The sequence below is a fragment of the Triplophysa rosa genome, linkage group LG23 (genome assembly GCF_024868665.1).
Source record: "Triplophysa rosa linkage group LG23, Trosa_1v2, whole genome shotgun sequence".
Classification (NCBI taxonomy): Eukaryota; Metazoa; Chordata; class Actinopteri; order Cypriniformes; family Nemacheilidae; genus Triplophysa; species Triplophysa rosa.
In genome coordinates, this window is record NC_079912.1 from 16,875,915 (window position 1) to 17,094,722 (window position 218,808).

Below are 218,808 nucleotides of genomic sequence, written 5' to 3' on the forward strand. Positions count from 1 at the left end.
TCCTATCCACCGACTACAACAGTATGGCTCTTGTGTATTCTTGCACTGATATTCTCAGGCTGTTCCACGTCGACTTTGCCTGGATTCTCTCACGCACACGCACTCTGCCTGCAGAAACCCTCTACCACGCCAAAGAGATTTTCTCACGGGCCAACATCGATGTGAGCAAAATGTTTCCTACAGATCAGCAAGGATGTGATGTTCCTATCAAAGACTGAATATTTGGTTTATTCATATTTTTATGTTTCCTCATCATTGTTTGCAATGGCTTTTAAACATAAAATTTCTGGAGTACATTAAGTGGAGTGGAGTACACTGTTGTTAGGCAACTTAATGCCATATAAAGGTATCTGACCCATATTATATAATATAATATAATATAATCAAAATAATTTACTTTTTTTTAATGCAAAATCAGTAAATGTATGTGTCTAATAAAGTTTTTTTGTCTGTGTATATTTAACAATCATTGTATTAAGCTGGTGTTCATTGTTTTAAATATTATACAAATACAAATCATTAACATGTTATATTAATCATATAAATAATAACATTATTTAAGGGACTCTTGGAATGTTATTAGCAGGTTTTTGGATGTAAGTAATGCCAAACACTTGCAGCCAAAGCCAACTTAATTTTAAATGCATAACATGGATTTAAGGAGAGTCTTGAGGTGGGTTTTGAGGATGTAAATTTAATTTGGGAGGGGACAAAAATGTAGTTATTCCAGTCCAGCGACTGCAGAACCTGCAGTCTACTGCAGTTATTCTTATTTGGCTCTTAGAAACGGACTGACCTCATATATCAGTGCTGCAAAGGAGGTAATATTATTTATTTCCAAAACAATTAAATATTTTTAAATAAGTGATGAGTGTCCTAACTGTGGAGTAATAACAGCATGAATATGACCGTATATTAAAAATAATCTTTCTCAAGCTTATTAAATGTTTATATAATATCTAAAACTTACATTTATATTAGAAAAAAATATAAAAATATGTGTTTTGTAATTTCTCTATTTCTTTTCAAGGAAGGATGAAGTGGTGTGCCCTTTTTTGCGTTTTCTTTCTATGTTTTCTTGCCAATAATTTCAGTGGTATGTATATGAACAGTATATATTTTCACACATCTTATGTTACTAATAATATTATTTCTGACTATTGCATTGAAATGCTAGAATGCTGGATTTTTCTAAAAATACAGTAACTATAAGTAGGTTGTTTAGAGTCATACATTGCAATACACTAAAAGAATGTTAGTGTTTTGTATAAAATATAACACTACATGTTAATATTAAATACAAAGTTGAGCAGTTTAAATATGGTATAAATCAGGAACAGTGTATTCATAGTTAAGAATAATATTGGGAGAGGAAAATCCACATTTCTCGAACCCTCTGGGTTTTTTTACCCCTCTATGTGTGAATCAGCTCTTTGTGAGCAGGAATTCAAATTTCATTCACTCTTCCTCTGCCTTCTACTCTTACAGGTGCCAGAGTCATTCCTGAAGGGGGTAACTGGATTATTTACTCTCTTTTTTTTACACAACTTTAGCCTGTTTACATATAAGGATGGCATTCTCAATTGTTCCTTAAAACAGCATATTTATCAAATGGTTTGCCCCCGCCCAAAATCACTAAATTAAAATAAACAAAACATTCATACAACTTGCTGCAAACCCGTATAAGACTTTGTATTTCTATGCAACAATAAAAACAGAATGTTCAAATGAATGTTGACCCCGTCAGCATCATTGCATTTTTAATGTTCACATAATTTTTTATGTTGGATGAACAATACCTTTAAGTTAGTGCAGAGCTGCCTGCATACTGTACAACTGCAGTATTGTGTATGCTGATGTCACACGGAGGTGAATTAAACATGGTTTGTGCAATTGTACCAGGAATTCAGGAATGTGGTAAATGAATACTTTAGCTCTCTCTCTCTCTCTCTCTCTCTCTCTCTCACATAGTACCCTATGACGAATCTCCAGCTGTGCCCTACTGGCCATATTCCACCTCAGATTTCTGGAACTATGTGGAGTACTTCCGCAGCATCGGGGCCTACAACCACATCAATGAAATGGCCAGAACATTCTTCGCCCATCAGCATCTGGGAGACACTCTGGGCTATGAAGTGGCAGAGCAGCATGAACATTGAGTTGATGTGACATGAACAAGAGATTTAGTTTATGTCAAGAGAAATGATGTAACACTGCATGTAGTAATGTTCCTAAACACCATTTAGAGCCATAGAATGATGCATTGTAACTTGTGCTAAAGCCTTAAAATGTACAAGTAGGCTATTATTAAAAAGCTTTTAGTAAATAGTTTTCATTATATTATCAATATTTGTTGAAATTAAAGTTCTTCACGTCAGATTTTACAATGATTCATGGTGATACATGTTGGGAGTGTAAATAAGCAAGCAAAAGAAAACCAGTAAGCAAAATAAAATCCAATGATGTGCTAAGCAATACAAATTACAATACTGTATTATTTACAGTAAAAAACTGTAGTCTGTGCGACAATAAAAGTTTGAGGTCCAGTTCTCCAATCGAGCCGGTGGTGCCTGTTTTTACCCGGACCCATATTCATGTAACACAACCGGAAAGTGAGAGACGAGAAAGTGGGTTGTTTTGATAAGTTCGGAGACCGAGAGCTGAACAAGGAGAGCATTTCTTGCATGTTATCATTTATTTTAATAGACATTAAAATACAGTTATGAAGCCAGCAGTTGATGAAATGTTTCCCGAGGGAGCCGGACCGTACGTGGACCTGGATGAGGTTTGTGTTTCCACATGCTTGTTCCTGAGAATCTGTCATAAGACATTTTATAGCATGTATCTTTCAGTTAAAACCCTTCAATCTCAACTAACTGTTACCTCAACAAAAACGATTACGTATATTATTTTATTCACTGTGCATAAACCATGCATTACTTGGCACTGTTATATTAGCTGATAGTTTTTCGTCTACCCTTATGAAAACGAACACTGGTTTAGTTTATGGCAGTAATAGGTTGATGACCATTTGTATTAGCATAGTTGTGCTACAATTGGTACTATGACTTCTTTATTGAGATTGTGGTTAATTTGTGGTTGTGCTTACTCTGGTAAAACAGTGGCACATTTTTGTAAATGTATTTAGTGCAAAAGTCATATGGCTACAGATGCACATATTACTGCTCATTTATTTATCAATCAAACGAATGATCTATGATAAATCTGAAAAACTGTTAGGGTGAAAAAAATCGGTAGAGGTATTATTAATGTAGTAATGTTGTAGTGATGTATGTTAACAGGCAGGGGGCAGCACTGGACTGCTGATGGACCTGGCCGCCAATGAGAAGGCAGTGCACTCGGACTTTTTCAATGGTGAGCTCACATAAACCTAAAATATAACTATATAGGTCTTTCACCTGATATTTAAATACTTTAACTAGCTGGAGTTTTTCTACATGTGATTTTTTGCTTAGAATATCGGCACACATGATGTTTTAGCATAACCCAATTGTCTGTGTTTATAAGTAATCTAAAATGTAAGTTGCCCCTAAAAAGTATAAAAGTCTGAATGCTGTGCAAAGTTTTTTTTCTTCTTTTCTTTATCCTTCTGTAAGTTGCTGTTTTTCTTTGTATGCTTGGTAACAAAATATCGCAGAGGGCTTTAACTGGCAAAGTCTACAATTTCCTTTAAGCTTTTCCGCATCCCCTATACAGTTATAGTAAAGGTGCTTGCAGCAGGATGACCTAAAAACAGGCAGTTAAAGAATAAAGGAGGTATGAAGCTGAGCCCATGTAAAGCACTTTTATTGGGCTCCTTTGGCACCAGCTCAGCATGTTTTCCCCTTTAGAGCCTCTGTATACATCTGTAGCAGTTGAAGTAGCTGAACACGTGTCACTCTGGCGTTTTTATCAGGGGCACTTTTGAAAGATTTACGGAAAATAACCCAGAGACCCAGATGCGTGCTTAAACACTTGTGTTTATTGAGTACACCAATGGGATATCATCTATTACACATTTGTATTTGTGCACTACACTTTTGTGACTTTTGACAAACAAATGAACATTTGTTCTGAGATTGAGGTTCACTCACTTGAACAGGTTTTCGTTGCAGATTTAAGACTTACTGTATGTTTTACATTCTTCTTTCCGCAGATTTTGAGGATCTATTCGATGACGATGATATTCAGTGATGAAGATGACAAATAGGATTAAAAACTGTATAAAATTGTTTGTTGCTGTACATGGAATTTGTTTCTTTTGTTATGCTACGTTGCCACATCTTCAGTTTTGTTCGTTTTGCCATCAATAAACTTTTTGTGAAATAAGAAATCTTCCCTTTGCCAGATGTTTTCACATTTAAAAAATCCCAGACATTCCAAGTCAAAAGTTGGAATAATTGTAAAGGATTTTTTCCCTAGGCTGAAATCTGTTTCTAGCCGTGATTGTAGGTTTTTGCACATTCCTGCACACCTGTAAAGGTGCATAATTACATGTGCGATTCACTATTACCATAAAGACAGCTGTGTTAAGCATTTTTTCCTCACAAATATACTTAAACTAACATAATCAGGTTATTCAGTTAAGCTACTGTAGGTATAAAATTTTCAGTTTTTTTCAGTTATAAACTATTACAATGCATTTTGTGCACTTGATAGCAGAATGATGGAATGAGCTGGTGCTTGGCAGATGTGTATGTGATAAAAATTTCCCATGAGCCCTTTACCCTTTTCAATGCATTACCCGGTTCAATGCATCAGTGCTTTTCTAATGCAATTTTCAGTTCATAGAGGTTGAACCTCTGTGATTCTGTTAAATATCTGCTGACATTCATGACATTATGTTTTTGGTTGTGCCTTTCCCCATATACTTGACTACGTAAAGATGCGTTTAGTGGTCCCTCCTCATCACAGGGACCATTTCCCAGTTGTCCCCCCAATGAGAGCCATTTAAAGTGCATGGACTTGAACTTTATTGGGCCTGTTCAACTAAAACGAAAACTTTAAAAACAAACAATCTATTTTTAGCACACTTTATAGTAACTTAATATTCTGGATATTTTCAAGCATTTTCCATCATGTGAAAGTAAATCCGATGGTAAAGTAAAGCACAGGTAAAATGGAAATTTCCATCCACGTGTGTTTTTTTGTCCTACAGCATATTTCTTTCTCTTCTCAAAAAAAAAGTTTATATTCTCTTCTGTCCTCCTGTCTTTGAGTCTATAATTACATCTTATTGGTTGACTATAGCTGGGCCAGCGTAGGCCAATGGCAGCACTGGAAGCAGCATGCACTCGGCCCCATGGGATGCACCGTTTTTGTTTTTAATTATCAAGGTTGGGTTTAAATTGTGACCAGGATCTCTGTGGCACAGTCTTTGTACAGAGGTGTGTTGAGAAGTACACAAGGGGTTTGGCTCACCATCCTCTTCCAGACAGTCAGCTGTAGGGCTGAAATACGGGGTCCCATCAGCTCATCACGGGTAACATCTAACACAGGTAAAACAGATTACATTTCTGCTTCTTCCAGAATATGTTCAACATTTGCTATAGATACTTTAATTTGATTTGCAAAGTGACTTAAAAATATTGCTTCAGACATTTTTCAGAGACTTTTAAGCTTAATAGTGCAAGTTCACAAACTTTTTTGCATAAAATGTTCATAAGTTATTTAATATTTGACAGACGCTTTTATCCAAAGCAAGTTACATTGCATTATACTATACATTTGTTTCTGAGTTTGTGCAATCCCTGGGATCGAACCCAAGGCCTTGGCATTACTAGCGCCATGCTCTAAACACTGAGCTATTTTGTTTTTACAAGGCCATCATCACCAAAGTCGCACCAACAATACAGGAAAAATACTGTAGGAAGGTGTAAATAAAAAAACAGTTATATTATGGAATAGAGCAAAATGTTAAAACCTGAAGAAGTAAAGTTTTGATAACTAATAATCTTATTTAGGAATTGAAAATGTACAGGAAAAGTCACACCTGGTCAAAGGGTTAAAACGTTTTCTGTTTTATTTTAATATTTTATAACACTTGCTAAAATAAAATTGCAGGTTATTAAATGAAAAGTTGTTTAGAAAATAAATAAATAAAGTTACTAGAAATAAATTACTATTGGCCAAGTTTTTATTTTCCACATATAAACGTACAGATTAATCAAAAACACATTTTTACATACTAAATATTTCTTCTTTTTCAAAGGAATCTCCAAGGTTAAGAATGGCTCGTTTAAGAGGATCTACCCTCTTCAATGTATTCGCTGGAATGCTGCTAGCAACAATGTTATTACCTGGTAAGAATAAGTCTTTTAAAGTTATATATTCATGATGATAATATGTGCGACTGTTTTTCATTCTGTTTTTCCCATATGGATCTAAACTGACAGCAGTTCTATTAAAAAAGGCCAAATCTGTTAGAACCCCGCAGGCATCACTGACCTGTAGCAAAAGAGGAGGTATCTGGTTGCAGATTATCAGCTCGCTTTTGCTATTTAGCTGGTAAAATAATTAACGTCTGTCAGCAAAACTCAAACACAGAGGTGTCCAGATGTGCCAGCACTTTAACAAGCTCATAAAAAAAACCCCGCTGATACTCTGAAAGATCATACTATCCCTTACCTCACTCACCAAGGTCTTACGTTCAGACATTAGAAACAGTATTGAACTACAACACGTTCAGAATCCACGTAGATGATCCACAGGGAAAAAGCACTAGTTCATCCATTTCTCTTGTATAATTAGGTTCACCTGTAGATAAAGTCTCCTTCCCTTTGTAGATTTTATAGTTTTGCTTGTATAGGCCTGGTTACAGCAACCCCCTGCTGTCAGGCATCAAAGTGCTGATGTGCACCGTTTGAAGATTAATTTCCCACAATAACCTGTGTTATATCACCTTCTCCCCCACCCCAAACTTGTAAAACTGTATCCTGCTTTCCTCAGCTCATTTGGGCTCATTACTGTTTGTAAGCATTTTCTTCTACTCTTTCACAAATGCAACATCTGGTTGAGACCAGGACCCCCTCATTTCTCTCTCTCTCTAAACTCTTTTAAACAGAGTTCCTGCTGGCCGGGCCTGTGATCCAGCGTTTAAAAGGAGATGGTAGGTTTGGCTCCTCATCAGAATGTCTAATTGAGTTTCAAACCAGAAGCACAAACAAGTACAACAGCAACATCATAATATACATGTTTTGCATCATATCAAATGCATTAATGTAGTGTAGTGTATGAACGTTAGGCTTTCTCAGTGACGTATGCTGTTTCTGACAGATGGAAGCAATGACAAAGCAAGCGTTGAGGCTGGATCACCAAAACTAATCCGCAACCGAAGAAACATCAGTTGGTACAAGCAGCACTCTGACTTCTGGAACTGGTACAAGTACTTCACTGACAATGGAAACCAGGAGGGAGTAAGTAGAGTATTTATGTCCTAAACGAGAATTGGGTTTCACAATCCAAGTGCACACTCAAGATCTCGTTCTCGTGTCTTTCAGGTAGCAGAGCTCGATCGCGTCTATCTGGCATACCTGCAAAATAAGAACAGAGCAGAGTCACGTCGTTCCTACAAGATGTACCTGCAGCACCTCGCCGACATCTACAAATCTTGTGCCGAGACTGACGACCCAAACTGCGTGGCCTCTTACGCAAGACCCAAACCCAAAGTTGAGGCATCAGCACCTGCGCCAATCAAGTCATGTGACCCTTACAGAGACCCATACTGCTTGCAATCTAAGGGATACAACTATTACCCCTACCTGGCCCCGGCTCCAGCCCCTGTCAAAGCCGCTGCCCCTGCTCCAGTTAAAGCCCCAGCTTACCTCCACACCCCAGTGATGAAAGACCCACGCTCTGGTCACTACTATTACTCTCCGTTGGTGCAGTCCTTCCTGACAGCTGAACAGAAGTCCGAGCTGTTGCGCATCTGTGATGCGGAGGACGTCGAGTGTCTGCAGTACCACCTCCGTGCAGCCTACGGTTACAAGCCTGCAGCTGTCATGGCTCCATCCTATGCCCATCTCGGCTGTGACCCTAAGACCGATCCTCGTTGTGTCCCCCACCTGTCCCAGAAGGCACCATCTGGTCTGCACATGCCCTATCCTCACTGTGATCCTCGTGTGGACCCGTACTGCGCTTATGCATACGCCCTTGCATCCTCCCAGAACCTGGAGGCTCCTTCATCTCCATCAGCTTTGGAGAGACAATGCAACCCACTCTACGATGACAGCTGCAACCCTCTGACAGCCTCAAGGTTTGGCAGCTTGTCCTACAATGCTCCAAAGGACGAGCCTGCCTCTGAAGCCAGCGCCATGCGCGTACCTCCCAGCTCTCGTCACGACCCCTACGCCTTGTACCGAGACGCATCTGCAGGGGCAGACTTGCGCAGACGCATGCCCACCCATCTCCAGCCTCCAAGGCACCAACCGGAGGAACATCAACATCATCTTGGGCCTCGTGGGAAGACCAAAGAGGGCTATGATTGCTTCATCGGGTATGATGAAGAGTGTTACCCCCTGGGTTCACAGAATGAACAAGGCAGTGATGTGCAGAGACGGGCACCCTACCCTTCCGAAGCCTACGAGCCCTATCTGAAAGCTGATGGAACCAGAAGCGGAGTGGTCGAGCCTGATCCCGACTGCGACCCGGAATACGATAGAAACTGCCGCTTGCGCCGCTACGAGCCTGAGGCGGCCGAGCCTGCCAGTCCTTCACCTGTGGACGCCCATACAACCCAGGAGCACAGCAACGAGCAGGGTCACCATGAGGTCCCCCAGTATCGTGAAGACTCCTACCCGGAGACCGCAGGCTATGAGCAGCAGTACGACCCCTACATGAGTGGACAAGAGGATCCGTATGCTGGAAATGGCCCACAGGAGGCCGGAGCACCTAATTTTCAGGATATCCTGAGAGGATACGGTGGGCGATATCCTGGCCAGGATGACCAGCGTGGTTACACGGGAGACTACAGAAAGAAATAAGAGGCTCATGACAATGTACACCAAAAATAAATGTAGAACGGGACAGAATGTGGGCTGGAGATAAAAAGTGCACACACCAAATGCCAGAACGTAGATGCAGAATTTCATTTGATTTGCTCACGTGTCATGTTTTCGAGAGCTGCTGTATTTTAAGCTCTACACTTTGACAGCACTTGTATAGGGAAATCAATTCTGTTTGTTTTTTATTCAAATGGTCCATGTACCACGAGTGCGTTATTGTTTCTCTAGGATGCATTTCGCTCTGACTTATAAAGTACTTGAGTACTTTGTATATGTGAAAAAAGGCAGGAAAAAAAGAGAAGTATGGTGTACTTGAACATACCAAAGTCATGACCACCTCACCCATTTTAGCTTTAACGCAGATTTACCCAGCATTCCCGCTTCAAAGGAATATTTAAATAACTGGACCCCTGCTTGTTTCTTTCATTTAAATCACCAAAAGTGTTGCTTTGTATTTTGTTTGCTTATGATTTGTAAGATTTTTGCTTGGAATGTTTCCAATAAAAGCTTTAAAGATCCTAAGAGCTGGTTTTATTTCCACATTTACTATAACTATAAACATTAAACAAACTAACATTTTTTAACTAATGTTACCCATTTAATGCAACCCAATAACACATCGCAGTCATTCTTATTTTAAAAGCTTTATTTTCCTTTCAAGTCGCCCATAACACAATAAAATGTAACAAGATCGTCGTACTGCTGTCTCAGTGGGTCAATTTTTAGTAACTTTCAAAGAAATAAACACAATATTAACTGTGTCTATGTTATTAATGTGAATCCAATAATTAGTCGAGTTTTTCCGTGAGATGCTGGAAGTTTAGAGGCTTGGGATTTAGATGCTTTAGTTTCTTTCATAATGTAACACTTGGAATAACTAGTGATGACACAGAAACACTGTGTAAATGTGATCATAGATCGACCTTGAACATTGATTAAATATCTCAGTGAATGAAGTGAGCCAAACTGAACTCCAACTGCTATACTGGGAGAAAGCCAGCTGGTTAGATGTTTAGTCTGAGGATATAGACTGCTGAATGAACCAAAAACTTCAATCTAATTTAAACCTCACAGTGATATAAAAAACACAAACATGTTGAAAACAGTAGGCTGAAAGCACAGGGAGACTTCAGTGAGTTTTCAAACTTTTCACTGGGTACTGATAGAAATACAACAAGCCCTGACCTGCCATTTAAGAAAAAAATACAAGCCCCGTTCTTGGTCAAAATCGACCTTTAATAAATGGTTGTCATACTGTATGTATGCCGGTGTGGTTTGTATTGTTACAACTAATACAGAAATATGATACTGAAATTAGAATACACAAAAAAATTAAGAGACCACTGCAAAAGTATTATCTTTTTTCTGAATTTACTGCTTATGGGGTTATACGTGTTAAAGTAAAATGATCGTTTCATTCTGTTAACTACAGGAGACGACATTTCTCCCTAAATTCCAGATAAAACATTTTTTTTATTTGCATTTATTTGAAGACGACTAAAATGGGACAAGCTGGTAAAAAGATCCTGCAGACCTAGAAGTTCATATTCGTGATTAAACAACCCAATACTGTTATTACATGTGTTTTAGGAGCAGTTGAAAAATACATGAATTTATGAATAAGTCGGATTTTGGGGCGACTTTGTCATTCCTGAGGTTTGTTTCTGTTCAAATTCAACAGACACTGGACTGGAATTCACACCATACAAGCAGAAATGCTGATTACAGGTAAAATTGGAGTGATCTCTTTATTTGTTCCTCATGGCTATAGAATACACAACAAAATCACTGCAACACAAAAACAAACATTTCTAAATTCAGACTGTTGACTTAAAACTTCAAAGTCACTTAAATATAGTTTGTGACATTTTCACCATGTGACAACTAGCCCCAGACTGAAAGAGGTGGATTTTAGCGCCTGCGGTTGTCAAATGGGTTGCTTAGAATTTTAGGAGTCAATAGGAAGCCAGTGAAGGTTGAATCATTGTTGTTATCAGCGTAAATTCCTGCATCAAATGCATCTTCACCATACAGCTGTAGCCAAACCTCATCTCCAGCTGCGAGATTTAAAATGGCCCCCCCTGAGGCCTGATCCACATTTCCGCTGTGAAACTGGTCAAGTGTAAAAGCCACAGTCTTGCCGTTTTGAAACATGGCTACTTTGGTCTCTTTCCCGTGGATGGTGAGATGATAAGTGAAGTAGTAGATCCCAGGGACTGTGCAGCGAAACTTTCCAGAGATCTCATCATAGTGATGTTGCTCATTGTAGTAGGTCTTGGTGAAGCGGATGGGCGCTCCACTGGCGGTGCTGACTTCACCGGTGAGTCCCATGCTAAAAGCTGAGTGGTAGGGAAAAGAACTCTCTCCATTCTCTCCTTTCAGACCCGGGTTTCCAGGAAATCCTCTTTTCCCCGTTGACCCCTCGTCCCCTGGCTCACCAGGCTCTCCTTTAGGCCCCTCGGAGGCTTCACACAGATAAGAGAATAGATTACGATTTCTTGGTAGTTTCATAAACAGACATGACGCATGCAATTCTGAAATGCTTACGGTATCATCCAAATGCATTCGTTTTGAAACATTTTGAAACAAAAGCCACTTTTTTATTCTTTAATGCAATTACATGCATTTATTTCTCAAATGAGTCACCTGGAGCAGCTCTATCTCCCGTCTCCCCTTCACGACCATCACGTCCGTCTCGCCCAGGGATGCCATCAAACCCAGGTGTGCCAGCAACACCCCTCATCCAGCGGGCGCAGGGCTCTTTGCTGTCCTGCTCAGTCGGCTCTGTGCCCTCTTCCAGAGAGACACCCAGCTTGACTGCCATCCCCACACAAAGCACAGCTATCCATGTAGTTTTCACCACAGGAGCCATGTCACCAATCTGTTACAATGAATCAAATACAAATAAACTTCAATTAAAGGGATTTAAACACATCTGGTTTACAACCCCTGACTGAGATAACACATAAAATACTCTTCTTAAAAGTGTTATGAAATTCATTACATAAAGCGATTATTTCATTCATGATTTCATTATTTTGCAAATTAAAGATTTCGTTTATTCCCTGCACGTACCTGTTTATTTAAAAAGTGTTTTACAATCATTTGTGTGGAGCTTGAGGTCTTGTCCTGTTGCCTTTTTGTGAGCTTGTGAAAGCTATTACTCTGTGCTTACCACTACTAAAAATATCCAACTGGACATGCAAACAGCTGTTGGTATTAAACAACCTAATGGCAGCACATATCACATGCAAGACATTTGAGCATTGTCCGGGCAATATATATTCATTCTTAAGATCATTCATTGTTGTTCAATTTAATGCACGAATACAGTTGAAGTGATTATTGTAGCTGATGTGAACTGAATTGTAAAGCACTATGCAAAGTGGGAAGTGAAACAAAAAACAAGCAAGAAATCAAACCCACTTCTTCAGGCATACCAGGTCATCTTTTTATCTGAGAGAAAAAATCAAGTACCCAACATTAATTTAAATTGAAATATTGGTTTGTACCAATACAGAGAATTGAGTTGCTGGTGTGAGAATAGGAAGAACCTGTCAAATATAAGCGTAGGGCGCCGCCTTGTGGCTGATATAATATGACGCGTTAGCAAGACACGACTAGTAAATACTGTAATTAGCCTATCTAAAAAAGCACGAGCTAAAAAGGAAAAAATGAGACCGTATAGGCGGACGCTAGGGGGCATATCCGGTTCAGCATTCAGAAACCCGGAAGCGTGAAAAAGGCTTATTAACAACATGTTAAAATTAGGAGTCAATTAAACAAAATGTTTAGATTTATTTTGTATATTACATATACAGTAAATGTAACTGGACTGATCAATATTAAGGCAGACCTGCCCAAAATCATTATAATAATGCTGCTTCATAGCTTAAAACTTTTAACGCAACATCACCATCAGCAACATGGTCATTAACACTAAAACCTTTTACTTAGAAATCAATGCACGATTTTTCAGACTTTATGTGGTTCTTGGGGGCAACGAGACGCTTTATTAAAACACGAAACCTTCAGATATGAGCACAGTTTGGAAACCATCCCATCTCTGTTCTGCTGTGAAATGTCAGCGTAGTCTACATTTTAAAACGCTCCCCACCTGACACTTTACTGGACTCATTTTATTGCTTGTACTGATCATAAAATGCCAACATATTTTGGTGGAATAATGGCTGGCTGAAATGTAGCGCTGTAGTACTCGAGTCCGGACTCGGCACACAGCAGTTCAGTTCAGTGTGTGCTGTTGCTGTAACTAAATAACTCCGGTATATTGGTTCAAGTCCTCGTGACTGTCATGCACGCCAGAAAGTGAAGAACTGTATTAATTTGTGGGTAATATTAAGTGTTTACTCATTCAGGTGAACTGGTTCGACCTTAAAACAAAGAACCGGTTCAAATGAACGATTCGTCCACGGCGCGAACTGAACAGCATCAATCATTCATCAGGCAGAATGTCAGCGAGCAGCGGCATAATACAATGGTTTTACAAACCATAAAGAGTTTATCGACAGTGCGCTTCAAAGGAAACTTTTTGCAACAAAACTTTCTCCGAAACCTGTGGGACAACATCCAATTTCGTAAGACACCTGCAAGGCATCACAAAGAGAGGTAAGTTTATGCCTTGTTTCAGAGTTAGCATTGCATTTGAGTATTTTTGTAAGTTTAGAAAGTAGATTGATCGTATTTTTATTGTCATTGCGATATGAGCATGTTATTTAAGTATGGGCACCGAAACGTGCTTTTAAACGAGCCGTGGGGCCTCTGCTCTTTCTGGCAGCTCCTCTATCGAACACGCACGAGCACGGGCAGGCGCGCGCACACACACAAAGGTGTTAAAAAGTTCCTTATAAGGGGGGGGTTACTTTGGGGGACACTAAGTCATAAATTCAAGAATGGGAACATATTCAAGTGTTTGCTGGTTATTTGTTAACATTTTCTATTGGCAGAATAGGATTGTTACACTTCAATACAAAAAAATGTGAAGTTACACTTCGGCTTTGTGACTTTAGTGCTATAAGTAAATAAAATAACCTTATTTTAAGGTAAAATAAAATCAAAAAAATATTTTTGATCATTACAAACAATAATGAAAATGATTATCTTAGAATAGAAGATATGCTGTCTCTTGCATCACAAAAATTCTCCATAGTTAAGTATGTGGTCTTGTAGTCATGATTTTTTTTCAGTCTCTGTCTTGACTGTCTCAGTTTGACTCGGTCTTGACTTGGACTCGAACCTCTTTGGACTCGGTCTTGACTAGTCCTGGTCTTGGACTCGACAACGGTGGACTTGACTACAGCCCTACTGAAATGTCATGAGTATGAATAATTGTCCCTTTTGTTTCACCTTTGATGTGCAACACTGATCTTTCGGTCGTGTTTAAGCAGATTTTGGGTCGCTTGCGTGCGAAATATATTCTCATTCATTTCAATGCAACGAATAATTGCTTTTTCAGGGTCAGACATTCATCTATAAAAGATTTATGGAATGTTCTTTGGTTAAATATTGGCTGGTTGCGCTCAAACCTCTGTGAACCCAGTATTAAGAAATCATTTAGTTTGAAGTCAACCAGTCATCAACGACATACAACACAATTAACACATACATCACGGCAAGCTAACACATTCACACTAATCTTTGGTGACAAGTAAACAACTGTGCATCAGTTTCTATGGACACAAATGAGGAATTTATAACAAGCCATAAACTGAATGTCAGCTCAGTGATTCTGAGGGTAAAATGCCCATGTGAACAACTTGAATGGTAAAATGCAAACATAGCAGGCTTATCTTTTCACTGCAGCGCTTTCCGATACGCCCAGTTACACTTATTTCATGGATGCTTGTCTGATGCTCTGAATTGATACCTCTGGAATTGGATTATACAGGAGAAATCATACATTGAGGCATTTATTTTCGATTATACCATGCTTCATTTGCCAAGCAAAACGAGCGGTAAAACGATTTTCCTGTGCCTCAGAAATAAACGCTTTAAACTGTAACTTGAATTGAAATACTTGGGAAGCATAAGGTTGTCAAACTGAAGTTCGTGGAAAAGTTCCTAAAGTTGTCAAAGTCCATTTCTCCCTCATTGAAGACCGCACAAACAAGCCGCTCGGTTAGCTCAAACAGAGAAAGCGGGTGACTGACCCCGAAATCCCTTTAATCACAGACGGGGAATCTAGGAAATAATGAAGATTAGGGAAATTTCACGATGAAACTCATGTTTGATCAAACAACTGAAAATTCTGAAAATTCACTGCCCGTAATGATTAGCTTAATCACAATCTCTCTGAATATAGTCCTCTGAACGCCACTATGCTGGCTTTTAATGCAAATTTTTTGGCAGCATGGCGGATTATTTCTCTAAATTCATGTGTTAATGTTTTATAATAGTAAAGTTAGCACTAGGATTTGATTGCTGGGAAATGAGAGGCCACGGGTACATGTTTACCGGCCCTCAACACAGATGAGTCACGGTGAAGCAAAATAGAAACCGCAGGAAGGTTTGACTGACAGGCCGGAACAAGATTTCGCTTTTTAATGATGATGCATAGTAAAGGTCTCGGTTTAGGAGAAGGGCTGCTCTGCATAGTTTTTTTCTGCCAAATAATCAATTTTTAAGCATGAACCACAAAAAGTTGCATTTCTCTAAATATAGGCTTTTTCATTTTTATATGTACGCTTGGAAGTTGTTCAAAAGAAGTTGTTGTCTTAAATAAAGAAAATACATATACATACTAATAAAAATAAGGGCAAAACTATCGTGACACTTCTGGGTGTTATTTATTCACTAAATTCACTTTAATGCTGCTGGCTTACAGTATAGTACTGTAAATGGAAACAAATGATCAAAAAAGTTAGATCAGAATTTCTTTTTGATATCTCCTATAGGCTACTATGAAATTCACACTTTTTAAGTGTCAAATCAGACTCTAAAGTAGACACTAGTGTGTGTGGAAGTCTTTTTGCATGTGTAACACTGGGATTTTTGCAGAGGAAACAAGACTTTCTGCAGTACAGATTCCTCTAAAGCCACAGCAGGTCATCCGAACAGCCTTCACTTGATGGATGGCTCTTATTTTGCTGTCAGCGTTGAACTATTTGGGTGTTTATCTTATTAGCTTCCACACATTCACTGTCATTTATCTGATGCAGTCAGGTTAGAGAGAATTTCGCCATGTGTGTCACTTGATTAGATCATGATTTGTAATTAACTTTAAGAAAGTCCTTAACTAAAGGCATGTAATACTATGTATAAGATAAAAGTACATTCTGTGCATTCTGTTGCACAAAAAAATGATTTTAAAACAATAAATATTGATTTAAAATATATTTTTATAATTGTTTTATACAAATTAGCCTACAAAACATAATAAAAAATAACGATTAAAAATCGTTTTTTAAAAATATTTTCATAGGTTAATATTAGTATTTAAATGTGGAACAAGTGTAAAACAAATGTTATTAAGTTTATCATAAGAAGTACTAAAAACTATTTTTCTAGACTACGTTTAAAATTAGTGTGTGAAAATACACTGTAAAAAATCTTTGCTGCCTTAAAATAGTAAGTTGAAATGACTTGTAAAGCCAAGTTGACTTAAAAATCAAAGTTTTGCCCAGTGGAGAGTTGCGGTTGATATAATTTAGTTGATTTAACTTAACAAAAGAAGTTGAGGTTTCTGAACTGCTAATGAGTTAAAATATAATTTACAAAGCCAATTTCATTGTTCTTAAAAATTGAAAGCAGCAAAGATTCGTTTACAGAGCACTTTCATCACCTGGGGAGCCAGTGACTTTCATTTAAAAATACTAGTGCAAATGATGCTTTATTAAAAAAACTCCTGCGACATACTGTAACAATATCTTTAACAATGTGAATGAAGAATGTTTTTGTTTAGTTGAAATACAAAACAACTACAACCTAGAGTAAAAATCTTAGTCTTGTTTGATATGTTTTGTATTGGTTTCAAATCAACAAATCCACAAAGATACCTGAACACACGGAGATTGCATTGTGTCCGTATGAAATGCCTCTGATCATTCAGATTCATGTGAATGCTGGAAGACATACTTCCTCTGTGACTGACGAATGAAGTCCTTGCATCTTCTCTTCAGGCGCTGCACACTTTTTTCTTGATGTCGTCAGACCCTCTTGACCTTTGTCCACAGTCCATCTGTCCTCCACGCTCATTTGAACACCTGAGAGCACACCTTTCCTTATCTTTATTATTATTATCAGGAGGCCTGCTGACCCCCTCCAAGGCCTTGTGATGTATCCGTATCCGCCTGAGGTAAACGTCTGCCAAACATCGCTGCCTTAAAGCTCAAGAGCTTCCTTCAGGCGGCATAGTTTCAAGCGTATCTCTGGAGTATCGCCACTTTAATTATCTCCTGTGTGTGAGAGCAAAACACCACGGGATGGAAGTGCTTATATACGCTGTTCTTATTACCTTGTGGGGAACAACCAGTTCCTCAAAGTAAATCAATTTTGACTCTGATAAAAAGTAAACTTTCAATGAATGTTTTGGCAACGGATAACAGATAGGCTCGCGGCAGAGGCAGCCGCTATTGAGACCCGGGACTCAAATGCAACACAACACGTTATTGCAAGGTGCATTATTGGACATTCTCCTTTGAGAATTTTATCTTTGATGCTGATTCATCTTGATTTGACCGATCTCTTCCAAAAGAAATATATCTTGAGTCTTGAATAGAGTTCATTCGGTCAGAGAGCGGGAAACCTCTCTGGGAGGTTCTTAGATTCACTAAGCCCCGCGATAAAAACCTTAGCGAAGGGTAAATTACACATTTATCAGGCCGAGTTGCTTGTGTTGTGGGACCTGACAGATCTTCCCTCGAGCTGCGGACTTTTGCACCGGTGAACCTCTGGCTAGCGGTCAAAAAACACAGCAGAGCTTTACTTTTAAAAATATATGATGATGAGAGGCTGAAACTCCTTGAAATGGATGAACGCGACCCTACTTTATCTCCATCTTCATGATCAGGCCTGCAGCAAGGGCAGCGGCTGATTGTGATAAATGGATGAAGCGACAACAAAAAAACGATGCTGTCAAGCTTTTCGGAGCAGACGCTGCGATCTATCTGAACCATCTGGGGACAGTGGATTGTATTTAGGATAGTGGAGTTGAGCACATTTTCTGCTTACCAAAGAGCTTAAAAACAGATTACAAACAGCTACATTCAGTTGTAAAGTACAGTGGTGTACAGTAGCTCGACAAAAAAGCTATTATTGAAACATTATTGTTTTTGTTCCAAATTTTGTTGGGCTTAGAAAAATATTACCTTCCCCTCCTTTTTCATTTATACGTTTTTTTATTATAAATGTATGCTTTAAATTCTAAACATTATTTGACATACTATTCACAGTAACTTCGTCAATATTGAGAACAGGAGCTTAAAATTCAGTTTGTCAGACAGGCTCTGCACAGCAACTTAGATGGCGGCTCAATTAGCTTTCTTGTTTATAGCAAAACTTTTACAAACATGTCTGGGGATTGACCGGCGTTTACTGATATACAATGCGGATTGACGGTGATGTACTCTCTGATTTATTTTGGAAACACGGTGTCCGGGCAGAGAGGCACACAGCTGCATTGGTCAAAGCGAGCGTTCTCCCTTCAGGCACCGTCTGTCATGTCTGACTGTGTACGTTGGCAGACGCTGCTGGAGATGAAGTGTCTTTGCTGAAATATAAATATGCCCAGAATAAACTGCTTTCACCCAGCTGTCAATTAACGATGGACACTAAATCAAGAGTCTAAGACTGCAATGAGATAAACAAATCAGGGTTTTTAAAGGACACGTTTGCTTACAACCACATACTGTCATTTCCATACAGTCATCTGGTTTCAACACTTGGAGTGTGGTTATTTTCTGTGAAGCACAAATGGAGAATTTGAAAGATTGTTTTGGTATAATGGCATAAACGTCCAGGAAGATTAACACCACAATTAATACATAAATAAACAAATAAATTATATAAATAATACAATAATTAGGTGCTATAGCTTTATGTTTTTACAGCAATCATATACAAAAATGGGGTGTTGACATTAAACCTTTTCTATTGGTTGGCTTTAGTGGGTTGGCCCCACAGTATTTATTTTCCCTACTATGGCAGTAAATGGGTGATGAGATCTGTTTGGTTACTGACGTTCTTCCAAATATCTTCCTTTGTGTTTAGGAGAACAAAGAAATTTATACAGGTTTGGAACAACCTGAAGTTGAGTAAATGATGACAGAATTTCCATTTTTAGGTGAACCATCCCTTTAAAACGTAGCGATCATTGTACACTGACTCATTTGTCCAAAAATTATTAGGACACAAGGGTGCAAAAATAATGACCAAATATAGATTTTTACTAAACCGATCCCTCAAAAGGCATGACCAAGCTAGAACATCCACTCCAGGAGCCTGACCACAAAGTCATAATGGTAACATCTAGAGAAAGCATCTGAAAACAAATAAAATATTGATTATTACACCAAAGCCCGGGGCTCGCAGCAGGTGCACAATGCAAGGGTCTGGTGATGTAATCAGGGTCTCATCAGTTTTAGGAACAATACCATTTACAGTACACCATTAAACAGGTGATAGTCAAGGGACGGGGTCTGTGACATATCGGACCTTTGGGATGTAAGATGAGATGAGAGATAAGTAAAGGGCACGTGAAATGAATCATGCGGGACAGGTAATTCATTCTTACTCCACGGGTTGTGCTAATGAACAGAGGGAGGCATGCTTGCCTGCTCAGCCTCTCATCTGCCTCTCATTTCCTTCCTTTAATCAGATTTGTGGCTCTATTGTGGAAAGAGGACTCCCATCCTAAACCATTGTGCAGCGTGCACACACACTGTAAAGCACACAATACAAATATATATCTATGAATAATCAATAAATCAAATTAATTTCCATTCCAAAAAAGCCCATGCTAGCAAAAGCAGCAGCATTTTTTTCCGTACAGAGGTCTGACAACATCTTGACACTTAGAAATAAAACTATGTCGGAGAGTTAGTTCTCCGTTTGTAACAAATTAAGATTTCACAGAGCTAAATAGGTCGACACTCTTAATGTAGGTCAGAGAACATGACTGATGCTGCCCATAGCACTTCATTCCACCTAGATAAGAACAGGCACAAGTTTGAGATCTTGAGTCTATATCCCTGTACAGCAGGTGGTCTCAGCACCATTTCTGAGATGCTGTGGCTCAGGTGTGAGAGATTGTGAGTTTTAATCGTGCATCTTTTAGTTGGTACAGAAACGAGTAACAGTATTAGTTCTTGATTTTACAGGGACAAAAAGCGTTCAGATGAAAAATTTAGCATGTGTTTGTGTCACTAGTATGGGGATGAACTCCATTCCAAAAATCGACCCCCTGTGACACTTAAGGTCTCCTACTGACTAGTTCTGATGTTTCATCTAAAGTCATTGAGTTGTTTAACTTTAAAAAATGATGATTCTTTCATCATTTAACCTCATGTCATTCAAAACCTGTATGTATTTTGAGAAATGTCTCCAGTGGTTTTATGTCCATACAATGGAAGTCAATGGGGGCAAGTGTTGCTTGGTGACCAACATTCTTCAAAATATCTTTTTTGTGTGTTCTGCACAATAAAGTCAGTCACACAGGTTTGGAATGACATGAGGGCGAGCAAATGATCAAAGGATTGTAATTTTTGGGTGAACTATCCCTTTGTGTTAATTGGATTATGCATTAGCACTGCAAAATTCCCAGCAAACACACAACCTAAAAACTTGTCGCTTTCGATTCATTTTGTATATTTGAAGTGTCATATGCATAAACGTAAATGTTCAAGACTGAGGTCAGAAGAACTGTAAATGCTGTAGTGTGAATTGTGCAGTGGGTAAAGGCACATAAACATAAATGTTATATTCGCTAATTGCAGACCAAGCACTTACTCACACAACCAGCGGACAGCCCATAACTGTCAGTGCAGATGTACTGTCACAACTTTATAAAAGATAGATGACTTTTAAAACTACTTCAAATACTCCATAAACACCAAGCTGCACGTAATTGACAATTGGTGAAAATATGTATTTCGTAAATTTGTACTGAACGTTAAGGAGACATGATTATGTCATCTTGTCAGGTAGAGACAGACTGAATAATGTGATGCTAGTTCGTCTATTTTGTATGCTATCTGTCCTTTCCCTTCTCTGGTTCTCTCATATTCTCTTGCTCTCTCTCACTGGCCTGGGGCTGTTTTAGGAAAGTGGACCATTTCACTTATGCAGGGTCCATTTCCCACAGCCGAGTCCCTCTTGAGAACTTAAGTTGATATCGCAAGAAGCTAGTGAAAAATTGAGCTAGAACTGTTTGCAGAAGTAAACTGTTTTCTTTATTAATAATTTACACTCTAATGTCTTTACAGTATATTACAAAATATCACACCAAGTGGCATGTAGGAAATAGCATAAAGAAACTGTTCATGCAAAGTACATTATTGCACAAGTAGTACAAGTAGTAAATATGAACGAAATGTATTTTTATTTTATAGTTGATACTGTATGTTGATACATGGATTGAGAGGAAATACTGTTCATTTTGAGGGCTGACTGACAAGCTCCCCGGCCCACATTTCACTCTGCAGACTCTCTGCATAAATATTTAGTGTTGGAAAGATGAGAATTCAGCTATAGATGCAGTCTGGTTGTGGTCGTATAGATTTCGTCTAAATTCTGCAGACACTAACACTGTAGCCATCCGGTTGATTTTCTCCTTTTTTCAAGCCGCAGTGGTGCAAATCTGAGATAAGTTTAAAACCTCAGGGCTTGGTCAAATTTCCAAGCAGGTATTTTGTGGACTTGAATCATGCAAAAATGCAAATGCGTTTTGGGAGATCCTTCCCCCAGAAAAACGGTCATAAATAGTAATGGCTTAATAATGAGAAAGGGGCAGGTGTCTGCAGAGGTTCATTAAATAAGAAACAGCAGCTGTTTCAGAGGTCCTGCGTATTACGTTCTCTGAAAGTCAGTTTGTACACTGCAAAAAATGACTTTCTTACTTAGTCTTTTTTTTCTTGTTTTCCAGTAAAAATGTCAAAACATTCTTGAATCAAGAAGCATTTTCTTGAGCAAACTGACCTAAGAAAATAAGTCTTGTTTTTAGTCAAAAAAATATGACATTTCTGTGAATTTGTGCTTAAAACAAGCTAAAAAATCTGCCAATGGGGTGAAAAAAATAATCTTGAATTGAGTGACTAAGAAAAAGGTAAACCTTAATTCAAGATTATTTTTCTTACCCCATTGGCAGATTTTTTTTGCTTGTTTTAAGCACAAATTCACTGAAATTTCATTTTTTCCCCTTATTTTCTTAGGTCATTTTGCTCATCAAGAAAATGCATCTTGATTCAAGAATTTGTAGACATTTTTACTGGAAAACAAGAAAAAAAGACTAGGTAAGAAAGTCATTTTTTGCAGTGTATTCACATGTTTTATGTAGGCCAAGTATATGAACATGATGACACACACACACAAACACACACAAACACACACACACCCACCCACCCACACACACACACACCCACACACACACACATTTAGATAATAACATCTGCAGAAATCGTATTGCACACAACATAAAGATATGTAATAAGTTTTGCATGAGCTTATATTATCCATGAAAATTACCTGAATTTCAATTCCACCTGCACCACCTCTCGATTCGTCTTTATCCTTCCACTGACATGTTCTCAGCAGACCACCAACACAGAGAGATGCCCTGAAAGAAAGAATTCATTAACACTGAGCAAGACAGGTATCAACATCCAGAAATAGCCCCTAGAAAAGCTGAATTTTCTCCTTCGGTGCTGTCGTACTAATTACTTAATGAATTATCCTTCTCTATCTTGGCACCCCCCTTAACAGACCCCAGATGTTTGGGACACTAGGACGCAGCTGCTGATGTCTCGCCCTGATAATTTGTATTAATAATTATTATTTGTAAATTATGTTTGTAAAAATAATTTGCGCTGTCGGGTCGCCCCATGCAGGAAATTTGAATTTGGGGGAGTACCTCTTTGCATCATTAAATCACGTACGTAAACACAAAGAAGAGGAACCGGCTAGTTTATCACGTGTGTGTGGATGGCGCTGCAGCGGCACTGCTGCGGGTGACAAAGTGGTGTTCATTCTTATAACAGTTGCTTGGAATTTAAATCATCATCTAACGTTAGATGGCTGTGTTTAAAAGCGATCATCTGTTACTTGTAGGACGTAAGGTAGGCGGTATTTTCCATGTTATTTAGACATTTTGTCTACATCAGGTCGCAACGCAAAATCAAACGCAACAATTGATTCTACATTAGTGATGTTATTAAACGTTTCGCGTTGTATCTGGTATAGACACGGTCACATTACTGTCACGTTGCTCTGATGTGGTGTGAGCAGTCAGTCATTTAGCACAGAGCTCGGATTCATCCGCGCAGAGCAGCAGTGCCAAAGCACAACCCTGCATGTAAAGAAAAAAAACTCCGCATATTACTGACATTTTTTGTTTCAAACGGCGACAAAGAGGCCAAAGTTACAGATTGCAGCTTTAACTCTACATCTCCAATTTGCTCTAACATCACTTTTTGCTTCTTTGTGTCACTCTTCTTGATGTTCTGTCTTACTTTATTGATTAAGTTGGATCTATTAACACTGGAAAAAGTCTCAAGGGGCCTGACATCTGCAGAAATTGTGCTGAGCTTAGTGTAGGAAGACCAACAGGGTCGTACAGTATCATGCTATGGGTGACAATGTTTGATGGAGCAATGGAACTAGTCCCGGCTGACCTGCCTGCGTCTGTGCACAAACAAATGCACAAACACACACACACACACACACACACACACACACACACATACTGAGAAAACTGTAAACGCGAAACAATTATTGTAAACAACTGTGAAAAAGCAACCTCAGAAACTGCTGTTCTTTTGAAGCAAATGAACTTTTTGCAACATCAGACTTCTTTGGTTTCTCATTTACAGGACGCAAAAGTTATTTAAGTGCAGAATAAAGCTAGTAAGCTTCTTTTCTGTTTTGGTGAAAACGAATAAGATGAATGCTTTTGTGACAGAATATTGTGGACAAGAAATGTTTTGGTGCTTATCCAAGAAAAAAGCTCACCCGCAAAACACTTTATGGACACTTTATGAATTTTCAGGGAAGTTGAGTGATAGTTTTCATTTCTACCGCAATCGCACGTCACGCAATCGACATCAGAACGTTTATGTACACCACATAGATGGAAAACTATCGAAGCTGGTTATGAAATGTAAAATGATGAAATGTTGTTATGCTTTTATCAGAAAAAACCCGCAGCTCACCTGTTTACTTGTGCTGACCCTGTCCAATAGGCCCTTTTCACAATGACGTCACTTAACTTCCGCCTTTTCGCAAAGCAATGTATCATAACATCCGTCTTAAAACAAACAAGAAGAAGAAGAAGAACTTCTGTTTTGCTGTCGCGCTGGAATTTAACAACAGTGAAAAAAACTGACAGAACACTTATTCAAGTACTTATCCTAGCGCCTTCGCTAACACAAAAAGAAAACAATCTAGCTTTGATCTTGTGGTAAGCGAAAATTTGTCTGCAAGATGTTGTACATCATCTAGCCGTGTTTGTGGGAGCTGTGCAAGGGACTTGGTAAACTCCATTCTGAGGTCCTAGCAGAAGTAACTATACACTGCTTCTCGGCAGAACGGAAGATGCGTGACGTCATGTGAAAAGGGCCTTTTTGGTATCGTCGATGACGTAAGAGCAACCGTCATACAGCGTATATGCGCAAATGCCGTTGCATAAAAAATATGCGGTTAACGATTTTATAAGCAAGCAATCACATTCGCTTTTCGAAATAGAACTTTAATTTTAACAGCGTAACGCAGTGAAGAAATGCGAGGAAATACTTTACGTACAGTTCATTGTGCATGCGCACTAGTTCAGCAAGAGAGGACACACTAGATTCCAACCAACTAAAAAATCAACACAAAATGTAGGTCATGTTGGTCATTTTGACAGTATAATGTTTTGTAAACATTATATTTAATATGATGCTACCTGTTCGTTCTTTAGGCCCTACATGGTTTGAAACTGAACAAACTTATTATTTCTATTAATGAGTACAGATGCGTTCTTTTCCTCAGAGCACTTTGCTTTTACTGGAGGAGTTCAGTTTTAAGTGGTCAAGCATTTTATCCTTGTATAAAAGCATTTTTACATAACAGTGTTCTGTTCTGTCAGAAGATTTCCCATGTGCAAAGACATATATTTAAGATTCTTTCAGCTATCAAAGGAATAACATTGACTGTAAAAAAAACCTCTTGAATAAATACAATCCTTTTATTGTAAGAAATAGAAACGGGGGATTGTCATATCCAGTGTTTTCAGATACCTACCAAAACAATATTTACCCTATGCAGCAAGTATGGCATATACTGTATTCTGGCATGGATCTTGACAACAAACCCAGTTTGACAGACAGTTATTCACACAGATTGAGTCTGCCTGTATAGGAGCCATGACAGAGGACCTTGGAGAAGCCCCTTTTCTCTCTTCTGCGTTCAGAAATCTATTTTATCTTCCCCACCTTTGAGGACCCAAAGTGTCCAAAAGAACTCTTCAAACGCCAGTGTTTCTGCCAGGGTCCCTGAGGGCCAGACGGCCATTTGTGGTGTGAACGTAGAGGGGGACGGCAGGAGAGCCTTGTGTGAATTAATGAGGGGCCAGCGAGCGAAAAGGCCGTCTTTGAATGTGCAACGGACAACAGCGTCCTTGAGACGCGCTCGACGGTCATTGCTATTTGCTGCTGCCTGATTGTCACCCGTATGAATAAATCATGGGCCTGGACTACAAGTTCGCGTTTGCAGATTTTAAATTATCAGACTGTTGCACAAGGTCTGACGCACACCTTCATCTTCCCCGCTTCAGTTTCTTCTCCTGTCTGTACGTCAGATGGCATCTCGCTTAGCACTTTTAACAGAGAAGTGAATTATAATAGAGTCACTTTGAGCTGCGCTTTTAATTTTGTAGATTGCGTATTCACTCCGTAGATCTGTTGGTGATGACATCATTTAGAACACCGACACGAAGGCTAATCTGACATTTGTAACCTCCTTTATTTGTAATAGTTTATGAAGGACAGTTTTTGATTTAGGAGTATATATGTGGTTAACATAAGGTTGTTTCAATTCCTTCAGTCTGTTTAAAGTACACTTCAAAAACAAAACAAGAAAGCTACTGAAATCTCATTCCGAGAAAATTCCCAAGGTTAGCAATCCGACATGATTCATGACAGCTGGAGTAACCTGGGAGACAAAGAACTGAGACTGAATATTCATATTTAACACTGAAGTATACAGTAGCATTACTGTGGGGGTGACAGAGATGACACACATTTGTCTTTTATTAATCTTCCCTACACATATTGCTTTAACATTAAACTAAGAACCGAATAGTTTTGACATTTGCCTCTTATGTAATATACTGTAATTTCTCGACTCTACAGTCTGTCAAAACAAGAAATGCAGGGGTCTGTTATGGTTCAACCACACTGGTTGAAAAAAATAACAATGATACACCTGAGGCATATTAGGTTCCTGCACATAACAAAGCTGGGCATAGATATTTTAAAACACAATTACAGCTAAAACATTGTTAAAAGTATATTGATGAAAAATGTCTGTATCTTTATCTAAACCAAGAAAGTCTTATATTTTGCCTCAGAAATTTCGTCAAAATTATTTTTTGTAAAAACCCCACCTGTCGCAAAAGTACAAAACTAAATAGAAAACTACCATATTCAAAGTACTGTGGCATTGTATTAAAATAAAAAATAAAGCCTTCAGCGAGCCTTCTATCACGCTTAACATTTCAGCTAATATCACAAATAAGATTAACCAGAAGAATCCCTCTAAGAAACAAATTAGCATCACAATGATATTTGAATCATTTTTTTTCTATTCCTACCCTCCAAATTCACAGTAGCATTTTAATTGCGGTTTATGAGATTAATGTAATTGAACTTTTTCGTATCCTATAGCCTGCCTAACATTCACTCCCATGACATTTACACAAACAGCTGGTGCAGAAAAACGGTGCGGTGACCCAGTTTGACTAAATGATTCAGACCTTTACAACAGAGGAACCCGAGGTCAGATATAATGGAACCATTTCAGACCAGTCTTAAACGTTCACTGGGAAACCTCTGAAGAGGTTGTGCTCTAATACACAGAATAGCACAGAAAATCTATTTACAGGAGCATTGCACTCAAAGAGATAAGTTTGCAAATGGTGTGGAAAAGGGCTACAGGAGACATGAATTTTCAAATCATAGTGTAAAATCAGATCTCCAGCTTATTTTATATAGTCCCTTGCTAGCTGTGTTTGCTTGTATTATCTTCCAAAATGGTCTGCTTGCTTTTGAAAACGCAGGTTTGCTTAAGAATGCACTTTTTGTCTTCCATTAACATGCATGTCTTGCTAATAATCCATAAACGTATACTTACAAAGATTAACTAAATAACATACTTTTTAAAAATATACATCAATTTGTGCATGAATGGAGATTTTTGTTTAATGCAATGCCATGTAGAACGAAAATGCAATTATTCAATAATGGTTTAAAGCTGTGCAGTAAACAAATGCTATTGGATACTGAAAAAAAAGACACAGGGTCTTTGATAAGTCCCACCTTTTTGTTTCAATGGGAAATCCTCAAGCCATTTCAAGGCTATTTTTGTGTCGCATGTGTGTCTTTGTATCCCATATGTAAGCTGTGGCATGGTTAAGATAAGTGACGCGCTTACTAAGCTGTGGGGTGGTACGATGCCAGTGTGCCACAGCGGATGGCCCAGCATGCCCACACTGCTTCCTCCATATGCCTAACTGGAACCAGTCACTGCAGGTCACTGGCATCTAATCTGTCACTAGGGGCATCTGGCTCCTTTCGTGGAGAAGCACATAAGCAGATGGTTCTCTCTATGAGCCGGCAGTAATAGAAAGAGAGAGGGGGAGAGAGAGAGACATTGTCAAAAAGGCACTTGCAAGATTTGGTTTAAGATGGTAAAATGTTTATTGCATAAAAAACTAAGATCATATTTTGCTTTTGTTGCGATCAGAGCAATGCCGGAATGTGACAGTATGGCGCCCCTTTATAAATAGAGTTCCTTATATTTGTTTAAAACATGAATAATTGACATGCTGTTCCTTTCTGATAAACAAGCAAATTCATCACGGACGTCACTGTGACTGTAATGCTCTGACAAAATGATGACAGTGAAATGATGATAGTCAAGCCTTAGGACGAGCCCTGTACTGTGCAGAAGGATACATGTGGACAGCTGAACATTAATACTTTGCTGTATGAGATTTATGATGATGGCCAAGGTGATAATACAGTTTCATTCCATTTAGTAGATAAATGTTGCAGTTTTGTTTGTAAAATTTCTTTACACCCAGATACCCAGGCTAATGTGAAATCGGGTGAATGTAAAGGGGTCAAGGAGGATGCAATTGTGAAGTTAAAAATAGGGGATTGTCAAGGTCTCAATCACACAGTGTGAAGTGTGACACCCCATCTAGACAAAGCCATACAGGCCTCTGACAACTGCTGTCTCTGACTGACATTCCATCAACAACCCAAATACACCGTATACGCATAAATAAAAAAATTGCGTAAACTCCTCGAGCCATCACGCTAGTGGTGACACCTGCGTGTGACATGAATGCATAATGTGCAGCAATTTTTGGCCATTTGAATAATGTTTTTAGCAATGCAATTGTGTTTTGCATTGAAATTCATCTTTAGCATCTGGACAGTGTTACCGTAGCTTAGCTGTTCATGTAAGAAACTAGCAACAAATAAATTGATATCCTTTGGTTTTAAAGTGTTTAGCCTATCTCTGAATCAAATTATTTACAAAAATGTAATGTAACGTTACTTTCAGGTGTATGCAAATAGAATACGGACTCATGTTTGGTCAAGGGTGCTGAATGGGATGCATTGAATGTTCCTTTCTGCAATTATTAATAAAACCACATGTTAAGTAAGGGATAATGTACAGGCAGCCGGTTGTTATCGCAGAAATAAGCCCCGACAGTGAAGGGGTTTATTTGGTGATAACATTCGGCTGCTTGCACATTATCTCGCTTATTACACGGCTACTTGCCACATGAGAGAAAAACTGGACATGAAATGTGAATTTGAAATATTTTATTAGCTCATTTTTACCGAATGCAGACCTTCCTCGCCGTCTACTTTCGGTTTTAAGGTAAGAAACGACGTTCTAATGTCACGAACAGGCAATTTGGTTTAATCATGTATAAATATAATGTCATATATGTTATTAAAATACGTATTTATATTAAATTTGTCAAAAAAACGGTCAAAATTATTTGCAGCATCCGGGTTACCGTGTGTTATTAGTTTCGAGAGGTTGTTATCTGGGAATAACGAACCCGCAAATGTCGCGACTGGCCAATCAGAATCAAGCATTCCAACGAGCCGTGTAATAGCACTGAAATAAAACAGCTGACACCTGATAGTGTGATTCTTTTTCTTGATAGTAATGCCATTTTTTTCTAGTACACCTCCTGCTTCTGATGCATCATCAAGAACATCTTTAATACCAGCAAAGCATGTGACATCTGTCTTTCTTTCTGTTTTCCTCCTTTGCATTGCATCTCCATCACCCCAACTATGTTCCTGAGAAAAGGATTTATCACACTACAGCGCTGATTTTCCATTTTCAAGTCTCAGATGAGATCCCAGTACATCACACTGCTATGACAGAAACCGAGAAAGCCGACATCTGTCACAAAGAATGATGATGCGGAACTTTTACTCTACATTTTGGTATGAAAGAACAGGATACATAACTCATTTTGTAGAAAGAACAAAACACCCGAGCAGATTTTGACAACTCAAAATTTCTTTCGATGCCCGATTTATACCAAAGTAGCCTGGACATATTAATAAAGCAGTTCCAATAAAACTGTCACGCAAATCCGTACAAGGGTGCCTATTCAACCGCAGTCTTGACGAGTAGAAAAAAAGTCCAACATTCCAACTCTTGTCTGTGTAAATGCAGTATAGGAGCATGCTGTGTGTTTATTTTCTGTTTTCAATGTGTTTAGCTGGAAATCCTGAAAACATTTGTGAATAAAGAATTAGCCTGCTCACCAAGCTATTCAATCTTAAATAGTCTGGGGAAAATGTTTGCACAGTTAAGAGACCACCAGTAAATTAAACCCCACCGCAGGCAACCATTGCATAACACTTTTATCAGTGCTAACACAAAACCAACAACACATCCCTTTTATAGACACCTAATTTAAAAATTGTGATCAGCTGGACTTAATTACTTACAGAACTGTTTCAATGCTAAAGTCAGACCTTATTCTGAATATTCATTTAGTGTGTGGACAGCACTGTGTTTTGATACGTCTGGCTTAATGACTCTGAAATAGTAAGTTTGATCATTCTTTTAATAAAGCATTTGTAAAATGAAATGGCACATGCTTTTTTCTTTTGTGCTAAGTTAAATTTTACATTCAAGCACAATTTGAGCAAATCTTTCAGTTTTAACCTTTGGGTCATAAAGGTGCCAGGTTAAACAAACACCAAAAGCATTGTGGACAGAAACCGATATTTTTCTAAAAACACGATTTATATCCAGATGCTATATTTTATATCCAGTCCATTTTATTAGCATCAACATCTATACAACATATATATCATTTAAAAATCTGTATTGGCAAAACATTATACTGACTTTAGCTTACAAATGTGCACACATAGTACTGAAAAAATATCTGTCACACGGTCCTTTTAAATGGGCAATCACAATACAGAACAAAACAGAAGTTCTGACTGAGGGATCACTACATATTAGATGAATTTGGGGCAAAATAAAAAAATAAGGTAAAAAGGACACAAAGCAAAAGTAATCAGAAATCTTATTCAGTCTTATTTACAATGTATCAAGCTGGAAAACAAAACATTAATCTTGACGCTGGACTGTAGCTTATAGTTGTTTTCTTAAGTCTAAAAATTGCATTGAACATTTGCATTTATATGTAGGCCTATTTCAATTCTCAGGCTCTGAACTCTGCTGATCTCTTGCATTTCCATATTCTGAATTGATATCTCCAACATTGCCAGCCCACAACATTATCGTTTCATTTACAGAATTCACAAAAAGTTTTGCAAGTTGTCAGCCGTGATCTAGTTTACCAGAAAAACATACATTACAATCATAAAATTGGTCACAAAAATCCCTTCACCCATTAATTCATAATTAAACCTCATAAAAATACTCATTAAGGTTATTTCACACATTGATTGTCCAATATACAAATAATACAACGTTAAAATAAACCTTATAACTGATACCAAACTATCAGATCATTTTTGCATAATAAAAGGAATACTGCAAAACAGACCCTTTAATCTAAATGATTTAGCTTGAAAATACTGTTCACTGTTATAAAAGTTATGGGTTTAGGATAATCCTTTATTCATTGTTGTGTAGTATGGACTGTATATCTATTTCAGAAGGAATTCAATTTAAATGGATCATTAAGAAATGTATAACAGGAGTGCCAAAAATATGTCAAATTGAGTTTTGGCCACTGAGTAAATGTGGGTAATGTTATGCATCTAATACAAGAAAAAAAATGATGTTATGAAACTTTAAAACCCACAAAGTGTTTTTTATTCATACTCACAAGTGAAGCTTTACATAAGTTATCAAAATGTTCTTTCTTGACTCTACGAACACATCAGATTTTCCAGTACAGTCTCAGGTGATTCATTTCCAGAGTTCAAACACTCCTTTTCTCTGTTTGATTGTGGATGCAGCTGCATCAGTAAAAAGGATCAGTGGACCCCCAGCGCCAATCCCACATTATTCAAGTATGCAGGAATCAAACTCATAGCTACGAATTCTGTTATTTTAATGACAAACAAATGTAATGACAATTCAACTAACAGACATAAAACATAACACTTCATATATAAGCACTATAAATTAATATACACGTGGACTTAATTCACGGGTTTTGGCTTCCAACAGACATCATTGTGCAATAGTTCATAAAAGCTTTTTTTGACGAAATACCAAATAAATTGCATATTACAAATAAATAATTTGTGATTTAAACCTGGAAATCTTATTGGTAATTACCGAGGAATATTCTTGATTTTTCAATTCAACGGCAAGCAATTTTATGTTAAAATAGACATTGCTACCGTAAAATATAATTTCAGAGCTTACATATACATTTTTCAAAAGTGTATTTATGTAGGCTATTGCATGGCTACCCTTGAATGTACATTTTGGCAACATTAAAAAAACTCTTCATAAAGGCTTCATGTGCTTTCGCCATTTAAATAGGCTCATGTTTCATTTCACAGAGAGAGAGATATACACAAATCACATTAAGGACACTTAAAGGGTAACTCCGGCCCAAAATGAAAATTCTGCAATTAATTACTCACCCTCAAGTAGTTAAACATCTGTATGACCTCCATTTTCCCCCAAAACGCAAAGTAAGGTAGTTTTGGAAGCTTTCTGACTCCTCAGATTGCACCGCAACCAAACACACGAGCCACATGGCGGTGCATCCGGTGTCAGCATCGCTCGACGCATGCGCGTTCTGACCACACAGGCTCTCGTGAACTCAAATCAGGAAGTTTTTTAATATAGTCGTTAGTTTTGTTTGTTTGCGCACAAAAAGTATCCTCATCGCGTTATATTAATTTATACTAAACCACTGGAGTCGCGTGGATAGTTTTACGATGTCTTCAGGCACTTTCAGCGCTTTGAAGATTGGTTAAGGAGGAGTCAGAAAGCTTCCAAAACTAGCTTAATTTGCGTTTTTGGGAAAAATGGAGGTCATACAGATGTTAAACTACTTGAAGGTGAGTAATTAATGGCAGAATTTTCACTTTTGGCCGGAGTTACCCTTTAACAAACAACAATATCAAATTGATCCATGAGCCTGGGTTTGACATAGTAACATCTTTCAGTTCACATTCAATATACAGTTTTAGTTTTTCAGATCTCACGCCCACCTCCCTTTATTTTACTGCACGTCATCTGTTGTTCACCTCGGTATGTATTCATTGTTTACCACCGTTTACAGTATTCCACTGTTCTTGCAGTTTTCAATGTATTAGTAGGGGTTTGGTGATGTTTGCTTGGCTGTAAAACTTTAGCCATTGTAATATGCCACGAGAGACACGACCGGTCTGGTGGTCTCTTGGCCTGTAGCGGGAACGGGTTTGCCATCCTCTGAGGAACTTTTGTGCCCACCGCTGTGCGGCGCACAGATAGTAGGGTGAACGGTGGAGGCTACAGCGAAGGTCACATTATTCCCGTTGGCACGCCGCACCGTCCTCTGAGTTCTGGTGACATTGGAGGTATTTTTGAAGCTGGAACCTCTCTCTGGGGTAGTGCACATGAGAAGTGCGTGGAAACATCTGCAAAACTGACACACAAACATACAAATTGAGACGGAGAAAAACTGGAAACATCTTTATTTCTTTTTCACTTTTTCTTCATTGTTGAAAAAAAGTACTCATAGGAAGAAAAAGAACTTTATAATAAGTAAGAATAGTCTTTATAATAGATAAGTCCATTTATTAAATTCATTCCTTTTCAATAGCTAATAATGGTAAGTCTTTTCACCGAAAATCTATTCTTGAAATGACATGAGGTTAGGGAAATAAGGACAGAACTTTCATTGTAAGAAGCACATCATAATCAGATCAAAGAAATAATCTACAACATTGGTCTATTTTATTTCTCTGCACAGAAAGTAGGAATAATAACAGGAGAAAAATGGAGGAATCATCATAACAGCTGATGAGATGCTCTAGGGTGCTTCTCAATTCTTATTTGTGCATCCTCGCTTCCTCTCCTCGCGTCTTAGCTCCACCCCTTCAGGATGCGAAGGAAGGGAGCAACGAAAAGACACGAGGACGGAGGAAAAAAACAAGTGAAATGGCATATCCTCGCTCTCTTTAGCGTCATTTCAAAGCGCCGTCAGTTAATGATGACTGTACACATTGCACATTGAAATGATAAAAATAAAGTAAAATACATACTTTAAGCAAATTATATAATCCTACAATAAAATAAAGTTAAAAGTGTTAAAAAATGAGGTATAAAAAATAAAGTAAAAAAAATGCTTAAAAGTAATTGTAATTGTAATTAATAACTGTCTAGAAAATCCTCAATGAATAAATCACATTTTTGGAGAGAATGTTGAAAAGATTTACCACAACCTTACAAAGCTGCACTCGCCATAAAATGTTGCCAAATTTAGCCAAAACCTTGAAGAAAGGTAAATGAACGCAGAGATGTAATTATCAGCAATATGAAAAAATGTTAAAAGGAAAAATTGATTTATAACGTTAATATGCCAAATTATGTACCGATAGTGTTATGTGTTATAAAAACACTTGCATTAAAGAAATCCTTTTTTTACTAAAAGATGATACATCGGTACAGAGTTCAGGTAGTATCCACAGAACAAAGTGAGATTTCACCTCTTGAGAAAACATAGTGTACTTAGTATACGTCCCATTTTAATGTATACTTATAGTCTACTACATTTTCTCAGAAGATGCACAACACAGAAGTACCACCACCATCATTTTCTCAGTTCAAGGTTACTTTGTATTCACTACAGATATGAAAACACTGCCATACAACCTACATGTTTAATTGACATTCAATATTCAGTTAACAGTCCCAGTGACAACCCTAAAATGATGTGGAACAGAGAAAAGAGAGAGATAAAAGAGTTTAGTGCAGTTTAGATAGAGGCTGGAAGGTCACGGTTAATACTAGACTGCAACACACTTTTCCCAAGACAATTGGCCCCAGTCAGCCTGTTAATGGCCATTCAATGTTCTGTTAGAGTTTATAGGACGTCATCATGCATGAGGAAGGTAATCTGACAGTCCTTTCAAAAGCTCTCCCGCCCTTCTTGAATCCGTAACCGGTCGTGACAAACATCTTCTTAATGTAACCACTGATGGGGATGACCCGCTGGTAGTGATAATGTAATGAATGTGAAAATGACTGTGCGGCTCTCTGAGGTGCATTGGTGCTCTTTTGGGCAGGAGAAGACTGGGACGCTTTCTGAGGTGTAAGGAATGAGTCTATAAATGGATTCAGATACACAGGCTCATTATGGATAGCAGCCGGTAGCCCGGCGAACCCCGCGGAGCTGACAAAGGTGGCACAGGAAGACACTGATCATCTGGACATGCTGTATGGTTGTTAATGCGGGACACTCTGATTGGCTATTTCAGTGTCATCAGGATTCTTTCATGGTCACCTGAATTAAATAATATGGACTATATTACATTATTTTTCTTGACCAATCTATGTGCTTTCTTTTTCAAGTTATAATCCTATTATAAATATTAATAAATATACATTGGTAAAACTATACACACACACACACATATAAATACAATTTTAATATTGATACAAATATATTACACAAATTGTAGAAGTGTTCCTTAACCTGTGATGTATGAATTAAAGCAAAAGAGCAAAAAATCTTTATGGTGCTTTATATGTTCCACACAAGTTTTGTTTAAACGATGTTTACAACATGAAAAGCTATGGGGTAATGTAACTAAACTTCATTCAAAATATATTCTCTAAGTATTTTATCTTACACAATTTACTTCTCAGGTACATTTATCTTGATTAAATATTCCCAAATAAATCTATACTGTAAAGATTTTTTTGCAATGGACTGTAGTAGAAATCGATTAAGAAAGAACAATTACGGAAGACTCCACACTTCTGTTACGCCTCAACAGTACATTGACTGCGCGAAACGAGCATGCTGAGAACTTCAGAGAACTTGTGAAAGAACAAATTAAAGTGGAAGGACAAAAATCTCCACAATCCCTCTAAATTTTACTTAAGCTACTGGGTTTACGAAATCTTTCAGGCACCTGGCAGGTAATGCGCAATAATTCAGGTGTTGAGAAAGTTAATGGCAGGCGGGAAGAGCCAGGATCTGAGAAGAGTGCTGGTGAGCAGATGATGGCCGGGAACAGAGATGATTAGCTCTCTATGAGGTGCTGAGGGACTTGGGAGAGATGACTAGAACTTTCTTGATCATTACGCTACACCTGTTTGCAGGAGGTCCAGAATAACTCGGATGAACTGCCCTGTTCTTCTCGAGTTCATTGTCACTGATGCGTGGCTTGTGCTGCGTCTTTGTAAAGTCACATCTCAATAGTATGTGTATCCACATAAACCAATTATAATCAAGGGAGCCTTTCAACCATTTAAAGGGGTCATATGACACGGCTGAAAATGAATATTATCATTTGTTTTAGATGTAATGCAATGTGTATACACGATTTAAGGTTCAAAAACGCTGTATTTTCCACATAGCATGCATGTTTGTATCTCCTCTTTGCCCCGCCTCTCTGAAACGCGCAGATTTTTTACAAAGCTCATGGCTCTGAAAAGCGAGGTGTGCTATGATTGGCCAGTTAACCAGTGCGTAGTGATTGGTCGAATACTGCAAGCGTGTGAGGGAAATGAAACGCCTCTTACCATATTTGGAACATCAGGTTCCTCTTCAATTGTACTGACAGGTACGCCCACCTTACGTGCATATACATTTGGGCGGTCTTAGTCAAATCAGACCACCAACTGACGTAGATTTGTGGGGGTGTGGTTACACGAGGCATTTCAGGCAGGTCTGGGTGAGCATTCGCTTTTACATAGAATGCATCTTTTGTTCCCACACTTTCATTTTTGCAATTTTATGTGTCTAATACATGCATGGGCAACTTATAACACACCAAAGACACAGAAAACACGTATTCGCGCAATATGACCCCTTTAAACACACATTGTGCACATAATAGTGGTAAAAGCGACAGTGCCAGAATGTTTCTCAAGCCCCAGGAAAGAGAAGTAGGAATCAGTAAATGTAATAACCACATGACAGCTCTCAAACCCAGGCGGTATGAGAGAACTGTTATATACTCACAGTTTCAGGAAGTTCACTGCAAAAGTGAGAGCAAGGGGAGCAAACTCTTTTTTTCCCGTACTCTTCTGCGCTTCCATCTTTCCATCTGCCGGTCATATCGACACATGCCAGTAGATACTTGAATCTGTACAGCACTTTAAGTCTTCAACTCGCCTCAACTCACAGTTTCCATGGTTACGGGCTGGGAGGAATTGAAGACTGAAAATGACATACAGGTAACCGGTGTCACATCCGACGAGCAAACCCAGTGTCTCCAAGTCCTCATCACCGGTCTTATCACAAAATGTCGTTTGGAGCAGAAGCTTAAACCCGTACAAAAGTGTGCAGATATTACAAACACATAACTAGGACTGTTCACATGTACACAAGTTCAGAAATTGTAATCAAATTGTGCAGCTGGTATCGGTTAGATGAAAGTTGAAGGAAAACATTAAAAAAAAAATTCTAGCAACATTTTTACTCCTATTACTAATCTTTGCCGAAAACTGTGTTTACATTCACTCCAATGGTTTGTGCTTTCTATCAAAAATTTGAGCATAATTGCATGCGTGACTATTTCATCATGGGAGAAAACTTTTGATTATGTCGGCCAGCCATTAAGCAGAATTAATGGTGGAGCACAAGTCACTAATTATAGCCAAAACAAGGGTGAAACTGCATGGCCCTGAGAGACTTCTATAACACTATGTGGCTCAGCTCCTCCTAGTTTCAACTACGCTTCCCATTTTTCTCAGCCACACATGCTCTGGAAAAAAATAACAAGTCCTCGGCTACATTTAATTGTAACACATTTCCCATATTTCCCTTTCAAAGGTAATTTGGACTAACTTGTCAATGTCAGAATAAAAATGAATTGTACTAATTTGTTTGTGTGATCTGTGGTGTTATTGTAGAAAAAGGTGTTGATGATGTGCTTTTGCAAATGAGTGAACTCAACAAGAAATGTGAGATTACCCTGACACTTTGTTAAATAATAACTATAGTATACTGTACAGTATAAAAGAAACAGAACTGAATAATTTATAAAAACACACTAACAGACAAAAGAGATTATAATTAAAACACACTGGCATGACATGAACACTTAAAGGAAAAGTTCACCCAAAAATAAAATTCTGTCATCATTTACTCACCCTCGAGTTGTTCCAAATTTGTTTCAATTTCTTTGTTCTGATGAACACAGAGAAAGTTTTTTAGTAAGAATGCTTGTAACCAAACAGTTCTTGGCTATCATTGACTACCATAGTAGGAAAAATTGCTTTATACATTTCTTTGTTCTGTTAAACACAAAAGAAGATATTTTGAAGAATGTACGAAAGCATACCGTTCTAAGTCACTTTTGACTACCATTGTAATTTTCCCTACTATGGTAGTCGATGGTTGCCAAGTACTGTTTGGTTAGGCATTCTTCCAAATATCTTTCTCTGTGTTTTTCAGAACAAAGAAATGTATACAGATTTGGAATAACTGAAGGCTGAGTAAATGGTGACAGAATTTTCATTTTTGGGTGAGCTGTTCCTTAAGCCGTACTTAAAATATGAAATGCATTGCATTGCATAACAAAATATCAACTCAAGAGACGCTTGCAAACAATTGATGCTCCAGTAGATATTTAATCAGTATTAATGTCACATTTTATGAGTACTTTTAATGAACCGTTCCCAAGGTTCATTCAATTTAAATGCAACTTTTTCTGTAATCCTTTAACTGAAAAGTAATCATTTGCAGACTTTTTCCATTTAAAAAATATCACTTGGTCTGACATTAATTCATTTTTAAATGTGGCTTAAAAAGCGTCTATGCTGTGTGAGATCTATGTCATTTCATAGTCATATTCACAGCACTGTACTTCTCTTACAAATATTTAATTATATTTAATTCATATCTTAAAACTTTGTATCTCAGGTGGTGATGTCAGAACTCAACCAATCATTTTAACAACATTACATTTACGTAAAGTGAAAAATGTGCATGCTCTCCACAATAACGGTTTCTTATGTGCTGTCGCCTATAAAAATGTTGATGTCCGCACTATTATAAATTCTATCCAGGAAAACTAATGCATTCATCAAACCCAATGTAATATTCATATTTTTAATGTCACTGATGACCAAATCATCAAAGACATCTGCGCACATTGACAGATTGGCTGTTTACACACCCACCTGTTTGTTCATGAAGATATAGATGATGGGGTTTATGACGGTGCTGGTCTTGGCTAAGAGAGAAGGAACGATGCTGGCTGTAGGTGTGATCAGACCAGGCCGTCCAAATGTGGCCATCAGGGCCATAATCCCATAGGGCAGCCAGCACAGCAGGTAACACACCACCATGGTGACCACCATGAAAAGCACTCGCTGCTCCCGCCTACGACTCACTACCGTATTGATCCGGCTCACCTTCGGCGTTGCAATCAGGACAAGCAAGTAAAGAGGGGAGTAAAGAATACAAGATGTGAGGGGCATGACATTACATTAGACAAACAGTCATTTAATGCTCTCTATGATAATGCTTGTCATCTGTCTTTCAAAAGCTACGTCTATGGCCATTGGCAGAAATGGATACAGCCATGAATTGATTACTCTTGTGTAAAACAATCTCTTAAAAAAGCTACAGCTTACTGAGCATGATGGTCCATTTTCTCAGTGTTGTAGCACTTTGTCAGACAGCTGCTAAGTGCTTTTTTAATGCAAGATCTGAGAGTTGTTACTGTAATTGTTTTGGCGAGCTTTACGTTTGCTGTAACAGTGCCCTTAAGAGCTACTAAAAAACAATCATTGTCATGTGAACTTGGACTAAACGTGACTCGTGGCACTTTTAGTGCAACATTTCTAAAAGTTTTATTTTTTGCAAACCACCTACAATCCGGTTTAAAAATGCATTGAAATAGAAGCCGTACTTCATCTAATGACAGAGAGGAGCATTATATTAACATACAGCAATGTTTCCCAAATGTTTTTTGAGATGGCATACCCCTACAAACAATAAACATCCTTCTGTTTTCACACACATACAGACTATTGTATATTGTACAATATCGCATGTCGTTGCTGTCCTTCTGAAACCTTGTATGTTCAAGGTTTTTCAGGAAATGGAAAAAACACTGAACTTTTTAAACGATTAAGTACTGTGTTGTCAAAGTTGACAAGCACTTTTTAGAACTTTTATTGGTTTAGAAATTTGCAAAACCCAGTGACAAACATAAATGGGTGACTAATAATAATGATTTATGGCAAAAAATCACGAAGAGATACGAGGTTTCAGAAGGACAGCAGCGATATAGTAAAATTACATTAAGACCATGCAACACATTTACCTTTGTACAAAATAACACACATATATCATATATCAAAAATATGTGACCTTAGAGATACACACAATACAGTTTTAAAAAGATTATCTGCTGAATCCATCACAACCTAGCACTTAAAACTGGCCTGAAATATGAAAAATATAGCATCAACGTTGCATTCAATGCATATTTTGTGGGTGCACTTGTTTCGTTACCTTAATTCACAAAATTGCTTTAGTGAATTAAATCATTGGTGCATGCAAATGAATGGTGCATCAGCGAGAACAATTCATTCTTACTGAATCCTCCACACGAAGGACTGCTCAGCAATGGTTTCCATCCTTAGGGTGAAAGACAAGCGCATGAACAAAGGGCAGCTATGATGTGAGGTAAAGGGCTGAACAGCTTACCTGGACCTAAAGATAAAATATTTTATTCCTGTCACACCGTCTGACAACTTTTGTGTCAGCTTAAGTGCCTCTCTGTCTTTTTCTCTCTAAGGGAAAGTAAAGCTCTTGAGGAAAGACATATAGAAACTTTATAAAGACTGTGAGACTGGTACGAACCGCATCGCTTTTGTAGCGCAATACAAATGTATCTGACGAAAACCCATACACATATGCACATTCACAGACTTTGTAGGATTTTTAAAATATTGACTATATAAAGCACCTGCTAAAATGTCACTTGGAAAGATGGATTTTTATAGAACACCTGTTGCTGATGTTTTATAAAAGTCACTTGAATCTATGGATTACAGTAATTAGCTTTTGCTTTTATCGCTGTTTTGGGTCAAAATCGATTCAATGATCTGAGTGACAAATTTGCATTATACTTCTAATCATAATGAAAACGCTTGTTTTTTTGATTGGCCTTTACTGTTGGACTGTTGTGTCTGAAGCCTGGCGTCTAGAATCACATTATTGTGGATTTATTGAGAGCTAATTAAGAGCAATGGACTGGAACATCTGTGCTGTGCCTTCTTTCACATGCACTGTAGTTTTCCAGTATCGCATACACACCTTCGTTTCCACAGTTCACCTTGAAAAGTCCTGTTATTTGTCGAATTTAGATTTAGCAGAATGTCAGCGGAATGACAAGCTACTAACAGGCTCCCGGCAGAGTTTTTATGTTTTGCGATCACATTCAAAAATGACTCCTGTGTCTGGGCACAAAAAAATCCCACACAGACTGTGAATAACATATGCTGACAAGGTGTGAAGGCCTATGGGCAGACTCCAAAATGAACGAAATGCTTCGCACACCGGCACTGGCGAGTGAATTGAGAAAATGTACAAGCCATAAATAAGGTATTTATTACTGGCCATGATTAATAATTTACTTTATATTTTTATTATAATTTTAGTTTGATCATTTTATGTGACAAATCGCACAAGTCATTCGCAGGTAAGCCACTCTTTGTGAAACTACACAAAGTTGTGATTCGTAGCTCCTCTTATTATTTTAATTTTGGTAGCTCATGTGTCATAACAAAGTTCTTGAAAAACAAACTATTTTGGACTTGCAGAGTAAATAATCAATAATCACTGCTCCAAAACAACTTTATTTAAACCCGCCAAACCAATTTCTGACGCTGAACCCCAATTCTAGGCTCTACCTCTGCCCTGAGGCCATAGCCAGGGGTGCATCTGCGGCTACACCACCAATTAAAGCGATGGCGGCCGTTTTAGATTCAGCACAAAGGTGGGTGGACAAAATCCCACAATTGCAACCAAATGAATTTTGATTGGCAGGTGGAAACTCCATGGTCACATTAAACACAGGTTGCCACGCGGAGTAGACTGAAGATAGAAAACTTCAACCATGAATCACAATAGAAGACAGTGAGATTGTCATATTTTTCGTGGGCTCGTGTAGATGTTCGTCTGTTTTGCGTAATCCTCTGATGAATTTCGGCAATTACGGATCCGCTCGCAATGAAATTGTAATTAACGGCGGCGATTTAAAAGTGCAGGGTAGCTAAATGGATTAGACAAATAAACTGTGAAATAGGGAAAATGAGTGAAAGTAGGGCAGAAAAATAAGCTTTGGTAACATTACAATAATCATGCGCAAATAATTCTGCAAACACATTCCGTGTGAAACCAAAAGCTCAATCAAGGCTGAAAACCTTATTAACATACATTAAATATTTTTAGCATTTCCTCTCCAAAACCAGAGCAAATGTGAAAAGATTAAAAACTGTAAATCTACACCAGACATCTCTATATGCTTGGAGACCCACAAATGCAGAAAATGGCCACATTGCAACAGTCAACAAAAGTTGCATCATTATAGACGAGTACATGTAAATCAAGACGTGTGTTACACACAAACAATCTCCTGATGTTGTGGAAATGTCGTGGTAATGAGACCTCCCCTCAGGGTGTATGTGTGTGCCCTCCAGTCAAAAGACGGCAAACCCAGCGGGATGGATCACTATGAAGGAGATGCTAATGTGAATGGCGATACAGCGGCTGCCAGAGAGTGTTTGGTCATAGAGCGGGTCAGGGAAGGCTTTAGGGAATCTCTGTACATATGTGGACACAAACCACTCTATCACGAAGTAGATTGTGAAACAGCGATGCATCGATACTAAATTTCTCCATGGATACCAATAGCCGATTAATATCAGATACAGTACCGATACGGATTCTGACGATTAAATTCATATTTCTTAACATTTTGAATGTTATTAATTCATATAATGACTATTAATATTAACACTTTCTATATTAATAGCACAAATTCATTGCATTGTTCTGTCCTCTTTTTGATTGACAGGATATATTGGCCCTATCGATTATTGGCCGATACTTTATATCGGTGCATCTCTATTGTGAACATCATGTTAATGTGCGATTAAATGTTTATTTACCTTTATATATTTATTTGTAGTGCACAAAAGGCCACAACTGCTGATTATTTACTGGGAAAATGAAGAAAGAAATGAAGAACAGCAAAATGAAGAAAGCTTAGATGCTCTTAAACAATGGTTCGAAAACTTTTCAGACACCCTTTTAACTTTGCGAGGCGAAGTGTTAAATACAAAAAAGTTACATTTATTGGTAAATATGTTATTAATCTTAATAATGATGCTTATTAAACAGGTCTCTCTTAAATACCTACATTAAAGAGAGTTAAATGTTGAAGAAGAACACAAAGCTCCAGAAGAGAAAGAATGCAATTTTTATGCAAATATGTATTTTTAACATAACCATGCTACGGCAGTATACGCCTATTTTTTATCGTTCCATTGATTCTATCTTGAATCTTCAGAGGAATGGAGAAAAGACAGAAAAGGAAAACTATACGGGTAAGAAAAGCAAAGAAAGTATAACACTTTCTTCTGGACCCATTTTCCTCCAACAAGCCCTTGCGATCTCATCCTGATTGATCCAGGACATAATCTGATCCGTCTTCAGCCGCACTAAACAAATACAGTGGACTACATCATTAAATCTTCTGTCTGACAGGTGGGCAGAAGTTGTGAGTACAGATTCTTAAAAAGCTCCAGGGAGAGTGTGTTTCTCTTTTACTCTCTTTCTTTATCATTCTCGCTCTGCCCGTGTCGCTTCAGCGGCTACCGCTGCCCGTACGGCATAAATCAACGTCTTTAAACAAATGGTCCAGCACTGTGAATTAAATACATTTTCCTCTGTCTTCTGTTCTTGGTTTTCAGTAATACAAATACTCTTTCCACCACATATCTCATTTACTGTGTTCAATTATATACAGTGGTATTATTTGACATTTCATTTTAATGAAATTCATTGTCCATTGACTATTTATCGCTGTTGTGAGGCCCATTCTAATATCCATATAGGATAAATCACAATCAGTTGGGTAGTTTTATGGAGAATATAGATAGCTGAATGCATTATAAATAAAATGGGTAGTTGACAAATATACCGTACATGTGTCCAATGGTGTGACATGGTATAAAAACTGTTAATAATATATTGTTTTATACAAGTAATGTTAATATGTATAATATAAAATAGCATAAGAGAGATTTGTCCTCACTGTTCGTTTTTTTCTAGGACACATTTATATTTGTCAACTACCCGAATGCTGATAAAATAAGCTTATTTGTAAAGTGTAAAAGCTCATTATAGAACAGGCTGATTTAATTGGGAGTACGTGCATCAAACACTTTGTAATTAAGCTCTGGGTCCTTTAAAATTTTCATGGATTTTTTTCCACTCAATTGGACGACAAGTTGTGTGCAATCAGTCCTGAGGAGTGCCATTAATCACACAAGCGTACCTTTATTCATCAGTGCCGGACAAGATTGGTTACGCTACTTGAGCAGAAACAAACAGCACATATACACTTGTATTTAACACAGCCTGTGTGTAACAGCCATTAGTCTCGCTTGTTGATGGAGAGGGGTAAAGTGTTCTGGTTCTGTGTGACCCACTGGAATAAGTGACTGCTGAGCTACATTCATAGCCGCCTGGCTTCATCGGTTGCCCTTGATGTGTATAAACAAAAACACAGTATATGTTTTTATATACAGATCCTTGACTTTCAATAGAAAGATTGGAAACATAAAAGGAAAAAAAACATTCCAGCATCATTTATTCAACCTGTGGATGTCACATACAATGGATGTCAATGGGGCCAATGTTGTTTGGTTACAAACGTTCTTCAAAATATCTTATGTGTTCTGCAGAAGTAGAAAAGTCATAGGTTTAGAATGACATAAGGATGAGTAAACGATGAAAGAATTTTCATTTTTGGGTGAACTATCCCTTTAAGGACTGTAAGAATATCAGTAGTTTATACTGTATCTAAATATAACTCGCATTTTTAATAAGCAATACTAAAATTCATTAACATCTATTGACTGAACACTTGTATGCACGCTTTAAAAATGAGATTATAAACCTGAAATAGTTTAGCAGATTATACAGAACAGATTCTAAAGAACCATTTATTAGCAAATAACAAACAGTTAAAGGCTTTTTTATTGATTTAATCTAAGAGTAACTGCTGCAACATCCACGCAAAGGATAACAACAATGACTGCTCTAAATGTGAAATGGTATATTTTGGTGCCTTGTAATATCCTCAAGACACACAACATCCTTTCAGGGATGCATTAAGGGACATCTGACAACACAGTTTTGTTCAATGATCTGACGTTGTGCAGGCTTTCACTTCCGTTTGAAACATAACTGGGCTGGAAAGGCTGGAAGTAAGCAATGTGCAAACACAATCAGAGCTTCTTAAAGCTGACAATGCCGTTCAACCATCCCCAGTAACAACTGACAATTTGGTTGACAATAAATGTGTGCTTGCAATATGACAGTATGCTCATTTGGCGTCGCTTTGACAACATCTGCTCACTTAGCCTTGAAAATTAATTCCCCAAACTGACTTCAGTTCATTGGCAATGTCTCAGAAAAGCTATCAAACACTTAGTCTTTTGAAGGCTCCTAATTAAGACGGATTGCATTGTTAATCGCAAAGTGATGAAGTTGTAAATAGTCCGGCTCAACTTCAAAACAAATAAAACTAAATATAGAGCGGAGCTACTGTAGCATGATAGATTACCCATAAAGCCACTCATGCAATTCAGCAGAGACAGATTGAGAAGTCGCAAAAAACGCAATGGAAATCAGCACTGGAAGAGGCATGATGTGACAAATTCCCAGCGACAAACAATTTGTCTGGAGAAACTGAATGACGTAACACAATCGCAACCAATTAGACGATATTATCTTTAATGAATAGAGATTACAGGTCAGTGGAATTTTAATGGTTGCCTAACCCAAAAATAAAGACAAAGATAAAGAAAAAATCAATTTAAAGGGATAGTTCAGCCAAAAATATTGTCATTGTTTACTCAACCTCTCGTCATTTCAAACCTGTATGACTTTCTTTCTTCTGCAAAACACAAAAGAAGATATTTTGAAGAATGTTGGTAACCGTACAACGGTGGCACCCATCGACTTGCATTGTTTTTTTAACTGTACAATAGAAGTCGATGGGTACCGCCGTTGTTCGGTTACTGACATTCTTCAAAATATCTTCTTTTGTGTTCTGCCGAAGAATGAAAGTCACGCAGGCTTGTAATGACAAGACGGGGAGTAAATGATGATTTTCGGGTGAACTATACATTAAAAACAACATTTAACAACAAAATGTCTATTATTAGAATAAAACCACTGATTTACACAGGAGAGATTAATTTTTCTTCAAATCTATTTGTGTCAAGGTCTCAAAATCTTCACAAACACACAAAATGAAATCTTAATTATTAATCTGCAATTTTGTCCAGGTATAACTCAAACGTCAGAGCTAGCAAAACGCCTCCAAGTTCGACAAAGCTTTTGCTTTCTCATGTACAAACGGACAGCTTTGTCTCGAAGGATGGACGAAAACGAGCGTAGAAGATCTGCTGCAAACCTCTGGGCTTTCCAGACGTTTTCCTTTTCTCTCTCCCTCTGTTTCCACAGCGTGCTCCGTTCCACCACAGTGTGAGTTTACAGAAAGAGACAAGCCGTGTCCAAGGAAATAAGGCTGTACTTTGGGAAGGCGGTCAACCCCCCACTGAGTGACATTTTGGATGGGTTTGTAAATGGCCGAGCGAAGCGACAGGAGGTGGATGGTAACTTCAGCTCTGTGTGCTGTGAATGCGGAAGTCTGTCACGTCTTCGCTCAAACTTATATAACGTGCGACACCCCTGGGGAGATGCAGTGACAAAGCAGGCAGGTCAATATAGGTGACATTCAGATTGTCTTCATGGTTTACACAGTGTACTCTAGCACGTTTGCAAAGAAAAATGCGTGAGCGCATAAAAATCAAAACAAGAGTCGGTTCCTATAACATCACACGGTATTTTTATCCTTCTGGGATTTAGCAAAGCACAGGTTGAATATCATATCTGACAACATTTCAAAATATTTATAAATATTCTATTGCTTGTATTTTGTTTAAAGGTTTGTGTAGTGTTAAAGAACTGAAACAGGAAGTTCGAGGAAGTACGTCATCCGAAGAGGTCTATTGTCATGGCTCTGACTCTATTAGTCATGTTTTTCTTGGTCCTGTAGCAGAGCCATGACAAAGCCTTTGGTTATGTGTGGAGAGAAACATATTATTGTCCTTTTGAACGTTACCATTTACATATTTTCTGTTTCTGTTGTGTGATATTGGCAGCGCGTAGCCTCTATCTATGTAATTATGCGCTAATTTACAAACAAACTGTGATCGTGTTTATATAGCCAATCAGTCGACATAACAGTGACAGATGTTTGGAAAAGCCGTTTTGTATTTTTTTATTCACGAATAAAAAAGTGCTGCTCACTGCATAGAGTCACCACATACTTGCATCCGCCATGTTAATTAAAGGGGTCATATGACACGGCTAAAACTAATATTATCGTTTGTTTTAGATGTAATGCAATGTGTATACACGATTTAAGGTTAAAAAACGCTGTATTTTCCACATACCGTGCATGTTTGTATCTCCTCTTTGCCCCGCCTCTCTGAAAGGTGTGCCCTGATTGGCCAGTTAACCAGTGCGTAGTGATTAGTCGAATACTGCAAGCGTGTGAGGGAAATGTAACGCCTCTGACCATATTTGGAACATCAGGTTCCTCTTCAATTGTACTGACAGGTACGCCCACCTTACGTGCATATACATTTGGGCGGTCTTAGTCAAATCAGACCACGAACTGACGTAGATTTGAGCACTCGCTTTTAGATAGAATGCATCTTTCATTCCGACACTTTAATTTTTGCAATTTTTATGTGTCTAATACATGCACGGGCAACTTATAACACGCCGAAGACACAGAAAAGTGTTCGCGCAATATTCGCTTCCACAATCTATCAGGGAAAGTGACTGTCTGATTACTTTTAAATCACGTCTTAAAACTAATTTGTTTAGATTAGCTTTTTTCTAATCAATTTTAAATTGTGTTATACTTTTGGTTTTGTTGTTGTATTGTTCACCGTGTTTTAATTTCATTATTTTACTGTACGGTGTCCTTGAGTGCCCTGAAAGGCGCCTTAAATAAAATGTATTATTATTAATAATATGATCCCTTTAAGCAATGAATGAACGATAAGCTCCCTGTTTTAACATCCCCGTTGTAAAAAAGAAAGTGGTGAGCTAGAATGGCCATGAAGAGGCGCATGTGCATGAGGTCTACAGTACAACCACACACAACCACCCATTCAATCTACTCACACTGCAGAATCTTATCTCTGAAATAAGCTTATGCCGTTGATCACATGACCACGGGACACCCACCACACGCATTGTGCGCGAATCTACCGACGACCTTCGGAAGAAAATGAGATTGAGACTTTCACACACACAAACACAGGGAAACTTTAATGGATAAACCGCTCACGCTAATGCAATGAAAGGGCTGGGCGATTCGGGTTAGCGCCGAGTAAGGAACAGCAATTTGTTCCCTCACCTTTTGAAATGCATCACTGGCCCATTTTTAGAGAGTTAAATTCGTTTCCACATAAAGGTGCAATTCAGATAAACACGGACGCTTTAATTCATGAGCTCTCTTGAACAGCACAGTCTATTAAAAGTGCTGAAACGTCTCCAAGAAGTTGAAAAGATGGGAGTTTGCGAGGAGATATTTTCATTCAAGCTCGCTTTTCAAAGTAATTCAGTTGCAAATCAAAGCGTTTTGTTGTGTCAGGCCTCTGTTCGCTAACCCACTTGGGGGTGAGGTGGATAGAGAATTATGGGAGCTTTCAGACTGTGTCTTATTTACTCTCGGAAATTGGGCCACTCAGGGGACATCAACACTCAATTGAAATCTTGTTTTCTTCCCATCGCCATGCAAATTCTGACACTATTTGCTCTGAACCCCACGTAAAATCGCTTACTGTAATTTGCATTCAGGGCGTCTCATGCGAAACATCGAGAATAATCTTCAATTGTTGCTGACTACCGCTGTTGATCGTCAGGCAACAAAGGACATCTGGTGAGCGGACGTAAAAGAATTAATCTCGCTTCATTTGGTTAAATGACGAAGGAACACAGACAGGAACTGCTGCGAGGAAAATGATTCCGACAGTTTTAATCTGTGCCACTAGTCAATAAAACAAAACAAATAAACAAAACAATAAACAAAAGTTCTCGGTCTGCTTTGTTATGATACTCCAAGAAAGATGTACATTGTCCTGTACATGGTATGCCGTAGTCATTGCAAGTTTTATGTCTCAGTTCTTTACGTTTCAGGCTAGTTTGCAGTGCTAGGTAACAGACAGTCACACTTTAGCATGTTTTACCGGGACTGTACCGCAAGACACCAACGCTAAAACTATACCATATGAAATCAATAACTAATCATATGAGGCGAAGTGTTAGCCAACCGTGACACCTACCTGCGTGATAGCCTGAAGGAGCCGGCCGTAGCTGTACACAATTACGGCGAAAGGAAGAATAAGGCAGAAGATAAACAGACAGACAATGTAAGACACATTGTTCGCTGTCTTGGCGGTCCAGTTGACGCTGCAGGTGGTGCCGGGACCCTCTGGACCGTAGCGACTCCATCCAAACAGCGGAGGAATGGTCCACACCATGGAATATATCCAGGAGAAAGCAATACCCATGGCGACCTTTCTGTAATTGGTAGAATCAGCCTGTGTGGCCCCCATCATAGTGCAGTAGCGTTCGTAAGAAAGCACTGCCAGAGAAATGAGAGATACAACACCTGCAAACAGAACAGATGAGAGAACATTTGAAAAATCTTGGTGTTGAGTAATAACCCCATTAGCCATGTTGCACTTTTTAAATTGCAGTCTAATTGTCAGATTTTGGCAAATGTACCAGCATCTGCTGTTCAAATTCAATGGCTTTCTGCGGCTTATCCAGATTTCTACCAATATCACACCTGCAGGCAAAATGACATTAAAACTCTGTGATGTCATTCGCCGACAACAACCTTTAAACAGCTGCTCCACGCCCCTCCTGAAGGTGACTACTTATTTTTGTGAGAGTATCTGGCAAAACGGTTTTGGCAATCTTTTGACTCATTTTTACCCCTCAGGTAGAAAGAAGAATTTCATATCAACCTCTGTCTAATTCGGTGACGTTCCTTTCCACAGTGTAGATAATCAGGATTTGCCCACGTCACACCCAGGCTCACAACTATTATATAAAGTAATTGCGTCAGCCCATTTCAAACTTTTTAGAAGCCTAACCTTGTACATGCTCAAACCATTATTCTTATGGATTTGTTCACACGTAGCGTCAATATGAAACTATGCCATTGTTACAACTTTATAAGCCAGCTAAATTAAATCCTGTTCACACATAACCTTCACATTTACAACAAGGACTGTATGTGTGAAAGTGCTTTATGGAGGAGCACAAACATACTATACATACACATACTGTATACAGTACATATGTGAGCCTGCTATATAAAAATCAGAAAACCAGGCTATATAATTATGAGATAACAAGCATCGAAGTTGGATTTATTTCATTCATTTATTATGAGTTCAATCTTTGACATGGGGTCATAATATAAATATAGACATTTTTTCAACACGCTAAACAATACCTTTAGTTTACAAGGCCATGTATAACATCATTCATAGCTGATACACAGCACATACAAATATTGTGAAAAATAATTGCCTTTAAACACACTGACATTATTACTTTTTAGTACAAATGAAAACATGTACAATATTACAATAGTAATACATATTTCCCTCACCTCATCCACCATTTTGGTGTTTTTTCACCGAGCTTGTCACAGGGCATTTTGGGATTGTCTTATCCACAAAGGATACATGCATTGTTGCTTTAACATTTGGAACAGCTTCTGCATTGGAAGATCACCCATGACACCTTAAAACGATGCCTCTTATATTCAGTAGGCAGCTCTCCAGCTTTTTGAACAGAGCAAAAATGTGTACAATGCTCAGGATGTCAAACGTAAAACATCAGACCCAACCCGCTTCAGCAAACCTGCTTTAGTGCTTTTGTAACAGGCAGCTGAAAAGTGGCGATATGCAGTCCTTCATAGAGCTAACGCGCCAAAAATGTCCTTACGGACATCAGTGCATTCAATTCCAGACAGCAAGTCTCCTGTGATATCAGATAAAAGCACACCAATGTTTTCTGTTATTGTGTTCTGCTATTATTCACATCATTGCCATTTGTGCTAGCAAAAAAAACTAAACTCAACAAGGGATCACAAAATATCTCCACTAAAGCTGATGACTGGTGCAATTTAACTGAAGTGCAGGTGGCTCAAGTTGTGTCGGAATGCAAGTTTTGCATTTGGTACGACAGAAAATAGTATTGAGAATTATAAGGCCAAACACAATAGTGCAGAGCCCACAGGAACACTTGGGTAAGGTCCAACAGAGTTAATTAGAATTATCATAGACATTTGTAACAGTTGGTCAAACAGGAGAGTATGGTCAGAGTGTTTTCATATATTTCAACATACATGGTTATCACAGCAGGACTCTTGGGTAACTCATGCAACTCAAGCATAAATATTTCATTTTAAGCAAACTGAAGAGTTAAACCTCATACTAGTTACCACCTATCAACAGTCTCCTTGGAACGGTCACCTATAGTCCATCACACCCTGACTGAAGTTTAAAACAAACTATACATTCAGTTTCTTTTGGTCTTGTATTGGCATTGGTATTGGCATAAATGTTAGCTCTTAGATATGATTTATCAGCAAAAGATAACAATTTGTGGAACACTAATGCCAAATGGCATTAGAGATTGTAAATGAGAAGCACCTTATATCATATATGCATGCAGCTCCTGATAACATCTGAAATAGGTAATGAGCCACTTCAAGGCACTTAGAGGCTACCATCAGGCTTTCAATAAGTAAATATAATTACAGTGCTTTCTCAATAAAAGCACACTTAGTTTGGACGTTTGAAACTCAGCCGTTGTTTTATTGAACCAGTGATGGTAAGTAATTCATCTTTGTTCAGCAAAGGTCCGTGACAAAGGGTTTGGCAATCGCGATGCATCAATAAACGTACAGTATGCTTTTAAAGCTTAATTTGCATTCCAAAAGTGCTAATGCATAATACTTCTTTCCAGAGATGTCAACGTGAATCACACTGTATAATGTACTGCCATTGGACTGCATTCACCCAACAAAACCTCTTACCTGGCGGCGTCCCGTATACAGGACAGCTGATTTACTTCAAGATTTGGCATGTGAATTCTTATCTTATTGTGACAAACCGTATATCATTGGAAAGGTTAAAGTCACTAGAAAACATATTTCATCACAGTTTTATAGAATAATGTATGTCGGAAGAGTAATTGTTTATTTTTTAAAAGAGCGTGCTTAAAATATTTATGTCCGTACACTTGTCACAGTCCCGTATACCGGACACGTTTGCTTCCATATTTTTGTGGGAATTCTGATCTAATCATGACAAACTATATATCTTTGGAAAGGTCTGAAACTCTAGAAAACACATTTGATCAGTGTTTTATAGGATAATTTATGTAGTAAGAGTAATTGATTCATAAATGATAATTGATTCATGAATGAGTGTGCATCAAAAATATAGTTTCATACAAATGTCTTGTTTTGTTTAGATGTCCCTTTGTTTTTGTAGTTTTTCATCGTGTCTGTTAATTGGAAAAGTAAAAAAAGTGAAAAAAGCATCTGTGATCAGATTTCAGATTTAGTGTTAAAACCAATGGAAGCCTATGGGCCCCCGAGTGGAAACTCACAGATGTGTCAAAATTTGGTGCATCAAGACCAAACTTGATACAACACTATGAAATTTTGGGGCTGATCCGTAATTTTGTATGCATTTAAAAAAAAGAAAAACATAAACATTTTCGATGTATTTTTATTACAATAAACATAACAAATAACTTTTTTTAGTGATTTATTTTTTCAGCAATAATCTACTAATTGTCTTTTTTCAAACGAGACCAACCGTAGGTCTGTATTCCAAAGACTTCATGAGTTACAGCCAGTTTAGTGTCAACAGTGCGTTTTCCTGTTTAACCTCATAAAGGGCTGCGCCAGGTAAGAGGCTAAGACATCTCCTGTGTTCTGAAGAAAAACAAAAGTCCAAGGGGTTTGAAAATAACAAGAGGGTGAGTAAACAGAGGAATTTTCGTTTTTGGCTGAACTGTTCCTTTAAGAGCTGCTGGCATTATGAAGTGAGACCTGTTAATTGACTACAGTACAACAGCTTTCTACTCAACAAAACACACCATTTCGCCCCATTACAAAATCTGCTATGCGCAGGTCAAGAACAGGACAGCTTGCATTATATTTGCCAACATTCAGCTCTTCTCGCAGGTCAAGGGCTAAACCTCAATCAGTGAAACAAACATTCTTTGCCTTGTCTGTTTAGTTCATCTCTTCAAGGTTAAGAAGACTTCGGAGACTCAATTTACCATTTTCTCTCTCTCTGGGTTTCAAATTGAGTCAACTTTTCAGAATTTTCATCTTTCTAAAAAAGATCTGGTGGACACCAAATTAATTAATAAATTAATCTCATGGACAGACGGTAATATGCGTTTACATTTACAATGGAAATTTGATATTTTATGATTTGTTTATACCATGCGATGTATACAGACTGTATTTTACAAGTGCGCATGTCCAAAAAGCAAGCAACACAATAATATTATTTAGTTAATGAGATCTCTGTAACCAGTATCGTATGCTACAACACACAGAAAGGAGATGAATATGTTAACAGCAGAACTGGCATGGGCAGGGGAGAGTTTATCTAGGTATCCTGCTATGAGTATAGTACATGTCGGATTAAATGTTCGTGAGGTTTAGTGCAGGACATCTTTGCGTTTGTCATCACAATATCCACTTAAAACTGACGACACAGCATAAATTACTAGAGAAATACACAATATTCGGAATATTTTATAGATGAAGGCAATTTAAGCAAGCTTTACAACCCAAAACATTGCATACATCCCCGAACAGCCTGGCGCACCCGTGCGATTAAAAAGTATCAAACGACGACAGTCTAACACAGACTCACCCAGGAATGAATTGGCGAAGCCATACCACACGCATCCCGCTTGTCCGATGAGCCATCGTCCCTGAGTGCTCGCGGCGAAGCTGAACGGAGTGCCCAGGACGCACACCAGCAGATCACTCACAGAAATGCTCACCAAAAGACAGTTCATGGGCGAGCGGAGCACTTTGTAGCGACAAAAAATAACGAGGACGAGCGTGTTGTTGAGAAACCCGAAAGTTCCGATGAATCCGAGACAAACGGCGACCACCAAGTGTCCCGTCGGGCTGAGATTGTGCTCTGAATGATTCTCGTCCAAGCGCTCGTTGGTCCCGTCACTTCCCAAAGCGCACCACGCGCAACTCCGACTCACGTTGGATTCAATCATTGCACCATAAACGATGGCTTATAAAAAGAACTGAATAACTTTTTGAGATTTGAAAACAAAAGTCTGTGCTTTGCAAATTATGTGTGGAGGAGTTGTAATCTGAGTTTGGAGAGTTCTCTAACCCATTATTTTAGTGGGACAGCGCTGCGCCTTAAAATGGAATATAATGGAAAGTTGACCAAACGCTGCGCGCAGAAATACGATTTTAGCCCATATACCCTATAGATAGTCATTACAAGATGTGCTCAAGCCAATTATGCCCCTCCTCAGGAAGAATGGGAGTTTTATTACCCCCCACCTAGCTGACGTGCACGTCTCTAACCAGGAAAGAATAGCTCCATATACCGATAGCTCGCACCCCTCACCCTGACATGAATTTCCCTATTATTAGCATAAATGCCATTTATTGTCATAATGACCTAATTATGTCTATGCTAAAGGTTAAAAATCGTAATTAGGTTTAGTCTAGTATTAGACTGTACTACACAAAAGGGAAATAAACGAGCATATTTATGACATTAAAACAAAACCGCTAACTAATGATCAGATAACGCAAGGACAGAGAAGAAAAAATAAACTAATTATTGTTTTGCTTTTTAGTCTTGTATTCAAGACATATACCTCATTTTTGCAACAAATTCGGATTTGTAAATGTTAATAAGATCATTTCCAGGTGTCTGGATAAGCAGACATTCAGCAATGACGCAGATTTGTTTGTGTTCCTTCAAATTCCTCCACAGAAACACAATTTCTGTCCCATGGTTAGCTGTCCTTATACTAATGATATATGATCTATTAATGAACTGTATTGAATGTTGCTAGCCAAAGATGTTTTCACAGTATTTTCACAGTATTTCACAAAGTTATTTATCATCATTAAAAATGTTCTCCAAATATCAATAAACGCAACTCCGACTTTGCAAACTAACTTTATAGCCACCTGCTGTTTTTCCCTTTGTGTAATATTGTATTACTTCTCATTATTGAAGTAACCATACAACGTGTATCATAATTATAGGAGTCAAAAGGGATTCTACTCTTAATTAATCTCTGAAATTGCTCTGGGTTAATTAAATTTTGATTTGTGATTGGTATAACTCCCCAAAACTCAATTACTAATTTTATTCACCAAGGGAAAAAGTTTACTTTTAGACACCCGTAAAATGTTGTTGTATTTAACTGTAGTGTTTTTTTAGTAGCCATCATCAATAAAGCTTCAATATTATCTGGAGAAAACATATTTTTTGTTGGCATTATGTCTGTGTTTCTTTATATACTTATACACTTATGTGGCACTAATTTCACATTACTTTGGTAATACTTAACATGACACCTGTGGAAAAAAACTATATAAGATTCACTCAATAAGGATTAGGAATAGATTTTGTAGTCAATGTTATCTTAGTATTTGCAAAGATTAAACATGCTCATGTTTTTCATTCTTAAAAAACGGCACATTTCACTTGTAGCCATCAGTAGTATAGACATTCAAGAGTTCGTTACAAAGTGACTTCAGATTGTTCATCGGCTTCGTGTTGCATGTAAGTATACTTATCTCTTGCACAGGGAGTCTTTGAGAGGTGAGGGGTCAGGGAATGCAATTTTCTCTCTCTATTTGTCAATCTTTTTTCCACAAGGGCCATCAGAGAATTGCTCTGCAATCAATTCTATGGGATTTCATTTTCTCCTATAGCATTGTATAAGGTCCAAATTCATGACGGATTTTCCTGTAGTGGCAGGAGGAACATCTACGTGGACTGTGTCACACAAAAAGGAACATTCTTCTTCTGTACGCTGATGCGTCTTCAGGCCCATTGAAGCCCTTAATCAAACCCCAAAAAGGACTGAGCAAGGATGGCGTTCTTGCGTCATACAATTTCAAATCTCTAGCTCCTCTGGTGGAAGTTAAAAGAATGTGATTAGGAGATAAATGGCCCTGCACAGAGGGGGTGCTGCTGTTGCTTTTTCTCCCGCTTTTCCTTTTAAGAATTTTCTGATGGAAAGATCATTTGGGTCATACAACATTTCAGACTTCTGATCACGAATATAAAAAAGCCATTTTATACATTGTATATTATATTTGTCAACTGTTTAAAATCACCTGAGAAAAGTACATCTATCCAAGTGTGTCCAAACTGGTGAAGTATCTTTTGAAATTTGTATTATCTGGAAATTTCATTGTATTACATGTATAATTATGCTGTGTATTCACCTTCATCAATATTCACTTCAGTCGAGTTCACTCAACAAAACGTCATTTTTAAGTGTAAAATTAACAGAACCGTTTTTCTGGAATTTTCCCTTTCGTTTTGTTTTAATGATGTCACCCTTCACAGCAGCACGTCTGGGTTTAGCTAGACAAGGTCACTGGTGTGAGCAAAAAAACTAACCAAGACAAATAAAACTAGGTCACAGTTCCCATTTTCCTGCACTTACTACTTTAAACTTAACCTGATACATACAGCAATACCTCAGATACAGATCTAAGGCCGATTTGATCGAAGATGCCACTTCCTATCAGCAGACCAATCACTGACATGCAGAGGTGAAAAGCAGGTGAGGGGAAATTAAGTTGTTACTGATAATCAGTGCTGATCATTTTCCCATCTGCAGCTCTTAAATCTCACCTGTGGTTGCGTTTATTCAGATGTCTTGTTAAAACGCACCATGGCAGTTGAGAATCAATGGTCGAATGCCATTAATGGCATAATCGAGATGATGATGAGATTGGTGGGTTTGGCACGGGGCTCTACCTACTTTGATGCAAACATCTGACATTCGAACGCTCGCAAGCAGTATACAGCTGCTCAGCTGTTTCTGACTTCTCTTTACCCCTAAAAGAAAATTGAAAAAGAATTAAATTAGGATATTTAAGTCGTTTTTAAAAACATACTTTACAAAAGAACATTACTGGTGGCCAACTTGAGACAAAACAATCACACTGATATATTGACATGTCCGTGCAAGTTGTTTTCGATTAAGACACCTTCCTAATCGGAATAGGTTTAAACTCTGTCCGGGAAACCGCCCCAATATGTACTGCAAGTCACCTGGAGGAAAACTGGCTGCAAAATACATAAATGTAAATAAGGCCCTGCAGACAGTGATGGACTGAGACTTGGAAATAGCCAAAATAGGGTCTACTGGATTTCTGACCCACATCCCATTAGAAGTTATAGAATTGAATATATCAGCCAGTCTATGTATAGTCTGTCTAATTTACATCATACTCCAATAAGAATAACATTGCAGTTTACAATTTAGGGTTATGCAATTTAACTAGCCAGCTGTCAACCTTCTGCACTTCCATTACTCAAATATTATAATGATTTATTTACGAATAATTCTGCTACTCAAACCAAAAAATGATGTCTCATTACAATATGGGATTAGGAAGGAAGGATCTGGCAACGCACATCTACTATTATGTAAAGATCACTCTTAGAAAGATGTTAACCTGGCTAATTTATCTTGAGAAGACTTAAGGTCGTGGACACCATAGGTCAGTGACACAGGCTAAACATCTCCTCTTTCTTAAGTAAATATACTCATCCCAAGAGTCTTTGCAACAAACCAACGAATCACATTTTCCTCCTTTCAGTGCAATGTTTGTGTGAATAGCAACAGTTGCCACAAATTTACATCTTAGGTGGTACCTTCCACTACCCTTACAGTGGTAGTGACAGAGTTATGAAGAAAACTAAAAAGGTTGTAATTGTACTCACAAAAACAAGACCTCAAAAAAGCTGCATTTTCCTGCAAAGCAAGATCCACTGGCACTGTTGTGAGAAGCAAAAAAAAAGAAAAAAATGGAAATCAACAGTGCAGATTATTTATAAAAATGTGTATAAAGAAGTAGACAACCAGTGTTGAACTGTTCTTAACCATGATTACACAACCGCCCATAGCGTAGTTTTAATTCAGACCAATTAAAACATTCTGATGTACCACCTGATTTTTCCTTCTCACATTCTTTGATTTTAGCCGAAACACATTTTCTCATCACAGAGGGACTCTTCTGTTTTTACCTCAAGTGTTCTATCAACAGGGAGTCTGCATTATATTGAATTTCCTAAGAGTGAAGTGTGATGCCCAAGGTCCTAATAATGAAGTCTGATTAGATCATATGGGTGGACATGAGTGAAGTGGCATCAGGATCAGAAATGGATTTGGTATATATAGTCTTGTTAAGCTACTTCCCTCACTTTCGTTAACCACACACACAAACAAATCCACATGTGACATACGGGCATCCTGTAAGTTTCCTGGGTTGTATACGTTGGATTCGGCTGACTCGAACCCTTGACCTTGGTGTTGCTTGTGCTTGCTCTGCCTGACAAGCTTAAAACATACAGTAGATTATACGTGAATATGGGAGTAGATACAGGTAAACTACAACAGTATGCAATTTAGGTTCCAATTTATAGACAAAAAACTAAGTCCGTTTTTTATGTTATGGAAAAGCCAAATCAGGTTAATAAAAATCCAGTCACTTCAGATGTGGACACTGCAGTTAAATACAGTTTTTACTTCCGAGTACTCGATCCTGTTCTGTACACACAAAGTTCAGATATTTACTGAAGTGTTTACATTCAATATCAAATAATCTGATAAAGTCAGACAGTCACAGCCACGTTACATTAAATGTTCATACAGACAAAAACATGGAGGAACGTGTCTTAACTCACTCGCAAATTGTGATAGTGTCTCAATAAATCCACATAATCTTCTGAACACTGACAGCTTGTCTGAGGTGCACTGAGAGAAAATATGGGAGGAAAACATGGGATGTCGAAAACCTTTCAAGCAATTCGTGAAGGATTGCAATACTGTCTCTCTTAAAAATAGTTCCTCCCACCTTGATTGTTCACCACCCCAACATGCCAAACTTGTGATATCACTGCCAGCTATTACAATTACAAGACATGGTTCCTGTGTTTACATGAAATACTAACTTAACACTAGGGCTGTCAAAAGATTAATCGCGATTAATCGCATCCAGAATAAAAGTCTGTGTTTACATAATATATATGTGTACAGTGCATATTAATTTTGTATTTATAAACACAAAACATACACATACTTGTCTATATGTTTAGGAAATATTTAAATGTATTAATTTATATTTACCAATAATTTAAATTCTAAATAAACGTTTATTTATTGTTATATTTTATATTTTTCTAAAATAAATGCATTTATGTGTATGTGCTCATAAATACAAAATAAATTAGCACAGTATACCGACATAAATTACGTAAACACAAACTTTTATTCTGGATGCGATTGATCACGATAAATCGTTTGACAGACCTACTTAACACCCTTATTTAAATTCAGCCAAAAACTAGTGCGTGTGCATGGCCAAGGTGGACTTCACCAAAATCACATTATCTGGGCAAACACCAAAGAGCAATTTAGATTTAACCAGACAATTAATGTTCATCAAACCTAATTAAAAAGGTAATTCAATTTTCAATTCCTTAAGGTCACTCTCATTAGAAATATAACTCCTGTTGATGCTTCAGGAAAAAACGAATCATTAGTTTTAATCATGGCATCCCATATGTGCATTATGAATAGTCACCACTTGTGTTCTTTTCACAGTGACAGTGAATTTTTTCTAAGCTGCGCATTGGAATCCAAAGTGAAGATAAAAAAATAACTTATCACTTCCATTCAGACGCAGGAAATCAATTTCAGCCCCAAACCTTAGAAACCACATGGAGTGGAATGAGGGAGTTGTCAGCTCCAAGTTTCCTTGGTGTTCTCCTGGGAAATGTATCCAGACAGGAGGAGATTTGATTGAGGGAACAATGGAAAAGAAGAGCTTGAGAGGTCATGAGAATGTATTTCCCACCATTAATCATGGTCCTCTGAGCTACAGAATCAAAGTTGGTGGTGCCACTCCATTCCAAAACCATAGGAAACCAATCACAGCACCATGATTGACAGCATCACTTTACAATAACTCCTGTTATACTGTACAGTACATCCAGCCTTTCTTCATAAAACAGGGGTGTGTTGTGTGTACGAAACAGAAATTTTGTATTTCCTTCATTTTCTGTGAATACGGTTTTGTTGCAGAACACACAACATTTAAAACGTTCAGCTGTTTTTTGTGTAATAAAAGCCAATGGTGTTTGACATCGAGTTGATGTATGGTATGAGGGTGAGTAAACAATTATGAAAGAAATGTTTCTTTAAAAGTCAACAAATTAGTATATTTACCAAGTCTAGTCAGCACTATGATTTTAAAGACTGTACTTTATGTGAGACAAAGAGAAATCTGCCCTGAAGGTTTCTTGAAAGGATCAGACACTGAAATGTCTCTTCTCACTTTCTAATACTTATCATTTAGCGGACGCTTTTATCCAAAGTGATGGATGGAACATTTTTCTTTCTCTCCAGGCATTACATGATATATTAAAAACATTTTCCAATAATGTGACAGTAGCCTTGGAGAAAATTCAATAATGCTCAAATGTGATGGGCACTGAGCTATCCTTCACATAAGTGGTTCAATAGTCAAGCCGAAACTACGATCAAGAGCATCTGTTTTTCCTTCTGAAAAATGGATGCAGTCCACTTAATTTGTCATTTCTTTGGGAGACAGTCTACTGGGCTAACCGCGACTCAATAGTTGAAATAAATAGTCCATCAGCTTTTCAGCAAGATGAACAAAGTACTTTACTTGAAATGAATGCAAATGCTTCTAGCTATTTAGCTCAATTCTACATGCCGTTGCATTTCAAATGTGTCAGAACACAATTCATAACGTAACACAACTATATGCTTATCTTCGGCACATGAACATAAATATGAACAACAAGCTCATGAATTTGCAATACTGTACATTGGTCAAGCATTTGAAAATGCATTTACGCACATGACTCATTGTCTCAAATATCTTCCTTTAGGGATACGTTTTCCATATAATCGATTTATTTCAAATAATCCATTTATGGACTGCACTCTTCAAAAGAACTTCCAGCATCGTTCATAATAAAACTGCATGCCTTTCATTACTGACTTGAGCAATTTGACTTGGTGTCAACTAAGGGGCGGCTGTACATTTCACCAAGGTATCTTCAAATGAATGCAAATCTCACTTTTTAAAGGACACTTGAATCTGCTTCCCAGGCAAAAAGAATAAACTACAGTTCTGCTGGAACGCCTTGCCTTCTTCTCCAAAGCCATTCATCACGTTGTCAATTACAGTAGGAGAAGAGAAAAAGTACATACATAAATCACCATTATGAGTAGGGGTAGAGAGGCAGTCAAGGTGAAGTGACACAGTATCACCAAAGTATCAGCCACAAAATATGCAAGTCCTGTTTTACTAGAAACCTTTGAGACGCTTGTCGCCCCCATCTGAGATTGTGTCGGAAATACTTTCCAATTAGGAGAATCAAAGAGATTTACAGAAGCAGGCATCCGACACACACTAAATAAGACACTGACACAGTATAACAGTGAGGAGTGACTTCCAAAAAGTCCTAAAAAAGACGTTCCAACACTATTAATTGTTAGGGCGTAACTTTGACGTCTTTTATGATACTTTGCGTGGTCCTTTCGGCCTTGTTGGAGAATAGTGTGGTAATACAGTCAGTAAAATCAATGACAAAGCATTTAAACTGTTCTAGCCAATGTACAGTATAAAGACTCATCAGTTAAGTGTGAGGCTGAAGAGGGGGCCTGAGCATACAGTACACGCCCCACGTGCCAGCTCAGTCACCCCTTAATGAACACTAATGCCTAATAATGAGGTATTTGGGGAGGGAGGCAGGGAACAAGGTGGACATACCGTATTAGGACTGTCCTCAATGGTAATAGAGAAACTGGAGGTCAGAAAGAGAAAGTGTGAAAAGGAGATAGGAAAGGGGGGCACTCAGCAGTCATTTTTCATGTTTAAAAGAGACCCTCTGTGCTTTTCAATCACAAACTTGGTCGCTGATGTGCAACTTTGGTTAGTGATGCATCTGTGTCCATTTCCACAGACCATTACAGGCATCTGTCTCCATTAAAGAGCAGTATGACAGACAATCCCCACAGAGCAAACAAACACATACACACAAAGTCGTGTTTGCAAACGCTGAAAAGTTACAAACAGTTTTCTGCACTGCCTTATAATCCTGTGTGTATTCATACATTTTTTTTAAATATTTAAAATCTATAAATATTTATATGATAACTTTCACGATATAATAACTCAAATAAAAGTCTAATGTCACCACGTACCACCACTTCCGCTGTTCACCATCAGGGACCATAAGCAAACAACAAAAACGCTCATGGTAAAACTGTACAACTGAAAAACTATAATCCTAACCTTTATCTCCATAAAGAAATCCCGGATGTCCAGACAGCGGATCATTTTTACAATTGATTAAATACCGGATTAAAAATTCTGAGATTCCGTCACGACCTAACATGCGGATATAAAGTTTACCATAAGGTGCCTCACTGATGTAAACGAGAGCATGGTAACAGTTAATGTTTAGTGTTGTTTGAAATTGAATAAAATAATATTAGCTAATAATTGCATAAGAATTTATCGTGTAATTTTAATCAACTGACGTCAACAAGTGAGCTGCTTGCGTATATGGTATAGCTTCCGGTCCGTACCTGACTGACTTTAAAAAGCGTGCTCGAACAGAGAATGAGACAGAAGGGTGGTTCTTTATCTGGCAATTGTTTGCAGCGCAGTTGGAGAACAGAGATGATTTAACTTGACGCGACACAATACGACAGTATGAACTAGTTGCACGAAGCAGCCATATTAGATTTTCGATCAGCGAGTGTGGGCAGGAGTATGTCCAGTCGTATTACACTGTATGGGAAAATAAGGATTTTTGGGCGGCACCTTATGCTCAAGTGTTGGGCATAAGGTGTCTGTGGCAGTGTCAAAATCTAAAGATGCAAAGTTGGATGGAAGAGAGGATGTCATTTTAGGGTGTGGAAGTCAGAAGCATAGGGTTTCTACAGGTGGATGTTGAAGTCCCCAAAGACTACAAGAGGGCCGCCATCCTCCGGGAATGTTGAGTGCAGCACATCTAACTCTTCAATGAAGTTGTGAAGAGGACCTGAGGGGCGGTAAACTACAACAATAATGAAAGTCTTTTTTTCTGTTATATCGAGTTGTGTTGGCTTAATGGGGTACTCAGCATTGTAAAGAAGTTTTTCTGTTATATCACTGATATATCAGTTTCTTATCTTTATCTAAAAAACGCCCATATTTGCCGGCCAAAAAATCTAATATGGCGGCTTCGTGCAACTAGTCAATTACAAGAAAGACAAGCCATTTGTCTGTCCACGCTAAACAAAAATGGGGCGTGACGCAACGCAATCAATCACCAACCACAGCCAATCAGAACTGTATGTGCACGAGTTTCGTTTGACTGAAGAATGGTGGAATGTAGAAATAAAAGATTACCTAGGTAACATTTTGGCCACCAAAAGGCCATAATTACATTTTTTACTAAAACTGTAGTCCTATACATCAGGCTTTATTTGTTAAATTTAAGTATTTCTATCTACATGTATTTGTTTATGCATTTATTTGTTCATTTATTTATTTAAAGCGGCCCTAACACACGCGGTTTCTGCCAATCTCATATTAATCTTGAGTACCGATAAAGTTGTACTGCATACCTTGTATCTTCGAAGAGTATTTAGTTTGATCATATTTATAAAAGATAGATACAGCTGTACGATTATTTCCGAAAGCATACGGCGCGTGCGGGGGGGAGGGGTAGGCTGAACTAAAGCACGTGCGCACCCATTGCCAACAAAACACAGACATCAGTTTCACTCACCGCAAGCGGTTCATGTCCGGCATCTTTTAGCGCTGGGACGGCTCCATATATCAGTTTCAAACTATCTCCAAATCCAGCGTTATATCCACCGTTTATATAACATTCATCACCCAAATGCAGAGAACAAACAAACAAACACCTGAACTTCGCGAACGTATGCTCTCTCTCTCTCTCTCCTGCACACGAGTGAAAGTGACGTCTGCGCATGCTCCTTCTCCTGCTCTCCTTGCCGCCGCATGCTTTTCCGGGAGAATTGTCCAATAAGGGACTAAGAAAAATTGTTACGACACAGTTTTATATGTTTGGAAAAAACTTTACGAAACCTGTACGATCGCTGGGGGAGTGTATCGAGCACAGAAATACTACGTAATACGCCCAGCTCGTTTTTTGACAAGTTGACCGTGTTAAGCATGAGAAGACAGCACGTTTGACATTGTAAAGAAGTCAGAATGCATGACACACCGTTGCAGCACCCCTTTAAAATCGATATACACTTCTGTATAACAAAAGTAACATGTACAGACAGAATGTGATTTAGCACACAGAAGAGGGGTGACATCCAAATGTAGCTGCTGTGTGTAAGGGCCCATAAGGAGACATGTGGCTTAAGAAACCATGGAACACGCTTGCATGTTTTTTCCATATTCTTGGTTCAGGACAGCATAAAAAACCTCTTCACACTTGTGAATCACACCTACAGAGAGAGCATAATTATTATGACAAGAATTCTGAAAAAGCGCATGGCCTTAAGCAATGGCACAGTAGGAGCAGAGGTGTAAAAGGAAGTACTTAAAATTTCACACCACAGAGTGCACCGCGAAAACAAACTCAGGCCAAAGACGTCTGCTTAATGAGAAGGGAAAAATGAAAAGGCACAGAGCATAAAGCAGAACTAGAGAGACCGTGTATACGTCACATATTTCAGAAGCTCACCTGATGTTTTTTATATATAATAGATAACTCTGAACTTTAATGGGTGTATTTTTGTCTGTTAGTCATCAAGGTGTAAATTAATTCCTGTCTGATTTTTATCAAGACTGGGGGGCTGGCGCACATTGATGTAATGATGGTGGGGAGTATATTTTGTGACCCACAGTTATCAGTCGCTGTGATTATTAAGTAAGTTATTGAATTGATAGATGGAAAGCTGTTTGAAATACAGCCATGGTCTTATCTTAAGACGAGCCACCTGTACACAAGGTCCTATCCCCGCAAACGGCCCACGCTACAAGAAGCATTAAAGGAAAATGTCAACCTTCTTTCCTTGTCTGCCCTTCAGACCGTTTACAACACAGGAAAATACGTTTACAAAATACATTTTTGGAAGATTTGTTGATAAGTTCATGACTCGTATGTATAGAAAAATGTGCACGTCACATCCAACCTCAACTGTAAATGTTAATGTTTAATTATTGACATACAAATTTTAATATGATGTTAAATCATTTATTTTTATTCTGGTAATTGACATCCTCACAGATGTCAAAAATCTAAATGATATTTCATCCAGGATTATCCTGGAGCATTGGGTCACTAATAAACACACTTGGGTTTAACACTTTTGAATGAACCTGGAGGAGAGTGAGACATCATCCAAATGTGACGGGATCGATATTGCCAGCTTCGAGAATGCGTCACAGACCTTTAAAGTCTCTAGCCAAGAGGAGACGAAAGGATAGGGAATATGTCTCGTCCTGTATTGACAACAAGCATTGCAGACAGCACTTTCCTTTCTCTTGGTAATAACAAACAACACACACTTTGCAGACATTTAAGGCCATCCAACTGTGTCATCGTCCTCCTGAGATCCAGCAGATGATGAAAAGGCCTGTATATAAAGTCTTAGTGCAGCTGCTTTGAGATGCCAGAGCAACTCATGGGCCGTGAGAAGCACAGCTTTGTTTACAACACAAGTGCTATCGATCGGACAGAAAATCTCTGCTGTCTGAGATGTTTCTGTGATAGCGGTCGGCAGAAGCTTGAACTACATGTGGCTGAAGTAAACAGATTTGACTTGTGGCATCTGATCTTAGCAGGAATATTACACATATGAATGTGGTGGGGCTTTTTCGGTAAGAAATCAACTTTGATACCTTTTGGTACGCCTCTCTGTAAAATGTCGCAAATGATCGTGAAATTACGCACAGCTAACAGTTTCAGATCTCCACCTTATAATGATGTCTAAATAATGTCATTGATAAATGAAATAGCCCGTCAACATCCAAATCCTCTATGAGCGGCAAGAATGACTTATAATTCTTCTCGGACAAGCAAAAGTGCGTACGTCTGCTCAGACCCTGACGTGGCGCTAAGCACTTTTCCACGTCAAAGACTTATATTTTTATAAATATGAACGTTGCCGTGGATTTTTGCCTAGGTGTGAAAATATATATATGAAACGTGCGTACACGCAGATTTGATCGTAAAGTGTGCATACGCACGTTTTATAAACGAGGCCCCATATATACTTTCAGGTTTTTTTACGCAGGCACAGTAACCGCGGTAACTTAAGACAAACGTCTTGTGTATTTCTTAGGATAAAAGCTAAATTAATAAATATAGTGGGCATGTAAATTAAACAAGAAAATAAGTTGGATGTAGATCAATGTGATGTGATTTAAACAGTATCTAACAAATGAATACTTCAAATAATCAATGAGCCACTGAAAGACCAAGAGACGAGGCTTACCCATGGCTATGGGATTTTGAGACCCCTCCAATCAATTATTGATTAAACTGGTCATTTGCACACTTTGAGGATCTCAGTATTGACTGTGTATTGATTTAACAGGCGACTGGGATGAAATCCACGGATGCCATCACATGCATGACCACAGAGCTTAAAGTGATAGTTCACCTAAAAATGAAAATTCTGTTATATTATAGGATGTTACCAGTGATTTGGAAAATTCAACCTCAGAGAAGACAAAACAGCCTTCCAAAATGATATATTGATAATCTGAATAATTATTAGATATAATTAAGCACTCAAAAGTTCTGATTATCTTGCTTGACAACATGAATGTGATTAGTAAGGTGCGTGTGCATCCAGTACTTATTCAGTTCATCAAAAAATAAAAACAATCCATAAAGGATGCCATCCCTGTTTCAAGTTTTAAAGATTGAATTTATTACAAAAATACAGATAAATAAGTATACAATACACATGTATAAAGCTTTTACAATAAGCCCGTCATTCTGCCAACCACTTCAGAAAGAGTGGAGTGAACTCTACATGATGAGGTGAGCACTGACACAGGCTATATTTTAAAAACTGTATCGCACCAACGATTGCATAGACATGTACACAAAACAAGTGGAATAAACGCTAGTTATAAGCATCTGGACACAGAGATGATGAACATTACACAGATGCAAAGCAGAAGCCTCTGTGTGTGATTGATTCAAAGTGTGTGACGCTTAATTGTAAACTATCGACACAGTTAAACTACTTTCTAATAGACGACTAAAGTACATCAAGGCTGTTACAGGCGTATTCCACGTGTATAACAAATGCTTTTCCTTATAATAATACATGTGATGCACTCTTCGCACAAAGACTAATTATAGTTGTTGAACCTGAGAAAAATCGCAAGGCGTGCAACAAAGTTCAGCGCTCACTTATCCGAAATTAAAAAGCTTGTTCTTCATTCAAAATGGCAGCTGAAGCAGTGACTGTGTAAACAAATGAAAGAACATGACACATGTCTTTGGTGGTTAAACACAAGAGACTGAAGACTTCTGGCAAAGAAATGAAATTAATAAATACAATAAATATTGTAGCCATGGCACATGAAAAATAGACCACTGAAAATCCTGAAAATCTAGCGAAAGCTCATTAGCATCAATGAGATCTGTGTTCAGCATGCAACTTCATGAACGAGAGTTAACAGGAGGACTGGAGTGTTAGGCCTGTTTCACACGTCAGTGTAGCAGCACATTAAACTTTCACGCTGCGTCAGAGAACTGTAGTGCAATATACAAAATTACAATTATTTCTGCGTTAGCACATTAAGCATTCATTTCGAAAAAAGCCATAAATGAAATGAGCATTTACATTACACTTCAAATGAGAGTTGTCTCCAAACGCTCCTTTTCTACTGATTTCAGCACACAACAAAACAAAAAGGCTCTGACTATACCTATACTGTATACGCTTCGGCTAAGCAGTGCCACACTGACAACAGTTGAAACAGTTTGTGTGAAACAGGCCTAATACAAGTCCATACATCCAAAGTTTTTTGTGCTAGTGCAACATCTTTACATTAAATACACTGAATAAACTACAGGCGTTTCTCAGACTGAAGAAAGAAGTCTTGGAAAATCACGACATATGCAGTCAAGCAATGAATTTGAAAACTTACTAAGCAGGCGTTGGGTACAACAAAACCTTGTACGCTGCCCCTTTTTGTAATTCACAGTATTTTATGTCAAGCAAGTGAAATTTGCATTTATTATAAGCACTACTGACTGATGTGGCGTCTGTGAAGCTTGATTATCATTGGCTCCATCCTCTTACTGTTAGAACCTGACACACAAAATAAGAGATTTCAGTCTATAATACTGTATAAACAGTAACACTTTACAATGAGGTTGTATTTGTTAACGTTAGTAAATGCATTAACTAACATGAACTAACAATGACCAATATACCTTAGCATGTATTAATCCTTAAGTTAAGTTAATTGTGCATTAACTAATGTTAAAAACTACAACGTTTAATTTGAAAAATGTGATATGATAATTGATAAAGTGCTGTAGGAGTATTGTTCACTGTTAGTTTATGTTAGCTAATGCATTTACTTATGTTAACAAATACAACCTTATTGTAAAGTCTTACCGTATAAACTAATAATCATGTACAGGTATATGCAAGTATACTACTGTACCTATGTCTAGATGGACTATAGGAATCCAGCATTTGGATGCTGGCCTGCTCCAGGTTCCAGCCACATCGCTCCAGAACTTCCACACATTCAGATCGAGGCTTCAGACCGAGTCGGAACAGCTGCTCCACCTACATATAAAAAAAAAAAATCATATACAATTGCTACTAGGATCCTTTACTAAACCACCTCCGAAATAAAACAAACAGACTCTTGTACCTTCAAGTATTTCACAGACTCCTGAACGTTCCAAGTGTGAGTCTGAAGGGCCGCTTGACACTCCTCTACAGTAACGCCATGTACCGCCTCCTGAACCTACAAACACAGAACCCCGCCAATAAATCATCACAACACAACGTTATTCATTGGTTTTATAATGGCATTTTCTCACCTGTTGTAGCGGGACACGGCTGTAGACACCGGATTGTGCGGATGTAATACTCGGCCATGCCAGACTTTGCGAGCTCCTGCTGTTATTAGGTGAAGGCAGGGGACTACTGACTTGCTGTTGAACCATAGGCCTCACGGTGGCCATATTTGTAGTTCTTTTCTCATCATTTCCCTCTGGATCCTTCACGAACCGGTCAAACCTCTCCATATTCACTGGTTTCTCTGGTAGAAGATAATAATGAGTAGTGGTGGCCTTCACACCTCCATACACTGAAGGCAGGATGGGGCTCTTTGCCTGAGTCTGCCTTATGTCAGTTGAGCCATATTGGGAACTGGTGGTGGTGGATGTCGACGTGGAAGAGGTTGTGGAGGAGCTGGAGGGCGCTGACGAGTACGACGATGGGGAGAGGCAAGAACCTAGCGACCCGACGCAGCAAAGGCTAGATCTTTGTTGAGGAGAGCCGCCCTGTGGTGCCATAGGACTTGGAGCTCGGGAGTTGGGCTGGGATACCGCGTGATCCCTTGGGGGTATCTGCGGAGGACAACGGCTCACATCGTCGTGGTCACCAAGCGAGACCGAAAGCCTGCTGCCGTATATTCCTGCCCGCTTAGAGGGCCGCATGGGTGGGATAGGGAGTCTAGGGGGGATCTGAGGCTTGTCCTCATAGGAGGAGGGCAGGATGATCTGGCGGTGGGGTGTGAGAGTTGAAGGCATGAGAAGGGGTGAAGACGGCAGGGAACGTCCCGTCGGAGGGACCCGAAGCTTCACCATCACCTCCTTCTGAAGCTCCTTGAAGATGTCTGCCGATTGTGAAAATAAGTGGCTCTCCTCAAAACGTTTGGATGGTAGGAAGAGGTTGTCCTCTATGGTGCGCTTATGGTTGGTTTTAGCGTCGTCTTCTGATCGCATCTCATCACCTGCAGCGTCTTCCTGCGCCGCAGATGCGTTTATGGAACGCACCTCGATGTCTTCCTGCTCCTCACACTCCACAGCCACCTCGTCGTACGCCGGGAGAGGAGGCAGGGGACGCACGTCCCAATCCACAACCGGTGTGGGGTGCAAGGGGTTAGGCAGGGAACGGTTGGGGCTCTGCGGTGGTACCATGTCCAGGATGGAAGCGGCGGAGGACAGGGTTGGTTTTGGCGTGCTGGGATTGGGTGTCTCTGTAACGGGGGAGGGCGAGGTGGAGCTGAAACTGTCGTCTCCAAAGTCAATAAGAGAGACTTCGCTGAGGAAGTCCCTCGGGCTGGTGCTTTCCCAAGGGCGGAGACGCAAACCCAGGTATGTGGGGGTTTTAAGAGAGAGCTTCTTCACACCCGTCACTATCAGGTCGTCGTCGTCATCATCAAGCACAGAATCGTAGAACGGTTCTGGGAGTATCAATACAAAATCAACAATCAAGGGAAAAAAGGCAAGAAAGTAACATTCTATCAGAGATTCTCAAACAGGAATAGAAATGGTTCTCACTCTTAAGAAGAACCGCTGGCTTAGGAGGCCTAGGAGGAGGTTGTTCTGACACGGATAGAAAAACAGAGATAAGAAACAGAAGACAGAGGGAGAGCGTAAAAGAGAATATGTGATGAATTTAAAGAAGAGCAGAATGCTGTAGATAACAGAACAGTTGAGCTCCAGCTCAGTAAGATCAAGTGGTTGTTTACTTTTGGCTCGGTTTGGCAGTTTGGTAGGCTTGGCCGAGGTCGAATCAAACCCAAGAACATCCGGAGGATCCATGGGATTGCCAAGATACAGGCTGAACACAAAGCACAAAGAATGTGGTAAATAAATAAGCCCTCCTCCACATAAACTCCAGTCAATTCCAAAGTTTTTCAGTTTTTCTGAATTTACTATTTATAGGTAGGCCTATGTGTTTCAAATGGTCTGAAGTTTTCAGGAAACAAGTTCATCTTCACAACACTTTTTTGTACTTCAAAATAGTTCTGAAAAATGAATATTTGATGCAGTAAGCCTTATTTTTATTCACAACTTTCATCGTGGCATGCTCTCAGTCTTTAACATTGCTGTTGAAGTGTGCTTTTGTCTCATCAGACACGGGAATAAAATGTCTGAAAAACACATACGAGTGGCCTCTTCATTTTTGCAGAGCTGTGTTTTCACAGGATTGCTCAAAGGGATTGTACACCCAAAAATGAAAATTCTGTCACCCTCAGATTGTTCCAAACTTGTATACATTTCTTTGTTCTGTGTAACACAAAGAAAGATATTTGTAAGAATGTCAGACACCAAACAAATCTCATCCCCTATTGACTCCATAGTCTTTATTTTTCCTACTATGGCAGTAAATGGGAAATGAGATCTGTTTGGTTACTGACATTCTTCCGAATATCTTCCTTTGTGTTTAGCAGTACAAAAAAATGTATACAGGTTTAGAACAATCTGAGGGCGAGTAAATAATAACAGAATTTTCATTTTTGGGTGAACTATCCCTTTAAAATAACACACTGCTGCCCTCTAGTGGTGAAAGCATGTAAAGCTGAGAGATCAATGAGAAAAACATGTATACTGCTAGTGTCTTACTCGTCGATCTTGTCAGGGGCGCCCCAGCTGCGGTGCGGGTCTGTGTCTCCGTGTCCTGTGTGGATGAAACTGTGTTTGAGAGGTCGGCTGATGTCCTGAGCAGACAGGCCAGCCACAGAGGTCACCACATTTCTGGGGAACTGTCCCACTTTCAAAGTCTGTCTGTTCTGACCCCTCCACCAGTAGTTCTCCGCTCTGCACCACAGAGAACAGGATTATATATGAACAGATGTAAATATGCAAAGAGTACAATTATGTTTAGAAGCTACACAAACTAGATTCACCTAGATGATGTGACATGCTATCATGATGTGCACTAGAGGTCTTTGAAGGACTGAGTGTTGTCATCTAACATCTAAGTATTATTATTATTCTGTACTTTGTCGGAGAATATACATTCAGATTTTGAAGAAATGCAGACCTTCAATGTGCATTCATGTCTCTGACAGCTGGTTAACCCAAATCTAAATGAAAGAAAAGGCGACATGCAGACCTGCCCTCGATGATGGTGATGATGTCATTGGCATGAATTTTAAGTTTGTCGAGCTCGTCAAAGTCCTGGAGTGCCCTCATGTCTGTGGGCATGGTCTACAAACAAGTTGCAACTTTAATATGAGAACACCATAATACACAACTGTACCAATTCAAGTTATCATCTGACATCTCACCTCCACCAGAAAGTCCCTGAGGGACACAAATGTCGGTCTGTCTTCTGGTTTGGGTGACCAGCATTGTAGCATGACATTATAAATGTCCTGCGGACAGTCTTCTGGTTTGATAAGCCTCTCTCCCTCCCTATCGATCTTGTGAAGAATCTATACAAAAGGACACACACAAAAAATATCCATAACTCACTTGTACAGCTACATAAATTGTTCAGGGTCAGCTAATGCATGTGTGTATACCTGGCTACCGTTGAGCCCAACCCATGGCTCTTGACCGTGAGTGAACATTTCCCACAATGTCACTCCAAACATCCAAGTGTCACTGGCATGGGAGAAGGTACGTGTCTTCAGGCTCTCTGGAGCACACCTGGGAAAGCGAGATTGTCAACAAGGCCTGGATCAAAAAAAGACCGGAGAACATCAATAGAAAAGCGAAAGAAAATTGAGTTCTTACCAGGCAAAAGGGACTTTGTGGTGTTCCTGCATGACGTAATGATCATCGTTTTTAGGCAGGGCTCTCATGAGACCAAAGTCACCGATCTTGATTAGGTCATTAGAGGCTAAAAGGATGTTGCGTGCTGCCAGGTCTCTGTGGATAAACCGCAGGGACTCTAGGTACGCCATGCCACAGGCGATCTGAACGGTGTAACGGCACAGCACTGATATCAATATATGACCCTGCCGCTTCCTCAGGCGGTCCAAAAAAGAACCCAATGGGGCAAGTTCTGTCACCTGCAAAAAAAATGGAACGATTTTGAGATATTTGTTACTTAATAATCACATTTTTAGTGTTGCGGATGATTCACCATCTTCATGGGGTGCGTAAGGACCACGCCATACAGGCGAATGAGATTATGGTGATCAAGGGAGTGCATGGCATTCACTTCCCTTATGAAGTCATCTAGACCATCACCCTGCTCCAACAGATCCGTCTTCAGGCACTTCACGGCCACATTCAGCTTCAACACAGACAGAAGTACATATTTACATTTTATACACATACTGTGTATACTGAATATCAATTTTTTTGGGGCATGCGTCTTCAAACGCACAACCTTTGCGCTGCTAATACAATGCTGTACAATTTGAGCTACATGAAAACTATTATTTGGAGTTTCTTACGACTCTTCCTGAGGGGGCTTGCCATTCTCCACGTTTCACCACTCCAAAGGATCCATCTCCTAGTTTCTCATTGAGGGTGAGGTCTCGGTCACTGATAAGGCAGGTGAGATCCGCCGGCTGGCCTTCTGGCTGTGCCGGGGAGGGGGATAAACTTCGGAGTGATGTTGGGGTCTGGGCATCCGAGTCGGGTCGCTTCCCGGTGAATACCTGCTGGCCCAAGCACAGAGACTACGGCTGAGGGTGATTCTACCTGCCTCTGTCTGCAAGGTATGTGAATGCCAGACCACAGTATCTTTATGGCAATTGTGATAGACTATAGCAGATGTTCTCAAAGATTTTAAGGTAGTGGACAATTCTGACACTTAAAAGGAACGGTTCACACAAAAATAAAAAATCTGTCATCATTTACTCACCCTCGAATTGTTCCAAATATGTATAAATGTCTTTGTTCTGATGAACACAGAGAAAGATATTTGGAAGAATGCTTGTAACCAAACAGTTCTTGGCCGCCATTGACTACCATAGGAAAAATGACAACGGTAGTCAAGAGTGCCCCAGAAATGTTGGTTTTCCTACATCCTTCAAAATATCTTCCGTTGTGTTCAACAGACCAAAGACATTTATAAAGACATTTTTCCTACTATGGTAGTCAATGGCAAAGACCGAATTTTCATTTTTAGGTGAACTGTTCCTTTGAGATCCACACCATACCTTGCTCATCCACGACTTGCGCTTACACATGGCCCTTCTTCTTTTCACTGCATCCCACAGACGCCTCTGTCCTACAGAACCACAAACACACAGCAACAATAATAGGAACCCAAAGCTGAAATGCACAGGGCGATAACTATTAAAACTCTTTCCAAGAGCAGTTTTTTTATTCATAATATTATAATTTATATAAAAAAAATCATAAAATCAAATCTATATACATTTCTTTGTTCGGATAAAGAGAAAAGAAAGATATTTGGAGGAATGTTCAGTTATAGGACATCCTTCTACAACCACAGTGGAAAAATTATTATATCATTTTTCGTTCTGTTGAACGCAAAATTAACTTATTTCGAAGAATTTAGGAATGCAAACAGTTCTGGGGCACTTTTGACTGCCAGTTTAATTGTTTTCTACTATGGTAGATGTCCCACAACTGAAAATGGCTAACATTCTTCTAAATATTTACCTTTTTGTTCAACAGAGCAAATACATTTATACAGTTTTGGAACAACTTCAGGGTAAGTAAATGATAACAGACTTTTCATTTTTGGGTGAACTATCCCTTTAATAGTAAACATATACTAGTCCACCTCACTAACTGACTAGTTGGTTGGATGTGAGCATTTGACAAGTGCCAGTCCTGCCCATTCTCACTCACCTGGGCGGCCCATGCCAATCTTTTCAAGGTCCTCGTTTTTGACATAGTCAAAGTGTGAGAGACGTGTGACATTGAGGTCGTCACGGATACGCAGGAAGTACTGCTGGAGCTGCACATCGGTCAGCAGCTCCGTGAGCCACTCCGTCCCCTCGTCCGACTGCATCTCCACACCGTCTACCTGCACGCACACACACACACACACACACACACACGCACGCACGCACACACACGCACACACACACACAACAGCAAAACATTATTCATGCAAACATTTCAAAATATCGCCTGCCATTACAGTAAAAAAACCCAGTAAATGTTGTATTTTACCTCATCTTTCACATTATAGTGTCTCTGGTAATCTGAGGCAGTCGCCATTTCTGCATGTAAAGCAAAGATGTTAGTGAGTGTGTGTGAGCGAATGGCACTCCCTCAGGGTGTGTCCCGTTTTCACAGTAAACTGTCGAGCTTCTCCTCTGATATACGAGATATTTCGGTATGATTCTCACTCCCATCGGCAGCTCGAAACTCTCTTTCGTAAGCTAAAGTTACAGAGAGAATAAAATGTGTAAATTGATTCTGCGGCCGTGCAAAGTCTCGTGTGGGTCTTCTGTTGCAAAACCTTCTGAGAATGAATGTGAAAGATTATTCCCACCCTTCTGGATTCACGTTTTTAGTGCGCTGGCTAACTGCAGCATCGTCCGGTTTTCCAAACAAATTGTCAACATCAACCCTCCGCGTTCTTCATCTTAAGTCTCCTGTCTGGGTCTGGTGAATAAAAAGGCTTGTTAATAGCCCGTCTTGAGTCATTTTTATCCGTTTCTAGTCTCTCATCCCGAAAGCTGCGTTGCGTTTTCTCTTGCTGAGTCACTGAGAGCTGCAGTACGAGTGAGGCAGACCTCAAAACACTCTCTCGCTGTCAGCACCTACCTGGAAATACTACCGTCTGAATAAACAGAATCTGAAATTTGTCCCCAACTATATTTTGAAGCTGAAATCACTGTATGAATACTGAACAGTTTAAGTGACAGATACTAAACTAGTACAGCAATGAAGACAGTAATGACCTCATCATACAAACATATTTAAATATAGAATGACAAAATTGACCAATCAGAAGCAAGAATTTATATATACAGGAAGTAAATGGAGAAAGACTGTGTACAACATGGCTTTTTACGGGAGGTATGAACATAACACATGCTGACCCATTCATCACTGATGAATTATGCAGTCTCCCATGCGAGTAAGAGGCAGAATATGTGAGAGCTAAAGCGTGTGCAGACAGTATGAGTTTCCAAACACCCTGAATGAAAGTAGTTTGTCCACAGACACAAATAATAATTTGTTACATTTATATAGCGCTTTTCTGGACACTCAATAAACATATATATTTACACTCTGCCTCTAAACATACAAACCTTCATAAACTGAGGTCGATGACAGCGCATCATCACCATGACAGTGACGCAACTACCCTTAGTAACTAGAACATGACTAAGAGGAGTCAACAGATGGCACATGCTATCTCTAACCCACATACAAACATTAGGACTTCATAATGTAGGATATTCAAATTTCACAACCCTGTACTTAGCTACAGATGAAATGATATCCAGAAGTGGTCTTACCAAGCTTTGGGTCAGTCCCGAGGTCTTCAGACAATGTCTACTGAATTCAGACAGGTGTCAGGGATGGTCCTCCAGCATCCTGTGTTTGACAGGTCCATGATAGGCACATGAATTCAAGGTTCCCTCAGTGTTATAAACATTTAACTGCAAAATAAAATGACATATGGAGGCCTACATGACCCATGTCACGGAGGGTGGGTGAGCGTCCATAACCTTTGTAAGTCGAGACGAACATTTCGCTGCTGTCCTTTTGAAACCTCGTATCTCCATATTTCGTGATTGTTATTTTTAGCCATAAATCATTTTTATTAGTCTCCCTTTATGTTTGTCACTGGGTTTTGCGAATATCTAACAAATAAAAAGTATTGCTTGTCAACTCTGACAAAACAGTATGAAAACATTTAAAAGGAGTTTGTTGATTCCATTTCCTGAAAAACAGCGAATTTGGATATACAGAAGGACAGCGACGATTACAGCGCACACATCAGTTTCCAAAAGAAATATAGTTCCCACGTCTATTGTTTTGTTTAGAAGGTTGATAGAAAGGCTTATTTTATATTTTTAAAACCGATAGAAAACTCTGAATTTGAAGATTTTCTAGTTTTGTATATAAATGTAACAAAAACATTCGTATCACATTGCTAAAAAGGAACAAAAAAACATCTTCGACCATATTGTATTAAAAACTAAACTATGATAGTCGTGTGAATCTCTATTGGTTACGAGTTGTGTTCTATTGGTGGGATGTACCTGATGGATGGGAACCGACACCATTAAATCCTAACGGAATAAGGCCCAAAACACACTACATAAAGGAATTTTAATGGTTTTAATGTTACACAGCTTCATAATGGTATCTGTAATGGAAACCATTAGAATTTGTGTTGTTATTTTTCACCAGGAAAATCACTGTAGTTCAAGGCCTCTCCTGGAATATTGCTTTAAAATAATATCTTAAAATTAGATACACCTGGAACATAAATAAGAGTGGATAACTAGGAAACTACCCGTGTCCAAAACAGTCGCCAACACAGCAAATCTGTAACGTTACATCATTTATCTAGCCAGCGCGTGTCCAAAACGGCTGTATAACCAGTGCGCGTTTTACATTTGATATAGAGAGTCATAGATAAGAGTTTCAAACATTCGTAAGGTAATTATATATATATAGGCAGTTACAGTCAAGCACATTAAATGTGGATAAGGACCACAGGCTGGCTACAGTATGTTGTAATGATGCAGTAATAGGATGCGGTTAACGTTACCTGCGGTGATTCGCCGCCTCGGTCCTAGATCACGCTTAGTTGTTTTAAGTAAAGGATTTTAACAGGCAGACAGGTCATTTACTTGGACATCAATTGTAATTTTAAGGAAAGACAATTAGCTTCTTAGCGGCTGTAATCCTTCAGCTTGTTCATTCAGGATTGATCTCTTAAAGGGACAGCGCACGTTCAACAGCGCTCAGAGGGGGCGGGGTCTCTGTAATAAAACATGAGATTTTGTTCTTAAGCTTATTCCTAAAGCTGTTAATATTATATTTTAATAAGCAGACAAATGTCCGCTAACGGGTTTGATGTTTCAGCTTCACTATATTTGTACAGTAAGAACATTCTGTAAAACAGTAGCCAGAAGCTGTACACATTGTGTTGTACTGTACACACATGGTAACTAGCATACTACACACAACACCACGGGCAATTTGAAAACATTTATTTACAAAAAATAAAGTGACATACCTTCAAGTTCTAGTTAGCACAATATAGGTAATTTTTGTCACTTTGCTTGGTCCATTTATAATTGTTGTGCTGGTAAAGACTATTGCCTTTGTTTCACTGCATTGGAGAATGCTGTTAAAAGTTGAGTCCTCACAAATATAGCAAAACAGGTACACACAGATGACTAAGATAATTGGAGAATGGTATCAAAATTATTTTTAAAAAAAAACCTTGAACCATTTTCAGTTCTTATATAAAGTTCTTATATTCTTTGTATAAAGGTGCAAGTCATACACAAAAACAAACACACAGTCAGAATAAAGCCCAGGTTTATTAAAGTTGATAGCTTTTGCACACAAAGATCAGTTCTAAGATCACAAACAACAGTTCATAACCCCTACACCCGATACATTATGACAAACTCTATGATCAACTTTAGCTCATCAAATGCATGACTGGGGAAAAAACAAAGATTGAAGCATGTAACTGGCAAGAAATAACAGTTGAAATGTCTAAGTAACTTGACGATCAGCTAAAGCAAAAAGATTGTTTGCTTCGTTTTTAAAAGGTTGCAATGTTTAGTTATGTTTCATGCACATGTTACCATGCAATGGAAGACCAAACAAGCATTGTAACTATCTGGTAAGTGCCACAAGAAAAGACAGAGATTGAAAAAGGGACTAGTATGCGATATGCCCAGCAAACTTTAACAGAAGTGCCTTCATTCATGAAGCCATAATGTAAAATCAACAGTAACCTAATACCTTAAACGACATGTTCTTATTATGCAAAATGACCACATCCTTTTTCAAACACCTGTTTTGAAATATAAAAAAGTGCAAACTCAAACAACACTCAAAAGACATGAAAGTGCCCAGACCACCAAAAATGAAGGAGAGAAGCACGGTAAGATGAAAACCCACAACCTACAATGACTGCCCACAGATCACGTATCGTTTCTAATAGAAAAGCAGAAAAAAGCCACACAATAAAATGAAGAACAAATATATACATAAACTATGGGAAACACTGTCCCCGATAATTCGATCCACACTAAAGTGAAATATGAGGGTCACTGCCCTCGATACATACACACTGGTAGGCAAAAACTACCTTCAAACACTCTACATTATGGAAGACACTGCTCCCGATAATGGTTTTAGAATAGAAATATAAATGTCACAGAAATGCTCGAGTCAGCATCGAGTTGGTCGAAATGGAAATTGTTTGCCAATTCATATTGGTTTCAAACCAACAAAACAGGATAACTGAAACAATAAAGCTATTGTCCTAAATGCCTTTGGTTTCATCGTTTTTTAGAAAAGAGGAACTGTATTAAAATGATTATTTTGGGTGTATTTCCACCTGTAACAACAGACATTTCTGGTGACAGCTGTTGGTAACATGTATTTCTGTAGCAGATGCTGCTTTTAAAGAACTGACAGTATAACCGTCATAATTATGGAAGGCACTGCTTCCGATAATTAAAAAAAAACACTTTTATAGTGAACACTGTCACTGATAAATAAATAAATACAGAACTCAGTCACTGCTAAATGGGTACAAAAGCAGAGACATTCCCTGCAAAAGTTTACAGGTTTACATTAGTGCGATTCAGTTTTCACATAGCAGCCAAATACAAAAATTTCTCAATATGCGCTTAAACGTATTATGAGTCAATCAGAAAAGCATTAACTTAAAGATATAACTGGGGATGACAACTTCAGCCTGAAATAAACCTTAAAACAAGGTTATGGCAATGGCGTTAGATTATGGCGTTGTGCTCAGATTCCTTTATCGATTACATCAACAAAACTCTAAATATGGAATTAACCGTATTGAACTTCTTTTGTGCATTTCAAAGTCAAACGCCGAAATATTCTCGATACACGGCTGCCAGATCACTCAATTTGTTGATATAAATTGTTTTGTTGTGTGGTTTACGTTTTGTTATTCATGTATCGAGACACTTTTAAGATAAAATCAAGGTTCTCATTCGACCTCATTGTCTAAGGACCAGATATCTCCAGCCAGGTCATTGGCACAGCCCTGAATGGTCCAGGTGAGCAGAGCAAATTTTCTTAAAACCTGGTCCACGTCCAGGGTTGTATTGCCTGCAATCACGTCTTTCAAGTAGTTTTCCAGGTCTGAGGCCGTTTGCCACCCGCTACCGAAGAAAATATGACGGAATGGGACATCTCTCAGAGAGACGTAAGGAGAGAGTAAATTATGCTCCACCTTTAAAGAGAAAATAAACGACAAGAACGTGAGATTTTGACCTTTGTCTGTCAGTGGCACTTAAACCATCCGCAAAAGCAGATATGAAACAAGAAACATAACATCAAAGTAAAGACCGCCCAATGACAAATGTATATTCATGTAAATCAAGTCAGGTTGCCGTGTTTTATGAATGCTTTGTGTGCACAAAGAAAACAAAAAAAGGACTTCACCTTCATTATACGATTATTGATGATACGAGACATCTCCAAGTCTTCCACATTACTGTTGTCCATATAATTTTTTAGGTTGTCCGAGGCCCGAATAAAAGAGCCCTTTGCTGCACTCAGCCACTTCGTTGACACAGACTCACTTTTACTGACCTGTAATATTTGAAAAGAACACTGAAAAGGTTATTTTGGAGATGCAAACTTTAACCGTTATTTTTTATACAACATGCATTTGAAAGGGATGGCGTCACCTTCGCATTTTTGAGTTGGTTAGTGTAACAGACGATGGCGCTGACGCGTTTGTCGATCTCGTCATTATACTTGGTAACGTCCAGTTTGAGAATGTGGTTGTGAACGAGGCGAAGCGCCATCTGTCCAGCCACCTGGGCGCCGCCCAATGACAGCTCACTCACTTTCCTTTTAGTGACATCTTCCAGATGACCTTTATCATCCAGAGCCGTTCCAAAATACTTGTAGTCAACAGACCTATCCTGCTGGATGGAAGTCGTAAAATCAGACAGCAAGTACACTCGGTAGGCAGTCATCTCCATGCTTTTTGTATACAGTCTTTAAAATAGGCATCAACCCTTTTAAGAATCATTTCATAAACACAAAAAAGATCCCAAAACCATCTTGAATTACAAAAATAGACAGGAATTTGATGTCAAATAATTCACAAAATAATACAAGTAAGAAAACAATGACGTAGGCTTATTATTAGTGATTATTTGCATTAAAGGTCCAATGTTTCATTTGTTGTCAGATCTATTGACAGAAATGCAATATAATATACATAACTATGTCATCAGAGATGTATAAAGACCTTACGATACATAATGAAGCGTTATGTTTTATAACCTTAGAATGAGCTATTCTTATATTATATTAACACACACAGCAGGGCCCTTACATGGACTTCGTCATGTTGTTTCTACAGTAGCCGGTAAAAGGACAAACTGAGTGCGTTTCGTTAATACGTCATCTCCTTCGGTAAAGAAGCAATAATGTGATGACATCTTAGGTTTGTGTCAACCACCGTAGTGCTTCGAAAGGGAGGGGTGAGCGGTGGAGTGAGCCGTTGGTTGCAATTCTCAAACTCATGGCTAGATGCCGCTAAATTTCATACACCGGACCTTAAATGTTCAGCAATGACCCTACAACAAACACTTACGCCTTGAGATGTAAAACTAAACGACACAGAAGGGATTCCAGAGAAAGTCAGGAAAGGATATGCTCCATCATCCATCTCCATGGGCTTCAGACTGAGAATGGCAACAGATAAGAATTAAAAAGCAAGCACATTGCAAACAACATACCAAGAAAAAACAATACAGATTCACTCACAGAGATGCAAGAGTGCCACCATAACTCCCCAATAGGCTCAGGCGAGAATCATACGGTTTTGAACTAACTGGATCTTTGACCTTTCAAAGAGAAAAGAGAGATCGAAAAACTGTGGAAAAAACTGTGCACCAATTGAAGTCAATTATTTGAATTCAGAGACAAAATTCGGATTTTTGTTTCTCATGCATAGCCAACAGATTAGGGATGGGTATCGTTAAGATTTTAACGGTATTACTACTCTTATCGGTCCGGTACTTTAACGGTTTTCTTATTGGTGCTTTTGGATATATTTTTTATTAAAAAAATAAAGAATTTATGAATAGAATAACACTGCTTTATTTTCTGCAATGTAAAATAAATTGTATTCAGCAAGAAGTGGGTTGGTTCATCATAGCCGCCCGCAACAATTTTTTTTTTGAAATATTTAAATGTGTATTTTAATGGACAGATTTTTATGTTTGTCCTATGTATGCAAGTAAAGCGACGAATTATTAAGCTCTCAATGTTACAATAGGCCTATTATTTGGGCTGATTTATTTATTATTATATAAACGAGTAGAAAATGTGTTGTGTCACATCATTTAATCCAACTGAAATTAGACACACACGCATAGATATAGGTTGCGCGCATGTCTCATCTGTTTTGGAAGACTCATCTGTTTAGTTTGAGAGACGCCATGTTTGGGTAGACACGCAGCGCGGAGCAGTGCCGCGTGTTTCTACAGTACCGAAAGCAGAACCGATAAGGGCGGATCTTATCGGTCTTTCATAATTTAGCCCCGGGGCTCTTTTAATACCGGGTTTCGGTACCCATCCCTACAACAGATGCTGTTACGATTTCAAAATGTAACACAAATAACACACAAAAAGTGACTGTTGCTGATGCTTTACCTTCTCCAGGGTCTTCTGCAGAAGACCCTGCAACGATGGACTGGCAGAAGCTTTGAAAGATCCCTCACCTGCAGTGGCAAAACAAGTGAATTGAAGATTTCACAGTATTCTGTATCTACATCAACAGTTTAAAACAGCAAAAATGTAACAAGAGTCATCCAGTAATAGAGTGGGACAAATTTGTAATTCACTGGAATGCAAACGTGACCAGTCAACTCACCAGTAACAACTCCATCCAGGCTGATGTAGGTAAAGGCTTTTTTGTCCAGTGATGTTGCGTAGCCCTGAATAACACAAAACACGCATCACTGTACAGTCGCAACCGCATTCCAAACAACATCATTCACTCTCGCCAAAGCATCATGCATCACAATCCCCATACAAACCTCAAGCCATTCGGTAAGGCCGACGTTACCGAAATCCCCCGCACTCCAGCTGGCAAACACAATACTCCTCCTGGGTCTGAAACCACCTACAGCGAAGAGGTCGAAAAGTGAGTGCACAACACACACCACCACAACTAACAAATACAGGGAGATGAGTGTACCTTTCACCATCTCTGAGAAAGCTCTCGCAAGCTCCACCAAAAGAGCAGTGCCAACTGCAGACTTGGCAAAACCAGAGGTCATGGAATCTCTCTGCGCTCCAATCACGACGTAACGATCTGCAGGATTCGGAACGAATTTGTAACATCATCGGGTCCACGGATGTTTATAATGATGTGCATTTATGCAAAGCGCAATGTAAGACTGAGACTCACCAGTGTCTATGAAGCCTTTGATGGCTCCAAACACGTTATGGATCTTGGTATCGATAAGTTCGTTGTTGACTTCTACGGTGAGCAGAGGGTCAGTTTCATTTCCTAACTTGTAATTGGACAAGCCACCCTGAAAGCTTTTTGGGGCACCGTTTCCACCCATTTTACTGCAAGAAATTTGAGAATAACCGTTGAAAATGTTTCAAAGAAAATAAAATGTAGCATGTCATTTCTGCACAACGGCATCACAAAATGCAACAGCCAAAATAACGTTTAAAACTTTTTTTGATACTGGCTGAAAAACACCACTGTTTAGCCAATAGAACAAATGGAGCCAAGTCATAATGGTGATAATTATGATCAACTTTAAAACAAATTATTTCTGTGTACCGTAATAAACTGGGACAGGAGAACGTATTCTAGAAACAAATGACACAGGTTTACATTCAATCTAAACTTATAACATACTTAAAGATTTTGACTGCCATGTCAGCAGTGATCGTCTGGGCCAGAATATCAGGAAGACCAGAAGACTTTGTAGGAGGAAACTGGGTGTGATTAAAAGACGGGAATCCTGGAGTATAAGGATCACCTGATCCCAAGTGGACCTACAATAATACAAAAAACATCAAAGCAGTGAAGAAAATCAAAAACTCTGCAAAACCACATTGTGAAGACACTCAAACACAAGAATGGCATAACTTACGTGACCATAGAGTTCAGTATCTTGAGGCATGCCGTCATAGTCGGCAGGGTCTGGATAGATCAGAACTGCTACAGCACCTTTCTTTGCAACATTCGCAACCTATAGCAACCACAAACACATGTTGGTCAACACTACCAAAACGTAAAAAGTTAGTAAAAGTGTTACCACCAACTATACAGTACATGCACTTCTAGGGACCATGCGAGTAGAAAATGAACGTTTTTTTTTTATTGTTAAAAATGCATTGTAAAACATTTCTGTCAGGTTAGGTTACTTTACAGTATAACTACAGTAGCTGTAAATATAAAGCTTGCATTAAATTAAATACATGACAAATGAAGAGTATCGTTATTACCTTCTGCGCCATACTGATTTTCCCAGCCCGCATCAGTACAACAGATCCATTTAGATTTAGTTTATTCTCCTCCAAGATCGCCAGGTCCTGTGGCTCCCCATAGTTAGCATACACGACTCTACCCTGTGAGAGAATGGCATGCTATTATATGATATTCCAGCATCTATGTTTATTTTTATTACCACATTAAAAATACACACCTTTGATTTAGTTAAAAACATTAAAAAACCTCAAAACATTAAAAGACTGACCGATCAATAATAAAAAAGCAAGTTTTCAAACATCCAGTACTGCATATTAAAGGTGCAGTGAATTAAGACCACAATTTTAACCCGAGCTTTTGTTATATAAGAGGGAATTGTATTCAAGCGAACATCCTGTAAGTGTCACACCTGAAAACGCCCTTGTTACTGAAATAACAACTGTTATTGACACGAGGCCCAGCGAATGCCAGGTCCTGGAATGCATCTATAGGTTGAACACCGCCTCCACAGAAGAATATCAACGACTACTTCTCGAGCCCCGCCCACTGGTTCGCGCATGACAGTACTGAACACAAGCTGCACAGAACCAGATAGAGCGAGTGTGCATCATGCCGTTAAAGATCGCAAAATATTGTGCAGTGCCTGATTGTGGAAGAACACAGTCGCTGCATAACCGACAGTAGGAATGCGTGGTTGAAGTTCATTTTTAAAGACGTTCCAGCTCACGGGGGGAAAACATTGAGCGTGTGTTCGCTTCATTTCAACGCGGATTCCTTGAACAAGTCTTTGCGGAGAGACTAAAATTAAAAAGCTGTGCCGTGCCGTCAATATTGCATCCGATAGGAACGGCGCAGCAATCTTATGCGAGTAAAACATATTTGTACTATGCGTCACTATTGCTTTGTTAGAGATCGCTTGATATGCCCTGATAGTATTAGCTGGGGACCTCTAGTCATTTGTAATAATTGTAATCGGCATCTCTGTGATTTGGCGGCCTCATATATCATTTTTCAAGGTTTTATCCACCGTTTGCGAATAATGGAGGCCGTTTTGAAGTGTTTTGGTATTATTTCTGGTGCCGGGTCGTTTTGGCCAGGAGTCTACCGTCTGTTTATTTTATCATGAAAACTATAAAGTTTGAGACCTGTGATCGCTGTGATCTTCTGTCCAGTTCGTGGGTCTTAAATACTGACATGTACAGTCATATATCATTAAACACAATACAACTATAGGCTATATAAACTATACGCAAAGCCTTGCCATCACATCCGGGAAATAAGTCCGTAAATTTGAGTAAAATCACGTTAAGTAACGTTACGTGTCTATTACCAAATTCACAGAAGGCTCCAACTAAGTCAACTACGCAAACTGCTATCCAATCACAGCAGTGGGCGTTTACTTCCAAGTCTTCTATGCGGCCCGGGCCCACCCTTAAAAACCGAGCGTTTCTCCAGCCGGCCTCAAAACCAGGGTAGAAAATAGCCTATTACTTATTGATTTTGATGTTTTCGAATGTAAAAACCACGCGAACGTCAAAAGTAAACATCAGACAATAGAATAAAAAAATAAAAACGGCCAGTTCACTGCACCTTTAAAAAAAACAGTGCTTTCTACACTCTGTTATCTGAATCAACTTAAAACTAAAAGCCCTTTTTGATTGCCAAACGCAACAACATATTAAGCTCACCTGTTTCATTCCTGTTGCACTGTAGGCCAAGAACCCCTTAGGACTTCCAATCTCTTCTGAACCAAACATCACTTTGTTTGGATTGGAGCTGTTTCAGTTTAAAAATGTCTGAATTACAAACATGCAAGCAATGCAAATAGGCCATCTTTAAGTCTATATGACATTTACATTTCTAAATATGTCTCCGGTCTGTAAATGAAAGCTAGTGTGCGAAAACCATGCTTGTTATTTCATCCCCCCCCTCATTTGAGGCATATATCATATTGTGTGCAGTTTCTAAAGAGAAAGCACTGACCTGCTAGGATACTGTAGCTTCACAAAGTGTTCATCATCCCAAGTTTTCATGTGCAGATTTGCAAAGAAATTATGGATTTTGTCAGCTAATAAGTAATCTTCAGATGATCCTGCCTTATAGACAACTGAATACTCACTTAAAGGAAGAAGAACATTGAACATCCGAATTACAAAAGGACGGTACAATTAAATGTGTACATTTAAAAATAAAAGTCTTTCATTTTTTCTCCATGTGAAACAAGCATCAACAAGCAGCAACGAACTATCATATTCTATATGAACAGATACCAGATTCTTTTCTGAACGCTTTCAGCTGTCAGCGTCTCATTCAGAAGTTTAACAACATCACTCCAATCCATACTGGGTTTAGGATTATCAAAAACCGGTGGTTGAACTTCTTGTCTTGGTTGCTGAGTGCTTGATAACGGGCAGGGAGGCGTCTCAGGCTGATGGTGGACAGAGTAGCCAATGAGGAAACCTGATACAGGGAAGAGGAAAACTATGAGTGCTGTTTCAACCAAGGGTATTAGAAAATGAGAACATCTTGACAAACAAACCTTTAACTTTTCGGAATACTTGATTCTGATTGGTCAATCATTAAAATGTAACTTAAACTGTACATCACATTAACTAAAATATAAAAATATATAATGAAATGTATTGCAAAAGCAATCACCAATGCAGACGAGGAGCAGCACAACAGTGACTGAAGCACAAATCTTCCATTTGTTCCACGACGCCGGACGTCTGGGGGATCTCGTGTACATCTCATGCCCTATATGACCCTGCTCTGCACCGTCCATTTCCTCTTCTTCAGTGTCCGCAGACATCTTCACCTCCACATGGCTGCTCTCTCCATCGGGGGTCTGGTTGAACCTGGTGTACGAGCGACTGTTAACCTGTCAAAAAGGAAACATTACATTCATCAGGTTACAATAAATCGGACTTACACACACATTTAGGAAATTTAGGAAACAAACAAAACTTACCATCTTCGAAAACTTCATCTTTGCTTGATCTATTGTTCCAGCCATTGAATCTGAAATGGAAGAGATGGCCTTTAATAACCGAGGTTTTTATAAGATTCTGCCCAGACAAAGAGCCCTTTTTGAGGTCTTGTGAATTCATAAACACGACCCCCCAAATTCAAAGTCCAAGAGTAGTTTGATCTGTTAACAAAGAGTCAGTCTTTTGATTCGCTGAAATCCATCCAAAAAGCAGAACCACCCTCTGCAGCGGCTCCACGGCTAGTTAAAGGCTGATCAACGCTGATAGAAATCGATTGACATTATATAATGATGAGTTTGACATTTCGCATAGATCACGAGTCCACGAACAGTCAGCGATACATTCAGCCTTGTGCAAAGTTAAACCACAAACTAATTCACCATAAAAAGCTAGTGACAAAAACCACCAGTCAGATGTCACAACATCAGTAGTCAGATCATGTGAAACTGTAAAAACTAAACTAAACGGAAGGAGCCGTTTCTGGTAGATCAAGTTTTTCTATTTCAATACCTCAAAACCACAGTTGGCGCCTTTTTTACAACCGGTTAAGAATTGCAACAGAATACTTCAGAGGGCTAATGAATGAGTCAGTCAGGACATCTATGAATAAACTCATTTCGCCTAAACTAAGCCCAACCCATATGGATAAACCCAACTTTAGTCGCTTTGCATAAATGTAAACTCAACCTCACATCCTCATTGTTAACAATGGAGGTCTCGGCTATTTCACGTGTTATGGCGCCTAAAATAAGCTTAGAAATGTGCTTTAAAAAAATGTATGTCATTACTTTACTGAACCGAGACATGATCCAGAGATTTACCCAATTGGATCTGGGTGCATTGAAATTTTATCCCACAAAGCATGGCCTAAAGACCATGAAGTATCTAACTGAAGAGAAGAGAGTATGACACAAGGGTATATACTAGTGTGAGACATGTGAGTGTCACAATCACAATGAGACATTCATAAGGAATGATGCTGCATAATGATTTCTATTGTAAATCTGACTACTATTTCTTGAAGAGTATTCCCCTCTCACAAACAGCTATAAAGACCTAGTGTTTTATTATGATTTGGATTTTACAGTGAAACTTAAAAAAAAAAACTCCATAGGACAACTCCAAGGTGACCCAGAAATCACACGTTAAAGAGCATGCCATGTGTCATGACATTTATCATTTAAATGACAGATGTAAAAAAAAACATTGCTGGTCTCTAAAACAGTGTTAACCTAATTAAATGTACGAATTAAAAATAAGCATGGATAAAAAATGTAAAGCATTTATTTAATGTCACCACGTTAAGGTCAAACGTTGTAGGCACTTCCTGTCCACGTGCACGCGTGGGCGAAGCAAGAATATTTAAGATGCCATTTATTTGTGGTAAGAAAACCATTAATCAGAAACAAAATGAATCAGAAATAATATCCAATTATGATCCTTTAAGTAGACCTAAATAGGATTGTTGCGATATTAAAGCTGCGGATCGTTTTTCAAGAATAAAATGAATGGACTTCCGCATATAAGCCATTGCCATTACCAAGGTGAGGGGTTAGTTGATCCATTCTAGAAGTGTGCATGTTTAACAATTATATTACCAGATTCGTAAAAACGAATACAAAACAAAAAGTATTACGCAATAAGTAACCGTGTCATTCACTGAAGCGTTGTGCAAGTTCATAGTGCTTGACATTCCCATTAAACTGTCAAAGGCCATCCTACTACTTTATCAAATATCATTACACTCCGCTGGCGTACAGAAAAATCATTAACTTACTTTTCACGGATGAACTGATCCTTATACAATGTTTCTGCTTTTTTTCAATTTGTCAGCTATTATTAAAGTGAGGGTGGATAGTTCTGCGCAGCACCATGCGCTCAGCCACAGCACTCTTGTCTTTCTGCACGAACGCACACGTCTTCTTCTGTTTTTGGGCGCGTTGCATCTTGCCGGGATATCGCCACCTACTGCCGACTACTGGGAATTTAGATCATATTTATACTTAATCATTTCCTTCTTAAATCAGTATTGCTATTTCTAATATTTCAAATATACATTCGGGATTATCGATGTTGTTTTTTCTCTATATATCTGCAATCTGATATTTCTTTGCTAACTGATTTATATTCCATCCACATCCTCTTCCTTTTTTATTTATATATTCACAGCAGTTTTTTAAAACATCATCAGCAATATGATTTCCAGCAAGACTCATGTTGATTTAACAAAAATGAAAATTCTGACATCTTTTCCTCACCCCCTTGTCATTTCAAACCTGTGTGACTTTCTTTCTTCCTCAGAACACAAAAGAAGATATTTTGAAGAATGTTGGTAACCGAACAATGGCAGTATACATTCATTTCTATTGTATTGACACAAAACCAATGCAATAGGTACCGCCGTTGTTCGGTTACTAGTTTCTAGACATATTCCATAAACTCTGTAATGTAATCCAACAGTCTTTTTACTAATGCCCCTGATGCAAACATCAGCTATGTGTTTATTGTGTAACTTCATACTTTTAACAAACTTTTTTATCTTGGTTGAAGGTGAAATCTGAAAGGAGAGAAACAAAGACTCACAAAACCAGAGGAAAAGGAAGTAAAAAACAAAAACCCCTTCACTGAGATTAGTCATGCTATCCAAACACCTGCAGAAATCTTCAGTTGAGTGTATACGTGTAAATGGATGGGTACTGAAACTATTCACTCAGATGATATTCAAACAGCTTTACCATATAGTTTACATACAGTAGGCAGCAAGCTATTTTAAAGCAGCTTTCCAAATTGTCTAATGCACCCTTTTTTTATTATTACTAAATATACCAATGGGCGACTCTTACACTGTCATGCACCTACTGTACATGTGCTGTATACAGTAGGCATGTGTGTCAGGTAGAGTATAGCCATACATGACAGGTATTGCTCAGACTGCTTCATCATTTTTAGACTTATCAAAACAAGAGACTGTCAGTTTTAGTTGAGATGTTTGACAAAAAATGTCAGATCACATAGATGCAGTATATCTGAATACTTTAGAGCTCTGTTTCATTTAGACATTTCTTTAAAGGCTTTATTCATGAGCTTTAAGCCCTCTTAAGATTGTGTTTCCTTAAATTATAGTCTTTGGTACATTTCAGTGCAAATGCCTTGGATTAAATTTCAGGAAATATGAAAAATATGCTGAGTAGATACACAACAGCAATAGAAAGTGAAATGAAGGACGTTTATTTATAAATACAACATCAAATAAATATTATCAAAATGTCATTTACAATTTATTTAAGCAATTCCATTGAATATTTAATTTCACCCAAAGGTAAAAACACCTAGCTTGTAATGCTGGCTTTGAACAGAAGAGGGCAGCACTAGGCCGTTCCACAAAAGAGAACATACTGAACGAAGAACATACGTTCAATTTACAATTTGTAACATTTAAGTTACAGAAACCATGTGGAATAGTCTCTAGTATGCGAGTCTTTTCAATACACATGCACATTTTATATCCATATTAAAATATAAACCATTATTTAAAAAAACATTTTAAAAGTAAAAAACCTTAAAACTTAAGTTCAAAAGCTGCCTGAAATTTGGTAAATTGGTTCAAGTATAAAAGCAACTAGAACCAGGGACAAAGGGGCAGCTTTCAAACTAAAGTTTTTAAGTTCATATGGTTAATATATTTTACAGTGAATGTGAGAAGCTGTAAAAAAACATTTTGTCATATAAAAACACAAAACTTTCCAAATTGATTTACAACATCCCAAAATAGGCTTACAAACCATAACATTTTTTAACAGGTTCAAACTATAGCAGTAACAAATATACGTTTTCTTTAGCTTCTTTGTGCGCTCTGTAGACATCTTAAAACATATTGCCAGTCTTCATTCTTTCTGCCTTCATTCTAAAGGAAAGAGAACGTTTGTTTTGTCAATTACATAAAAACACACAATATTTGGTTAGATAGTATTTCTTAATATTAGTGATTGATAATTCACTTTTCACATACTTCAGGCATGAGACTCGTTTTTGAGTCCAGTTTTCCTTTGGGTCTGCACATATTAATCTTCCTGTCATCGTCTGAAAGCTGCAATGATATGAAATACATTGAACCATAATACATACAACATTATCGGCAACCTTATCTACACAGGAAACAAGGTCATTAACAGCATTGTTTGTTATTCTATCCTGATATATGCCATGCCAACCATCCAACCAAACAAACAAATGTATAAACCTCCTCTATCACAATTAATATATCACACTTTTTATTGCAGTATTCATGTTGCAGGCATAATTGGACAAATGTGGAACACATGAAAAATGAAGTGATACATACACAATTGCAGGGATGTCACATCTTTTAGTGATGTCCTGGATATAGTAGCCTTTCATATTTCGACAGTCTATCGGTGATTTACGATAGTTGAGGCAACATCTTGCTGTGTCGGGAGTGAAAGGATTGTTAGATCAGTGTCAAACGCTCATGCTTTTAAATCATGACAACTTTAAATTATATACCTACAATAGCCATAATTATAGTATAGTTTAGCAATACTATAGTATTACTATAGTTATAAACTTAAGGGTATTATTTACCCAAAAATAAAAATTCTGTCATCATTTACTCTATAAGGTTGTTCCAAATCTGTATAAATTTCTATTTTATGATGAACACAGAGAAAGCTATTTGGAAGAATGCTTATAAACAGTTAGCCACCATTGACTACCATAGTAGGAAAAATGACAATGTTAGTCAAAAGTGCCCCAGAACTGTTTGCCTTCCGAAACTCTTCAAAATATCTTAGTTTGTGTTCAACAGAACAAAGACATTTATAGAGCAATTTTTCCTACTATGGTAGTGAATTGCGGCCAAGAACTGTTTCATTACAAGCATTCGTTCTCTGTGTTCATCAGAGCAAAGAAATTCATACTTGGAACAACTCGAGGGTGATTAAATGAAGACAGACTTTTCTGTTCCTTTAAGGCTTGTTGAGCTGCCAAAATAGGGGTGCAAATTAATTAAACTGGGAATTTGAAGAGGTAATTAGATCCGTCTTCTGTATTACTATTTTGCTCTTAAGAAAGTTGTAAGTTAACATATAATAGACATGCATTTAATGCATTATGTCATAACAATAAAAGCATTTCAAAGCAAATGCTTAATACTGAGAAGATTTTTTTTCAACCTTTTGCCATATACAATTAATGCATTCAGCAGAATAATGTTGTAAAACACAGTAGCTCACTCACCTGCCTCTATCTCCGTGCTGAAAAGGCCAAATAAGAGCAGGCACAATGTGCAGATTTTAATGTTGACCATCTTTGAAAAGAGTTAGTGTTTAAGTCCTGTTAAGGAGAAATCCAAACCGATCAAAAAAACCTTGTGGAGTTATGCATCAGCCTTTCTTCAATTTATACACATCTGAGACCACGTGGCTCTTATTACAAACAGTACAGGTGTGTGTGTGAGAGAGAGAGAGAGAAAGAAAGAGAGAAAACAAGTTGCCAACTTCCTGCTTTCATCATCACATTCCACTGGTCAGCACATTAAGGTCATAAAGCACACACACACACATACAACAGTTGTTTTTTTACTGTGTGAATAAAAACATTTTTAATTATATATTTGATTACTTTTAAAAGAAATCTCTTTTTCTCAGGTCTTTATAACAAGTCTGTATATGAGGAATGTAATTGCTTCCCCACAGAAGAAGTAAAAAAAAACTAGATGTCTATTTATTGTGTATCATCAAAGTTTGCAGTTGCATCTAATGGTACAGTTTAATGCATCATTTTTCTACTATGAGAAACAATGAGCCATATAACAGGTCATAAATGTTATATCTTACACATACGTATCATAATGAGTGTGGTGTTTAATTCTAATTTTTTTTTTCAAAAATATTACTTAACATGACTGTATCAGCCTGCTGGTTCCACTATCAAAATCAAGTTCCAGATTAAATCAAAGTAATGAACTGTAACAGCTACACGTTTTCACTTTTTACGATAAAAAATAGCTTAAGAAAATACACACCTAGTACAATGTTGCTATGGATTCAACCTCAGTTTATTTTTTAATGACAGCAAATAGAAACGCATGAAGTCACATAGCTTAAATATTAACTAGTGATGTCATTATAATTACTCAACATCCTGTCTGACATCTGACTCACTGAAAATCTGTTTAATTAAAGAACTATAAGAGGAAGGCAGTTTGCCAAATTGTATTTAAATCATAACTTTTCACACTTTAAGTTTGATTGACTCGTTGTAGAAGTTTCTGCTTTTACTTGGTAACACTTTACAATAAGGTTGTATATGTTATATAAGTTAATGCATTAGCTAACATGAACTAACATTGAACGATACTTCTAAAGCATTTATTAACCTTAGTTCATGTTAATTTAAGCATTTACTAATACATTTTAAAATCAAACATTGTCACTGTTAACATTAGTTAATACACCGTGAAATAACATGAAGAAATGTATTGACAGTAATAAACATTAAAGGTGTCATGAATTAAGACCTCGATTTTAACCCGAGCTTTTGTTATATAAGAGGTTATATATCATATTCAAGCGAACATCCTGTAAGTGGCACACCTGAAAACACCCTTGTTACTGAGATTACAACTGTTATTGACACGAGGCCCAGCGAATGCCAGGTCCTGGAATGCATCTATAGGTTGAACACCGCCTCCACAGAAGAATATCAACGACTACTTCTCTAGCCCCGCCCACTGGTTCGCGCATGACAGTACTGAAGTAACACAAGTTGCGCAGAACCAGATAGAGCGAACAAGCAATAAACATACCGTTAAAGATCGCAAAATATTGTGCAGTCAGTGCCTGGTTGTGGAAGAACACAGTCGCTGCACCTTCCTTCGGATTCCGACAGTAGGAATGCGTGGTTGAAGTTCATTTTTAAAGACGTTCCAGCTCACGTGGGAAAAACATTGAGCGTGTGTTCGCTTCATTTCACCGCGGATTCCTTGGTGAACAAAGTCCAGGTCGACGCTGGATTTGCAGAGAGACAAAATTAAAAAGCAGTGCTGTGCAGTCAATATTGGATCCGACAGGAATGGAGCAGCAATCTTATGTGAGTAAAACATATTTGTACTATGCGTCACTATTGCTTTGTTAGAGATCGCTTGATATGCCCTGATAATGTCTAACCTAACATTATGTGTCTAACCAAATTCACAGAAGGCTTCAACTAAGCAAACTGCTATCCAATCATAGCAGTGGGCGTTTACTTCCAAGTCTTCAATGCGGCACGGCCATTGAAAATGAGCGTTTGTCAAAACACGGGTAGAAAATAGCTTATTACTTATTGATTTTGATATTTTTGAATGTAAAAACCACGCGAACGTCACAAGTAAACCTCATACAATAGTATAAAACAATAAAAAAGGCAGTTCATGACACCTTTAACATAAATGCATTTGGCAAATGCTTTTATACAAACTGTGTTATGCATTACATCAGTGTGTGACACCAGGGATCAAATCCAGCCAACGCAATAATCTATCAAGTGAGCTACAGGACTTCAGGACTTCTAACGTTATACTAAATATTTGATTGTATTTTAAAGCAAACAAAAAGAATACGGACTATGTACTCTTTATAGTGCAAAGTTAATTATTTAAAAAGGAAATATCATGAGAAAACAGATCTAGTAGTTTTGAATATGACCTTTAAAATAGTCTCAACTATCATGATCGCTGAAAAACATGTGTCCAATTTTGGGACCAAGCTAAAAATAGACTTGACTGACCTTTTTTATTTTTTTATTTGAATGTAGAGGTAGGTCTTAAATTAGCCGTGAGCTAAAATTAGATGCCCCTTGTACTGAAACTAAAAATAGCACACTAGATACCTATATGATCTTGACAGCTAACCCACCGTGTGCTATGTGCATGGCTGTGATTAGAAGTTTTTAAGAGATACTGTATGCAATGCCAAAATACTTTTTAGAAATACTAAATAAATAAAAAAAATGTGTGAACAAGTCTGTTAAAGTGAAATAAGGCAAAACACATTTTGAAAACAGCCTCGGATGCATTTCAATAAAATGATTAGAAACAAACTCATTTTAAGCAGTTTTGACTTCTAAATACTTTTGTGTAATTTAGGCAATCTAGAATGTGATTTCCGAAGCATATGATCCAAGTGTTGATCTTGTTTTAAGGACACAAATTTCAACATCACAATCATCATTTTAATTTCACAATTATTTTATTGTATTTCAGTTCAGGGGGTACACAACATCAAATGATTTTACCCCTACGAGCATTCCAAAATCATTTATATCACCCGAATAATTTGAATAAGGCTTTGTACAAAATCTAGGGTCTTCAATCGCTGCTGCTGTCGTTCTGAAACCATATTTCGTTATTTTTTAGTCACCCTTTGTGTTTGTCACTGGGTTTTGCAAATATCTAACCAATATAAAGTATTAAAAAGTGCTTGTCAACTTTGACAACACAGTATTTAATCATTTAAAAAGTACAGCAATTTTGCATGTCCTGAAAAACAGCGATTTTGGGGGTTCAGAAGAACATGCCATGTAATTTTAAACTGCACGATCACAAGAACAAGTAAATCTATTAACAATAGAATTCACAAAGAATTTGACAGAGTAAACTTTTTGTTAAGGCAGAAGGAACTGAAAACACTTTTCAAAAGTTAAGTTCATGTGGAAATTACCTGAATACCAAATTTGACATTTTGACAATTGTTTGAATACAAGAGCCAGCAATTTGACGTACAGATACTCTTAGCACGTCTGTGTACTGTACAGTCTATAAAGAAATTAATGTGTGTAATACTAGTAGTAGAACTACGGTGGCCCTGAACCGCAAGTGGAAAAAAAAATTGCAGGGAAAAATAAAAACAGTGTCCTAGACCCTTTCTGAGCCTAAGTCCGAAGACTTTCTCTACTGTTCTCTATCTCTCTCTGTCTGTCAGATTTTTTCCTCTCTCCTTGAAACTTTTTTTTCCTCTTCAAAACTTTTTTTTTCGTCTTCAAAACTTTTTTTTTGCTCTTCAAAACTTTTTTTTTGCTCTTCAAAACTTTTTTTTCGCTCTTCAAATCTTTTTTTTCGCTCTTCAAAACTTTTTTTTCGCTCTTCAAATCTTTTTTTTCGCTCTTCAAATCTTTTTTCGCTCTTCAAAACTTTTTTTTTCGCTCTTCAAAACAGTTAATCAGCTAATTTGTCGTTTTCATTTTCACGTATTCTATTTTTACATTCAACTATCGGTGAAAAGAAAAAAACTTAAATATCAACCTGCATGTATTATGTACGTCGATTAAGATCAGATTTGGTATCTTTTCTTAAACGTTAACTTTTGCAAATCAATAATGAAACATATAAATGATCAAAATGACCAGCCATCAGCACTATTCCCCTTTATTTGCATAAGTGAAGATTAAATATGACCTCATACACAGGTAAACAAAAATGTCATGAGCCTCATATGCCTGCAAACAGCTGCCGACATCATTTGTAAATGACATCAGTGTAATGCCTGAATTAAAGTTTTCTTTTGTGTCATTTGCCTAATGCAAAAATTCCAGGTGGTCTTTAGGTTTTTCTTTATCTTTAACATGTCAAATTCTGAATTTGGAAAGAACTGATCAAATTCGTTCAGTTTTCCAAAACATGTTAGCTAAATATCTAAAATCATGCAAAATGTGTTGCTGTTCGACTTTTAAAAGAAGCATTTCCATATCACTGTGATAAGCAACCCAACACTGTATCGCAAACGTTTACTGGAAAAAATACTTTCCTACAGGTTGCATAGTTGAGGACATAAACAGTAAATTTTAGTTCTTTAAAATCACTTTAAAAATCCAGTTTGTCAATGCCCTTGCGAAATGGTCCCTTGAAACAATTTAAAACATTTGAAGGCAGTGAAAGCAGTTCAGGTGTGAGATTTTTGCAGTTGTGAACTTTTTCACCCGAAAGTGTTTTGCAATACGGTGTTTCAAGTTGGCATCTCGGCTCGGCTCGACACGACAAAGCTTGAATATCCTGTTCACAAATCATTTGAGTGCTTTTTTTTTTAGAAGTCAATCTGAGAAAAGATAACTTTTATTGTCAACATCGCTGTCATCTTAATACCAACACAACAGATTAAATAACTTAAATAGCTTAGACGGAACACTGGTGCCCTGAGCGCAACCATTCTCAGAAAAAAGATCAACAAACACAGTGTGTTGAAATACAGAAAATGAAATGCAAGATCAAAAGTCACACAGAAGAATCAAGTGAATCTGCAGAAGTGGGTCAAGCGTGTTGGATGTTTTGGTCTTAATTCAATAGAAGATTTATCACCTTGATCTTCCGTTCATGCTCTTAAGCCACTTATATCAAGGTCAGATAAGCCTGAAAATCCTCCATACATGCTTTGGCGTGATACTGGGTTGAAATAGTTGGTTACAAGTACAACCGGAAAATAAACTGTGGTGTAAAGTCAACCGCATCTATTGGCTTTCTGCAAGACTGGTCTTGCAAGTCTTTTTGAATGGCATGCAGCGGTTACTACGGTTAAGTATTTGCTTTGGTTAGCAGCAAATTCTTTGCCTTTTACAACTATTTACGTTTGGTTATCAAAACCCATATCCCAAACAAGCTTCTTACAGTAGCTCTGGTCCGAGAGGTCATTTTTCCAGACAGTACCTCCATAAAGTGTCACATAAAACTTCATATTACGCATACATTTAATAATTGAATTGAAAAATGATAAACCATTAGAACGCTAAAAGCACAGAAAGTTCTCTTTAGTTGGGTTCTGAGCAGCCCATCACTTGGAGAGAATCATTCCGTGTCAGCGGACACCTCGCAGCACGCCGGTGTAAGAAGCGGAAAGCATAATCTTTCCTGGATAGAGTTGTTGACATCCCTGTGGGTTTTCCTATTGAAATGAGATGGAAATTTTGGAGAGACTGAAATAATACCCTAAAAATGGCACAAAAGCAGCAGATGAGAGAATCGGGCAAAGTGCGTCAGAATTAGGAGGTTCAAATCACGTATTTAGAATCCGTCTCTCATTACAGGCATACGTGTGAATGTTTATGCTGGCTCAGGTGTCTATGAATGATAGATTTACAAAACTCTCATCCTTCTGAATGTCCCTCCTCATGCTTGAGTTTTGTAAGTCCTTTGTTACGGTGTCTTTGAATGGCCCGCCAGATCCGACACAGCACACCGCCCCTGTTGTGGAGGCATACGCATTCAATGATTATAGATTTGACACCTTTTCGGTCTTTTTGACACTAAAGCCACACAATGAATCATCAAACGATGGTCTTTAAACTGTACTATGTACAGGTAAATATGAACATTCTGTCATCATTTATTCACCATCTTGTCAATTCAAACCTGCATGACTTTCTTCTGCAGAACACAAAAGAAGAAGAAAGTTGGTGGCCGATCATCAGTGGCACCCATTCACTTGCATTGGTTTTGTGTTAATACCATAGAAGTGAACGGGTGCCACTGCGGTTTGGATACCAACTTTCTTCACAATATCTTCTTTTGTGTTTTTAAATGCTGACAGAACTATCACTTCAAGTTCCCTAAGGGTTACACATCTGTAAACTAGGCCTGTCAAACGATTAACCGCATCCATAATAAAAGTTTGTGTTTACACAACATATGTCTATGTACTGTGCATGTTAATTTTGTATTTATAAATACAAACACATACACAAGTATACATATTTAGGAAATATTTACATGTATTTATTTATATTTACCAATAATTGAAATTATATATAAATGTTTATTAATATTTAGATTTTTCTTAAATATATGCATGGATGTGTATGTGTTAATAAATACAAAATTATTATGCACAATACACAGATATATATTATGTAAACGCAAACTTTTATTCTGGATGCGATTAATCGCGATTAATCTTTTGACAGTAAACACATTGTAATGGTTCATAAATGTGGGGTCACAATACTGTACTGTATGTAAATTATTTTAGGCACTTCAGCAAATATCAAAAACGGAATATGATGGTATACTTGAGTACTCCTGCTTTTCACAGTAATACCCAGAAAACAAGCAATATGGGTAGTTAACAAATAAATCCTATGGTGTGACAGAAAAAAAACGAACAATGGAGATAAATCTCTCTTGTGCTGTTTTATATAATAAATAATGATAATATATTATGAACAGTTTGTTTACAACATTTTTGCTGTCACCGTAGGTCTCTTTATTCTTTATGTGGAGTCCAGAAGTAAAGATGTTATGTTCAGATCCTCTTTTATTATTATTTTTTAATTATATTTTCTTTGATTAAATTCCTCTTTTTTTTGTATTATTATTTTACTACATTTTGAATCCTTTATTATTATTTATGATAATCATTTATAATTTATTATTAAGACTTTCACATTGCATATTTGCAGGAAAGGCACCTCTCTGAACCCTTTGACAGTGAAAGACAAAACTTGTGTTTCTGCGGTCCTGCGGCTACATGGGTGTGAATGCAGTTGTGAAAGGAATGTGAAGATGCACGTGATTGTGAACATGATGTTTGACAGCTAGAAAGTGTTAAATACTTTGCACAACTTTCCTTTGCACATTTTGATATTTTGCAATAAAAAATGTTTTTGTTTGTTTTAAGACTGATGTGTTTTCAGTGTTGCTGAAGTGTCCCAAAAATGCTTTAGTGTATGGAACGGCACACAAACTGGCATGCTGATAAACATCTACCCAATTAAATCCTCACCTGAGCCTGAGGCAGCGAAGGTCTTCCTTAGTAATATCACAAAGAATATCGTTAAGAGTATAATCTTCCGAAACGAACTGCCAGGGACATAAACCACAGAAATCTTGACATTAAATTTCTATTCTTCTTATTTTTATATAAAGAAAACCTGCAAGTCAGTCAGTATGCATGTTGTGGGAATGATTCTGCATAGATGGTATAAGTCACCTTGTCTATGGTCTCGGAGTCGGCGCCATGCTCCTTTAGCCAATTGGTGAGCTTCTTGTCAGGCTCGGGCTGTGTAGCAATCTGAAATATGGACGGACCGGGCGCCTCTGGTACGGGAGCTGCATGGAAGTTGAAATAATAAAGAACAGATGTCAAGATAAACATATGATTAATGCTCCTTTCCAAAACACAGACAGCATTGTTAGCCATCAAACTCTGCCAACACCCAGGCTTTACCAAAAGGTACCTTGTTTTGACCCAATTTTAAAGCAGCATCACATGTACCTTTCATGGACAAGGCAATCCCAGAATGCTTTGCAACAAGCTCAGAAAATCGAATATCTACATGAAATTGGACTATACGTGTTCAAGTACGTGTTTAAAGCCCTTACTACACACTGTCCATCACATTGCACACTTGCACATTGCACATAGCATCTGGAAACTGTACATTGTAAGAAACAATAGGTTAAACCTGTAAATAACACATCTGCACACTCTTTAAATGTTTTTTTTTGTCTATATATTTTTTTCACTTTTTGTATATAGTGCATTATTGTTTTTATTTAATTTCTATCTCAATGTATATTTGCACTATGTTTGCACCATGTGTACACTTTCTTCTGCACTAAGCTCCTGTCGCCAAGTCAAATTCCTTGTGTGTGTAAACATACTTGGCAATAAACCTCCTTCTGATTCCGAAGTCATAATGTATTGAAAGTGGTATAGGTCACATGAAGATACCCTTTTGTCTAGGACAAAATGAAGAGTTTGGTTCAAAAATTATTCTTTTTTTTTTAATTAAAAAATCATGTTTTTTATTACGATATAATGTTTTTATTGTGTTAGTATTTGTTGAGTTATTATGGCTTAAATCAAAATAAACCAACTGCAGTTTGATTGATATTAATTGGAATGTGCACAATGAAAAAAACAATTTGTAAAAACGGAGTTCTCATTTTGGAACCAAACTCTTCAAATAATGTTAGCACTCACTTTTAATGGGGGTTCATTTGTAAGCTACTGTGAATTTTTTTGTTTGTTTACTATTTACTGTCTAGGTTGCATGCCAAAACAAGTCGTGCCAGGACACGTTGTGTTCAGCAGTGGTTAGTAGGAAAAGAAATGAATGGAATGGGTGACTTGTCAGATCTCCAAAGAAGTATTACTAATTGTAGGACTATTTGGTGGTTTTTAAAAAGTGACACTCCCCACAACTATGAGATGAGTAAGAGGTGATATCTCTTATATAAGGGAATCTGCTTATTTTCTTTTATCCCTGCGTTTACATTATTTTGGCCAAGAACGGTAGGCCTTTCATGTTTAGCACAGCTGACCTGCAGCGGGTTGTTGTCTGATCCTGATAAGCTCGATGTCGTGTGCTCGCTGTTGGAGAGTCAGTCTCAGAACCTGCTGGTACTCTCTCTCCTTCTGCACCAGTTCCTCAAGCAGCCTGCAGGGGGCGACAACACACTGAAACAGACGCCATTCAAACGTCACTCACCTCTCTACTGCACAACAACAGTTTCGTTTGAAGCATCGTGTACTGTAGATTCACAGAGCATTTGTCGGCTATCCATTCATGTCATTTATCAAATCAACAAATCAAGCGGCTGCCATGCAATGTAGTTGATCAAAGAAAAAATTTGATCTCAGTGATTTTGAGTTTTTGGTTTTGATTTTGAGCGCTCGGTGAAGAAATATAATGCTGTGAGAGGAAAAATGACCTGTGCTGTGTCTCAAATATACAGGAAATACTTGGATTATTTGGACTATGTTAAAATTATATCAAAATATAATTTGTGTTATTTGCAAAGGATTTAAATTTCATATTAAAAAGTCAGTTTAAGAAGACATATTTTGGACCTTGTTGCAGTTAACTGCATAAAACGTTAATGAAACGTGTTGAGCTGTCGTGTGCACCTGTTGGTTTCCTGTTTGAGGCGTCCGAGTTGGATTCCCAGTGGGTGCTGTGGCCGCTGAGCCTCATGGGATATGACCGAGCTGAGAGTGCTGACCCCAGAGGTAAGCACTTGGTCTTCCTGTGGCGTACGTGCCACCGAAACAAAGTCGGCGTCGTCTTCTACGTCAACTTCATCTGCATCCTTATCAGCTCCTTCACTCTCAGATGCCGGACCAAAATGCGTTTGCAGCTCTAAGAGATAAAAGAGATATATTCAGCTCTCCTCATAATTCATTTTTGTTCATTAAAATTAAATCTTATATTTAATAGTTACAGTATATTTTCATTAAATTGATGTTATTTTCTTTACAATTGAACTAAGGCACACGGAAAACTGGTTTCATTTTCTGTCGCACGCACCTGGAATCAATATTGTGACAGCTGCCTGCACAGCCCGTCTGATAATGTTGTCCATGGCAAACATCCAATGAGGTTTAATGTGATGGTTTCTCAACACTTTATTTACCTATGACAGTGATGACAGACAGAAATATTCATGTTGTCATTCACAAACCAAACACAAAGGGGAGGTAGTGAGCTACATAAAGGGATAGTTCACCCAAAAATCACCCTCAAAATATATTTGACATTTTCTTCTGTAGAAAACAGAAGACGATATTTTGAGAAATGTCTTACTGGTTTATACAATGAAAGCCAACGGGGGCCAATGTTGTTTGGTTACCAACGTTCCTCAAAATATCTTTTTGTAAAAAAAAACGCCTGCTTTGGAATGACATGAGGGTGAATAAATGATCAAAGAATTTTCATTTTCGGGTGAAATCTCCCTTCAAATAAACGGCCGTTACTAGAGATGAAGTAAAAAAAACTGTTTTCTCACAGAATCTTGAAAGCCAAACAAAACCAGTTGGATCTGATTGATGGAGGTGCTGTCGAAGTCCAGGTCCAGTTTGAGTTTTGAGATGGTGGTCGCCATGACGCGTCGCTCGGGGCAGCGTATAAAGTCTCGCAGGATGCAGATGATCTGTTTGATGTGGTCTACTGACAACTTCAGCTCTTCTTGACCCTAAAACACACAAGTAAATCCCCTGTGTAAAATGCAACCGTACAAACATAAGCACAAGCACACAGACACACACACCTGGATATGGTTCTCCATCAGGTTGGAGGTGACTTTATCTTGGTCCTCATTGAGGACCTTGTAAAGAATGGCCCGTCGTTCACTGTCTTTCTTGAGGAGAAAGAGCCCAGAGTCACTGTTCTCAGAAGAGGCTGGAGAGCTCCGATCTTCTGCTGTAGGACTTTCATCTGGAACACTGAAAGGACACCACAGACTGGTGATACATTATTAAATGACATGACGTCATTCCAAACCTGTAGGATTTTTGTTAGTCTACAGAACACGAAAGAAGATATTTCGAGGAACGTTGGTAACCATTGACTTCCATTGTATGGACTAAGGACACAAAACCACTGAGACATTTCTCAAAATATCTTCTTTTGTGTTCTGCAGAAGAAATAGTCATATACACGTTTTGAGTAACATGACGCTGAATAAATTATGGTTCATTTTTATTTTGGGGTGGGACCTTTAAAGGGACAGTTCACCCAAAAACGAAAATTCTGTCTTCATTTACTTACCCTCAGGTTGTTTCAAACCTGTCAAAATTTCTGAAGATATTTAGAAGAATGTTAGCAATTTTCAGTTCTGGGACATAATCCACTACCATAGTAGGAAAAAAATATTGTATGAGATATTTTGAAGAATTTAGGTTCAGAAATTACAGTTATGGGGCACCTTTGACAACAATTACATTTTTCGTACTATGCTGGTCAATGATGTCGTGGAACTGAAAATAACTAACGTTCTTCCAAAAATCTTTCTCTGTGTTCATCAGAACAAAGTAATTTATACAGGTATGAAATTTCATGAGGGTGAGTAAATTTTCATTTTCGGGTGAACTATCCCTTTAAGTAGCTATAATGCCAGAAGTGCTAAAAAGCATTTCTAATTTGTGTAATAGGTTGAAACATGTCAATGAAACAACGTCCAAACAACTTACACAAAAACGCGTCTACTGTAAATATTTACGTATGTAGCAGATCTCTAAGTCGTGACAGGTGTGTGTGTGTTAAAACGGAGGTAAAGAAGTGGTCAGTGAAGAGTTCATGGGATTATTTTATTAGCAGTCAGTGAGTACCTGCTGTAAAAGACATTATCTCATTACGCACACGTCCATACACCTGCACAGCACACCTGTCCTTTCATTCCTCTGTGTTAATTAAACAGCGTTTCCAAGGAGTCAAGCGACGGCTAGAACGGACCCCGACGCTTCATACCCGGAGAGTTGATTTACAGGTGCGCTGAGTGCCGTACTGACCGCGGCCACTCAGCTTCGTAAACACGGTCACGTCATTAACATTCCAGACTGGAGTTCAACAATCGCACAAACGCACACGTACACACACACAAACTAAAACAGTCGCGCACGTGCCAGGAACTACGGTCATCAGTTCGGACGCGACTAATGTGCAGACTGGTTTGAAAGCTGCTGTGTGGAGGAACATTAAAGCTACAGATTTGAAGAATGCTGATGTTTAGATGCCAGTTGGAACGTTCTGAGCTCACCTCAGAAAGTTTGAGATGGGTGGTTTGATGAGGTTCTCGGAGCTGGAGCGTTTCTTCTTCTCGAAAAACACATCTTGCTTGGAGTCGCAGTCTGGAGATACGGAGCCTGGTTCACTGCTGCTGCTCCCCGTGGCCTCCGCCTGCAGCTGCACCGGCAGTGAAACGCTGCGGATGTAGTCTGAAAAAAGTCAAACACATATGAGGTCACACCGTTTCTGTTTGACCCCCTGGAAGACGTCCCGGCTTGAAGAAGACCTTGAGATTTCCCTGAGAAGAATGAAAAACATTTCATGGTCCACAAAAATGAATAAATATAGTATGTCACTTGCATACAGTATTTGCATATTTTTTGACTATTTATGTTTTTTAAACAGTGTTTCTATACGTTTATTTATTTCTATACGTTTTTGAAAACAACATATCAAAATAATACCACTGTACTGACAACAAATCAAAGCCTCGACAAGACATAGAAGCCACATGAATCCAAAGCCACTGAGAAAAGAAAGCAAAAGAAAAATGACGAGAATGAGGAAAGATGAAAGACACAAATGGTCCAGAGCACTCCAAAAAGACACAATCACAATGCCAAAGATTATGATCTCACACTTCTCTGAGGACACACAAGGACACAAACATTGAGACACAAACCTTGCCACACTGTTACACAGAATCCAAGCCAATGTGAGCCGAATGGATGGCATGAAGGGAAAAGGAAACGAAGTTGTTAGTATTTAGTCTGTATTTTATAAACTAGTACACACACTAGGCCTTTGACAACTACGACACTTGACACCCGTTTGACGTCATATATTGGCCCATAAACAGCTGTCACAAACTGACATTTTTGTCATGTGAGAGAAAAATCCTGAGATTTCTGATAAAACAAAGTGTGTTTTGTGAACCACAAAACTGTGAGAAGCTGTCTGTGCGCGGCAGGACGGATTCCATGCATGAAAGTAAAGCGAACTTGTGCTCTTGAGATTTTTCTCATGCTAGATTTTTCTCAGACCCCAAACCACCTGATGTTCTTAACATTGCTTGTGTAAGTCCTTTCTCAGTGACCGGCTGAGAGCAGTTTGGACAGGTCGCAACTTATCCACACAGCGGCGAGATGCAGGAATGTTGTGTTATGAGGGGTTTGACAGCTCTGCGTGGTTGCTGGAGAGAAAACGTTTTGTTCGCGCTCGAAGGACCCTAACTGCCATGCACACCATGGATATGAGCAGACGGGTCAACCCGGGTCATTATTATCACAGCTGCGGAAAGCGTGTCGAAATTGGGTCGCAGATGTTACCTGAGGGTTTAAATGCGATCTTGTTCTTTTTGCCTTTGATGTTTTGACGCAGAAACAGATCTTTGAGCAGGTCCCCGGCCATCGTACGTTTGTTGGGGTCCGGCTCGAAGCAGGAGAGGATGAAGGATTTTGCCTCAGAGGAAAGAGATTCTGGGATCTCGGGGTGGATCTTAAACATCCCCACCTGGTAGAAAGAGAAGACGTGATTGAAGATGATTTTTAAGACAAATAAAAAATAAATCTCTACTGTACGAGTGCCTTCACTTCCAGTCCAGATTATTGCACTGCAATGGTCAGAAATTTTATTTGGATATTTATCTTTAACACTTTTGTTTAAATAATACAATTGTAAATGATCTTTTTGACCTATTTCTGGGTTTTATTTTCTTTCTTTATATATGACTTTATATGTCTTTATAAATAAAAAAATTAGCAATAAATGAACATTGCAAAAAATTAGCTGTCAAACGATTAATTGTGATTAATCGCATCCAGAATAAAAGTTTGTTTTTACATAATATACTGTATGTCTGTGTACTGTGCATATTAATTTTGCATTTATAAACACAAAACACATACAAATACATGTATACATATTTAGGAAATATATACATGTTTTTATTTATATTTACCAATAATTATTTAAATAATTATATACAAATGTTTATTAATTTTTATATCTTTTAAATATATGCAGTATGTGTATGATGTAACACAAAATGAATTTGCACAGTACACAAACATATATTATCTTTTATTCTGGATTAATTTGATTAATAATGCTTTATAATTAACTATAATATAATATAATATAATAAATATAATATAATAATATAAATAATATAATATATAATATAATATACCACGAGAGGCCGAGTAATGTTGTGACATCTTGGAAAACTCCTCAATTTTACTGTGACTTCCACCAGCAAATGAAATGTGGACCATTTCAAAATGGCACACGAGTCAACCTGTCCTAAGCGGTTGAATGCATCATCTACATATGCATATCTATGATAATAATATAAAAAACTATCCTGACCTTAAACATGGCGGCCTGTGGCTCTCCCAGTTCATGAAACGGAGGTTTGCCTGTGGCCATCTCTATGATGGTGCACCCCAGCGACCAGATATCCGCCGGAGCCCCGTAACCTCTGGGGCCCTTATCGATGATCTCGGGGGCCATGTACTGTAACGTACCTAAACAGAGGTTTACCAAGAGAGAACGTAATTAGATAATCACACAGAAAAACATACAGAAGTGCTGATAATGAAGGACGAGTTGGTGAATGGATGTCTGCACCTGTTGTGATGCTTCAGCAGCCACTAATGAAACACAAACACACTCCCGTCTTAGACGCTATGCTAATCTAATTACTCCTCCACGGGAGACATTCTCACGTTACCAGTGACAGGACTCATTATCGCGTACCATAGTGGAAGCCTTGCTGTTTTGTGTCAGGTAACACAAGTTATCTAAGCCCAGGAAAGGTGACCTAGTTCACCTTTCACAGAAGTCAAATACAGGTTTTGAATGACATGAGGGTGAATAAATGATGAGAGAATTTGTATTTTGGGTGGACTATCCCTAGACATTGTTTTGATGTGGGGGTGCCCGATACTCCCTCAGATCCTGTTTGGTGGGGCTAATGAGTGGCTGAACTTTAACCAAAACCGTGACCTGGCAAGACCACCAGGATGCACACAGCAAGGGTCAAATGGAAAAGGGTCAGACCACGTTCTACAGCCAACAAAAGACAACGAAAGGGAAACGAATGTATTACCGGTAAACGTCTCTGTGCAGGGGTTGACTCCAGCGAGTCTCTTAGAAGTTCCGAAGTCAGAGATTTTCAACACGCCACTGTAGGTGTTGACCAACACATTGTCCCCCTATGGACAGACATGTGGTCAATGAAAATTCACCGAATGGAGACGTGAAACAGTTATGAGGTTATTTATACCTTGATGTCCCGATGAACGATTTGGTTCTCGTGCAAATAACGGAGTCCTTCCAGGATCTGTCTGGTGTAGAAGATGATGGTGGCCTCTTTCAGGGGACCCCACTTCGAACGAAGCAACGCTGACAAACTTCCTATGACAAATATGAAGCGCAAAACACATAAAATACCAAATATACCCCTTTAGGTATGTGTAACAACAACTATACACACCTCCTGGGACTTGTTCCATGAAGATCTTGATATAGCCGTCCTCTGACACTGAGCCCAGGTACTGAACGATGTTCCTGTGTTTCAAATACTTGTGAAGGGCTATCTCCTCATGCAGAGGCTGAGAGTATCTGTAAGCATCACAATATTTCATATTTAAGAACGAAAATTTAACATTCAAATATGATGCATAATGTCTTTCCTACCTGCTGTCCTTTTCTGGGATTTCTTTGATGGCGATGCGCACCTGGTTGCTCAGGTCTCGCCCTGCGTACACAACTCCATAAGTACCCCTGCCGAGAACCACCCTGTCGCCATTCTCATTGTAGTCATATTCGTACTGCAGGACAATCCAGGATTTAAGTACCACAAGCCATACAGATACCACCAAGAAACTAAATGTGAGGAGTTCTCACCTCCAGGGTGTCTCCATCACCCTCCCCCTCCAGCTCAACGGCATTTCCTGATCCGTCTGTTATCAACTCCTTCACCATGGAGCAGAACCTGTACAGACCACGTGGGTGTCAACCAACAACAAATCACAGCAGCCGTGCTACGAAAAAAGTTCTACAGTCTGAAACCTAAAGCAAACGTTGATACAACATTAGCAACACCAACCTGCCGCACTGGTCCTCTGTGGAAAAGTAGATCTGGAAATCGTCCGAGTTGTCATGCACATACAGAAAGCAGCAGCGCTCATCAAATTTGGAGATGCTATAAAGAATAAAAAGACATGGAGAGCATTTGTTACACATTATGTATAAATCACATTTACATGAAAGGTTCGGTTATGATTTTGTCCAGAAAGAAGGTATACAGTAGACGAAGCAAACGTCCCTGCGAGACGAAAAACGGTTCAAGCTTGTGTCCGTCTTTGGTGTTAAAGGAAAGATATTTGGAAGAGGGTTTGTAACCAACCGTTTTGGGGCACTATTGACGACTATAGTAAGAAATATTACTATGGTTGTCAATGGTGCCCCAGAACAGTTTGGTTTCCAACATTCTTCAAAATATCATCTTTTGGGTTCAACAGAACAAAGACACTTTGGAACGTACAGGTTTGGAACAACTCGAGGGTGAGTAAATGATGACATCATTTTCATTTTTGGGTGAACTACCCTTATAAACCACCAGCTAAGACCAGCAAACGGCTAAGTTTGAATGTTTTATCTTTCTGCAGGGTAAGGAGTTGTGTGATGGACAATATTGACACTCAGTCAAAGATCAGTGTGTTTCGAACAAACAGAGAATGCGCAATCGTTTATCTCAGTGTGTAGTCAAAGAGAAAGTGGGAACAAGAGAGAGAGTCCCACCTGATGCCTTTGATGGAGGATGCCGTAAAGTTCCACTCGTGTATCCCCTTCTGTGCACAAACCAATAAGCACAAAATCTCTTTTAAAAAGTACAATATATACCATTATTGTGTAGGCTACACAACACTGTAAAAACCAGCTATTGAGTGCACTGACCGTCTCAGCTGGAGACACGTGCCATATGGAAACATTCTTCTCTTCAGCTTCACTGTTAATGGACACATATGAGGGCTGGTAAACTTTAGTGGGCTCCAAGATCAACACCTGCACATCGACACAAGTGATGAGTTTATTAAATGCAGTTCTATATCAATGCAGACGACGTCTTTGATGAAACGCTAAGGGCCAAATTTACTAACAGCTTGCGGCAGCGCAAAAGCCTCATTTGCCGTAAAAACTACTGTAGGTATTTAGTAAAGACACGCAGTGAAAATTAGCGCTGAAATGGTGTGGACACAGCTGTTTGTAGGAGTTTCCTCTTCTTTATGGGAGAAGAGTATTTAAATGAATCACACAACGCGACTTCCTAACGTTTGCACTCATCATTGTACTGGTATTTGCGGCTTTATTTAACGCCCCAAAAAAGTGCTCTTGGTAGATTGCGTTGGTCATTATGGGAATAAAATATTGTGCCTGTGTTTTTAATGTGCGCCTTGTTAGTAAATCACCTACAGAAATTTCCACTCCCGTCTGCGCTATTTGCCCTGTTTAGTAAATCTGGCCCTAAATGTGGTGGTGTGTTACCGGAAAGCGGAGGCCGTTGGTCGTTCCCTGGGTGGCCTCCACGATGATGTCCATCCAGAAGTTAAGTCTCTCTCTCTGGGGTGAATGCTCAGTGTTCTGCTTCTTAAAATGTTGAATCAGTTGAAGGTTCTGGACCACTGATCGCAGGTACCTGAATTATTTTTAAATCAACACAGGTAAGTTCTAGTCAGTTCTGAAAAATGAGGCATTGCAGAGGAGGCACTGCACCAGATCTGCTAAGCCACATATCGGATATAAAACTACTTCTGTCTATATGACATTAATATGACATCTGATATTCCACATACAGTAAACATTTTTATGTTTACCATATGGGTGGCTTGAGTTTGAAAAGTTTTTCTGCCGCTTGTACAGCTTTAGGAATGTCATTAGCCAGCATGCTGACGGTGAAGAACTGTCCCACATCCCAATAGTTATTCATCTTCTCCAAACTGCCTTTACGGCCCAGCAGACTATTTAACCTTACACCTGTAAAAGAGAGAGGGTTAGAAAGAAAAACATTATTTTTGTAAAGATCCTATAATGAAGTAAATGGACAAGTAGGAACAGGAAACAGGAAATGGGTTTCCCCTCACCGATCTTCCTGAGCTCTATAGAAGTCTCAAACTGCTGCCCGGACACTATAAGAAGCACTGCCAAGTTAATTCCTGAATAGAGCGTGGGCTGCAGTTCAAAACCTTTTCTATACCTGCGACACAAAACAAAAATATACAATAAAAATGCAGGTTGCCAGGGTGTTGCTATGTGACTTGCATGGTAGTTTAAGTGGTTGCCAGGGTGTTGCTATGTGGCTTTTATGGTGGTTTAAGTGGTTGCCAGGGTGTTGCTATGTGAATTGTATGGTAGTTTAAGTGGTTGCCAGGGAGTTGCTATGTGACTTGCATGGTAGTTTAAGTGGTTGCCAGGGTGTTGCTATGTGACTTGCATGGTAGTTTAAGTGGTTGCCAGGGTGTTGCTATGTGGCTTTTATGGTGGTTTAAGTGGTTGCCAGGGTGTTGCTATGTGACTTTTATGGTGGTTTAAGTGGTTGCTAGGGTGTTGCTAGGTGGCTGCATACTGTCCAAAACCAAATATTTTCTTTCATTCCTTCTATTGTTTACCATGTGAAAATTGTAACCTCCGAATGGCTCATTAGTGCTATTGTCTTGGCGCATAAAGGCTTGAAACTGTGAGAATTAAGCAACACCTCTGACTCGCTTACCACTGGATGGCATTTTCTCTATTCTTTGTGTCCTTGCAGTCAGAGTCGAGGAAGATGTCTTTGTAAATACGACCACAGAGGCAGAACATGTCAGGTGCGGGATGTTCGCAAGACTGAAGGACCTGCAACATCACACGTAACGCCTGCTCTCTGTCCCCGGGACTATTCCGTCTGCACACACACACAAATCCAGTTGTTCTTCAGATCAAAGGGCTGTGTTATAAATAGCACCGACCTGAATGTTTGCTTGCCAAGCATGTGAATATGAGAATATACCACACAATGTAGATTTGTGGTCACCTATTGAGAGCAAAAGCATAGTGGAACTGAATCATGGGCTGGTTGGCCAAGTCACAGGTGGGCAACATCTCAATGGTCTGTACCAGTTTAACCATGGCGTCGTAGTCCTGGAAGACACGGCATAAACACATTAACAAAGACCAACAGCATTGTGAATTAAGCAGGATGGGGAACATCTCTCATTCTCAGTTGTACCTGTATATCTCTGTAGGAGAAAAGCAAATTCATTACAATGTCCTGAGTTAAAACCTCTGTGTTGTCGATGCGGAGTTTGATTCGAGAAAGCTCCTTGGCCAGTTCTTCTCCCTGGTATTTTTCTCGAGCTTTTCAGATGTCGTTTAAGAGCGTGTCTTTGTACGAAGCGCTATGAGGACAGAGGAGAAAAACAGGGTTTATTGGAATAAAATAGATGTCTCTGATTGGTTGGCTTTTTGATATACGTATTAGCACATTAATGTATACAGCCGCGGAAAAGTCTTTCTGAATTTATTGGTATGTGTTCAGGTAAAATGATAATTTTTGCTTCATTCTGTGAACTACTAACAATATTTCTACCAAATTTCAAATGTAAATATTGATTTTATTTGTTTTTATTAAACTGAAGACACAGGTGAAAATAACAGAAAAGATGCTCTGTATTTCTTCAGACCTCAAATACTGCAAAGAAAACAAGTTATGTTACATATTTACTTTTAAGCATTACAACACTAATATTTAGGAACATGCATTTAGTAAAAGTTCAAAATTATTTTTTATGTGATAACCTCGAATTTTATCACAGTTGTCATCCAGTCTTTCACATCTTGGATCTTGGATGACTCTGTCACTCTTGAGGTTTGATTTTGTTAAAATTCAACAGACACTGGACTGTAATGGCCATCTAGAAATCAACATCTAGAAATGGTGATTAAATGAACATTTGTAATGGTCTCTTAATTTTTTCCTACAGCTGTTTAAAACATCAGGAATTGCTGCTTTTCATATATTGAGAAATATAAGCATAAGTTGCAATATTAGACAATGTATCATTCACTACATTGCATTATATTTTCCAGTATATTCCCATATATTTTTGTTTCGTAAGGGAAGTTCTGGCTTCATATCAAAGTCTCTTTCTACCTTTTTATTGTTTTTCTGTACAATCTTTGGAAAAGGCTCCACAAATGCTTTCTGCAGGTATTTTAGACCTCCACGCACAAGACTTGTTTGTAGGTTACAGTGTCCGGTACTCTTGGCGCTACAATCAGCAAGTTTTAGACTTTTCAGGGATGACATCTGAGCACTATGTGAAAGGACACTCTAACACTTGTTAGAAGGTACAGGAGCACCCAATAAATCCTGCATACACTTGTGCGTGTCTGTCTCGGTGATATAATCTGACTATCTGATCTTCACTTTCTCATCCGGGCAAAGTCCTGTTTCACCCCTGCAGAAATGAGATGGACACCTGATGATCATTTGACACCCAGTTCAGCTCCAAGTCACATCTCTGATGCTATGATAAACACAAGCTGCAGAATTTCACAGCACTTCAAAATGACAGCACATAACTATTAACTAACGCATATAACTATAACATATAACGCATATAACTAACTATATAACTAACGCAGTCATACCATGAAGTGACGTGGATGTCTTTGAGCAGGTTGGCGAAGCGATCCACCAGCGGGACGCAGAGAGGACCCAGAAGGTTGTCCCAGTTGGGCTGCATGTACTCTGATGCTCTACGTTGGGCCACGTTCTCACAGCACAAGTACTCGTTGTTGGGTGTCATCAAGTACGGAATGAAATAATAGTTTCCGCTGGAGGCCTGAGGAACAGAAGCAGAAGCAAACTTTTTAACAAAAAAACATTTTAGTTCAAATTTTATCATTTGCCCTCTGATACGAAATGGCAGCAGAAAAATGTCTGGCAGAAATGTGATGTACTCGGCTGGCTGCCACTCTGAGAGCCAAAGAAATCTTGTTAACACCTTTGATCCTATGCTCTCCCAGAATTCCACAGTGAAATGGACGAGGGCCGACAGCGGTCCACCACATCAACACTTCAAATGTAAGAGGTCACCTGCACCTTACTTCAAATCATCGCTACTCTATTAAAATGATCGTGGTCTTTGGTCTTAACATTAATGCAAAGTATTTTAGCATTTGGACTCTTTGATCTTTGTATCTGTCAACAACCAAAGCATGACATCTATTAAAATTTACTACAGGAGACAAAATGTTAATCATAATGACTTAAAAGTAAAACAAAAACTGAATTCAACAGTAACTTTAGTGAGACAATGAACCATTATGTCTGTCGAAATGAAAGGATGTGAGTCAGAGTAATGTTAGAAGTCACACTAATTCCCATACATGCACATGAGAAACCACAAGTGGATTTTCCCAGCATGCACCAGCATGCTTGCAGCACCTACTTTGTTTCTAAGGCCAGAGCCTCTGTACTCAGGAGGCAACTGGACCCATGGGAAGCCGATTTTAACTGGCCTTGACGTCTACTCCAGATAACACAACCGAGAGAGAGAGAGAAAGACAGAGAGAAAGAAAACGAGAGCAAACGAATAAAGGGAAGAAAAAGGGAAGGAGAAAATGAGGGGGAAATGTGACAGGTATAGAAATATACACTACACTGCACATTCAAAAACAGGAAGGATAATGGTAACAGAGGGCGCTGGACTTTAGCATGTCAACACGAGACAGAATTTGCAAACCATTTTAGTTCTGTAAGGGGAGTTCAAAAGGATATGCCAGGATGTGAAAAAATAGGGCGAGAGTTTATCCACTGATAATAAATGACTGGATCATGATAAAAATGAGTTGTAAGATGAAGATCTGAATGTAAGATTGCAGTGGATTGATGAGTCAATCTCATTTTCTGTTATTGCTAAAATCTTTTGTACACTTAGATGTATTAACTAAAGGAAATGCTGAATTACTTACAGCAACAGCTTAAAAAAAAAGCACCTTTTTATCGATTTGGCTAATATGACACAATATATAATATTACATTGTAGAAATAAAACGTAAAATGTATTAGTAATTTTACAGACACCCAATACAGTTCACATTTAAAATTCAGGTGAAACAGGTGTAAAAAATTAATAGAATAGAATTTCTGAATATTAATACAATATACTGTGCCTTATTTTTACTGTTACAGTGTATATTAATTACATTACAATTTATTATATTATATTACATTTATTATATCATAGTTCAATTATATTATGATTATCCAATAGCTTTAAAATTCAAGACCAACAGTTATTTGGATCACGCACATTTAAATCTAACACTGGGTTCACACCAAACGCGAATTAAGCATTTTGCGCGAGTAAATTACATACAAAGTAAATGCCAAGAAGAGTACAGAAGCAAACTCGAAGCCTTATGCTGGGTTCACACCAAACGAAAACAATCACGTTACATGCTTTTTATTACTCGAAGGAAAAGTTCGTTATTTTCGCATCTTTGCATTGACTTTACATGTAATTTACTAAAAACGCTTAATTCACGTTTGGTGAGAACCCAGTGTTACTTAAAACAACATCAGACTGCGAAGAAAATGTCACGTGGAACCATAGTAGCCTATGAGAATGATTTCACGTCGGAATGTTAATTGAAGCGAAACAAAAACTTTAATGTGTAGAGACGGTGGGCGGTAGAGGGTATAAAAGTTAGCAATGGATAAGTTTGTGATATGGAATGAAAAAATAACTGAAAATTCGGCACCAGCAGACAAAACCAAGACAGACAGTGGACCTAAAGTTTATTACCATTTTGTTGGGGAGATTGGGGACAGGTGGGGCTCGGTACCCTTCCCTACCTCCAAAGTGGGGAATGGCAGAAAAAGTTTGAGAAACCTTGATGTAAGGTCTTTATACACCTCTGAAGACATAGTTGTGTATATTATATTGCATTTCTGTCAATAGATCCTCCAAAAAATTACACATTGGAGCTTTAAGGCAGAGAAACTACAAAGATTTTAGAGAAAAATAGATAGATATTTTCATTATTTAATAAGATGAAGATGAATCAGTGGTTAGAATGATTCCAACTGAATCATTTCTTACTTAAATGCTGCCAAAGTTTAGATCAACACCTCAGCAGGCGATCTATTTAAACACATGGACTGGACCAAGTGTCCAGAACACAGATACCAACAACCAGCTCTTTTATCACAAACCACTAACACCCACTGACTCAACAAATTGCCATGACAACCCTTTTGGGTTAATGAAAATTTTATTTTAGCTGGGATGTGATGAAACAGAACCTTGTGTCCATTCACAACACATTAGTACAGTATGTACATAAAGGAGAGTTCAGGAAGCAGTCTATCCGTCGTTTTATGTTTATTTTAAGGCCCTGACACAGAGTAGCATGTAAACCACAGCACAGTGTGTCATAAGAGAAGCAAAAATAGCCTCATACAAAAAGCTCCTGACACACAAGCCTTCTCAGCCAACAGGAGACAACAACCCTCGTGGCATTGCAGGCAATGTTCTTAAACCTCATCACGTTACAAATCCTTCACAGAGAGAGAGACTGATTTGATACTTACTGTGTTTTTCTGTACCACCATGTCCTACATAAAAAGAAAAGAAAGAGTTACTATTTTAGGCCGTTTACAAAAATACATGAATACACTACTGCAACAGGTTGACGTATTAGCCCTGATAAATGAAGTGTGTTATATGTTGACCTATTTTAAAATCTTTTACATTTAAAACAGTGTTCAAGTGATTTTCAGCACCATGTTGTGGGTGGTTAATAGGTGGATGATTTCGTAATCAAAATCTGTGCCAGTTTTGTAATTTTGCCCAAAAGAAAAGTATAACATTATTACTGTACATCCAAAAGCAGGAATTATGTTTTTTCAAAACTATAAGCAATAGTTAAGTATAAGCACATTTTACATCTAGTACCACATAAAGTCACCCATCAAAATTGACCATTTTAATTTTTACACAATATTTTTTGTTTATTATAATTGATTTATCTATTTATCTTTTTTTATTCATGTTCATCAAAAATATGAACATCCTTTCCCCTCCAAACATCTCTTCTGCGCACAACATATGTCTCGATGCGAAGGTAGAACTGCAGTATATTGACTGTCCAATGGCTATGCTTCCAACTTCCAACAATCCAATTAAAGCAACACTATAGAACTAATGCTCACCTTTGCCCCATGTGGTTGATAAGCGCAATTGTCTGTGACCAGTGTGGTAAATAATGTAATGTGATAATAAACGTCAATTTAAACGTGAATTTGTTTACTAAGCTGGTGGAACCAGCGAATGCAGAAACGTTGTTAGGAAACCATGTCGCACTCTTCCGCGGGCAGGGGATGGGTGGAGCTGTGTGTACCGACCCGAACACAGAACTTACAGAGTGTGGTTGCTCAGGTAGCAGCGGTAGTAGAATTCGTCCGGTTAAGAGTTGTTCTACCACTCAAATCATTTTAGAGACATTATTTTAAGGTCGAAAAACTACAAAGTGTTGCTTTAATTCCCAAAGGACGAAACCAAATCCCGCAATACATTGTTTCTTATTTCGGAAGCCATTTTATTCGGATATGCGGTCGAATATGAAAAAAAACACCTTTGCAACACACACTTCATGCTGACTTAAATGTTTTGTTTATTGCCATTACGACCACATCATTAACCACTTATTATATTTGTTACATTAATGACATCTGTGCAACATAGCGAATGGAAATGGACTCAGTTCTGGACTAGTTAATATTGTCACAAGGCACATTAACAATTACAGTTGCACAAACACACCTCATGACAGCCCACCCAATGCCACAACGCGTGATTGTCATCATCTCAATGCGCTAGAACACATGCCTTCCAATGCCTCCCTGGCAACGTGGCCATGTGCAGCTGTCCTGGGACTTGGGATCGCATGCCTGAGCTATTCAGTGCCCAGATAACTGCTTCCCAGGCTGAGAATAGCAGGCTGGCCCTTGATAGTAAACAACCACTTTTTCAGAAGACAAAGATGCTGAATGTAAATGTAAGAGTCTATGGGCCCCCAGTCTAACCTCACCCAACCTCTGCTAGTGCTTGTGAGTGGGCGGAGCTTAGAATAAGGCAGAGAGTGAATTAGCCAATCAGGGGCTCCGTGGGAACATGCAAAGTCATCAAAAATTAAACAACAATGAGAGTTTGTGCGTCTCACCTTTAGGGACTGTGCGGTGTCAGGGTCTATGTCGTGGTAGAGGATGACATTGTTGGCCATGTCGAAGCTCTCACGCACACCAAGGTGATAAAACAAGGAGGGCTGTCTGAACACATCGCTCATGTCCACCACTGCAATATCTGCAATCGGTCAGGGACACAGTGAGCACGCTGAAGGAAAATATACAACAGGATCCCACCAATGCAGTACAGAGTGTTGCATTTAAAAGGCATAACATATAGGCTACTGGACGTACCTATTGGACAGTCTCTTTTCAAATCTACCCATTACGTGATCTTTACGAAGAACAGATTACAAAACTCTAGTTCATGTCAGTTTCAGGGCACGTTCATTGAAAAGCATGAGGCTTGTCAACAAACCATTCTCCATGATCTTTGTTTGTTTGTTTAGTATTACTTTCCATGACATAACAGTATCGTTTCTTTTAATAGATATCCTTGATCTTTTTTTCAATTTTAGGTTAGTTACATTTGCTTTCAGTCAAACACAAATGTGGTTTCAAAGGAAAGCATGCAATCGTGCAGGTTCCAAAATACAAGAACAGACATGATGTGACTAGAAACTGATGCACAACTAAGACGCGTGTGGGTGTTGTACAGTACAATCAACAGAAAACTTGTCTATATGTTTCTATATGTAACTTGCGCTTCCTTCTCATTTCCACAAATGGTTCAACTAATTTTAAACTCTGAAAGTGCGAACTCATTTTAAATGCTCTTTTACTAATATACAGATGTTTTGCTCAAAATGCTAAATGAACCACATCTAAGCAAATTCTGCATACACACAAAACATGCAGAACAGTTCATGGCAGAACCCTTATTATTAACAGACCCCAAAAGTAACCCACGTGGGTTTTAACACCAAGTGAAATACACTTCATACAAGACCTGGCAAGCAATTTCCAAGAAAGGAATGTGCCCGAGGCAAAAATCCCAACTGCACTCCTGCAGTTCTTGAAAGATTGTAACACCCATATGGGAATGCCCTTAGATGATATCTAAGCCCCTAACATAACCCTTCTAACAGTTTACATAAGCAAAAAGCTCCTTGACTTGAACATTTCTCATCTTGCTGTATGTAAATCTATAATCATGCAGAGTTCTGTACGATCCATCCCTAAAACTAACATGACCTGTGCCATGCATCTAAACTTTGGAGACCTGGGTCATGCCGAGTATGTGGATAAGATCTCTCCTTGGGCTCAAATGGTGGAGAATATTGCTATTAACAGGGAATGCACATAATCAATAAATGTGTAGCTTTCACGTTGGATAGCGTCAGCCAAATGCAAAAACGTTTGCGCATCCAACAGGAGTCTCTCCAGTGTTAACTCACCCGCGTCATAAAAAGTATCAAGCACTGTTGTCTCTCCAAAGTCTAATCGTCCAAAAGTAACAGTGGTTAGTATGGCACTCTCCGCGTCACAGGCGCGCTGGAGACACTGCAGCGCGCCGGACTCCGGGCTGTTTGCGGCTACCGCCTTTAGTCCATCGTTCAAAACATAAACCGCCCGCAGGGACCTCTGTTTTGTTACGGGACTTGGGCTGGTCACATCGGCTCTGTCCGCGCCCGCAGACATGGATACCGCGGCGGTGTGATCTCCACCGGCCTCTGCTGTAGGTTGGTTGGGCATGATCTCCATAGCGCGAGTAATCGTAGTCCCCCGTGCGCGTCCCTCTTTTCTTTCCAAAGTTAATCAATAATGAATAACCAAAGTTTAGCGCGCACCTGTGCCGAAGAGAGACGCGCGCCTCTGACGTCCAGCGTCTTGCAATGCATTAAAGCAGCGCACATCACTGCATATTATAATAGAGCAATGCACGATCGAGTCTCGGTCCAGTTTTATCTCGTTTGCACCGGCAGTTAAGCAATTTTACCAAACGCGCAAACCGCACAAAGCGGTTTTCTAGTGAGAGGCAACAAACTTCATGTCAAAGACGCGCTGCGCGGTCTCTCTCTCTCTCTCTCTCTCTCTCTCTCTCAAAGACAACCCGCATTATCTTCCTATTTGAGGAAGTCATTCCTCTCCATATGCCTTCTGTGAAATCGACACAACCCGATCATTTCCTCAAACGCGTATCCTTCCGTTTAACTGTGGGGTGTGTTTCAAAAACGAGGAGAATTGTGCAAATTGTGAAAAGTTCTGCCTTTTACTGTTGTTGAACCTTCTGCGTCAGACACCCTTAAATTATCTGGTGTAACTGTCTAAATACAAAACTGCGCGTGCCAGAGTTGCGCCACAAGATTCGACCCTAAGTTCGCTACACATTTAAAACTGTTCAACTTCTGACCACTTCATCGAAAGACGAGACAAACCAACTACACAAAAACACTAAACCTAAATTCTCCATAATACTATAGGTGTAGTATTTGTTGCAAACGCACACGGAACATTTGCCTCACTACAAGAATCACACGCAGTTTAACCATGGTATTTGTAGTTAAACTATGGTATACAAATGATAATCAATCAGCCAACTACACTTTTAGTATACTGCAATAATTATAAAACCATTGTTATTTTTATCCCAAGGGCTGTACGGCGCGTGACTTATCCGTGAGACTTGATTATAACACCAAAACTGGCTGATTTTGTGTCCTAGCTGTCTTTTATCGTTATGCAAGCGCAAGACATCTCAAAAACTAGCAAAAAAAACCAAACGAGCATCCGGGTAATTTTGCAAAATGGATGTCTTTTGTGTACCTCACTCAGGTGTGTGAATGAGTGTGTTCGACTGCGCAGACCCATCATCGGCATCATCCTACCGCGAGAACGATTCAAAGGGAGCTGTCTCCGTATGCTTTGTAATCGCTCTCGCGGTACTTCGACGTCATGCTGATGGTCTGCGCGGATCACAATGGAAAAGGCAACTGTTAACATCGCTGCTAACTCAGAATGAGATTGAACTGATTCATTATCATTTATTCACAGAACAAATTACCCAAATACGAAGTCTTACATCACACAGGTCATAGCAATGACGCATTTTGTGACAGTAACGCCGTAAGAGATGAGTACTTCGTCAGACTTCTTTGTCAACACACTCGCGTCATTTACGGATTTGGTGTCTTGCTAAACTGTGATTTCATACCAGTATTACTCCAATAACTTTTCAGAAGTTCCTCATTCATATTAATATTTTTGAAAACTTTTAAAAGTTGAACTTGCCCTCCAGGTTTTACTACCGTGTAAAGCGTTGAGCAATTTTGATCTACATTCTGCAAATGTATCATCATAGATACAGACAGTGTGTATTTCTGCGTGCGTGTGTGCCTACTTAACGTGTGTGTGTCTGTAAACTGAGAGATGGTGTCTCTTATACTCTAACTTAAAACGTCCTTCACCCCATAAAACATCCCACAAATATATGACCTTTAAAGTCTTAGATAACAATTGCACCCTGTCGCCCCCCAACAGATTTCATCATATACATTCATACTACAATGTAAACGATTTACAATTTTCGCTAATAAATCCAGCCAATGAGTTTCACAGCAGCATGTACACATAAAAGTTTGCAATGGTGCGCCACCTTGTGGTTAAGAAACCCCCTTGAATCAAAAGCACTGCAACATTCTTCAAGTATCTTCATTTTTTAATAAAATCTGCACACATAATTGCATTTTAGTACATTAAAATATAAAAGTATATATAGAAGATTTAGAAGAAATAACTGAGTCAAGAAAAGAAAATGTGAGTTTTCTCATTGTCATCACCAACATAAGAGAAACAGAAAAGACGGAAAAGTTTGGAACGTTCCAAATAAACAAGGCCTCTGTGTGGGGTTTGCTGTGCAAGGTGCGAAACGCACCTTTGCATATAATGACAATAAAAGAAGGCCTCAGAGGCTAAAGAAAAAAAATGTAAGGTGAACAGTATTTAAGTAAAACGCACCAAATTCTCCTTCATTTGATGTTTTCTCTGATTTACAGTACGTCCAGAGGCAGTACCAGAGAGAGAGAGAGAGTGCTGGGGTAACTGTGTTGTGCAATCTTGTGCAGAAGACCAGCTAATCCCCATGGCAACCACCATCACCTGTCTCCAGGTGTGGGCCTTCATCATCATTGAGTCACATGACCCACAGTACGGCCACACTCAGGCAATGGGTGTGTGAATCAGTGACCAGCATAACAGGCAAAAAACAAGCTTCTTAAAAACAAGCACACAAACAAAACTAAAAGTGAATTTGGGTAAACAGTTGTTTGTTTTTTAAGCAGTTGTTCTGATACGTTTTTGTCCTTTTTTGGCACAGTCTGCTTTGGCTGCGCTCAGAGACGTCAGCCCGATCCTTCATGTCCTTCATTCATCCAGCATGCTTGAGTTTATTTAGACAGGGATTTCTTAATATGCTCCACTTCCATCTGAAACAGATTACAGAAAAAAGATCATCCATAGTTATAATTATGAAAATGAATATGAAATATAAACAAACCATGGTTATTTTCGTTGACTAAAATTAGACTTTTAAAGTCTAAAAAAATGTAAACTATTTAAACATTTCTGTTTAATATCAGTCAAAGTATTATTTGAAAAACTAAACGAAAATTAGAACTGAAATAACTTTAAGTTGAGGCACTAGAATTATTGACGGAACATAAATAAAAACTAAAATAAAAAAAGATTTATCTAGCAATATAAAAAAGAAAGTAAATGGCAAAGCACATAAAAATTGCTTAAAATGTAACCTAAAATAACACGAAAACAAAAAACACTGCTGTTCTTCTGAAATATTGTATCTTAATATTTTGTCATTTTTATTATTATTATAAGTCACCCTTTATGCTTGTCACTGGGTTTTGCAAAAATCTTGCAAAAAAGTTAAAAAGTGCTTGTCAACTTTGACAATACAGTATTTAAAGTTTTTTTTTTCATTTTCTGAAAAACAGTAAATTTTTGTTTTTTTGGAAAGACAGCGACAAAATATAAAAATGAAAGGTAATTTAAAATATGAATAAAACTACAATAAAACAGAATTTTTTATTTGTATCATTTTATAAAATATTTGTAAAAAATTGTTCTGTCTGTATTCGACTGTGAAAGACCGAATAATAATAGCAGCACTAGAACAGTATAAATTAAATCGTTTTCAGAACCATTCACCTTTTTCCCAGCATGCACTTAAAACGCACGAATAAGTAATACGGCTGCTTTTACTATGTAACGCACTGTGATCCACATGTGACCTGTTAAATGTCTCCTCACCTGCAATGATATACGAATCCTCTTCTCCTCATCCAGCTCACTAACCAGCTGCTTGATTTCTTGTCTGAGAAAAACAGGTTTGAGAATTACACACTGCCATTTACGCACATTTCACGTCCATCAAAAACAAATGGCGGATATCGATCTCTTCCTTGTCTCAAACACCTTTCTATCTCTCTTTCTGTCTACATTACACTGTGTCTTTCAGTCACCCCCCACCCGGTTCATACTTGTGTTGGCTCTTCATCAGTTCAACGGTTCCTCTCAGCTCTCGTAATTGTGCTCGGAGTTCCTCCAGTGTGGCGGTACCCTGTTCATTTTTCCCTCTGGCATCGATGGAAGGGGAGCGGGGTCGTAGACTAGCACCGCCCTGCTGGAGAGAAGCTCCACTGGACCCGGATGAGGCTGGAATGGTGGGCTTGGGAGGCAAACCTGTTTTCTCAGGTGCCTGTAAAACCCCCCACAAGGTATTAAGACCAATAAAAACACCAATACTCAAGAGTTTGTATCATCCACATTCGGCCGTTCCACAGGGCCTCAGTCTCCATGTGTACTGTGTGTGTCAACATGTGTGTGAAATTCTTGACTAGGGTGCTCCCTTGTGGTAGGACAAGGATAGGCATGCAGGGGAAAGGTGGGTGGGGTGACAGGGAGGGGCGGGGCTTACTGTTATCACAGGCACTGCCTTGGGCATCTTCTTGGAGTTGTCAAGACTTTTGGGAGGGAATGTGTCCTGCTCCTCCTTGTCTCTCCTCTCCTCCTCTGGAGATGGGGAGTCCAGGAGGTCAGGACTTGAGAGAGAGGACTAAGAAGAAGAAAGAGATTTAAACGACTCACAGAACAACACCCACAGACAGGCAGAGCGGGACAAGCCCACGTGATGGTCACACATAGCAAACACAACAATCATATCTGACGGGTACGTGTAGCTTCACAAATATATGTCGTCAGTTGATTGCGTCTGATAGGTGTGAAAAAACAAATCGATTGTGATTGGCTTAGCACTCTGATTGGTTGAAGGAACGGTTCACCCAAATGAAAAACTGTCACCCTTATGTTGTTCCAAACTGTTATGACTTCTTATAAAAAAATCATGAATTTGAGATCTGAATCAAGTCCAGATTTAGAACAACGTGAGGGTTAGAAAATGACAAAATAACGTTTTGATAGAACATGTTGCATTTAAAAACACCCATATGATGCCCATGTGTGCGTGTGTTTTGAGTGAAGACTTACAGACATGAAGATCTGCGACCGTGGCCGTCGGTCCATCACGCGTGGACGCGATGCTGTGGGGTGGATCAGCTTCTCTGTGGATAAGATGACGGAGTCGAAGTCTTCTACGTCTTCACCCGAGCACAACACAAATATAAACATGAACACACAAGACCACATTCATATGACACAGATACATATGACATCACAAACATCAGCACATCAGACTGAAATCGGACATCTCCAGAAATACAGTGAATGGAATCGAATGATGTGTGAGATGGACAGAGAGCTCTGGGTCATGTTGTAATCTCATTAGGAATGGATTATGCCTTATTAGACATGGCAGAGTTATTGTGTATTAAAGGGACTCACCGATATCTACAGATTTGTCAGTGGAGACCCGGTCAGCCCCGGTCACACTGCTGTCAGCCTTTGGACTGTCACACCTGTACAATCCATAATACACACAGAGAAGAGTTGAATTATAAACACAAATATTAAACAAATGTAGTTGGATATGTCCAATGGCTGGTCAGTAGCGTATTTTGTTGTGGTTTAAGGGATTCTGTTAACACTAGCTTAGTGGTTTTTGGATATTTTACTGCAAAATTGTTACAAACTGCACCTTTAATTGAAATGCACAATAAGAAAACATGATTTTAGATTTATCTCATTTTGGAAGCAAACTCTTCATTTAGTCTATAGTTGTTTAAGGCCTGCAGAGAATCACTGTACTGCTGTGTTTGTGAGCGTGTATGTGTGTATTTGTGTGTGAGACTGACGGTAGATTGGGCACAGCTGGTCTCTCAGGGCGTTTGGGTGGCAGGGATGACGGTCGATTTAGCGAGCTGTTGTTCTTCGGTGGGAGGGGCTTCTTTGGGAGGACAGCTGGAAGGGAGGGCTTCGGAACCTCCGTCAACTTCGTCTCTTCGCCTGTGTGTAAATGATCACCATCATCATCGTTGCGAATGACATCATCATCGTTAAAGGTTATAAAATGTCAAGGGCTGGCATGCACGGTTGTTTACAGGAAAGTTGAGAGAAAACATTATTCCAACATCTGTTCGCTTCGTGGAAGCAAGAAACTTCACACCTCACACACACTAAGCCAATCTACACCTTTTAGAGAAAAGCAGGGTTTACAGCGAATGGTCAAAACAACTGAATTAGATTCGACCGAGGTAAATGAAAGACCAGCGAAAATGTTTTTTTACCTTTTTCCTCGGCTCTGTGTGGGAGAGATTCAGGTCGTTCTGGTGGAACCTTTTTTACGTCTGTCTTTTTGTCTGGGAAGAAATACACACAAGGTTCAGTCAAGCTCTGCTGACTCAGAATCAAACTTTCAGCTAAACGGACGTAGCGATGTGGCAAAGCATTTAGGGATTTGTTCTTATCACTCAACCCAGGTAGCCAAGCGAAATTGTATGGCGAATAAAGTGATGATTTGTACTTTGGGATCCGTGATCTGTAAGACCACAAGAAGAGATGAAAGAGAAAAGATGAGAAAGAAAAGCAAAGAGAGATGTATTGAGATAAAATGAGACAAGTTACCTGTGATGTGTTTAGTAGTCGGTGCTGCAGGAGGAGGAGGTTTCTTAGGTCTCTGTAAGCATACACACAGTTAAAACACACATTTTCATGAACACGCTTTTTGGCAATTAAAACCAACACTAAGACATACACAGTTAACCATACACATTCCTCTTATTAAAACCACAATCCCTGTAGGACACCTAAACAACATTTTGTTGTCTAATCATCAGGTAAAGGGTGGGAGGCAAAGGTACAGGACATAGAGGGCAGTGCGTGTGTGTGTGTGTGTTTCACCACAGCTCGATGGTTCAATCAGAGACTGAGGCCCTCCATCACACAGACAGGAAGCATCCTGCTGACAACAGCTGGAGTTTGTGTCACAGAGAGAAATAAACGAGATCTCACCTCTTTTTCTACCTCAGGAATGAATAACTTCACAAAGTTGTCTGGAAAAACTCCCTGTTTGCCATTCATCTCTCCGAGCCACCAACCAGCATCTGCGCAGTCCTGCGCACACACCAATACCAAAACATATTATGCGAACTCAAGCGGTTATCGTCATTGAGTAAAATTAGATGACCATGTTACACTAGGATGACAGGATGTCCAGTTTTTCTCAGGAAAAAGGAAGTACGATTAAAAACCAGACAAAACACTAAAGGCAACTTTTTCAGTCAGGCAACAACAGCCCAAGTGACCAAACGTTCAGATTCTTTGTTTATAAACCTTAGCGTTTTTATTAATGAAAATAATGCAGAACCTATCATTTGCACTTATTTTATGTCAATGTTTCTGTTAATGTCAAAGTAGAAATTGGATTTTGAACTCACCTTATTGACAATCGTAACAATATCTCCTTCTTTGATTGACAGCTCATCTTTGTTCAGAGCTTCGTATGGGAAAATTACTTTGCAAAACTCCTTTGCTGTAATTGGAACATTTTAGTCAATTTTACGTCAATAAACAATTATATAATATTTGCATAAAATTCGAGTACATAAACAAAGCATTCATACAGCCGCGGGAAAATTTAAGGGACCATTTCAAAATTATTTTCAGTTTTTCTAAATTTAATATTTATAGGTATGTGTTTAGGTAAAATGATCAGTTTTGTTTCATTCAAATTTCAAATGTAAATATTGTCTCTATTTGCATTTATTTGCAGAAAATGAAAACTTGAGAAAGAGGTCAAAATAACAGAAAAGATGCTCATCTTTGTACATACATGTATGTACAAATGTGCAAGTTCAAAAGTTATTTTTTTATTTGACAACCACGATTTTATCAAGGTTTTCATGCGTCTTGTCATGCTGTCAGTCTTTCACATTGCTGTTGGATGACTTTGTCACTCCTGAGGCTTGATTTTGTTGAAATTCAACAGACACTGGACTGGAATGGCCATAATCCATCTAGAAAATTATGATTAAATGAAAATTTGGAATGGTGTCTTCCTTTTTTCCACGGCCTATACAATCATCTTACCTTTGGCCTTGTTCTCAGGCTCCGCTTTCATGGTTTCCTGGGCAACAGCCGGGGCCACTTTCTTTACCATTTGAGGCTGTGGGGCAGAGAGCAATTTTATTCAAATATTCCACTATTCCACAACCTCTGAGGCAACAATTTAAAGTCCCAGCGAAACAAAAAATGACAATGCCTATTTTTTCATGAAAAACTGCAGCATTTATTGTAAATAGTTTATCAATGTGGGTCATTCTCTTTATAAATCTTTAGTTGAAAAATGAAAATTCTGCCATTAATTATCCTAAAGTAGTTTAACATCCCTAGGACCTCAGTTTTTCCCCAGAATGCAAATTAAGGTAGTTTTGGAAGCTTTCTGAGTCCTCCATAGATTGCAACGCAATCAAACTTCAAAGTGCTGAAAGTACGTAAAGACATTGTAAAATAGTCCACGCGACTCCGGGGGTTCAGTATTAATTAATATAATGTGACGAGGATACTTTTTGTGCGCAAACAAACAAAACTAACGACTAAATTCAAAAACTTCTTGATTTGAGTGTTAGTTTCCAGCGCGCGTTCCCGAGAGCCACACGAGAGTGCATCCGGTGTCAGCATCGCTCGACGAATGCGTTGCAATCTATGGAGGAGTCAGAAAGCTTCCAAAACTACCTTCATTTGCGTTCTGGGGAAAAATGGAGGTCCTAGGGATGTTAAACTACTTGAGGGTGCAGAATTTTCATTTTTGGTCAGAGTTCCCCTTTAAAATCTGAAAATGCACTTCCGTCCTGTAATGACTATCCATCTCAGATGACGTATGTTAGACGGCTTGGGCGGAGCATCCATTAACTCCTCCCCTTCAACTGTCAGTCTGCTGCCAGTTCCATTTCAAAATGCAACGCATGTTTTTATACATCCAATCAAATCGTAGAGAAACACGAAAGCCACGCCCACTATTTTTCTCATTCAAAATTCCATTTCACTTGGAAATGCGTCAAAATTCCGAAGTAAAAACGATCGCAACTTCCGGTTCATGGGGACTGTAAAGGAATGTTCATTCATAATAAAAATAGCATTAATTTAGCTGTTGAAAAGCTAATGCTTTTATACACGAGGCTGGATTGAAGACAACCAAAAACACTGATCTAGGTCCTTGCAGAAGAGCCCTCTGCAATAATTAACATTAATTTGCAGCTTTTTATTTTTAGTATTACATGAGTGGTTCAGGGATTATGGGGTAATGTCTGTGCATGGGAGGTGTTGGGCACAAACATGTTGTCCTGGGCCCTGTTAATTCAAGTGACAGCTCCGCTTATGTGTGTGAATAGCATACTGTACTTCTGACCGTGTATATCTGGCCTCTTCCCCACGGGGAGCCACAGCCCTTCCACAAACATGGCGGGAAATCAATCCAACCCAACATACAACAAGCGCTTTAACACCCCGCGCTCCCCATGTGGCCTTCACACAGACACGCGCACTGTTCAGACAGGAAAACCCTCCTACCCCACTCTTCCTTCCTTGTTTTTCCCCTCATTTAGAGCCGGCATGATGGAGTCTCTTACAAGCACCATGTGGCGACTAAATGTTAAAGAGACATAATAGAAACATCACTACAACATCTGATCAACATCTGGCCAGCCGATTCCCTGAGGACGTCTCTTCTCATAGACCTCACATTATCACTGTGAATATACTACAGTGACTTCCAACCCAGAACATTACGTTAGCAGTAAACCAAAGGAAAACATCAACATCACGCCACCTAGAGCGACATGAACCCCGCCTGTCGTGTTTGACAGTTTTAGCGTCATCAACCTAAACAGAAATATTAAGAAAGAGGTATTATTTACCTTTGTCTCTGTAGAATTAACCAAATGTCCACAAAGAAATGACAAAGCAATCTTTCAGAAGCAAACGTCCAGCATGAATACCCACTACTGTCCCGGCTGCAAGAGGAACTTCCAACTAGCTTTCGGTGTAACCACGGTTCACTCCCCCCTGAGTCACACAGTGTCTTACAGTCCTACAGTACTTCTGCTTTAAAAGTGCACTGAAGTCTGGAAACCAGAGAGAGAGAGAGAGCGGAAGAGAGACAGAAAGCGTGGATATGGAAACCATGCTGTGTCGGGGTGTGGTAAATTTGTGTATGGATAAACCCACGGCTTGTAAACGACAGGGAGCATTCCCATTATCCAGTGGGCAATTGCTTTGCAAAGGGGAAAATTGTCTATGTTTGTAACAGGAGGAATAGTTCATGACTGGAATATATAATAGTACAGTATACAGTGGACCTAAAATGTATTTGGAGATTTCTGGTCGTGGAGTTAAACTGGTGTTCAAATCATTTTAGTGGGTTTTAGTAATCAGTTTGCATAGGTGTCCTAACAGAGCAAACACAGGTGTAACTTATCACATGAAATATGAAAATCACAAGTCTCACAAGTTTGACAACCAAAAAGTGGTACTTTGAGAAATGCTTGTCTTAAGTTTGAACAATATGTCAATTGTTTGATAATCTGAAATCAGTCTTCTTACTAACTCCTTTTTGTAAAATGTAATGCTTCAAAGTGTCTTTGTGCTAAATGACTCAGTGTTATACAATTCTAAGTCACTGCCATATGTATCTACGGGCCAAAGAGACAAAGTGCGGAAGATGTAAACACTTCATTGACAAAGACGTCATGTCTCTGTGACCGACGGTACCAAACTCTGCTCTGCGTATGTCATTTCCCTTTATACACATGCACACATTTATTAATCTGTTTGAACTGTAATAGTAGTTACTTTGAATACTGTTTACTATAGAGCACACTAGAAGCTGCATACAATTATACATAAAACATTTGAAATTTGGAAGCCTCTAGTGGTGAGGTTGTGAATTGCAACCAACGGCACACTCCACCGCTCACCCCTCCCTTTCGGAGCACTACGGTGGCTGACACAGAACTAAGATGCCGTCACGTTTTCGCTTCTTTGCTGAAGGAGATAACGTATTTACGAAACATGCTCTGTAGAGCAGTTTGTCCGTTTAGGGCTACTGTAGAAACAACATATGCAGATAGAAATAGCTCATTCTAAGGCAATAAAAACACAACACTTCTCTATGTAAGGTCCGTATACACCTCAAAAGACATATGCATGTTAAATTGCATTTCTGTCAATAGATCCTCCAAAAAATGACACACAGCACCTTTAAGATTGAACAACATGCAAGTTTCTATGGCTATTTTCATGATGATAAAAGTACCAAGTAATTAAGGGTACATTCATTGAAAACCTAACATATCCATTGTTTATAAAATCAACTTTTAATGCAAATTCTAAAATAAATCATGCACGACTTTTCAAGAAGAGAGAAGAGTTAGAATTTAGCAACTTCCTCTTTCCACAGTCTCACACCTCTGAGCAACAACTCTGTAACAAAAGCCACGCACATACACCAAATGCACTTTTACACCGTTTCAATCGCAACAACCACACATTTGTTTTGGTCTCTTCAAAGGGACCGACCACAGACTTCTATTGTCTGACCTAATGGCACTTTCTATCCCCTAACCACACCCCTGAAATGTTAATGCATTTTTATATTTTTAAATCAGCATCATTTAGTATGCCATGTATGTAATGGAGTCTACACAAAATCCCCTGTAACATCATCCTAACAATGAATATACACAAAGAACAAATGAATGCAGGAAATTGAAATGTGACCACTAAAGCAAAACGACTGGATGGAGCAAAGCAGGAAGGATGTATGTTGCTCTCTGTGGGATAGAAAGACATGAAGCTTTTAATGAACAGGAGACTGTGCGGTCAGAGGCAAACTGAACGCAGAGGACCCTGATCCCTTTTGACCAGACCTGACTGTAATTACTGAGGAAAAGAGTCGTAAAAATAACTTCAACCCCAGACCAAGGGTCTCGATCTGAAACTACCTGGGGGCCACGAGCCAGGTTCTGTCTTCCATCGAGGGCCAATTGAACTTTGAACTATCAACAAATATTGACACGGCTGATACTGATCCATGGAAATCTCTTAAGCCTTACACATAAAACAACACTCTCTGATATTGCATCGCCTTCAAATAGAACAGCACAGATTTCAAAAGAAATTCACCTTTTCTGCCTCATTCTCCATGTCCATGGATCGTGGGCGGAGCTTGATGGGTTGGTCTTTGAAGATGTCCCCGAAGCCAAACCCCCGGACCTTTTTGGGTTGAATCTCAGAGGTCGAAGATACGCTGCCGGTATCGGAGCGTAAACTGATGGAGTCCCCGCCGTCGCTCTCTGAACCGGTGCTGTCCTTCATACCTGCACACACAAATGCATTTCAAAGGACGATTCCAAGAGGCTGTCCGTAAGTCTGTCCGTCATCTCTAGTTTTCTCGTAGTTTAAAATCGGTTGTTTGCTGGGAAATCTATTCCTTAAGTAATAAACTCACTTCAATAAGAGGCGATATATCTTCAATGAAAGCACAAACACATCCATCAAGAATAAATTCAACAAGACATCCAACCATGAATGCCTGGGACACGGCCTGGTTGGTTATATGAGGGACTGTTTTCAGATATGATGAAGTGAGAATGTGATTGATGCAGACTGACTGGTCCTCGTGCTTCTAGAGTCGTCCTGTGGATGAACAACCTCCGTCTCAGCCAACAGCTCTTTAGTGAAGTTAGAGGGGAACATCCCAGTTTTGCCATTGAGAAAGCCTTCCCACCAGCCCTCCTCCACCTTTGCCATCAAGAGACACACGTTAGAAATGACGAAGTAAGATCTACTTTCAATTGTTCTTTCATCGGTGTGCACTGACCTCTCCCAGAACCTCAACAACATCTCCGATCTTCAGCTCCAGCTCATCTTCGTTCTGTGGCGTGTAGCTGAAGGAAGCTTTGCAGCGTCTTTTTCGGATCGCTTCACCTGCAAACAAAACCGCAAAAAAGAAATGCATTGCGTCTTACAATATTGTCTGAGAATAGGGAAGCAGGAGCATCTTTCACCACTAGGTGTCTCTCTATCCCTGTCAGCTCAGCTCTGACTGGTCACTAGACACACAGGGCTGCACCTCTCACATAAAATCTGACAATAGCAACCAAAAGTTTCAGTTCTCCAATATGCAAACTCTCTTCACGTTGACTTTTAACATACTCGCAACATTTCAAACACAAAACAAACATGTGACTGTGACTGCTCTAGATGTGCCAGGGAAACAGAGAGTCTAACCTCACGTCAAAACCCAAATTTGAACAATCAGAGGATTTACTATGGTGCAGTGAAGGTTATAAGCAAAGATTCCTTAAAGGGACAATTCAAGCAAAAATGAAAATTCTGTCCTCATTTACTCACCCTCAAGTTGTTCCAAATCTGTATACATTTCTTTGTTTAGATGATCACAGAGAAAGATATTTGGAAGAATGCTTGTAACCAAACCGCTTTTGGCCACCGTTCACTACCATAGTAGGAAAAATTGCTTTATAAATTTCTTAGCTTCGTTGAACACAGAAGAAGATATTTTGAAGAATGCAGGAAAGCAAACAGTTCCGAGGCATTTTTCACTACCATTGTCATTTTTCCTACTATGGTAGTCAATGGTGGTTACAAGCATTCTTTCAAATATCTATTTAAAGGCTACATAATCTCTACATAGTACAAATCTACACGACACTGTTAAGACAGTGAGTCCCAGTTCCAGCCTACAGGCTTCAAAGACTATTTTTACAGTTATTTCTCACTCTTCATCTACTCGTAGCAAACCTGACCCAGATCTGCATTTAATAACATCTTTGATCCGGGGGAACCAAAACTCCAAATCTCCTCTTGTGAGACGATGTCTCTAGGTGTGTTTGTGCAGGAGTCTGTTCTGCTGAATAAGCACTGAATTAGTATTGAAGACAGAAGGAAGGGTGCGAGCGCACTACCTTTCTTGGCGGGTCTGAGGCTGGGTTCTGATTTCGGGCTGGCACTGCCATTGGACAGGTCTGATTTGGATCCGGCCAAACTTGACTCTTTTTTAACCTCCTTCTTTGTGTCCTTTTTAATCTCCTTAAAATAAAACAAAACGGAGAGAGACATTTCATTTGACTATTTCTGCAATTTACAGTACACTGCATAGTATGCAAATTCATAGCATAGAAAGCAGAGATACACTACATCTGCCTAATGTGCAGAATACAACTAGAGAAGCGTGTGGGACGGAATCCTGTATCCCACCAGGCAATGCACCATTTTTCATTTCCAATGGACGAATCAAGAGTTTGAATTTAAAGGTGCGCTGTCTTTTTTGGGGTAAAGCGTCTCTTGGTTCACACAGATCTGACTGTCACCGTCACCCTTTCTTAATTTCCTTGATGTTATCTTTCTGCTTTCTGCTTTACTCTCTCTTTCTTGCTCTTTATCGTCTATTGCTTTGACATGGTCATTTATTTAAAGCAACAAGATCTGCCTTCTGGATGTCTTATTCTTGCAGATTGAGTTTTTTCAGTTTCCAGGTGGACAAAATGTAACATCCAAATAACCTCACACCAACTACATCATAATATTTTACAAAGCACTGCAATTCCAGATTCTACATCAGGTTTATACATTTACATAAATATTACATTTAAAAGTGATCAGACCAGGAAATAAAATAAGACCTGAGTAGTAGACTGAAGTTTCTTTTTGCAAACTCTTGCACTTTATACTGTATGTGAGTGTGTGAAATATAACAAGCGTGCATGTTAAAGTGCTTGTTTAAGTGATAAAACAAGAGATATTCAGACAGAAAGCTCATGTGGATTTCATCATCCGCTTGGCAGACCACACAAAATGTAACACACAAACGCGCACACACCTAAATGCAACTAAAATAAACATGTCACAGAAATACTACATCGAAGTAAATCTAAAGCATTTGCTCATCTGCAAATAAAACGCGCTTTATCTGTCAGATGTTAGAGCGATAAACTGGCAGACGCTTTTGAGATATTTATGCTTCTTTCTGGTGTTGTTCAGATGTTTGTACACTTAAAATAGAGCACAATACTTTCCAGATGATGAGCTTTTCCGCAGATGTCTTGGCAAGGTGTGTCCGCTCACAGACTTTGCTCTTGCTTTCTAGAGATTTTAAAGCAATATTGCAAATTAAAGTCTGTGAGCGTGTGTTTTTTTTCTGGCTTACCAAGGGAAATATAAGTGAGAAAATACATTAGAATGCTACTGGAAATTAAAGCTTGGTAAGAAACGCTCACACACAACTTCACTAATACATCTAACCGAGGACCTTTAAGAGACTTCTGTTGTTTTTAAAGGGATAGTTCTCCCAAAAATGAAAATTTTGTTTACTTTGCTTTTCATTTACTCACCATCTTGTCATTTTAAACCTGTATGACTTTCTTTCTTCTGCAGAACACAAAAGTTGGTAACCAAACAATGGTGGTACCCATTGACTTCCATTGTACAGATACAAAACCAATGCAAGTCAGTGGGTGCCGTCATTGTTCGGTTACTAACATCCTTCAAAATATCTTCTTTTGTGTTCTGTGGAAGAAAGAAAGTCATACAGGTTTAAAATGACAAGAGGGTGAGTAAATGGTGACAGATTTTTCATTTTTGGGTGAACTATCCCTTTAATACATTAGCTAGCTATAAATACAAAAATGTACAACAAATTTGGGTACACATTTGTTCCCAAAACATGGGTAAGTAGACCCACAAACATAAACACATTCATTGGGAAATCAGGGAGATAAACAAAGATTGAAGGCTCAGAGCTCTCAATAGATAATAAACGTTAACCTTGATCGTATATGACAGAGATCCTCTAAATGACTTTACTGCACATTGTATTGCATTGGCTGCCGAGTTAATAAAACGTTTAAAATACAAATCACAAAGTCTGTTCATCTTGAAATATTTACCCACAGTCACAGTTCTCTGGTGTAATAAGAGATAGAAGCTCAACTGATCTGAGTATTGCATGGAAATGTATTTTATTTTACTATAGATGCACAGTCAAATGTCAGTCACAAGCATTATATCTCATTTACCTTTCAATTCAGTCAAGCATATTTTTTACACTTTGTAGCATTTTGTTTTATTTTTAAAAAGTTACAAATCACTACTGTGCAATGTGTCAGCGTGCAGCCTACTTGGCTATTTGGTGTTGAGTCACCGACTATGTTGTTGATGATATGATCAACTGCACTAAAGGTTAAAGCGTCTATAAGCAATGCTAGTCATCTTGTTAATGTCCACAAGACTCATCCAGTAAAGTAGACCCCCGAACTCTACTTTAACCACTTCCTTCATCACCATCTAAACACAGACGTGCAAAATGATTGACAGACACCTCCACATTTTCTTTTTTTGGCTAACACATTCTCGCGTTTTTGCTTTTAACATAGAAGGGTTAGCACTCCTTAGGACTATTCCTGTCAAGTGGCACATTTATGTCTGGGAAATTGAGTATTAGTATTGCTAAGGTCTCTCAGTCAGTGTGGTAGCAGACAGGCTGGGGCCAATGAGAAATCAATAGACCATTTCAAGACTTCACATATCACAAAGCCTTACTTATGGACGCATATTGGTTGCTATTTTCATTTGAAATGCAATACGCAAAATGGCAAGGCAGTATGTAAAATGACTATGCAATTGTGTATTTAAATATACATTTTAAATAACATATTTAAAATGCACATTAAGTGCAAAATGAAAATAAAAATTCAATTATATCAATTACATTTGTCAGTTCCTACACTAGTTTTAATATGTTATTTAAATAGTTATTTTTAATGCTCTTTAAGTTGCAAAATTAAAATGAAAATGCATTCCCCGGATTGATTATATATGTTTAAGATAGTCAAGCACAACTGTAGCAAAATGAAAATTCAAATGTTATTTTCCCTAAATGCATTAACATTAACAGGGTTGAACATTTAGGATTGCATTTTCATTTACACACAACGCGTTGGGTGTTGCAAAATACAATGTGGACTTGAAAATGCATTTCGAGCTGGCCACGCCCCCTCCCCGGTACAGCGTCATGGAAATGACAGGGAGTTTACTGAATTGTAGTTTAAAGACGGCATGAAATCAAAATAGAAAAATCATATTTTATGTGGAATATTGTAGTGTTTTTATAAGTGACTTATGTGCACTATTTTTGACCTCCCACCCTCAAAACGACTTCTCGTCACTTCCTGTCACGAGGAATGGCGTGAGGGCGGAGCTTTCTTTATGGTGGGGAATATTCCTCCACGACTGCAAATTCGCATTCAAATCTGCCTCCATTTTGTTATCCAATCAGTTCTTGATGTGGCAAATCAAGTCCCGCTTCTCTCACTTATGAAGCCGTTTCACAAGGATATACATCACGATATAGAAAAGAATACGATCACCACGGTTCCATTAGTGCAACACAGGTTTTGTGAAAAAAGATACAAAAATACACAAATAATTGGCCTATTCACTCTAATTGATATCACTGCAACATGCATTAAGCAGATTAGCCATACAAACCGTAACATTTTAGATACAAACTGCAGTACATCATAGTTTTTAGATGCTTTTCAAATAAAAATAAAATAATTTTCACCTGAAAATGAAAAAAGAAGATATTTTGAAGAACGCTGTTAACCAAACAACATTGGGCCCTTGACTTCCATTATATAGACACAAAACCACGTTTCTCAAACGTATTTCTCAAAATATCTTCTTTTGTCTTCCACAGAAGAAAGAGTCATATACAGGTTTCAAATGACATGAGGGTAAATAAATGATGAGAATTTTTATTTTCGAACTATCCCTTTAACATTTAAACTATATTACATACTAAGGTATAAACACATACAAGTGTATATAAAAGTCACATTTATCTAAAAACTCCATTTCAATTCTCAACTCAATTCTGAACGCTGCATAATCCTGGCATTGTAACACTATCAGTATCAACGAACTAACATTTGGTTTCACATGAGTGTCTACCTGCATACCTTCTGGTGCGGCTGTCATGGAAACGCATTAAAGGCCGGCCCCTATGGGCCAAAGTACAGCTGGAGATCAAAGAGAGCAGGTCAAACACTGGAGCTCGAGCAAAAAGGACGGTGACGATCGTACAACCCACAGCACACACATCTTCAGATAGCCACATATCAAGGATTTAAAGCATTAGTAATATTTTGTTTACTTAATTTGGAGATGATTTATCAGAAGATGTGATATGAGGTAAATGTGGTGTGGAGGAGAGAATCACAACCCCTTGTTTTTACTCTCTTGTCTTTTTATGGGACGCAGCTGCAAGGCTCACTCTTTTAAACGCACACTTCCTGTCAGAGTCTTCGACAGACCTAAAGTCAAACCACAGTTTGTAGCTGCAAACTTTTGCAGAGCGCCCCATCTAAAGAGTGTGTGTAGACGTATATACTATACTGTACACAACAACACATGCACAGACAAGACCCGGCCAGACTTCTTCCTTCTGAACTGTAAAAATAGACATGTTAAAAGAAACAGAGGCTTTACAAAGCTCTGAGAACAGCATAAAATCCAAGAAAAATTATGCATTTTAAAGAGTATCATGTTGCCGGGTCACCACTTTGTAAGGTGGTGAAAAATGAGAGAGAAGAAGAACCACCAACCACCCACTGGCGGAGTCCAAGTGGCATGGCGAAGGCAAGTGTCTGTCCGGCACTCCAGGTTGTTATTGTTAACATTATTTTAACGTTGTGCAATATTATCTGACTCCAAAAGATAAAAAGGAAAACCTCATTGAATGATATTATTTGTATTTGACTTAACGTTTGATAATAATCATGCAACTTGGGTCAATGTTTGATCCGATCGTCATTGTTCATCCGATTCTCAGTGTCGCTTAGAGTCTCATGCCAGCCGTTATACGCGGATCTCACGGTCACGAACTCGTCAGTTTTGGTCACTGCCAGAGGGTCTATGACTAGTAATGCTCAGATGGCCATTCCTATACAGCTCATTGCTGAAACATTATTTGATCTAGTCCCCTTAGACTATGATAACTTAATTAAAGTAATGTTTATTTCTAACCAGAGGTCATGACCACTCCAGAGAGATAAATAGACCAATCTTACTTTCTCTTATGGTAGCTTTATATAATCATGCCATAGTTTCCAATGTACACTTGGATAGAATAATATTACAATAACCAGAGGTTTGTGGCTCACCCTATTTAGATTAGTCAGACAACATGTGTGTGGTTCTAAATGGAAATTCCCATTATTAGCCCCTACCGTCTAAGTACACTTAAACTATAGTGCCAAGAAATTAGCCAGATCTCTAAAATCTCAGCTGGCGTGCCCCAATGCTCCACCTAATACAGGATTTTAGTCCGTCACTGACCCGAACATAGATTTGCCGTTACAAAGGATTTAGCGTGATCTAGTTGATAAACGCAGAATAATGCAAAACAAATTCAAACATGACAATTTATTAGTCAGGTAAATGTTTCTTGCCAATTCCAAATCAATTCAGAGAATACAAAAACAAAACATCAAATCCTCAAAGATTAGTCTACGAGTCTAAGATGCATACCTGACAGTAAAAAAGGCATCGCGGGAAAGAACATGGACCTTAGCAGTGTTGGGTGTAACTAGTTACTAAGTAATTAGTTACTGTAATATAGTTACTTTTCCCTTGAAAAAGTAAAGTAAGGGATTACTCTTATTTTTTCCGTAAATTAATTAGTTACTTCTGATGTAATTAAACTAAATACTGTGTGTAATATATGTGTGTGCAATAGTGGAATTGACATCAAAATTCAAAGTCTAACTTTAAAATCCGTGCTTTAATGTATAATTCTTACATTTGTAATACTTTGGTCAGTTAATAAGAGTACTTTATGTAGTTTAATATTATTTATTTGAATGAATTAAATAAAGCCGTTTCATGTCTGTCCTTGAATCACTTAACTAATCAAGGTTGATATAGGATATAGAAAGTAATTAGTAATAAGTAACTAAATACTTTTTGGAGAGAGTAATTTGTACAGTAATCTAATTACACTATTGAATATGTAATTAGTAACTAGTAATTGATTACTTTTTCAGGGTAACTTACCCAACACTGGACCTAAGGAACACACATCACCATGTGCTTCATCCAGCTTCCCCTAAAGTAAATACCCAGACCAAAATACCCTTCCTCCACACAATAACAATTTACATTGTGAAGGACTCTGTCATGGATCTGATCAGGCCACAAATGGACATTTACACGATCTGATCAGGCCACAAATGGGCATTTACATGAAGACACGCCCTCAGCAATGAGCAGAATATCTTTAAACCCTCAAACCTATGTTATGATCTGCTCTACTGCTGTGGAACCGAGACATTTCAAATGATACCATCATCCCAAAGGTGTTAAATGGGGTTCAGGAGCGGGCTATGTTTCAGCCAGTAAGTCCTTCCAAACATTTCTTTTATGGACCTAGTGTGCAAGAGCCTAATCACGCTAAACCTAAAAAGTGCTCTACTCTTCTTCAAATGTTTGTTTAAGGAGACTGCATGGCTATATGCTTCGTTTCGTGTACTACACGTGTGACGCACATTGAGTTTCTGCATCTGCGTCTCACTGAAGACGTAAACATAACGTTGCCGTCCTTCCAAAACTTCGGATGTCAAAATTTGCTGTTTTACAGGAAATGGAAAAAAAATGTAAATATAAATCCTGCTGAAACCGAGCTGGCTGCGATAATGTAAGGTATCGATTATTTTATTGATGCGTAGCTTATCCGTGAAGCACGGCTCTGGGATCAGTAGGAAATGCTGCTCGATCTAAAAGCAGTGCGAGTTTGAGTCGCTTATAACGTGCATTTAAAAAAGCAACACCCATCAAACATGATCATTATAAATATACTTTATTATCATGAAAATACCTGAGGAGGCTTGAGGATCGGTGATAAAAACATGTCCTTAGGCATTTCCTAGAACTACGTGTGTTATGGTCTTCTTCTGCAGTGCATATTTGGAGTTTCTGCACGAGAGCGCCCTCTGGCTTTTGGATGCAGCAGCATTTTACCGCACTTCACTCACAAGTTGTGCATAAATCACGTGATATATAGTTTCGGTTAATCGGGCAGAAGTCTATTTTGAAATGATTAAAAACCGTGTTGTCAAAGTTCACAAGAACTTTTTGAATATTTATTATTGGTTAGATATTTGCAAAATCTAATGACAAACATAAAGGGTGACTAATCATAGGTTTATTGCAAAAAAATAAAAATGACAATACGTAGATATGATGTTTCAGATGGACAGCAGCGATGTAAACTTCATCTTCAAGTTACTCTGAGAGTTTACTTCACGAGATTGTACCGTTTTATTTGAGAAAAGTTACTATCAAACACACTAAGGCCGTTTCTCAATTCCAAGAACGCAAAGAACGGACTTGTGTTCTCGTGGAGACCGGTCTTGCGAGGCAGTCTCGGAAGAACAAACTTGGATGGACACGCCGCAGTGACTTCAAACAGGTTCCGTTCGCGCGCAAGGCTGCATTCGATGCAGCCTTAATATCGAGAACACATCCGGGTACTTTCATGCGTTCTCTGTTCTTGTGTCCTTGAGTATTGGAACCGGACTTTGACGGTTATTGATGACGTAGAGCGAGAACATGAGAACACAAGACCGCTGAAGAACGCATATATTGAGAAACGGCCTAAAACCCTAAGGTCTTTGCAGCAACCCGCCAAAATAAAAGTCTCGTTCATTTGAACAAATTATGGCACAACTACACTACACTAGTATTCGGTAGTATTAACTATAGTAAATGAATAAACTGTAGTAAATCATGTAGCATACTTTAATATTTACTACAGTAAAAGTAAAAAAAGACTATGGTATCAAGCAATTTTACTAGAGTTTACAATAGTAAATGCCTATAGTAAAATAACTGCAGCAAAATATTACCGTATTTTTTATGTGGGAAATTTATTACTATTTTAAAATAATAAATCAAAACACAGAATCCAAAATAAAACTTGTAAAAGTTTGGGGTAAAAAATGGACCCTAGTATTATTCACTGATCTGTGCTCTTATCACAGGAAACAACAGATCAACCTTAAACCCAACTGGGTCGACCACGTGCACTCCCATTTCTAATGTAGTTATTCTATTAAAAACGCCCACACAGATCTGGGAATCCTATTTGCCCTATCACAAGACAAAAGCATTTGCAAGAGAGCGTTGTGTGCGTCAGTGTATGCGATGTGCATTCTTCTCCCCCTCCCACTGGTTTGTTCCAGATGGTTAATGGTTGCTGGTTTCCACAGCGTTCCATCATTTCTCTGCTGGTACACTGACTCTTGTGCTTCACTGGGAGAAAGTCATAATGTGCTTCTGGGAATTGACGGACCCTCACATTCAACACAACAGTGTATGGCAACCTTGCTACGACTAGAGCGGCTCTCTGATCAATGCAAAACGCCTGCTCGTGCTGAGTGCCAGGCTGCTCGGTCATTGGATTTAAATCTGTAAAACAGATTTCATGTTTAAAATAGAAGGTCAGGTGCAAGCCCAGTCTCAATGGCTCTCAGAAAGGTTTAGTTACGTCATAGACCAGCAAGGGATAACTGGGCCATGCTAACCACCCAACCTCCTGTCTGCAGTCACCTCAATAGATCATGTGATCTGTGTGTGATGTGTCTGTGCTCGAACTGGTACTGTAGTCACTGCATTGCATTTCTGCTTATATAAAATAAAGTTGATCTTGAAGTGTGCTTGTGCCACAAATTGACAAATCTCATAGAAAACATATGACCTAAGGTCACAGTTATCATGGGGGGGGGGGGGCTTGGCAAAAATGATAAGACAAATTTAAAGGTGCAGTGAACTGGCCGTTTTTATTGTTTAATACTATTGTCTGATGTCTACTTATGACGTTCGCGTGGTTTTTACATTCGAAAACATCAAAATCAATAAGTAATAGGCTATTTTCTACCCTGGTTTTGAGGCCGGCTGGAGAAACGCTCGGTTTTTAAGGGCGGGCCCGGGCCGCATAGAAGACTTGGAAGTAAACGCCCACTGCTGTGATTGGATAGCAGTTTGCTTAGTTGACTTAGTTGGAGCCTTCTGTGAATTTGGTTAGACACGTAACGTTAATTGATTTTACTTAAATTTACGGACTTATTTCCCGGATGTGATGGCAAGGCTTTGCGTATAGTTTGTATAGCCTATAGTTGTATTGTGTTTAATGATATATGACCGTACATGTCAGCATTCAAGACCCGCGAACCGGACAGAAGATCACCGCGATCGCGGGTCTCAAATGTTATAGTTTTAATGATAAATAAAAAAAACGGTAGACTCCCGGCCAAAACGACAGTGTTGGCAGATATGGATATGACCCGGCACCAGAAATAATATCAAAACAGCCTCCATTATTCGCAAACTGTTGATAAAACCTTGAAAAATGATATATGAGCCCGCCAAATCACAGAGATGCCGATTACAATTGTTACAAATGACTAGAGGTCCCCAGCTAATACTATCAGGGCATATCAAGTGATCTCTAACAAAGCAATAGTGACGCATAGTACAAATATGTTTTACTCGCATAAGATTGCTGCGCCATTCCTATCGGATGCAATATTGACGGCACGGCACAGCTTTTTAATTTTAGTCTCTTCGCAAAGACTTGTTCAAGGAATCCGCGTTGAAATGAAGCGAACAAACGCTCAATGTTTTCCCCCCGTGAGCTCGAACATCTTTAAAAATGAACTTCAACCACGCATTCCTACTGTCGGTTATGCAGCGACTGTGTTCTTCCACAAGCAGGCACTGCACAATATTTTGCGATCTTTAACGGCATGATGCACACTCGCTCTATCTGGTTCCGTGCAGCTTGTGTTCAGTACTGTCATGGCGTTCGCTGAGCGTCGTGTCAATAACAGTTGTTATTTCAGTAACAAGGGCGTTTTCAGGTGTGACACTTACAGGATGTTCGCTTGAATACGATTCCCTCTAATATAACAAAAGCTCGGGTTAAAATTGTGATCCTAGTTCCCTGCACCTTTAATAAAAACATAGTGCAGAAGAATGACAACAAAATATCACAAGGATTAATAAGGATTTCTATGCATTTTTGTATATTAGAATAAAAATAGATATTCCATGATATGCTGGGGTTTGGATTTTTTGTCAAACAATTTTGTCCAATAAAAAGATTTAAATGTTAGTATTTTGTCCATTATGTACCAGACACCTCATATTTTCATGGTTTAATCTAACCTGAAGGGGCATTCAAAGCATATATTGCACAAATATGTCCCCTGGACATCACTTTTGACCACTACTGTACATATGAAAATGCCAAAGCCACTGGGGACATCAGAAAATAAGGGACTTCACTGAAAACTTTCAAATGTAAGCCATTTTAGTTGGTTAGTACGAGAATCCTAAATAACAAGAAACTAAAAATCAAGTGCACCTTTAAAACATCCCACTCAAATACGGAGGTTACACGCTCTACATACCAGTTACGTTGCAACTTGCTTCAGAAAACGGAACTCTGTATTTCAGGGTGAAATGCATCATTAGTTACGACGCGGTTTTTCGAGCTGCCACCCTGGGAATTATCAGGGCACTGGAGCGAGAGCGGAGCAGCTTTTTCCACATGTGCACAAACATTCCCATAGGTTGAAATGGCACTAACACACACAAAAACGTGTGCATGCATGCATATAGACAGTTTATGTTTAAGTGAACGAATTAGACAGACAGCTCATAGACAAACAATATACAACAAAACTGTCAGAAGAAGAAGAAGAGAGAGTGACAGGAAATGAAAGGTGGTCAAAATAGTTCACCCAAAAATAAACATTCTCGCCATCACGTATGACTTTCTTTCGGGGAACACAAAGAGAGAAATGTTTATGCACAGGAAAAGCTCAGAAATTACCAATAAAACACAGAAATTACAAAAAAATTTGAGAAGTGGTCCGTAGATCTCATTTCCTTGCAGGTTTTTTAAGATTTAAAGCTGCAATCGGTAACTTTTTTGGTAAAAATAACAAAATTGGTTATTAAGCAACTAAACAAAAAACTGTGTCTCTGTACTTTATCAATTTGCAATTTTATGTTTCAAACACAGAGGGCGATAGAGAGGATTATAGAGTTATAGATTGCAGATTTACCATAACACATTTTATATGTATATTTAAAGGGATGGTTCACCCAAAAATGAAAATTCTGTCTTCATTTACTCACCTTCAAATTGTTCCAAACCTGTAAAAAATGTTTTGGCAGTAAATGGGGGATGAGTTTGGTTACTGACTATCTTCCTTTGTGTTTAGCAGAACAAAGAGATGTATACAGGTTTGGAACAACCTGAGAGTGAGCAAATGATGACAGAAATTTCATTTTTGGGTGAGCTGTCCTTTTAATATATGTTCTATGTAAAACAAAGCTGTTTATCTCAGGTTAATTAAAAACTTGACGCTGAAACAATTCTTTCCAACGGTGTTGATTCGAATCAGAGAACGAGCAAGAATAGACTACGAATAGAAGCACGGCACCAGTCCAGACACGATTGAGCGTTTGTAAAAAACGGATACCCGTCTATTCTAAACTACACCGCTCGTTTAATCACACAAGAGTTGAAATTATCGACCCATTATCACATCAGCAAAACAGGAAGCTGGCACGCATGCACGACTGAACCAATCTGCCAAAGAGGAAGTCAAACGTACAAAACCTGACCAGCCCATTAGAGCGCAGACGAATATTAATTCATGATCATTTATATTATCATAGCTTCCTAAAGCATGTGCCGGCTCGACAAAACTGAGATCTGATTGAGCTTTGCGAAAAGGGATCTTAGTGCCTCGGGAGAACGCAGATCAACAGATAAACAGGTCCAGGATAAGAGTGAGATTTATTTTGTGGTAGACCTCAAGCAGGAAACACCTGTGGATGGCACCATGCTTTCTCACGTCACCCCCTACATTCCCAAATGAGACGTTTATACGTATATACTGTACATATTATAAAGTTTATAAGACGCAAGTTCGATGTGAACCACATTTATTTATAAAATTCATCCAAAAACAAATCATCCCTGAACATGGTGCATGACTTATGATTGCGTAATCACAAATAGACTGAAACGTTCCGACTTCGCTCGGGTGCTCGGAGACCATTGTGAGCTGTTCAGGTGGAATATGACCCACACGCTGTACTGATACCCAAACTCAGCAGAATCTAAACCCACAGAGAGAACGTACCATAACAAAACCGACCCTGTGTAAGTATGCAAGCGCCATCAAGCACTTTTCCAGAAACACTCCAATGCATCTTTATCAGCGATTTGAAAGCAGCTTTGAACCATTAGAACATCCATTTGCCAGTTTCAAACAAAATCAATGTTCCAGCTTTGTATGAGCAAAAGATGTGCATACAAGGTCTATGGTGAACTTGTGACTCCAAGCAGTTTTAATTGGTACCGTTTAAATGGTCCCTGGCTCAGACTCTCCTTCGTGTAATCTTTAAAAGGTTAAACAAATGTACTGTATTACTGTAGACACCATTAAATAGACTGACATTAATTAAAATTATAATTACATTCACAATGTACTGTAATACAGCGAGACCCGGTATGAAGTTCCGGCTCATGTCTGACCGGAGAAGCATTAGGTGTCATAGACTCATGCAACACATACTTGCGCTGTCATCAGTGAGAAAAGCTGAGGTGCTAAACTTTGTTTTAATTTGTTACAATAAATTCTGTACTGCAGCTCAAAAGAGCCTGAGTTCAATTTGTGCTGCTTTGATACTGCAGGGCTCGCACATGCGACCTAATTTCTCAATGGTGCGACTAAAAAAAATCTGAGGTCGCACCGGTGCTACCAGCCGTTCGAGGGAAAAAAGTCTCTGTGAAAGTCTCCCTGTGGTTCAACAACAGACACATTAGGCCCATAACGTGGTCTAAACCAATCAGAGATAGTGAAGGGCGGACCCCCCTCTGATTGGCTGTGGTCCAGATATTCCTGTACGCGCGCGTGTGTGTGTGTGTGTGTGTGTGTGTGTGTGTGTGTGTGTACGTTTGAAAATGCTGTGCTGCAGTCAGACAGAGAGGTGAGTAGCCTATAGGCCCATCAGATAAACAGAGTGGATGTAGCCGCGGATGATGAGAGAAGATGAAAAGAACGATTGACAACTTTTTCGTTAAGTATGTTAAGTTAAGGCCTGATCTGTCCGAAAATCATAACAAATGCTCTGACACGCTAGACTGCGACTAAATGGTCTCATATTGCGACAAATTTTCCTGCCAGTGCGACAAGTTATTCTTAATGGTCGCACCAGTGCGACTGTCAAACTGATCAATATATAATTTTTGCGTATTATAAATTTAATGCGCAGAAATGTTATATTGCGCAAACTGCACATTCAGTCACTCATTTTCGTCTCCCCTCCTTCAACCATTCACTTATCTATCAGTGCCCCGCCCCCAAAGACGTAATTCGCGGGTTACGGGTAAGAGGCGAAGGACCGAAAGAGCAGATGAGTGAAGCGCTCAATCTTGCAACTTAAATAAATATGCAGAATACAAGAATTTCCCCGGCTAAGGTACAAAACAGCAAAGATAACGAAATGTGTTGCAAGTATTGTATGCATGTGAAGCTAATGCAGGAAACACGTGTTTAAACTTTAAGCACTGAACTATTGTATAGAGATCTCTAACAGTCGCTATTGATAGAAGCCAAACGTGTATCAATGCAGCTTTCATGAAGAATAAACACGAAAAGCCTTCAGGTCTCGCGGGTTGTTTGAGATATGCGCGCGCCCAGAGAGTCCGAGCACAAAATACTAAACAGAGTTCTCTTTCACGCCTTCTTACTCTGAAACGGACATATTAACACAAAATAACCTAAACATTCCCATATTAACAAGAAACCTTGTAAAGGTATTCAGTTTGTTTCGTGACCAAACAGTTGGGAAACAAAACACGTGTTCCAGTATATTGCGCGAGCTCTTAAAGGGGCAGCAGCATAATAAAGATCTCTGTTTATAATGTTCTTCAAACAACAACGGACGGGCCCAAAAACACTCACTGATATTAAAGGAATTGTGTTCTCTTATAGGACTCGTTCACAACAAATAAAGGAAGAAAATAGCTTTAAGAAAGATGTGCTTTAAATATGGTAAAGTGTTGAAAGAGAGTTTACATATACAATAAAAATAATTCAATCATAAACAATGATTTGTATTAATTTCTAATTGATTTATTAATGTATTAAACACATTTTAATGAAGTTTTAGTGGTTCTTTCTTATTACCTCACCCCTCGACTCTGGTGCTAGCAAATTAAGGGCTGGTGCCACCTCTCTCAAGTGTTAGTCTAGAGCCCTGTTTTCTTGTAGAATTGTGCTTCAAATAAAGAACTTTATGTTGACAAGATTGTTAGTTAATCATTTACAAGTCAATATTGCCTATATGGACAGCGATTTAAAAAAAAGTGAACTTGTAAAACTGCGGTGTTAAATGCGATGCAGTCGAAAATTTGGGTGCACCTAACTTTTGTGCTGGTGCACCTAAGAAAAAAAGTTAGGCGCACCAGTGCAACCAGTGCAAAAAGTTAGTCTAGAGCCCTGTCTGGTATTATTATTTTACAGTGATACCGACAGAAGAGCCCAAAAGTAACTTTCACATCATTGTGTGTTTGCTGGATTTAATATTAATCATATCTATCCTATTTGGTTTATGTTTATATTAGGGCTGTCAAAATTAACGCGTTAATAACACGTTAACGCAAATTCCTTTTAACGGCACTAATTTTTATTAACATGCGATTAACGCAGCACGCATTTTCTGTTTGACCCTTGGCCTTGCCTGTAGTTTGAGAAAGTAAACGATGCAGCAGCAAACAGAAATGGAGAAATAAATAGGTCTTCTGAACGTAAAATTCATATATAAAACGATGTCTGATGGTTCTGTCGACAAGACTAAAGTGATCTGCTTTTTTTGTCGATGTGAATTAAGCTATCACCGCAGCACGTCGAGTTTAAAATATCACTTGATGGCGAAGCATACAACTGACGCAGAGAGCTCTCCTCCTTGCGGCAGACCACACTAGATTGTTTTCAGCAGAGACGGATGGACAACTCCACAAGCAACAGACTCACCACATCGATAGCTAAATGGGTGGCTACAGCATGTAGGCCAGTTAATGTAGTGGAGGACGAGGGTCTACTTGAAATTATTCGCATCGCATCTAACGATTACACATATGAACTACCTTCGAGAGCCACTGTTACAAGCAAGATTCACGACTCTTACGAAGAGGAGAAAGCGAAAGTCGAGGAGGCGATAAGACAGACAAACACGGTTGCGCTCACCAGAGATTACTGGACTTCCCTCAGTAACCATAGCTACCTGGGGGTCACGGCTCATTATTTTGACACACACTGGAAACTACGGTCGTACGCTTTGACCGTCATGAAGACAGACGAGAGGCACTATGCTGACATTTGCGCTGAGCACTTTCTGCAGGTAGCCAGACAGTGGAATATTGAATTCAAAATTAGCCCACTGACCACCGATAGTGCACGCAACATGATTGCCGCGGCCAGGCAGCTTCCGTTCGAGCATATGCCTTGCATTGCACACAGCCTCCACCGAGCTATCACAGTTGCGAAAATGTAAACATGCTTGTGTAAGTAAATAGCTCAGTGCAAAGAAAGAAGTAATGGGAACCTGTGTTTTTCCTGTTTTTTTTTCATGTGTTTAATAGACATGTACAAGTTATTTGAAAAACATCTATGACCTTTGAAACATGTCTAGTCTTCATGCTCTATGTTGAGTATGGTTTCACTAATAAGAAACAATATACATTTGCATAAAGCATCAATATTTGTCCATGCCCATGTTAATTAGAGTATTAAAAACTTGAAAAGTATTCATGTAAGGTACATTTATAACGGATAAAAATGTGCGATTAAGTTGCGATTAATCACGAGTTAACTCATTACAATCATGCGATTAATCGCGATTAAATATTTTAATCGATTGACAGCCCTAGTTTATATCCATGTAAACAATTTTATCAATTGTAAAAAGTGTTAAGTGTTTATGTCAGGAACACCCTCTGGTCATGCTCAACTGTTAAAAACACATTTCAATTTGCACCCTCTTAAGTCTCTCAGCACCTCTCTGTTAAGCATTTACCCTCCCTAGTGCCATTAGAGGAAGTAGACACTTCCCTCTACCGTGAGCCAAAAAAAAAGGAAGTGACCTCACAACACTGTTAAGTCTTAACACCCTGCACACTATATCTATACACAAATTGCTTAAATTAAAGGCAGCATTACACATTATCAAAAAAAATTGTATCGAGTTCTCAAAAAGGACAAGCAGTTTGTTGGCCTATAAGATTGCGAGATCCAATTAAAGGCATATTTCACCCCCCCAAAAAATTCTGTCATCACTCTCATGTCTTTCAAAACCTGTACATAACTCCTTCTTTGGTGGAACGCAAAAGAAGATATTTTGAGAAATGTCTCAGTGGTTTTGTGTCCATACAGTGGAAGTCAATGGGGCCCAATGTTGTTTGGTTACCAACGTTCTTCAAACTATCTTATTTTGTGTTCTGCAGAAGAAAGAGAGTCAAACAGCTTTGGAATTACATGAGGGTGAGTAAATGATGAAAGAACTTTCATTTTTCAGCGCACTATTTTCGCGCCTGTCAGTATTTCTGAAAGAAAATAGTCAATTTACAGTAAAAAAAAGAGGGCGAAAAAGAAAAGAAGAAAATGCAGAAAATTCTCAGAGTGGTTAGAAACGTCCCATATCACACATGACTGGTGCTAACAAGCATGAAGCGCTACAACGCTAACAAGCTTCCATGGATTCCTCGCGCCTGAATTTGTGAGAATCTGCTGGTGAGGTTCACAGGATCCCTTGTGCAATACGGCACTGAAGTACTGCTGTCATTGCAGCACATATGTGACGGATATACACAATCTCTCTCTCCAGTACTGCAGCTCAATGTGACCAATAACCTTTCGGTCCGCACACACACAAACACACAAGCTCTCCATCCCCTGACAGTCAGCGTTTGTAATCGCCTGCTGAGTTCAGCTCAACAAACACACACACGCTCCAAAGTAAGTGTTGATAGGAACTTATTCATGCTTAAATGAATACGAAGGTCTGGATGCCAGCTGTGTGACTCAGAGCCCGTCCACTAGTTCCTGCAGCGCGAGGTCAAGAGAGCAAGCGCTGAGCTCGGCACTTACCCTGACGAAATTGTCGGGGAAGAGGCCCCTTCGACCTTCCAGTTCCCCCTCCCACCAGCCCCCATCATCCTTCCTGATGTTACTGATGATATCACCAACAGCGATGGTCATCTCGTCATCGTGCTGGGCCTGGTAATCAAACTCCACAATGGCTTCCACTGTGAGAGACACATAGAGAAACAAACAGAGCAAGATTTTAGAGGTCATTGTTACCTACACGGAGCAGGATATGCAGTGAAGTTACAGTATTACTGTACAGATCTCAAACAGATCTAAACGTTCTCCATTCGAACTATGCAAATGTGACAATATTATTGTTGACCAACTAATACACTCTCAAAAAGGATAGGCTATGTTAAATAATAACACATTTTTTGATGCTGTCTTCACGCCTTAAACAGAGTTTCTTTATGAACTCTTCATAAATTCTTTATAAAGTCCCAATGCTGAATGAAACGTTTTTCTGAATGCTGTATTTTTTTTTGTTCCGAGTTTTATGTTTTCAAGTTTTACACTCCAGAAAAAAATGATTTTGCAGTTTAGCTGTTTTTAATAGTGATGCACCGAAACTTTGGCTGCCGAAAATTTTCGACTTCTGCCCGATTAACCGAAAATATATATCACGTGATTTATGCACAACTTGTGAGTGAAGTACGGTAAAATGCTGCTGCATCCGAAAGCCAGAGGGCGCTCTCGTGCAGAAACTCCAAATACGCACCGCAGAAGAAGACCATAACACACGTAGTTCTAGGAAATGCCTAAGGACATGTTTTTATCACTGATCCTCAATCCTTCTCGGGTATTTTCATGATAATAAAGTATATTTATAATGATCATGTTTGACGGGTGTTGCTTTTTCAAATGCACGTTATAAGCGACTCAAACTCGCACTGCTTTTAGAACGAGCAGCATTTCCTACTGATCCCAGAGCCGTGCTTCACTGACAAGCTACGCATCAATAAAATAATCGATACCTTGCATTATCGCAGCCAGCTCGGTTTCAGCAGGATTTAGTGGTAACCGCGATTAACCGTGCACATGTCTTACCGGAAATGGCATTATCGGTTTTGGCCGAAAGAAAATAATAGGCCGAAATAAAAGCCTAAATATCCCGCGCCTCTCCCTTCAGTGCTCGCACTCACTCTAGCTGTTATCAAAGGACGATCATGTAAGCGCCATAACAAAGGCTGAAACTAATAAATCTAACAAGAACAGCTCAAAACCATCGGACAGATTTCAAAATTGTGGCTGTGTTTAATGCATTGTTTCCCACAACTGTAAAAACTTAGTCATAGCTTCAGAGTTCATTTTTGTACTTCCTTTGCTATGTAACAATGCCTCAAAGTAAATGTTAATGTTGCTCGCCCATGAAATAGATGTCACTATGACGCCAGGAAGCTGTAGGTGGTTGCCATGCCGATGCTATGTGGTTTCTAAGGGGTTTTGCCTCTGTGATATCTAAAGTGGTTCTCGGTCATCCACAAATCACCAGTGTCATACTAGGATGCTATAAGTGGTTTACTTGGGTGGTTGGTTATCATCCAGAAAGAAAAGAGCTTGGGCCGATGTTGTTTCACTTATTTTCTATCATCACTTCAATAAAGCAATGAGAGAGAAACCGTACTTGAAGTCCAGAGAGACTGGAGCAGAAAAGCCCTTGGAGGCATCAGCGGGCATCAGATATCCCCTCTGCAGAAGAGAGAATTCCTCTAGGTGACACAGAGGCGTGTAATGAGATTATGCCAAAGAACTAAGAAATTGAAGCGGTGCGCTTGACTACGAGATGTTTTAAATATAGAGCCTAGAACATTTAAGGGACTTTCTTTGCACTTCAGGTGCTACTTCGGTCAAGGAAATACAGTCCTGAATATTACCAGCTTTGTGACCATGTGGGTTTGAATCTGATAGTTTGCATGAGGTCATAAATCGGCAAGGGGGGGGGGTACCATGAGGATGCGAGCTAGAACATTGCACTGATGTGTCTATGACTCATCAAACCATGCCACACATGCAGGGCGTGGGCGTGATCTCGAATGCACACCCGCAAAACACATAACAGTTGGACGCAGCAAACATCCTTTCTCAATACGGCAACTCTCGATGTCGACTAGAAGCGTGTGCATCAACAGATCAGAGCAAAAAGCGCTTCATCATTTCAGTGCAACCTGACCTCAGCTCGGAACCGTCTCCGTGGATACCGCCCCACAGAGGCATTACCGTACCGCTCTCTGCTCAGGGGCATAGATGCAAGTTCATCAGATACGTCTCTGAGGATGATAATGCAGTTTAGGCATAAAATCACATTCCACAGACACAGTAAGCTTCCTCAGATGACCCCGCAGTCTCTGGAAAGTTCCGAGTCGTGCAGGGAGAGAATCATGAGGTAGTAGAATATAAAAATCGGTCAGCCCGCAGCCATAACAAATACAAAGGTACTGAAGACGTCCAAACATCTGGTCGAACATATCAACACACACCTACACACACAACACCTACAGGCACAAACCCACGCACACAATATAAATACAGAAACGCTGCAGACTTTATTGTTATACGGAGATTCATTCATCGTTCTAAAAGGCTGATCGGGACCAAAAGGAATCTGCAGACGTTTGTGCACTGAACGAATGCTAGCCAAAATACACACAATCCACAAACACACAATGTCTACTGCGGTCTATTCATCACCTACTAATCCTAAAGAGAAAGTTCACCCAAAAATGAAAATTCTGTCATCATTTACTCACTTTCTTGTCATTTCAAACCTGTATGACCTTCTTTGTTCTGCAGAACACAAAAGAAGATCTTTTGAACAACGCTGTTAACCAAACAGGTTCACTTGCATTGATTTTGTGTCCACACGATAGAAGTAAATGGGTACCGTCGCTGTTTCTTCAAAATATCTTCTTTTGTGTTCTGCAAACGAAAGAAAGTCATACAGGTTTTGTTTGAAATTACTTTTTCATTTTGGGGTGAACTATCCCTTTAAATCACAACAATTTATTTTCGACCGTCCCACAAGCCTGAAGACCATGTTGGCACGTTCATACTCTCCTAGAAATGTTATTCTTGGCCTTGAGGACATCATAACCAATAAACTTTAAGTCTGTCCATCTCAGTTTCCTGTTTGCGATTGGCCGTGTCCTCTCTCTCTCTCTCTCGTTTTCCAGCTGTTTGAGGTCTGGATTACAGAGAAAAATGTGACATAAAACGCAGCTGCCATGTTTATGGTAAAACATCTTCCAAAAAGCCCTCCTCCCCAGTCCCACATACATACACTCCCGCACCAAGAGTACTTGAATCTCTGCCACGCGGTTTCATCTTGTTTAACTTCCAGTGTGACCTTTTCTCAACAGGCCCACACACAAACACTCACACAGAGACGAACTGCAAAGTCAGACAGACAAAAACACGAAACAACAACGCAAGCCTGTGCTTCCTGTTTGTTGTTGATGTTCTCCTTTCAGTGGTCCTGACCCTTTGCCTCTAATCTAAAGCATTACATTTTTGCATAAAGTTGAACATAAATGTGATTTGTAGAGGAGGGGTATTACTTTTATAAGCAATCAGACTTTTGACCTTGCAGATGATAATAATGCACATGACGACATTTGTCCCATAAAACTACACTCACGGAGGAATCAGCAGCCGGAATATAACATACTACAGATTGGATTCTTCGATCGATAACCTAGAAACCATCCAGAACACACCAGCAACAGCTTGACAACATTCTTTTGTTAAAGTGATAATGTTATCACTGGCAAACACCATTCACATATTCCTCAGTAATGACTACTGCAATAGTATTTGATGCTAAAAAGAGAGTGTGTATTGTTCTGGCCAACCATCTGATTCTGATGTCATTCGATTTCCCATGTTCTTACAAACCTCTCAAGCGTATCTCTCACTACTCCACCTGTGTGCTTTAAAGATTAGAGCTATTGTTTAAAACTGGCGTCATTGCGTGCCGATCATCTTCATGAGGAACTGTGTCTGGAATCAGCTGATCTGCACTGATGCGAGTCAAGTGTTTGTCCTGGTTAGACGACCTCAGTGAAAACGTACGATGACATTTTCACGCAGCACAGCACCCGAGTTTATGCAGTAAACATCAACACACAAAATCTATAATAGATGTTGATTTAATGTATGGCCCATCCATTACCATTATGTTATATAACCACTGTACCCATTATGCGCTGCATAAATCTCCTGAACCCACAGATTTTCATTGTAAGTTTAGAAAACTTTATTTCTACATTAGTGCATTTTATGTGCATTATTTCTTTTTTTGGCTAAACTGCTCAAGAATGGTACTTGCAATGGCAATGTAAAGTAAATAATAAGTGAATAAATGTAAGGCCTGAATGTAAATGAACATTGTTCCTTACTTTGATTCAGAACAAAATCAATGTTCCAGCTTTGTATGAGCAAAAGATGTGCATACAAGGTCTATGGTGAACTTGTGACTCCAAGCAGTTTTAATTGGTACCGTTTAAATGGTCCCTGGCTCAGACTCTCCTTCGTGTAATCTTTAAAAGGTTAATCAAATGTACTGTATTACTGTAGACACCATTAAATAGACTGACATTAATTAAAATTATAATTACATTCACAATGTACTGTAATACAGCGAGACCCGGTACGAAGTTCCGGCTCATGTCTGACCGGAGAAGCATTAGGTGTCATAGACTCATGCAACACATACTTGCGCTGTTATCAGTGAGAAAAGCTGAGGTGCTAAACTTTGTTTTAATTTGTTACAATAAATTCTGTACTGCAGCTCAAAAGAGCCTGAGTTCAATTTGTGCTGCTTTGATACTGCAGGGCTCGCACATGCGACCTAATTTCTCAATGGTGCGACTAAAAAAAATCTGAGGTCGCACCGGTGCTACCAGCCGTTCGAGGGAAAAAAGTCTCTGTGAAAGTCTCCCTGTGGTTCAACAACAGACACATTAGGCCCATAACGTGGTCTAAACCAATCAGAGATAGTGAAGGGCGGACCCCCCTCTGATTGGCTGTGGTCCAGATATTCCTGTACGCGCGCGTGTGTGTGTGTGTGTGTGTGTGTGTGTGTGTGTGTGTGTGTACGTTTGAAAATGCTGTGCTGCAGTCAGACAGAGAGGTGAGTAGCCTATAGGCCCATCAGATAAACAGAGTGGATGTAGCCGCGGATGATGAGAGAAGATGAAAAGAACGATTGACAACTTTTTCGTTAAGTATGTTAAGTTAAGGCCTGATCTGTCCGAAAATCATAACGAATGCTCTGACACGCTAGACTGCGACTAAATGGTCTCATCTTGCGACAAATTTTCCTGCCAGTGCGACAAGTTATTCTTAATGGTCGCACCAGTGCGACTGTCAAACTGATCAATATATAATTTTTGCGTATTATAAATTTAATGCGCAGAAATGTTATATTGCGCAAACTGCACATTCAGTCACTCATTTTCGTCTCCCCTCCTTCAACCATTCACTTATCTATCAGTGCCCCGCCCCCAAAGACGTAATTCGCGGGTTACGGGTAAGAGGCGAAGGACCGAAAGAGCAGATGAGTGAAGCGCTCAATCTTGCAACTTAAATAAATATGCAGAATACAAGAATTTCCCCGGCTAAGGTACAAAACAGCAAAGATAACGAAATGTGTTGCAAGTATTGTATGCATGTGAAGCTAATGCAGGAAACACGTGTTTAAACTTTAAGCACTGAACTATTGTATAGAGATCTCTAACAGTCGCTATTGATAGAAGCCAAACGTGTATCAATGCAGCTTTCATGAAGAATAACCACGAAAAGCCTTCAGGTCTCGCGGGTTGTTTGAGATATGCGCGCGCCCAGAGAGTCCGAGCACAAAATACTAAACAGAGTTCTCTTTCACGCCTTCTTACTCTGAAACGGACATATTAACACAAAATAACCTAAACATTCCCATATTAACAAGAAACCTTGTAAAGGTATTCAGTTTGTTTCGTGACCAAACAGTTGGGAAACAAAACACGTGTTCCAGTATATTGCGCGAGCTCTTAAAGGGGCAGCAGCATAATAAAGATCTCTGTTTATAATGTTCTTCAAACAACAACGGACGGGCCCAAAAACACTCACTGATATTAAAGGAATTGTGTTCTCTTATAGGACTCGTTCACAACAAATAAAGGAAGAAAATAGCTTTAAGAAAGATGTGCTTTAAATATGGTAAAGTGTTGAAAGAGAGTTTACATATACAATAAAAATAATTCAATCATAAACAATGATTTGTATTAATTTCTAATTGATTTATTAATGTATTAAACACATTTTAATGAAGTTTTAGTGGTTCTTTCTTATTACCTCACCCCTCGACTCTGGTGCTAGCAAATTAAGGGCTGGTGCCACCTCTCTAGAGCCCTGTTTTCTTGTAGAATTGTGCTTCAAATAAAGAACTTTATGTTGACAAGATTGTTAGTTAATCATTTACAAGTCAATATTGCCTATATGGACAGCGATTTAAAAAAAAAGCGAACTTGTAAAACTACAGTGTTAAATGTGATGCGGTCGAAAATTTGGTGAAAACTTTTGTGGCGCACCAGTGCAACCAGTGCAAAAAGTTAGTCTAGAGCCCTGGATTTGTATACATAGGAAATTAAAAAGATAGTTCACCAAAAATGAAAATTCTGTTATCATTTAATTACCCTCTTGTCATTTCAAGCCTGTATTACTTTCTTCCGCAGAACATAATAAGAAGATATTTTGAAGAAAGTTGGTAATTGAACAGCACCGGCACCCATTGACTTCTATTGTATGCACACAAAACCAATGCAAGTGAATGGGTGCCGGGTAACAACATTCTTTAAAATATCTTCATTTGTGTTTTTTGGAGGAAGGAAAGTCATACAAGTTTGAAATGACAAGATAGTGAGTAAATGATTACAGAATTTTCATTTTTTGGCGAAATATCACTTTAATGTCAATGTTCTACCATTAAGCAACACAAAGGTGTATTTGCAATAGTACAGTATTATAAAAAACATATAATAGAAAACATTATAAATATATCAAGCAATCAATGGATGCAAAGGTTTTTAACAGGGGTGTGTGTGCACGCATGTGGGGACGACACCAGGTAGTTAAGGGTACAGCGCAACATTGATGTGCCAAAAAACAATCACACATTAATTTGCAGAATTTGTTTGGTACAGAATATACCTTTATAATAAATAAAAATGTAAAAAGCCATACAAAACTAGAACAGATCTCGCCTCAAAACTTTTTTTTTTAAACTATGCGATAATAATAAATTATTTTTACAAACGGGAATACAAGCACGATCATTACCAATGAACTACCAATAAAGTGACTTTATTTACCGCATGTAAAGGAGGAATGCAATAAAGCATCTTACCATTTAAACAGTCAAAAAGTCCCTTTCACCTTTATTTCCTGCGCACTCTTTCTCCGTCCTCCTGACACGCACGCTTGCTTTCAGTGCAGAGAATGACAAGTTATAAAAAGTCTGCGCCGTGCTTGCAGCTATATGCGGTGATTTTGGTTATTTTACTTTATTTATTTATTTTGTTTCCTGCAGCGCAAAGTTCAGTCTAAGTAACGGACTACGTGCATTTAAAGAGAAGGTGTTAATTCATATTTGAATGTCCAAACATGAAGTAAGTGACAAATGTTTGGAAACGGTGTACACATTCATTTGCGAGTCATCTGCGGGTGTGCGCGGAACGTTCTCGTCACGGCACAGAAGATGCGGAGAGACGCAATCCTGCGCCGGGTCATAGCCACACCTCGCGCTCATATGCGCCGGGGGTTTCGGTACCCAACACTAAAAATGTCCCATTTCTTTACATCATAAATAATATTTATATAACCAAAATGGCATGATCCCCATTGCATAACACCTCTGCGAAGATTAGACTATGAGATAGGTAGTCGAATCAGGCTCCTTCTATCGAAGCATCGAATCTTCGACGATTCGGGGGTCATCCCTAGTTTTTAGTAGAATTTATTTTCTCAAAATATCCCGGGGCCATACTGGATTCCTCTATTGCGTGTTTCACATTCAGAGAAATAAAAACAAAGCTAATGTCATTCCAGCCAAACCATTTCATGCACCTATTATCAAGGTTGGAAATGGGGGACGCAGGGGGACAGGGAGTGAATCTGAAGGAGGGACGGTGTTCCACCTCAAAATGTAGAGGTTTTCCATCTATGAACTCTGAACCACAGTACAAATATGATAGCAAAAAACTCCTGCAAACCCTTTCTGTTCAATTATGCACACATATCCTAATCAGTACATTGCGAAATACAGCAGAATCTAACAAGAGCCTACTACATTCACAACACGACTGTGATCAATAGCCCCATTTCAAATCATGCATTCCTCTATATATTCAGAGCTGTGGCCTGCATAGGAGAGAGACACTGTCCTTCCATCTGAGCTTAAATCAGCTCTGTCGTCACGGCAACAGAGGAAGTAACGGTGACATACATATGCACGAATCAGCTGATTTAATGTGGGCGGGCGAAATAGATGACTTTCCATCTCACCTGACCAGGGAAATAAATAAAGGCACACAGCCAACTGTAACGGTATCATCGCATATCATTACCACGGGAACCCTTGTGAACACCCAAAACCTACAAACTGGCCAAATAAAATGTTGGGCGAAATATCTACTTCAATGTAATGAAGATCGTAAGGGGTTAACATAAAATTAAAATAGACCTCATTTCATTTTCAATGACAGTATGACACCATTCTGCCCTTCATTTTTTTTAACACCCGCAGATACATATAACAGAAGTAAACACATTTGCAAATGTTGCTTCGTGTCTCCGTTTGCCTCTCCGTGACCTTCCCTAAAAGCCATGTCACGTGCTGGTGTAAGACCACGAATATGACTCCTGTATCACTCAAGAGTTAAACCAGACTCGTGAATCCACAATCGAACCCCGTTTGGGCACCAGACCAGAAGTAACCCCAAAGCTGATCATACAAAATAGGTCAAATACACGGTAAGTCCGTTGATAAACAAATACAGTATCATGAATTAGCTATTCAACCTGCCTGATCTTCTTGAGTCTTTGCGGTTCCACGCAGAAGAAAAAGGGAAGATCATCTTATATGCATGACCACATGCGGCTCACCATATCTCTGAAGTTCCCAAACTATTTCATCCGAACCGCTAGTGATGAGAATAATGATTCGTTAGAGTGATTCGTTCTTTTTCAGTTCGTTCACCAAAATGATTCGTTCACTGATTCGTTCAGTGACCATTTCTATAATACGCCAGCAGGTTGCGAAAAAGAGTTGTGTTATGTCAACGAACGTATTAATGGACGTATAAACTGATTACAGGCTTTATTAAAATGTGTGTCTCTGATCTACTCATTAAATAAAAAAAGTCTAAATAAGTGGTTCAGATGATCAACGCACAAGGTTTTTCTGCAAAATTAAAAAGTTAATTGTTTGGTCATTTACACGTTCATAAATCTGGGATCATGTTAAACGTGAAGTTTATGTATTTTAAATAAACAAGCGTGCAAAGTAGCCTACATGTAACTGCGCTTTGCATCCGCTTTCTGCTTATTGCTGAACGAGACTCACATGCTAAATGAGCGACCTCTAAATGAATAAATGTACCAGTTCGTTCAATTCGTTCACGAACAAGATCTGTCTCTCCCGTTCAGACTCAACAGAGACTTGGTCAGTGTGGGCGTATTCGTTCAGTGGAAGATCCAACCAATTACCGTCCCTTCACAGCCGGAACTGGAATGCTATTTGCTGACGTGACGCGAATGAGAGCTAACCAATACTTTTTTGTTTTACAGATTTTAGAGATGCGTGACATGAATTAAACGTAATGAAGTCGTTTATATTTTAAAGAAGAATAAATCATACAAAATGCACACAAAACACCTGTGCTTGCAGCACAATATGTATGCTATACTGAAGGCATCTGCAGTGATACATTTGTTAAAATGTTTCATCGCTACTGCACAAACTTTGCATTACAAAAAAAAAGTGTTTTTGACTTGGTGTATTAAAGTGACATTTATTGCACAAACTAACTTTTTAAACTGCCAGTGGAAGAGATTTTTGAAACATGGGCATACGATATTCATAAAATAGATGTACATATTCATTAAAACCTCTCCAGTACTGCATGAAGTGACTAACACTAGTCAGTCAAAACCTTCACATCTTGAATGAAGCAATCTCCCGCTTAAGAAATCAGCGATTACTCTACAACACACATCTCTTTTCTCTTTTAAGAAACACGTTTTATGAGGAAACCTTCTTCTGCCTTGTGATACATTTAAACCTCAGAAGTCTTATGGGATTTTATACTTTCACTGTACATTTCCCTTCAAATGATAGTTCATGATAGTTTACTTACCCTCTTGTCATTTCAAACCTGTATGACTTTCTTTCTTCTGCAGAACACAAAAGAAGATATTTTGAAGAATATTGGTAACCGAACAATTGCGGTATCACTTCTATTGTTTAGACACAAAACCAAGTCGATGTGTACCGGTTTGGTTACCAACTTTTTTTTAAATCTTCTTTTGTGTTCTGCAGAAGAAACAAAGACATACATGTTTGATATGACAAGAGGGTGATTAAATGATGATCCCTTTTAGAACACAAAATTATTTCAAAAGAAATATCTTCTATATTGTTAAGCCCTTTGGATATTTGGATAAAACACACAGGTGCGTTCTCATTACTCAAAGTCTTGTGATATGCATGCAGTAATAAAATTATGATTTTTTTGTTTCCTGTTTCCAACTATCACAAAACTACGATACGGAAACTACACTGTAAATACCTTAAGATATGGGGAACTCTACAAAATAAAGACAAACATGCCTACTTCCTTGTTCTCTGCTAAAATGCAATGAATGATGAGACAGCACGATACAAATCAGACTGTAACACTTTCCAGAATCCACAACTAAAAACACATCATTTGGTGGTAAAACTTAAAAACCTTAAATGCGGTATGATAATTCATAGGCCTTTTACTAAAAAAGCGTATTCAATTCGAAACTGATGAAACATGCATGGAAGTAAAAGAATGCAGTCAGTCCAAGCAGGTCATCGCTGAACCAGAAATCACGGGTGAATCATGTGAATCCTCTTGTCTTCAGTATTTATATTTAAGCTTGGCCTGTTAAGAAGATTTCATTATTTAATCACTTAAAAAATGTACTAAATAATTCAGATATTTGTGTCGCTAGGAGTGTCTTCTGAGAAATTGCTGGTTCAAAAGACGTGTTTATCAAAGCGAATAACTTGAAAGTGTTCAGATTTTTTCTGAGTTGGTTTTAGTCCTTTTATCTGCATATATAATGTGTGTTTGTACACACAGACAGCTGGCTCCAAACCATTAATATCTGTAACTGTTGTATGTTTCAGCAGTAAAATTTGTAAACTTGTTCCTAAACACCTTCCAATGGTCTAAACACCGATGGCCTTCCTCCCTAAAGAATGCAAGCACTGGTACAGTATGTGATGGTGGTATGCTTCACCGTGCCGATTACATTTTTAACACGTAACCCTGTTGATCTGAAGGCTTTGATGACTTTCGCCAGAAGATCTGAGAGACGTATGCACTGAAGTGTTTTGTCAAAGACAAACCCAAACCTCTTGTTGATAAGCTCATCGCGGGTGAGAGCATATAACCGAAGCATCTGTTTTATCAGAGCAAAGCCAGATGTTACTTTTAATACGGAAATCTTGTAAGGATGCAAATCATGAACGATTCTCCTCCAGTCTACAATAATTGGCCACAGAGTCTGAAATATGCTCATTTGGCTTCTGCAGCTGGTAGAGAATTGCTATAGTCTGGCAGCACAAAGGTCATGGGTTCAAAGCCCTGGAGAACACACAATAAAATGTACATCTTGAATGCTTCTGGATAAGCAACTGCCCAGTGCCAAATGCATTAATATTTACTCATCTTCTGTCATAAAAATTCTACACAATTTCACAAAGGTGTGTTTCAAATATTTGACATGTTGCCTGTCCTCCTGTTTACTGTAAACATTTCATGCACACTCACGTTATACGCCAAACCCTTGAACAAAACACAACAGCTAGTTAACTTAGATTAACTTAGAACTTAAGTAACTTAGATGCTAAAAACAGCTGCAGCTGTCCAGTAATCGACAGTGTTGCGCTCGTGAGCGTCAGGGGAGGGCTTCTGTTTAAAAAACAAACCAGAAACATCTTTATATTTCTGACTAAAGAATCACTTAACGCAATGTCACACTGACACTATTTAAAACCGTTTTCTCACAGCATGTGGTGTTCAGGACTGTTAACAAATCCAAACAGTGATGCATTTACACCAGACTGAACGCGACGCGTTGTTACGTCATAACACAAAAGAAATACGCAAAAGCGCGTTCCGACTGCTTCCTAATGAAACAATGTAGCCACATCTGTGTAACGGGCAGCTGGAGGAGAGCAGGAAACCTCAGCGGGAAATGAAATTCACTCCTTAACTCTTCATTGGCCCGAGGCAGCAAAGTGGATGAAAAAAAACATGTAAACGTGTCCACATCTTGAAATGATCAGCTTCGTTTTCTTTCTAACACCGTTACGGTGTAGTAAAACTGACATCAAACACGAGCGCGACGGGCGTTAACACCTTTAATGATTCTATCATAGTTATCAGAAATGTTTTGTGTCACACTGATAGATATTTTAATCCAATATCTGAATAGTCTTTCAACGAATCGGTTGTACTTACCCATTTATGAACTTGTTTGCGCGACGTGTTTGTCTAGGAGAGTGATATTTTCAATGAAGAGAGAAAGATAAAAATCCGCTACTTTCAGGAGATGCGACCTCAGTACTGATCGGAAATACTGCCAACAATCATTCAGAAAGGAGGAACGCGGCTTCTAAGCATATTTCTAAAATAATATATACATCTGCCTCTCATTAAAAGCGCAACAGGGGCAGAGACATCAATGCAAAGGGGGAATAGGTGATGTGGATGTTGCCCCGACCGTAAATCGTCTCGCAGTCTAGCCTCCGTCGCTTTCGAAACTCCAGCCTGCCGTCACTGCGCTCTAGAACTGAAAGATCTCGCGAGAAGTAGATGGACGCTCTGTAATAATAGAGCTCGTCATACGAGACTTTCTATCGCCCGTTTTTTTAATAAGTGGGCTGTGTAAATCACTTCTAAATATTTAAAAAACTTATTTATATATCTATAGACTGCCTTTAGGTTGTAGTTTAATCAATACATATTATAACAATCAAACATAGATGTTAACCACGGTATAATTTCATATGTTTGGGTTACTTTTAAGAACCTTTTGCATTCGTAAAGAAATGTAGAAAATGTTACGATGTTTTAATACGTAAACGTAGTGTCAAAGAACTATAAACTATAAATATGTTAAACTGGTAATTATAGATAATGTGTATGATAACACATCCGGAAAAAAAAGTAAATATATGCACAAAGCACTTTACAAAGTCGCTCTAAATTACATTTGCTTCAACAAAAGTAAATGCAAATCTTATTTTGGTAACTAATTTTGCATGCAAATTCTCTCTTACACCGTTTCAATAGTCACTGCTGCCACCCCGTGGCCAGTTTAGGATACGACCAGTGCACCTTTCAAATCATGTTTATTCACGCGCCTTTAATAAATAATATACAAATTTAAAACCGCCCATTTTAACTCTCTTAATTGACTAACGGGGCTTAACAGATCCACCCTAAACCCTGTAAAACTTACAGGTTGGGATGGCTACAAATCACATACACAGCCATTAGAATGTGCTTTAGACAGCAGAAAGTGCAGTCAGCTTGTGGGGAGCAATGGTGTGGAAAGCAGGAGAAAACAGACTATTAAAGTCTAATAACACAAACAGGACAGGCATACAGGTGACGTGGTTAATATACTACTGCCAGAATGCTTCAGGCCCATTGTGGACATATTCAGCGTATATATTTTGGCCACAAGGGGGTGTGTGTATCAATTTAGCAATTGTACTAATGATCTTGTAGAACCCTTCAGGCCAGGGCCCTAACAAAACTTGTGTAATGTATTCCTTTCAGAGCGTGTCAGGGTTATGCTTACGTAAATACAGTAACTAATGAAACTAGATTTTCTAGCAATGGACAGACTAAGACGTAATAAACTTATTCATTTCTTTGTCTATCACTCTGAATATGAGAGAGGTGAAAGGACATAATTATCCTGAATCACAGAGTCAGACTCAAAGAATAAAGAGATTAAATGCTTTGTTTAAACCGGCAGCCTCCTCGTTCTTTATGTTCATTGAGTGTGGCCACAGGTCCCATTCGTGCTTATAGACGGTTTTCATCGGATGCACGCATCGCCCGAAGTTAACTTCCAGTCTGTCTTTGGATAAAATAAAAAAATATTTTACATTTAATTTATTTTAATATTTTATTGTATATTACTCGTATTAAATTACATTAAAACTACTCAGCAGTAATCGATTCTTTGTGGAGGTCTACCGGAAGTTAAGTTTGGGCCACATAATGTTTGTTTGTTGTTGCCGCTGAAACTGTCTATAAAGTGGCATTACACGCTTTGACAATGTCTATATTATTACCTGATCTTTAGAGACCCAGAGGAGTCAATGGAAGAGACTAGAGGAGATGATTTTTGGGTCTTTTAAAATGTGGTTGTTTTTCTTTTTAATGATATGTAAATAGAAAACGTTTACACTGCGTAAATTGCTCCACCTTCTTTCCAAAGAAGCCAGACGTCAAAGTTTAAATGATGCCCTGGGGCCTGAAAGGACTGAGACAGGAAGGATTACTGAAAAACTGAAAGGCCTTTGTCTTACAACTGACACAAATTGAAAGCTGAACCTTGACCCCGTTATTGGGAATTTAACAGTTATGCTTCCTAAACAATTCAAAAACGTGTGAATGTGAGGAGGAAATGATCCTCACAAAATGATAACTGCAAAATGAAGACGTCACGGTTTTCCACCTTCAACACGTAAACGTCATAAATTTGATCCAGTAAACACACAAGTCGAAACCTTAATCCAAAGGTTTTAGACAGCTTTACACAAAATTAATTTGACCTACTCTTCCTTAGAAAAGAAAATAAGAGAATCTTTTGTTCGTGTGATTCATCCCACCCCTTCAGTGACTTGAAACGTTTACAAACAAACCCTGGCCATGTGGGTTTCTATGAAAACTGGTATTTGTAGTTTCCTGCACCTCTAGTGCCATGGAACCATCCGCACTAATAACTACACTTCCCACAATCCACTGCGCGATCAGATGATTCCCGTTCGTGTTTTTAGGATGTGATGATGGCAATAAAGCGCCCAGCGGACCGTTTTTTTCCAGCAGATCTTTTTGGCACTGTTCTGGGATAGAGAGATGACAGCCGAAGGGTAGACGTGGAGACTTTTCTAGCCTGATTTTCTTTTGTTTTTTTACGATTTATATATTAATAAAACTTTCACAAGAACGTTTGTTTTTCAAAACAGGTGAGATTATGCTTGTGATAATATTACAAAAGTTTGTTGTCTTTTGCACGGCAGGTTTTTTAGATTTGGCTGTTTAATTTTCTATTTTATTTTTATAGCACATATAAAAGTTCTGTTTTTTATCAGTATAGGTTATGTTATAATTTAAAAGACCTATTGTTAAAAAAAGTATATATTTTTATTTATTATTTAATAGTTGTTGATTTTAAATCAATCAGTCCCAGACAACAATGCGGAATTTTGACACTTGTAAAATTGTTTAATATTAATGTATATTATGCTTGTATATTAGTTCCTCATACACAGATAATCTGACTTTGACAGCGTGGCTACACAGTATGGCTATGCATAACTGCGACACAAAAACACGATTGTTTGTTACTTTGGCACTTAACGTAAACTCGCGGTATAATAATGCTATTGTATAATAATATTGTACATAACGTGTGGTTTTGTTATGACAAAATTGATATGACATAGTCAGTTAACACGTGGTGGCAGGTCAACTTCTAAAGTCGATGTTGTTGACGCTTCAAAAGTTCTTTGTTTTGATCCTGTCGTTGAATACGGAAGTGACCGCTAGAGGGCAGCACTAAAACCAGCATGTTCATGCTAAAGGTGAACTTACCTGAGGCAAAAGAGGACAATGAGGGAAACAAGGGGTTGCCAGGTTGTCATGACAGTGTCAGCATAAAATAGATCTGCTGGAATGTTTTGTGACTTTCTATGCATTTATTAAAAACTACATTTCTAAATATGTACACCAATTCAGTTAAAGTGTCATTTAAGAAAATACATTTCTGTTGCATTTGTCAAGTTGGCCAACATGGCAACATTTTGTTTGTTGACGTATCCATTTAAGATATGCCTGTAGGGCTACAGGGCATGGTTGTTATTGTAAGCTTATTTTTAGGTAAAACAGCATCTTCATGTTTTGTCACAAATCGCAACACACAGGTTGGAGAAGTAATGACTCATAAATATGACTCGATGCATATAACCCGTTCATGAATTTCCTGATGAAATGAATCTTTTTGTTTTCTTTCCAGCAGCATCTTTTCATATTGTCTGTAGGGGCTTGTGCCTCACTGGTTTGACAGCAATGGTACTTATTCTGGGCAGAAGACTGAACCGGGAGGACTCTGGAGTCCGTGAGTCTCCAGCAGTCAAGCGAAAGGTTCTGGAGGTGGACAACAAGACTCTTAGCAGTCACGATGTGTTCGATTTCTCCTCCGGCCCGTGCCACTCGGAGAGCATCCTACAGATGTTCAATGAGTTCCGTGACGGGCGTGTATTCACCGACGTGGTGATCAGCGTGGAAGGTCGTGAGTTCCCATGTCACCGCCCCGTGCTGTCGGCCTGCAGCAGTTACTTCCGCGCCATGTTCTGCAACGACCACCGGGAGAGCCATGAGATGCTGGTAGAGATCAACGGCATCCGTGCCGAAGCCATGGACACCTTCCTGCAGTACGTTTACACCGGACGTGCCCGCATTACCACCGAGAACGTTCAGTTTCTCTTTGAGACCTCCAGCCTCTTCCAGATCGGCACCTTGCGCGATGCCTGCGCCAAGTTCTTGGAGGACCAGCTTGACCCTTGCAACTGCTTGGGCATCCAGCGTTTCGCAGACGCGCACTCCCTCAAGCTGCTCGCCAGCCGTTGCCGTTCTTATGCGCTGCAGTGCTTCGCCGACGTGGCCCAACATGAGGAATTCTTGGACTTGCGTAAGGAAGAATTGGAAGAGTACATCGCCAGTGATGAGCTTGTGATCGGAAAGGAGGAAATGGTTTTTGAGGCTGTGATACGTTGGGTGTACTTTGACGTGGACCACCGCCGAATCATGCTGAAGGACCTTCTCAACCACGTCCGTCTGCCCCTGCTGCATCCAAATTATTTTGTGCAGACGGTGGAAGGTGACCAGCTGATCCAAAATGCCCCAGAGTGCTATCAGCTTCTCCACGAAGCCAGACGCTACCACGTGTTGGGGAATGAGATGATGTCACCGAGGACTCGTCCACGCAGGTATGACGACGTGTAACCTTTGTGTGCTTTTAAATGTATGACCTAGAAATGTACACAAATGCAATCACCTTCTTTATCTATGTGTCCATCTTTACGTGCACCAAATGTACCAATCGGTTCAAAGAGAAATGATAAGTTCACTGAGACACGTGAAGAGTCTTTCATGAATTCTTTGCTTTTTTTAGGCAAACCGTCACTAAGAGTTTTGCAGTGTATCTAAAACATTATAGATTCTTTGAGGTTTTCTTCAGAAAATGAAAGCATGATTCAACAAGCGAGTCTGGAGTAACTTGCAGGCTTCTGTTTCAAGCCTGTTTCCCAAATCTCCAGAATAATCCAAATCACATTACGAGCACAGACAGACACAGCCAGGAGGCATTTATTCAGGACTTCTGAGTTGTTGTGCACTGCGGAAAAACGTCTCGGCAGGGCTTGCCCGTGCACATTCTTCCTCCAACCTTCATAACACATAAACACCTGAGTTTCCAAACACGCTCCCGTTGACCCTGCCCGTATGCAGCGCGTGCGCTTTGTTGTTGTTATGTTAGGAAAACAGAACGGTTGCGTTATGCTCTGAGCTTAACGTCTGTTGGCCTGGAACCTGTCTGAATGTGATTCACTCAAAGATCTGCCAACGCTTATTTATTAACATCTTTATTATCGTCTGCTTGAAGAGAGGTGTAACACAATCATTAGGATTATAGCGGCAGCCCCGGTCTCACGCAACCAGCTGAACCTTGCCAAAAACTGAACGCTTTCATGCATGACTGATCGAGACAAAAGAGAGAGTTTTGTTTGCAAACTCCATGTTTTTTTATTTATAAAAAAGAATACTGTCAAAATGCCTGCTCAGCTTCTGAAGACTCTGTGATAGAGTTAAAACGTCAGACGGGTGTCTGGCTGTTTACAGTTGGCAGAGAGCTGCTGTTCTACTTCCTCTGTTTCCAGGCAGATTTGGGATGGTTCTTCTTCATTTGAATTGTGGGATGGATGGACTGCTCTCGCTTGATTATTCTCACAGTACGGGTGAAGCAAGTTTGTTATTGATAGCTAGAACTATTACGAGAAAAAAACAATATGCTAAAATAAAGAGTTCGTCTCATTTTGTAATTCCTGAACCGACTAATTAGATGAAAAAAGATGTGAGCAACACGAGAAACGACCAACAGGATTTTGCGTTTGCCTTTAGGGCGGCATATTTGATATTGATGACACCACATAGTAATAAAGCGGCTATTTGTGTGAAACATTGTAAAAAACCACATGATATTACAGCAATATTATTTAACGAATCCACAATTCAAGGTCAGTTTAAAGCTAATTGTAGCATTAATGATGCATTTATAGCACTTTAATTGATAGTGTTTTACTGTTGTTATGAATTCAACAAATTTATCTTCAGCTTTTTTATTTCGAGACGTTTCTGAAAGTGTATTTTGTGCCATGACATGTGACGTTGAGTTATAAGGCAAACTAAAACTATATAAAATTTTGCAAGATGTTAACAACACTGGTTCAGAAACACTTCCCGTTTCAATTTTGTAACGCCACCCAAACATTAGAACAAAATACAACCAACAGAACATTTAAAACGGACTCAAAATGGTAAAAAAACAACATCTTCAAGTCTTAAAGGAACAGTTCACCCAAAAATGGAAATTCTGTCTTTATTAATTCACTGTTCCAAATCTGTATAAATTTCTTTGTTCTGATAAACACAGAGAAAGATATTTGGAAGAATGCTTGTAGCCAAACAGTTCTTGGCCAGCATTGACTACCATAGTAGGAAAAATTGCTTTATAAATTTCAAGATACAGTTCAGGGGCACTTTTGACTACCATTGTCATTTTTTCTACTATGGTAGTCAATGCTGGCCAAGAACTGTTTGGTTACAAGCATTCTTCCAAATAATGTAATATGATGACTAAATTTGTATGGTTGAACTGTCCTTGTAATTATATATGTAAAAAAAACTGAGAGATTAAATCAGGAGAGGCTTCTGGACCAGTAATGTTTACATCTTGCTTCTTGCAAAATGGTCTATACTGATTCTGAACACAAACATGCATGATAAAAGCGAATCAGAAATTGAAAACAAAAATATAAAGTAAGAACTGCTGACAATTTTCAAATGCAGTGCACACAGAATAATTACACAAACATGAAAGACCCATCGGATGTTTGCATGAACTGGCCGAGGAATTGGCCGTAGCGCTGCTCATTTCTTTTCCCCGGCGGGAGGGCATTCAAAGTTCAGCTCTAACTTTAGCGTCCTGACTCGTACACTCTGTAACCCCTGATCATTTACACAGAGAGCGCAGTCTTCTGTGCAAATGATTTCACAGAAAAAAGGATGGGAGGGGGTTACTTCTGGATGAACGCGTGAGCCTGTGGACTGGAGAATGTGTGTTGTGCTTCAGGACAGTGTTCACAGATTTGTGCATGTGATTGTGCACCCTTGTCTTTACGCCTACTAGAGAGAAAAACAAATGAAAAATATGCAATAAATAATAAATACATAATGACAGGTGCCCTCAGCTTATTGTGTGGTTCACCAAATATGACCCCTTTGTTTTAAAATGACTTTTGAGTAATACTGTAATAAAAAAAATCGGATCATATGTCCCTGCAGGTCTACTGGATTTTCAGAGGTTATCGTTGTAGTTGGGGGATGCGAAAGAATGGGGGGTTTCAACCTGCCCTACACCGAATGTTATGATCCTGTGACCGGTGAATGGAAATCTTTAGCCAAACTCCCAGAATTCACCAAATCGGAGTATGCCGTGTGCGCGCTCAGGAATGACATTCTGGTCTCAGGTGAGCATCTATTCTATTATTTTATTCGAGTTTTTATTTATTTCATGATGGATGGTTGAGAGGTATAATACATGTATGATGTCAATCGGTTTCCCACATCTTTAATTTCTCTGTCAATTCTCGTTGATGACGCAGTTTGATGTTTAACTCTCAGGGGGTTTAATCCGCAGGGCTTGTTAGACACAGCAGGGCTCCACGCATATCAGGGCAGGCGAGCGGGTTCAGCGAAAAAGACCTGATTAAAAGAGACGGGCTGCCAGCTATCTGAGAGAGGAAAAACACCGAGAGAGTGTGTGAGGGGAAGGAGGCGGGGTGTTTACATTCGGCATGTGCCAAGCAAGCACCTGTTTCCATGAGAACTGAGTCCTGCTAGTTAATACTTTTTAACTCTCTCACTCCTTCCCCACACATTTTACGTCTTCTTTCAAGTTTGATTAGTAAAGTTGAGCTGGGACCAGCCAAAGTTTTCTAAGTCAGGTCATGAGTGTGTTGAATATACCGTAGCGATCAAAACAAAAGCTTAGACACAATTGTTCATTCTTTACTTAAATGTGGAACATATTACGGCATTGGTAGCATGAAATAAAATGCATGATTTTGATTTACTTTAGATTAAAGTAGCTTAGGTTTTGTTTATAATTGTATCCGTTCATCAACGGGGCATTTTCTAAACCACGTTCACGAGGCGCCGCCTTACATGATGCTTCATAAACGGTATTGAAGAGCTTCCATGAAAGAGAATTGCTTATCGAATGTGTTTTCTTTAAAGCTTATTTCAAGCCTTCAGATTAAAAAGTTAAGACCATAAACATACGTACATTGTCAAGTTTATCTTGACCTGCAGATTGAGATAACTGATATGGTACATGATAGGAAATACAGATTTGGTTCAGTAGTTTTGTTGTAGGCTGTATATACTGCACTGCTGGTCTTTCTAGATGAACTGGAACATTTTCGAAGATGAATTAACTTTAATTGACAGCCAGACACAACCACACACACACAGATACTAGCCAAGTATGATTTACGGTTATTCTTTTTATTGCATAATGTGATTCGTCAGAACGAAAACATGTTTCTGGTTGAGCTGGTATTATTCACGGAAATAGGTGCAGAAATGTTTTTGTATGACATATGCAACCAGGAAAATTCACCAAATTGTGTCACGTGTCATTGACCTTTTGACCTCACTATGCATGATAGAGACAGTGTGTGTTCACCGAGCGTTAAAGTGAGTGTATTATGGGATGTAAAAGGCTGGTGCTGACCAACTGGTGGTACAATTTCAGGGGGGAGAATCAACAGCAGAGATGTGTGGATGTATAACTCCCAGCTCAACATGTGGATCAGGGTGGCGTCGTTGAACAAAGGCCGCTGGAGACACAAAATGGCCGTCCTGTTGGGAAAGGTCAGTCCATTTACCTTTACTTTTGTACACATAGATCAAAATATTACATTTTATGTCTCAAAACATCTTCGACAGATGCTTACAAGGCCACTGATCGGGTCACTGGTAGCAGAGAAATAATGCAATTCCTATAACCATATTATGTGTGATGTTAGGATAGTAAAACTCAATTGTTTAAGAGGGATGGTAAAGTCTTCCCAAACATTTTGTTATTAAGGTCAAAGGGGGTGTATCCAATATAATCTTTTGCCTCGTATTCGTCAATCATTTAATTGCATCTAGTCAAATACAACATGTATAAAACAGAAGAACATGAAGGAAACTTTGAAAGGTCAATAAACATAAAAAGAAAAGAAAGCATTAAGGATGAATATGCTTGCAATGAGACTACAAATGGTTTGTGCGGCCCACAATGTGTTTTGTGAAGTGAGTAATTGGCTGCTAAGAACATGAAACCATCAAAGATATTTTGAAAACAATTATAAACTCATTAATAATAATACATATTAATGTTTGATGTTCAGGTCATTGTAAATGTGGGTTCTGAAGCTAAACCAGTTAAAAGCCATTGCTTAGCTATGGTATAGAGTTCCCATCGGGCCAGAGGGAGAAGGACCAACCCAAAAACATGTACCCTGTGAATTTATGTGATAGTCATGCCACAAGAAGACGCTCTCAAGTTGCTCTGTGGTTTCCTCTGACCGTGAGAGTTATTTCTCACGTTCACAAATGGGTGTTGGTGGGGTTTCTATTTATTTAACTTGTAAACATGATCCCACCCTTATGATTGATCGTCTGTTTGTCTTCTTCTGTCTTGTATTTTGTTTCTTCGTGTTCTCTTTATCATGCATTCGTCTTGCATTGCATTTAAGCTATACTTTTCACAGGTAGATTCCCTGGAAAGCAAACCCACCTTGGTGTTGCTAGCAGCACCAGGCCAGTTAAACTGTAGGATCTCTATCACTTTAAAGCTTCTCCCTGTTTCTATTGTTTTCTTTTGCTGCTCGTTCCTTCCTATTAAATGATGACATCATTCATAATTCAACCTCTCCCTTGAAGCTGGTTGACTTTGCAGTTTTTTTCCGCGACTGTCATCAGAGTCATCAGATGTCAACAGGGAACGTGTTGAGATCTATGCGCTTCAAATGATATTTCATCATTCATGTCAATCCGGTTTCGTAATTTCTTAACATCCACAGTCCCCGTGATTGATTGATTTTGGCAGGGGGTTGAATCTGTCATGTAGATCAGTCGGGCACGTTGTTCTGTGCTGTTGTGAAAGATCCGATGCATTTTGTTTTCAGCTCAGCAAGGAGGATTTTTAGAACAAACTGAACGGGTCAATAAATGAAGTGTGTTGTTTTGAATAGAACGACTGAGCCAACAAAAAAACGTCTTGTGCAATAACTAATTTGCATGTGCTGTAAGTCATTTCCAACTGTCGGTGTAACGCCTTTCTATTGGTTTGGTTTGGTTTTCAGATTTTTGTCTCGGCTCACTGTCTCTGGGCGTCTGATAAAATCTCCGATTCTTTGTTTCTTTTCAGTGACAAAAGACTTGAATTATCTATTGGGATAAACCGTCTAAAACTATTTATGCGTTGTTTTCAAGTACTGATTGTTTACTTTACACCAATTGTTTTCATAAATGTAGTTTTAATAAAATATGATTTATTACGACTTTGACTCGTGTCAGGATGGCTCGGATCTGTTAAGATGTACAGTATGTGTGTTTATGATGCATATAAGTGTGTGTGTGTGGTACAAAATAACAATGATGACTTAAACGAGGAATGAATCACATCCTCAACATCCTGTCAGCTTACATTTGTTGATGTAACGTTCTTTTCATCACGAGAAAAATACATCGAAGTTCAGACAAAAGAGATGTAATACAGTTCAACCACAGGGTGCCTTTATTTACACTGACTGAAAAAAGGTTCGAAAGCTAGACAGCACTAAGTTTTTCAGTTTTGTGTCAACTTTTGTGTTTTTTTTATCATTTTTCTCAATAACGTGTGCGTCTAAACAAAGAGATCCTCAGCAAGCACGTGGCTTTGTTTTGTATAAGTGCCGTGTTGCCCATTCCTTGTTCCAGCATGTTCGTGCACCACTACTGGTACGACCGGTTTTCTCGGTTTTTCCATTACGGGAAACATGTTTACCTTCTTTCTTTTGAACGATGTGGAAACGTGAGGCAGAAGAAAGAGGGTACCATATCCTCAGGGTTCTTTGTGTTCCACGTGTTTTCGGAGAGAGAGAGAGTTACAGAGATCAACAGAACTAAAGGTCTCGAAAAGTTACGCAAACAAGATAGAGTGATGTGTTACAACACTTTGAACTTCCTAGAGGTCATGTTCTTGCAATACAAAGCAGAGATGTTTTGACTATAGACCAATCAGACAAACTGATTAATTGATTGATAACGGCTTGTTTTGAAGTTATCGGTAATGATAATAAATTGAGGTCTCAACTAACAGCCTTGCTAGTAAGTAATAACTTTACATTATATCATTCCATTTGTTTTATTATTATTAAAGTAAATGTTATTTTTAAAACTATGCATTTCTTTTAATTGTTTGTTCATACGTATCCTTAGCATTACGTTGAAGGTCCAGTGTGTACATTTTTGGAGGATCTTTTGACAGAAATGCAATGTAATATCCATAACTATGTCTTCAGATGTGTATAAAGACCTTACAAAATGAAGCGTATGTTTTTATGACCTAAGAATGAGCTATTTCTATCTACATTCACCACGAGTCCCCTTGCATGGAATTCACCATGTTGTTTCTACAGTAGCTCTAAACTGCTCTACAGAGCGTGTTTCGTAAATATGTTATCTCATTCGACAAAGAAGCGAAAACGTGACGACATCTTCGTCCTGTGTCAGCCACCGTAGTGCTTCAAAAGGGAGGGGGTGGGGTGGAGTGAGCCATTGGTTGCAATTTGCAACCTCACCACTAGATGCCCCTATCTCTCGAACAAAATCTGGTCGAAACGACAATTCATTCAAAAGCGGAATGTGATATTGTTCTTGCAAATACTGTACATCATCAGTCTGTTGGATCTGTTTTGTCTAGTACACTTACACAGGAACACGGGTTTGTCTTTTGGCGCATTGTTATGCGTCATGCAATGCAGCGACAGCTGCAGGGAATGCATTGATCCCGTTTTAAAATCAATTTGTGAATATGCATACAAAAGACTAAACCGTAGTTCTTGTTTAACCAGATCTGCATGCTCCATTTCAGTTGTCAGTTGTGTCATCAACACGTCGAACGTCATGTTTACCATTTAAAACCTTTAAGAACTGTTTGAATGTATTTACATTACGCAACAATATACAATAATAAGGATGCATGGCATTAGGCAGTCACTGGGTGAAAGGGATTGTTCACCCAAAAGTAAAAATTCGGTCATCATTTATTCACCCTTATGTTGTTCAGCACCTGTATACGACTAAGTTGTGAAACACAAAAGATATTTTAAGAAATGTCTCTGTGTTTTTGTGTCCACACAATGAAAGTCAGTGGGGTCCAATGTTGACCAACATTCTTCAAAATATCTTCCTATGTGTTCTGCAGAAGAAAGCAATTCATACAGGTTTAGACATTTTTTATGTCCACTCATCCACGGGACCCAAACTGGCCCTTTTGCTTATGCTAACACGTCATGTTTCTCTGCAGGTGTATGCTGTAGGTGGATACGACGGTCAATCTCGACTGAGCAGCGTTGAATGCTACGACTCGTTCTCGAACCGCTGGACAGAAGTGGCATCCATGAAGGAAGCCGTCAGCTCGCCAGCCGTCGCCAGCTGTGTCAATAAGCTGTTTGTGATTGGAGGAGGACCCGACGACAACACATGCTCCGATAAGGTTTGTAGACATTGACGCAGACGGTTAAGAAAGAACACAAACACTTAGCGTGTCTGTGGGTCATAGTGGAGTTACAGCATGTAAACATGACGTTTATTTTTGGGTCACGGTGGAGGGTGTGACATCCTTTGTTTGTGGATTTCTTGAACATTGCAGTGAATCATAATCGTATGGTTTTATTTGATAGACACGTCAACGTTGAAATGTGTTGACTTTTATATGCTGTCTTTATTACTGTTGTAAAATCGTAATAAACGATTTTGATTTTCTTTCTTAAACTTTAAGAAAGTTAAAGTCAAGTTCAGTAACTTAACCTAACACAGGTTCAAAGGTCCTTCAAAACAACATGTCAAACTGTCCCGAGACCGAACTGTTCAAATACGTCTAGCTGACAAATGACAGGAAAGGGCAGTTTACAATACTATTTCTATGGTAACTGCGAGAGCAGATTGTGTGCGAGCGAAACCGCATCAATGGCTTAGATCCCATGAGTGACTACTGAAAGCACCAGCCATTAGATTCTCCCCATTGTTACATGATGGCAGCTTGTTTACATTACACTGCGGTCAGAAAGAGTTTTCCCTTTGTATCACGCTCTTGCCCACACTGAACAATAGAGATCCATCAAATGGGCTGACCGCTGCCCCCTACTGAAGATGTGATGTTATGACCATCTGACCTGGATCTGTCAGGCCTGCTCTGATACATTCTCCAGGTGTCTCTTTGGAGAGAAGCAATAAGCCGCAGATATTTCATTGGGTTCCCTTAAGACATTTACTGGGATTCGGTCTGCACCCCAGGTCGCAACCTGTTTTAAACTACTTCCTGCTATTTCCATAACTGTTTAAAGCAGATGTTTGGAGGCATAATTCTACTAAGCAAACAGCTTTGTGTGTTTTGGATGTTTGTTGTGATGTTTGGTTAGGATATTAAAGGGGAAGTCTCTATCCTGAGGGAATTTATGTTCTGGATAACGCTGGAGAGCTTCCTGCTTCGTTATATGAAATGTGTGATGGTTCCGCCCATCTTGATGATGATTGGATAAAACATGATAGGGGGTGTGGTTTGTGTAATTTGACTATGCCTGTTGTTGCAGTCACGTTCCTGATAATGTGTTGTGCCCCTATAATACTACGAGAGAGAGAGAGAGAATGGTGTCCAAGCGATTATATTTCCTTTTTAGGAACCACAATTGCGGAGTTGTTTTTGTGAGTGGGTTTCACGAAAAGCCCCTCAGAGTGGGTTTCAAATTTTTACCACCTTAAAAACTAGTCGTCTATGGAGCATTTATCAATAAACATTGACCGAACCCTCATTTTTCATGTGACGGGTGGTTTTATGTATGTCTGCTGCTCCTGGAACTTGGTTCTCTTAGAATTATTTTGTAGCCTGAAGGTTTCAAACCCGTCGCGTATGTTTTTTTTCCAGCAGTTTAGTTAATTCATCGCAGATGTAATCTTTTGTAATGCCACTGTGTGTTTTCCCCCAGGTCCAGTGTTATGACCCTGAATCTGATTCCTGGTTGCTAAGGGCCAACATTCCCATCGCTAAGCGATGCATCACGGCTGTATCTCTGAACAATCTCATCTATGTTTCTGGAGGTCTGACCAAATCCATCTACTGTTACGACCCCACTGAAGATTACTGGATGCACGTGGTGCACACGTTCAGCAAACAGGTAAAAGAAAACGTGTCGTAGGGGTTTGAAGGTCTCGACAGTGACGCTGCCTACGGTTTACAGCAAGTTTGGTTCCAAAAGTAGTTTTCCAAATTAATTTCCCAGGCATCAAAAATGATTGAGCGCATTTGGAATGAAAAAAAATGACCGCTCCCAAAGGATTATGGGTAGTGTGTAGTACTTGACAAGAAGTTCACCAACTGAAGTTTAAATCACACTAGGATTTATGCCATCTGCATCTGTCGCCACATTTCTATCAGAATCAATTTGATCTGGAATAAATATAAATATTAATAGAATTTATTCTAAAATTGAGTGGGCCTGAAATTGCCTTCTGTCTTTGTGTAACATGTTCTCTCTCTTGTCTTTCAGGAAAGTTGCGGTATGTCGGTATGTAACGGTAAAATCTATATCCTGGGTGGGCGTGGTGAAACCGGAGAGGCGTCAGACACCATCCTGTGTTACGACCCGTCCACCGGCATCATCACAGGTGTTGCCGCCATGCCCCGGCCCATTTCTTACCACGGCTGCGTCACTATCCACCGCTACAATGAGAAGTTCTACCATTCATGACACTACAGAAACAAACACACTATAGGGACATAAACAAGCTGAGCTCTATAGATAAGGTAGCGTAATGATAGATAAGTTAAGCTAAATTTCAAATTCTCTCAGTTCACAAGCTTTAAGTCAGTAGACCCATCAGTTAAATCACAATAACCTATTTTATAGTCCAGTTTAAGCATTCACATTTGGATATTAAAGACTCAATGGTCGGTTAAAGTAAACGTTTTACATTCTGTCACCATGACCGAGATAAGAGACCGGTTTAACAGTATCAGATTTGAATACACTCAAAATATGATCCAAATGCCTCCAAACGGATTGAACGCAGACTGATGTCTGGAGGGAAAACGGCGTTTGGCTTTGGGTCGATTCTGATCTATAGATTCTGTGGTCTGGTTCACCTCTGCTCTCCTTGACCGTTGCCTCCATTTGTGATTTCTTTTTTCGTTACAGTACTATTGCATTTTTATTTTGTATTTTAATAACTTTGTGTGGTGTCTGGGGTTGTTTTTGAGTGGGTGAATGGTGTGTTTTTGTGGCAAGTGGTTGTGATGTTGGACCCTTGTGTATATAAAAAATGTGTGTGAGAACATTCAGCACAGTGTGTGTGAGAGAGTTCGAGGATGATGATGTGACAGAATTTGATCTTTTTGCAGGAACCACTTCTATGGTGTTGTGCCCACTAAGAATCTAATCTATAATGTTTCTAAAAATGTTGTGTTACGTATGCATGCACGTATCTGGGTGATATAATTTTTTTTATACATTGTGGTTATGAAATTTATCTTACTTAATATTTCTTTTAAGTAATCTTCATGGATGTTTCTTTAGATTTCATGAGAGTCCTGCATTGATTAAATATTGCATGTTTGTAAGCGAATCATTTGTGTGAATCACTTTTTTAAGTTATTTATTCTTGGTAAAAGTCGGAAAGCCCCAACCGTGCACTTAAGGTGTCTTGTCTTTATATATATATATATATATAAATATCTGTGTCCAGGATGTAAATATACGTTAAAGCCGTCTTCAGGTTTACTGTATCAGTAAGTTTTGCAATGGTGATGCATCTGGCCAAACGGCCAGTTCACACTCTCGCCTTCCTCGAGACAACCTTGCATTTTCTCTGGCTTACAATGACTTCAGCTAAGATATGTGTGCGTGGAGCAGGGTACAGAACATGACGTTACAGCAAAAGATTGTGTGGGTCATGTACGCATGGGTTTCCAAAACCAGTGACGTAATATTGCCTGCATTTATTTGGCAGAATTTGTCAGCTGCAGAACACAACCGGGCACACTGTTTTCTTCACATACTCCGACATTTATTACAGAGTGAAAGATACAGCATACACAGACGCTACAACACAACTTTTATTCTAATGCCTTTTATTGTGTGTGTGTGTGTGTGTGTGTGACTGTACTTTCTCTTTGTGTAATGAAATGTTTGGAGTAGTTTCCAAGTGTCTTTTGGTGAGTTTAAGGTTTTCCTATTGTTGTGTCTGATCAATCTTATAAGAGAATTTTCAGTCGCTAAAAGCCATAGAATGAGTGCTTTTTATTTGTAAACCTGTCCTTGTAGGGTATTAAATTATGTGTGCATGCCCAAAAAAAACGATTTAACTCGTACGTCAAACAATGCCTATTGTTAAGGATGTGCTTAAGCGCTAATAGTGGTGACAGTTTTGGTGGCAGAGGGAAGTGCTAAATATTACTCAAGTGCATTTTAAGAAAATACGTTTTTGTGCCTTGTGGCAGAATAATAGACTCTTGACAACTAGCCAAAGATGTTTGATTGGTTCTGTCTGTTAATTCTTGCACAATGTTGTGTTTATATTGTGTCCTCGTTTTTTATGTATCAAACTTCTGAGTAATAGCCTAATGCAATGTACGTGCCCATTTTCCTCAATAAAGCATATTTTTTAGAATGGATTTGCAAATGAGTGTCATGTATTTTTTTGATATTCAAAATCTCGAAAGACTTTGATAAACCACCAACCCGAAGCATATTAGTGTTTCTGTGGCTGAAAAATGTACAAATGTAATATGGTCTTCCTTATAGTCATGTCCTGATAGCACATGTTGGAGGTTAAAAGGTCTTGGATCATGTTCCCATGATGTACTGTATGTTCCAATCCCTTTATCTTGCTAACTGAGACATTGATTTGTGTACTCTTGCTTTGAATATTAACCGTCAGCTAACTGAAAAGAAAAAGAAGACGCCATGGTAGTCAAACAAAGAGGTTTTTCATCTGCAAAGATGAAAAGATAATGAATGACATGGCACCTGCAGAGAAATGCCCACCTGCTGGATCTTCCCGCAGTTTCACACACAACCCCGGCAAAAGAGCAGGAGGTAAAACTGTAAACGGTCACCGCTGGAAACAGAAGAGACTGGAAGATCCATCAGTTAGACATACTGATGTTGACAAATCACACAAGTGCTTATTACTTCAGATTAAGACTTCCTTGTGATGATTGTCTGAATTGCTAGGAAAACGACTTCTGAGTAATTCTGACTGACAATCTCAATATTTGCTCTTAGAGGAAGAACAATAAGGTATTCGTTTTGGGAACGGTCATAGCTGGCTTTTAAGCATACTTGTTGTTTTTATCATTGATTATCTTTGTGAATTTTTGTCTTTTCTTGTGAGGGCTAAATTTTAAACAAGTATAATGAGACGTGTTAAAATTGGACTTGTTTTTGAAGGGGTCCTCACTATATGAAAGACTATATGAAATCCAATGGCTGTTTTGCTTCACTCTCAAAAAGGATGGGTCAGGTAATATACTTTTTTTGTGTTTTGGAATTTTCACACATCATGAGTCGTTTTGTGTTAAATAAATTAAAGAGACAACACAAGTTTGTGTTAAAGGTGCTGAAGTTTTTTTTTCAACACTTTATCAGGCTTTTTGATAAAAATCCACATTCGCATGCATCAACATTTTAGTGATATGTTATGCTATTGCATCTATAGAGGTCCTTTTTGTGTGTGTATTTGTATAGTGTTTTTAGCAGATCATTCAACGGCCACTGATAAAAAAACTCTAGTGAACCCTTAACATATCTTGACTAGAAGCACTACAACACAACAGCATCATGAGAGAGAGAGAGAGAGAGAGAGAGAGAGAGAGAGAGAGAGAGAGTTTTTCCCCTAAGGTAGCATTGGCTTCCTTGTTCTTCCCAGACATGTGCATTACCTGGAGTCAACAACAAGTACAAAGTGGTTTGTTCAGACCTGCAGGATTGTCATCACAGACAATTCTTTTGTCCATGTAGGAAGACAAGGTTTACTTTTAACCTGCTATCTAATGTTTCCAACATTATGTTCTTACATTTTATGCAGTCATGCGTGTCCCTCACAGGGAGCACAATACAAAAAGATATGCACCTGGTAATTGTTCATGAAAGAATACGAATTAGTGAATAGAATCTAAAACAAAGATTCTGTGGGGCACATTAGGAAACATTTAACTGTTGACTCTCTTTATACCTAAATACTAACTAAAGTATACAGTGTTCAGGAGCTGTCAAGCTCTAAAAAGCGACATCAAAGGAGGCCACTTGAAATCTTTATCTCTGCCATCTTTAAAATCTCATTCAAGTTTATGCATATTTAGCTGTGGTGCGTGAAGAGACATTATGGCAAGTTTTAAAGGGAGTGATGACAAGCCTTTATCATGATGATCTGAAGCTGGAGACTTACATTTCCCTCACTAACTTTAAACATCAGTTATCCGAGCTTATTGATCGCTGCAGCTGTATATAGTCCATCGGAAATTAGCCCACCCAATCTCATCCCCATTTATTTATTATTATATATATGTATATGTGTATATATGTATGTGTTTTTTTGTGTGTGTGTATGTTTCTATGTGTGTGTGTGTATGTATGTGTGTGTGTTATTTATTATTATATATATGTATATGTGTATATATGTATGTGTTTTTTTGTGTGTGTGTATGTTTGTTTATTCCATGTGTAACTCTTTGTTGTTGTTTGTGTCGCACTGCTTTTGCTTTGTCTTGGCCAGGTCGCAGTTGTAAATGAGAACTAGCTTACCTGGTTAAATAAAGGTGAAATAAAAACAATAAAAATAAAATTATGTCGTACAACTTTTGAATAGTATTGTGAATGTTCAAATAAAAGAAAAAAAGATTGAATTTCTTTCTGTTTCAATAATTTTACTCTGTAACTTATTAAAATGAAATGAAATGAAACAAAATAAAATAATAAAAATATAAAAAAGTAACTTTAAATAGTTACACAGTAACTATAGTTAAAACAAATATCCATAAATTAATAATGATTTTTAGTAAAATTGTTATGCAAATAGTAATTAAAAATAAAACACCAAAAAACATTGTTACTCCATTTACACAATAATAAACCTGGTTAATGTAAGTAAGGGCTCATTAGATCGATGAGAAGTTTTCTATTTATCATTTTGTATTTATAAAAGCATATTGTGTTTCAAATCTGAGATAGAAATGTACTGTATAGGCCTATTGGCACTCACTGCTGATAACAAATGAGAAACCAAGCATTTTAAAAGCATGCAATTCAAATAAATAACCAGAAGGTGTCAGTATAAGACCGGTTTGTTTTACGGTTGACCGGTGTATTTTGTTCACGAGGTGTTTCTTATAGTTTTAGTTCAGAAGATCAACTCCTAGGGAAAATTAACTATTAAATTATAACAGTAAACATGTACTGTGTCTAACTATGTTTTTGGTTACTACAAATAACATAGCTGAACTATGATAAAAGAGGGTATTTTTGTGAGGGATGTGGGAGAACAAATGTGCGGAGGAGTGAGCGTTGGCTGCTATTCCCTCATCAGTCCATAGGGGTAAGCACGCTGGTGAATTGCGCAGTATTTTGAGTAGGCTTTTGAACACTGCAGAACCCCTGACAGTCCATGCAATTGGTTCTTAGCTCCTAATTCAATGCTGTTCTAGCCTGCATGTGCGTCCCAGGCCAGCCATCCTCAAAACTCACTGACGTTTTCATATTTTCACACGCATGTAATGTGGTTTTGAATACCATGACCATGCATGGATGTCTATACGTGCGCAAAACGGTTTATTGACACCGATTTGTAAACAGGGCTTTTAACATAAAAAATATTCTAAAAATGTTTGCATGATTTTGCAATATATGTGACTTTACTTATGTATATGAAATAGCTAAACCTGTCATTTAAAGCTTGTGTTCATATTTGGTTCACATAGTATACGACTTTATTATAAATAATTGTCACTAAATAATTAACATATTCATATATAATGCCATTTAGATGGTACTCATGTATTTCAAATAATCCAAAGTCATAATAATAAAATGGTGCTTTTTAGACAATCACAATAAGCCAAACTGCATACGCTTCCCATTCTTACACACATCCTGCAGCTGCGAGAGAGTGAGAGAGGCGACAGAGAGAGAAACCAGAGAAGATTCACCCTTCTAAAATATCCATGAACATGGCAAAGCATGAATTACACTTAAAAGCTGTCATTCACTGCACTCGGTGTGTATCTGAGCATCCTCAATGTGAACTAAAACATCCATATGCTTCCACACTTATAAGAGAGACTATATTATCTCTCATCTCCTGTTTAGTATGCAGGTGCATACCTGTTTCCCACCCTGTTCTGTATACGCTCCCTGCGCTCTCATTGATGTTTTGGTGGTGTTTGCGGCAGAAAGCAGGGGCGATTCCACCCTCCCCTTTCATTTATGCCTCTGTCAGCGGTGCTGTTTCTTATGAATGAGATTCAGAGTTGAATGGAAGGCAGAGGGGCTCCAGAGTCTCCCCCTAAAGACTCTCGTTACATTCAGGTCACAGAGGTCTAGTGGATAATGAAGGAAGACTCGGCTTGCATGCGCGCACGGGCTGCCCAGCCAATGGGAGGTTTCCATGGAGGATGCAGTAAAGAGAGAGAGAGAGAAAGAGAGATGTGTCAATAGAATGCTGATCTCGAGTTTCAGAATCACAGAGACCTAAGTTGGTAATATGCATAGTAAAGTCAAACTGCAAATAATTTGACAATTGTGTATGTAAAGCCGTACATGTGAGAAAAGCCCCTGAGGACCAATGTGCTTCCACTATGTCACTTGAGAACTGCGGAGACACGCAGGTAAGAAGTCTGAGGATGAATCGATGATGTCATCAGGGGATGAGATCATCCTTAGATCCATGACAAAAGACCTCCGTCTATTCCCATGTGTGAGGTTTTAAACAGTCAGATCTGTGAAAACAGACAGATTTAATTAAATATTAATTATTTCATTTAAAGTATTTCATTTAATTAATTAGAATATTCAATTGATTTATGGGTTTTTATAGGCTTGCACTGTATGACGCATTCTATTTATCTGTAAATCTGTTATTTAAAGGCATGACAAGTTTGTGCTTTTTAAATTAGAAGGCACATGTGCACACCTTCCAAATCTTAAAGACGGCCGACAGAGAGACACGCAAATGCATGCACAGATAATATGATGGATTTGCATGTGCTGGATTGCAGCAGAGAACACATCTGCTGATGGCTTTTGCATCTTGCTTGTAACGTATGTACATTTTCACCCTCATTCTGCACAGAATATCTAATCTCTTCAGGAGTAAACCTCGTAATATACTCTCGCGGCAGACTGGCAAACATCTCTGCAGAGGGCTTTACTAATGAAAGCCAAGCTCACCCTCCCTGTCCCATCAACAGAATTTACTAATGCTTGGTGGATTTCTTACCAGAGAATTTAAAATGAGATTTGTTCATTTGTGCTGTATACACACACATATTTTTTTTAAAGATTAAGCTAGAATAGGCTTATTAATTATTTTTTATATTAAACAGCCAAGCAGCCAAAATTTGTTTACGTCATCTTATACATGTGCCTCAAGTTTATTTGCAAAAAAATAACTATACATTTTAAACAAAATAAACATTTTTTATGTCATGTTGTTGACATTCAGTGGAATGCACAACAAAAACCATGATTTTTGAACAATTGTGAAAACTGAGTTATCGGTTTTTGCAAACGAACTCTTCATATTCTGCATTATTATTCACCGTACTTCAAAAAATCAAATCTCAAAAAGCCAGTTTTCGAAAAATATACCAATTTCGTGTTAAGATGTAAACGCATGGCAGAATCCTATAAAAGTAATACCGCAAATCAGACGGCGCATGACATAAATCAACATACCGCGTGAGTGAGTGACTGGAAAGCACACGGTTGTTGGCGCTCTCGCGGTACTTCGATGTCATACGCCAATCGGTCTGACCAGCGCTGCATGAAGTCGCGTAAAAAGTATAAACGTTGGGTGGTAGTGCCAAGTCTAGATTCTCTACAAATACTGTAGTTAGCAAAATCTTCGCTTCACGATTCAGTTTTATAATACCGGCGAGAGCAAAACCGCATCTCAATGAAATAAATATTTACCTGAAATGAGTGAAAAGCAAACGTGCAGAGGCATTCTGTCGTTGATGAGCAATGAAGATCTGCTTGCAAAGTTTGTGAATATTCTACTGTACATGTGTGTTGTGCATAGAAGATTATATCTGTTAGCAGCCATCAAAAGTATAAAAGCTCTTAAAACCCAATCATGGTAGACACACAAAGCTAAACAAAACGGAAAAGGGTTTAGCAAATGTTCCATGACTAAAGTATTTTTATCCTTGACCGATAAGATAAGGATTCACCTTTGAAAAAGTGACTGTGTTCTGTGCATTCTAGGCGTTGTGGGATGGACAATACTTACGGCACACAGCGTTGATTGTTTTTTAAAGTGAATAATTGTAATGGATGTTTGGTTTTGATAATGATAATGTTAAACATTTTGTGTTACATAAAATTAAAAAAAGATTGAGAGATGTCCCAGTGGTTTAGCGTCCATACATGGACATCAATAGGGGTCCGATATTGTTTGGTTACCAACATTCTTCAAAATATCTTCTTTTGTGTTCTGCATAAGAAGGAAGGTCATACAGGTTTGAAATAACATGAATGTGAGTAAATGAAGAGAATTTTCATTTTTGGGTGAACTATCCCTTTAAGATTTTGTGCAGTGGGTGCAGTGCACCCATGTCAATATCCTGGCCTGTGTGAATTTTATCACTGGTAATTTGAAATGTCAATCTGAGCAAGTAAAGGTGGACAGAAACACAAAGAAACAGATTGAAAGTCAAAATCCCAGCATGCAATCATTTCTCTAAATTCTTTTCCTCTCATGTGTGTCTCCTCTGTACATATGTTCTGTCAGTGTTGACCTTGACTATAATCTGCCAGCCTCCCCTGGGACTGCGGGCGACAGACTGATTGACAAGCGGTAAGTCTAAAACAAGTCCCTGGTGCGGCCCATGTCCACGCTGATTAAAATATCCCCCGGGATGGGTGATGTAACGCCACAGGCTGGACTCCATCCCTTTCTTACTGTAATAGACCTTCGGCTGCTGCTCCCAAGAGCATCCCTCTGAAAATTGAAGGTCTTAATCTGATGTGTAATGCTGTCTTTCTGGATGCGCTATGTGAGGCATAGAAATGTCATTCTGTTAACTGAAGGATGGAACTATGAATTTGTATGTACTGTTTGTATGGTTGGAGTGTTTTTTACCACTCATGATTTATAAAATAGGGGCAGTCGTGGACTAATGGTTAGAGAGTCGGACTCGTGACCAGAAGGTTGCTGGTTCGATTCTCAGGGCCGGCGGGTAACGACTGAGGTGCCCTTGAGCAAGGCATCTTACCCCAACTTGCTCCCCGGGCGCTGCAGTGATAGCTGCCCACTGCTCCAAGTGTACGTGTGTTCACAACTTGCTGTGCGTGTGTACACTACTGGATGGGTTAAATGCAAAAGTCACATTTTGGGAATGGGTCACCATACCTGACAAATAGGTCACTTTCACTTCAATAATTCTACAGTGTATATAATCATTCTTTATTTTGTTCTTTCACGCAGTCCACCTTAACACACACAGCATGCATATACACACACTCTCACAATTAAAGTTTGACCATGTGTGTTAAGGGAGTGCTGTGATGCGTTAATAATGGATGCATTTGTTTGTGATAGATCAATTTGGAAGCCTCATCAGCACGCATTAGTAAAGCCCCTCTGGGGAAATCTAATTGGCGGCTGTTAGGCTTCTCTCTGCATCACCCTACAAGCACAGTTTCACACCCAAACCCCAAATCTCTGCTAGTTCTCGCTGTGTTTACAGTACAGTATGAAGTAGCTCAAATGTCCCAGAGTGATGAGATATGAAGCTGACAACTTTACATAAAATCATGCATTTTTAAAAAAACACTATATTTTCCCAACTTTTGACAAGATAGATGGGGGGAGGCTGTACCCGTCTTTCTGTCTAGTAATTCATATGATTAGGATACATTTACAAATATAAGATAATTGCCTCCATGTGAGCTGAAAAAGAGAGGTAGCAGGAAGAGACTGTTGCTATGGGAACTGTTTCATGCAGCTCGCCCTCTCTAAACTTCGGGAGCTTATTTGAGCTAGTGCATGTCTGTATGAGAATCTGTAAGATACAAAGATGAATGTGTGTGTGAATGAGAGAGACAAATGTGACATGAAGTATTTAAAGATACACAGAGAACGATCCATATAGGTTTAATTGCTGGCTTTTACTGTGTAAAATTAACAATTTGATATAATAAGTAAATTGTACAGCTTTTGTGACAGCTCGCAATTTAAAGGTACAATTCTTTTATCATTTATTCACGTTCACGTCATTCCTAACCTGTATGACTTTCTTTCTTCTGCAGGACACTAAAGAAGATATTTTGAAAAATAAACAAACAATGTTGCCCCCACATTGACCTCAATTGTGGACACAAAAACACTAATACATTTCTCAAAATATCTTCTTTTGTGTTCCACAGAAGAAAGTCAAGCAGGTTCTGACTGAGTGGCATTAGGGTGAATCAATAATAGCAGAACTTTTATTTTGGGGTTACCTATCCCTTCAAATTAAAAGTTAAAAAACTTAAGTTAAATGGATAAAAACAATGTGACTATACCAAATGAAAGAATTTAACTGTGTTGTCTAAATAACATGCTTATCTAGATGATAAGCATGAATACAGACCACTAATTGATGACATTAGGCACACGTTTCGCACATCACAGATGGATGAATTAGGTTCTGGCGGCCGTAAGACTTGATATTCCTCAAAAATTTTGGCTAACATGATTAATACTTAGTCTGGTCTGTGGAAACCGCAAGCTGTTTCCAAGAACACACACACAGCCAGCCAGGGAGAATCACATAACTGTCAAAAAAAATGTGCCCTATTCCTCTGAGGACAGCTTTGTACTGCACTGGGTATTTTGTCTCCTTAAATGGATACTTCACCCAAAAAAATCCGTCATCATTTACTCACCTTCGAGTTGTTCCAAATCTGTATACATTTCTTTGTTCTGATGAACACCGAGAAAGATATTTGGAAGAATGCTTATAACCAGGCAGATGTTGCCCCCATTGACTTCCATAGTAGGAAAAAATACAATGGTGAAAAGTGCCCCAGAACTGTTTGCTGTCCTACATTCTTCAAAAAGTCTTCTTTTGTGTTTTTTAACAGAACAAAAAAATTAATTGTTCCTACTATGGGAGTCAATGGGGGGGGGGCAAAATCTGTCTGGTTATAAACATTCTTCCAAATATCTTTCTCTGTGTTCATCAGAACAAAGAATTTTATACAGATTTGGAACAACTCGAAGGTGAATAAATGATGACAGAATTTTAATTTTAGGGTAAAGTTTCACTTTAATGCAATATAAAATTGTGGTTATTTGTGATCCGAACGTGGAGATCCCTTAGCCCTAAAATGCCATTTTGGTCTTGCTCTTCTATGGAGGGCCTAATGCCAAATAATTATAGGCAATAAAGTTAATTACATAATTATGTGATTCCTCCCTTCCCTTAGCTGTCAATCACAAACACAGATGAACCCGCTTATCGTGACGGACCTTTCAGTGCCCACCCATGCTCTGCACTCCTCTTCTGCCTCCTCTTCTCTTTGTCTCTATTTATTCCCAGTCTTCTCTTCCACCCTCACATCCTTTATTTTGGAACAAAGCTTCCTACTCTCTTTGCAAACACCTGTCTGCCTCCGTCGGAATTGAATTGTCGGTGTGTGTCTGGTGGAGTCATAACAGCGACTCGACTGATACAGCAAGGCCCCAACATATGTGGGATGCACATAAAATGTCTCCATTGGCATGTGGTGAAGGTTGGAGAGGAGGTGTTTTATTGTTGTTTTCCGGGTTAAATTGTGGACACTTTCATTTTGGCCATTTTTTTAAGCGAATCATTCGTGAAGGTCTCTGGACAGTGGTTTCTTCTGACCACTGCAAACGTGTCCTATGTGACTGAAAAGGTCAGCGCATGATGAATTACTCAGTTTTTCACCCAATCTAATGTACACTGGACACCTAAATATCAATCACACAAGTACACCGAATAAACCGATTCACCGCCAAAAACAGTTTTCTAATTACAGTCCACACTGTCCTTCCACCAGATGCTTCCTAAAATGTGTGCGTGCACGTTCGCCCGCGAGGTAATAATGGCGTTTGACCCAAATTCTTTGTAATTAAGTTGTTTTCGTGAAGTCGTGAGCGACAGTTTGAAACATTGAGACACCATTTTTCAAACCCAAAAAAGAGGACGCTGCCGAGAGAGAGAGAGAGTACGTGGGAGATGAGAAGAGAGCGAGAAAATGAGAGACACTGGGCCAGATGAGAGAAAATATGAAAGCTATTTCATCATGAAGAGCTCAGTGAATATTTCATCGTGTGATCAGAAATAGCTATACGCTCGCTCTCTTCTCCGCTTCTCGGTGCGTCACTCCGTACAACAGAGAACTTTAAGACATATTCTAATCAAATAAATGCATGATGTTTGGTTAAACAGCAATTGGGTTTGTAGGGCTTTTATTTGCTGCATGTAATGTTTTCTCTTACTCTTTGCTGCTGTTGTGGTTCTTGGCTTTTAAATTACATTTAGCTATTGAAAATTTCATTATGCTTTTATTCATCATTCTTAATGTTTTGTGCATTTCAAGTATGTTTCCTGAGGTGTTAGGTTGTTTTCTACAAGGAACATAATTTATAGGCATCATGGGTCTATGACAAACGGAGCTGCTTATTCTTCCACTGTCTGAGTGTTAAGGTAGTCATTACAGTATATCAACAATAGTGTTCTTACAAAGTCATCTCAGTGAGGGGCTGAAGAGGTGAGTAGATGAATCACGAGTGAGGAATAAATACCTCTATCTGTTTTCTCTGTGATATAGTTTATCTTCTTTTGTGTTTTGCAGAACATAGAAACTCATACAGGTTTGGAATGTCATCTATCACACAAATGGGCAAAAATAAGGAGCTAATGTCTAAAATATGTCACAGTATACACAATAATGGCAATTTTGTAGAACGCTGTAATCTTTTAAATACTTACTACTGGACTACAAAACATTTGTAAAAATATCTTTAAGTTGCTTTTAACAAAATAATAAAAAATACTATGTTTTTTAACTGTGCATTTAAACCTGCAATCCCTAACGTTTCCCTTTGTATCACCATCTTTGTATGAAACATGAAGTTGCAAGTTACTGTACAAAGTTATCTTTACGTATCGCACCTGACAGCTCAAATTATACACTTTATAAGTTTACCATTGCGAATTAAAGTAAGGAGTGTTGAAGACCAAATAAAAAGTAACATATTGCAACTTTAAAGGGATAGTTCACCCAAAAATAAAATTCTGTCATCATTTTCTCACCCTCTTGTCATTTCAAACCTGTATGACTTTCTTTCTTCCGCAGAACACAAAATAAGTTATTTTGAAGAATGTTGAACAGCGACGGCACCCATTCACTTCAATTGTATGGACACAAAACCAATGCAAGTGAATGGGTGCCAGTCAACACCATTCTTCAAAATATCTTCTTTTGTGTTCTGCAGAAAAAAGAAGGTCATACAGGTTTGACATGACAAGAGGGTGAGTAAATGATGACAGAATTTTCATTTTTGGATGAACTGTCACTTTAAGTTTGAAAGTTGACTCTTCTGTTATAGGTAAAAAGCTTTTATCATTTTTCATATGGTGTGATTTAGCAGCATGGATAAAGAAAGTGGTGATTCATGTTAGGATCAATGAATATACTTGGCTTTCCTGTCAAAAGTTGTTCTTCATTTCAAGGCTCCGCAACGACCATGGCATTTCAATATTCGAACTGACCTGTGCCGCTTTCTTTGTAAATAGTCATAGCCTGCGTCACATATTCTAATTACCGTAAGTCATTTAGGATTCAAGAGGCCTTTAATTATTGTGAATTGCTGCATCAATCTCATCCTAATAAGAATGTAGATTGAGAGTCCTTCGCTGAATAGAGATTTGAATCTGCACAGTAATAGGACAATGAGAGCTCGGTGGTGTGTGTGTTAAAAGTTATCTGTGCACAGCAGGAATGAGCTAGTTGAAACTAGTCTGTCTGGTGTTTTTACACATACTGGATATTTGCCATTAATTGGGTCATGTGATCAAAGGTTCTCCTAGCCTCACCGTGAGCCCTTCAGTAATGAGAGCGGTCCGTCCTGTCACCGCGAAGACAAGCTATGGACACAGGGGTACCAGGCTTCGATTCCGGTTGCCATGGTGATGCGCATCCCAGCTAGAACAGGTGCAGCGAGTTACCGTGGAAACTGGAGATGCCTGAGGGGGCTGGAGGTAATTGGCAGAAATGATAGTGGCAGCCACTTTCTTCCGTGGTGCAGAGAATCTCTTGATGGAGGGAAAACAGCTTTTTTGTTTTTCGGTTAATCTCTGGAGCTGACGGCCTTTTTCCACATGGGTAACTGATGAATGTGTGTGTGGGTGTGGACGGGTCAGAGAAAGGGAAGAGATGTGTTTAGCTCAGACAAACTTTTTTAGCTTTAGACTTAAGATATCACTGGACATATTCACTTGGGATAAGTAAAATGCACAATCAAATTGTTTGTTGAAAACTTTGCTTGTTTTTTTCCCTGCACCTTTGATTAGGTTTATGTACAGTAGGTACGTATATCATAGTTTTTCATATACATAAATGATGTTTCATTAACAAAGTTCGGGAGGAGACGGAGCATATAATCAGCCCGGCTGGTCTACCATCAGTAATCACCGCATCTACCCTATCAGCTCAAGCAAGCACTCTTATAAATAGGGAAACCATCTTACCTGCTTCATCTCTTCAGATCAGCATCCCTCCTCCACCCCTGATCCCCTCACAAAGATCATTCTCCCGCAGGACCCCAGGGGGTGTGCTCTGGGCTCGAGCCGGTTCCGAGCTCGGCGCACTTGTCCTGGCCAGGGTAGAGTGCTTCGAGTTCAGATAGATCCGGCAGGCTCGGAGCCCGCTCCCTGGACAGCACGCCAAATACGCATAAACCTTCATACCCATGCTCTATCATTATTATCCCTGCAACATCACTGTTATCTGCGCAGGTGAACTCGTGAATAAGCATTGTTAATAGGACATCTACACTTTACTGTTTAAAAGTTTTGATAAGTTCATACTACTGATCTGAAATACACAAATTTACAGGAAATGCAAAGGGAATGTATCCATGCCAAAACTTTTCTTTAGTATTGTGATCATTATTTTTGTCTTTTTTCCCCTGGTAGAAATGTCAAAATCCTTGGTAGTTCTCCCCAAAAGTTCTCTCATTTACTTGCACTCGTGTCATTCAAAATCTGTATGACTTTATTCTGTAGAACACAAAATAAGTTATTTTGCAGAACGCTGAGAACCGAATGTACTCCTTTGACATTCATTATATGCACACAGAGACATCTCTTTTAACATTTCTTAAAAATATATTTTTTGTGTTACACAGAAGAAAGAGTTAAATACCGATTTTGAACATGAGGATGAATAAATTGTCATTTTTATTTTTGGGTGAACTTTCCCATTCAGATACAAAAACCTGAAGCAAAATTGACCATTTTTTAAAAAGAATATCCAAATAATCTTCCTATTTGTCGGATTGTCCTGTTTTGTGTTGAGAAAGGACAACATAATAAAAGTAAAATTTATTCTTAGAAGACTTATTCTGTAAAATCTAGTCAGTATCCCGGGATGTGGAGAAACAATGATTGCAAATGTCACTTCTGATCATAAGAGATCCTCAGTAATACCAGCCGTTTTCACCCTCAGTTCTCTTATAATCCCTTTCACTCCAGTTTTATCTGATAATTCTCTATCCCATCTTTTTAGGTCAAGCTAAAGATATCTATACCTGTCACTGTGCATCACATTTCATATACAGTATGTTCCTTCACAGTACACAACTGCCATTTCACTGCTTCATTAAATTCTACGCTTATTTTTTTTCAGATTTGTTTATTTTTATTAATTTTTGCAGGGATGAAAAAGAAAACAAAACAGTTTAAGAAGCTCCTGTTTAGGGGGTTCTGGGTTTAATTTGGTATCTAAGCAACAGCAGAGCCCAGATTCTCTGCTTTAGTGAGCTCAGCCTCTCCACGTGAATCTCCTGCACGTGCTGCTGCTTTATGCGCGCACACGCACCTACTGTACACACACACACAAACAAAAGCGCACGGTACTGTTAATGAGCATTGGGATTATCTCACGCATAAGTGACTTCAACCACTGTCAACAGTGGCGAGTTTTAATTGGGTCAGTCATCCAAACCTTCAGCCGGGCTTCTGATGTGACCCAAGAAATGCCCACATGGACCTTTAACAAGAGAAGCAACCATCCATAACATACTGCTCTCGCCCACCCACACCCACACCAACACACGCACACACACGCACACACACACGCACGCACGCACACACTGTCCAATTACTTGATATTAGAAACAGCATGTTGTCACACATGTTTCATAGCGGCTACAAATGTGAAAATGTGGAGTTTTAATATTGTGTACTGGTTTATTTGCAATGTAATCTGTGTTTTAACGGATTTAGAAATGCACTAAATTTCATTTAATGTTTTTATTTTGTCAGAAGCTGTATAAATATCCTACTTTGTTGCAGCTCTGCATCATAACTAGGACAACTTGCCACATTTGCACATTGCTTATTGCGAAAAAAATGTATATTTGTACTGTAATTAGAGGCATAGTTTTTTATAGACAAATCGTTTTTACTTGTAGTTTTTAACCCCTTCAAATTTTTTGGTAAGGTTTTTTTTAGATATCGATTATTATTAGGCAATGACAAAAATACTTATTGAGAAAGTGATATTTGGCATGTAAAAATAACACCTACTGTACCTGCGGACAGTAAATTACACTAAATTCACACTTTTAAATACTAAATTCCGACTGATGTTTTGTTCCCTGCCTTTTGTCAGAAAGAGCCGCTCGAATCATAAACCGCAGATATTTTTAGCTACATCACAGACAGGGAGCGTTACGAGGTGTCAATAAACCCAGTTATATAAATAGACAAAAAAGCGGAACATCTCTAATCCACCTTGCTTTTTTATTCCCTCTTTATATTTAAATATAGGACACACAAAGCAGAAAACCGTTCCCTGGCAGACACTTCAGCAGGTGCTTCTGTACAAAAATTATCTTTCGACTTCATGAGCTCTAGGTCAGACCTCTTTTTACAGTAGTGAGAGTGTTTTGATATAAATGGTATGTACAGTATGAGTAATAATAATGCAAGCTGACGTGTCTCTGTATGATTTTTATGAATCACCATTTTATTCTTATGCCCTGGATGGCAGGTTTCTGATAAACTAGGTGCTCTCAGCCTAAGGCGGCACACCTACAGAACGCCCAAAGTCCATTTACTGACCGTATGATGCAATGCTATGTCATTCTTTTATTTTTTTGAGCCAGTTTGTTATTGTGGTATTATAGATAATAGATTTTCACTTAAACTGCACATAAACACAGGAAATCTGTAAAGCAAAGTGTTTGCAAAATATGATGAATTAGACTTTTTTATTGACCTTTTTTTTAGGTTTAGTGCAACAAAGTGTTGAAGGAAGGGTTCACATTGATGGTCAATCTATGCATTTTAGCGTTATTGAGCTGCCACAAAATAATTGGAAATGTAGTTTTGTGTAAATTGTGTAAAACTGACTGAATGGGTATTGCACTTATATACACTTTAATTTGTTCCGATCGATGAGGTTTGATGGCCACATTGATATAGTTGTCACTTGACATGTGGATGATCATCACCTGCACAAACACTTTCAGTATTATTGATCATAACCTCATGATAGATGGATTCTGACGATATTCCCTCTTCAGTCATTTGAATGGCAGATTTTGCCTGGCTCAGCAGAGAGTCACATTGATTTATTACTCTATTGATTGTGTTCACACACTCTTTCTTTCTCTTAAAGTGGGACTTCTTGGACAGGCATCATCGGATAAGACGTGGACCACACCTCCATCAATGACATCTTGGATCAAATCAGCATATGGCCCAATGCCAGTAGCTGAAGGACCTGGATAATTCAAAGGAGGAGGAAGGTTAATGCTTCCCTGGAGCAAACATTTAATGCTGATCTAAGTACCCTTGAATTTCTGCAAACGTTTAAAAGTCTATAGACCACTGATGAAAAATCTTTTGACTTTGCGTTTTCCTCATTTAACAAATCGTAAAAACCATTGAAATTTGCATGATCATCAATCTAAAACATTACCACGAAGTATTTATTTGTCACTGTTTTACTTCATTGACAGCTTTGACTCAAGCAATGACTGTACATTTTTGTGCATGTTATTCCAGTGTTTAAAATGAAATCTTTTACGCTTTAATGAAAGAAAGTCTAACTTGGTCAGTTTCCCAAATTCGCTTTTTGAGTAAGTGACCTTGAAATAATGCTGAATATTTCTTCATCATTTCAGGTGCTGATGTCTCGGTGTTGTACTTTTTTAAAAATCCTTAAACTTTGTTTCCAGGCTTAAAATAGATGTTGAATCCCAACGTGGTCTCAGACCCTTTGACATGACTGTGTAATTGGGCTTTCAGGATCCTAATTTTTCTATTTTTCTTCTCTTTCTTTGCAGTTACCAAACACAACTTTTCTCTTCAGCTTCTGCATCCGTGCTTTGTTTTAATAAGAGTCAGTGGGTAACAGTCTGCCAGCTCTTGCTCATTGATCCAGACGAGCACATCTCCCAGCCGTCTGAAGATCCCAGGCTTCCACATTGATTGGAGCAAGTGAGCCTTCAGCAAGCAGTCGGCCTCCCGAGACCTCTGTGCACATTCACATGAACCCACACACATACAGAGGCTGTAATCTGCTTTCATGACTTGAGTTATCACCGGGAAGAACTTTTAGAAGCGAAATGCAGGACATATGGCCCAAATGTAATGTGCTTAAGTTAGTGCCCTCCCCAACTAGGACTTGCCGATTGTGTTCTACATACAGTATATAAGTGCAGGTGAGACTGGAGAATCAACATGTGACACATTTATGTTCTTATGTGACAATTAGGGGATTTTATCTGAAATGATCATGTGTTCTGCAAAAGCCCTGTAAAATAAAAAGGGGAAAAAGAGAGATAAGGACTTAAAGATATAGGAAGCCATGCGCTGTCACTCACAAGGATCTCCCTCACGCTCAGAGTAGATCACATCCCTGAGCCTGCGGGGGTGACATGAGAAAGATAGCATGCCCTACTTTTCTAAAACCTCCCAACAATAAGCACTCTCCTGAAAACAAGATGGAGTGTCTTTTCCGTTAAATCCTTCTGATTGAAACATATTGTGCAGATAGATCCGCAGACACTCTTAGACAATGTACAAGAGAAGAATGAAGATTGAGCAGAATAGTTTCACATGGTAATGTGTTGTTTGTTGTTTTACTGTAAGTGTAATTTCGTGTACTTCACATTTACTGTGTACGAAAAGTATTCTGACACAGATTCTGTGTGGCAGATGCATTAGAATTTTATAGACGATTTCACCTGCAACAACATAAACAAACGTAGACTTCTGGTAGACCTCCGCAAAGAATCTATAACAGAGTAGTTTTAATTGAATACAATGAATGTACAATAAAATATGAATATAAATTAAATATCAAATAAATTGTTATATTATAACCAAACACAGACCTGAAGTTAACTTCGGGCCAGGCGCGTGTCTGATGAAACCGTATATATGGATTGTTTGTTCTTTTCTGAACTTGATGGTCTGTGGTCACTGTTGAACTGTTATTGTATGGGAAAACATTCCAGAAATCTACTTTTGTGTTCCATGGAAGAAACTTCACCATAAGGGCTTGAATTGGAACACCAAGGTGAGTAAATAAGTAAAAGCCACAGCTTTGAGACGTTGAAGTGGAAAAATGCTTGAAAGCCTCTTATGTAACCAAAATATAATAGGACAAAATTGATAGATAAATAAATATACTTGTACACCAGGCGCAAGGCAAATGCATTCTTTCAGTGCATGCATTTACAAAATTGGAGCTTTTAAATAAAAACACAATATATTTCTCAGATATGACTGTGAAGCTAAAGCTCTCAGCTTCATTCCTTGTCTTTATATAAATTGTAGCCTGTCATAACCCATCTTATCAGTAGAGAACATGAAACTTACATAACAAGCACTTACATAGCAAGGAGCCTGTAAAAAAACGCGTCTATGTGGCTTTTATTGATTATTTGATTCTCTTTGCCACAATATTTCCAGTGTTTGCTTTAAGGCTTCTTGTACCCAACAGGAAAAAAAGATTATAAATTACTAGAATCAACTTATTGTTTGTCTGCATCCGCCGTCCACCATTTCTTTCGACCGGGGGGGTATGTTTTGTGTAACTTGTCATTGCGTTACATGTATACGTGTCCGTCTCGCTAATGCCTTGCATTCGCGTTAATAACGTCCGTCTGTCTGGCCCAAGCGTCCATTCCGACCCCATACATTAGAGGCCCACCAGGAAAATCCGATAGTCCATATGACCGGTCCGCACCTGGTCACGGCCATAGGCCGTCGATGGGACGGCCTTTCTGAACTTTGACAGAATGTCCTACTGGTCAGTCCACCCCTGCTTCTGGGCTTTAGGATTTTTCTTGGTGCACACTGTAAATGAAGGTGGAATTTCTGGTACAGTACTTCCAAATATTTATAAGTGTGAGGAGAATAGCAATGCAAAAGACAAAAATGAAACATTAAACCATAAAGGAGAGAAAGAGGTGTACTCGATGGCCTCTCAGCTGGAGTGGGAATGTGATTCAGCCAAAGTAAGTTTTATGCATGTGTTACGTTCTTTATTTAATAATTCATATTTTCTCTTCTCTGTCATTTTAAAACTTTGATAGGTTAGACATTGTGCTCTGATGAATGATTCTCGCTAGTAGAAAGTCTCTTACTTCAATACAATTTGCCATTGAGTCCAGCAAAGGTTGTCATGACAATGTTTTTTTTTATGGTGCAAGGAAAATTGTCTGACTCATGCTAAAGAAATGCCAGAACTGAGTTCCATTAAATGTGAAAAGTTAATCTATGATAAATGTTATGTGTTTAGCATATAAAAAAGACCATCACCAAATTTTTAATGGACTGTATATATCAATGAAAATCCCTCAGATGAACCCACACATACAGACTCATGGTCAAGAGACACAGTGGCCCAATTTTGCATGGACACTTTCCAGTTGCTAGTATCTGAGACGCCCAAGTCCCACAGTGAGCTAATGAAGAGTTGAATAATGGGTCACTGTCACATGCAATGGGTATTCACTCAAAAATGAAAAATCTTTCATTATTTACTCATCCTCATGTCATTCCAAACCTTTCTTTCTCCTGCAGAACACAAAATGAGATATTTTAATTAAAGAATGTTGGTAATCAAACACATTGACTTCCATTGTAGGGAAACAAAACCACTGAGACATTTCTCAAAATATCTTATTTTGTGTTCCTAACAAAACTTCTAAATATGTTGCACCCCACTGTATATCACATTTTTTTGTAATAATTTAAGAGCATCACATTTTGCTTGTCAGTTAATTAAGTGGATAACAATCTGATGATCCACATCTCTCCAGACTGAACTAAATATAAGCTTGTTGCTGTGAGTTGTAAGTCAGCAGTTACTGCTCACCACCAAGAGAGCTGAAAATCACATCAAGCCATTTATTTTCAGTTTTACAGGAAGGACAAATAAACAATACACCTGAGCTATGGCGTATTTAAAACACCAAGCAGAGCTACTATAAATAATCCATGGATGATTTGAGTCGTGAGACAAGTGTCTCTCTTTACCGCATAGACTCTTCCAGGCTGACCTAATTTTTGTTTAGAGCATTAAATATCTCAAGCACTTGCAGAAAATGAAGTGATTAGGCCCTATATTGGTGTGTGTACTTTGCTAAACCTTGAAAATGTACTCATAATAAAACAAAAAAATGGAGGAAATGTAAGGTTATTGATGTGATCAATGCTGATGCAAAAATGCTATTGGCTATGTTTTATGGAAAATATATTTAGCCTCATATGAAAATAATGGAATTATTTTAGATAAGCCATATCTGTGTGAAAATGTAAGTTGGGTGAAAATATCTTAAATGAATTTTGTACAATTTATATAACTTAATGTTCCACGTATTTGTCATGAGGTTTACATCCTCTACATTGTTTCTGTGCTTTAAGTTACTTGTGCTTTAACTTGTTAAGGTTTAGAATGGCTGCCAAGCAACGTGAGCCATGGACACATGTAAAATCTTATCCTGAAGTAACTTTGTGATAATGATGATGGTGATTCTGTGATGGAGTCACTGTTGTCAAGGTCTAAGGATGAATAGGAGTGAAGTGCTGTTTGCGTAATCAGGTTTCTAACAAAGCTTAGAAGTATGTATCGTTGCTGTCGGCCTGAAAGCTCAGCTTTGCCTTTTCTCAGTAATAATATAATAACTATTACATAATTTTCAATACTTTTGACTTAAGTATTTGCAAACCCCATAGACAAACATGATGGCGATGGTGACCAATAATGGTTTATAAACAAATTGTTAATAAAAATCTATCACTTCTGTGACAATTGTTGAAACCCCTCAACAGCTTCCAATTTTTGGGTCCATATATGAGATGCACCCATAAAGGGATCATGCACTCACAGAGCACCAGGTGCCCTGCCTGCGGAGAACAGAGGCCTGATGGCATCTCCTGTTGTGCTTTAGCATCTCTCCTCTGTATTTGTTGCAGAGAAACATCAAACGCTGCACCGTGCCGCAAAGGCACATCAGCAGAGTGCAAACTCTTCAGAGACCTGCATTAATAAACCAGAAATCATTCATTTTTAATTCTCTGCTGAAATGTAATTTCTGTCTGTTTTAGAGCCTGATGAGAAAAAAAGAACTTTAGGGATGATTAGAATCTTCTTTGCTTTTCTTTTTTAAGTTCACTATCTTTATGACCCACGACTCACCTGGGAAGCCCTGGTTATTATGGAAACGGGAAACAGAAAATTCTCTATAAGGAAAAATAAACATTAAATAGATATCTGTGTGTTTTTTACTAAACACCTTGCTGCATTGATTCACAAGTATGTATGTGCATTTAAGTTATAACTTATAACAAATAAAATTTGTGGTTTTGCTTGTGTGATGTCATACTATTTCTGGTATGTTTCACCTTACCAGGAATGTACTGTAGATAGTGTTTGTTAAACTTTCTATTTGGAATCCTGTTTGTTTAAAATCCACATTTGTGTTTTACAGACAGAGTTAGCCGGTGATTGACCCATGAGCTGCCAAAACTTGTTAAAGACAAACAAGCTCATGCTTCTCAATAAAAGGAGAAAGTACTTGGTGAGTTTGTTTTTCTTACACAGTGTATTGTTTTTTATTTAAAAGTGAACCATCTTTATAATGACCTATTTGATAATATTTAATTAAATATGTTATATTTATGATGTTTATGAGGCCTTTATTGTAATTGTATTCTCCTCAAAATTGTGAATTTATCAAAGTAACACCTCTTCTGTCAGTGTGAACAATACGAGTCACATTGTCACTTCCAAAAAAAAGACACAGTACCTGTTGTGGTAGGTTGAGTGTTGGTAGAAGATACGTTCAATAATGGTTCATCTGCTGTAGCTGTTTAGAGCCATGTTAATCTCAGAGGGGTGTGTGAACGTGTCAGACTGTCTCTCGGGTGTTTCGGGTTAGTGAAATAATGGGAAAACAGGAAAGACTGACTTCTGCACACCTCTGTATTGTGGAGTGTTTGTGTGTCCCTTGAGATGATATTTGGTTTAATAACCTGCCAGGTCTGTGATCACTCAGCTGAGCAAAATGAGATTAACCATGAAAAACATCCACCTCATCTTTTTTAATTGTCAAAGTGTCAAGCTCATCCCTCTCCGCGCCCTAGAAAGTAAACAAAGGGAAGACACAAATCCTCGTATTTGGTATTAATGACTAATGTCAGTTATCATTCTTCAATCAAATATTTTAGCTGCAATCTTTACGTGCATAAAAAGGTGAAAGGTCATGAAATAAATAAGACAAATATGCACATCGGTCGTCTGTGTTGTAATTTAGTTTGAGCTCAAAGTTTATACCTAGAGCTCAAGTGTCACAGTTTTCATGTTTACTGATTAGTTCTCATGCTGGCAGCTTGGATGAGAGGGCAACACTCACTCTTAATTCTGACAACAGTTAATAAGATCTAATTCCATTTAGTTAATGTCTAATTTTGGCATTAAGACACTCAGCCTCCCATTCACCAAATTATTTGCACTGTATAATGTGGTCTTATCACGTAGGATTTATAACCCATGTGATTTTTTTTCTGTTGTTGCATTTTTATTGCGTTCTTTTCTTTATTTACTTCCATTTTTGTCCTTATTTTGAGCCACCCTAATGTTTTAGGTGATGTGCACCATCTTAAAATGAAGAAATGGAACAAACTTCATAATGGACGAATCCTCTGAATTTGTTTATTCATTCACATCAGTCATAGAATGTTGAGACATTTGTGTACATCTTTTTGCTTCATAAATAGTTCATAATGTTGAAAATCATTAAGACTTCATGCACAATAAACCATACTTCGAACAGAATACAAAAACAAATAAATAAACACTTGGGAACTTCAGTGAGTGTTGCTGAAATTGTTTTTCCTAACACAAAGTATTTAGTATCTTAATTATCAACCAAGGTGTGATCGCTTATTGCAAAGAAAAGCCTGTTAATGCTTATTTGTGAACCCCTCCCCGAAATACCATTCAGACTGTCCTTCTCTTGAAAGTGTTTTATGCCCGTGTATATATCTGCACATACCCTGTGTTGATGGACTATTAAAGATCGGACGAAATCATCGTTCTGAGTAACAAATATTCAGATATAAAAAATACAAATATTGATTTCGGTATAAAGAATCGTGCCTGCCAGGGTTTTGCCAGAGGTGGAAACACCCGCAATGGAACAAGAGACGAGTTCATGCAAAGAGAACCGCATATATTAATCTAAACACGACCGGACAAAAACAGACATATAGAAAAAAAGACGCAATGAATCAAACAGAAGTTAAACGCCTTCTCATTTCCCCATGTGTTTCGACACATCGTGCTGGCTGAAGTTGCCAATAAAATCTACGTATACGGGGCATTAATCAGTCTGTATTCGCAAATGTAATGGGTCATAAAGAAGATAATATAATGAATCAATCTTCTCTCGATTACATACATCAGCCCGTTTCCATGCAAGATATAAATATAGCTTATTTCTCTGGAAATTCGGTTTAAAATGAGCAAGAGTCAGTCCAAGTTGCGCTTCAGGTGCTGAACTGGACAGCTCCCCTGCACGCGCAGCAGAAGCGTGACGGATGAAACCGGGCTTCGTGAAGTCGTGATGAAATCGGTCTCGGACCCACGACAAAATGATCAGAAATCTCGGAAAGCTTTCTTCTCAGCGGCGGTTTGGTATGGGTTCAAGTTGGAGAATGGCCAGCATCTTCAAAGCACCTCGCTATTTCAACCCATTGTCCAAAATAACTCGCCTTCGCTCTTCATCCTGCACTGCACTCGCACACAGTACCATCTTCTTCACTTCTCGTTTACTGTTCACATGCACAGTCGACAAGTGCTTCAAATCGGTGATTAAAAGAAAACGGACGAGGTAATCGTTCAAGTTTACACGCCTGGAGACTTGTCTGTCATCCCTTTGAGAACGTCGTCTATTCGGTCATCTTCAATGACCACTGTAAAGAGAAACACGGATGTTTATTTAAACTGTGAAATATTGACAATGTGCGCATTGAATGTCTTTGCGCGTGCAAAGACTTGTTGCTGCCCAAAGTTTGATGTGGATGCCATTTTAAGGTTGTATTGTACCCACCGTGTTTCGCCCTGCCAATTTGTCCGAGTTTCGGTGGCCTTTTGGACTGCGAGGTTCCGAAGAACGAGTTGGTGTCTTGCAGTCGACAGCTGAAGGATATCTGACCGACATTACTGTCCGCGCCGTAGCCGTTCATGTTTCCCTCGTTGTATGGCAGCACTTCGGACATGGCTTCACAGACTCACAAGTTCTCAGGGAATGTCGTGGGAAACTGTAAAAATTACGTTTGAGTGGTTGGTATTTGGTAAAAAATCGACCTTGATGAAGTCCAGCTGACCCTTTAAATAACACTGTCTGCTGATGCAGTTCTCGTTGCTTAACTGTGAGATGTAACGGAGAGTGAAGTGATGCGTCCGACCGCGCGGCGGATGAGCTCGTGTGAGAAATGCAGGGATATCCCGCGACCATAAAGGAAACCCAGACGAAAAAGTGAAGTCATTCATCCGGGTTTGAAGGGGAGGGTGCATGGGTAAATAAATAAATAATGTGCGAGTGAAAAACAAGCAAAACAATAGCCTACCACCTTTCTGGATTCAATATCTTAGGGCAAATAAAAAGAAACAAAAAACAACTACAAAAATCTTCGACACAATTTTGACGTAAATATTTGATTAATTCCTTGGTCTTTTTAAATAACAGCAGTAATGATGATAATATTAACAATGTTTTTCTTCAATAAAGCAATATTACAAAACACCAATATTCATTGTATACAGGCCTACACTACACTTAACTGTAGATATCGATGCCTCGCAGCTCACTCAATACTCAGTACCACTGATAAAAGACATTTTATGTGTAAATGTCTGTAAAAGACAGTTACCCCGTAATGCATTCTTGTGTCGCCTAGTTTTCCCCTTGAATTAACCTTTGGCTCCATCTGCCGGCCACCTTCAAGGACGTCCCAGAATGCAGAAGCTTGCACTCAGTAGTCTCGATTACAATCACGTCACGTGAGCCACCACAATCCGATATCTTCCATTAAATCTGACTTTTGCTTTGAAGCGGAATGTTAATGGAAGACACATTCTGCTTCAGTAACAGGTGGCACACACTGCAGGGTCACTGGAATGTTGTTGATCCATTTTTAGACCGTCTGTGTGGACAAACCAAGAGCAGAGCAAGCGCCATCTCTGTTTGGGAGTCGTTTGGGTTGAGTGAAACAGCAAAGAAGTGTAAAAAAGAAGACGTTTAGTTCCTGATCATATGTAAATTTGAGCTGTTATAGCTTTCAGCACCCCTACAGATATTTTTTATATAGATATATGATATATAGATCATGTGTCAGTTTTCTGGTTCTCTGAGTTGATTCAGCACCTGTCGCGTGTCAGTCAGGAGAAGCCAGACGTGTTCATACTGGACGAGTACGACAATAACAGTAAAAGGCACACCACGGACAAGATGAGAAGCATTCCTTATCTCTTAATAGTGTCGCTTTTCTTCGTTTTTCAAGGTAGGATAATGTAAATTACTTTTAATTCAGAAATCTGATATATGAAATAAAACCCGTTTGTTCGTATGGCCGTTTATCTGAATTCTGTATGATACTGACATATACAGTAAATGTTTGCTTTCCTACTGATATATTAAACAGCTTTTGTTAACTTGTTAAATCATTTCAAACCTTAACTTCAAAGAGCAACCAATAACAGTCAATGGGCACAGAATAGGTGACATTTCTGTCCCCAGGCCATTATTTATAAAGATGCGCCGTTTAAAATATATATTATTATTTAGCAAATTGTACCGTTCATGAAGCTAACAGCAAATTTAAAATATAAAGCTTAAAACTTTACCCAGAACACTGGAACATAGCATTTGTTATGTCTCTCTATCACTACTTTACTATAAAATAATGATAAAATCCTTCAGAAGTCATTTTTTGCGTTTTTGTATGACTCCATATCCCATCTGTGCTTTAAATATTTATACTTGCTTTATATTTAAATCCATACTATTTTAGAACAATTGTCCCCAGGTTTTTACTCTGTGTTGTTACTGTAACTCATTTTCAACAAAAAATTTGTAGAATCTTCTGAAGGCTTCTGGAAATTCAAAAGTTAATTTTCTCATTTTCTCTGTGATATTGTATATGGGCGTGTCAAAATCTTAATTTACAGTCCTGTTACCTGTATTATTTCTTGGAAGTTATGTTTATTTAAAAAAAATTTTTTTGGGTAAATTACTACACTGTAAAAAAACGTAATTTTGCAGAAGTTTTCTGTTATTTTTACAGATTTTCAACATAAAATAAAAAAACAAAAATGTTTGTATTTTTTAAATACAGTCAAAAACTGTAAATTATCAAGAACAACAGGGGGAATATTTACTTTTACAGGGAAAAAACGTAATTTTACCATTTTTTTTACAAGATTTATCTTTTAGTTTCTTTTTGAATTACGGTCAAAAACTATAAAATTACAGAAAAAGACAACAAATTTACAAGAAAAATGGGGAAAACAATTTAATATATATCCTTATATCCTATAATTTTACAGGAAACAAATACTTTCAGTTTACAGAAAATTCATTTTTTTACGGATTTTTTTTACAGTGTTGTTCAGTATCCTCATGTATTTAATGTATTTAATGTATTTACATGCTGAAAAACAGTCCCGTTACTTTTTGCCCTTTTACAAAAATGCATCCATTTTCATTTATAAAGGAAAAGAGTACACCCAAATAAAATAAAATAGTATACCTGAGATTGACCAATACACATTTTGAATAATAATAAATTAATTGAAAAGTAATTTCTAAACCCCCAAGAAAAGCTCTGACCTTCTAAACATGTTTTTTTTTGCAGAATGTTGGGGCAGGAATGAAGAAGAACGTCTAATCCACTACCTTTTTAAGGAGCGTGGTTACAACAAAGAGCTTCGTCCGGTGGAAAATAAAGATGAGGTTGTAGATGTTTACCTGGCATTGACACTTTCTAATCTCATTTCCTTGGTGAGTGCACAACAAAGTTAATCTAAAAAATTGTTACTAAGAACTGTAAAATATAATATGGAATGAAAATAAGCTATATCAAATTAGTCGTTATAATATTTAGAAATGAAATATATTGTACATTCTTATACCTGTATACTGCAAGTGGGTATATTTTTTTCATGGCAGAAAGAAGTTGATGAAACATTACTTACAAATGTGTGGATGGAGCATGTAAGTGTGCATTTAAAAATATGAAGTTTATGAAATACTGTTTGTATGTGTGTATATAGCTTTTCCTTGTTTTGTTAAGGGCTGGACGGATTATAGACTAGCCTGGAACGAATCAGAGTTTGATAACATTGATATCCTGCGCCTCCCCCCCAGTATGGTGTGGTTACCAGAGATTGTTCTTGAAAACAAGTAAGCCAAACCTGCTTCACAAGAACCGTGTTACAGTATATTCCAAGACAATTATTTCTCCTACGAAGACATTTGCATTGATTTTGATTAATGGTTCTTTATAATAGCAATGATGCCCAGTTCCAGGTTGCCTATTACTGCAATGTCCTGATTTACCCCTCTGGGTAAGTGTACTGGTTGCCTCCGGCTATATTTCGCAGCTCCTGTTCAATAAACGTCAACTACTTCCCTTTTGATTGGCAGAACTGCTCACTTAAATTCAGGTTGGGCCTTTTTTATCATGCTTATACATTTTAATTACCTAAGAGTTTGATGGTTTGTTTATTGCTTTATGATCCCCACAACACTCATTCTGTCTCATTTAGCTCATTAACATACAATGCCAAAGAGATTACCTTACATCTTAAAGAAGAAGCAGAGGACGGAAAGAACTTCAAAGTAGAATGGATCGTTATTGATCCTGCAGGTTTCACAGGTAAGATCTGAGACAACAGTGTTGTTCGTTTCTTTCCGCCACTGCCGTCAGCTATAGTCTCTCTCTCTCTCTCTTACTCATCTCTCACTACAGAAAACGGTGAGTGGGAGATTGTTCACAAGCCTGCCAGGAAAAACATGTATAAGAACATTCCAATGGAGAGCAACAAGCATCAGGATATCACCTTTTACCTCATCATTAAACGCAAGCCGCTGTTCTACGTCGTAAACATCATCATCCCGTGCGTGCTCATCTCCTTCTTGGCCTCGCTTGTGTACTACCTGCCTGCAGACAGTGAGTGAAGCCTCGCAACAAATAACAAAATCTACATTAACGCTATTTAAATACATAACTATTCTTTAATATAATATATTCTGTGCAACAAAGTTGTTATTTAATTAAAGGGTACATCTGAATGCATAACCGATATTAAGAACCAAACCAACATACACACCAAATTTTTACTGATTTAAACATATACAAACAGCAACTTTAACTTTTAGCAACTAAAATGTTACATTCATGATATTGAAAGTGTTGTTTTGTTTGTGCTAATTTGTTAGTCACCAACATAAACAGGCAACACTCAGCATTATATCACACAACAACACATTAACATATACAGCGTGGAAGGAATATAAAGCATATAAATGCTGTAGCGTCTTTAAAGTGCCTCGAAACCTCCCCTTTCAGCTACGTTCTACCTCACTGTTCTACCTCACTGTCGTTTTTGACAAACGCAATTAAAATGGGCGTGAACGCTGTGAGAAGACGAGCCGTTAAAAACCGCCGAAGGTCCAATCACAAGGCGCTGTCATGAATAATTAGGAGAAATGTCTTCTCATTGGTCAAGAAAGCACAGTCTCATGAATAATAATGAGACACAGACGCGTCATCGATGTACTATAGAACATCGCACGGCACGCCACATCCTTTGACGTTGGCCAGATGAGGATTTTAAACCCGGAAGGCAAAAATAGCGCAAAAAAGCTAGAAATGAACTCGTTTTCTCTACTGTAATAACTTACAGTTGCTAACATTGTTTTCTATGATGTGCAACACAACCAACTTTGTTTACATCTAAATAAATGTTGTTTAGTGGCTCTTTAACGTCTTTAACAGATTCATGCTCTAAAATCGAAATGTTTCCAGGTGGTGAGAAGATGACGTTATCTATCTCTGTGCTGTTGGCACTGTCTGTGTTTCTACTGCTGATTTCACAGCGTCTACCCGAGACCTCTATGGCTGTTCCCTTAATAGTCAAGTACGCCGTTATCACACAGAGTTCATGAATATTGCATGAGAATGGTTTAGTATTTCTGCCACCACTATGAAACCCAAAGCTTTGATCTTAAAAACACATTCAAATATGGCAGATTATACATTGTTATTGTTTCGAGACAGTGTTTATGTACAGTAGTAAATCAACATAATGTTATGTTTTTGGCTTGGGCAGGTATCTGATGTTTATTATGCTACTGGTCACTGTGGTTGTTCTGAATTGTGTCATCGTGCTGAACCTTCACTTCCGGACTCCGAGCACCCATGTCATGACAGAATGGACCAAAGAGGTCAGTCCCAGAACTTTATGCATGCATGACCCTAGTTAATGATCCCAAGGCACTAAACGTAACAGAATTTTCAAATTGTTTTGCATTCAAATGTTTGATCCAATCAGTCAATATGAGATAATATTGAGCACCTTGGATGAAGAGAAGTTCACATAGTGATACAGCTACATATCTCAGTTCTTTCTAGAGCGCCTTCCACGTCTTCTGTACATGTCCCGTCCGGCTGATGACATACCCAGTCCGAACGGAGCGTTGCCACGGCGATCCAGCTCCCTGGGTTACATCGCCCAGGCAGAAGAGTACTACAGTGTCAAGTCCCGCAGCGATCTGATGTTTGAGAAGCAGTCGGAGAGACACGGCCTCACCACTCGGCCCACCCCCAAAGCCAGTCAGTCCCGCATGACACTGTAAATCTCACCATCTGAATTTATCTCAATGTTAATATGACACTAAACGAGTCGATTTCCCCCCAGCGTACACATCTAATAATGACTCCGATGTGTCGGAACAGCTGTACAACGAGATGAAGCCAGCTGTGGAAGGAGCTAATTACATTGTTAAACACATGCATGACAAAAATGACTATAATGAGGTAAGAAGACAATTAAATCTAATAAGAGAGACTTTGAAAGAGTAGTTAACCCAAAGATAAAAATGATAATTTTCACATTTTTGGATCAAACCTAATGCTCTACCAGTTGAGCTACAGGACCATGTAGTTAGTACTTATACACAATTGTGATTGGCTAAAGTAAACATAAACGTGTTCATGTTTATGATCAACCATACCTTTCTACCTCAGGAAAAGGACAATTGGAGTGGGATCGCCAGGACTGTGGATCGACTGTGCTTCTTTGTTGTCACTCCAGTCATGATCTTAGGTACCATTATAATCTTCACGATGGCGAACTACAACCAGCCACCAGCGCTGCCCTTCATGGGAGACACGTTTACCTACACAGAAGGAAACAAGCGTTTCTTATGACCTCCCTATCATATAACCCAGCTATGAAGAATATCTTCAGCAATCAGATAAATAATGTATCATAAAGAGTGTTTTGACAGCAGTACAAAGCATGAGACTTCTTTTTTTAATCCTTTTTAGGCTCTTTGTGTAGGTTTGATTACTGACATTATGAATGTTGTATAATAAGTGTGCTAAATAAATCTCTGAGAAAGGAAATCAAATAATGCTTGGCTTTTTTTCTACAGGGTGAAACTGTTACTCGATAAATAATCGAAAAGATGTTTTGCTGCCATGTTATGAGATTTCAGACAGGGACGAGCTGAGACCAGATAAGAACAAAATCCATCCAAGAGATCCTGGACTGGTTTAAATTATAAATGCGGTTATAAATGGTACATCTCACGAACCAACTTAAAAGTGTGTCTGTCTGTTACGCAATTGTAATAGGAATTAATTATTAAGCGTGCGCTGCATAGTTTCACCGCATGAGGGCGGTATTGCCCCCAAAATTCGTTTATCAATCCTCCACCTGCCTGTTAATAGGCTTGTTAAATCGCCCTCGCTGTCGAACAAGCCTATTATTATAAATTCTAGTGATGTTATACAGCACCATAGGGACAGAAGAAGAAAGCCGACCTGAAAGAAAACGTTTAATGGACTAGCTGATTCAGTCAACGTCAGGGTTTAAACCACATTCCATAATATGAATACATACAACTCTAATGGAGGTTAAAGCACACGCATACAAATAAAAGCCAAAATTTTGTTCATGCTGAAAATAAAAACTAAAAACTGCGGATGCTAGCCACGGTCACATTGTCCTCTTCATCTTTTCCCCATTTGTTGATGAAACGAGGATTTTCCCACCATTAGAGTCCACGATCCTTCCCTCCAGCTCACTGAAGTTATAAATAAATAATTTATAGTCCGCGGGCCATGTAATAATAGGGAAAATAACTCAGTACTCTGTCGTGTTGGGCAAATGATCTGGAACTTGGTAGTAACTTTGATCGATCGACTCTTAAAAATCGTGTTACTGTGCTCTACACAAATTGGCCCCGAGATTGGATCTGAAGTCTAAACTGGAGATTAATCCAGAGTTGTTGATAGTGGCGGGGCTGATGAATGGATCTGTGTCTCAACCACAGGGACCCTATACCTCCTCCAGACAGTTCTCTATTGGTCTTGATAGAACGGCCTAATGGCCTGCAATCGCTCTATTTGAGAGTGTTTGTTTTGCTTGGTGGAAACGGACATCCATCAGCAGAGCGGATATGCCACCTTAACTCAAAAGAGGGCTCAGACCAGCGGATCTCATCACGAACGCTTTCTAACGGTACTGAATTTATGTGCTTGAGGGTTGTGGCTGATTTGTTAACATGTGCTGTAGGTTCAAAGTGTGCACAGACTTGAATATGCAAATTAGACCACGCCTCAATCGATGGCACCAGTTCGGTCAACCCATAGATATAAATAATAGATGCCGCATTAGCGTATGTTTCTATGGGCCGTAGGTAGTCCGCCATATTGGAACTGTGCGATCCGGTCCGTTAACATTCAAAATCAAGCTGAATGTGTATGATTATGAAAGCATATTTATTGTTTTTGTTGTGTAAACTTAAACTTCTGACTTCTGAGCGCTAAAAAGACAAATGGGACACCCTACGGACTCGTAGACTTGGCGAGAACGCGCAATTTAAGTCCACGAGACCTCAAGTCCACATGAAGTGCGCCATTTGGGACAGGGCCTATAGTCCCGGTGAACCGGAAGTTGCGATCTATTTTATTTCCGTATTCTAATACATTTCCGAGTGAAAAGGAATGTTAAAGGAGAAAATTAGTGGGCGTGGCTTGCGTTTTTCACCGTGAATGGATCGGATGTGTAAAAACAGCTGTTGCATTGATTTTGAAATGAAACTGGCAGCAGACTGACAGTTGAAGGGGAGGAGTTAACGGATGCTCCGGCCAAGCCGTCTAATTTACGTCAATTGAGATGGATAGTCATTTCAGGGCAGAAGTGCATTGTAACTGAAGATTATGAGGGTACATCAATATTAAAAAGAAAATTACCCACATTGATAAGCTATTTACTACAAACGCTGCAATATTTCATGAAAAATCAAGAATTGTCATTTTTAATTTCACTGGGTCTTTAAACTGCAGTTTTAAGGAGAAAATACTCCGCAGTTTTGTTGACTGACGGATTTATGTTTTAAACCATATTAAAAACATTACAATTCCATTCTCACCGGAGACTTCGGTTTCTGTCTCACCAAAGATGTTTATTAAAAAATGTTATTTATTTAATTCTTTATGTTCCAAACTTCTATACTGTTTTTATGTGCAAACAAATGTAGAATCTCTCCAAACACACGAAAAAGACTTGTGTTATATTCCAAGCCCTTTCAGGATCACCTTTGGATAGTCATTGGATAGCAAAAACCGTGTAATGAACTTTCAAACTTTTCTATTTACAGGCTTACATGCTTCAAACAACATGAGGGTGAGTAAATAATGCAAAAAATGTATTCCTTTATGACATCTCTTTTAGTTTAATTATGAAAACTCCTCAAGGATGACGCCAAGGATCGTGCCAGCCCTCTTAAACCAGCCGAGCAGACAAACAGTTTCTGGAAACACAGGGATCTTGGTGCCACACAAACATATACCGCACACTTCTGTTTATTGTGGATAAAGGAGCCCTGTCACAGCTGTCACAGCCTTGCTCTTCATTTTCCAAAACAGCATACGCTTTCCCTTTCAGAAGAGTAGAAGCAGCATGGATGTGGGAATATAAATTGAATGTCTCCACAACATCTAGGCCGGCAATAAAAATCCAGTTAGTTAGTTCCACCAACTTGAAAGCCGCCTTGCACTCTAAAGCTGAACCCCTTCCTTCTGGAGGTGTTTGTTTATCACCCTGTTTGCATGGCAAAAACAGCATAAGTCTTTCATTCTCTCTCCTCATGAGAACCAGTGCTTTCCACAATTTTTCACAGCACTCATACCAAAACAAAGGTTTAAATTTTTACATTCAAAACAGGGGTGTGACAATATACGAGTATAGGCTACTGACAATAACCATCAGGGCCGGATTATCCAATGGGCATTATGGGCACAGGACCAGGGGCCCATGCGCGCTTGGGGCCCAGGCAAGGGTAAGAAAATTTCACATAACAGCGTTTACGCCAAATTCATTTGTGTGCGCACATTGAGGTGCACACACAAAACATTGTTTCTGAATTAGAAAATCTGTCTTTTGATTTAGTCACTTTTACGAGCCATCTAGCGGCTTTTGTTCAGAAGAAGCGCATAGCGACAAATCTAGCGACTTCTTGGATAAACCTTAGCTTTCATTCAGTGCGAAAATGTCGCCAGTGCTGCCCCGCGAGCGCGAGGTCTCTCTTTCCCGGCGCAGGGATCCCTTCTCTCGGCGTCACTCTGTACAGTGAGTGGCAGGAAGAAGCACCACCGTACGACAGGTGACTCGTGAATAAAATGAGTACAAAACAGCGTTTCCAACAACCTGTCACTGTTATCGACTGTTTGGATATATAAACATGAACAAATTTCATCCGTAAATATGCACATGGTTACCATGAGGCTGTGTGAAAGATCATATAACGTTAGCCGAAATCACCGCTTTTTATTGTGAGTTGGATGATGTCGCGTCATGAACTGACAACAGAAACTGAAAACACAGTATGTCAATGAGAACGGATTTATTGTTGTAAACATGAGTTGATATACCCTCGCGGGCTGTCTTAAATCTTAAAAGGTAAGCGTTTTTTACATTTATTTGGTGGTGCTTCCTTGCCAATTATGAATTATTTTATATTGATATAATGTTGATCAGTAACTGCCCTACTTTACCAATATTAAGCCTTCATTATTAGATAATCCACAGTGCTTTTACATACATTGCAAAATGTTGACATACGCACACTGATGTCGTAATATATAGGCTAAAGAATTATACTTATAATACTCGTTAATGCCGTTTACTGTAACACATTACATCTTAAATAAGAACGTGAGTCGCAAGGTGCTTGTTATACAAATAAAGTTTAACAAATAGACAAATTACTCTTGAAGTACAATCATTGACAAAGACTGCCCATTTATTCTTAGAAAAATAAAGATGAAAATATTTGAAAATTGCACTTAAGAATATTCTTAAAAACCTTCTGTAATTTATCTTAAGAAAGTTCTTATATTTTCTCTTAAGAACAGTTTTGCATGTCCTGCATGTTTGTGTGTGAATTATGGAAGAATCTGATAGAACTGATTTGAGAGGTGTGGTAGTGTGTGCTGCTTGCATATGCCAGTGAGTTACAGTATGCTGGGAAATGTCTTAATATTGTTGTTGCTGGTCCAGAAAAGCATTGTTGCAATCATGAGGTGTAAAGTATGATGGAGGATGTGTACAGGTGTTGATATAGTCCTTCAGGTTGTGATCATAGTTTGTAACGTGTCAATGTAATCCTGTAAAAGATAGAGGTGTTTATAGCATGGTAGGCTAATTAAAAACTTTATTGTGTGCATGTGTATGTGGGGGGGTCCATAAAACACTTGTGCCCAGGGGCCTCTGAATTCTTAATCCGGGCCTGATAACCCATACATTAAAACTCATCATTATCAATACTGTGCTAATTTGATCTAATTTTACTTGAATAAAACGGTTCGTTCCAGTCCTTGATTCGGATTGGTCAATAGCTGTGCTTTATTCACGATAACTTTTATATGGATAAATTATATTTTACAATCGTAATCGCTATGTAACTTTTAATCATAATTTCTCTGGATGGCCAGCAGGGGGCAGACTCCCTCAAATGTGTTACAGAAACACACAGCTCTCATACAGTATAAACACACACATAGGGTATACATGTGAAATCAGTGCAAAAAAACATGAAAATCTGACAGATCCAGTTTCCCTGCTCTGATTTTCATTTCCCTGTGCGATTAAGGGTGCATGTTTGTGGGGCAGAGCCCACAGATCAGTGAATCTGTGGTGAAGTTCTTGTATGATTCATGCTGACATACTGGGGCCTGATCTGGGCCCAGCTCCAGCGTCCTGGCTCCATCTGCTCTGGTTCTGAAGTAAGGATGAGTTGGAACAGAATCAATAGGCAGCCAGGATGAAGGCCAGAGATGAACTGGTGAAACTGTGCTTGTATGGGTAGGCTACATCACTTCGATTTGTATAGAAAACAGTTTCTCTTAAAACGGAAATTTGTTGTCATGGATAGTGTGTGCACAAAACATGTTGGATTATTTTAGAATTTTTTTTGCAAGAGATGTTTATGATTATAAGTTCTTAATTATTTATATTAGACTATGGCCTGGTTTCACAGACAAGGCTTAACCTAAACCAGGACTATGCCTTAGTTAATTTAGGCTATTTAAGTCACTTTTATTTAAATGCCGTAGAAAAAAAAACATTATTGATGTGCATCTTGAAACAAAACAAATATTTTAAGATATGTCAGGGCAAGTTATTTTCAGTTAAGATTGCTCAAAATTCATTTTAGTCTGGGATTAGTCTTAAGCCTTGTCTGTGAAACCGGGGCTGTGTACTTCAGTGAACCAGTCACAGATGTCTAAGGCAGAATTCCAGAGACAAAGAAAGCATTTATTTTCTACGGTACATATTGCTAGTATTTAAAACCAACTTTCTCACCACAGGTGATGTTTTAAGTCCAGTGTTTCATTGTCAGACTCATGAATGTCTGATTAAGAGCCAATGGGCTCAAAACGTCACCTGTGGTATTAACATAATAAGATAATAAAATAATTTTTCCACTTTTCTTTTTTTTGTATTCTTATTCTTTTTTTAATTGGACATACACTCTTAAAAATAAAGGTTCCTAAAAGGTTCTTTGTCAAGCTGTATGGATTCCATAAAGAACCTTAAACATTTCTAGTTTCTAGTGTTCTTTGTAGTAGACAAAATATTTTACTTTTGTAAAGTTTCTTTTTATTTATATTATTTTATTTTTAACTTTATTTTGTCTTTATTGTATGTAGTTTCTATTGATTCTTATATATATATTAATACTTGTACATTTGTATTAACATTTGGCTAAAAGGTTCCTTAGGGAACCTAAAATGGTACTTCTTTGACATCACTATAAATAACCCTTTTTTAATTTTGTTTTTAAAATTTTCGACACTGAATTTTTAGTGCCTCTTGTGCACTTTGTGCCATCAATGGCAAGTTCCTTTTGGACAGCTTATGTGTTGCAACCATTGTCAGATTAGAATACAAATGACCTACATGACGTCTCTACATGGTTTTTGTTCTGTACTTGTCACCTTATAGTCCAAAATATTAGCGTCTAATATGCAAATATTACCCCCGAAAGAATGAACGCGCATCTTTAACACAGTTTCAAAGCAGGGCGAACCGACGTGCCCGTGCCCTCATTAAAATGAATACAGCCGAAAGCCTTTTATCCTCGTGGGAAATAAAGAGAGCGCCGAGTCAAATTCACTTTACCGCGCCACCCACAGGAGGAGCGCGCGCCCAATTGAATCAACGCTCGCCGCTGCGTTTGGAAAGCGACGTTCACATACCGTAGTCCGCGCACATTTCTCTCTGTCTTACTTCACATACCCACCACAGTCCACCTCTGAAAGGTAGAGACTTCAGAAGAAGGCAGGGAAAAGAGAGAAGAGAAAAGACTGCTGTTGGCGCGTGACATGAAGACGCGGCTTTTGGGGACCCGGTTAAGGAAGTGTCGCAAGCATGGCATATTATGCCAGGATCTGAACTAAAAGGGGTACCAGGTCTGGGCTCTCAGAGATATGGGTGTCAGCGGTTGAGTTTGCAGGAGTGAAGGGACGCACATTCCTGGTGTGTGTTAGGGAATGTGGTGGATCTCCTTTGGTGCGACGCTTTCGGATGCGCGATGCTGGACGAGATGAAATCCTGACCGGGGGCCAAATATAGGCGCTTAACGTGAGACCACCGATCCGAACTCCCCTGGGCTGCGCTAAAGCAAATCTTCTGCCTCTCGTACTCGCGTTCAAGGGGGATCCACGGAAAGTTTCGCGATGGCTCTCGTAATGGAACCTGTTAGTAAATGGAGCCCCAGTCAAGTTGTGGACTGGATGAAAGGTACGTGATGCGGTTTTGCATCGAAACCGCAAAACCCGCAATTTACTAATCTAATGGCACAGGGCAGCCAAGAGCAGACAACATTTAAATTGTCTGCCTTTTACAACGAAACAATGTCTTTATCTTAAGTCGCATATTCTAATTGCTTTTCTGTTCCAACCGCCGGCGCGAACAGGTGTGTGATGTCAGTAGCAAAACGGGCCACAATAAGAAATGGCTACAGCAGATTTCTTAAACCTTAATATAATTAAAAAAATATTTTGGATGATAGCCTACATAGAAAATACAGGAATCTGG

The 218,808-nt window shown here is 38.7% G+C and overlaps 15 protein-coding genes across 26 annotated transcripts in view; 6 read left to right on the top strand and 9 right to left on the bottom strand.

The window, feature by feature from the left end:
• Positions 1 to 451, top strand: part of LOC130547061 (apolipoprotein D-like) — a 2,014-nt gene extending 1,563 nt beyond the window's left edge. Inside the window, exon 5 of the mRNA XM_057322707.1 lies at positions 1 to 451. This exon is cut by the window's left edge and continues 24 nt beyond it. Coding sequence (XP_057178690.1) covers positions 1 to 218 — 218 coding nt within the window. The 3' untranslated portion in view covers positions 219 to 451.
• A 567-nt stretch (positions 452 to 1,018) lies between these two features.
• On the top strand, positions 1,019 to 2,439 carry otos (otospiralin). Its single transcript, XM_057322708.1, has 3 exons — positions 1,019 to 1,096; positions 1,489 to 1,512; positions 1,972 to 2,439. The coding sequence occupies exons 1-3, from the start codon at positions 1,036 to 1,038 to the stop codon at positions 2,157 to 2,159; spliced, it is 273 nt and encodes a 90-aa protein (XP_057178691.1). The 5' UTR covers positions 1,019 to 1,035; the 3' UTR covers positions 2,160 to 2,439.
• A 146-nt stretch (positions 2,440 to 2,585) lies between these two features.
• On the top strand, positions 2,586 to 4,333 carry cops9 (COP9 signalosome subunit 9). Its single transcript, XM_057322154.1, has 3 exons — positions 2,586 to 2,785; positions 3,303 to 3,375; positions 4,157 to 4,333. The coding sequence occupies exons 1-3, from the start codon at positions 2,723 to 2,725 to the stop codon at positions 4,192 to 4,194; spliced, it is 174 nt and encodes a 57-aa protein (XP_057178137.1). The 5' UTR covers positions 2,586 to 2,722; the 3' UTR covers positions 4,195 to 4,333.
• A 114-nt stretch (positions 4,334 to 4,447) lies between these two features.
• On the top strand, positions 4,448 to 9,511 carry and1 (actinodin1). Its single transcript, XM_057322665.1, has 4 exons — positions 4,448 to 6,302; positions 7,064 to 7,108; positions 7,276 to 7,415; positions 7,500 to 9,511. Exons 1-4 carry the CDS (start codon positions 6,230 to 6,232, stop codon positions 8,979 to 8,981), a joined length of 1,740 nt encoding a protein of 579 aa, XP_057178648.1. The 5' UTR covers positions 4,448 to 6,229; the 3' UTR covers positions 8,982 to 9,511.
• Positions 9,512 to 9,698: 187 nt separating this feature from the next.
• adipoqa (adiponectin, C1Q and collagen domain containing, a) lies at positions 9,699 to 12,189 on the bottom strand. Its single transcript, XM_057323015.1, has 3 exons — positions 12,078 to 12,189; positions 11,649 to 11,883; positions 9,699 to 11,467 (listed from the first exon to the last, which is right to left on the bottom strand). The coding sequence occupies exons 1-3, from the start codon at positions 12,105 to 12,107 to the stop codon at positions 10,914 to 10,916; spliced, it is 819 nt and encodes a 272-aa protein (XP_057178998.1). The 5' UTR covers positions 12,108 to 12,189; the 3' UTR covers positions 9,699 to 10,913.
• An 18,459-nt stretch (positions 12,190 to 30,648) lies between these two features.
• tmtopsb (teleost multiple tissue opsin b) lies at positions 30,649 to 54,978 on the bottom strand. 2 transcript variants are annotated; one of them, XM_057323162.1, is made up of 4 exons: positions 54,396 to 54,974; positions 49,752 to 50,080; positions 39,258 to 39,491; positions 30,649 to 33,543 (listed from the first exon to the last, which is right to left on the bottom strand). In XM_057323162.1, exons 1-4 carry the CDS (start codon positions 54,757 to 54,759, stop codon positions 33,268 to 33,270), a joined length of 1,203 nt encoding a protein of 400 aa, XP_057179145.1. In that variant the 5' UTR covers positions 54,760 to 54,974; the 3' UTR covers positions 30,649 to 33,267. The 2 variants fall into 2 exon arrangements, with proteins under 2 accessions (XP_057179145.1, XP_057179146.1); XM_057323163.1 differs by lacking the exon at positions 39,258 to 39,491 and having other exon boundaries at positions 54,396 to 54,978.
• Positions 54,979 to 67,683: 12,705 nt separating this feature from the next.
• On the bottom strand, positions 67,684 to 78,627 carry tnk2a (tyrosine kinase, non-receptor, 2a). Of its 7 annotated transcripts, none has more exons than XM_057323047.1 (18): positions 78,442 to 78,627; positions 77,177 to 77,255; positions 75,876 to 75,925; positions 75,549 to 75,726; positions 74,888 to 74,958; positions 74,177 to 74,404; positions 73,861 to 74,013; positions 73,509 to 73,786; positions 73,295 to 73,421; positions 73,058 to 73,204; positions 72,883 to 72,977; positions 72,390 to 72,584; positions 71,513 to 71,604; positions 71,322 to 71,366; positions 69,855 to 71,224; positions 69,683 to 69,778; positions 69,467 to 69,594; positions 67,684 to 69,105 (listed from the first exon to the last, which is right to left on the bottom strand). In XM_057323047.1, exons 3-18 carry the CDS (start codon positions 75,921 to 75,923, stop codon positions 69,099 to 69,101), a joined length of 3,258 nt encoding a protein of 1,085 aa, XP_057179030.1. In that variant the 5' UTR covers positions 75,924 to 75,925; positions 77,177 to 77,255; positions 78,442 to 78,627; the 3' UTR covers positions 67,684 to 69,098. The 7 variants fall into 7 exon arrangements, with proteins under 7 accessions (XP_057179030.1, XP_057179033.1, XP_057179029.1 ...); XM_057323050.1 differs by having other exon boundaries at positions 74,177 to 74,383; positions 77,177 to 77,320; XM_057323046.1 differs by having other exon boundaries at positions 77,177 to 77,320.
• Positions 78,628 to 79,203: 576 nt separating this feature from the next.
• Positions 79,204 to 90,289, bottom strand: tfr1b (transferrin receptor 1b). 2 transcript variants are annotated; one of them, XM_057323161.1, is made up of 19 exons: positions 90,142 to 90,289; positions 88,346 to 88,395; positions 88,033 to 88,255; positions 87,645 to 87,834; positions 87,358 to 87,492; positions 87,063 to 87,150; positions 85,392 to 85,514; positions 85,037 to 85,135; positions 84,799 to 84,938; positions 84,334 to 84,497; positions 84,121 to 84,237; positions 83,960 to 84,045; positions 83,794 to 83,857; positions 83,574 to 83,641; positions 82,683 to 82,762; positions 82,510 to 82,600; positions 81,590 to 81,829; positions 81,342 to 81,491; positions 79,204 to 81,129 (listed from the first exon to the last, which is right to left on the bottom strand). In XM_057323161.1, exons 2-19 carry the CDS (start codon positions 88,388 to 88,390, stop codon positions 80,884 to 80,886), a joined length of 2,349 nt encoding a protein of 782 aa, XP_057179144.1. In that variant the 5' UTR covers positions 88,391 to 88,395; positions 90,142 to 90,289; the 3' UTR covers positions 79,204 to 80,883. The 2 variants fall into 2 exon arrangements, with proteins under 2 accessions (XP_057179144.1, XP_057179143.1); XM_057323160.1 differs by having other exon boundaries at positions 81,590 to 81,832.
• A 1,292-nt stretch (positions 90,290 to 91,581) lies between these two features.
• ccl20b (chemokine (C-C motif) ligand 20b) lies at positions 91,582 to 94,239 on the bottom strand. The gene is made up of 4 exons (XM_057322451.1): positions 93,621 to 94,239; positions 92,707 to 92,809; positions 92,374 to 92,451; positions 91,582 to 92,268 (listed from the first exon to the last, which is right to left on the bottom strand). The coding sequence occupies exons 1-4, from the start codon at positions 93,688 to 93,690 to the stop codon at positions 92,229 to 92,231; spliced, it is 291 nt and encodes a 96-aa protein (XP_057178434.1). The 5' UTR covers positions 93,691 to 94,239; the 3' UTR covers positions 91,582 to 92,228.
• A 2,216-nt stretch (positions 94,240 to 96,455) lies between these two features.
• Positions 96,456 to 113,274, bottom strand: LOC130546911 (mitogen-activated protein kinase kinase kinase 15-like). The gene is made up of 25 exons (XM_057322449.1): positions 113,128 to 113,274; positions 112,933 to 113,039; positions 112,633 to 112,803; positions 112,007 to 112,119; positions 111,740 to 111,899; positions 111,411 to 111,561; positions 110,823 to 110,930; positions 110,667 to 110,716; positions 109,972 to 110,067; positions 109,770 to 109,857; positions 109,560 to 109,693; positions 109,357 to 109,484; positions 109,147 to 109,277; positions 108,970 to 109,075; positions 108,228 to 108,385; positions 107,186 to 107,369; positions 105,889 to 106,066; positions 104,401 to 104,575; positions 104,140 to 104,325; positions 103,662 to 103,767; positions 103,262 to 103,493; positions 102,676 to 102,791; positions 101,339 to 101,457; positions 101,132 to 101,208; positions 96,456 to 99,594 (listed from the first exon to the last, which is right to left on the bottom strand). Exons 1-25 carry the CDS (start codon positions 113,158 to 113,160, stop codon positions 99,498 to 99,500), a joined length of 3,204 nt encoding a protein of 1,067 aa, XP_057178432.1. The 5' UTR covers positions 113,161 to 113,274; the 3' UTR covers positions 96,456 to 99,497.
• Positions 113,142 to 121,719, bottom strand: LOC130546912 (mitogen-activated protein kinase kinase kinase 15-like). The gene is made up of 5 exons (XM_057322450.1): positions 120,492 to 121,719; positions 119,133 to 119,272; positions 117,502 to 117,525; positions 114,552 to 114,745; positions 113,142 to 113,296 (listed from the first exon to the last, which is right to left on the bottom strand). Exons 1-5 carry the CDS (start codon positions 120,796 to 120,798, stop codon positions 113,260 to 113,262), a joined length of 702 nt encoding a protein of 233 aa, XP_057178433.1. The 5' UTR covers positions 120,799 to 121,719; the 3' UTR covers positions 113,142 to 113,259.
• Positions 121,720 to 122,724: 1,005 nt separating this feature from the next.
• On the bottom strand, positions 122,725 to 164,881 carry sh3kbp1 (SH3-domain kinase binding protein 1). 2 transcript variants are annotated; one of them, XM_057322993.1, is made up of 18 exons: positions 164,561 to 164,881; positions 151,809 to 151,966; positions 134,487 to 134,610; positions 133,382 to 133,488; positions 133,173 to 133,302; positions 132,685 to 132,878; positions 128,593 to 128,668; positions 127,941 to 128,035; positions 127,516 to 127,617; positions 127,129 to 127,180; positions 126,792 to 126,863; positions 126,360 to 126,510; positions 125,950 to 126,023; positions 125,596 to 125,669; positions 125,027 to 125,164; positions 124,590 to 124,807; positions 124,360 to 124,423; positions 122,725 to 123,518 (listed from the first exon to the last, which is right to left on the bottom strand). In XM_057322993.1, exons 1-18 carry the CDS (start codon positions 164,562 to 164,564, stop codon positions 123,480 to 123,482), a joined length of 1,872 nt encoding a protein of 623 aa, XP_057178976.1. In that variant the 5' UTR covers positions 164,565 to 164,881; the 3' UTR covers positions 122,725 to 123,479. The 2 variants fall into 2 exon arrangements, with proteins under 2 accessions (XP_057178976.1, XP_057178975.1); XM_057322992.1 differs by having other exon boundaries at positions 122,726 to 123,518; positions 125,596 to 125,705.
• A 2,265-nt stretch (positions 164,882 to 167,146) lies between these two features.
• klhl24b (kelch-like family member 24b) lies at positions 167,147 to 181,606 on the top strand. 3 transcript variants are annotated; one of them, XM_057322797.1, is made up of 7 exons: positions 167,147 to 167,307; positions 168,357 to 169,329; positions 171,962 to 172,146; positions 173,436 to 173,554; positions 177,243 to 177,431; positions 178,921 to 179,109; positions 179,482 to 181,606. In XM_057322797.1, the coding sequence occupies exons 2-7, from the start codon at positions 168,410 to 168,412 to the stop codon at positions 179,680 to 179,682; spliced, it is 1,803 nt and encodes a 600-aa protein (XP_057178780.1). In that variant the 5' UTR covers positions 167,147 to 167,307; positions 168,357 to 168,409; the 3' UTR covers positions 179,683 to 181,606. The 3 variants fall into 3 exon arrangements, with proteins under 3 accessions (XP_057178780.1, XP_057178781.1, XP_057178779.1); XM_057322798.1 differs by having other exon boundaries at positions 168,360 to 169,329; XM_057322796.1 differs by lacking the exon at positions 167,147 to 167,307 and having other exon boundaries at positions 168,332 to 169,329.
• A 21,996-nt stretch (positions 181,607 to 203,602) lies between these two features.
• Positions 203,603 to 205,396, bottom strand: camk2n2 (calcium/calmodulin-dependent protein kinase II inhibitor 2). The gene is made up of 2 exons (XM_057323340.1): positions 205,022 to 205,396; positions 203,603 to 204,884 (listed from the first exon to the last, which is right to left on the bottom strand). The coding sequence occupies exons 1-2, from the start codon at positions 205,188 to 205,190 to the stop codon at positions 204,817 to 204,819; spliced, it is 237 nt and encodes a 78-aa protein (XP_057179323.1). The 5' UTR covers positions 205,191 to 205,396; the 3' UTR covers positions 203,603 to 204,816.
• A 160-nt stretch (positions 205,397 to 205,556) lies between these two features.
• On the top strand, positions 205,557 to 211,596 carry chrnd (cholinergic receptor, nicotinic, delta (muscle)). Its single transcript, XM_057323339.1, is given in 12 exon segments — positions 205,557 to 206,474; positions 207,828 to 207,973; positions 208,142 to 208,186; positions 208,266 to 208,375; positions 208,483 to 208,638; positions 208,741 to 208,850; positions 208,944 to 209,144; positions 210,003 to 210,114; positions 210,307 to 210,421; positions 210,599 to 210,809; positions 210,895 to 211,013; positions 211,224 to 211,596. Coding segments are annotated over 12 exon segments (1,560 nt in total). The 5' UTR covers positions 205,557 to 206,422; the 3' UTR covers positions 211,407 to 211,596.
• Positions 211,597 to 218,808: the final 7,212 nt, after the last annotated feature.

Bases quoted from the DNA above. Each gene is read 5' to 3' on its own strand.
- otos (XM_057322708.1), top strand. From the start codon at position 1,036: ATGAAGTGGTGTGCCCTTTTTTGCGTTTTCTTTCTATGTTTTCTTGCC. The intron at 1,097-1,488 runs GTATGTATATGA...CTACTCTTACAG, and splicing joins TCTTGCCAATAATTTCAGTG to GTGCCAGAGTCATTCCTGAA. The intron at 1,513-1,971 runs GTAACTGGATTA...TCTCTCACATAG, and splicing joins CAGAGTCATTCCTGAAGGGG to TACCCTATGACGAATCTCCA.
- cops9 (XM_057322154.1), top strand. From the start codon at position 2,723: ATGAAGCCAGCAGTTGATGAAATGTTTCCCGAGGGAGCCGGACCGTAC. The intron at 2,786-3,302 runs GTTTGTGTTTCC...GTATGTTAACAG, and splicing joins CGTACGTGGACCTGGATGAG to GCAGGGGGCAGCACTGGACT. The intron at 3,376-4,156 runs GTGAGCTCACAT...TTCTTTCCGCAG, and splicing joins GCACTCGGACTTTTTCAATG to ATTTTGAGGATCTATTCGAT.
- and1 (XM_057322665.1), top strand. From the start codon at position 6,230: ATGGCTCGTTTAAGAGGATCTACCCTCTTCAATGTATTCGCTGGAATG. The intron at 6,303-7,063 runs GTAAGAATAAGT...TCTTTTAAACAG, and splicing joins AGCAACAATGTTATTACCTG to AGTTCCTGCTGGCCGGGCCT. The intron at 7,416-7,499 runs GTAAGTAGAGTA...CGTGTCTTTCAG, and splicing joins ACAATGGAAACCAGGAGGGA to GTAGCAGAGCTCGATCGCGT.
- adipoqa (XM_057323015.1), bottom strand. From the start codon at position 12,107: ATGATTGTAAAACACTTTTTAAATAAACAG. The intron at 11,884-12,077 runs GTACGTGCAGGG...TCATTGTAACAG, and splicing joins AACACTTTTTAAATAAACAG to ATTGGTGACATGGCTCCTGT. The intron at 11,468-11,648 runs GTGACTCATTTG...ATCTGTGTGAAG, and splicing joins GGGAGATAGAGCTGCTCCAG to CCTCCGAGGGGCCTAAAGGA.
- tmtopsb (XM_057323162.1), bottom strand. From the start codon at position 54,759: ATGATTGAATCCAACGTGAGTCGGAGTTGCGCGTGGTGCGCTTTGGGA. The intron at 39,492-49,751 runs GTAGGTGTCACG...GCAACGCCGAAG, and splicing joins TCCTTCAGGCTATCACGCAG to GTGAGCCGGATCAATACGGT. The intron at 33,544-39,257 runs GTGGGTGTGTAA...TTTGTGTGTCAG, and splicing joins ATATCTTCATGAACAAACAG to TTTTGCAGATGTTTCCACGC.
- tnk2a (XM_057323047.1), bottom strand. From the start codon at position 75,923: ATGGCGACTGCCTCAGATTACCAGAGACACTATAATGTGAAAGATGAG. The intron at 73,205-73,294 runs GTATACACACAT...CCTTTTGTATAG, and splicing joins TTGGGCTCAACGGTAGCCAG to ATTCTTCACAAGATCGATAG. The intron at 69,779-69,854 runs GTGAGAAAATGC...CTGTGTTTGTAG, and splicing joins GCCGTGTCCCGCTACAACAG to GTTCAGGAGGCGGTACATGG.
- tfr1b (XM_057323160.1), bottom strand. From the start codon at position 88,390: ATGGCTGGAACAATAGATCAAGCAAAGATGAAGTTTTCGAAGATG. The intron at 88,256-88,345 runs GTAAGTTTTGTT...CCTTTTTGACAG, and splicing joins AGATGAAGTTTTCGAAGATG to GTTAACAGTCGCTCGTACAC. The intron at 81,492-81,589 runs GTGACGCCATCC...CAAATATTACAG, and splicing joins ACCAACTCAAAAATGCGAAG to GTCAGTAAAAGTGAGTCTGT.
- ccl20b (XM_057322451.1), bottom strand. From the start codon at position 93,690: ATGGTCAACATTAAAATCTGCACATTGTGCCTGCTCTTATTTGGCCTT. The intron at 92,452-92,706 runs GTATGTATCACT...ATATCATTGCAG, and splicing joins TGTGACATCCCTGCAATTGT to CTTTCAGACGATGACAGGAA. The intron at 92,269-92,373 runs GTATGTGAAAAG...TCTTTCCTTTAG, and splicing joins AAACGAGTCTCATGCCTGAA to AATGAAGGCAGAAAGAATGA.
- LOC130546911 (XM_057322449.1), bottom strand. From the start codon at position 113,160: ATGAATTTGCTTTTCTCCTACAGAGATATACAG. The intron at 109,076-109,146 runs GTATAAATAACC...GTCTGTCCATAG, and splicing joins TCGTTCATCGGGACATCAAG to GGGGACAATGTGTTGGTCAA. The intron at 103,494-103,661 runs GTGCGTGCGACA...TTTATCTCTTAG, and splicing joins TGTCACAATATTGATTCCAG to AGCTGCAAACGCATTTTGGT.
- LOC130546912 (XM_057322450.1), bottom strand. From the start codon at position 120,798: ATGGAGATCATGCCCAACCAACCTACAGCAGAGGCCGGTGGAGATCAC. The intron at 114,746-117,501 runs GTAAGTATCAAA...TCTGTTCCTCAG, and splicing joins TGGTGGTACAGAAAAACACA to GCCTCCAGCGGAAACTATTA. The intron at 113,297-114,551 runs GTATGACTGCGT...CTGTCCTCATAG, and splicing joins GACATCCACGTCACTTCATG to CGCTTCGTACAAAGACACGC.
- sh3kbp1 (XM_057322992.1), bottom strand. The intron at 128,036-128,592 runs GTAAGATGATTG...TTCCAATTACAG, and splicing joins GCCTGAGAACAAGGCCAAAG to CAAAGGAGTTTTGCAAAGTA. The intron at 127,181-127,515 runs GTGAGATCTCGT...GTATGCTTACAG, and splicing joins TTCCTGAGGTAGAAAAAGAG to AGACCTAAGAAACCTCCTCC.
- klhl24b (XM_057322796.1), top strand. From the start codon at position 168,332: ATGAATCTTTTTGTTTTCTTTCCAGCAGCATCTTTTCATATTGTCTGT. The intron at 173,555-177,242 runs GTCAGTCCATTT...GTTTCTCTGCAG, and splicing joins TGGCCGTCCTGTTGGGAAAG to GTGTATGCTGTAGGTGGATA. The intron at 177,432-178,920 runs GTTTGTAGACAT...GTTTTCCCCCAG, and splicing joins ACAACACATGCTCCGATAAG to GTCCAGTGTTATGACCCTGA.
- camk2n2 (XM_057323340.1), bottom strand. From the start codon at position 205,190: ATGTCCGAAGTGCTGCCATACAACGAGGGAAACATGAACGGCTACGGC. The intron at 204,885-205,021 runs GTGGGTACAATA...TTCTCTTTACAG, and splicing joins AATTGGCAGGGCGAAACACG to TGGTCATTGAAGATGACCGA.